Source organism: Heterodontus francisci, chromosome 10, assembly GCF_036365525.1.
Source record: "Heterodontus francisci isolate sHetFra1 chromosome 10, sHetFra1.hap1, whole genome shotgun sequence".
NCBI classification, from domain to species: domain Eukaryota; kingdom Metazoa; phylum Chordata; class Chondrichthyes; order Heterodontiformes; family Heterodontidae; genus Heterodontus; species Heterodontus francisci.
Genome location: NC_090380.1, coordinates 81,061,225 through 81,281,817, shown reverse-complemented (window position 1 = coordinate 81,281,817; position 220,593 = coordinate 81,061,225). Strand labels below are relative to the sequence as shown.

At 43.3% G+C, this 220,593-nt stretch overlaps 1 protein-coding gene across 1 annotated transcript; it reads right to left on the bottom strand.

The window, feature by feature from the left end:
• Positions 1–22,903: 22,903 nt before the first annotated feature.
• On the bottom strand, positions 22,904–212,038 carry LOC137374572 (suppressor of tumorigenicity 14 protein-like). The gene is made up of 19 exons (XM_068040870.1): positions 211,617–212,038; positions 177,785–178,034; positions 167,347–167,474; positions 166,167–166,234; positions 164,452–164,648; positions 163,347–163,385; positions 146,265–146,451; positions 128,135–128,274; positions 126,814–126,911; positions 101,695–101,798; positions 91,218–91,351; positions 88,245–88,349; positions 80,890–80,997; positions 79,835–79,951; positions 78,669–78,785; positions 61,111–61,294; positions 48,922–49,193; positions 38,064–38,200; positions 22,904–30,790 (listed from the first exon to the last, which is right to left on the bottom strand). The coding sequence occupies exons 1-19, from the start codon at positions 211,698–211,700 to the stop codon at positions 30,620–30,622; spliced, it is 2,640 nt and encodes an 879-aa protein (XP_067896971.1). The 5' UTR covers positions 211,701–212,038; the 3' UTR covers positions 22,904–30,619.
• Between the last annotated feature and the right edge of the window lie 8,555 nt (positions 212,039–220,593).

The window sequence follows — 220,593 nt, the reverse complement described above, 5'->3', positions numbered from 1 at the left end:
GAGAGAACTATACGATCCCACATCCAACGGATCAGATCTAAGCTCTGCAGCACCCCCAAATCCAGCTGTGAATGGCGGTGGACAATTAAACAACTAACTGGAGGAAGTGGCTCCACAAATATCCCCATCCTCAATGATGGGGGAGCCCAGCACATCAGGGCGAAAGATAAGGCTGAAGCATTTGCAACAATCTACAGCCAGGAATGCCGAGTTGATGATCCATCTGGGCCTCCTCCTGAAGTCCCCAGCATCACTCCGCGAGATACCAAGAAACGACAGAAGGCACTGGATACGGCAAAAGCTATGGGCTCTGACAACATTCCTGCAATAGTACTTAAGACCTGTGCTCCAGAACTTGTCGCACCCCTAGCCAAGCTGTTCCAGTACAGCTACAACACTGGCATCTACCCGGCAATGTGGAAAATTGCCGAGGTATGTCCTGCACACAAAAAGCAGGACAAGTCCAACCCGGCCAATTACCGCCCCATCAGTCTACTCTCAACCATCAGTAAAGTGATGGAAGGTGTCATCAACAGTGCCATCAAGCAACACTTGCTCAGCAATAATATAAAAGCAATATACTGCAGATGCTGGAAATCTGAAATAAAGACAAGAAATGCTGGAAATACTCAGCAGGTCTGGCAGCATCCTATGGAGAGAGAAGCAGAGTTAAAGTTTCAGGTCAGTGACCAATAACCTGCTCAGTGACGCTCAGTTTAGGATCCACCAGGGCCACTCACCTCCTGACCTCATACCTAATGCAAAGGAAGATGGTTGTTGTTGGAGGTCAATCATCTGAGCTCCAGGACATCACTGCAGGAGTTCCTCAGGGTAATGTCCTAGGCCCAACCATCTTCAGCTGCTTCATCAATGACCTTCCTTTAATCATTAGGTCAGAAGTGGGGATGTTCACTGATGATTGCACAATGTTTGGCACCATTCGTGACTCCTCAGATACTGAAGCAGTCCATGTAGAAATGCAGCAAGACCTGTACAATATCCAGGCAGGCTGATAAGTGGCAAGTAACATTCGCGCCACACAAGTGCCAGGCAATGACCATTTCCCCTTGATATTCAATGGCATTACCATCGCTGAATCCCCCACTATCAACATCTGGGAGCTACCGTTGACCAGAAACTGAACTGTAGTAGCCATATAAATACCATGGCTACAAGAGCAGGTCAGAGGCTCGGAATCCTGTGGCAAGTAACTCATCTCCTGACTCCCCAAAGTCTGTCCACCATCTACAAGGCACAAGTCAGGAATGTGATGGAATACTGTCCACTCGCCTGGATGGGTGCAGCTCCAACAACACTCAAGAAGCTGGGTCAAAATCCTGGAACTCCCTTCCTAACAGCACTCTAGGTTTACCTACCTCACATGGACTGCAGCAGTTCAAGAAGGCAGCTCACCATCACCTTCTCAAAGGCAATTAAGGATGGGTAATAAATGCTGGCCTAGCCATCAACACCCACATCCCATGAATGAATAAAAAAAAGACCAGAATTGGAGGAATGCAGAGTCCTCAGGTTATAGGGTTGAAAGAAGTTACAAAGATAAGGAGGGCAGAGGCTGTGGAGTGATATGAACACAAAGATGAGAATTTTAAAATGGAGACTCAGCTGGATCAGAAGCCGATGTTAGTCAGTGGGCATAGGGGTGATGGCTGAACACAGATTGGTGTGAGGTAGGATATGGGAAGCAGAGAGATGTGCTGGAAGACTGGAAGATGAGAGGCCAACAAGAAGAGCATTGGAATAGTTATGTCTTGAGTAACAAAAGCATGGATGGGAATTTCAACAGCAAATCAGCTGAAGAATGGGCAGAAATGGGGGGATATTACAGAGGTGGAAGTAGGTGGTCTTGGAGAGGAAATGGAGTCGAAAGCAAATAGGACACCAAGATTACTAACAGTCTGGTTCAGCCTGAGACCGGCCAGGAAGGCAATGACATAATATTACATAGTATTTATAGCACAAAAAAGGCCATTCAGCCCAACAGGTCCCTGCCTGTATTTATGCTCCACACAAGCCTTCTCCCACCCTTCGTCATCTAACTCCATTAATGTATTCTTCTATTCCTTTCTCCCTGATGTGAAGTCACCTCAACTACTCCTTGCGGTAGTAAGTTACACTTTCAAACCTCTCTGAGGGTAAAGAAGTTTCTCTTAAATTCCCTATTGAATTTATTAGTGACTATCTTAAATTTAAGGTCCCTAGTTCCGGCCTCCCCCACAAGTGGAAAAATCTCTATGTTTACCCTACAGTCACCTCCTGTTTTCTTTTATCGAGAGAAAAGAGCCCCAGGCTGTTCAATCTTTCTTGATAGGTATAACCTCTCAGTTCTGGAATCATTCTAGAAAATCATTTTGCACCTTGTTCAATGCTATTATATCCTGTATATATTATGGAGACCCGAACTGTTCACAGTACTCCAAATGTGGTCTATTCAAGGTTCTATACAAACTTATCATAATTCTTCTGCTTTTCAATTCTACTGAACATCCGAACTTATGAATTAAGAGCAGGAGTAGGCCACTGGGCCCTTCTAGCCTGTTCCGCCATTCGATAAGTTCATGGCTGAACTGATTACTCCATATTTCCACCTACCCCCAATAACCTTCCACCCCTTGCTTATCAAAAATCTATCTAACTCTGCCTTAAAAATATTCAGACTCTGCTTCCACCACCTTTTGAGGAAGAGAATTCCAAAGACTCATTACACTCTGAGAGAAAAAATTTCTCCTCATCTCTGTCTTAAATGGGCGACCCCATATTTTTAAACAGTGAGCCCTATTTCTAGATTCCCCCACAAGGGGAAACATCCTTCCACATTCACCCTGTCAAGACAAGACACCTCAGGATCTTGTATGTTTCAATCAAGTCACTGCTTACTCTTCTAAATTCAAGCGGATACAAGCCTAGCTTGTCCAATCTTTCCTTGTAAGACAGCCCACCCATTCCAGGTATTAGTCTAGTAAACCTTCTCTGTACTGCCTTCAAAGCATTTACATCCTTCCTTAAATAAGGAGACCAATACAGTACACAGTACTCCAGATGTGGTCTCACCAATGCCCTGTATAGCTGAAGCATAACCTCCCTACTTTTGTATTCAATTCCCCTCGCGATAAGTTATAACATTCCTAATATAACCTGCACACTAACCTTTTGTGATTCATGCACTAGGACATCCAGATCCCTCTGCATCTCAGAGCTCTGCAATCTCTCACCATTTAGATAATATGCTTCTTTTTAATTTTATTCCTGCCAAAGTGGACAATTTCACACTTTCCCACATTATCCTCCATTTGCCAGGTCTTTGCCCACTCACTTAACCTATTTATACCCACTTCACAAGTTACTTTCCTACATATCTTTGTGTCATCAGCAAATTTAACCACCATATCTTCGGTCTCTTCATCTAAACCATTTACAAAAATTGTAAAATGTTGAGGCCCCAGCACAGATCCCTGTGGCACACCACTCATTGCATCTTGCCAACCAGAAAATGACCCATTTATGCCTACTCTCTGTTTCCTGTTAGCTAGCCAATTTTCTATCCATGCTAATATGTTACCCGCTACACCATGAGCTTTTATTTTCTGCAATAACCTTTGATGTGGCACCTTATCAAATGCCTTCTGGAAATTCATGCCTTCTACATCCACCAGTTCCCCTTTATCCACAGCATATGTAACTCCCTCAAAGAACTCCAATAAATTGGTTAAACATGATTTCTCTTTTACAAAACCATGTTGACTCTGCCTGATTACCTTGAATTTTTCTAAATGCTCTGCTATAACGTCTTTAATAATAGCTTCTAACATTTTCCCTAAGGTATGTTAAGCTAACAGGCCTGTAGTTTCCTGCTTTCCATTTGCTATTTTCCATTCTAATGGAACCTTCCCCGAATATAGGAAATTTTGGAAATTTAAAACTAACACATCGACTACCTCACTAGCCACTTCTTTTAACACCCTAGGATGAAGTCCATCAGGACCCGGGGCCTTGTCAGCCCACAGCTCCAACAATTTATTCAGTACCACCTCCCTGGTGATTCTAATTTTCTTGAGTTCCTCCCGCCCTTCCATTTCCTGACTTACAGCTAATATTGGGAGGTTACTTGTATCCTCAATAGTGAAGACCAATGCAAAATATCTGTTCAGTTCATTTGCCATCACCTTATTATCCATTATTAATTCCCCAGACTCACTTTCTATAGGACCAACGCTCACTTTGTTAACTTTTCTTTTTTAAATATCTGAAGAAACTCTTACTATATTTCTCGCCAGCTTTCTCTTGTACTCTAATTTTACCTTCCTTAGCAATGTTTTAGTCATTCTTTGCTGTTTTTTATATTCTGTCCAATCTTCTGACCTGCCTCCCATCTTTGCGCAATTATCGGCTTTTTCTTTAAGTTTGACACCATCTTTTACTGTTTCAGTTAACCACAGATGGCGGGTCCCACCCTTGGAATTTTTCTTTCTCGTTGAAATGTATCTGCTCTGTGTATTCTGAAATATCTGCTTAAATGTCTGCCACTGATTCTCTATTGACCTATCCCTTAACCTGATTTGCCAGTTCACTTTAGCTAGCTCTGCTTTCATGCTGCATAATTGCCCTTATTTATGTTTAAAATGCAAGTCTTGGACCCACTCCTCTCTCCCTCAAACTGTAAAATTCCTCCAGAAATGAACACAATTGCTCCCTTTGTTTCTTTAATGGCCGTATGAAGCTATGCCACTACTTTTAGTGATTTGTTTATCTGTACCCCTAGATCCCTCTGCTCCTCTATCTCATTGAGACACTTAGGGCTGAATTTTTCCAGCTCACTGCCGATCTCGGAGCATGCGCGAGATGTGCTCCGTCGAGCTGCAGCGATATTTAGCGCGTCGGCTCATTTACATGGCTGGGTTAGTCGTCCCGCCCCCAATGACATGGAGTGGGTAGGCACTATTTCTCCGGCAACGGCAAAAGGCACCATTGTGCAGGCATTGGTGCGATTTTTAAAGGCTTCCAGTCCTTCAGTGTAATATAAATGTTTAAAGTTACAGCATTTTAAAAATTAAAGTGAGAAATTTTATATAAGTTTCAATCCACTCTCCCACCCCCCCCACCCCCATGACTAGAAATGTTATTACTTGCCCTCTCTCCCCAACTTTGTGATCCCTACTCTGCCCCCCAAAGTTTATAACTGTTTACCTTCAACCCCTTTCCACCAACCCTTCCACCAATCATAAGAGTTCCCCCCTCCCCCCCGCATCATGACCCCCGACATCGGGGGGCTGGTAAAATCCAAGGTATATTTTCCATCCTTCATCTTCCCACCAAAATGTCCCATCTCACACTAAGCTATATTGAAATTCATTGCCAATTATATGTCCATTCTGCAAGTTTATTAATGTCTTCCTGTATTCTGTACTGACGACAATCCTAATTTAACGTTTGCAAATTTTGAAATTGTATCCGGGTCCAAAGTATTTATGTAAATGGTGAACAACAGTGGTCCAGCACTGATCCTTGTGGAACACCACTTCCCACCTCCTGCCAATCTGAGTAACTACCTTCAACCTCTACTCTCTTTCCCGTTTTGTCACCAGCTTGCTGTCCATTTTGATACTTATCCCCTGACCCAACATGTTCTGACCTATGGTCATGAGTCCACTAAGCATTATCTTATGAAAGGTCTTTTGAAAATCTAAATATATTATGACTACTGCATTTCCCTTATCTATGATTTTTGTTACCTCTTCAAAGAATGCAGTAAGGTTGATTGAAAATGACCTACCCTTTTGAAATCTGTGCTGACTGTAATATATTTTCAGTTTTGAGAGATGTTTTCCTGTTAAACCTTTGCGTGAGGATTCCATTATCTTTCCTACCACCAATGTTGAGCTAATTGTTCTATAGCTACCAAGCCTAATTCCCAGGACTCAAAGATAAGAATTTAAAAATGGAGACTTTGCCAGACCATGAGCCAATGTAGGTCAGTGGCCTCAGGGGTCATAGGTGAACAGGACCTGGGTACTTGATGTGAGTAAGTCTGCCAGTCCTCTGACACTATTTTCTCTTCTAATGAAATTTTGTATATATGTAATAGCCCTTCTTCTATCTCTTCCCAAACTTCTTTTAATATGCACGTATGCAATCCATCCAGACTGAGGGTTTTATCCTCTCTAAGTTCGATTCATTTATTAATAATTGCTCCCTCTTTCAATCTAAAATATCTTTATATCTTTTTTGATCTCTCCTAATGTCATGACTACCTTGTTAATCTCCCTTGTAATTACCAAAGCAAAGCATTCCTGTCATTTTGCAGTCATTACCTATGTATTACTTAGTAACCCCATCCCTATCCTGAATTTTATTTTGTTATTTATATATCTGTAGAATCCTAATTCTTTTTACATTCTTTCATAATTTAATTTTGTAGTTTCCCTTTGTGTTCCTTTTTATTTGACTTCTTTCCTACCCTTTTTTGTATTCCCTTTTGTTATCTTCTCCTTTGTTGTCTATGTACTTAATGTATGCCTTTTTGCTTAGTTTCAATGTTTCCCTTATTGTTTTATCCATCCATGGTGTCTTATTACTGGCTAGTTTGTTCTTGCTTTCTGGTGGAATATATTTATCCTGGACTGTATTGATCACTGCTTCCCCTGTTGTTCTATTTCCTTGTTTCCAGTTTATTTTCCTGAGTTCCATTCTCACCCCCTTCAGATCAACTTTTTTTAAAACCAAAATATTATTTTGGTCTTTCTTTTACATATGTCTTTCTCAATCCGTATCTATAACCTTATTATGTTCTGATTGCTATTGCTTAAATGTTCCCCTTAACTTACTTTTCTTATCTATTCTGGTTCATAGAATTATAGAATGGTTACAGCACAGAAGGAGGTCATTTGACCCATCGTATCCATGCTGGTGCTCTGCAACTTGGTTGGTCCAACTCTCACATCTTTTCCCCGTAGCCCTGCAAATCCTTTCTCCTCCATTACACTCTCAGGCAGTTCTTTCCAGATCCTAACCACTTACTGCATAAAAAAGCTTTTCTTTATGTTGCCTCTGGTTCTTTTGCCAATCACTTTAAATTTGTGTCCTCTGGTTCTCAATCCTTCTGCCAATGGGAACAGTTTCTCCCCATCTACTCTATCTAGACCCCACATGATTTTGAATATTTCTATCTATTCTCTTCTCAACTTGCTCTTCTCTAAGGAGAACAGTCTCAGCTTCTCCAATGTATCCACATAACTGAAATGCCTCATCCCCAGGACTGTTCCCATAAATCTTTTCTGTCCTGTCCAAAGCGATCACATCCTTCCTAAAGTATGTTGCCCAGATTGGGCACAATACTCAAGTTGAGGTCGAACCAATGTTCTATGAAAATACACCATAACGTCCTTGCTTTGGTACCCAAACATCTACTTATAAAGCTCAGGATCCCATATGCCTTCTGTTACAATCAGCTGAGGAGGGGTCAAAAGGCTTCCCTCTTGTCCCTCTCCTTATATAACCATAACAGGGTTTATTTATTTTAAACAGAGAATGTGCTTACCAGTTCAGTGAGTGTTCAATCCTTTTAGGTGCTATGATCATAAAAGAACCAAACTGACAGGTTTTCTTATGTTTAAACAAGAAATAGGTTAATTTATTGCACTTAAACTCAAAACCCGATCTAAATAAAAAATAATAGACAATGCTCCAACTTTTACACACACACACACACACACACACACACACACACACACACACACACACACACACACACACACACACACACACACACACACACACACACACACACACACACACACACACACACACACACACACACACACACACACACACACACACACACACACACACAGAAGAAGGATCGATTGGTTGGATTAGAGTCCAGAACAAATAAAAGAATATCCAGTCTGTGGCATCCGATAATTCAGTTGACTTCCAGATGAATTTGTAGTCCTGACATTTCTGGCTGGTAGAGGTGGCCACCTGGTTCAGGGTTTTCATGGAGAAAGTGATGTAGATGGCTTTCTCCCCAGAGACTCTGTCTGCAGCAATGTTAGGCTTGGATGTTTTGTAGCCCACAGACATGGTTCGAATGTACAATGTTACCTGGAGAGAGAGAGAGAGAGAGACCCCCCACTGGGTCCTGCACTGGTTAGCTCAGATGCTTGTCTGGTATGTCCAAAAGAAACTCCATGTTTTCACACAGATGGGGTGACTGTCACATAATTATCCCAGTGTATTATTTTTTGCACTTTAATGAGATCCAAGTCTAAGAATTGCAATCTCTCTCAGGTCTTATTGCTTCAATGTTTACCCATTGAGGTTCGTCTCCACTAGTGTTAATGTTTCAAGATGGCTTTGAATGTAATGATAATGAAAGCGATATCAGGTAGGTCATTCAACTCCTCAAGTCATTGATCAGGATGACGGCTATTCAGACATCACTTTAAATGGTGTCCTCTGGTTCTCAAGCCTTCCACCAATGGGAACATTTCTCCCCATCTACTGTCTCAAGACTCCTCAAGATTTTGAATACCTCTATCAAATCTCCTCTCAACTTTCTATTCTCAAAGGAGAACAGTCCCAGCTTCTCCAATGTATCCACATAACTGAAATGTCTCATCCTCAGGACCATTCCCATAAATCTTTTCTGTCCTCTCCAATGCCTTCACATCCTTCCTAAAGTATGGTGCCCAGACTGGACACAATACTCCAGTTGAGGCCGAACCAGTGTTTTATAAAGATGCACCATAACACCCTTGCTTTGGTACCCAAGCATCTATTTATAAAGCTTAGCTATATGCCTTCTGTTATGATCAGGTGAGGAGGTGTCGAAAGTCTCCCCTCTTGTCCCCTCCCTTGTTTGACCACAACAGGGTTTATTTCTTTTAAACAGTGAATGTTCTTATCAATTACATGATTGTTTAACTCTTTTAGGTGCTATGATCATAAAAGAACCAATTGGACAGGTTTTTTTGAGTTTAAACAATAAAGAGGTTAGTTTATCGCACTTAAAATCAAAACTCAATCTAAGTAAAAATAATAAACTACGCTCTAACTTTCACGCAAACACACACACAAAAATCACACACACAAAAATAGGTTACAGAGTGAAGAAGGATAGATTGGTTGGATTAGAGTCCAGAACAAATAAAAGAATATAAAGGCTGTGGTGTTACAACCGATGTGGGAGGAGTGCACTGTCTTTTGTAGTTCAACTTCTCCACAGGTCACAACATATATTTAAATGTTTATCCAGTTACTGATGCAGTCAGTCTTTATCCCAGAATAAAATACACCAACCAGATTTCTTTAATAAACAACAAAATTATCAGTTTATTCTAAAACAAAACGTAACCAGTTATGAAACAAAACATTAACACACAGATTGAAATATGAAAGTTCAATTTTTATCTTAGCCCCTCACACACACACACGGGTTAACCAAAAAATAAAGAGATTTTCTCTTAAGAGCTCAGTTGCAAAAAAGACAAAAAAAGAATACTTTGGCCAAATACTTGTTAATTCTTGAAGAAAAAAAGAGATGTGGAAAGATGTCAGTTGTCCCTTTATTGTGGTGTCCCAAATATGTATAGACAGCTGTCACTGGGATCTTTCCAGAACAGTTCTTTTCAGGTGACATTGAACATCGGTTTGGCAGGCTTTCCAGGAGAAATATGGCAACAGTGGTTTCTGGCAGGTCTTTCAGGAAGAATGCAGCATCAGTTTCTTTATTTCTACACTCACTTCTAAGAGGTTCTTAAAGAGATGGAAAAGCTGGCAGGCTTTTCAAAGAGATAGAAAAGGCTGAGCTGGGGTTTTGTCCTTGGCAGATTGATTTTCAAACTCCTTTCAAAACATTGTCCACACCCCAATTCACTGTCCAAAGTGAAACCAAAAACAATATCTCGAGTCAAGCTTCCTGACCCCTATAAATCTTGACCTGTTATTTCTCTGTAAACATGCTCCCCAGGTCAAAAAGCGCCTTCTGAGTACTTATCTAAAGACAGATGACTTCCAGTAAGGGTTGTTTACAAACCAAGTCCAAACGATCTTCCGATGACCTCTTTTTAAAAAAAAACAAAGTCCAGCATCTATGGAATCCTTTTCAGTTTTAAAACCCAAGTCCTCAAAAAAAATAACAAAAAACATGAAAGCACTTTCATAACAGTGGCATCCAGTAATTGAGTTGTCTTCCGGTTGAATTTGTGGTCCTGAAGTTTCTGGCTGGTCGAGGTGGCCACCTGGTTCAGGGTTTTCTTGGAGACACTAATGCAGATGGCTTTCTCCCTGGAGTATCTGTCTGCAGCAATGATAGACTTGAATGTTTTGCAGCCCACAGACAGGGTTTGAACTTAGTGTTACCTGGAAAGAGAGAGAGAGAGAGAGAGGCCCACTGGGGTCCTGCACTGGTTAGCTCAGATGCTTGTCTGTGTGTCCAAAAGAATCCAAGTTTTCACACAAATGGGGAGACTGTCACATGATTATCCCAGTGTACTTTAATAAGATCCAAGTCTAAGAATTCCAATCTCTCCCAGATCTTATTGTTTCAATGTTTACCCCTTGAGATTCATCTCCGCTAGTGTTAATTTTCCAAGATGGCATTGAATGTCTTGCTAATAAAAACGATACCAGGTAGCCCATTCAACTGCTCAAGCCATTGTTCTGGATGAGGGCTATTCAGACATGCGTGTCCACCTTGATACCTTGGAATGTGAAGTATTTCAATGCAAAAGGTCCCTCTGCTCCTGCAATCCCCTTTAGAATTGTATCCTTTATTGCCCTTCCTCATTCTTCCTACCAAAATGTATCACTTCACACTTCTCTGCATTAAATTTTATCTGCCACGTGTCCACCCATTTCACCAGCCTGTCTATATTCTTTTGAAGTCTATTACTATCTTCCTCACAGTTCACAATACTTTTAAGTTTTGTGTCGCCTTCAAATTTTGAAATTGTGCCCTGCACACCCACATCTAGGTCATTAATATAAATCAAGTAAAGCAGTGAACCTAATGCCGACCCTTGGGGAACTCCACTATATACTTTCCTCCAGTCTGAAAAACAATCATTTACCATAGCTCTCTGTTTCCTGTCACTCAGCCAACTTCGTATCCATGCTGCCACTGTTCAGTTTATTCCATGGGCTTCAACTTTGCTGACAAACCTTTTATGTGGCACTTTATCAAATGCCATTGGGAAGTCCACGTACACCACATCAACTGTATTACCCTCATCAACCCTCTCACTTACCTCAACAAAAAACTCAATCAAATTTATTAAATACAATTTGCCATTAACAAATTCATGCTGGCTTTCCTTAATTAATCCACACTTGCCCAAGTGAATATTGATTTTGTCCTGGATTATCGTTTCTAAAAGCTTTCCCACCTCCAATGTTAAACAAACTGGCCAGTAGTTCTTGGGCTTATCTTTACACCCTTTTTTGAACAGGGTTGCAACATTTGCAATTCTCCAGTCCTCTGGCACCACTGCTGAGTCTAAGGAGAATTGGAAGATCATAGCCAGTGCCTCTGCAATTGCCACCCTTACTTTCCCCAGTATCCTTGGATGCATCTGATTTGCCTGGTGACTTATCAACTTTTAAGTACAGCCAGATTTTCTAATACTTCCTCTTTATTAGTTTTTAGCCCATACAGTGGGCTGAATTTTATAGCTCCCCTGAGATTGTGGGTCATAGCGGGGGAGGGGTGGAAATGTCTCTGGCAGAGGCCCGCCATGGGCCTCAATGCCGGGAAGGCCCGGCCCGATATTGCTGGCTGCGGCGAGGCCTTGTGGCGCCACCCCCGCACCCGCCCCCACTGCCCGCCGCTCGGTGACTGGAGCCATATTTGCATAGATACATTTAGCGAAATAAATGAATTAATTACTTACCCACTCTCGCCATCCATCCTGGAGCGATATTGCTACCGGTGGGGGAGCGGGGTCAAACTCATCTGATTGGTGTAGGGGATGGTAGGAAGGGGTAAAGTTCGCAGTTTATGAACTGTGGGGATGGGCAGGTCAGGTGCACAAAGTAAGTATTTTGGGGGGAGGGGTGGGGAAGAAGGCAAGGATTTTATGGTTATGGGGCAGTGGTTGGAGAGGGGTTAGAAACATTATTTAATTTTTCTGAATCAATTTAAAATAACTATATTTTTAAATATTGAAATTAAATGGAAGGGCTTGAAGCCCTTTAAAAATGGCATCAGCGCCTGTGCAATGGCACCTGATGCCATTACTGGGGATGGACAGTCCTCCCCCTCCACGACATCGGGGTGGGCAGTCAGCCCCAGACATTTAAGTGACATGTGGTCCACTTGGGCAGAGCGCCACTGTTAACGTCCGCTGCCAATTTCAGCGGTGGACATGCAAAATGCAGCCCAGTGTCTCAGCTACCTCCTCTTTCACTGCAACTTTGGCAGCACCTTCTTCCTTGGTGTAAAGACAGATTTTTTTTTATTCGTTTGGGGATTGTGGGCATCGCTGACTAGGCCAACATTTACTGCCCATCCTTAAATGCACTTGAGGAGCTGCAATGTAGTCATTTAGTACCTCAGCCATGCTTTCTGCCTTCATGCGTAAATCCCCTTTTCGGTCCCTAATGGGCCCCACTTCTCCTTTTACCACCTTTTTACTATTTATATGTCAATAGAAGACTTTTGGATTCCTTTTTATGCTGGCTGCCAGTGTCTTCTCAGACTTTCTTTTGGCTTCTCATTTCTTTTTTCACTTGCCTTCTGAACTTTCTATATTCAGCTAGGCTTTCACTTGTATTATCAGCCTGACATCTATTATACTCACCCTTTTTTCTGCTTCACCTTCCTCTCACTTTCATCAGCCAGGGAGCTCTGGCTTTGTATATTCTACCTTTCCCCCTTGCAGGAATGTACCTTGACTGTACCCAAACTATCTCCTGTTTAAAGGCAGCCCATTGTTCAATTGCAGTTTTGCCTGTCAATCTTTGTTTCCAATTTACCTGGGCCAGACCTGTTCTCACCACATTGAAACTGGCCCTCACCCAATTAATTATTTTTACTCTGGATTGCTCCTTGTCCTATTCCATAGCTAACCAAAACCTTAAGATACTACGATCACTGTCCCCTAAATGTTCCCCTACTAACACTTGATCCACTTTTCCTACCTCATTCACCAAATCAGATCCAGCAATTCCTCCTTCCTTGTTGAACTGGAAAAATACTGATATAGAAAATTCTCTGAACACACTACATAAACTCTGTCTCCTCTCTGCCCTTTGCACTATTACAATCCCAATTTATATTACAATAAAGTTCCCCGTTATAACTACTCTGTAGTTTTTGCACCTGTCAGTAATTTCCTTGCAAATTTGTTCCTCTATATCTTTTATAGGTGGCCTATAGAATACACCCAATAGTATAATGATATCACTGTTGTTTCTTAGGTCTAACCAAGTAGCTTTTGTCCTTGACCCCTCTAGAACATCCTCTCTCCAGGAATCAATACAGCCACCCCTCCTCTTTTCTTTCCTTCCCTATCTTTCCTGAACACCTTGTATTCAGAAAATATTTAGTACCCAGTCCGGCCCTTTTTTGAGCCAGATCTCCATTATCACCCCAACATCATATTCCCACATGGCTACCTGCACCTGCAACTCACCAACCTTAGTTACCACACTACATGTGTTCACATACATGCACAGTGACCCCAATTTAGACTTATTGCATTTCCTCTTACTCTGATCCCATCATACCTTACTATTTCTTACTCTAGTGCTGTCTGTCTCTCCCAATTCTTTGTGCACCTTGTTTTTCTTCTCTAATGTTATTTCCTGGCTCCCATTCCCCTGGAAGTTAACTTAAACCCTCCCCAGTAACACTAGCAAACTTCCCCGCAAGGATGTTGGTCCCAGCTCTGTTCAGGTGCAACTTGTCCAGTCTGTACAGGTCCCATTTCCACCAGAACCGGTCCCAATGTCCCAGGAATCTAAGGCCCTCCTTCCTCCAACATCTCTCCAGCTGCACATTCGTTTTCTCAATCCTCCTATTTCTATACTCATTAGCACAAGGTACTGGGAATAATCCAGAGATTATTACCTTTGAGGTCCTGCTTGCTAGTTTTTTTTCCCTAGCTCCCTAAACTCTGCCTGCAGGATCTCATCCCTCTTTCTACCTATGTTGTTGGTACTGATATGGATCACGACTGCTGGCTGTTCAACCGCCCCTCCTCAGAGTACTCTGTAGCCGTTCAGTGACATCCTTGACCCTGGCATTAGGGAGGCAGCATACCATCCTGGATTCATGACTGTGGCCGCAAAAATGCCTGTCTGTTCCAGTGCAGTTCCAGAGCAGTTACAGGACATTCTGAAGGGGGAGGGTGAACAGCCAGTGGTCGTGGTACACATTGGCACAAACGACATAGGTGAAAAAAAGGATGAGGTCCTAAAAGCAGAATATAGGGAGCTAGGAGGTAAGTTGAAAAGTAGGACCTCAAAAGTAGTGATCTCAGGATTACTACCAGTGCCACATGCTAGTCAGAGTAGAAATATCAGGCTATATCGGATGAATATGTGGCTGAAGAGATGATGTGAGGGGGAGGGTTTTAGATTCCTGGGGCATTGGAACTGGTTCTGGGGGAGGTAGGACCAGTACAAACTGGACGGGTTACACCTGGGCAGGGCCGGGACTGATATCCTAGGGGGAGTATTTGCTAGAGTGGTTGGGGAGGGTTTAAACTAAAATGGCAGGGGCATGGGAACATAGAAACATAGAAAATACGAGCAAGAGTAGTCCATTTGGCCCTTCGAGCCTGCTCCGGCATTCATTATGATCATGGCTGATCATCCAACTCAATAGCCTGTTCCTGCTTTCGTCCCATACCCTTTGATCTCTTTAGACCCAAGAGCTATATCTAACTCCTTCTTGAAAACATACAATGTTTTGGCCTCAACTGCTTTCTGTGGTAACAAATTCCACAGGCTCACCACTCTCTGGGTGAAGAAATTTCTCCTCATCTCAGTCCTGAAAGATTTACCCCATATCCTTAGACTATGACCCCTGGTTCTGGACTCCCCCACCATCGGGAACATCCTTCCTGCATCTACCCTCCCAAGTCCTGTTAGAATTTTATAGATTTCTATGAGATCCCCCCTCACTCTTCTGAACTCCAACGAATATAATCCTAACCAACTCAATCTCTCCTCATACGTCAGTCCCGCCATCCCAGGAGTCAGTCTGATAAACCTTCGCTGCACTCCCTCTATAGCAAGAACATCCTTCCTCAGATAAGGAGACGAAATCTGCACACAATATTCCAGGTGTGGCCTCACCAAGGCCCTGTATAATTGCAGCAAGACATCCCTGCTCCTGTACTCGAATCCTCTCATTATGAAAAACACAGGGCTTAGTGAGAGAGAAGAACTGAAAGAAATCAGTATTAGTAGAGAAATGGTGTTGGGGAAATTGATGAGATTGAAGGCCGATAAATCCCCAGGGCCTGATGGTATGCATCCCAGAGTACTTAAGGAAGTGGCCCTAGAAATAGTGGATGCATTGGTGGTCATCTTCCAAGATTCTATAGACTCTGGAACAGTTCCTACAGATTGGTGGGTAGCTAAATGTAACCCCACTATTTAAAAAGGGAGGTAGAGAGAAAGCAGGGAATTATAGACCTGTCAGCCTGATGTTGGTCGTGGGGAAAATTCTAGAGTCCATTATCAAAGATTTTATCGCAGAGCACTTGGAGAACAGTGGTAGAATCGGACAGAGTCATCACGGATTTACGAAAGGGAAATCATGCTTGACAAAACTACTAGAATTCTTCGAGGATGTATCTAGTAGAGTTGATGAGGGAGAGCCAGTGGATGTGGTTTATTTGGACTTTCAGAAGGCTTTCGACAAAATCCCACATAAGAGATTAGCATGTAAAATTAAAGCGCATGGGATTGGGGGTAGTGTATTGCGATGGATAGAAAATTGTTTGACGGACAAGAAACAAAGTGTAGGGATAAATGGGTCTTTTTCCAAATGGCAGGCAGTGACTAGTGGGGCACCGCAGGGATTGGTGCTAGGACCCCAGCTATTCACAATATACATTAATGATTTAGATAAGGGAACTAAATGTAATATCTCCAAATTTGCAGATGACATAAAACTGGGTGCGAGGGTAAGTTGTGAGGAGGATGCAGAGAGGCTTCAGGGTGATTTGGACAAGTTGAGTGAGTGGGCAAGTGCATGGCAGATGCAGTATAATGTGGATAAATGTGAGGTTATCTACTTTGGTAGCAAAAACAGGAAGGCAGATTATTATCTTAACGGCTATAAATTGAGAGAGGGGAATATGCAGCGAGACCTGGGTGTTCTCATACACCAGTCGCTGAAGGTAAGCAAGCAGGTGCAACAGGCAGTAAAAAAGGCAAATGGTATGTTGGCCTTCATAGCGAGAGGATTCGCGTACGGGAGCAGGGATGTCTTGCTGCAATTATACAGGGCCTTGGTGAGGCCACACCTGGAATATTGTGTGCAGTTTTGGTCCCCTTATCTGAGGAAGGATGCTCTTGCTATAGAGGGAGTGCAGCGAAGGTTTACCAGACTGATTCCTGGGATGATGGGACTGACGTCTGGGGAGAGGTTGAGTCGGTTAGGATTATATTCGTTGGAGTTCAGAAAAATGAGAGGGGATGTCATAGAAATCTATCAAATTCTGACAGGACTTGACAGGGTAGATGCAGTAAGGATGTTCCCGATGGTGGGGGAGTCCAGAACCAGGGGTCATAGTCTAAGGATACGGGGTAAATCTTTCAGGACTGAGATGAGGAGAAATTTCTTCACCCAGAGAGTGGTGAGCCTGTGGAGTTCGTTACCACAGAAAACAGTTGAGGCCAAAACATTGTATGTTTTCAAGAAGGAGTTAGATATAGCTCTTGGGTCTAAAGGGATCAAAGGATATGGGGAGAAAGCAGGAACAGTTTACTGAGTTGGATGATCAACCATGATCATAATGAATGCCGGAGCAGGCTCGAAGGGCCTAATGGCCGACTCCTGCTCCTATTTTCTATGTTTCTATGTTTCTAACTATCGAATTCCCTCTCACTATTGCTTTTCCAATCTTCCTCATGCATGTGCCCCCCCCCGAAACACCACCACCCCATCCCCCAAACAGCTGAGCCAGCCATGGTGCTGTGGCCTTGGCTCTGGCTGCGGTCCCCAGACTGAATACTGATTGGAGAGTGAGATGCATTCAGGGTCTCTTGCATTACCTGCCTGGTCCTTCTTGACTTCCTGGAGATCACCCATTCCCTCTCTGCCTGCATATCCTTAAGCTGCGGGGTGACTACTTCCAGAAACATACTATTCACGTAGCTCTCAACCTTGCAGAGGCACTGCAGGGATGGCAACTGCCACTCAAGCTCTGAAACCCAGAGCTCGAGCTGCTCCAGGCAACAACACTTCCTGCATATGTAATTGTCCAGGACATGAGAAGTGTCCTTGAGTTCCCACATGTTACAGGATGTGCATTCCAGGTGACTGAGGATCCTTGCCATGCCTCAATTTATTTGACTAACTAAACTTAACAAAGATAAACTAACAACTTAGGCAAGGCTTATAAAGAAAAGCTCACCAGTCAGCACCCTACCTTGTGCTGATGATACTTTTAGTTGTTTTTACCTTGCTCCATGATGCTCAGGCTCACTCCACTCTCCACGCTGATCTCTCCCCACACTCCTTCAGCTACGTGCTCTTCACCTCCGAGCTCTCCAAACAACCAATCACATACCTGCTGACCTGTGATGTCACTCCTTGATTTTTTTTGTTGTTGATTTATTCTCACAACACTCTGACTCCTACTGACTGCCTATTGCCGCTTTTATTTGTAGTTTCCAGCAGTGTTTTCCTTCAGGCTCACTCTCATTCATTTCCCATTACTCGATCCAGCAGTGCTCCTGCTTTTTTTGGACTTTTTACATATTTGATAAGAAAGGAATCCTGCACATATTGTAAAATCTCCATTCCCTGTATCCTTTTTGCTACGTCTTCTTGTCAGTTTATTTGGAGTCGCTGAAATCTCCCGTCATTATTATTCTATGTCCTTTGCACATTTTACAGACTCACTAACATATTTCTTCCTCCACTTCCTTTCCATTATTAGGTGATCTATAGAATACTCCTATTAGCATTATCAATCCCCTCTTATGTTTTATTACATTCTGTTTCCAGCCTTATCTTAATTATGTCCCTCTTTTACTGCCATTATGTTATCTCTAATTAGCAGCTACCCCACCTCCTTCTGCCTTTCCTATTGCTTCTGATTATGTTATAAGCTACAATATTTAGTTGCATGTCCTGATTTTTATGTAGTCACACTTCAGTTAAACAATAATAACAACTTGCAATTTTATTTGGCTTTATAAATAGGGGCAGAGAGTACAAAAACAAAGAAGTTATGATAAACCCTTATAAAACACAGTTTTGGTCTCATGTTCAGTTCTGGGAGCCACACTTTCAGAAGGATGTTAAGGCATTAGAGAGGGTGCAGAAAAAATTCACGAGAATGGTTCCAGGAATGAGGAACTTCAGTTACGTGGATAGATTAGAGAATCTGGGTCTGTTCCCCTTGGAGATGAGAAGGTTAAGAAGACATTTGATAGAAGTGTTCAAATCATGATGGGTCTGGGCAGAGTAGATAGGGAGAAACTGGTCGAAGGATAAAAAACAGAGGACACTGATTTCAGATGATTGGCAAAAGAAGCAACAGCAACTTGAGGAAAAACTTTTTTGCACAGCGAGTGGTTAGGTTCTGGAATGCACTGCCTGAGAGTGCTGTGGTGGCAGAGTCAATTGATGCATTCAAAAGAGAACTGGATAATTACCTGAAGATAAAAATTTGTGGGGCTACGGAGAAAAGGCAGAGAAGTGGGACTAAGCGAGTTGCTCCTGCAGACAGCCAACACAGACACAATGGGTCGAATAGCCTTCTTCAGTGCTGTAACCATTTTCTGATTCTATGATATAGCAACATTAATATAGTAAAACATTGCAAGGTCCTTCACAGAAGCATTATCAAATAGAATTTGACATGGAGCTGCATAAGTTGATATTAGGAGGTAAGTTTTAATGAGTGCCTTAAAGGAGGAAAGAGAGGTAGAGAGGCTTGGGGATGGAATTCCAGAACTTAGAGCCTAGGCAGCTGAAAGCATGGCCACCAATGGTGGAGCGATTAGAATCAGGGATGTTCAAAAGCCCAGAATTGGAGGAGGACATATATCTTGGAGGGTTGTAGGGCTGGAAAAGGAACAGAGATAGGAATGAGTGAGGCCTTAGATGGATTTGAAAACAAGGATGAGAATTTTAAATTGAGACGTTGCTTAACTGGGAGCCACTAGGTCAGCGAGTACAGAAGTGATGGCTGAAAAGGATTTGGTCCGAGTTAGGAAATGAGTAGCAGAGTTTTGGATGACTTTTTGTTTATAGAGGTTGGAAGATGTGATGCAGGCCAGGAGTGTGTTGCAATATTCAAGTCTAGAGGTAACAAAGGCATGGATGAAGTTTTCAGCAGCAGATGAACAGAGGCAGGGGAAAAGTCAGGTGATGTTACAGGTGGAAATAAGCAATCTTAGTGAAGACACAAATATATGGTCAGAATCTCACCTTGGGTCAAATATGACCACAAGTTTATGAACAGTCTGGTTGAGTAGGGAAAGAGAGAGATGGATGAATGGAGTTGGTGGTTGGGAAGAGAATTTGTGGCGGGGACCGAAGACAATGGGCTGAATTTTACCAGCTCCTCGAAGCATGGGTTGCGGCAGGGGGGCCTGTAAAATTCTGCCGGGAGAGGCCCGCCTCGATCCCTGATGTCTAGAAGGCCCTGCCGCATATTACCGGCGGCGGGGGATCTCGGTGTGGCCCCCCTCCCCCCCACCACCACTTGGCTGTGGAGCCTTCATCTAAATATTCAAATGAACATTAATAAGATGCAAATGACCTTACCTGCTGGCGGACGGCAGTCCATGCTTATTGCAACTCGCGAGCCTTCAGAACTCAGTATGGAGTTCTGAGGCGAGCAACTCGTGGGGAGGGGGGAGGAATAAAATTATCAGGGCGGGGGGGGGAGGTGGGGGAGTGGGGAAACGTAAACCTATTGGATGTGGGAATGGTGGGAAGGGGTTGAAGGGCAAAAATGGAGAGGTTTGGGTAGAAGTTTTGTGCTGGGAGTAAAATACATTACAAACACAACAGACAGTAAACACACCATTGTGGGGGTTGGGAAAGGGCCTGCATATTTTAATTTTTTATTTGAAATAAAAATTTTCCTACACCGCTTTAAATATTTAAATTTACCTGAAGGGCTTGGAGTCCTTTAAAAATGGCGTTTTGCCTGAGCGGTGGCGCCGGACACCGTTGCTGGGGATGTGGCGGCTGCCCCCTCTATGTCATCGGGGGCGCCCACTCCATCCCCTTCCTTTAAATCAGCCTGTGTGTAATATCGCGGGGGCTGTGCGGTGGTACTTCCATGTCGGAAGGCTATTGCTTTCACAGCGCGTCGCCGCGGAGCGTGGCGTGCTGATAATATTCAGCCCAATGACTCCAGTCTATTTTTATATTAATTTTTGGGTTTTATCTGCTGTCGGCTGGGTTTTCAGAGCACTGGGGAATCCAGCAGCTTCCATGAGGTGAGGACTTTGTGGATTCAGGAGATAAGTGCCTTCACACCTACCTCCTAATCCAGGAGGCCTGAGGAACCTCTGCAATTGCTCACCCCACTCCCCCCATAACAGCCTTTCTCACCTGGCATTGATCACACCAGGAGGCCTCTGGCCTCCCCCCACACCTGGCTCCCGATCTCTGGTCCCCCTCCCTGAGGCCTCCAATTCCCCCCCCCCATTCCAAGCCCTAAGCCCTCCACGCACCCTCCCATGGCTCCAACTCCCCCACTAGACCAGGCCACGACTCCCCCCCATTATGCCCCTATCCACCCGCCCCGTCCAGATCTTGATTCCCCATTGTTGCCAGGCCCTAATAGACCCCCACCAGGCCCCGATCCTGCCTCACCAGGACCTGACCCTACCACTTGGCCCTGATTCCCATCAAACCCTAATCCACCCAACCCCCCAAGCCTCTGATCCATGCCCCAACAGGCTCCAATCCCCCACATCAGGCCCCAAATCCTCCCCACCCACCTGAGGCCTCCATTCACCTCCCAACATGCCCTATCCCCCCACCTTCCCCACAACCAGGCCCCAAAACACTCCCAATAACAGGTCCCGGTTCTACACCCACCCTGAGGCTTCCAATGTCCCCCTACTAGAAGGCCTCCAACTTTCTCCCAGCCCGAACCCTGCCCCTCCCCCATTCCCAGCGTAGAATTACCTGCTGCTGTGGTCATCAGTGACCAGCTCCCTATCCGCCTGAAGGACAACCTAATGAGGCTGGGTCTCTGGCCAGGGAACTAATCCATGATGTCAGAGGCAGGAATCCTGAATTGTGGTTCCCTTCGACTTTCTGACTGACTCACTCACTACAGGTCAGGTAAAATTGTCTCTCTTAAATGTAACGTTTACATGCATAATCTAGTAAAATTGACCCTATTTTGAACCGATATTGACTGGTAAATCTGGATATTACAATTTGAAGATAGTATTCCATAATTGTTAGTAATAATTGGATAATGTTTTGCCAGTTGCAAATACAGCAAATACTTGAGTGTAAAGAATGTTAATTTAGCATGTGTTTTTGGCATACTCAATGTCAATATTTGGTTGGCCGGGCATGCCTATTCACATCATTTTAATCTGCTTGTTCTTTGGGTTTGACTAAAAATTGATCTGATTTCCTTTTGGATATTCTCTGCACTATGCTATTCTAAAAGTTTGCATTTCTAAATATGGAGAAGTTAGGCTAAGTTTTGCCCACGACTTCATTGGTTTATACCAGTGACCTCTAATTCCCTACCAGCATATATTTTTGCAAAATGACCAAATATACTTTGTGTATTCTCTTATATCGTTTTGACAACTTGGAATCTCTCCATGTCAGTGGTGTGAGCAATCAACACAAAGCACAATGTTCTTCCCTGAATCTTTTCTATTGTTTCAATACTTCACAAAGTACAATGACCCTATTTGGATGTCAACACACAAAGCAAACCTGGACGCATGTATACGTTCTCTAATGCTTTACAAAGTATCACTAGCATTGTCTTAGATTTGTATTCTTTGTATGTCCTTCGACCCCAATGTTTCATTTGCCTTTGAAACTGTACACTGATAATCAATGATTAGCCAATACTGTAACAAGATATAACCTTTCTATGTCAGATATACATATCTTGCACATACCAAAGATACTCAAGAAAAAAAAAATCAGTCATTTCCTGATAGTTTTTCTGACCTTGATAATTTGGACTCTTCGTCTTTTGGAGCATTGCCAATCTGCAAAAGCATTCACTAGCAATTCGTGTTCAACTGACCCTTCATTGTGCCTATTTAAGCCAGAGGAAATAGTTTAGTAGCAGCCTCAAATGGGCAGGCCAAGTGAAATACAACTTTATCATAGCAACTGAACATCACAACCTTGCTTCTGACCCAGAATACCTGCGAATATTGCTATGAGAAATCAGACTGTGTGTTATGTATATTCAGTATTAAATGCCATCTGTGGTTCATCTGCTCAATTGCGAAGGCTCTCTAGATCTTTCTGAATTTTATGCATTTCCCTGGACATTGTCATCCATTGTTAGACAGTCAAATTACTTAAGAATTTGGTGGTTGGTGAATGATTAATACTATGAATGGAAATGATTTTTTAGATTTGAAGCAGGATTGATCAAATGTGAATTGATCTTTAAAAGAACTTTATTATACAAACACAACTTTATGATTTGTTATGAATAAACATAAAATTTCTCAAATCACAGAATTCAATATAGAAAATCATCTTCAATTTATTGTTTTAAACTATCTTAAAAAAAACTCCAATTCCTTCTGGCACTGTACAGTAATCAAGCATTTTGTCCTGATTATTACATTCTGTATGAAAGGGATGTTCCCTTCATTAACTGGTTGACAAATCTATATCCATTTGTTTATATGCTGATGTAAATTATGATCGAACACATTGCTGCAGCACTTCTATGTCACTTTCTGATTAAGGTACTATTTAGTTATAACAGTGCTTAATTATTACTTTAATAAGATCTAAAAGGATGATTATATGCCTTCCATGTATCTGATCTAAACCAACAATAATTTCTCCTAGGTAGAAATTTTGTCAGGTAAGACAAATCATCTTGTTGATTATAACATTGTGGCAATGCCATTTAAGTACATAATTGTCTCAAAAAATAATCATGCTGATTAAAATCATAGTTTCCATATAGGTTTTGCTATAAATTAGCGTGAAAATTTCCCACATGTAGAATTTTTCGAAATGCCAAATGCAAAATATTTACGTGAATTTATTTCATATATAAAACTGACAAAGATCCAGCTTTTGTAAGGACTGTTCACAATTAAAAAAAAGATACTATAAGGGTTTCAGTGTTTAAATAATGAGTGTACCTAACCAGTTAAACAACCAGGAAATGATGTGCAGCTGTGACAGTGATACAATGGAGTTGATTTTAGCTTAGTTCATGCAGGGCCTGAAGCACACAGAGCACACAGTGAGGCCTCTTCAAATTTAACTTCCAGCACCTCATTTAAACATTTTACATTTGTTTCCCACCTGAAGCTGCTAGACAAGATGCCAGTATCAGCAGGTGGGATCCAGATGCCACCAGGGACCCAAGGGAATGGTCCCTGGCATAAGGCAAGTGCTGGAGCGGGGGGATGGGGTTGGGGAGGAGGGGTTTGCCAAGCCAATGCAGGTCAGGGGATGGAGAATCAAGATGAGCAGGCCCAAGGACTCATTGCAGAGCTAGGAATCCTTCTGGCCCACAAAGATTCTGCATTAAAATAAAATTTTTATCTGGCCATGATTCAGCTGTCAGGGTTGGCTGTGTACAAGTCTCCTTCATGCCAAAGTTAAAACGCTGTCATGGCACCAATGATGTCAGTAAGTTAAGAATTTTAGATTTTAAATTAGGCCCCCACTTACCTACAGCGGGAACCTTGGCTGACTTCAAAGTTGGTGAAGATATAATGGCACCGGGTAAAAACAGTGCCAGTTCTGATGAAGGGTCACTGACGTGAAATGTTAACTCTGCTTCTCTCCACAGATGCTGGAGACCTGCTGAGTATTTCCAGCATTTCTTGTTTTTATTTAAAAACAGTGCAGGGTTTGATGTTACAGTCAAAATTAATCTCAGGAGAAAGTATTATTACACTTTGAGTCCACACCCATTACCTAAAGAAGTACTTTATACCAATATGTAATAATTGGGTCTTTTGTTACTGTTGAAGGAAAATGTTCTAAACCTTTTTTCCTTTTTCATTTGAAGGTATTTATATAGAATTAATTTGAAAAGTGGATGCTGAACTGAAGTCTGCAATGTAGTTGCTTGCAGAAGATGCCTCTTAAGATGCTTTCACATGACAACTTTAGCATTGGTGTAATTTCTGTTGTGGTTAACTTTGGAATTCGGGCCCAACTGAACTCCATAGCAAAACAGGGTGAGTGCTCCCTGGTTGACAGATTCTCGCACCATTTCCATTTGCTACCACATGGCGTGTTAATCAAGTGTGAGGTCAAACCATGTGTAAAAAAGCCTAAGGGGATGCTTGGATCTTCTAAGCACATTTTACACCTATCTGAAATTAATTCGAATAAGCCTAGATGCTGGTATTGTACATTCTAAACTCTTCTTTGGCCTCCTTATCTCGAGAGACAATGGATAAGTGCCTGGAGGTGGTCAGTGGTTTGTGAAGCAGCGCCTGGAGTGGCTATAAAGGCCAATTCTAGAGTGACACGCTCTTCCACAGGTGCTGCAGAGAAATTTGTTTGTCGGGGCTGTTACACAGTTGGCTCTCCCCTTGCGCTTCTGTCTTTTTTCCTGCCAACTACTAAGTCTCTTCGACTCGCCACACTTTAGCCCCGCCTTTATGGCTGCCCGCCAGCTCTGGCGGACGCTGGCAACTGACTCCCACGACTCGTGATCAATGTCACAGGACTTCAGGTCGCGTTTGTAGACGTCTTTAAAGCGGAGACATGGACGGCTGGTGGGTCTGATACCAGTGGCGAGCTCGCTGTACAATGTGTCTTTGGGGATCCTGCCATCTTCCATGCGGCTCACATGGCCAAGCCATCTCAAGCGCCGCTGACTCAGTAGTGTGTATAAGCTGGGGATGTTGGCCGCCTCGAGGACTTCTGTGTTGGAGATACGGTCCTGCCACCTGATGCCAAGGATTCTCCGGAGGCAGCGAAGATGGAATGAATTGAGACGTCGCTCTTGGCTGACATACGTTGTCCAGGCCTTGCTGCCATAAAGCAAGGTATTGAGGACACAGGCCTGATACACTCGGACTTTTGTGTTTCGTGTCAGTGCGCCATTTTCCCACATTGTTTTGGCCAGTCTGGACATAGCAGTGAAAACCTTTCCCATGTGCTTGTTGATTTCTGCAACGAGAGACAGGTTACTGGTGATAGTTGAGCCTAGGTAGGTGAACTCTTGAACCACTTCCAGAGCGTGGTCGCCAATATTGATGGATGGAGCATTTCTGACGTCCTGCCCCATGATATTCATTTTCTTGAGGCTGATGGTTAGGCCAAATTCATAGCAGGCATCCGCAAACCTGTCGATGAGACTCTGCAGGCACTCTTCAGTGTGAGATGTTAAAGCAGCATCGTCAGCAAAGAGGAGTTCCCTGATGAGGACTTTCCGTACTTTGGACTTCGCTTTTAGACGGGCAAGGTTGAACAACCTGCCCCCTGATCTTGTGTGGAGGAAAATTCCTTCTTCAGAGGACTTGAACGCATGTGAAAGCAGCAGGGAGAAGAAAATCCCAAAAAGTGTAGGTGCGAGAACACAGCCCTGTTTCACATCACTCAGGATAGGAAAGGGCTCTGATGAGGAGCCACCATGTTGAATTGTGCCTTTCATATTGTCATGGAATGAGGTGATGATACTTAGTAGCTTTGGTGGGCATCCAATCTTTTCTGGCAGTCTGAAGAGACCATGTCTGCTGACGAGGTCAAAGGCTTTGGTGAGATCAATGAAAGCAATGTAGAGGGGCATCTGTTGTTCACGGCATTTCTCCTGTATCTGACGAAGGGAGCAGTACCCCAGGACATGCGCAATGCCAATATCATCACCCTCTATAAAAACAAAGGTGACCGTGGTGACTGCATTCTAAATTACAAGGAGAAGAATATGGCAGGAAAGCAAATTCCAGGTAGTGTAAAATAGCTACTAGTCTTGGACTGGTAACTTCAGTGTAAATGCATTCTTATTGAATACATTCTCGAAAATGCATTCTGAAATGCATTACTGAAGCCATCAGTGACTTTCTTAATTAGTAATGTAATGCAGTGAAGGTATATAGGGGCTGCAAAGTGCATATCTACACTATGTGACGACTCTATTTTTAAATCTCTGGAGGAGTAGGAAGAGGCAAGAAGTGGAGGAGTCTTTGGAATGTGTGCCACTCTCAAACCAGTACAGCTGGGACGACAACATCTTTAAGGATTGCAGTTCAGACCATAGCACCAAAATGGGCAAGGGACTGCACAAGAGTAAAAATGTAGTTGTTTTAGGAAATTCTATAGTTAGGGGGATAGACAGGCATTTTTGTTCCTATTATCGCACGTCCCACAAGGTGTGTTGCCTCCCTGGTGTCAGAGTAAAGGACATCATGAAGAAGGTGCAGAATATTCTGCACTGGGAAGGGAGTGAGCCAGAAGTTATGGTACACGTCGGTACTAATGACATAGCGAGGGCAGGTTTTGAAGTCCTACAGTCAGATTTTCAGGAGCTAGGGAGAAGTTAAAGACTTCAAAGGATTACTTCTAGCGTCGTGCACGAGCAAGAGTAAAAATAGGAAGATAGGGAGGATCAATGTGCGGCTTGAGGCATGGTGCTTCAGATTCTTGGGACATTGGGACCAGTTCTGTGGCAGGAGGCACTTATTCAAAAGGGACAGGTTGCACCTCAACAGGACTGGGACCAATGTCTTCACGGGGCGATTCACCAGTGTAGATGGGGAGGGTTTAAACTAAACTGGCAGGGGGATGGGCACCAGCATATAGAAGTAGAAAAGAGGAATAAGGTGCATAAAGTGAGAGTGCTTGATAGTACTAGAGAAGGAAGTAGTACCATATTAGATAGGAGTAGATTGAGAATGACTACAAGGAATACAAAGACAGGTTTCGAATGCATGTATGTAAATACACAAAGTATGGTGAATAAGGTTGATGAGCTGCAAGTACAAATAACTGTGTAGGAATATGATGTAGTGGGAGTAACTGAAACATAGCTTAAAAATGGTGAGGACTGGGTGCTTAATTTTCAAGTATACAAATGTTTAGAACAGTTGGGAAGACAAAAAGGGAGGTGGGGTAGCAGTACTGTAGGGAAGATATTGCATTTTTGGAACGAGAAGATGTCCTTGAGGGGGCAAAGACAGAATCCATTTGCTCAGAGTTGAGAAGCAAGAAAGACATGACGATGCTACTGGGGGTATTCTATCGGCCTCCATATAGTGAGAGAGTGATAAAGGGGCAAATCTGCAGGGAAATCACAGTGGTGTGCAAGAACTATAGAGTTGTGATATTGGAGCGCTTTAATTACACAAAGATCGATTAGAATAATGTTAGAGTAAAGGGTAAGGAGGGGAAGGAATTTCTGAAATGTGTTCTGGAGAACTTCCTTGACCAATATGTTCTTGGTCCAACTAGAAAGGAGGCCTTGCTAGATCTGGTGCTGGGGAATGATGTGGGCCAAGTGGACCAAATGTCTGTCAGGAAAACTTGGGTAAGAGTGATCATCGTAGCATATGGTTTTGATTAGTAATGGAGAAGAGAAAGGAACAATCTGAAGTAGGATTTCTAAATTGGAAGTGAACTAACTTCAATGTGATGAGAGGGGATCTAGACACGGTAAAATGGAACCAAAGACTGACAGGAAAAACTGTAATGGAACAATATTTGATCTTTAAGGAGGAGATGCTTCAGGTACAGGTATATTACAACAAGGGCAATAGGTAGGGGAATCAAAGGCAGGACTCCTTGGATGACAAGCAAGCTACAGAATATGATGAAACAGAAAAAGAGGGTGTTATGCATATCAGGTGAACTCTTCAAATAAGAACCAGGCCAAATACAATGTCAAAAGAGTGCAACTGAAGAGAAAAATAAAACTGGCAACGAGAGAATATGAGAATAGAATGGCAGTTAATATAATAGGGAACCCAAAAATTTTCAATTGGCATGTATATAGTAAGCCAATAGTAAGAGTGGTTCCTGTTAGGGGCAAAAAGACTGATATAGGCTTTAGAGGCTAAGGGCAAGGCTAGAATACTTAAATACTTTGTATCAATGTTAACTAAGGAAGAGGATGCTGACAAAGTATTGGTAGAAGCGGAGATGGTAGAGGTAATGGAAGAGGTGAAAACTGATAGGCAGGATGTACCAGAAAGGTTGACTATGTTTGGAGTGGATAGGTTGCCTGGTCCGGATGGCTTGCATCCCAGGTTGCTAAAGGAAGTTGTGGTGGAGATAATGGAAGGCTTGCCATCATCTTCCAATCTTCTCTAGATATGGAGGAGGTGCCAGAGGATTGGAGAGTGGCAAATGTGACACCCTTATTCAAGAAAAGGTGTAAGGACGTTCCTGGTAACTACAGGCTGATAATTTCAACATCAGTGGTGGGTACAATTTTAGAAACAATAATCAGGGAACATCATTAGGCACTTGGAGAGGTTTGAGTTTATTAAGGACAGCCAGCACCGATTTGTAAAAGGCACATTGTGCTTGGCTAATCTAATTGAATTTTTTGATGAAGTAACAGAGAAGATTGATGAAGGGAATGCAATGGATGCTGTCTGTATGGATTTTAAGAAACCGTTTGACAAAGTGCCACAAAAAAGGCTGTATAATAAAATTGAGGTTCGTGGAATAGGTGGGTCAGTATCAGCTTGGATAAATATTGACATAAGGACAGAAAATAGTGAGTTGTGGTAAATGGTTGTTTTTCAGACTGGAGAATGCAAGACAGTGGTTCTCCCCAAAGGTCAGTGCTAGGACCACTGCTTTTTTGATAACATTCCAAAATTAGCTAATCATATCAAACTTGGAAGTGTAACAAACAGTGAGGCTGACACAAATTGACTTCAACAGGACATAGGATAGCAAAATGGGCAGACGAGTGGCAGATGAAATCTATACTAAGAAGTGTGAGGTGATGCATTTTGGCAGAAGGGATAGGGAGAGGCAATATAGACTTAATGGCACACTTCTAAAGAGTGTGCAGGGACAGAGAGACCTGAGGGTTCGTGTGCATAGATCTTTGAAGGTCACAATGAGAGAGTAAATAGCAAAGCAAATGGGATCTTGGGCTTCATAAATAGAGGTACTGAGTACAAAAGGAGACACGTTATGCAGACCTTTATAAAATTCTAGTTAAGCCACAACTAGAGTATTGCATCCATTTCTGGTCACCTCACTTTAAGACGGTGCAAGGACCCTTGACAGGGTCCTTGAATGCTCTAGAACTAGCCACACCCTTCACCAAACTGTTCCAGTGCAGTTACAATGCTGGCATCTACCTAACAAAATGGAAAATTGCCCAGGTTTGACCTGTCCACGAAAAGCGGGACAAATCCAATCTGGCCAATTACAGCCCCATCATCATCAACAAAGTGATGGAAGGTGTCATTAACAGTGCGATCAAGCAGCACTTATGCACCAATAACCTGCTGACCAATACTCAGTTTGGGTTTCAGCAGGATCACTGCAAACCTTTTTACAGCCTTGGTAAAAGAGCTTAAGTCCGTTCATGAGGTGAGAGGAGATTTACCAGAATAATTCCAAGGATGAAGGATTTTAGGTACAAGGTTAGGTTGGAGAACCTACGGTTGTTCTCCTTGGAGCAAAAGAGATTGAGGGGAGATTTGATAGAGGTTATGACAGGTTTAGATAACATAGGCAAAGAAAAGCTGTTCCAATTAGCTGATAGTACAAGGACTAGGGGACACACAATTAAGGTTTTGGGCAAGAGGTGCAGGGGGATGTGAGGATGAATTTTTTTATGCAGTGAGTACGCAATGACTTTGAAATTACTGCCTATGAGAGTGGTGGAAGCGCAAACGATCAATAAATTGGATGGGCACTTGAGGGAAACAAACTTGCAGGGCTAGGGGAATACAGCGGGGAAATGGGACTAACTGGATTGCTGTACGGAGAGCTGACATGGAATTGATCGACCGAATGGCCTCCTTCTGTGCTGTAATGATGCTATGACATCCAGTGGACTATGATACAGAAACAATAAAAAGGGAAAACAATGACTATGCTTAACTTCATTTCATCCAATCATGAAATCTATTAACTCTATTTGAGGCAGATAAATAATGCAGAGGGTAGAATTGATAATTAAATGTTTGCAGTATTCTACTGGTGGAGTGATATGAACATTACAGATGATAGCAGGAACCACTGCTTGAATTAAGATAAGATTTTGTTTTCAGCGTGGAATAATTATCAAATGTCATCGATTCCCATGTTCCTCTGAATCCAGTCTTGGAACTTTGTGATTCGTGTGTAAACTCCAGGGTGCCCATACCGACCACATCCTTGCCCCCAGCTCACAATTCCTGCCAGAAACCACTTTCCTGATGGTTCTTCACAGGCCAATGGTCCTCCAGAATCACCCTACAGAGAACAAGAAAAATAACACACAAATGTGTAGCTCTTTCAAACCAAGAGTTTAGTATTTCTACGCAATAACTACGTAAGCAAGGTTTCAAAAAACATCCATCCTCTGTTCCTTATATTCTGTTTCTAGACCATTTGAAAAAATAAATGTCATCAATAAAGAAATGATTACAGTAAAAATTATTTTAAAATGCACTTAACAGCTATTGTACAAGCAATTCGCAACTATCATGAAGGGTCAGGGCTGGCCAAAATGTTAACTCGTGTTTTTTTTCAGATGCTGACTGATCTGTGTTTATCAGTATTCAAATCTTCAGGTTTTTCTTAAAGTAAGATTTCTAGTTCTCTTTTTAATTGTTTCTTTTTTAGAAGATATTTTAAATGCCTAGTTGTGTGACTCGCTGGAAGCTGGCAGTGCAGCTATTATAAAAAAAAGTTAACTCCCGTTCACTAGTAACAGTGTAACATGTCCTTTGTGTTACGACCTCAGTAGAGACCTTTAACTTCAAAACAAGAGATATGAAGTTCCCAGACCGATTAAAGAATGACACAACAGGATTGCAGGTTTTAAGACTTTTACTATAACAATCAAACTATCAACATGAACTAAGCAGTACTTAGTAAGTAGCTAATACACAAAGGGCTGAATTTTAGCTTAGACGGGCGAGACTTCGCCACCGACATAAAAGTCAGTGGCGAACCCGCATCCGCCCGGCCCGGGGATCCGACCCACATTTTATGGGTCCCCGGGCTTTAATTGTTCCGAGGCGGGATTTCACCCGCTTGAGGGAGGAGGTCCCACCTCATTGAGCTGCCACTTTGGGCCGGCAGCTCTCAGTCCCAGCAGCGTCACCAGGAGCGGTGGCCACTACTGGGACTGCATCAGCCAAGGACACGTAGTCAGGACCGAGGTAAGTTTGTTTTGCCTCACTGGCCAGATCGGTCGCAGCCCGGCGAGGCAAGGGCGGTTGTTTGGGGGGAGGGTGGCCATCTTGGGTCCCTGGGGTGGGTTGAGAGGTGGGGGTGGCTCTCAATCGGGCAGCCTGTGCCCGACTGCCATGGAACCCCCCGGGGCGTGGAAAGGCCATCAGCTATCGCTGGGCAGGCTTTCACATCCCCAGCACGCCCGCTTGCCACGAGTAAAATACCCGTGGATGTGGGTGAAGGCCCTTACGTGGCCATTAAGTGGCCACTTAAGAGTCTCGATTAACCTGGGGTGGGCGGGCCGTTACCCAACCTCCACCCCGACCGCCGTAAAGTTCGCTGGAGGCAGGAGCGGAGCGGGAAGGCCTCCCGGAGCTTCCCACTCAATTTTACGCTGCCCTCCATACCACCAACAGGCTCACCAGGGTGGTGTAAAATTCAGCCCTGAATTACAGAAAATGTTATTTCTCATTAACTTATTAACACACTCAAAAACCCCACACCACATTTATACGTTACACATTGTTCTCATCGAAAAGGTATCCACGCAATTAAAAGTCCCCAAGTCTTCCCAGCTGTAATGGTTGGATCTCCCAGTGTCCTTCTCAAAGCCAACGTCCTCTTCATTCACTTCTTCCAAGCACATTCGACTGCACTTCTGTCAATAAGGCAATCTATGGTGACACTGTTGGTTTTTTTCTCCTCTGCAAAGCTTGAGCCTTCAAACAGGCCTTTTGCTGTATCAGTGATCTGAGAGCAGTTCTCTCCTCAGAAACAGCTCACAGGTCTCTTCCTCTCTTGCTGTCTTTAGGCTGCACAGCTGACTGCTGGTCTTTGCTTCTTCCTTTCAAACCAAGACCTCGGAAAGCTTCTCGAGTTTATCCATATCAAAAATCAATAGTCATCTGCCTTTGATAATTCTCAGATAACATAAGTCTGACCATAGCAAAACCAACTGGGCCTTCCCTTGTTTCTAGGTGTTAAAAACTGAAAATTGCATTTAAGAGCCTCTGTCTCCCTGCTTACAATCTGTGATTCTGGGAGAGTGAAACCCAATGTCCTTTAGAAGTTACAACGTTGAACCCTGTTTTCAAAAGGATCTTTGATCTGGGTTCCTTGTTTTCATGGTAACCAAGACCCCTGGCTTGTCTCTGGACAGATTTTGAATGAGGTCACATGTTTTCTCCGAATGTCCATTTTACACTGCATTAAAAACCACTGTTTTTAAAACATAACCAAACAACAAAGACCAGCATTTATAACACCTCCCCACTATAAATATAAAAATCATTGCCGTGGTAATGATTTTTCTACAACATTGTTGACATATAACATTTCAATCACTAACATGTTACATATCCCACAGATAACAACAGTATTACCATATCACTGAGGTGTTTCCCTGTATTATACCCTTTCTTTAAATTTTGGACATAGCATCAGCAATTACATTGCTCTTTTCTGCAACATGTGCAGTTTTTAGGGTAAATGGTTGCAATATTAAACTCCACCAGCACTGGAATAATCCAGCATTGTTGGTCTTGAATTTCTCTAAATGCCTAAATTCCCTAAATACCTTAATGAGTTATGTTCAGTATAAACGGATATTTCGCACTTTATCAATACAATCCTCAAGTCATGGGATTTAGTTACTGCATTGACTTTCCAATATTCAATACAGAATCTTTTGAAACCATCTGACTTTGGTTCCAGCTCAACTGGAGAACTCCAGCTACTTTGACTGGGTTTGTATCATTCTTTAGTAAATATTGAACCTCTTCTCTGACCTGAATCAATTTATCAGGATTGAGTTGACAAGGATTCTGTTTAACGGGTGTAGCTGTCTTGACATCAACCCCATGAAGAGCCACAGGATTTAGATTTGGCTGATCTGCAGATATGGCTTTAAACTCTTTTAATAGCTCAGCTATGTCTTTTTATGTTGTTCAGAAGGATAGAGTCGAACTGTATCTAAACTTTCTAACACTTCTGTGTTTGCCAGTTTCACTGCAGGGGGTTCAACTTGAGAATTCTTGGTCTCTGTTTCTTCAGAGGGGGAGGCAGTGGTGTAGTGGTAATGTCATTGAGCTAGTAATCCAGAGGCCCAGGCGAATGCACTAGTGACATGGATTCAAAACCCACCATGACAGCTGGTGAAATTTAAAATTCAATTAATTAATAAATTAAATTAATTAATCAAAAACAATCTGGAATTGAAAGCTAGTCTCAGTAATGGTGCCATGAAACTATCATGGATTGTTGTAAAAACCCATCTCGTTCACTAATGTCCTTCAGGGAAGGAAATCTGCCATTCTTACCTTTTCTGGCCTACATATTTGGCGGCACAGTGGCGCAGTGGTTAGCACCGCAGTCTCACAGCTCCAGGGACCCCAGTTCAATTCTGGGTACTGCCTGTGTGGAGTTTGCAAGTTCTCCCTGTGACCGTGTGGGTTTTCGCCGGGTGCTCCGGTTTCCTCCCACAGCCAAAGACTTGCAGCTGATAGGTAAATTGGCCATTGTAAATTGCCCCTAGTGTAGGTAGGTGGTGGGGAATATGGGATTACTGCAGGGTTAGTATAAATGGGTGGTTGTTGGTCGGCACAGACTCGGTGGGCCGAAGGGCCTGTTTCAGTGCTGTATCTCTATATAAATAAATAAATATGACTCTAGACCCAATGTGGTCAATTCTTAACTTCCCTCTGAAATGGCCTAGCAAGTCACTCAGTTGTCAAGGGCATCTAGGGATGGGCCACAAATGCTGGCCTTGCCAGCAACGCCCACATCCCATGAATAAAAAAAATCCCGCTCATTAAAAGTAACACTATCCTTATCCCATTTTCTTTTTATTGCCATGCATTTACTGTCTGGCAATATTCACAGTCATAATATCTTTTCAACATATTCACATGACACACCCTTTGACTTTTCTGTCTATCTGGCGTACTAACCAAATAGTTCACCTCATTGAATTTCCTCTTCATGAAGTAAGGTCCACTGAACCTAGCTTTCAATGATTCCCCAGGCAAAGGCAACAATGCTAGCACCCTCCAGGTTAAAAACTACATGCCTTAGCTGCTGTATCTGCTTGGGTTTTCATTACTTGCTGAGAAACCTTGAGATGTTCTCTGCCACATCACAAGCTTTTGAAAGTATCTCTCAAAAATCTGACACATTATCAAAGAGGGTAGTTTCCTCCTCCTGTGCTAAAAATCTCTCCTTAATGAGTTTAAGGGGACCCTTCACTTCATGCCCATAGACCAATTTGAATGGACTTAAACCTGTAGACTCATTTGGTGTGTCCCTGGTGGCAAATGATAAATGATATCCCCTTATCACAATCTTGAGGATACTCAAAACAATAAGCCTTAATCATACTCTTTAGAGACTGGTGATATCCTTCCAAAGCACCTTGTGACTGTGAGTAGTAAGTGGATGATTTGAGCTGCTTATCTCCAAAATTACACATTGACCTCTTGAAATTTGACCTCTGGTCCAACTGAATTTCTTTTGGTAACTCATAGAGTGAAAAACTGAATCAAACCCTCAATGAGAAATTTTGCTGTGATTTTTTTTCAAGGGTATAGCCTCTGAAAACCGAGTGGACAAATCCATGATGGTAGGAGAAATTTGTGACCTGACTTAGTTGTGGGTAATCCACAAGAACCCTATTGAACAGTTCTTCAAAAGCAGGTTTCAATATTAATGGGGCTGGCTTAATTGAAGGCTGTGGCTTCCCAATCATCTGACATGTATGATATGTCTTACAGGAGTCGACCGCATCTGTGTGCAGCATCGGCCACTAAAATTGCATCATTACCCTAGCCCTGTGCCTTCTGAATACCCGAATGATCCGCAACTGGAAGTTCATGGTCAATTCTCAAAATTTCACTGTGGTAGCAAGGAGGGACAACAATTTGATGGACGACACCCTAATCATCATGAGCAGGCCTTTGTGGAGATCTCCACTTTCTCATTAGAATGTCATTCTTAACATACTAACAATCAGGGACCTTTTCAGCTTCTGCCTCAGAGCGCACCATTTGAGACAAGTTTCTTCAAGCTGCCTCAATCAAAGACGACCTGCTAAATAATTCAGCCTCAGTACTCAAATTCCTGAAAAAGGTTTCAACACTTGCCAAATCAAAAGCAGGAGTTAAATCAGATATATCTTCAAGCCTTCCTGCCAGCCCCTGTTCATGTAATTTAAACCTTTCTTTGTCCAGTACAAATTTCCTGGCTTCTCTTTCTCTTTGTAAGTCTCTTTCTTTTTCCTCCCTTTCTCTTTGATATTCAAATTCAAGGTTTCTTATTTTAAATTGTAATTGTCTGTCTCTTTTTCTTCCCTTTCTCTTTTGAAACTCAGCTTCTCTATCTCAATTTTGGCTAATTCCACTTGAACACTAGTGGAAACATCCTTTGCTTCCTCAAGCTTCAAGTGAAGAACCAACTCTAGGACCATCTCCACTTTCCTAGACCCCGAGCTCACACTAACTCCTGCATGTTCTGATATAGCAGCCAAATCGACCTATTCAACTGCCTCAATAAAATGAGAGTCAAATCTTTTATCTCAACAAATTCTTGTACTTTGATGGTACTCATGTTGATTTCCCACTGAACCCAGCCAAAATAAATGTGAAATCTTGTTTGCTTATACTCTGGAAAATTCCAGTGAACCGTTTTGCAACTTAATCATGAACAATTTGAATCCTGGACAAGCCCCCAATTTGTTATGACCACAGAAAAGACCGCCAACATTTTAAACAAGAGATATGAACTTCCCAGACCGATTAAAGATTACACCAGATAGCACGTTTTAAGTCTTTTACTACAACAACTAAACTAAAAATCAAAATTAACTAAACAGTACTTAGTAGGTAACTAATACACTAAATTACAGAGAAAGGTATTTCCCATTCCCATTGATCAGTTATCCTTTCAGTTAAAAGTCTCAAACTTCTCCCAAATGCAATGGGTTGTAACTCCCATTGTCCTTGTCATAGCCAACATCCTCTTTGCTTCCAAGCATATTCAACTGGACATCCGTTAATAAGGCAATCTTTGGTGACCCCATTGGTCTTTTCTCCTCTGCAAACTTTGAATTTTCGAACAGTGTTCAAATCTTAGCAGCCTTTTGCTGTATTTATCTGAGAGCAGCTGCCTCCCCAGAAACAGCTCACTGGTCTTTCTCTGTCTCTCTCTCTCTCTCTTTAGGCTGTACAGCTGACTGCTGGTCTTCGTTTCTTCCTTTCAGAGCCAGACCTAGAAAAGCCTCTTGAATTTATCCAGATCAAAAGTCAATACTTGTTTGCCTTTGACAATTTTCAGAGACCAGAAGTCTGACCATTGTAAAACCACCTAGGCCTTTGTTTCCAAGTGTTAAAAATTGCAACTTGAATCAGCATTTTAGAGCTTCTGTCTCCCTGTTTACAATCTGAGAGTTGGGGAGAGCAAAACCCATTGTCCTTTACAATCTGGTACCTGCTTTAAAAAAAAAAGGGCTTTGATTTGGGTTCCTTGTTCTCATGGTGACTCAGACGCCATGTCTCTGGGCAGATTTTGATTGAGGTCACATGTTTCCTCCAAATGCCCATTTGACACTGCATTAAAGATCACAATTTCTAAAACATAACCATACTACAAAGTCCCACGTTCGTAACACTTGCCTTAACCCGGATGGTCATAAAAGACCTGAGCATGGCGCTTCATGCTAGTCACATGACTGCTACTATAAACGTGTTTACGTTTATCAGACTATTCGTTGATACAAATCTCGAATTTAAAATTGTATCAGTAGGGTTGCCCCATCCCAAAACTTTTCTTCCATTTTGCTCCCCTCCTGTTTGAAGATATGCCTTGTGTCGGGCGTGTCTTCAGTTCCACAGCCCTGACAGCTGACTGGTACCTTATCCAAGTAATTATTCTTCATATGTGAACAGATATTTCCCATGGAGTAAATCTCATCCCTTCCAGCAACAGCCCCATAGATAGTGATCAGGAGGAGCGATAACTGGCTGATTTTTCTTTCCTCAGCCTAGGGCCAGTGAGGCAGGTTGTAGATCCCCAGCAGTGCTGCCTTAGTTAATCACAGTTGGGGCAGCAGAGTGCTTCAATATATAACTTATATTTGAACCTTTCTGTATCCAAATTTACATTAATAGTTTCAGTGGATGCATTGCACGATGATAGAATTGAGTTTAAGGCAGCTGCTGCTGATACCTTATTGATTGTATTGTGTTTTCCTGTTTATAAAAAAAATCCGATCAATGTTACACCACCATAAATCTGTGGAAACTACAATTGTCAGCTGTGTCAAAATCAATTTTTTTGTAAATATAACTTTTCATACTTCACAAGCGTCGACTTCTCCAGTAAGATATCCTGCACAAAGCATTCGTGACGATAATATATTTCCTATAAAGTTATTGCATGTTGTTTGATTAATGATTCTTACTTCACCCTTTTGAAGGATCATAGGAAGCTGACCTGTGAAACAAGGAGAATTTTCTGTTAGTTTAGAACCGGTTATAAATTTTTCTTTTTAAATGTTAATTCCTGCCATTGATAGTCTACTATAAACAGCACACATTGTTTGTTTAAATCATAACTGTGCTTATTGCCCCTGGATTGCCTGAACAGGAGCAGGACAGATGCATATAATATTTAGGACCATTATCCACCTAATAGTCATATCAATTTCTTATTCCTCAGAGCTAAATTCATGCAAAAATGTAATGGAGAAGACTACCTCTCAATAAAATATAAAATCATAACAATTCTCTTGGATATATACAAAACTGCTACATTTAGATGTGTATTGGATTTAGTCATGAGGATTTTATTAAAAAATTATGGTTGCATATAACTTATGGTCACTAATCTTTGGTCCACCTACCCACTTGTGATTAGAGGCCTTCACATAAAAAGCTTCTGCCACATCCCCTATATCTATATATTTCATCGAAGCATTGTCCATAAAATGTGCACTTCCAGTCCAATAACGTTAGAATTTCCTGCCTTGCTTTTCTGGTAAAAATTACCAATCTAAATTGCTGTCATCTGTAATAATGCAGTGCAGGTCCTGCCACTAGATAGTTCTGTGCAGTGAGTTTTTTTATGAAGTCTTTCTGTCCAAACAACAATAGAAAATTGTATTTATATAGCACCTTTAGCATAATAAAACATCCCAAGGTGCTTCACAGGAGCAAAATTTGACACCAAGCCACATAAGATGATTTAGGGCAGATGGGTAAAAGCTTGGTCAAGGAGGTAGGCTTTAAGAAGTGTCAGCCATGGTTCAGTTGGTGGCAGCACTCTTGCCACTGAATCACAAGTTCCGCTCCAGGGTTTCAGCATAAAAATAAGGCTAACACTCCAGTGAGGGAGTGCTGCACTGTCATAGGTGCCATCTTTCAGATGAGTTATTAAATTGAGGCCCCATCTGCCTCCTTGGGTAAAAGATCCTCTGGCACTATTCTGAAGAAGAGCACATGAGTTATCCCCAATGTCCTAGCCAATTATTCCTCAATCAACAGCACAGAAACAGATTCTCTGGTCATTATCACATTGCTATTTGTGGGAGCTTGCTGTGCACAAATTGGCTGCCACATTTCCTACATTACAAAGGTGATCAACAGGACTTCATTGGCTGTAAAGTGCTTTGAGACGTCCGGTGCTTGTGAATAGAGCTATATAAATGCAAGTCTTTCTTTGTAAGGAGTGTCTTAAAGAAGGAAAGAGGAGTAGAGCAATGGAGATGTTTAGGAAGGGAATTCCAGAGCTTAGAACTGAGGCACCTTAAGGCACTGCCACCAATGATGGAACAATTAAATCAGGGATGCTCAAGAGGCCAGAATTAGATGCAAGCAGATATCTTGGAGCTAGAGGAAATTACAGAGATAGGGAGGGGTGAGGTCATGGAGGAATTCTTTTTGCAGCGGCGACAGGGAGAGCGAGGTGGCAGCTGGGTAAGTGAGTTTACAACTCATATAAACTTACCTTTTTGTTTTGGCGGTTTCTTTTTGCAGCGGCGACAGGGAGAGCGAGGTGGCAGCTGGGTAAGTAAGTCCTATATATTTGGGCAGCGGCTGAACCCGAGACACTACACCTGTAGTGTCTCCCACCCGCCCTCCTCCTCTAACCAAAAAAAAGGACTCGGTGGTGTGCAGATAAGGTAAGGCTTTTTCTATTTATTTTTTTTTTCGTGTGATTGGTGAAAACTTTTCGTTCCTTTTTCGTTTATCTAAGTTAAGACGAACTTAAGCTTAAGATTGAAAATGGCAGGAGATCTCAGACCCGTGTTATGCTCCTCTTGCTCAATGTTGGAGCTCAGGGACACAGCTGATGTCCCTGACTCCTTCACGTGCTGGAGGTGTGTCCAGCTGCAGCTCTTGTTAGACCGCGTGACGGCTCTGGAACTGCGGATGGACTCACTTTGGAGCATCCGCGATGCTGAGGAGGTCGTGGATAGCACGTTTAGCGAATTGGTTACACCGCAGATTAGGATTGCAGAGGGTGAAAGGGAATGGGTGACCAAAAGGCAGAGGAAGAGCAGGAAGGCAGCGCAGGTGTCCCCTGCAGTCATCTCCCTCCAAAACAGGTATACCGTTTTGGATACTGTTGAGGGAGATGGCTCACCAGGGGAAGGCAGCAGTAGCCAGGTTCATGGCACCGTGGCTGGCTCTGCTGTTTGGAAGGGCGGGAAAAAGAGTGGAAGGGCTATTGTCATCGGGGATTCGATTGTAAGGGGAGTAGATAGGCGGTTCTGTGGTCGAAAACGAGACTCCCGAATGGTATGTTGCCTCCCAGGTGCACGGGTCAGGGATGTCTCAGATCGGCTGCAGAACATTTTGAAGGGGGAGGGTGAACAGCCAGTTGTCGTTGTGCACATAGGCACCAATGATATAGGTAAAAAACGGGATGAGGTCCAACAAGCAGAATTTAGGGAGTTAGGAGCCAAGTTAAAAAGTAGGACCTCAGAGGTAGTAATCTCAGGATTGCTACCAGTGCCACGTGATAGTCAGAGTAGCAATGAAAGAATAGTCAGGATGAATGCGTGGCTTGAGAGATGGTGCAGGAGGGAGGGGTTCAGATTTTTGGGACATTGGGACCGGTTCTGGGGGAGGTGGGACTATTACAAATTGGACGGTCTACACCTGGGCCAGACTGGAACCAATGTCCTTGGGGGTGCTTTTGCTAACGCTGTTGGGGAGGGTTTAAACTAATGTGGCAGGGGGATGGGAACCAAGTGAGGAGGTCAGTGGACAGTAAGGAGGTAGTAACTAAAGCCTGTAAGGAACTAGATAATGAAGTCACTAAGGGAAAGAGTAGACAGGGAGCAGATGATGAACGCAAAGGGACTGGTGGTCTGAGGTGCATTTGTTTTAATGCAAGAAGTGTAGTAGGTAAGACAGATGAACGTAGGGCCTGGATTAGTACTGGGAGTATGATGTTATTGCTATTACTGAGACTTGGTTGAGGGAAGGGCATGATTGGCAACTAAATATCCCAGGATATCGATGCTTCTGGCGGGATAGAGAGGGAGGTAAAAGGGGTGGAGGAGTTGCAGTACTGGTCAAAGAGGATATCACAGCTGTGCTGAAGGAGGGCACTATGGAGGACTCGAGCAGTGAGGCAATATGGGCAGAACTCAGAAATAGGAAGGGTGCGGTAACAATGTTGGGGCTGTACTACAGGCCTCCCAACAGCGAGCGTGAGATAGAGGTACAAATATGTAAACAGATTATGGAAAGATGTAGGAGCAACAGGGTGGTGGTGATAGGAGATTTTAATTTTCCCAACATTGACTGGGATTCACTTAGTGTTAGAGGTCCAGATGGAGCAGAATTTGTAAGGAGCATCCAGGAGGGTTTTCTAGAGCAGTATGTAAATAGTCCAACTCGGGAAGGGGCCATACTGGACCTGGTGTTGGGGAATGAGCCCGGCCAGGTGGTTGAAGTTTCAGTAGGGGACTACTTTGGGAATAGTGATCACAATTCCGTAAGTTTTAGAATACTCATGGACAAAGACGAGAGTGGTCCCAAAGGAAGAGTGCTAAATTGGGGGAAGGCCAACTGTACCAAAATTCGGCAGGAGCTGGGGAATGTAGATTGGGAGCAGCTGTTTGAAGGTAAATCCACATGTGATATGTGGGAGGCTTTTAAAGAGAGGTTGATTAGCGTGCAGGAGAGACATGTTCCTGTGAAAATGAGGGATAGAAATGGCAAGATTAGGGAAGCATGGATGACAGGTGAAATTGTGAGACTAGCTAAGAGGAAAAAGGAAGCATACATAAGGTCCAGGAGGCTGAAGAAAGACGAAGCTTTGAAAGAATATCGGGAATGTAGGACCAATCTGAAACGAGGAATTAAGAGGGCTAAAAGGGGTCATGAAATATCTTTAGCAAACAGGGTTAAGGAAAATCCCAAAGCCTTTTATTCATATATAAGGAGCAAGAGGGTAACTAGAGAAAGGATTGGCCCACTCAAGGACAAAGGAGGAAAGTTATGCGTGGAGTCAGAGAAAATGGGTGAGATTCTAAATGAGTACTTTGCATCGGTATTCACCGAGGAGAGGGACATGACGGATGTTGAAGTTAGGGACAGATGTTTGATTACTCTAGGTCAAGTTGGCATAAGGAGGGAGGAAGTGTTGGGTATTCTAAAAGGCATTAAGGTGGACAAGTCCCCAGGTCCGGATGGGATCTATCCCAGGTTACTGAGGGAAGCGAGAGAGGAAATAGCTCGGGCCTTAACAGATATCTTTGCAGCATCCTTAAACACGGGTGAGGTCCCGGAGGACTGGAGAATTGCTAATGTTGTCCCCTTGTTTAAGAAGGGTAGCAGGGAAAATCCAGGTAATTATAGACCGGTGAGCCTGACGTCAGTGGTAGGGAAGCTGCTGGAGAAGATACTGAGGGATAGGATCTATTCCCATTTGGAAGAAAATGGGTTTATCAGTGATAGGCAACATGGTTTTGTGCAGGGAAGGTCATGTCTTACCAACTTAATAGAATTCTTTGAGGAAGTGACAAAGTTGATTGATGAGGGAAGGGCTGTAGATGTCATATACATGGACTTCAGTAAGGCGTTTGATAAGGTTCCCCATGGTAGGCTGATGGAGAAAGTGAAGTCGCATGGGGTCCAGGGTGTACTAGCTAGATGGATAAAGAACTGGCTGGGCAACAGGAGACAGAGAGTAGCAGTGGAAGGGAGTTTCTCAAAATGGAGACGTGTGACCAGTGGTGTTCCACAGGGATCCGTGCTGGGACCACTGTTGTTTGTGATATACATAAATGATTTGGAGGAAAGTATAGGTGGTCTGATTAGCAAGTTTGCAGAAGACACTAAGATTGGTGGAGTAGCAGATAGTGAAGGGGACTGTCAGAGAATACAGCAGAATATAAATAGATTGGAGAGTTGGGCAGAGAAATGGCAGATGGAGTTCAATCAGGGCAAATGCGAGGTAATGCATTTTGGAAGATCCAATTTAAGAGTGAACTATACAGTAAATGGAAAAGTCCTGGGGAAAATTGATGTACAGAGAGATTTGGGTGTTCAGGTCCATTGTTCACTGAAGCTGGCAACACAGGTCAATAGAGTGGTCAAGAAGGCATACGGCATGCTTTCCTTCATCGGACGGGGTATTGAGTACAAGAGTTGGCAGGTCATGTTACAGTTGTATAAGACTTTGGTTCGGCCACATTTGGAATACTGCGTGCAGTTCTGGTCGCCACATTACCAAAAGGATGTAGATGCTTTGGAGAGAGTGCAGAGGAGGTTCACCAGGATGTTGCCTGGTATGGAGGGCGCTAGCTATGAAGAGAGGTTGAGCAGATTAGGATTATTTTCATTAGAAAGACCGAGGTTGAGGGGGGACCTGATTGAGGTGTACAAAATCATGAGAGGTATAGACAGGGTGGATAGCAAGAAGCTTTTTCCCCAGAGTGGGGGATTCAATTCCTAGGGGTCACGAGTTCAAAGTGAGAGGGGAAAAGTTTAGGGGGGCTAGGCGTGGAAAGTTCTTTACGCAGAGGGTGGTGGGTGCCTGGAACGCGTTGCCAGCGGAGGTGGTAGACGCGGGCACGATAGCGTCTTTTAAGATGTATCTAGACAGATACATGAATGGGCAGGAAGCAAAGAGATACAGACCCTTAGAAAATAGGCGACATGTTTAGTTGGAGGATCTGGATCGGCGCAGGCTTGGAGGGCTGAAGGGCCTGTTCCTGTGCTGTAATTTTCTTTGTTCTTTGTTCTTTGAAAACAAGGCGGAGAATTTTAAAATCAAGGCATTACTTAACCGGGAGCCAACATAAGCTCGCAAGCACAGGGGTGATGGGTGAATGGAACTTGATGCAAATTAGAATACAGGCAGCAGAGTTGAGGATGACTGCAAGTTTACAGAGGGTAGAAAGTGGGAGGCCAGTCAGGAGTTCATTGGAATAGTCAAGTCTAGAAACAACAAACGCATGAATGAGGGTTTCAGCAACAGATTAGCTGAGGCAGCGGCAGAGATGTTATGGAGTTGGAAATAGGCGGTGTTAGTGATGGTGCAAATATGTGGTCCGAAGCTCATCTCGGGGTCAAATGTGACACTAAGGTGACACAAATGTGACACCAACAGTTCCCAACTCCATTGTAATCATGTGTATAAAAAAATTTATATCCATCAATAACTGGGCAATGTCGCAGACAATTTTCAATTTTATTAGTTCCAGTGAAAGTACAGATCTTGAGATTTTGTTTCTTGATCACATACCATAGAATACATTAAAAAGTGCATTTCCTAATATTCTGACACTGTTTTGGTTGGGGGAGTGGTGGTGGTGGTGGGGGGCCAGGGGTGGGGGTGGGGGCGGGGTGTGGGGAGAGTTGCAGGAGAGATTGGCCCAGATATTAACTTGGAGAAGCTTTGGGAGTGGGGTTGTCCGATATTGTGTGGAGAACCCTAGAGAAAGTTCAGTGCATCTGTCAGTGGCTTTTTAACATGTCATTTAGCTTATCAGCATTTTATTTCCAGTTTGCCATCCAACACATGGCAGTGGGTATGATGAGGACCCACATAATGTGATCTCAATTCCAGTATTTAAAGGGCCAATCCAAAGATGGGATTTGGAGGAGTATGGAATTGATAAGAAGAGAAAAACCGTGACAATGGATGCCAGACAGTCAAACGCTGCACCATGGTTCAATGGCGAATCACTTGATGTACTAATGGGGTCAGTGAGGAACTGGAAAAAGATACTCTTCCTCAGCAGTGAAGGAAGAATCCTGCTGTTGACACCAAGAAGCCAAAGAGCCATGGCTGGAGATGGCCCAGGAAATCAGCAACAGGCACGTAGTGCCAGGCTTATGGATTCAATGCAAGAAGCATTTTAAGGGCCTTATCAGGTCAGAACAGGTGAGTACAGTTATACATTCATCTACACCCTGCCATATGCATCACCCCCACCACCTCTTCCGTCATTCAACCTTGTCAAGCCTACTCCATCACATTACCCCTCACACCCGTTTAGTTAGCATGTGCACCCATCCTTCTCTTTCTATGCACTTCCTTCACATCCCCATCTATCCATCCATCACTGCCACTCACCTTCATTCTTCTGCATTTCCTTGCCTCTCTCTCTGATAGGCACCTCACCAAATGCACTGCATTGATTATGCTAATGTACTTTCGCATAGGGCTACTCTTTCTCTTGTTTTAGAAAAACAGAGCACTGAACACAAGGGAGAAGGAGAGAACCGGAGGTGTTACTCCACAGATTTCCCAGCTCTCAAATGTAGAAGAGGAGGCACTGGAGATCAGTGGCATTTCAGGTTCCCTGGCTGTTGGAGATGGGGAGATGGGGACCTCCCCACCTACCTAAAAACAATTATATGTCAATGACCGCATGTCATACAGTGCTCAGTCATGTTGTTTTGCCTTCAATAGCGAGTAAAACATGATCATCTTCATAATGCTAAGCCGCAAAATTCTTACCTTCCCAGTGCTAATTCACACCTTTTATCTCCGAAAGGGACTTCAAGCGTGCAGCAGAACTTGATAGAGAACGCAGATGTGGATTCCTCAAAGGAGCTGATTCCTCTGAGGATGTACTGTCACAGGACTCAAGCTTAGCATGCACCCCCTCAGGTACTCGCACTTTGTTGAGACCAATTAAACAGGTAGTTGTTTTTTCACCTGGTGACTCACATACGAACATACGAATTAGGAGCTGGAGTAGGCCACGCGGCCCTTCTAGCCTGCTCCGCCATTCAGTACGTTCATGGCTGAATTAATTACTCCACATTTCCACTTACTTCCGATAACCTTTCAACCCCTTGCTTATCAAGAATCTATCTAACTCTGCCTTAAAAATATTCAAAGACTCTGCTTCCTCTGCCTTTTGAGGAAGCGAATTCCAAAGACTCATGACCCTCTGAGAGAAAAAAATTTCTCCTCAGCTCTGTCTTAAATGGGTGACCCCTTATTTTTAAACAGTAACCCCTAGTTCTAGATTCTCCCACAAGGGGAAACATCCTTTCCACATCCACCCTGTCAAGACCCCTCAGGATCTTATATGTTTCAATCAAGTCGCCTCTTACTCTTCTAAACTCCAGTGGATACAAGCCTAGCCCGTCCGATCTTTCCTTGTAAGACAGCCCGCCATTCCAGGTATTAGTCTAGTAAACCCTCTCTGTACTGCCTCATCTCACAGGTGACCAGTAGCAGTGGTGGCAGGGATAACAGTGAATAGTCCGCAGAGTCCGCAGAGAGTGCAGCCCTCTCCAAGCTCTGCTCAGCTGGAGACAGATGCTGTACCCCAATGAAAAGGAGAGTCAGTGAGCAGCAGCAGAGAATGTACAATGCACGGACAGGCATTCCAAGCACTGTGACCATGACTGTAGAGAGAATGGAGAAGCTGCCTTAAGCACGAGTGGGTTGATGTTGCAACGCATTAAGATGATGTGTTCTTCCATGGATAAAGTGGCCAGCTCTGTGGAACATCAAACACTACAATCAAGTGAGTTCGTGCACACCTTGACCATGGCTGTGCACACTCAATTGCCCTAGTGTTTTCACCTTGCTTTCACCAGCGAGTTTCATGAAGCCTGGGAAAGCCGTGGATCTGCCATTAAATTTGAAAGATCTAATTAAGCGATTAGCATATGTTACTAGGCAACCCCCTTCCCAAGGCAGTTGCACCCAAGCAGCCTAACGAGCTCGAGATAAATGCGGAAGTTGGCGAGTTGAAGCCAGCTTCTTGATGCGCTAATATCTTTGCAGGTTTAAACTCCCTGCCATCCATCCCCTAACCCCCATCCACATCCAGACCCCTGTGCTTCTCCAGTTTAGAACTCCCCCTACTTCCTCTACAATGAGAGGACAAGTTTTTTGACCATAAAATATGTGAAATGAGAAATCTAATAACTTAGAATTATAGAAACATAGAATGATTATAGCATAGAAGGAGGCCATTCTCCCCATCATGCTTGTGCTGGCTCTCTGTGAGAGGAACTTGACAATCCCGTTTCCTTGCCTTTTCCCCGTAGCCCTGTAAGTTTTTTCTCTTCAGTTAAATATCCAACTCCCTTTTGAAAGCCACAATTGAATTTGCTTCCACCGCCCTCTCAAGCAGTGCATTCCAGATCCTAACCACTTGCTGTGTGAAAACAGTTTTTCATCATGTTGCCTCAGGTTCTTTTGCCAATCACAACTGGTTGTCCTCTGGTTCTCAACCCTTCTGCCAATGAGAACTGTTTCTCCCTATCTACTCTATCCAGACCCCTCATGATTTTGAACATGTCATGATTCTGACTTCACACTTCCCTACACTAAATTTCATGCGCCATGTGTCCACCCATTCCACCAGCTCGTCTATGTCCTCTTGAAGTCTATCACTTTCCTCACAGTTCACAATACTTACAAGTTTAGTATCAGCTTCAAATTTTGAAATTGTGCCCTGTACTCAAGTCTAGATCATTAATATAGATCAAGAAAAGCAGTGGCCCTAATGCCAATTCCTGGGGAACCCCACAATATGACATCCTCCAGCCTGAAAAACAACCATTTATCACTACTCTCTGTTTCCTGTCATGCAGCCAACTTTGTATCCATGCTGCAACTGACTGTTTTATTCCAGGCACTTCAACTTTGCTGACAAGCCTGTTATGTGGCACTTTATCAAATGCCTTTTAGAAGTCCATGTACACCACATCAACTGCATTATCCTCATCAACCCTCTCTGTTACCTCATCAAAAAACTCAATCAAATTAGTTAAACCAGATTTTCCCTTTAACAAATCCATGCTCGCTTTCCTTAATTGATCCACATTTGTCCAAGTGACTAGTAATTTTGTCCCAGATAATTGTTTTGAAAAGTTTTCCCACCATCGAGGTTAAACTGACTTGCCTGTAGTCGCTTGGCTATTATCTGAAATTGCAGAAATAAATTCCCTAAACTTTAGGTTTTATTCCAGGAATATTCAGGGTAGCAGGGTCATTTGAGACCTCAGGGGTGGTCATCCATGCCCTTTTGCGAGTCGCCTAGACCCAGGTAAGGGTCCCATGCTCAAGGTTATGAGCCATGGCCAATGGCAGAATCAGTGAATTTTTGGTGGTGATGCAGAAGAGCTAGAACAAAGAAAAAAGAAGAACAGTACAGGAACAGGCCTTTCGGCCCTCCAAGCCTGCGCCTTGATGCCTGCCTAAACTAAAACCTTCTGCACTTCCGGGGACCATATCCCTCTATTCCCATCCCAACCTCGAGGAACAATGGCTACTTACAGGTGGAGGATCATTTGGGAAGATGACTTATGTTTACTATAAAGCACACATGAGGAAGGGAATGGGAAACCACCCCATGTACGTTTTCCTTAGTCATGTTGCTAGTTTCTCATGTAAGTTAAAAAATGGGAGGCTCTTATGATCAAATGAACAGGAATGCACCGGATCATGCGGTGTGAAGAAATAAACAGAGGATCTGCCCTTGGGCATATCACCACTACAGGACTATAACTGAAAGTATTTGTGTGTGTCTGTGTGGCATGTTGAATATGTTCCTAATGTGTTTTCTCTAATAGCGCTAAATAATTGACTAAAACAGCTTATCCCCCAATCCATTTTTAGTTATAAATGTAACTGGGAACTCAAAATATTTTAATACAAATACATATTTATATCCAATGACAATAAATAGTTAGAAATAGCTTTACTTATAACTAACTTACCATCTTCCTGCAGTAAGCCCCAACCAGTAATATAGCATTTTCGATTTGCAGGAAACACATGTAATGCCGATGGAAGACATACTGGTTGGATGTAATTATTGTATACTACAGGTTCTGAAAGTTCAAGCAAGGCTATATCATAATCCATTGTGATATTATTGAATTGCTCATGAATTATCATCCGTTTGATTAGTCGCATTTCAACAGCAGTTTCTGAAATGGCTTGGGAATGCGCTCCAATGTATACTTTCCATAATTGTCGATCAGAGTACCTGGCATAAAAAAAGCAAAAGCTATTCAAATTGTGAACATTAAAATAAGTTCTTGGAGGCAGTACTGAAAAATATGAATAAATATTTTGCACTTTTATAAACAAATATTTCATATGTTCTATAATAGTATTATGATTTTATGGAACAAAATATAAATATGATAGATAAACATGGCTTTCATAACCCTGTCTCTAATCCTTAACTGGCACATTGAGATGATAATAGAGTTTTAATATATAAATTTAAACTTTTTAAAAAATATATTGAAAATTGAATTAATGCGAGATTAAAAAATTGAAAGGAAATTCCTTGGTTACCTATACTACTATGAACAGCTATCAAGGCACACTTGCCTTCCTGTTGGTTCACTTTAATTATAAAAACACCAACTTGCATTTATACTGCACCTTTAATGTAGGAAAACATGTGAAGGTGCATGCATCACAGAAGTAAATGGCAGGGGAAAATTACTGATGCTAATCTAAGCAAGTAGATATTAGAAGGGTAACTAAATGTTTGGTAAAGAGGTAGGTTTTAAAGAGTGTTTAAAAGAAGAAACGGAGCTGGAGAGGCAGAGGGGTTTAGGAAGGTAATTCCATAATGTGTGGCTTAGATGACTGCATCTACCAATCGTGTGCCTCAGTGAGGGAGGGATTCACAAGAAGTTGATTGTGTGTGTGTGGTTTTTTTTGCCATGGGGAATCATGAAGAAGAAGAAGGGGCCAAAGGTGAATCAACTGGAGAGGCTCCCAAGGTGTTTGTATGGATGGGAAGTGAAGCCTTTGAAGGAGATACTTAGTTAAGAGTGGAAGCAAGTATAGGCAATCTTACTGAGCCTGACAATGGAAGAGAGGAATAAAACAAAAATGTGTGAAATACTCAGCAGGTCTGGTTGCATCTGTGGAGATAGAAACAGAGTTAAGATTTCAGGTTGATGACCTTTCATCAGAACCAGAAAAAGTTTGAGATATAACAGGTTTTAAACAAGTACAGAGGCAGGGAAAGGTAAGGATGGTGGATAAGAACAAAAGGGACAGTCTGTGATAGGGTGGAAGGTGCATTAAATGACAACAGGAATGATGGTTTAAGACAAAAGGAAATGGTAATGGAACAAGTAAAGGAACAACAGATAGGTCTAGAGGAGTTGTAAATGGGAAACAGCAGAATTATCACCAACAGTTGCCATCCAAAACAAAAAGAGGGCAGAAGTTATGACCCGAAATTACTGAACACACTGTTGAGTCCGGAAGGCTGTAAAGTGCAAACAGGCTTGTTTATTGACACTACTCGAGGAGTCACCTGACCTCTACTCCATTTTTCTCTGTGGTACAAATGTGCCCATTTTCTTGTGGTTCAGTTCAACATTTGACTTTTATTTCATAATTCCTCCAGTTCATTTTTTATTTTCATCACAGTTCCTTCTGTGCATAACACTTGCCCTCTTTATTGACACAATGACAAATCTTGACACTTGCTCTAGGCTATCTTGAAGCATGCTGCCAGATTCTTCAAGTCATTGGAAATTTTGCTCGAGAAGCTTAACATCCACTTCCATGTGGATGGAGAGAATGAGCCAAGTATTCAGGTGATAGTCCTTGTCCCCAGCCAGCCACTAGCCCGATGGTCTGAGTGGAAGAGAGCAGTTATTGACAACTGGGGTAGGATGGTCAGCATGACTACAGCCAGGATTTCAGGCACACATATGCAGAATTCAATAGCTATGGTCACAAACAAGCTGCACATTTAAGGAATAGAATTAAGGGTTTTATACAGGACAGGGCAGGGTCACATGGGTGTAATAGATAACCCTGCACCTGAGGAAATCCAGCAATTCTTGTGAAGCCCACTACTGTCTTCTCCTGCTTAGTAACCTCCATTGGAAAGGTGATCAATTCCTAGTGCCCAACAAACAGTGTATCTGTGACCTCCCTGACTGTAATGTGCACAGCAAACTGAAAGATGTGATACCCATGCATCAAGGTTCAGGCCACAGTGACTTTCATGGCCACAGGCAGTACTGTGGATACCCTGATGCTGGCCTGCAATTCTTGGTTGAGCGGCTGGCAGAGCTCAATCACTGCCTCCCTGGAGAAGCTGAGTTGCCTGATGCACTGCTCCTCTGTAAAGTTGACAGCTGTATAGGTAGGAGATCCAGTTCCAGTCCACCCTCATGGTGTAAGATCTATTTCTCCAACCCCTCCTTCACCCTCTTCTAGCAACCTTTGCAGTCCTCTGCTACCTTCCTTGCCACTGCCCACACTCCTCATGTCGCAGCTCCAAAGGCAGCCCGAACAGAATACCCAAATTGAAACAATGTTGGGGAAGTAATCGTTTGGCATAGTGTAGGACCTCCCAAAAATCACTCACTGGGTTCAGCTTAGTGAAACAGTAGCCAAAAATACTGTCAAAAATCAGCAAAACATTCTCCAATAACCCTTCAAGTCCAGACAGAGATTTACCTTAATGGAGGAGAGTATCCCTCTAAATTGCCCTTCTGCAGTATACTTCCCACCTAGGTTAGGACCCTATGAATTAGCTGCTTCTACACATGAATTTAGCAAACAGGTCTTTATTCAAGTGCATGAACCTTACTTTAATATATAAGTCAATGTTGTGCTTCTTACAGGCCTAAAATAAATTTCAGGCTGAATTTAGCATCCGATTTATGCCTGCAAAGCAGCAATGTGGAATTTAAACCTTGGATCCCCCAAACTGAAGGTTCGGTGACTACTCTCCAAGAAGAAAATAACCCAATACAAAGTTTCACCATGCTACAATAACATTAAGAAAGCAAGGAAATGACAGTGCCTTCCTTTGTTTACTTAGCATTTCGGCACAATGAAGCTGAGCAATTAGCAGCAACTGAAATTCTAAAAGTAAGTTCAAGGAAATAGTATTACAGATTTTAGTATCTTCCCAGAATATACCAATGCTGTTATGCCACCATCTGTCAGTGTGCAAGTAAGGCAGGAAGAATATACATTACTTATTTGATAACAGTAACTTCAGAGTGAATATAACATCGTTATGCTGCTGCTACTATGAAGGTGGTGTGTTTTTATTCATTCACAGAATGTGGGTGTTGCTATTATTGCTCAACCCGAATTGCCCTTGAGAAGGTGGTGTGAGCCACCTTCTTGAACTGCTGCTGTCCTTGTGATGAAGGTACTCCCACAGTGCTGTTGGTAGGGAGCTCTTGGATTTTTGTTAGAGATAAGGGTACAGGGGAAGGGGAGAGTGGTTTAAGCAGGCAGCTGCTAAAGGGGAAAAGGAACCTTGGGTTATCAACGCAACACACTGTACCTCAAATCACAAGCACAACACAACCTATGTTGCCAATGAAGTGTTTTCACAAGGGGATTATTTTCATGCAGGTCCTCCTAACTCTGAATGTTTGCTAATCTGGAATGATAAAAGTTGCTATTGTTCCTAAATTCTTGACTCCAACTGAGGAAGTTGGGGAGGGGTTCTTTTGAGAATTCAGCTATTTTTTTCTTTTGCTAAATAGAGTTGCCTGAGAAATACCTTTCAATATTGCCTCATTTTAATTGGGAACAGCAGGATCTCTTTAGATTTTAAATTCAGTAGTCTCTATTGCCATCACTTGTCAATAAAAAGTAGTAGGGGAAAATTTCACCTTAGGTAAGGTGATGAAAGGGAGATTATTCTGCTCTATCCTCTAATCAGTGGTTCAAAGTTTTTCCACAAACCTCTGCGATATTACTCTACATATAAAAGTGTACTCGTTGAAGATTCCTGAATTTAGAGTTATTACAACCTAAAGAGTATTTTTGAGTGAACAGCAATAACTAAACTTAAATAAACAGATAATTCACCTTATTAAGAGATATTAATAAAGTGGAATGATGGGCTGGTAAGATGGGCGAAGCAGTGGCAAATGGAATTTAACCCTGAGAAGTGTGAGGTGATGCATTTTGGGAGGACTAACAAGGCAAGGGAATATATAATGGATGGTAGGACCCTAGGAAGTACAGAGGGTCAGAGGGACCTTGGTGTTCTTGTCCATAGATCACTGAAGGCAGAAACATAAGTAGATAAGGTGGTAAGGAAGGCATATGGGATACTTGCCTTTATTAGCCGAGGCATAGAATATAAGAGCAGGGAGGTTATGAAGGAGCTGTATAAAATGCTAGTTAGGCCACAACTGGAATACTGTGTACAGTTCTGGTCACCACACTATAGGAAGGATGTGATTGCACTGGAGAGGATGCAGAGGAGATTCACCAGGATGTTGCTTGGGCTGGAGCATTTCAGCTATGAAGAGAGACTGAAAAGGCTTGGGTTGTTTTCTTTAGAGCAGAGAAGGCTGAGGGGGGACATGATTGAAGTATACAAAATTATGAGGGGCAGAGATAGGGTAGATAGGAAGAAACTTTTTACCTTAGCAGAGGGGTCAATAACCAGAAGGCATACATTTAAGGTAAGGGGCAAGAGGTTTAGAGGGGATTTTGAGGAAAATGTTTTTCACCCAGAGGGTGGTTGGAATCTGGAACACACTGCCTGAAGGGATGGTAGAGGCAGGAACCCTCACAACATTTAAGAAGTATTTAGATGAGCACTTGAAATGCCATAGCATACAAGGCTACGGGCCAAGAGCTGGAAAATGGGATTAAAATGGATAGGCTTGATGGCCAGCATGGACACGGTGGGCCAAAGGGCCTGTTTCTGTCCTGTATAACTCTATGACTCTATGCCAAACTAATTGTTTTGTCTTATTCTTTGCCCCTAATGTAAAGGCCATTGTTTGTATTCTTTAACTTGCTTTATTTATTGACCACTAGGTGGTGGTTGTCATCCATTAAAAGAAAAACAGCAGAAAGGAGGATTCTTTTGGAGTGGCAATGCAGTAGGCTTATTGCTATATCAATTAGCCACTGCTAGCATCAGCTTTGGCAGGTAAAGGCCTGTATTATAATATTCAGATTTCTCAGCAACAGTGTTCTTGTGGTGGGGCTGGGCGGAGGGAGTGCTGGAGAGCACAGAAAATGTTGGAATTATACAGCAAGTAAATAGCCATCTAAAACAGAATGATGTCTTAACATATTAGGTGCAACTATTCTAAAGACCTGTCCAGATCTGATGAAGGATTGCAGCCAAAAAATACTTTCCATTTTGATGCCTGCTGTGCATTTTTGATTTTATTGAGATTTTCATCATTCATTTTAATTTCAGCAGTTTTCAGGAGAATGCCTTAATTAAGAAATATTGGTAGTACATAGCAGTAGGAGAACAGGAATGAAGTTGGGACAAGGTGTAAAGGAGGAGGAGTGGCAACATTGTTAAAGGAGGGATTACGTGCACAGAAGGCTGATTGTTACAACCTCAGTGAAAAATATAAGATACAAACCCCATATCAATTTCAAGAATTACACGACAAGATTTCACGTTTTAAAACTTCTATTATAACTAACCTAAAAGAAATCCCCAGTTAACTGAATAGCACTTTGTAAGTAGTTGATACCCCAAATTACAAAGAAAGATATTTTCTTTACTTATTAAAATATTTGAAAACCTCACACCCCACTTATACATTCCACAGTCCTTTTTGATGGTAAAATCCAAATCCAAACTCCTCCCAGTTGCAATGGGTTGGATCTCCCAGACTATTTCAAAAATTCAATGTCCTCTTCACTTACTTCTCTGAGCACCTCTGACCTGGACATTCATGAATAAGGCATTTCCTGGTGCTCCTGCTGGTCTTCTACTTCTCTGCAAGCTTTGACTTTCAAAACAGGTTCAAGTCTTCGCATCCTTTTACTGTAACAGGCTTCCGAAAGCAGGTGTCTCCTCTTTCTCTCTGGAGGCCACAACCGCTGGCTTCTTCTCTTACAGCCTGCTGTGAAGCTGCAACTGATGAGTTCCCTTCTTCCAGCCTGCCTTGAAGCTACATCTGTTGGTTTCTTCTCCTACAGTCTGTTTGACTTCAGAAAGTCTGTCAAATTTATCTGGACTCAGAAGTCAATAGCTTATTGTATTGTTCGAAACATGCAGAGTCCAAATGTCTGGTTTCACAAAGCCACTTGGGCCTTTCCAAGCTAACAGCTGCCTGGTACATTTGCATCTTCTGAATTACTACCTGCTTGTTTTATAACCTGAAAGTCTGTTAGCCCTGCAGTCTCTGTTTTTCAGAAGAAAGTCTTTGATCTGTATTCTCTGATGCCCTGATAACATTTTGCAGATTGGAGGTTAGATCACCTGACCTTCTAGACTCCATCTTGAGCTTTTAAAAATCACAATTTTTAAAACCTAATCACGTTACAAGGTCTAACGTCCATAACACTGATGTACATAAAAGAAGTGAAGAAAAAGTCAATACGGTAGAGATTTTTTTTAAAAAGGGATTGTTATATATTATATCTCCGTTATAAAGACGTCTGCAAACGCGACATGAAATCGTGTGACATTGATCACAAGTCGTGGGAGTCAGTTGCCAGCATTCGCCAGAGCTGGCGGGCAGCCATAAAGACAGGGCTAAATTGTGGCGAGTCGAGGAGACTTAGTAGTTGGCAGGAAAAAAGACAGAGGCGCAAGGGGACAGCCAACTGTGCAACAGCCCCAACAAACAAATTTCTCTGCAGCACCTGTGGAAGAGCCTGTCACTCCAGAATTGGCCTTTATAGCCACTCCAGGCGCTGCTTCACAAACCACTGACCACCTCCAGGCGCGTATCCATTGTCTCTCGAGATAAGGAGGCCCAAAAGAATATATTAGTGGAGTTATACTGTAAATGGAAAAGTAAATCTGATAAGGTGCTGGAATGAGCAAAAAATGGCAAAATAAATTCAGTGCCAGCGTGTGGTACATTTTTTAAAAAGCAGTAATTAAGCTTTGAATGGAGGAAGACTGGTTGATGTGCAACAGCAGAAGGAATTGGGAGTTCAGGTTCACGATATTAAAAGCTACTCTTCAAGTGAATAAGGCCATCAAAAAAGCTCATAGAATGCTGTGTTTTCTGGCAAGAGAGGTACAGAATATAAAAGTTCAGATTTATGGTGAAGCTATACGAAGGCAGTAAGGTCATAATTGCAGTTTAGGGCTGCACACTATAGGAAAGATGTTTCTTTCTTTTTCTTTCTTTTGGGCCTCCTTATCTCGAGAGACAATGGATACGCGCCTGGAGGTGGTCAGTGATTATGGAGTGACCTCTCCATACTGTGGAGATTCACTAGGATGCTGATTGGGATGAGAAAATACAAATAAAGAGAAAGACTTGAGAAATTAGGGCTGTTTTCATTCAGATATTATGGGGTAAATTGACAGAGGCCTTTAAAATTATGAAGAAGTGGAATAGAATTGTTAAAAGTGGACTGTTTTCCCTGATTGTCCCATTGTTATCAGGCTCTCATTCATAAGACTAAATGTAAAAGATTTAGAACAGAAAATAGGAGATCAGACTGGGAAAATGGAATTAAGACTACTGTTCATGTGGAGGATAAACACATAGAATGATTGGGCTGAATGAAATTATAACACAGAAACGAGTCAATGTAATTCTATGTAGCATTTAGAACCTTTTTTAGTCCCATTCCTGTAGGTAGGAGTCATTAACATGACCCCTTCATTAATATTCCATGACTGCCATATCCAGCTTAGTCAGAAAATGTGTACCATTGGGGTTGTTCTTCAGTCCAACTCTGCTTCTCCTCTATATAGTACCTGTGCAGAAACTGCTTTCTTCCACCTCGGTAATATTGCTTGCTTTTTTACTCCTCCCTTTATCTCCTTTCCTTTTGCTTTGAAACTCTAGTCTATGCCTTCATCACATTAAAGCTTTATTTCTCCAATGCCTGTCTGGCCTCCACATGCTTCAACTCATCCAAAAGGCCACCCATGGTTCACATCCTCACCCACAGTAAATTCCACACTCCTATTATTCCCATGCTCTCCAAGCTTCACAGGTTTAAAATGCACCTGCATGATTTTCAAAATTATGTTCCCAAATCAGTCCATGGTCTTCACTGCCACTTACTTTAGTGGTCACTCCCTATCTTAGATCGCTCCTCCAACACTGGTTGTCTTCTACAAAGTGGTCTCTTTGTTCCATCAATGATGGCCAATTATTGAACCAATATAGTTCTAACCTCTGAAATTCTCTACTCATTTCTCTCCATCTTCACCTCACTCTCTAGTTTCAAAACACTCATTCAAAATTCTTCTTTCTAACCATTCTGTTAGTTCTGCATGCTAGCTACTTAATTTCTCAGTTTATAGTATATTCTGTACCAAGTAACATCTATTTCAGTTCACAATTATGTTAAAAATGAATACTTTTTGCGTTGCATTTCCAACTGAATTGAATTTTTTTCACCCTTTTCAAAGAAAGCAAGCACATTTCTATATATTTTAAGATTTTCATTCAGTAGAACAGAAGATAACTTACTGGGGAGAAGTTAGTAAGTTACTGAAACATCTACGCAAGTGGAGTTTCTGGATGTGGAGTGAAGATTCAGTCCCGGTGGATCATAGCCCAGGAACCAAAGTCCAGAAAGGTTCAGCACAAGTTGACAGAGCCAATGCTTATTTTTTTACAGGTTTACTACTGGAATTTAGCAGCTACCCCACACAATACTGGCAGGTGTGTTGCTGCTATCTGTTAGGGCACTGGCTGATCAGAAAAGAGATTTCAGGTAAAGTGTGCAAAACAATCAGCCCAGTACTTGGATGCAATTTAAAAGGACAGATAGGCTTGTCTAAACAGTGGAGTAGGGGTGAATTTTCATTGTGTTTATAATTTGTAAAAACCTTTCTCAAACTCCCCTATATATAAGCTAGATAGACTGTTTCTTAGCAGTAACTTCAATAGAAAGCACTGTGGCTGCTATGTGCATGGAAGCAGCCAACTCTTGACTTTCTCTCTGGTTTCACCACATTCCCTTAAAGAGTGAGTTGTTCACGAATGTGGACTCTTCTAATTCTGTGAGAAGTAACTCATTGTTGGAGATGCCAAAGGATCAGCTATACCACTTTTTTTATATAAATATGCATTTTATCAACTTATTCTTCATTATTTCCCCAGTCTACAGTTCTGTTAAAACAGGGTTGTACAACCTTTTCGGGAGGAGGGCCGCATTACGATTTTTGCTCGGCCCAGGTGGCTTGTGAGCAAATTTCGAAAGATAAAGGCATTTAAAATTTATATTACTAATAAAAACATGTGCAATTTTGTGAAGAAGCTTTAAATGAGAAGACTAATTTATTGACTTACTTTCTCGTCACTATATTGAAAACTGATCTAGTGACAAACCTGGCATTGTTTTTGCTTGCATAGTTAATCTCTGCCTGCACACTTGATGTAGCGATGCAGAGTATTCTGGATAGATATCCATTTGTCAGGAGTGACCTTGATCTCCTTCTCTCTGTTTCTGTCTCTCTCTCTCCCTGTGTTCCCCCCTCTCTGTGTTGTTCCCCTCTCTCTGTGTTGTTCTCCCCCTCTCTGTGTCGTCCTCGCTCTCTGTTCCCCCTCTCTGTCCCCCCCTCTCTTTGTTTCCCCTCTATCTCTCTCTGTTTCCCTCCTCTCCCTCTCTGTCCCCCTTTCTCTTTTTTCCCATCTCTTTTTTCCCCTCTCTCTCTATGTTCCCCCTTTCTCTCTCTGTTCCCCCCTCTCTCTCTCTGTTTCCCTTCTCTCTCTGTCCCCCTCTCTCTTTGTTTCCCCCCTTTCTCTCTCTGTTCCCCTCTCTCTCAGTTTCCTCCCACCCCTCGCTCTCTCTGACAGTTGCACTGAGTGGGAGCACTCAGCACAACAGCTTTGTTGTTGGTCAGTTTGGTTAAAAACATTGCGCCGGCAGTTTCACAGCTGCTGAAGCAGGAACGCGCTTCTCAACATCAGACAGATTCGGGGTTTTTCTGCGGGCTTTTAAAAAATGTCGGAAAACCCCAAATCTGTCAAAGTTGGGAAGCGCATTCCTGCTTCAGCAACTGTGAAACAGACAGCGCGATGTTTTTAAAAAGGCCGGTCTGCAAGAAGAAAACAAAGCAAAATTTCCCATCTCCAGTCACAGACCCCTGGGGAGGATGAGGAACAGCCCCAGGTACAGTTTACACCTGCGGGCCAGATGGAAACCTTTGGCGGGTTAGATCCTGGCCTGTGGGGCATACGTTGGACAACCCTGTGTTAAACAGTCTGACCAAAGGGTTTGCTCACCTGGTGCTGTTTTCTATTCAGTGCATGCATTCATATTTACCGCAGTCGCTGGTTATTGGGTGGCGGTAAATAGAACTAGCATTTTACACCTAGGATCAGCCAGGGCATCCCAGAGCACTTTACAGACAATTAAGTACTTTTGAAGTGTGGTCAACATTGTATGTAAGAAATAAAATCTAACTGTACATAAATACCAATATGGTTTATCTTGATCGATTTCTATTCTAATAACTCTTCTGAATGTGGCCTGTGCCAAGTGCCAGGATATCGGATCGGGCCCACCATATAAAATGTGCTTGACACTCCTTTTCTTAATGATGCTGAACAGTGGTGGCCACGTTTTAAACACTTGCAAAAGACCAAGTGGGACTCCCCAGAATTCTTAAACCAATGAAAATAGCTGTATGCTAAATCTTGTTGGCTGCAGGTGAACCCATCTCAGCACTAAATATCCTTTGCTATTTCGCAAGAATATGGCTTATGTGACTAAGGTGTGAAAGATTATCTTGCCAAGACCATGGAGTTGTTATTATTTGCTGCATGTTAAATTAATTATAAGGGGCACGGTAAAGCTTCTGCAGCTCCCCAAACTTTGGCAGGACTACAATTTTTGATGCATGCTATTATGGGAAGCTGCAGATGTGAGTCTCTGCCCTCTTTCCTTCCATTTTCCAATAACACCTCATTCCCTTTACTTGATGGTACAGGATAAACTTAGAAGCAGGGACATTGCGGGGGAGGGGGGAGAAATTTTATGCTGGCAGCTGGATTCTTGAAGTTGGGTGAAACTGACGCCAGGATCCCCGCATTGCCTCTTTTCTGGAGGGCTGGCTGTATTTAGTGCCAATCAGGCACTTAAATGGACATCAGTGGGCCTTCCATAGGATTTAGGACCCCGCTGCGAAGTCCCACCCTTTTAGAGCTGCCAATCAGTTGGAGGCCGGCAGCTGCAGCGACACCGCACAGGTGGTGGCTACTGCCGGAGATGACCATCCTGGAGCCCAGGATCGTCGCTGGAGCCAGGCCTCAGGTCAGTCAGGACAGGAGGGGTCTTGTGGGGTAGGAGTCGTAGGTGAGGGGGCAGTCATCAGCAAGGGGAGGGGGCGACCAATGCACCACGCCCCACTCCCCCTTCCTGATGCCGGCTCCCTCGTTCAGGCACTGTGAATGTGGAAACCCCACCCCCCCCCCCCCCCCCAAAAAAACCCAGAGCCATGAAGCAGCCCGTACGGTTTTTCCTACCATGTTCCTCATGCGGAGACAGGGCTGCCCGCTGCATGGGTTAATTACGACAGGAAGAGGCCCTTAATTGGGGGTTAATTGCCCAGTTACGCGCCTCAATTAGTGGCGGGGCGGTAAGGCCCTTCACAGGCCTTCCTACCCTGGACTAAATTTCAGCAGAGGTGGGACAATGGTGGGGTCTCCTCTGCCACCCATCCCACCCGATCTTATGCTCTCCTGCCTCCTAACCTGCTGCAGGGGAGAGCATAAAATTCCACCCATGGAGCCTGGCTGAATAAAATGAATTAATAAGGCATGATCAGAAACATATTGATGACTTTGAAAAGAAAAATGTCTTTCACGAGTATAAGCCCACTTAAAATAAAATTGACAAAATAGTGCCTTTAATTCAGAGATGACAATTTTATATTTGAACAAGTTACTAATTTTATAGTTTTAAACAACCCAAACAGAATTTGCCAAGCTGTGGTGTAGATCTTATCTTTTTCTGGCGGTATCTATATTGTCACTTACTTGTAGGGATACACATCGTGGAAACAATGTGAGGCAGATAGAAGCCACCAAGTATTTATCAGCGTTGCACCACAGGTATGCCCTAAGGAATCAAAGTGGAGGCTGACTTGCCAGGGCCACTCACCAAGCTCCGCATCATTACCATTGATGATTCGACTTCTAAGGAAGGGTTGGTTTCCACAGTCTGTGTAAAAAGAGAAGCTCTTTGTTGTATGAAGTTACATTAACGGTTCAAAACTTTAAACTTGATCAGATAGCAACATTTTTGTGATTGTTTCATACAAATATTTGTTTTCCTGCAGATAGTTTGAATTGCATACAGTTTGTCTAAACTGATGAGGTAATTATTTTTAAAAGCTGATCATTTCCATCTGATAAACAGTTATAATAACTTTTTTATAACTGCAAATGCAGGGCTGTATTATGTATTTCCAAGAATTAAGATCTGTATCAATATTATTGAAAAGTAGCTTGGAATAATTTTACACGTGGCATCATTAGAAACAGGTGACAATTTATAGTGAGGAATGGTACTGTATAAAAGAATTACTCTTTATATTGTCTAAAGTCAAGGCAAGGTAAATTGTGCATCTATTACACAACTTAAAGGGCACCACCAAGGCAATAATCTGCCAATAAAAACCAAAAGTGCTGGAAATACTCAGCAGGTCTGGCAGCATCTGTGGAGAGAGAAGCAGAGTTAACATTTCAGATCAGTGACCGCTCATCAGAACTGGCAAAGGTTAGAAATGTAATAGGTTTTAAGCAAATAAAGCGGGGGTGGGGCAAAAGAGAACAAAACAGAAGGTGTCGATAGAACAGAGGGTCAGAGAGATTAACTGACAAGGAGGTCATGGGGCAAAGGCAAAGGCTAATGATGTGATGAAAGACAAAGCGTTAGTGCACGGTGTTAAATGACAGAATAATGAACAAGCCTAGCCAAATGCATAAATATGAAAAAAACAGTGGGCAAGCACATGGTAAAAAAAATGAATAATGAAACAAACTAAAATAAAAAAACATAAAAAAGGCCAGTCATGCTCTGAAATTATTCAACTCCATGTTCAGTCTGCTAGGCTGTAGTGTGCCTAATCAGTAAATGAGATGCTGTTCCTTGAGCTTGCATTGATGTTCACTGGGACACTGCAGCATGCCCAGGACAGAGATGCAGGCATGAGAGCAGGGGGGCGTGTTGAAATGGCAAGCGACAGGAAGCTCGGGGTCATGTTTTTGGACTGAGCAGAGGTGTTCTGCAAAGTGATCACCCAATCTGCGTTTGGTCTCCCCAACGTAGAGTAGACCGCATTGTGAGCAGCGAATACAATATACTAAATTGAAAGAAGTACAAGTAAATCGCAGCTTCACCTGAAAGGAATGTTTGGAGCCCTGGATAGTGAGGAGAGAGGAGGTAAATGGGCAGGTATTACACCTCCTACAATTGCTTGGAAAGGTGCCATGGGGACGACATGTCAGGGGTAATGGAGGAGTGGACCAGGGTGTCACGGAGGGAACGATCCCTTCGGAATGCTGACAGGGGAGGGGAAGATGTGTTTGGTAGTGGCATCACGCTGGAGGTGGCAGAAATGGTGGAGGATGATCCTTTGGATGTGAAGACTGATGGGGTGGAAAGTGAGCACAAGGGGAACTTCGTTGCGTTTCTAGGAGGGCGGGGAAGGGGTGAGGGCAGAGGTGCGGGAAATAGGCTTGACACGATTGAGGGCCCTGTCAATCACAGTGGGGGAGAATCCTCGGTTCAGGAAAAAGGAAGACATATCAGAAGCGTTGTTGTGGAAGGTAGCATCATGAACAAATGCGTCGGAGACGGAGAAACTGGAAGAATAAAATGGAGTCCTTACAGGAGGCGGGTGTGAAGAAGTGTAGTCAAGGTAACTGTGGGAGTCAGTGGGCTTATAATGAATATTAGTAGACAGCCTTTCCCCAGAGATGAAGACAGAGAAATCGAGGAAGGGAAGGGAAACATCGGAGATGGATCATGTAAAGGTGAGAGAAGGGTGGAAATTGGAACCGAAGTTGATAAAGTTTTCCAGTTCAGGGCGGGAGCAGGAAACGGCACCAATACAGTCATCAATGTACTGGAGAAAGAGTTGGGGGAGGGGACCTAGTAGGACTGGAACAAGGAATGTTTGACATATCCCACAAAAAGACAGGCATAACTAGGACCCATGTGGGCACTCACGGCAACACCCTTTATTTGAAGGAAGTGAGTGGAGTTGAAGGAAAAGTTGTTTCATGTAAGAACAAGTAATCTGCCATTACCTGCTATGGCACTACACTTGAGAATGAAGTTATTGACCTGAGTTGTACAGCCTAAATGAATCCAGTGGTTTGCTTGTATGAGCTATTAGAAATCATCCCCAGACTGCAATCAAAGCACCCTTTGGGGTTACAGGACTGTAACATTCAGGACGAAACTGAGTGTAGACTGGGATGGTTATTGCTGCCAGAATATTAGGATCCATTGAGATTCAAATAAAGAGAACTGAATGCCAGATTCTCTCTTATCCTTGTAACCCTGAAACAAATCTAGATCACGTGAGGGGCTATCTTCTTTCCCTGATGAGTGTTGAATGCAGTTAAATCACTCAAGACAATTTAAATCCAATTCTTTGTGGATGCCATAAAGTAAAAAGGTATATTTACAACTGCATGAAAATATTTACTTGAATCTTAATTTTAGGTGGTCAAAATTAAATGTTCACTGTTCTATAAATGTAATCAATACAAGTGTTGAACATGTGATCTAGAATGCACACAAAACTACAGAAGTGGATCTCCCTTCACATTGCACAGGGGTAAGAGATGATTTGGCGTTTTTATAATGACTGAATGTTATAACACATGTAGCATACAATGAATTATTCTGCTGCTAAAGTGGACCTGTACCTTTCACAAAGATAAACTGCTGTAAAGATATTGGACTGAATTTTCTGTGGTACCTGAAATACCAGTGCCTGGTGGCATATCAATTTCAAGGCGTTGATCCCAGCGCTGGCAATACCAGGATGGGTGGACAGGAATCCCACTCTTCTCCCAATTAACACTGTTGCAAAGCTCGTTAAGAGCTTGTCAGGGACTCAAATTCAAATCTTTAAAGGGCCAAAAAGGTTACTCACGCCTTCAAAAACAGTTTATCTGAAGGCAGGCAGGTAAAGAGTGGGGAGCCATCCATAGCTGCCCTGGGGCATCACTCCAGCCCCATAAAAGGATCAGCAGGGCAAAAGGGACCTGGACAATTGGTAAGGGAGTTCCCAAGGTGCTGCACAGTTGGCAAGGAGAATGGGCTCTTAGCACCCGGGCTTTGAAGAGGTTCGGCATGCATCTGGCATCACGGGGCAAGAGAGCTGGGGACAAGGCTGCCAAGGATATTTGGGCGGCTACCTGCCCAGAAAGAAGGCTCAAGCTGGCAGTGGGGACACGACTGTCAGATTTTCGGCCCAGTGGCGATGAGGGCCAACATCCTCCACAGGAAAGGCAAAGCCACAGACATCAGAAGGGCATGGGAGAGAAAAGAAGGATAGGAAGGCAACGGAGGCCAAACCCTCAATTCAGGATTGATTGCTGAAGATGAAGCTCCCTGGAGATGACCAAGAACCAGTCCCGCAGGGGACTGCAACTCTCCAGACAGATGGTCACAGACATCTGTGTCCTTGTTGCCGAAGACCTTACGTTACGTCCCAACAGTTGCACTGCTGTGTTTTTTACAGTGAATGATTATTATGATGGTTGTAGGGATACTAATTCAGCTAATTACTCAAGAAAAATTAACAGACTTTTATTAACCATCAAAGTTACTGTGGCCTTGGACTTCTCCTTTTCTGTCTCCTTCCAAGGATTAGCTGCAGACCTTGGTAGCATTTCAAAACTGGTTGCACAGCACTACATCTCGCTTGTCACTGATGCCCTCTTTGCCAGAGCTGGATAGCACATTCATTTAACAACAGATATGGCCTCGCAGGAATAGAGGGCATTGGGTTTCGCCTCCAATGCTGGATTCCCCTAGGTGCAGGGCACAAATAATTGCACCCACATGGTCATCAAGGCACCCACTGACCGAACAGTGAGATCCGTCAACTGAAAGGGCTTCCATTCCCTCAAAGTCCAACTGGTCTGCAATCACAACAAGAGCATCCTCCATGTGTGTGCTTGCTTTTCTGGTAACCGTCATGACTTCTTCATCCTCTACCAGTCCAGGCTGCCTCAGATCTTCAGCTCAAACCCCCATAGTGCATGGATGAATCCGAGGGGACAAGGGAAATCCCATGAAGAGATGGCTACTGACCCTTCCATGGGAGTCCCAGAAAGAGGCACAAAGGTGATACAACTAATGCCACCTGCTCAGTAGGATGACTATTGATTAGGCCACCAAGCTTCTGGAGATGTGATTTTGGTGCCTGGACCGGTAGGGTGGTGCCCTCCAATAACCTCCCACAAGGGTCTCGGTTATTGTGGTGGTCTGCTGCGCTCTCCATAACATTGCCCTCCAGAGCTGTGGACCTTGATAATGGTGAGGCCTTGGAAGCTCATTGGGGGAGGATCAGGAGGTCAGAGAGGAGGAGCAATTTGAAGTTTAGGGAGATGCCCCTGCTCCATGATGAGGTGGCCTCCCTGGGACCCCCTGGGAAGATGACTTCCCTCCTCTCCCTCAGGGCCTCTGGTATTAAATACAGGTCAGCATTGATGAAGCAAGGATCTGCCCTGCCCCAGGTGCCAGTCCTCTGGCTCCCCTATGACATCTCGCTTCCCTCTGGTGAAGTGGAAAGCTTTGGCCCAAACCACCCTCAGGACAACCAACAGCCTCAGTGATAGCTGCTGTGGGGATTCGAGATGAAGCTCATACTTCATCTGACCCACTTTCATTCCTACCCCCACTGGCTCTAAGTGGACAGGAAACCTTTCTCCATATATTAAGGGCTCATCCCAATGCAAAGCTGAACTTTAATCAGTTTTCCACTGAGTGCAGTTTTCTAACCCAAAAACAGACCAGCTCCTGTTTCCCACCTCTCTGGTGAAAATTCAGCCCATTGAATCTGATTTTCAAGATCACCTGCCCATTTTTCTCTGTAACTATTGGCATTAGCATTCTCAGGATTAAATCATAGCCTCTCCCATGTGTTTTCCCCCATAACTGCTTCTGCAATTATTTTGGATCAATCCTTGACATACACAGAGCTTCTTTCAGAAGTACAAGTTCATAAAATTTAGACCTCTACGTATCAATAAAATTTCTTGGACATACAATGGTGCTATGAATATCATATGCAGTACCTTGGAGTGGTGGGTTCAGTGCATTGCCATACTCTGTCACACTCCATGGAGGAAGCATAGCAAGAAAACTGAACATCTCTCAGTGAGTGATGAAAAATCTGTCAGTGTGTCTCTGCTGTGCCACTCTTGTGCATCTGTGTGTGCCTGGGTATGTGACTTCAGCTGGCAGCAGGCTCCCAGTTCTCTCTTTTAACCATACATGTGCATAATTTGGGGAAACTGCAATGGGACAAAAGCTGCATGCCCTCATTGGAGGGTAACATACTTGCGTCAGATAAGTTTCTGAAACCTTTCTGAATAAGAATAACTAAGAGTCAGTGTCAAAGCTATTCTCCTAATGCACATCTTAGAAACATAGCAAATGCTTGTTCTTGTTCCAAGCTGAAGACTGGCCTACATAGAAGCAACAAACAAAGAAGATCTTTGTGTGTTCTGTAACAGGGAAAGTCACTTGGTGACTGAAAACCCAAATATGGTCTTCTCAGCTAAGTCGTTCCTTTCAAGTACAGCTGACAAATGAAAGATGATTGTATCTCAGTCCTTTTTACAGCTGAGTTGTTGAGTAATGAAGGAAATGAATACTGATTTCAAACGATAACCCGAATAAACCAATCAATTATCTCAAAGGATTAATTGGTTCTCAGGATAAAATTATCTATCATCCTCTGCCAACCTTTGCTCTACCTATTGGGAACTAAAATGTGGAAAACTTCTCTCATTGTATGCCTACCATTAATTGCATTGATTTGTCATTTTCTTCAAATCCAACATGAAATTAAATATATGAAGACAGAACACAATTAGTGATGCAAAAGAATTTAATACATCCAAACATTTACGATTGTTTTCTTTCAAATAATTTGCTTTGGTGAGTGTCAGAAAGCTGCACATATATTGAAGGATAATTTTTTTAAAATTAAAATTGTAATTTTCTTTTTAACTTTTCCTTCTCTGAATCAGAGTTCCCTGGTCAACACATTCTAAGGGGAATACTGAGTGCAGGCAAAAACGAATGATAGCGGATAAGTCACTCATTATTCATCTTTTCTGATTTTCATTTCTGTTGACTTCATTGAAAGAGCTGAATAATGGGCAGCTGATTTACTATCACCTGTTTTCAAGTTAAAATTAGCATTTAATATTTATAGTAGGAATCTAGCACTAGGGACCATATAGTTATAACAATTTAGTAAGGATTTAATAAGTATTTATTTATCTTAAATTAATTTATTAATTAGTGCTAGAAATGTCAGTTAGAGGGGCGAAGTGCTTCACTTGTGAGATGTGGGAGGTCCGTGATGCTTCCAGCGTTCCGGACGACTACATCTGCAGGAAGTGTACCCAGTTGCAGCTCCTCACAGACTGCATGGATCGGTTGGAGTGGCAACTGGATACACTTAGGAGCATGCAGGTGGCAGAGAGCGTCATAGACAGGAGTTTTAGAGAAGTGGTTACACCCAAGGTGCAGGCAGATAGATGGGTGACCGCTAGAAAGGGCAGGCAGTCAGTGCAGGAATCCCCTGTGGCTATCCCCCTCTCTAACAAGTATACCGTTTTGGATACTGTTGGGGGGGATGGCCTATCAGGGGAAAACAGCAGCAGCCAGAGCAGTGGCACCATGGCTGGCACTGTTGTTCAGCAGGGAGGGACAAAGCGCAGAAGAGCAATAGTTATAGGGGACTCTATAGTCAGGGGCACAGATAGGAGCTTCTGTGGACGTGAAAGAGAGTCCAGGATGGTATGTTGCCTCCCTGGTGCCGGGGTCAAGGATGTCTCTGAACGGACAGGGGGCATTCTGAAGGGGGAGGGCGAACAGTCAGACGTTGTGGTACACATCGGTACCAATGACATAGGCAGGAAGAGTGATGAGGTCCTACAGGGGGAGTTTAGGGAGTTAGGTAGAAAGTGAAAAGACAGGACCTCTAGGGTTGTAATCTCGGGATTACTCCCTGTGCCACGTGCCGGTGAGGCTAGAAATAGGAAGATAGTGCAGCTAAACACGTGGCTGAACAGCTGGTATAGAAGGGAGGGTTTCAGATATCTGGACCATTGGGATCTCTTCAGGGACAGATGAGACCTGTACAAGAAGGACGGGTTGCATCTAAACTGGAGGGGCACAAATATCCTGGCTGCGAGGTTTGCTAGCGTCACTCGGGAGGGTTTAAACTAGTGTGGCGGGGGGTGGGAACCAGAGCAGTAGGACAGCAAGTGAAATAAATGAGGGGGAACTGGTAAATAAGGCCAGTAAGACTAAGAGGAAGAGCAGGCAGGGAGATGTTGCGGAGCACAGCGGGACTGGTGGTCTGAAGTGCATTTGTTTCAATGCGAGAAGTATAACAGGTAAGGCAGATGAACTGAGAGCTTGGATTAGTACTTGGAACTATGATGTTGTTGCTATTACAGAGACTTGGTTGAGGGAAGGACAGGATTGGCAGCTAAATGTTCCAGGATTTAGAAGCTTCAGGTGGGATAGAGGGGGATGTAAAAGGGGTGGGGGAGTTGCATTACTTGTGAAGGAGAATATCACAGCTGTACTGCGGGAGGACACCTTGGAGGGGTCGTGCAGCGAGACGAGATGGGTGGAGCTCAGGAATAGGAAGGGTGCAGTCACGATGTTGGGGGTTTTCTACAGGCCCCCCAACAGCCAGCGGGAGGTAGAGGAACAGATATGTAGACAGATTTTGGAAAGATGTAAAGGTAACAGGGTTGTAGTGGTGGGTGATTTTAACTTCCCCTATATTGACTGGGACTCACTTAGTGCTAGGGGCTTAGATGGGGCAGAATTTGTAAGGAGCATCCAGGAGGGCTTCTTGAAACAATATGTAGATAGTCCAACTAGGGATGGGGCCATATTGGACCTGGTATCGCGGAATGAGCCTGGCCAGGTGGTCTAAGTTTCAGTAGGGGAGCATTTCGGGAACAGTGACCATAATTCCATAAGTTTTAAGGTACTTGTGGATAAGGATAAGAGTAGTCCTCGGGTGAAGGTGCTAAATTGGGGGAAGGCTAATTATAACAATATTAGGCAGGAACTGCAGAATTTAGATTGGGGGTGGCTGTTTTAGGGTAAATCAACATCTGACATGTGGGAGTCTTTCAAATGTCAGTTGGTTAGAATCCAGGACCAGCACATTCCTGTAAGGAAGAAGGATAAGTTTGGCAAGTTTCGGGAACCTTGGATAACGCGGGATATTGTGAGCCTAATCAAAAAGAAAAAGGAAGCATTCGTAAGGGCTGGAAGGCTAGGAACAGACGAATCCCTTGAGGAATATTAAAAAAGTAGAAAGGAACTTAAGCAAGGAGTCAGGAGGGATAAAAGGGGTCATGAAAAGTCATTGGCAAACAGGATTAAGGATAATCCCAAGGCTTTTTATACATATATAAAGAGCAAGAGGGTAACTAGGGAAAGGGTTGGCCCGCTGAAGGACAGAGAAGGGAATCTATGTGTGGAGTCAGAGGAAATGGGCCTCTGAATGAGTACTTTGCATCAGTATTCACCAAAGAGAAGGACTTGGTGGATGATGAGCCTAGGGAAGGGAGTGTAGATAGTCTCAGTCATCTCATTATCAAAAAGGAGGAGGTGTTGGGTGTCTTGCAAAGCATTAAGGTAGATAAGTCCCCAGGGTCTGATGGGATCTAACCCAGAATACTAAGGGAGACAAGGGAAGAAATTGCTGGGGCCTTGACAGAAATCTTTGCATCCTCATTGGCTACAGGTGAGGTCCCAGAGGACTGGAGAATAGCCAATGTTGTTCCTTTGTTTAAGAAGGGTAGCAAGGATAATCCAGGAAATTATAGGCCGATGAGCCTTACATCAGTGGTAGGGAAATTATTAGAGAGGATTCTTCAGGACAGGATTTACTCCCATTTGGAAACAAACAAACTTATTAGCGAGAGGCAGCATGGTTTTGTGAAGGGGAGGTCGTGTCTCACTAATTTGATTGAGTTTTTTGAGGAAGTGACAAAGATGATTGATGTAGGAAGGGCAGTGGATGTTATCTATATGGACTTCAGTAAAGCCTTTGACAAGGTCCCTCATGGCTCACTGGTACAAAAGGTGAAGTCACACAGGATCAGAGATGAACGGGCAAGATGGATACAGAACTGGCTCAGTCGTAGAAGACAGAGGGTAGCAGTGGAAGGGTGTTTTCTGAATGGAGGGCTGTAACTAGTGGTGTTCCGCAGGGATCAGTGCTGGGACCTTTGCTGTTTGTAGTATATATAAATGATTTGGAGGAAAATGTAGCTGGTCTGATTAGTAAGTTTGCGGACCGACACAAAGGTTGGTGGAGTTGCGGATAGTGATGAGGATTGTCAGAGGATACAGCAGGATAGAGATCGGTTGGAGACTTGGGCGGAGAAATGGCAGATGGAGTTTAATCCGGACAAATGTGAGGTAATGCATTTTGGAAGATCTAATGCAGGTGAGAAGTATACAGTAAATGGCAGAACCCTTAGGAGTATTGACAGGCAGAGAGATCTGGGCGTACAGGTCCACAGGTCACTGAAAGTGGCAACGCAGGTGGATAAGGTAGTCAAGAAGGCATACAGCATGCTTGCCTTCATCGGTCGGGGCATAGAGTATAAAAATTGTCAAGTCATGCTGCAGCTGTACAGAACTTTAGTTAGGCCACACTTAGAATATTGCGTGCAATTCTGGTCGCCACACTACCAGAAGGACATGGACGCTTTGGAGAGGGTACAGAAGAGGTTTACCAGGATGTTGCCTGGTCTGGAGGGCATTAGCTATGAGGAGGGGTTGGATAAACTCGGATTGTTTTCACTGGAATGACGGAGGTGGAGGGCGACATGATAGAGGTTTACAAAGTTATGAGTGGCATGGACAGAGTGGATAGTCAGAAGCTTTTTCCCAGGGTGGAAGAGTCAGTTACTAGGGGACATAGGTTTAAGGTGAGAGGGGCAAAGTTTAGAGGGGATGTGCGAGGCAAGTTCTTTACACAGAGGGTGGTGAGTGCCTGGAACTTGCTGCCGGGGGAGGTGGTGGAAGCAGGTACGATAATGACGTTTAAGAGGCATCTTGACAAATACATGAATAGGATGGGAATAGAGGGATACGGTCCCTGGAAGTGCAGAAGGTTTTAGTTTAGGCAGGCATCAAGATTGGTGCAGGCTTGGAGGGCCGAATGGCCTGTTCCTGTGCTGTACTGTTCTTTGTTCTTTGTACCCCTGCATGCCTTAAAGTGATTATCAATGCATTGGCTTCAATTTTCCTTACTTAACATTTTTTTTGTAGCCACAACTGAATATTGCTAATTAAGTACAGTACACAAAGGGTGCACAAAACTGAAAATAACTGAAATGGTATCGAGGGATGGGGAATTATTTGTCTCCACATAGTGATGCTGGTGACTTGGGGTTGGTGACTAAGTTAAACTGCACTATTTAAACCACTAATTGTCTGGAGTTAGAAGGAATATCCTCGTTAAATCATGCACTGCTCAAAGGTAGAAGGAAATTATTCAGACTATGTAAACTGCAACCAGTTTATTACCGACAAAAATTTCAACTCTGAGCTTCTACTTCAATACATTGAGGATGGGGATGTTCATGAAGCCTCTTCATCCTCCTGTTATTTGTTTAATTGTCCATCATCATTCATGACTGGATGTGGAGGATTGCAAGGCACAATTCAGCCCCCTTTCCTATCCTGAGTGGCATGAAACAGGGCTGTGTTCTCGCACCTACACTGTTTGGGATCTTCTTCTCACTACTGCTCTCACATGCGTTCAGGTCTTCAGAAGAAGTAATTTTCCTCCACACAAGATCAGATGGCAGGTTATTCAACCTTGCCCGTCTTAGAGCGAAGACCAAAGCACGGAAAGTCCTCATCAGGGAACTCCTCTTTGCTGACGATGTTGCATTAACATCCCACACAGAAGAGTGTCTGCAGAGACTCATCGACAGGATTGCGGCTGCCTGCAACAAATTTGGCCTAACCATCAGCCTCAAGAAAACGACATCATGGGACAGGACGTCAGAAATGCTCCATCCATCAATATCGGCGACCACACTCTGGAAGTGGTTCAAGAGTTCACCTACCTGAGCTCAACTATCACCAGTAACCTGTCTCTCGATGCAGAAATCAACAAGCGCATGGGAAAGATGTCGGCTGCTATGTCCAGACTGGTCAAGAGGGTGTGGGAAAATGGCGCACTGACACGGAACACAAAAGTCCGATTGTTTCAAGCCTGTTTCCTCAGTACCAAGCGCTACGGCAGTGAGGCCTGGACAATGTTTTTTTTTTATTCATTCATGGGATGTGGGCATCGCTGGCCAGGCCAGCATTTATTGCCCATCCCTAATTGCCCTTGAGAAGGTGGTGGTGATCTGCCTTCTTGAACCGCTGCAGTCCATGTGGGGTAGGTACACCCACAGTGCCAGTGGTTATATACAACTGAGTGGCTTGCTAGGCCATTTCAGAGGGCATGTAAGAGTCAACCACATTGCTTTGGGTCTGGAGTCACATGTAGGCCAGACCAGGTAAGGATAGCAGATTTCCTTCCCTAAAGGGCATTGGTGAATCAGATGGGTTTTTACAACAATCGACAATGGTTTCATGGCCATCATTGGACTAGCTTTTTAATTCCAGATGTATTAATTGAATTCAAATTCCACCTTCTGCTGTGGTGGGATTTGAACCCATGTCCCCAGAGCAATACCCTGGGTCTCTGGGTTACTAGTCCAGTGACAATACCACTACACCACCGTCTCCCCACAATGTACGTCAGCCAAGAGCGGCATCTCAATTCATTCCATCTTCGCTGCCTCTGGAGAATCCTTGGCATCAGGTGGTAGGACCGTATCTCCAACGCAGAAGTCCTCGAGGCGGCCAACATCCCCAGCATATACACCCTACTGAGCCAACGGCACTTGAGATGGATTGGCCATGTGAGCCGCATGGAAGATGGAAGGATCCCCAAGGACACATTGTACAGCGAGCTCGCCACTGGTATCAGACCCACCGGCCATCCATGTCTCCGCTTTAAAGACATCTGCAAACGTGCCACGAAGTCCTGTGACATTGACCACAAGTCATGGGAGTCAGTTGTCAGTGATCCCCAGAGCTGGCAGACAGCCATAAAGGTGGGGCTAAAGAGTGGCGAGTTGAAGAGACTGAGCAGTTGGCAGGAAAAAAGACAGAAGTGTAAAGAGAGAGCCAACTATGTAACAGCCCCGACAACCAATTTTCACTGCAGTGCCTGTGGAAGTGTCTGTCACTCTAGAATTGGCCTTTATAGCCACTCCAGGCGCTGCTCCACAAACCATCTCTAGGCGCTTACTCATTGTCTCTCGAGACAAGGGGGTCAAAGAAGATTAATAATTAATGACTGGATGTGGAGGACTGCAGAGCTGCGATCTGATCCATTGTTTATGGGATTGCTTAGCTCTGTCTTGTAGGATGCTGCTTCCATTATTTAGCATGCATGCAGTCCTGTGTTGTAGCTTCACCAGTTTGGCAGCTCATTTTAGGTACGCCTGGTGCTGCTCCTGGCATGTTCTCCTATACTCCTCATTGAACCAGGGTTGGTCCCCTGGCTCGATGGTTATGGTACAGTGAGGAATATGCCGAGCCATGTTACAGATTGTGGTGGAATATAATTCTACTGCTGTGGATGGCCTGCAGTGCCTCAGTGTCATAGGGCAGGACCCTGCTGAGGTCGGGAACAGAGGCCAATGGAGTCTGAAAATAACGGAACTGGTTTACCAACCCTGTTCCCGGCATCGGCCATTTTAGCTGAGGCAGGTTTGTGGCCAGCAGGACTGCCCACCCCCATGTGGCGGGTAGCCAATTAGACCCATTAACAACCTTGCTAAAGGTAAATTAAGGAGGCCAACTGGGAATTTCCAATTGGCCTCCAGTTTCCTGACATGTGGGGGGGGGCGGTGGCAGGTCAACTGCCTGGAGGCAGGCATCCAGTGTCAGGCCAGAGTGCCAGTTCACCAAGCAGGCCGACAGGCCCTTCCTTCCTGCTCGGGTGTGAATGCAGCCAAAGGCCATCCTGGAGAGGGATTTCATCCACACCTTCCTGTTGAAGGGCCCTCTCAGTTACTTAACCTTTACTGCAGCTGAGTGCTCCTCTGAAGCTGGAAGCCCTCTTATTGGCCCTCCAGCTTCACGAGCCCATCTGCCACCCTTAATAGGACAGGGAACCTTTCTCCCTGTGAATTAAGGGGATGCCCTGGTCAAAATTTCAAGGAGTGACTGTTAACCCCCCAGAGCGATTTTGAGACCTGGAAACAGTGCCGGCTCCTATTTCCTGCTCCCAAAGCAAAAATTCAGCCCATAGAGTCATTTTGGCACAGAAGGAGGCCATTCTGTGAATTGAGTCCATGCCAGTTCTCTGTAGAGCAATCCAGTCAGTCCCATTCTCCCACTCTATCTCCGTAGCCCTGCCACTTTAGTTTCCTCAAGTGCCCATCCAATTTCCTTTTGAAATCATTCATCGTCTCTGCTTCAACAACCTCATAGACAGGGAGTTCTAGGTCATTATCACTCACTGTGTAAAAATACTTCTTCCTCACATTCCCCCTGCACCTCTTGCCCAAAATTTTAAATCTGTGTCCCCTTGTCCTTGTACCATCAGCTAATGGAAACAGCTTTTCTTTGTCTACCTTATCTAAACCTGTAATAATCTTGTACACCTCTAACATATCTCCTCTCAACCTCCTTTGCTCCAAGGAGAACAACTCCAGCTTCTCCAACCTAACCTTGTAGCTAAATTCCCTCCTCCCTGGAACCATTCTGGTAAATCTTCTCTGCAACTTCTCAAGGTCCTTCACATTCTTCCTAAATTTTGGTGACCAGAACTGGACAGCCTAACCAGAGCTTTATAAAGGTTCAGCATAACTTTCCTGCTTTTCTACTCAATACCTCTATTTATGAAGCCCAAGAGCCCATATGCTTTGCTAACTACTCTCCCAATATGTTCTGCCATCTTCAAAGATCTATACACATGAACCTCCAAGTCCGTCTGACTCAGCACACTCTTTTTACCTCGACCATTAAGTCTATATTGCCTCTCTCTATCCTTTCTGCCAAAATGCACTACCTCACACTTCTCAGTACTCAATTCCATCTGCCATTTCTCGCCCAGTCTGCCAGCCTATCTATGTCCTTTTGCAGTCAATTGGTATCATCCTCACTGTTTGCTACGCTTCCAAGTTTGGTATCCTTGACAAATTTAGAAATTTTTCTCTGTATTCCAATATCCAAGTCATTTCAAAAAATCAATGACCATTGGGTAACACCACTATTTACCATCCTTCAGTCTGAAAAATAACTATTTATCACGATTCACTGTCTTAAGCCAATTTTTTATCCAACTGAACACTGAACCCCCTATTCCATGAGCCTCAGTTTTGTTAACCAGCCTTTTATGTGACACTTTGTCAAATTCTTTCCTAAAATCTATGTAGCCAACATTCACTGCATTCCCTTCATCAACCATCTGTTACTTCAAAAAATGTAATTAGATTAGTCAAGTACGATCTGCCTTTTACAAATCACTACTGACTTTCCTTAATTAACTCAAACATCTCTAAGTGCTTGTTAATCTTTTCTCTGATTATTGTTTCTAAAACCTTACCCAGCACTGATGTTAAACTGACTGACGTGTAAGTTACTAGGACTGTCCTTATACCCTTTCTTGAATAAGGGTGTCACATTTGCCACTCTCCAATCCTTTGACACCTCCCCAATATCTAGGGAAGATTGGAAGATCATGGCAAGCACTTCTGCTATCTCCTTTAAGGGCACTCTGACGGCAATGGCCATCAGTGATACCGCACTCACCCCAAACAACCCCTCGTCAGGGCCTGCTTGACTGGCCCTGGTGCTCCCAGACCCCACAAATCTGACTTTGAGGACGCATGGCCATCGATGTAGCCTCATCGTGCAGGTTCAGCCCCAGCAGTGGCCATTGAGGCTGCTGAGCTGCCAGCCCTCTGATTAGGCCAGCAGCTCTTGGGGTCAGTCAACCATCCTTAATAGGGATGGCAACCACTTAATTGGCCGCCACTGGCAAAATGCAGCCCTCGGTCCTGCGGCTCGCTGAAGCAGGTTCGTCCCCTGCTTTCGGCCCTGGCGGCAGAACCCCTGCAGCCTCTGCTAAATCCATCTATTGGGATGATTCCAGCCCTGCTGCAGTGGAAGCTGAGACAGCAAATATCAGAAGCTCCTTTATGTGTCTGGCCACCAGTGCTCACATGGAGTTGGCCACCACTTTCCCAGAAGAAACGACTGAATTCATTCTCTGAGTGATGGCCTCTGCCACACTGGAGCCAGACTCCTCCATGCTCCTAGACAGTGACAAGAGGCTGTCTGATAGGCTGCCAATGCCCCAAGCATCTATGTGTGCATCATTATCCACATTAACCTGTAGGCTGCTCCATTGCTGTCCTCATCTGAGTCCCCTGCAGCAGAACTCGTCTGTGACCTCACCCTCTGGGAAACTACCCTTTCCCCCTGGCCTGGCTGCAGCCCAATGTCTGCTGATTCACCATGTGTTGACTGTGACTCCTCCTACCCTCTAAGGTCCTCGCAGTGCCAGTATCTGAGTTGGTGGCTGCAAGTGTAAGATCAAGTGACGGTGCATCCTTGTCACTACCATGGGGTTGTTCTTTCTCATCCTCCTGCATCTGCTGAAGCTGTCCAGGAAGCAGCTCTTATGTATCTGAAAAGCATACAAAAAGGGAAGTGGTGGGGAGGAAAGCAGGCGTTCCATGGTCACATGATCTTCAGCTTTCACTTGATGCCACATTTCAGCATGATGGTGAGGAGGGAGTTAAAATGGGGCATAAGACTTACTATCACTCTGGAGGACCTCTGATGCACCAGATGCTAGTGGCTGTGTTGCCTCTAGCCCCAAGTTCTGTAAGACCATTTCCTCCAGGGGCCTCAAGGGATGGATTTGTGGAGCACCCACCGCCCACCGCCCCACCCACCTCCAGTCTTTTGCCTCTCCCTTGGGTTATGAGCAACCTTCTGCAAGAGAGAAGGAAGAGTGTCAATGACAGTGTGGTACTGTGCTTGGTTGATGTGCCTAGCATAGTTGAATATCTGGAAGTGTGTAGAGGCAGGGAGAAGTGGGTGTGATGCTGTACAGTGAGGTGGAGTATGTGAATGTTAGATGTGAGTCTTATGTTGCTGGGTGAGTGATGGGCATGTAGTACAATGAGGGGAGTGAATGGGTGTTGACGTGGTGGACTTGAGATGTACTGTGAGGGTGCATTCACTCACCTTGACTGCCCTTTTGAGGTCATTGTATTTTATTTCTCCAATGCGACCACATCCATGGTGCCAGACTACAGGCATTCATCTCCTGGGGGATGTGCTCCCATTCCCTCTTCAGGCTGTACTGAAGGTTTTCTTTCCCACTCGGGGAAACAATGCCTCTCTCCTGAAGTCAACCTCAATGACCAGAGCATCCAGTGTGCCATCACTAAACCAGGAAGTCCTCTCCCTCGCCTGTTGTTACATCCTTCCAATGTTTCAAAATGATTTTCAATCAGCCATGATTTCATGTGTGCTGCCTCCCTTTTTCAGGCAGAAGGCTTTTAGGAGGGGAAGGCTGCCTGAAGCACCCGATTGCCAAAAAATGGTTCCGTGTCCCCCTGCTGTGCACAGAGGTCATAGGCAGCAGGGAGAACAATGGAGCAGCATGTGAACCACTCAATCCAACGCTACTATTACTCAAATGAGGTGTGCAGACGAAAATTGAGCTCTGTTGATTTAAACAGGAATGGGGCAGATCACAAATCACAATCCCTGCCCCCCAAAACCAGGGCAAACTAAACTGTAGCCCACAGTGTCTTACTAATACAGTAGTGAAAAATTAACAGAACATAGAACCAACAACAAATAGTAATGAAAAATATCCGGTAAAAGATACGGAGTCATCTTGCTTCATTTGTATTAGGTATTAAAGAGAAGAAATATTGTGAAAAGAGACAATATCATCTATGTCAAAATGCTCTTAAAGGGTTAACTGTACAAGTGGAAGCTATTGTTAAATTATTTTTACCTGGTTAATATTCATCAGACTGTGTGAAGTAGAAACTATTATTGTGATTATTACAATATACATGCGAAGCAAAAACTGGCATTTTTTACTGTGTATGTAAAATAATTCCTGGCTTCAAATAATCTTGCAACTGCTGTAATAAATGCTCCCTTTTTCTATTATCTATAGTCCCACGTCAAAAAGTGCTGGCAGGTCAAAAGTAGCTCCACACTTCCCTGCACTACTTACCACAAGAAGATTCATCACTGAGATCTAAACAATCTGTCACACCATCGCATTCTGCATTGGGTTTGGCAATGCATTTTCCATTGGCACACTTGTACGAGTTGGTGGTGCATTTGACTTCTAACAAATATAAAGGCAGAAAAAAAGATTAGTAACACTGTGGTTTGAAGACATTGAATGGTAATAGTGAAATTCAAACTAACAATTTTACTACCAATAAATAAAATCTTACTAGTTGGCAATATTAGCTGATAAATGGTTGCCAGGTTCACATTCCTTTGTCCGTTTTATTCATGGTAAACACAGCCAATTTAAATTGGTTAATGCCTCCTCTAAAATAGTGGACAAAGGAATGTCTGGGCATACATTGAGGGCTCATCTGATAATATTGCAAACAGTATTTTCCAAAAAAACAAAAATAAATACTTGCACTTATGTAGCGCTTTTCATGGCCACTGGGCATCTCAAAGCACTTTTTCGCTAATGAAGTACCTTTGAAGTGTAATCACTGTTGTAATATAGGAAATATGGCAGCCAATTTGCACACAGCAAATTCACACAGATCGCAATGTGATAATGACCACATAATCTGTTTTTGTGATTTTGATTGAGGGATTAATATTGGCCAGGACACCAGGGCTAACTCCCATGCCCTTCTTCAAAATAGTGCCTTGGGATCTTTTACACCACTTGAGAGGCAGAAGGGGCCTCAGTTTAACTTCTCATCTGAAAGACAGCACCTCCGACAGTACAGCACTCTCTCAGTACTGCACTGGAGTTCAGTCTTGATTTTGGTGCTCAAGTCCAGGAGTGGCACTTAAACCTGGAACCTTGTGTCTCAAAGGCAAGGGTGCTACCAACTGAGCCATGTCTGACACACTAAGCTTATATAGCATGGCCAACACCGCAGATTCCTTTTTTGGTTCATGAATAAATCTTTTTCACGGACAAAATAAAAAGCAAGTGACAGTTTCTTGCAATTTATGGTATTCTATGTATGGACATAAAACATTGGCTTAAAAATAAAAGAAAGTAAGCTTTTCTTTTAATGGTTCCCTGTTATGTACAGTAACAACAGAGATATTACCAACAAGGACAATGTTCTAAAATTTTGATGTCAGTATATGTACTGAAAGTACTTATGGTAGGGCAAAGCATGTTATGCCTACCTGTTTTATCACAGTCAGCCTCATCACTGCCATTAGGACAGTCAACATTTCCATCACATAAGTTACTAATTGACAAACAATTATTTTTCTGGCAGCTGAAGAACCCAGCAGGGCAATCTGGAAATGGAGCAGAAAATATGTAACAATTTATCATAAGACAATCTGAAGTAAGTTTAAGAAACTGCAACTGGTGTACTTGCTTGAATGTTACATTGAGTTTCAAGAGTCTGTGGAAAAGTGCCCCAATGTTGTACTTGATATCTTGGTTTGAATCCATTTGCATAGAGAAATACTGACCGCGTTGTACTGCAAAATTAAGTCCAAGTTAATGAAGTAATGTGTTTCACTGTTTACATAAAGTTGAACCACATATTTAATAAGTTATTTCCCCCCATCCCCATTCCCCACATCAGCTTTGCTGATTCTTTGTGAAGCCCACATTCTTTGTGAAGCCCACATTCTCTAAGGTGTACATGTCATCAACGAACCAGTGCTCTTGTAGCATGTCCCCTTCTACTGAGCTTTCATCGGTGCCCAGTGCCACCCTCTGCCTCATGGATGGAAGAAAGAGCTCTCGCCGCCGGTATCGCGCTGTCCCCGGACTCAGCACCCTAGAGCTTTGCTGATGTCTCAGTGGATCAATGTACGCTTGTGAGATACTGAACTATGCAAAAGTAGAACCTTGCCCTGAAAAAGCTGATTGCAATTTAGTAATGGGAATGCTATGGTGGGGCACTGCATTCCCAAGCTGGGGAGGCTAAAAAAAGTCAGTCACTGTTTCTGCTCCTGATTGTTACCTAATAACTCCTGCTAAATTGTGTGTATGTGTTTGTTGAGAAGTGGGTCAAGTTGGCTCCAATATAAATCCTTCTACACTTTAATAGCCTGTTGATATATGCTTGCACATGAAGAGTAGCCATTTGGACAAGATACCAGAGGATTGCATTGCTTAAGGAACAGTACTCATACTTGAGTCAATAACTTCTGGAAAAATGCTGCCTAATATATCAATTTTATGCTATAGTTTTTCCATAATCAAAAAGAAAGTTGCTTACCACAATTGCCTTCATCGCTCATATCTTCACAGTCATCCACTCCATCACAGACCCAGATCAAAGGTTTACACATATCATTTTGGCACTTAAACTGGTCTGATGTGCACACTGGATCAGATAAAGAGTAAATGAAAGAGATTTAAATGAGAATTAGGTGAATGTTTCATTCAGTAGCAAAACTTTGTTTTAGTTTTTTTATGATTAAATCCTGTGCTGCAAAAATTAGACCAATTAGTTACAAATTGTTATCCAGATATTCTTCTACACGGCCAACAATGTACGTGTATGTGATTTCTTGATTTCAATCTAGAATTAAACAAACCAAATAAAGTTTTTTTGAAAATAAAGAGAATGTATTATACATAGAATTTTAGAAGGCATACAATAAGCAATCTCACAAAAGGTTTGTTATAACAATTTAGGACTATGTTCTGAGAAAATCTGGCAGCACTGGTGGTGGAAGATTGGTTGACTCCCAGGAAACAGATTTAAGGTAAATATGTGTCACTTGGAATGGAAAAGAATTGAAAATTGTGTATCCCAGGAGTTAATGCTGGGTCCAGTATTGTTCTTTCTCTGTGTACATACATGGAACTTGGAAAACACAATCTTGAAATTTGTTGATGATTTCAAAGTAAGAGTCTGGCAAATGGCAAGGAAGATGTAAATGTCTTCTGGAAATCACAGACAAGTTAGTAGAACGGGCAGAAGGTGGACGATGGAATTTATTTGGATAATGTTGGCTAAAACATTTTGGGAGAAAAAAAAAGGATTGGTCACACATACTCAATGGAAAGAAGCTGAAGGGTGTGGATGAACAGAGACACCCAGGGGTTCGAATACTTAAGTATTTCGAAGTGCGATTGCAGGTAGGTAACAACAACTTCTAATTACATAGTGCCTTTAACATTGTAAAATATCCCACGATGCTTTACAAGAGCATTATCAAACAAAATTTGGCACTGAGCCACATAAGGATATATTAGGACAGATCGCCAAAAGCTTGGTCAAAGAGGTAGGTTTTACCAAGTGTCATAAGGAGAAGAGAGAAATAGAGAGAGGAGGAAAGATTTAGAGAGGGAATTACAGAGTTGAGGGTCTAGGCAGCCGAAAGCATGGCTGCCAATGGTACGGCAATTAAAATCAGGGATGCTCAAAAGGACAAAATCAGAGGAGTACAGAGATCTCAGAGAGTTGTAGGGCTGCAGGACATCATGGACAGAAGGAGGGGTGAGACCAAGGAGAGGTTTGAAAAAAAGGATGGGAATTTTTAAAATTGTGGTGTTCTTGGGAGCTAATGTAAGTCAGCAAGCACAGGGTGATGGGTTGAACGGAACTTGGTGTGAGTTAGGATACAGGCAACAATCTGTTAGTTGAGTTCAAGTTAATGGAAGGTAGAAGGTGAGAGGCCAGCCAGGAGAGTGTTGAAATAATCAAGTCTTCAGGTAACAAAGGAGGGATGAGGATTTCAGCAGCAGATGAGCTGAGGCAGGAATTCAGACAGGCAAAGTTACAGAAGTGGAAGTAGATGGTCTTGGTGATGGAACAGATATGTGGTTTGAAGCGCATCTTGGGGTCAAATACCAAGGCTGCGAGCAGTCTTATTCAGTCCAGAGAGCTGCCGGGGTAAGGGATGGAGTCAGTAGCAAGGGAATGGAGTCTGTGGTGGGGACAGTAGCCAATTACTTTGATCTTTGCAACACTTAGTTGAAAGATAAAGACATATAAAGGACAACACCATTTTGGGTTCTGTAGATGTGGGCATACAGTACAAAAGTAAAGTAGCAATACATTTTACAAAACATTGGTTAGGCCAGTTACAGTAATATGGGTATGTTATTATAAAAAGGGTGCTAATGCCATAGAAAACATAGATTCACCAGGGTAATGCCAGGGCTGGGAAACTATAGATATAAGGAGAGTCTAAGTATTCTGAGATTATTTCCACTGGACCAGTGTGTAATGAGAAGCTTTTTATGTCGGCTGATGCAACATAAGTGAGATGTGTGGAGTTCAGGTTGTTGACGATCTCAAACAGGTTTATTAAACAGCTAATATATACAGTACAGCTATCTATTTACAGGACTTGCCTCTTGGTGTTACAATAGCAGAGTGAGACTGGCATGTAGTCACATGACTGCATCCTGGTACTCAGCTCTTTAGCATTCTAAGATCTTAAAGGGACATCACTCTTAAAGGTATCACACTATATCCCCCTTCTTGCCAAAGATAAGTCTCGTATGCTAAAAGTAAATATACACAAAATTAGATATCAAAATTATTTGCACATGAATAGAGATTATGAACTTTACAAATATAAAGGCTCCACAGGCCATATATCGTCTCGGTGGTTTGACAACTCTTGCACAGAGAATTTGAGTCTCAGCTGAACTATTTTTTCTGAGGTTTCTCCCTTTCTGCATTTAGTTTCTGTTGCTCTGGCTTTTCTGCTATGTTGCTTTTCTCAATATGACCACCTTTGAGGCCTTGTCATTCTTGGAAAATTCCAGCACCTCATCTCGAAGAGCCAACAGATAATACTTCAACTCATTCCTCCTCTGCCTCTTCAGGGCATTGAGTGTCCTTCGCCTCGCCTCGCCTCATCCTCCGCGTCTGTAGGCTTGGGGCTCCAGGTTGAGGACTTGTTGGGGGAAGAGTACTTGGTCTCATGGAGATACCTGACCATTCTAGTTCATTATGGTGCTGGCAGTTCTCTCGAGAGCAGAAATTAAGGCGCGGCATAGTTGTGCTGTTCCTGGGTTTCCAGACTACACAGTTTGATGCTGGTCAGAGTCAGTGAGCGGGCTCTGGTCCTTGGATATTTCCCCTTGACAATGCACTCGTAGATAGTTATGATGTTGAGGTCCTTACACGCTGGTAGTCCTATCACTGCCGGTCCGCTCATGTCCACCTGGTAGACATTTGTGGTTTCCATGTCGACTTGCTGTATTTGGATTGCATTGTTAATGTGCCACTACAAGGGATGGGTGACCCATTGTATGCAGAAAACTTGTCAGTTGTCATTTGTATCATTGATTTCCAATGTTTCCGATACATATCTTTGAGGATTTGGACCGGTAGGATATTTGCACTAGCGGCGGTGTCAGTCTTGACTTTGAGTGTGTGTTCGCCAGCTTTCTTTGGGCACATGATCTTGATAGTGGCGAAAGCTTCCAGTTGTTTGACTTCATCAACATGGGGTGTCAGGTTCATATGTGGAACACTTGTCCATCTCTGACTGAGGATTACTTCTCTCTGAGTCTTGTCCCGGGTCTGTTTTGCTGTGGACCTCATGTATCGGCCTGCGTTTACGTAGGTCTCTGGCACTTTCCTTGCTGCTGTTGCCCTATTTTCTGTTTGCCTGTGTCCTGCTGTGACTTCTGACTGCATCTTTGGAACCAGAATTCCTGCTAAGGCTGGCCGAGTGGCCTTTTGCACTGCACACCTTGCACAGGTCTTGAAATGCAGGACAATTTCGCCTTGAGTGGGACAGACCGCACTTATCACACAGCTTGCTTGCTCTTTTTGACCTGGTTATGGTGCCGATACTGTTGGTTGCACCTAGTGCTTGCAGGTGCTATTGTCCAGCTACAATGGCTTTGTGGTTCCTGCCATCTTCCAGCAGTGCATCAATGCTGTGACTTTCGTTTTCCCCCCCAAGAGGTCCTTCTGAAACATTTCAATGGGTGTTGATACAATCACCAGCTCCATTATTTGGTCTGACAGCTCAACTTCTGAAAAATTGCACTCGTTGCCCTTGCTACGGCATCTACTGACGAACCAATCTATTGATTCCTGTGGCTGTTGCCTGGAGGACGTCAATTCCAGGCGGTGAATTCTGAAATTCACTCGTAACCAGAGCTGATCTTCCAGCGCTTTCCATATCTTTGTGGGATCTTTCTGGTCCTCTTCAGATATGCCAGCTGCCACCATGTAATGAGGAGCTTTTTATGTTGACTGATGCAACATAAATGAAATGCATGGAGTTCGGTTTGTTGAAGATCTCAAAAAAGTTTATTAAACAGCTAACTATTATATACAGTACAGAGCTATCTATTTGCAGGACCTGCCTCTTGGTGTTACAATAGCAGAGAGAGACTGGCATGTAGTCACATGACTGCATTATAGTACTCAGCTCATTAGCATAATAAGATCTTAAAGGGATATCACTCTTAAAGGCAATCAGCCAACACAGTGAAGGCTAAGGAAAAAATTAATAGCCGTTTTAAAACTATGAAAGCATCCAGATAGAGTGAGTAGGAAAGGAAAATATTCTCTGGATGGGGAGTCGGTGAGTCACTCAATTGTTACTGAGAGACGAGAGATCTTAGGAGAAATTTCTATACTCAGAGGATTGCTGGGGCATGGATTAGTTTGCCACTAGGAATTGATGGAGCAGGGACGAGAGCATATTTTAGGAGAAAATTTGAATAAATATTTGAAGTAGAGGAAGACGTTCAATGACGAAAGAGTGGAAGAGTAGAATTAGTTTTGGATTGCTCTAGCAAAGAGCCACAAAGGGCTGGATTGCTGTCTTCCGTGCTGTAAGTCTCTATGGCCCTGATCTTGACAGGGGCAGATTTGGTAAGTGGGGGCAGAGTTTCAGTTGGAAACCTAGAAGTCTGGGCTCCCCGCTTGCTGTGGAATTTTGACTCCACAGTGAGTGTATTTTTTTGACAGCAGGTTCCCTGCTTCATCAACAAACTTGGCTTCCTGTCAGGCAGGCAACACTCTAGTACAGGCCTCAGCCCCAGGTAAGGAGTCTGCAGCTACTAGTGGGAATGTAGGCAGGGGGGGGGGGGAGGGTGGGCCGGGGGGGTGTGGTTGGGGTTTGATCCTCATCTGCAGGGGTGGGTCTGATTCCTGATCATGGGGTCTTTGTGTGGGAGAAGGGGTGGGGAAGGTCCAATCCAAGGGAAGAAGGTAATCTTGGGGGAGTGGAGGGAAGCATTTCTGCTCCTCATGGCTCATAAACTGCTCTAAAAGCAGTTACCTACTCCCTGAAGCTCCTTTGAGCTACCAGGTTTCCCAAAGCCTGGGAAACCTGGCCGGCCGGGCTTAAATCTGAGGCTGCCAGTCTCACTACACTATTTAAATGGCCAACACACCTCCTAGGAGTGGGTTGGCTGCCTGCCCCTTGTCCCACCACTGTTAAACCTGGAAATGGGAGGGTTGCAGTTTTTCTTTAATTTTTACATTTCACCTGATCCCAACTCATGCATTTTTGGTATGAAAATTCACCTCAATGTTTCGATGGTTTTATGTTTTTCAGATTTGATATTTTGATGTAATATATAAGTATCAACCTACAAAACTTGGAAAAGCTGGTGACCAGCTTCAGAAAAGATAACTCAAAATTTCAGCGTCGAATTTCTTCTTCTCCCTTTGCTGCTGACCTACCCATGTCTCCTAACTCCAGCCCTGAAGCCTCATCTGAAGCTTTGAAGTTTTTTCACCATTTCTCCCTCACTCTTTCTAAATTTCTTGTCCATGAAACCCATCTCTTGCTCACTCAATGATAAGAGCTGAAGAACATAGCTCAGTATTTTAGCACTGTAGTACTTTAACTTATTTCCCTTTCATTGTGATCTCAATGCACATGAAATACAACTAGACACTCCCTTTCACCCCTACTCTTTGCAGGCTGCACCAAGATGCCCCTACCTCTGTATTGTAAAGACTGCATCCTGACATCCCCACCTTATCGCTGCGTAAGCTGTACCTGGATGCCCCCCGAAACCTACACTGGGAGAGTGCAGCCAGATACCCTAAACCCACCTGCTGCCATCAGAAGCTCTTCTTCAATTATGTTAGTGGCTATTCATTCTGTAACATTCAGCTTGCAACTATTGTGGAACAGCCAGAATATTTATCTTTAATTGTTTAAAAAAAATACCCAGTGATAAGTACATTAAAGTTTGTAAAGCAGGATATCATGATTTCTACTGTAATCCATAAGAACATAAGGACATAAGAAATAGGAGCAGGAGTAGGCCAATGATGTTTCCCTGCTCCTGCCTAAGACAGCTGCTGAGGAGAAGTAAAAGCACGTAAGCTCCCAACATGTGGCCAGAACAGCTTGGCCTAAGTGCATTATGGGGTCACCTCAGCATATTGCAGGAAGTTAAAATCCCACACTGATGTTTATTGGCTAAGGCTGACAGGGAACGGCAGTTAAAAACCTTAAAACTTTGGATAATGTAACCTTTCTCTCCCTGCACCCAGCTGCTACCCACCATTTTCCTTCTGCTTTGCCCAGTTACTACTCAGGGCATTCTTCCACAACTCAGCCCAAAGTAATACTGGAAAAACAAATAGAAAGGGCAGAATTTCATCAGTAAATGCTGACACATGGATAGCATCTTCGAATTGCTGATGGTTGGCGCAAAACATGATTAGTTGGCATCCATGGTACCCAAAATTTTCACTTACTTTCAAATTTCACAATCAATATCTTAAATACATTGACACATATTTTGTATATATTTAGCAATATAATTAAATTACAGTTTAATCCTTATGCTGTAAACGTGGATAAATACAGCCACTGGTTGGAAACAACTTTTGACAATATTGGTGCATGGGGGAGGCGGTGGCATAGTGGTAATGTCACTGGACTCACATGGGTTCACATCCTACCACAGCAGATGGTGAAATTTCAATTCAGTTAAAAAAATCTTGAATTTAAAAAAAAGCTAGTCTAATGGTGACCATGAAACCATTGTCGATTACTGTAAAAACACATCTGGTTCACTAATGTCCTTTAGGGAAGGAAATCTGCTGTCCACTGTCCTTACCTGGTCTGGCCTACATGTGACTCCAGACCCACAGCATTGTGATTGACTTTTGAAATGGCCTAGCAAGCCATTCAGTTCAAGGGCAATTAGGGATGGGCAACAAATGCTGGCCTCGCCAGTGACGCCCACATCCCATGAAAGAATAAAAAAAAGTTGGCACCAATAAATTTGTTAGTCATCTCTTTAAATATATAGAGTAAAGAATTGTTTTTGCTTGACTTTGCAGCAAAATTATAAAGACAGTTTTGAATAATTTATTACATTGCTGCACCCATAAAGCAGAACTTCCTACAAAGAGGCAAAAGTTACTTGTCTTGGTTAAATTAATTGGCATATTTGGTACATTCATTTCATAAATAATTGTGTGAGAGTATCTGATAGACCAAAATTACTATACATTGCCTAAATTCAGAGCTTTAAATTACAAGGTTGGAAAAATAAATAATTTTGTGTGTTACTTTGATTACAGTTATGATTCATCAGGAATCCACTTTTTTGTGTGTTCAATCGCAACTTCTTCTAAAATAAGCAAAACAATATATTTTCTCTTTTACTTACCACAGTTCAGCTCATCACTTTTATCTTTGCAATGAAACCAGCCATCACACTTGTTGCTCATGAGCTCACATTTTCCATCTCCACATATGTGCATTCCTTGGCATTCTGTAACACAATATATTTGGGCATTATATTAAGTGAAATAAGGGGGGAACTACTGTTCACACTTACTGCCACACTAAGTTGCTGCCTATGTCCCAACCAAAAGGCAGGTGTACAACCTTTACTAAATACTTTACCTGTACCACTTTGAAACCAGCCACTACAAGGTGTCTGAGTGCAGATTAAATCATTTGGTTTCCCATCCTCAGCAAATAATAGGCCACTTGAGATTGGGGGGGGTGGGAAGGTGGGGGATAAAAATCACATCCTACCACTCTACAGTGAAGGGTTGGCAATGAAGGGGAAGGGAATGGAATGCAATGGGAAGGATGAGGACAGAAGCTGGAAAAGGAACTTGGGATGGGGGCAGAAGGAGAATGCCAGCATGAACTGGGGATGGAGGAAAGAGTGACAGCTTGAATGGGGGTAATGGAGCTGAATTTTCCCTGGCCCATGATGGCAGGCTTGGAATCTGGGGGGGGGCCGGGAAAATGGGATGCGAGGGAGCCATGTCGGGACAGCTCCCTGACACATTCCTACCACTGGACAATTTTCCTGTGGGTGGGCAGGGACCCAGATCAGCTGCCGCACCATGGAAGCAATCAGCCAATGAGGCCAATAATGGACCAAATTATGTCCGATTTTATGGCCGCACTGGGTGTTTGACACTGGCGGAGTGTCCCAACTGCACCCCCTCAGTGCGTGCAGAGACAGCCATGGCAATGGAATCAGCCTCCCTGGAGCAGGCTGTGGGGCTCTGGGACCCAGAGGCTCCATGCTCCAAAAAGGGAGGCAGGGCCATGAAAAGCAGCACCTGCAGTCCAAATGATCCATCTGGAGGGATTTCCCCTCTGCTTTGATGGGCCTAACAGCTGCAGCCTGAAAAAACTTTACCTTTAAATGCACGTGTCTGAGGGTGTCTCCATATTGAGGCACCCTCGTGGTTCCCGACTTGCCTCAGCAGCGCCTACCTCTGCCAGTGGCGCTGCCGAGGCTACAGATCTGCCGACCCTCTAACTGGGTTGGCAGCATCAGGAGCCTACCCACCGTCCTTATTAGGATGACAAGCGCAGAGGCGGCCAATTAGGAGGCTGCCTCAGGGAAGACTGCACTTTTGGGAATGCTGCTGGTAAGTGCAGCTTGGGACCCCTATTTGGTCCTGACATAGGGCTCAGGAAGCCCATGGGAAAATCCAGCCTATGGAGGGAAATTTCTTTGTCGCATTCTCTTCCCCTCCAAGTATGCATTTAAAATGAAGCAGGATGTCAATGCTTGCAGGCCTACCAGTGTCTCCTTTTAGCAAGAAATATTGACAACTCATATTTAATAGTATTGGCTGCTTCATTTTCCGTGACCTCCCATCAGTTAAAATGACAATTACGTTTGGTGGAAGTGTTATTTTTGTCAAGTTCTAGACAGGTTGATAAGGTGATTAAGAAGGCATATGGAATCCTTTCCTTTATTAGCCGAGGTATGGAATATAAGAGCAGGGAGGTTATGCTGGAACTGTATAACTCATTGGTTAGGCCACAACTTGAGTACTGTGTGCAGTTCTGGTCACTTCATTACAGAAAGGATGTAATTGCACTAGTGAGGGTACAGAGGAGATTTACAAGGATGCTGCCAGGACTGGAAAAATGCAGCAATGAGGAAAGATTGGATAGGCTGGGGTTGTTCACCTTGCAACAGAGAAGGCTGAGGGGAGATGTGATTGAAATGTACAAAATTTTGAGGGGCCTGGATAGAGTGGGTCTATTCACCTTAGCAGAGAGTTCAGTGATGAGGGGGCATAGATTTAAAGTGATTGGTAGAAAAAGTAAAGGGGAGATGAGGAAAAACTTTTTCACCCAGAGGGTGGTGATGGTCTGGAACTCACTGCCTGAAAGGGTAGTTGAGGCAGAGACCCTCAACTCATTCAAAAAGAGTCTGGATATGCACCTCAAGTGCCGTAAGCTATAGGGCTACCGACCAAATGCTGGAAGGTGGGATTAGAATAGGTGGATCGATATTTGGCTGGCACAGACACGATGGGCCAAGTGGCCTCTTTTTGTGCCTTAAACTTTCTATGATTCTATGAAAGGCTTGGGGGAGATCAGGTGAGGTGCTGCTGAATGTCCATGGCCCTTGCTGCCATGCCAGCCTGCAGTTCACCCAGAGGTCTGGGATGGCATGGCCGGCCACCTCTGGAGCGAGCCATTCCCCCTCCTGTTCCTCCTCCGAGGTGGAATGGCATTCCAGCTACTCCTCCTCATCCATTTCCAGGCCTCCTTCCAGTGTCATGTTGTGAGCGACATAGTAGACAAAATGACAATGGGAGACTCTTGCTGGCTCATATGGAGGACACCACCTGAACGGTTAAGGCAACGGAAGCGCATCTTCAAGAGGCCAATGGTCTTCTCAATGCAGATCCCTGTTCGGGTATGGCTCAGGCTATAGTGCCTCTCTCCGTCCATGTCAAGGTTTTGGACGGGTGTCAGGAGTCACGTTAAATATCAGGCCTCTGATGTATTGTTGCCGCTTTTGACTCAATGCAGGCACAAACATGATCTACCAATCTTTAATTTGTGATTTACAATCTTTCAAGCTTTTATTAAATTAAATATTTAATATTTAATATTAATATTTAATAAAATGATTAAACAACAACGGGAAACTCTGGCTGGCTCATAATGGAGGGCACCACTCGAACGATTAAGGCAATAGAGGCACATCTTCAAGTAATAACTAACTTACTGTAGATCTGCAATCCATTTTTATAAAACTTCATAATTAGCAAAAGGGTTTGAGAAATCCAACCCCTGTATCAAACATAAAATGCAATGCTTTAAAAACCATTTTGTATGATCCACTGAGTTAGCTGAAAGTGCCCACCTTCTGCGGGATCAAAGCTGCTGTAGTCAGCACGAAATCCAAGATTACTGGTATAAAAGTCTGAGTGAAACTGAACTGTCAGGACATTCGAGGCACTAGGCACTACCAAGGACTTGGAGTGTTCACCACAATACCTATATAAAGAAAGAAAAGCAGTCAGTGCCACCATAAACTATGAACTAACAGCATTTTCATAAATCTACCATATCATTACAAATAATGTAACTAATACAGATCCTAATAACTGTGATACCTTATATAACATACAGAAGTGATTGGTGCAGGCTTGCTATAGCACATTATGTGCTGATTGCATGATCATCTGACTCATGCTACTTTTAATTTCTCATGTAATGTGTTACCAGTTAAACATAGGAACATAGGAGTACGCCATTCAGCCCATTGAGCCTGCTTCACCATTCAATACGATCATGGCTGATCTTCCACTTCAATGCCTTTTTCCCACACTATCCTCATATCCCCTTATGTCATTTGTATTTAGAAATCTGTCAATCTCTGCTTTAAACATACTCAATGACTGAGCTTCCACAGCCCTCTGGTGTACAGCATTCCAAAGATTCACAACCCTTTGAGTAAGGAAATTTCTCCTCATCTCTGTCCTAAGTGGCTTCCCCCTTATTTTGAAATTGTGTCCCCTGGCTCTATTCTCCCAAACCAGTTGAAATATCATCCCTGCATCTACCCTGTCTATCCCTTTAAGTATTTTATATGTTTCAATGAGATCACCTCTCATTCTTCAAAACTCTAGAGAATACAGGCCCAATTTCCCAAATCTCTTTTCATAGGACAGTCCCGCCATCCCGGGAACAAGTCTGGTGAACCTTCGTTGCACTCCTTCTTTGGCAATAATATCCTTCCTAGGGTAAGGGGACCAAAACTGCACACAGTACTCCAGGTGTGGTCTAATCAAGGTTCTATACAATTGAAGCAAGACTTCACTACTCCTGTACTCAAATCCTCTTGCGATAAAGGCTAACATACCATTAGCCTTCTTAATTGCTTGCTGCACCTGCATATTAGCTTTCTGTGACTTATTGACAAGGACACCGAGGTACCTTTGTACATCTACACTTTCTAATCTCTTACCATTTAAGAAATACTCTGCACATCGGTTCCTCCTACCAAAGTGGATAACCTCACATTTTTCCACATTATATTCCATCTGCCACGTTTTTGCTCACTCACTAAGTCTTTCCAAATCCCCTTGAAGCCGCTTTGCATCTTCCTCACAACACTCATTCCCAACTAGTTTTGTGTCATCCGCGAACTTGGAAATACTGCATTTGGTTCCCACATCCAAATCATTGATATATATTGTGAACAGCTGGGGCCAAAGCACTGATCCCTGTGGTACCCCACTAGTCACAGCCTGCCAATCCGAGAATGACCCATTTATTCCTACTCTCTGTTTTCTGCCTATTAACCAATCCTTAATCCATGCCAGTATATTACCTTCTATCCCATGTGCTTTTATTTTGCTAACCAACCTCCTTTGGGGGACTTTATCAAAGGCCTTTTGAAAATCCAAGTATACCACGTCTCCCAACTCCCCTTTATCAATTCTGTTAGTTACATCCTCAAAAAACTCCAACAGATAAATCAAACATAATTTTCCATTCATAAATCCATGTTGACTATAACCAATCAGATCATTGTTATCCAAGCGTCCATTTGTCATATCCTTTAGAATAGATTCTAGCATTTTCCCAACAACTGATGTAAGGCTAACAGGTCTGTAATTCCCTGTTTTCTCTCTCCCTCCCTTCATACATAGTGGGGTGACATATGCGACCTTCCAATCTGCAGGAACCAGTTCAGAATCTGTAGAATTTTGGAAGATGATCACCAATGCATCCACTATCTCTATAGCTCCCTCTTTCAACACTTTGGGATATAGAATATCTGGTCCTGGGGGCTGATCAGCCTTCAGCCTCATTAATTTCTCCAATATAACCTTCTTACGAATACTAATTTTCTTCAATTCCTCATTCCCCCTAATCCCTTGGATCTCTAATTCTGGGAGATTTCTTGTATCTTCCTTAGTGAAGACAGACACAAAGTAATCATTTAGCTTCTCTGCCATTTCTCTATTCCCCATTATAAATTCTCCTGACTCTGCCTGTAATGGACCCACATTTGTCTTAGCCAAACATTTCCTTTTTAAGTACCTATAGAAGCTTTTACAGTCGTTTTTATATTTTTTGCTGGCTTACATTCATATTCGATTCTCCCTTTCTTTATCAGTTTCTTGGTTCTCCTTTGCTGTATTCTAAAATCCTCCCAATCCTCAGGTTTACTGCTATTTCTGGCAACTTTATAGGCATTTCTTTTAATCTTATACAATCCTTAACTTCCTTTGTTCGCCACGGTTGACTGCCTTTACTTTTGAGGTTTTTGTGCCTTGAAGGAATGTATAGTTGCTGTAAACTATGTAATATTTCTTTAAAGACTATCCATTGCTTATGTACTGTCGTACCTTTAAATGTATTTTCCCAATCCACCTCAGCCAATTTGTCCCTCATACCTTCAGAATTTCCTTTCTTCAGATTTAACACCCTAGCTTCAGATTGAACTACCTCACCTTCAAACATAATGTAAAATTCTATCATATTATGGTCACTCATCCCTAAAGGTTCTTTTACAACATATTGACGGAGTAGATAAAACAAACTCAAAGTGACCGGCAGCAGATGATTTGTTAATAATTGTCATGCAGGCCCCCACCTGCCAAGAATGAGGCACATTAATTTCGCCACATGAACATTGATTTTCTAAACTGTTACTGGAGTAATGAAAGCACTTGCTTTTCAAAAGAAAACATCAGACCCTTGACTGGAAAGACATTTGCATAGTAACAGACAGTACTTGGAAAGGACAAATGGGTCACTTCCTGCTCCAATTTAATCCACAATGGACTTTTGATTACCAGACATTGAAGGTGGAGAAGCTAGCATTCCAGGTTGACTGTTAAGATGCTCCCAATACACAGGAGACCTAGTCAAGCCAATCAGTCACGTGGCCACCTGCTGGCCAACTAGGGGAGTTTTTTTTTAAATTGGAGAAACAGTGTTTGAAGACAGAAAGCTGTTTTGCTCCTGGACTAAAAAGACCTCTCGTGGCTGGCTCGGTGCAGCCTCTCCTGTCTGCTTCCATCTCTTTCTCATGGAACTGAAGACCCATTGAAGACACATGAACCCCAAGAGAGAAAAGTCTCCTACAGTGAATAAGGTTTAAGAATAATACTGGGCCTCAACAAAAAGCAAGACTACCTATAATCAAGGACTCTACAGCAAGCTCGAAGCACAGTAAAAAACCCCCTTCAGAGCGTGCCTTTTTCACTTTATATTTCTTCTGCTCTTTTCTGTCCCTATTTGCATGCGTGTATCACGTGTTCATGCTAGCGTGGGTGCGTCGTGTATCCGTAGGCGTTAGCCGAATTAGAGTTTAAGTTTTAATAAATTTCACTTTTCTTCTTTGAACCTAAGAAAGCCTGTTTGTGCTCATTTCTTTGCTTTATAATTGGAAAGCGGTGAACAAGGATTCACCAAAGGGGGAGTTAAAACACAATGTGTTTAAAAATTAAATCCTGTTATGCTAAGACCAGGTGAAGGCTGAAAGAGACCCCTAGACACCTTTCTCACCTGGTCATAACAGAAATTTGGGTGCTTGTATCTGGGATTTTACCCACAGACAAACAAGAGAAATTACAAGTGGGAAGCCAAATTGTTCCCAATCAAAAAAAGAGCAAGTTTTCAATAAAGGTTTTCTTGTGGTTGTGTGTGATTGAATACTAACATGTCTGCAACTGAAGAGAGTAGCTCTCCAAGCCAGGGTGAAGTAACTTGGGATAAGTTAAAAGCACTGTCTATGGAGGAGTTGAGAAAAATGGCTGAGCAGTGTGGGATCACTGTACGTGGCAAGGCTAGGAAGTCTGAACTCCTAAGGCTACTGGCCAACCATTTTTCCCTTGAATCTGAAGAAGCAGAAGCAGTTTAAGAAGCAGACTCCGACAAGGTATTGTTAGCAAAGATACAATTGGAACAAAGGAAACTTGAAATAGAGGAAAGAGAAAGAGAGAGAGAGCGGCAGGAGAGGGAGAAAGAGAGAGCCTTCCAAAAGGAATGTGAAAAGAATGAAAGGCAGGAGAGAGAGAGAGAAAGAATATTCCAGAAAGAGTGCAAAGAAAGAGAGTTGAAGTGGCTTGGGTTAACTGGGGTGGTGGTGGGGGGTGGGGGGTGACAAAGTAACCCTAATGAAAACATGGCCAATATGGAGGAGCAGAATTCAGGGTTGGGTACAAAATTGCTAAAACTCGCTCAACTAATTCCAAAATTCATTGAGGAAGATGTGGAAGTGTTTTTGTGTCTTTTGAGAAACTGGCAAGGCAGCTAAAATGGCTAGCTAAGACCTGGTCTCTTTTACTACAAAACAAGCTGACCGGTAAAGCCCATGACGTTATTCCTTGTTGCCAGATGAGAGTTCATCAAATTATGAACTGACCAAAAATGCTGTCCTCGGAGCATATGAATTAGTACCCGAAGTCTATCGCCAAAAGTTTAGAACCCTCAAAAAGAAAGTCAATCAAATTTATCTGGAGTTTGAACGAAGTAAGCAGCTGGTGTTTGACCAGTGGCTGAGGGCTGTAAAAGTACAGTTCAGCTATGAGACTCTCAGAAGTAATTCTGTTAGAGGAATTTAAAAACTCTCTCCCACTCTCAATAAAGACCCATGTGGAGGAGCAGCGGATTCAGGGAGGCCGGCAAGCGGCTGTTCTGGCCAATGAGTTTGCTTTAATTTATAAGAGGTTTCCCAGGGGAGAACCTTTCCAACTCACACCCACAAATCCAAAAAGGACAAAGGGTGGGAAGGTGATCCCTGCCCAGGCAGTACCGGGAGAGAAAGGAAAGTAGTAGACACAGGGGGCTCTCCTCCAGCCAAAAAAGAAGGTGCTGTGAGCAAGAAGGAGACCCGGAGACTTGTGTGCTTTCATTGTAATAAGGCAGGGCATTTAAAGGCTGACTGCTGGAAACTAAAGGGGAAACCGGTAGGGTTAATCAGGGCCCACCCGCTCAGTGAAGACGGGGCCCTGATGGCAAGCACGGAGCAAGCTGTGGCTTTAACTACAGAAAGAGTGCAATCCAGAAAACTTACTATGGCCAGTGCAGGAAAAGTTAATAGGATTCCTGAAGGTTATCAAGGCTTTGTGTCTAAAGGAAAAGTAACCCCATACCCCTCGAGTGGGGGGCAAACAAGCCCATAGTAATTCTCATGGACACAGGGGCCACTAGATCCCTTTTACTGGGAAAAGGCGTGACCTTTCCTCCAGAGAGTGCAGTAAACACCAAAATGGTGGTGAATGGTATTGGAGGGCAGTGTATGCCTGTACCTGTACACCGGGTGCACCTGGAGTGCGACTGAATTTCGGGACCAGTGACCGTAGGGATTGTCCCTAGTTTTCCTGTGGACGGGGTTAACCTGCTCCTCGGTAATGATCTGGCAGGAGTGAAGGTGGTAGCCCCCGCCCAGTAGTAAAAGGAAGACCACAGGAGGTCAGAGAGACAGGGCACTGGCAGGAGACGGACCCCTGTAGTTTCCCTGAATGTGCAGTGGATCAGGCTGTGATCAAACCAGCTCCCCCCAGAGGAGACTGAATTGGCACTGCAGGCAGATGACCAGGTCTGTCTGTCTGAGACTTTCTTTGAAAAGTTAGGAGACTCAGGGAATGAATTAAATGAATTTTCCCTAGCTGATGCTCAGTGAGCCGACCCAGTATTGCGAGAGTTAGCACAGGCTGCTCTGTCTGAAAGTGAAGGAGAGGGAGACCCTGATAACTATTATTTAAAGAATGAGGTACTGATGAGGAAATTGAGTTCTCGTCACAGACCTGAGAGCAAGGAGTGGTCAGTAGTTCACCAGTTAGTGGTGCCACAGAGGTACCGGAGAGAAAAATTAAGAAGTGCCCACGAGACTACAGTGGCTGTACATGCTGGTATACGAAAGACCAAAGCATGCATAAGACAGCAGTTTGACTGGCCAAAACTCCACAAAGATGTGGTGGAGTACTGCAGGAGTTGCCACATGTACCAGGTTGAGGGGAAACCCCAACCTACAGTGAAACTTGCACCCCTAAGTCCTGTACCGGTGTTAGAAGGACCCTCCTTGGTAGAGGGCTGGTGAACTGTAAGGGACCTCTGCTGAGAACAAAAGGGGACAGGCGGGCACAAGGCTGACAAAAGGTTAGACAGGGAAGTGGAAAAAGTGACCAAGAGGGCAGGTTAAAGGAAGTCTGGAGGAATCCCAGATGAAAACCCCACTGTCTGGTCAGCCAACAAACTAAAATAAAACATATCTCTGTCCTGGGCTTGCTGCAGTGTTCCAGTGAACATCAACGCAAGCTCGAGGAACAGCACACCTCATTGACTGATTAGGCACACTACAGCCTACCGGACTGAACATTGAGTTCAATAATTTCAGAGCATGACTGGTCCCTCCTTTCTTATTTTTAGTTTTACTTTTTATATTTTATTTTTGTTACATTTTATTTTAGTTTGTTTCATCATTCAATTTTTTTTTTTACCATGTGCCTGCCCACTTTTTTTTTCATGTTTGTGCTTTTGGCTAGGGCTTTCATTATTCTGTCATTTAACACCCTCTCTGCACTAACACTTTATCTTTCACCACACTATTAACACACTCTTTGCCTTTGCTCCATGACCTCCTTGTCAGTTCTTCTCTGTGACCCTATGTCTTATCAACACCTTCCCTTTTGTTCTCTTTTGCCCCACCCCCACTTTATTTGCTTAAAACCTATTACATTTCTAACCTTTGCCAGTTCTGATGAAAGGTCACTGACCTGAAACGTTAACTTTGCTTCTCTCTCCACAAATGCTGCCAGACCTGCTGAGTATTTTCCAGCACTTTTTGTTTTTATTTCAGATTTCCAGCATCTGCAGTATTTTGCTTTTATTTTATGTCTGAAATATTACTGCACAATATCTGTTCAAAATAAGAGCAGGAGAGATAACTGAGACTATACTAAGAAACATTGCTGTTTGGAAAGTGAGCAAGGGAAATATCAATGCCTTCTGCCCAATGCACCACAGGAAGAACTTGTAAAGAAACTTGTAAAGTTGCTTTCGCAACTTTAGTAGGGATGTATATCGAAATGTCTATATAAAACCATGTATTAATTAGAGATTGGACCATAAGAAAGTACAAGATTGGATCAGATTCTACCAGCGCTATATTAGTTTACTTTAGTTTAGAGATACAGCACTGAAACAGGCCCTTCGGCCCACCGAGTCTGTGCCAACCATCAACCACTCATTTATACAAATCCTACACTAATTCCATATTCGTACCACATCCCCACCTGTCCCTATATTTCCCTACCACCTACCTATACTAGGGGCAATTTATAATGGCCAATTTACCTATCAACCTGCAAGTCTTTGGCATGTGGGAGGAAACTGGAGCACCTGGAGAAAACCCACGCAGACACAGGGAGAACTTGCAAACTCCACACAGGCAGTACCCAGAATTGAACCGGGGTCGCTGGAGCTGTGAGGCTGCGGTGCTAACCACTGCGTCACTGTGCCGCCCATATAGCTAATCCCAAAAACTAATACCCCTCAGTGACCCATTCCTTCAAATATCTGTCCAAATCTTGCTTAAATTTTTCCATGTTATCTGATTTCATGGGCAGTCTATTTCACTCATTACAAGTAGTAAAATTTGAACTGCTTGTGCATCTTCCATCTTCTACATTTGAGCCACTGTCACTGGTTCTAGAGATACAGCAGTAAAACGCACTGCACTTGTGTTGATTATATTCAAAATGACATAATAGTACAAGGTAGCCAGTGAAGGATGGAGTTAACCTAGCTGAAGTTATCTCGTCTCAGTGGACGTTGCTATTGCTGTGAGGCAAAAACTACCCACAATCAGAGTGTGCAGTGACACAGAGTTAAGCAGTTGGAGATGACATTTACTACAAGAGAGAGTATCACTAGCATAACCCTTTATAAATATGACGTAATGTGCATACCAGTTGGTAACTGAAGTGGATTAACATATAGGCCTATGGGAACCATGCCGAGGCCCCAGCCAAATATGGAGCACCCAATAAAACTCACCATAATGCAGAAAAGTTACATACAAACACTGGATCAGTTTTATTTAAGCACAAAATTGTGATATGATTTATTATTAATGCAGTGTGTCAACATTATATTGGCCTATTTATTTCTGCATTTTACTACATGTTTTTGCTTTTATGGATTGGGGGAGATGTTCACCAGGGATTTACGAAGAGGCCTTGAATGTGCTTGGTGTCCAGGTTTTCAAGAATTCTTAACTTGTCTGTGGTTGATATGTACAGAATTCAGGCTACCTGCTAAATTTTTAAGTTTAAAAACATGCCCACATGAATATAGCACAACACATCAACCATTATACTGCACCAGTACAATGGCCCTATGTGTTGATAAATATCCCTTCCTCTGTTCTCAGATTCTGGAAAAGGCAGTGGTGTGTAGCAAAGCTCTTAAGAACACAATACTTTACCAGAGCACACAGCATTCCACTGACCTTTCCTGGAAGCACTAGTCCATAGAGGCACATGCAAAAGATTGGCAGGTGATGAGAGGTCGAGGCACAACTGAATATGGCAGAGCATGCTGGTTCTCAGGGGACAGAAGAGTGTTGTATGTCAGTAAATGTAGAATGGAAGCACAGCTTGGTTAAATGTGTCAATGATTACAGATGCATTATATAGTGCTAAGAATGCTGCAACATGGATGGGTCACTTGAAACTGCATGTATGTACTTCGAAGAATGGATGATAGGTCGTCTTTAATGCAATATTTGCACATGTAGGAGCAGATTGCCTGGGATATGTCATAGGCAGCACAGTTACACAGAATGTAGGCAGAGAATCTGAACATCGTTGCGCCTATTTTCTATGCAATACAGGATGGGGAGGCAGAGGGAAAATTAATTCTGAGTGGAGATTAGTGTTCCCTCTAAGCTCTCCTGGTGTATGGCCATGCAACAATGCAGAATGTACTATGCAGGGAACAAACAGGCCATTCCCAAAGCTCAAATGCTAATCAGGTCTTGCTGCAGGCACCAACTGCTTCTTATTTGAGGAGTTGTGAAAGAAACTGAACATCCCACTTCTGACCTTATGATGGAGGGAAAGTCATTGATGAAGCAGCTGAAGATGGTTGGGCCTAGGACACTACCCTGAGGAATTCCTGCAGTGATGTCCTGGGGCTGAGATAACTGGCCTCCAACAATCATAACCATCTTCCTTTGTGCTAGGTATGACTCCAACAAGTGGAGAGCTTTTACCCTGATTCCCATTGACTTCAATTTTGTTGCTGGGCTGATAACTGGCAAGTGACATTCGCACTACACAGTTACCAGAAAAGACCATCTCCAACAAGAAGGAGTCTTTAATGGCATTATCAATGTCGAATCCCCCACTGTCAACATCCTGAGAGTCACCATTGACCAGAAACTTATCTAAACCAGCCATATGAATACTGTGGCGACAAGAGCAGGTCAGAAACTGGGAATTCTGGGGCCTGAACTCCTCAACTCTTGACTCCCCAAAGCCTTTCCATCATCTATCTACTAGGCACAAGTCAGGAGTGTAACGGAATGCTCCCCACTTGCCTGGATGAGTGCAGCATCAACAACCCTCAAAAAGCTTGACACTATCCAGAACCAAAACAGCCTGCTTGATTGGCACCCAATTCACCATGGTGAACATTCACTCCCTTTACCACATCATGGCAGCAGTGTGTACTATCTACTAGATACACTGCTGCAACTCTACCACCTAGAAAAATAAGGGCAGTAAGTATATGGGAACACCACCATCTGCAAATTTGCCCCCAAGTCACACACCATCCTGACTTGGGAATATATCTCTGTTCCTTCATCATCGCTGGGCCAAAGTCCTGGAACACTCTACCTAACAGCACTCGGTGTACCTACACCACAGACTGCAGTGGTTAAAGAAGGCAGCGTTCCACCACTTTCTCAAGGGCAATTAGGGATGGGCAATAAATGCTGGCATTGCCAGTGACACCCACAACCCATGAATGAATAAATAAAAAAACTTTTTCTGGATCCAGTGCACTCTGCCATTTCTTCAAAGAAATATGGAGTGACTGAAGCCTGCATCTGTGAGAATGGGGACCTCAGGAGGAGGCTGAGATGGATCGTCCATCATTAAATGGACTCAATTAAAACAGACGCATATATAGCTTCTCCCTCTACATTTCATGGTCTGAAAATTTGGAATTTATTCCTAGGAGGGGCAATTGTGTCAGGAAAAGAATTGGTTGCAGATTAAATCACACTTAGGACAGATCTGTTCAGCAAAGAATTTTAAAAAAATTATTGAACAGGAAAAAATGCATCGTGACTCTTTATGCTCACACACCGTTTACCATCAATAGAAATCCAGTCTTTTTTACAGTTTGGCTGTATGCCTTCCAATTTCAGAGTTGGAAACTGGATTCGGACCCTCAGCTTTGGATCTGGTACCTAAACACAAGACAGAAATCACAGAAAATACTTAATTCAGAAAGATTTAATAAATGGGCACAGCCTTTATTTCAGCAGCTAAGCTAATGTGTTGGAGAGGATGTGATAGAGTGGCATAAGCCTAAAGATCCCATTGGTACATGTTTGCTATCTGACATTCATGTCAGTATGATTGGCCTGATTTCAGATTTTATTTCCTTTTTAATCTCTAAATTGTAAAAGCCAAAGCCTGGCTTGCCTTTGTTGCCAATGAGCAATGCTGCTCCTCCTTCACTCTGCAAAGGAATTTGATTCAACAAGAACAACTTGCATTTATATAGTACCTTTAACATATCAAAACGTCCCATGGTGCTTCACGGAAGCATGGTCAGACAATATTTGACACCGAACCACATAAAAAATGTGAAGATATGTGACTAAAAGTTTGTTGAAGAGGTAGGTTTTAAATACCATCTTAATGGAGAGAGGGAGAGAGATTTAGGAAGGGAGTTCCCGAGTTTAGGGCCAAAACAGCTGAAGGCAAGGCTACCAATGCTGGGGCAAAGGAAATCAGGGATGTGCAAGAGGCCAGAATTGGAGAAACATAGAACTCTTGGAGGGTCGTAGGGCTGGAGGAAGTTAGCAAGAGGTTATATCTGGCAATATGTATTGTTGTAAACTTATAAATTATGTATTTTTTCAAACATAAAAATACATAGAACAGGAAGAGACTTTGTTGCCTAACAAACTGGATCCTTTCATAAACACTTTACAATCTGACTTATTCTGAATTTTATTTCATTATTTCACCTTTAGACTTCCCCATGGATTGGTTGTTTTGTTTTAAATTTTCAGCTTACACATGGATACTGAACGAACTTGTGATATTACATTAATAAATATTCTCATATGTCAGGTGTAGCTTTATTATTGTACAATAATTCCATATAATGAAAATACAAATTTAAAAATTTGAAACAAAAATGTTTCGATACTTTGGTTCTGATTACTCTCGCTTCTCTTTTTCTCCATCCTTCCTACCTTGCTGCTCGTTGTGTTCTTATATTTTAATTTTAGTTTTATTTTGTTTCCAATATCCTCCTTTTGTACCTTATTAATAAAAAAAGAACAAAGAACAAAGATAATTACAGCACAGGAACAGGCCCTTCGGCCCTCCAAGCCTGCGCCGATCCAGATCCTCTCTCTAAACATGTCGCCTATTTTCTAAGGTTCTGTATCTCTTTTCTTCCTGCCCATTCATGTATCTGTCTAGATACATCTTAAAAGACTCCATCGTGCCCGCGTCTACCACCTCCGCTGGCAACGCGTTCCAGGTGCCCACCACCCTCTGCGTAAAGAACTTTCCACGCATATCCCCCCTAAACATTTCCCCTTTCACTTTGAACTCGTGTCCTCTAGTAATTGAAACCCCCACTCTGGGAAAAAGCCTCTTGCTGTCCACCCTGTCTATACCTCTCATGATTTTGTACACCTCAATCAGGTCCCCCCTCAACCTCCGTCTTTCTAATGAAAATAATCCTAATCTACTCAACCTCTCTTCATAGCTAGCGCCCTCCATACCAGGCAACATCCTGGTGAACCTCCTCTGCACCCTCTCCAAAGCATCCACATCCTTTTGATAATGTGGCGACCAGAACTGTACGCAGTATTCCAAATGTGGCCAAACCAAAGTCCTATACAACTGTAACATGACCTGCCAACTCTTGTACTCAATGCCCCGTCCGATGAAGGAAAGCATGCCATGTTGTCCTTGGGAGAAACTAACCTTAACTACTTAACCTACCCATTTTTCCTGTGTCTGCTGAATCCAACTGGTCATCATGGATGTGGGACACAAATTGAAATAATTGAATTTTCACTGATGGAAAAACAGCTCTACTGGCAATTTCAGCCAATTGAGGCCCAGAAGTGTTGAGATTGATATGCTCATGTCATATATGTAACCTGGTTAAATGATGTTTATCCCTGGTAACCTATCTTACATGTGACTCCAGGAGCCTGGATGATTCCTGATGAGACAACTTGTAAGTGAGCCTCCGATGGTTAATCTACTGAGGAAATGTTCTGTAAAGTTTCTCTCTGACTCTGAAAGATAATCAAACACAAATCCCAGCCCTCCACTGTTCAACACTCACTGGTTACTCGTAATAGACTTCAAATCTTTAACCACAGTAGTGCAAGAGCCACCAGACTAGAATTTCCACTGGTACTATTATTAACCTGCTTAAATAATATGCACCATGAAAATAGCCTAGTCCCGTTCACTTATCATACCTGTGCTTGCTGACTGGCTGGCGGTTAAGCAACGTTTTAATTTTAAAATTCTCACTTACTTCTACTAACCTACTGGCATGGAAAGAGTGAAGATCGCTGTGATCATGGTGTAGGCTTCGCAGTGAGCAACGAGCCGACACTGTCAATTGAGCCACTAGTAGCAACCATGGAGTGCCTCATCTCCCTGCGGTTATCATCCGATGGAGGCACAGTCAACAACATATGGGTCTATGCACAAACTCTGAACGCGGTCATCTCAGAGAAAGAGCATTACATGACTCCTTGGGTGACATTCTGAGGGGCATCCCAAATGGCGAGAGGCTATTCATCCTGGGTGACTTCAACACACGTGTTGGGGCAGACAGTGATTCATGGCCAACATGCCTCAGCCATCATGAGGTGGACAAGATCAATGATAACGGACAATGCCTTCTTGAGCTTTGTGCCCTGAATGAACTCTGCATCACCAACAACTTCTTCCAGGATAGACATCGCCACAAGATAACATGGCATCATCCAAGGTCTGGACATTGGCACCAACTAGACCTAGATGGTGAAGTGCACATTGACAGAAGTAAACAGATGTCCTGCTGAGCTGAACACTACTGGGAGCTGTACCCGTGAGTCAGACATCTTCTAGTCCTCACTTGATGCTCTCCCGCAACTTCCTGTCATGGATGAGTTAGATGAAGAACCCTCATCAATGGAGCTTGTAAAGGCCATAGATTGCCTAGCGCACATAAGGGCACCCGGCAAGGACGGAATCCCAACATAACTGCTCAAGAATGGAAAGTCTCATCTATTGCCACACCTTTATGACCTTCTCATTCTCTGATAGAAAGTAGGATCTGTTCCACAGCAGATGCGTAACACCAAGATTATCACACTATACAAAAAAAAAGCGTCAGAGGAGAATGCAACAACTACAGGGGCATCTCACTCCTTAGCGTCATGGGGAAGGCCTCCGCTAGGGTCATACTTATATCATTGCTAGGCCCTCACATGCCAAGAATGAGGCACATTAATTTTGTCATGAACATTGACTTGTAACTCTTCTTGGAGCGAGGAAATGACTTGTTAAACAGATCAACCATGGATGGAAAAAAAGATTTACATACTAACAGACATTGAAGATGAAGAAGCGCATTCCAGTGCCTGCTAAGGAGGATACAATCCACAGGGGCTAGGACTGGCTGTATCAGCTGGATACATGACTAACTGGCTGTTCCAGGGTTTTTTGAACTAGCCACAGAGAGTTTGAACTCAGAAAGACTGCTTGCTGCTGGACTGAGAAGATCTCTCCTGTCTGCTCCTATCTCGAGACCCGGAGACCTGTGTGCTTCCATTGTAATAAAGCAGGGCATTTAAAAGCTGACTGCTGGAAACTAAAGGGAAAACCTGTAGGGTTAATCAGGGCCCACCCGCTCAGTGAAGACGAGGCCGTGATGGAAAGCACTGCAGAACCAGCTGTGGCTTTAACTGCAGTAAGAGTGAGACCCAGGAGGCTTACAACTGCAAGTGCAGGAGGATTTAATAGGATTCCTGAAGGTTATCAGGGTTTTGTGTCTGAAGGGAAAGTAACCCCATACCCCTTGAGTGGGGCAAGCAAGTCCATAGTGATTCTCAGGGACACAGGGGCCACTAGATCCCTTTTACTGGGAAAAGGCCTGATCTTTCCCCCAGAGAGTGCAGTGAACACCAGAATGGTGGTGAATGGTATTGGAGGGCAGTGTATGCCTGTACCTGTACACCAGGTGCAACTGGAGTGCGACCTAGTTTCAGGACCAGTGACTATAGTAAAGACTGGCTCGGGTATAAAATTAAAACCCGACCCAGGCCCGACTCGACCACAGCCAACCCGAACCTGACCCGAGCCCTTCAAATTTTTCTTCGCGCCTGACCCAACCCTTCATAATTATCCTTCATCTGGTCCAGCAGCAAGCTATTCCTGCAGCTGGAGTTGTAGGGAATCATGGGTAAGCCTGATCCCGTGACTTCCAGGAAGCAGTGCCCAGCCCGATCCGAGCACAAATGCTGGGCTTGGAATATATACCCGACCCGAACCGACACAGGTAGCTGGGTCTCGTCGGTTTTGGGTCAGGTAGCCAAGCTTTAGACAGTAGGGATTGTCTCTAGTTGGCCTGTGGATAGAGTTGACCTGCTCCTAGGTAATGATCTGGCAGGGGTGAAGGTGGTAGCCCCCCCAGTAGTGAAAGGAAGACCGGAGGAGGTCAGAGAGACAGGGCAATGGCAGAAGATGGACCCCTGCAGTTTCCCTGAATGTGTAGTGGATCAGGCCATGATCAAACCAGCTCCCCCAGAGGAGACTGAATTGGCACTGCAGGCAGATGATCAGGTCTGTCTGTCTGAGACTTTCTTTGGAAAGTTAGGAGACCCAGGGAATGAATTAAATGGATCTTCCCTAGCTGAGGCTCAGCGAGCTGACCCAGTATTGCGACAGTTAGCACAGGCTGCCCAGTCTGAAAGTGAAGGAGAGGGAGACCCTGATTGCTACTATTTAAAGAATGAGGCACTGATGAGGAAATTGAGTTCTCGTCACAGACCTGAGAGCAAGGAGTGGACAGTAGTTCACCAGTTAGTGGTGCTGCAGAGATACTGGAGAGAAATATTAAGAAGTGTCCATGAGACTACAGTGGCTGTACATGCCGGTATACGAAAGACCAAAGCCCACATAAGGCAGCAGTTTGACTAGCCAAAGCTCCACAAAGATGTGGTGGAGCACTGCAGGAGTTGCCACATGTGCCAGGTTGAGGGGAAACCCCAACCTACAGTGAAACTTGCACCCCCAAGTCCTGTACCGGTGTTAGGAGGACCCTAAGAGGGTGGTGAACTGTAAGGGACCTCTGCCGAGAACAAAAGGGGACAGACAGGCACGAGGCTGGCAAAAGGTTAGACAGGGAAGGGGAAAAAGTGACCAAGAGGGCAGGTGCGGGAGGAATCTCAGGTGAAAACCCCTACTGTCTGATCAGCCAACCCAGAAAAATTTGAAACGTTAGACCCCACATCCTCCTATGTAAATGCAGACACTAGAAGCACCCCACCAGAAGTGCTAACAGCATTTACAGGAACCTGCAGAGACAAAGAAAGACTTCCGGGGGCAGAGAAACTGTGAGGGTCATGCCTCACCTCGGCAAAGTGCCACAGGGGAGTGTAGTATAGTCTACACAAATACCTGCAGGCAGGTGTGTCCTCTGGGACAAAGGGGCGATTAGCAAAGAATCCTCCCCCGCAGTCAGAAGAAAGAAAACCACCCATTCCCCCTAAAGTCAAACAAAGTAATTCATGACAACGCTACTTCATCGGAGAACGTCATCAGGATGCGCCGCGTTGCGCACATGCGCAGACGGTTTCATGCCCCTTGCGCATGCGCTGCGGTCCGGCTGACCAGGACCGCTTTGCGCATGCGCAGACGACGCGGTACACGCATGCGCACACAATCTATTCATCTCTGCGCATGCACTGCGGTCCGACCTGCCAGTAAGGTTGTGCGCATGCGCAGATGACGTCATCGCATTATTTCGTCTTCCTCCCGACGCGCCAGTTTGGCCTCTGCGCATGCGTCAAAGCTTCGGCGCGACTTTTTGAAAGTGGAAGGAGGAGAGGTTTCGTCGGGCATCTTATCTGAATTATTTATTCGTTTTGGAGACTTGCTTCATTTTTATTTGACACAGGAGATTGTTCCAAGGTAAGTTGCTCTGCCTTTGTAAGTTGCTCTGAAAACATTTCCATTGTCTGGGCCACCGCATGTTCTCCAGTCCCTGTTGTGAGTTGCTCTGAAAACATTTCCATTGTCTGGGCCACCGCATGTTCTCCAGTCCCTGTTGTGAGTTGCTCTGAAAACATTTCCATTGTCTGGGCCACCGCAGGTAGCAGGATGAAGGCACAGTGACTGTGATTTCTGGCGCCAAACAGTACACACTGCAGATACATGATGGCCAGGCTACCTGCAGCTGCATCTTCTCCATTCAGACTTTGTTGCCCTGAAAACATGCTGTTGTTGTGCAGAGGCATCTGGGTCTGCCTTTGGACAGGCTCGCCCCCAATTGTCGCTGGCGTGCATCTCAGACACCAACGACGACAGGCATGGCTGCTGCCATTGTGATTACAGAGGAACAGCCAAGGCCCCTCAGCCACAATGATAAATACCGCTTGCTTTCAGATCAATTGTACCAGCTGCAACAGGCCGTTCTGCAGAGTGGAACGGCAGCATTCATGAGGAGACCTAACTGGCTGTGGCAACAGACTCTCCGCTGGCAGCAAGGACTGGCTGATGAGATGGAGCCATTTACTATGCCCAACAATTGCCCGGAAGCACCTTCGGATGGAGGTGGCTGCGCGCTGGACATCAGTCACGTGTCACAAACCCTGGATCCTGAGCGTCTCACCCCCTGGCCTAATGATCTGATGGACCATACATATGCCTACCTGTTCAAATCTCCACTTCCCCTACCTGCGGTACCCTCTCCTTGCTGCTCAGTTACACAGTCACCTGCTCCTACACCCATCAGGGCAGTGCACATGGACACACAGTTACCTGCTCCTACAGCCATCAGGGCAGTGCACATGGACACACAGTCACCTGCTCCTACACCCATCAGGGCAGTGCACATGGACACACAGTTACCTGCTCCTACACCCATCAGGGCAGTGCACATGGACACACAGTCACCTGCTCCTACACCCATCAGGGCAGTGCACATGGACACACAGTTACCTGCTCCTACACCCATCAGGGCAGTGCACATGGACACACAGTTACCTGCTCCTACACCCATCAGGGCAGTGCTCATGGGCACACAGTTACCTGCTCCTACACCCATCAGGGCAGTGCACATGGACACACAGTTACCTGCTCCTACACCCATCAGGGCAGTGCACATGGACACACAGTTACCTGCTCCTACACCCATCAGGGCAGTGCACATGGACACACAGTTACCTGCTCCTACACCCATCAGGGCAGTGCTCATGGGCACACAGTTACCTGCTCCTACACCCATCAGGGCAGTGCTCATGGGCACACAGTTACCTGCTCCTACACCCATCAGGGCAGTGCTCATGGACACACAGCCACCTGTTACCCCATCCGACGTTGAAACAACCATGCAGAGCCTTGTGAGACTCCGCAATTGCCAGTTGCTGCCTGTCAAGCAGAGAGGGCGTCCAAAGGGGTCAAGCACTTGGGGAACATTCAGCAAGAAGAGACTGAGCACTAAAAGAAACAAGCATGCCGTGTCCAGTGGTAGCAGAAATGTGAATGCTCTTGCTGTGAACACAACTGGTGATAGTCGTAGGCAGGATTAAATGGGAATGGATGGAAAGACGCACGAGTAACATAACCACTGGCAGGGAACTGCTGGGCTAAATGGCCAGCTTTATGTTCATAGCCCAAAAGAAATGTGCTTCTTTTCCAGCACCCTCACATCATTCATGTTTTCCCTCAGAGCAGCATTGAACCATCACGAGATAGGGGCAGTAACATCATCCTGCCTCCTACAGCTGAGGTGGGTACTAAGTGATTCATTGGCGGTGTTATCAGTACATGCCTTTACCGCAGAACACAAAGCATGCTCAACAGTAATTTCATTGGAGGGAGGGAAGCTCTGACACTGATGTTCTTTCCTTATTTTCTTTCATGTAAAACGTGCCCTTGAGAAAACAATCCTTGACACTTAAGGACGGCATTCAAGCAAAGGAGGCAGTGCGGGAGAGGACGCAAGGATGTGCTGATTCCTGCATCTGAGGTGGGTAATAAGTGCTTCATTGGCGACATTATCAATTGGTGCCTTCACTGCAGAACTTAAAAAGGTGTGCACAACAGTAATTTCAGTGGATGGAGGGAGGCAAGCTCTGACTCTGATTTGCTTTATTTCTTTTCATGTAAAACATGCCGTCGAGAAAACAATCCTTGAGACTTAAGGTCAGCATTCAAGCAACGAAGGCAACTAGATCATGCTGCGGAGCTCATCACGATGTGGAAAGGAACATTGCATTTATGGATGAATTGGGAATGCACATTGGGATGCGCTTGGGGAACATTCACCAAGAATAGACTGAGCTCAGACTCTTGTGACTTTGCCTTCTTCACATGGACAATACAGTAGTGGAATAGAGAGCCAAGCGTTTATTCACCACAAGGCTCTCCAGGAACAATCTCTTTAGCTGTGCATAGCAGAGACTCGGCCTGTCTGTCTAACGGGAATGCTGGACACAACACTCATGTATCCATGCACAGCAGTTCCTCGGATACTTAATGAACTTAATAAAACTTTTCAATAATTAAACCCAGAATTGTTGAGGTTTTGTTTTGCATGCTATTTCCCCGACTTTGCAACTGCACTTCAGATATTCAACTATGGTGGGGGGGCAGAGGGAGGGGTGTTTGAAGAGGGGGAGGGGTGGGGAGTGCGGGGAGGGGTGGGGAGAGGGAGCATGCAAAATGCAGGGACCAAACAGTTGCAATGCCTGAAGTACTGAGGAGAAGTAGAGAAAGCAACTGGGTAGGGGAGAAAGCAACTGGATTGGGCATCCGCAGCTGGAGGGAACGGCTGAATGGAGAGGGCCGGAAGCGAGAGGCCGTAGAGAGCCGCGGGGAGCGAGCGTGCGTGAAAAGACCTTGGTGTCACCGGGTCCAGGGACTGGCCAGTAAGTCTTTTGCTGTTGTGTTTATGGCGCATGCACAGAAAAAGGCACTCCTCTTCCGTTCCGCTGCTCCCCCCCCCCACTCTCTCCCCTTCCTCCCTCTCCCCCCAGCTCTCCCCCTCCCCCCTTCCTTACCCCTCCCTCCCCCTCTTTCTCCCCCCCTCCCTCTTTCTCCCCCCCCTCCCTCTTTCTCCCCCCCCTCCCTCTTTCTCCCCCCCTCCCTCTCCCTCTTTCTCCCCCCCTCCCTCCCCGGCACCGCTACCGCTGGTCTCCCCGCGCTGCTCTCCCCGGCCCCCGCGCTGATCTCCCCGGCCCCCGCGCTGATCTCCCCGCCCCCTGTGCTGCCTTTCCCGGCCCCCGCACTGCTCTCCACGGCCCCCGCGCTGCTCTCCACGGCCCCCGTGCTGCCTTTCCCGGCCCCCGCGCTGCTCTCCCCGGCCCCCGCGCTGCTCTCCCCGGCCCCCGCGCTGATCTCCCCGGCCCGCTCCACTCTCTCACTCCGGCCATTGTATTCTGCCACGTGTTTGTTAGGTTTCATCTCTGTGATTTTTTGAACAGCGCCATCTTTAGTCCTGGCAGCTGCTACAGTCGCAGGCTGTGACGTTTTCGTGGCACATGCTGTATCTGCGCATGTGCCAAAACAGCGCCACCTACCGATCGCGTTGTCAACAATTGCGGTCAAAGTCAAAAGCCTTTGCATGACTCAGCAAAGCACTGAGGAGAGTTCAGGATAGACCCGCCCACTACTGACTCTCCTGGGAAAAAATTTACCTCAGCAGGAACAAAGACCCTAGGCAACCATGGAAATGGGCAAATGGAAGAGAAACTTCCCCAAAAAAGAACCACATATTTATTGGGATGGCAAAAAAGGGGCGATTTTAATACGTTTTAGGATTTGTGAATAATGAGAGAAATGCATGGGATTTTTCTGTATCTTATATTTTCTCTCGACCCTTTTACTGAAATGCACTTTTCGCAAATCGCATTTCATTCCGCTGGATGTGGAGGTATCATGCTAGGCTTCCACCTGCTAAGAATGAGGCACATCAATTTTGTCATGAACATTGATTTTTAACTGTTGTTGGAGTGAGGAAATGCCTTTTTAAACAAATCAGCCGTGGCTGGAAAATAACATTTACATATGAACAGACATCAAAGGTGAGGAAGCGCATTCCAGGGCCTGCTAAGGAGGCTACAATCCACAAGGGCCAGGACTGTTTAGACCAGCTGGTCACCTGACTACCTGGCTGTTCCAGGCTTTTCTTTTGATCTGGCCATAGAGAGTTTGAACTCAGAGTGTCTGTTTGCTCCTGGACTGAGATGATCTCTCCTGTCTGCTCCCATCTCTTTCCCACAAGCCTCTGAATCCACTGAAGTTACATGAACCCCGAGAGAGAAAAGTCTCCTACAGCAAACAAGGTTTAAGAAGAATACTGGGCCCCAACAAAAAGCAAGATCTACCGACAATCAAAGACTCTACAGTGAGCTCAAAGAACTGTAACAAAAAGTCTTCAGATATTGCCTCAAACTTTGCCAATTTATTTTATTTCTGCTATTTTCTATCTTGATTTGCATGTCTGTATCGTGTATTCGTGCTAGCGTGGGAGCGTCGTGTATTGGTAGGCATTAACCGAATTAGAGTTTAAGTTCAAGTTTAAGAAATTTCAACTTTTCTTCTTTAAACCAAAGAAGGCCTGTTTGTGTTGGTTTCTTGCCTTATAATTGGAAAGCAGTGAACCAGGATTCACCAAGGGGGAGCTAAAAACACAGTGTGTTTAAAACTAAACCCTGTTGCAGTAAGACTAGGTGAAGGCTGAAAGGGAAGCCCAGACCTCTTTCTCATCTGGTCGTAACACTTAAAAGACTCCATCTACTTGCAGACTGTGTGTACCCGGAAGCACAGTGCGATTTCCATGCTGGCAGATCTTCTGTGGACATAATCTTCTCCATATGCCAGCTACTAGAGAAGTGTAGGTAACAGAGTGTACCGCTTTACCTTACATTCTTAGATCTCACTAAGGCATTTGACACCATCAGCAGAGCAGGGCTCTACAAAATTTTGGGAAAAATTGGCTGTCCACTGAAGCTTCTCAATCTCTTTCGCTCCTTCCATGACAACATGCACAGCACTGTACAGTTTGATGGCTCCACTTCCAATCATTCAGAGTGAAGAATGGAGTGAAACAGGGTTGTGTCCTAGCTCTGTTTGGCATCTTCTTCTCCATGCTCCTGACCTTCCCCTACCCTGCAGATATGGTAGGAGCCTACTTGCAGACTAGGTCAGATGGCGAGCTCTACAATCTATCAAGGTTGAAAGCAAAAACAAAAACAAATTGCATCCTGTTCAGAGAATTCCTCTATGCTGATGATGCTGCCCTGGTCACTCATAAGGAAACTCAGCTACAAAGACTCATGGACTGTTTGTCTTGTATCTGTAACTTGTTCTCCTTGACCAAAAGTGTCAAGAATCTGTGGTCATGGGACAAGGTGTTACATCTCTGCCCCTGATCACACTAAATAACACCCCACTTGAAGTGGTTAGCAAATTCCACTACCTTGGGTCCACGGTGACAGACAATCTGTCCCTTGATGCAGAACTCGATACACGCATAGGGAAAGTAGTTACCACCATTGACTGACTTGCGAAACGTGCGTGGGATAACACCAAACTGACCCTTAGGACCATTCCCCTCTTTCGCCAACTAGTGACTCCCAGGTGCCATAGTTAATGTTTAGGGCCTTCATGTCACGCTTGCAAGCATCCTTGAAGCAGAGCTGTGGGCACCGGCCTGATTGTCTACCACGCCATACAGAAGGTCCTTGGGTATGCGCCCGTCTTCCATCCTGCGGACGTGTCTGATCCACTGAAGCCGCCTCTGTTTGATTAGTGCCAACGCACTTGCGAACTCTGCCATCAACCAGTCGCTTTCGCAGCTTGGCAATAGCTTCAGATTGTCTGTGATGTACATTGAAGACCTGACCCAGAGTACTTTCTGTGCTTTTTCTACCCTCAGTGCTTCTTCCAAGTGGTGTTCAAAATGGAAGAGTATTGATTCATCAGCTGAGGGAGGGCAGTAGGTGGTAATCAGCAAGAGGATTCCTTCCTCCTGTCTGGCCTGATGCCATGAGATTTCATGGGGTCTGAAGTCAATGTTGAGGACTCCCAGGGCCACTCCCTCCTGCCTGTATACCTACCGGCAGGACACAGCCAAGTATGGTGATGAAGGAGTCTGACATTGGCTGTGAGGTATGATTCAGTGAATATGACTATGTCAGGCTGTTACTTGACTAGTCTGTGGACATCTCTCCCAATTTTGGCACAAGTGTCCAGATGTTAATGAGGAGGACTTCACAGGGTTGATGGGCAGTCATTGCCTTTGTCATTTCCAATGTCTAGGTCGATGCTGTGTGGTTGGTCTTTTTTTATTCATTTTTTAACTTATCTGTAGTGGTTTCATACAACTGAGTGGCTTGTTAGGACATTTCAGAGGGCAGTTAAGAATCAACCACATTGCTGTGTGTCAGGAGTCACATGTAGGCCAGAGAGGCCAAAGATGACAGATTTCATTCGCTAAATCAGATGGGTTTTTATGACAATATGGTAGTTGCAATATCACCATTACTGAGACTAGCTTATAATTTTCCAGATTTATTAATTAATTTTAAATTCCACCAGCTGCCATGGTGGAATTTGAACTCATGTCTCCAAAGCATTAGTCTGGGCCTTGGATTACTGATCCAGTAATATGACCACTAAGCTACTGTTCCCTATAGATTTGTATTATTTAGATTATGTTTACCTTAAATATTTTGTTTCTAATGAAAATAAGATCAGCTTGATCACTCCCTTCATCACATGGTGCCAGTGTCCCAGCATACTGCTCATCCCAAATCTACTGTAATATTTCAATATCCATTTGCATTTGGTTTGCTAAAACTGCAAACAATATTCAGAGATCTTGTTCCATAATGATCTATTTAAAGGTAGAATAACTTACTTGTTTTCCAATCAAATGCCCTTGAGATGGGTCTCAGAGGGATGCTTTAATGTAAGGTTAAGTAAAATGCAACTGAAGATTGTCAATAAGGCATAAATGGCGAATCTATGTAAAGTGCATCCAATGGAAGAAACTAAAGGCTGTATTTTATCCGGCACTTGGAGACAGGCTGGGATGCGGGGGGTGGGGCACACAAAATGGGGTGGGCTGTCGTCGGGCACGTGTCTGACGTACTCTTGCCCCCATGCCATTTTGTTCGCAGCAGGCACTGTGGCAGATGGGAAGCCCACTGTGAGGCCAATTAAGCCACTTAAGTGGCCCATTAAGGGTCACTTAATGGCCACCTACAGCCTCCACTGGCATTTAGCCAATGTTGGATGGGCCCATCACCACGTGGGGACACTGCCAGATAAGATCTGGCAGCCTCCCAGCGGGCAGGGGTGTCCCTGTTCTGGGGGCAATCCATCAGCCACGAAGGGCCATCTTGGTGATGATGGCCACCACAGCGGCAAGAACCTTCCACCCCCGCCTGACTGGCCCCGGCGATCCCAACCCCACTTACCTTGGTCCCAGGGTCTCCTCCATCTTCCCTGTTTCGGGCCTCCTGCAGTACCAACAGTGGCCACCACTGCTCCCGGTGCCGCAGATCAGCCAGCCCTCTGATTGGCTGGCAACTCTTGGGATGGAATTTTGTCCCTTAAAGGGACGGCATCCCTGACAGCAGGCAGTTAATTGCCTGCCCGCTATTGAATTCAGCTGGGGGTCCAATAGAAGGCACAAGACATAGAGCTGCAGATCCTCCAAATGTCAAACTGGATGGTTGGTAGTTCAGTGGTGACATGAAGATGGATAGGATTGCATTTTCTTTGATTATCATTGGGCATACAAATGCAGAACTTCCCTTTTAGAGAATAAATAACTGAAGTAGGTTTCGCAAGATAGATTGCATGGACTGTGTGGGAAGTATGATCAGTCAAATACCCATCTATAATTTGTACTTTCTTAGTTCTTGTATATAAAAAGTAAAATTATTGAGTCAGGGTATTTAGAACATAGAACATAGAACATTGCAGCGCAGTACAGGCCCTTCAGCCCTCGATGTTGCGCCGACCTGTGAAACCATCTGACCTACACTATTCCATTTTCATCCATATGTCTATCCAATGACCACTTAAATGCCCTTAAAGTTGGCGAGTCTACTACTGTTGCAGGCAGGGCGTTCCACGCCCCTACTACTCTCTGTGTAAAGAAACTACCTCTGACATATGTCCTATATCTATCACCCCTCAACTTAAAGCTATATCCCCTCGTGTTTGCCATCACCATCTGAGGAAAAAGGCTCTCACTATCCACCCTGTCCAACCCTCTGATTATCTTATATGTCTCTATTAAGTCACCTCTTCTCCTCCTTCTCTCCAACGAAAACAACCTCAAGTCCCTCAGCCTTTCCTCGTAAGACCTTCCCTCCATACCAGGCAACATCCTAGTAAATCTCCTCTGCACCTTTTCCAAAGCTTCCACATCCTTCCTATAATGCGGTGACCAGAACTGCACGCAATACTCCAGGTGCGGCCGCACCAGAGTTCTGTACAGCTGCAGCATGACCTCGTGGCTCCTAAATCGATCCCCCTACTAATAAAAGCTAACACACCATATGCCTTCTTAACAGCTCTATTAACCTGGGTGGCAACTTTCAGGGATTTATGTACCTGGACACCAAGATCTCTCTGCTCATCTACACTACCAAGAATCTTCCCATTAGCCCAGTATTCTGCAATTCTGTTACTCCTTCCGAAGTGAATCACCTCACACTTTTCCGCATTAAACTCCATTTGCCATCTCTCAGCCCAGCTCTGCAGCCTATCTATGTCCCTCTGTAATCTACAACATCCTTCGGGCACTATCCACAACTCCAGCGACCTTCGTGTCATCCGCAAATTTACTAACCCACCCTTCTACACCCTCATCCAGGTCATTTATAAAAATGACAAACAGCAGTGGCCCCAAAACAGATCCTTGCGGTACACCATTAGAAACTATACTCCAGGATGAACATTTACCATCAACCACCACCCTCTGTCTTCTTTCAGCTAGCCAATTTCTGATCCAAAGCACTAATTCACCTTCAATCCCATACTTTTGTATTTTCTGCAATAGCCTACCGTGGGGAACTTTATCAAACGCCTTACTGAAATCCATATAGACCACATCCACGGCTTTACCCTCATCCACCTGTTTGGTCACCTTGTCAAAAAACTCAATAAGGTTTGTGAGGCACGACCTACCCTTCACAAAACCGTGCTGACTATCTCTAATGAACTTATTCTTTTCAAGATGATTATAAATCCTATCTCTTATAACCTTTTCCAACATTTTACCCACAACCGAAGTAAGGCTCACAGGTCTATAATTACCAGGGCTGTCTCTACTCCCCTTCTTGAACAAGGGGACAACATTTGCTATCCTCCAGTCTTCCGGCACTATTCCTGTCGACAATGACGACATAAAAATCAAGGACAAAGGCTCTGCAATCTCCTCCCTGGCTTCCCAGAGAATCCTAGGATAAATCCCATCTGGCCCAGGGGACTTATCTATTTTCACACTTTCCAAAATTGCTAACACCTCCTCCTTGTGAACCTCAATCCCATCTAGCCTAGTAGTCTGTATCTCAGTATTCTCCTCGACAACATTTTCTTTCTCCACTGTAAATACTGACGAAAAATATTCATTTAACACTTCCCCTATCTCCTCTGATTCCACACACAGCTTCCCACTACTATCCTTGATTGGCCCTAATCTAACTCTAGTCATTCTTTTATTCCTGATATACCTATAGAAAGCCTTAGGGTTTTCCTTGATCCTATCCGCCAATGACTTCTCGTGTCCTCTCCTTGCTCTTCTTAGCTCTCCCTTTAGATCCTTCCTGGCTAGCTTGTAACTCTCAAGCGCCCTAACTGAGCCTTCACGTCTCATCCTAACATAAGCCTTCTTCTTCCTCTTGACAAACTCTTCAACTTCTTTAGTAAAACACGGCTCCCTCGCTTGACCACTTCCTCCCTGCCTGACAGGTACATACTTATCAAGGACACGCAGTAGCTGCTCCTTGAATAAGCTCCACATTTCGATTGTGCCCATCCCCTGCAGTTTCCTTCCCCATCCTACGCATCCTAAATCTTGCCTAATCGCATCATAATTTCCTTTCCCCCAGCTATAATTCTTGCCCTGCTGTATATGCCTGTCCCTGCCCATCGCTAAGGTAAACCTAACCGAATTGTGATCACTATCACCAAAGTGCTCACCAACTTCTAAATCTAACACCTGGCCGGGTTCATTACCCAGTACCAGATCCAATGTGGCATCGCCCCTGGTTGGCCTGTCTACATACTGTGTCAGAAAACCCTTCTGCACACACTGGACAAAAACAGACCCTTCTAAAGTACTCGAACTATAGTATTTCCAGTCAATATTTGGAAAGTTAAAGTCCCCCATAACCACTACCCTGTTACTCTCGCTCCTGTCAAGAATCATCTTTGCTCTCCTTTCCTCTACATCTCTGGAACTATTTGGAGGTCTATAGAAAACTCCCAACAGAGTGACCTCTCCTCTCCTGTTTCTAACCTCGGCCCAGACTACCTCAGTAGACGAGTCCTCAAACGTCCTTTCTGCCGCTGTAATACTTTCCTTGATTAACAATGCCACACCCCCCCCTCTTTTACCATCTTCTCTGTTCTTAGTGAAACATCTAAATCCCGGAACCCGCAACATCCATTCCTGTCCCTGCTCTACCCATGTCTCTGAAATGGCCACAACATCGACATCCCAGGTACCAACCCATGCTGCAAGCTCACCCACCTTATTCCGGATGCTCCTGGCGTTGAAGTCGACACATTTTAAACCAAGCTCTTGCTTGCCAGTGCCCTCTTGTGTCCTTATAACCTTATCCCTGACCTCACTACTCTCAACATCCTGCACACTGGAACTACAATTTAGGTTCCCATCCCCCTGCTGAATTAGTTTAAACCCCCCCAAAGAGCACTAGCAAATCTCCCCCCCAGGATATTGGTACCCCTCTGGTTCAGGTGAAGACCATCCTGTTTGTAGAGGTCCCACCTACCCCAGAAAGAGCCCCAATTATCCAGGAAACCAAAACCCTCCCTCCTACACCATCCCTGCAGCCACGTGTTCAACTCCTCTCTCTCCCTATTCCTCACTTCGCTAGCACGTGGCACGGGCAACAACCCAGAGATAACAACTCTGTTTGTTCTCGCTCTAAGCTTCCACCCCAGCTCCCTGAATTTCTGCCTTAAATCCCCATCTGTCTTCCTACCTATGTCGTGGGTGCCTATGTGTACCACGACTTGGGGCTGCTCCCCCTCCCCCTTGAGGATCCCAAAAACACGATCCGAGACATCACGTACCCTGGCACCTGGGAGGCAACACACCAACCGTGAGTCTCTCTCGTTCCCACAAAACCTCCTATCTGTTCCCCTAACTATGGAGTCCCCAATGACTAATGCTCTGCTCCTCTTACCCCTTCCCTTCTGAGCAACAGGGACAGACTCTGCGCCAGAGACCTGTATCCCATTGCCTACCCCTGGTAAGTCGTCTCCCCCAACAGTATCCAAAACGGTATACCTGTTGTTGAGGGAAACGGCCACAGGGGATCCCTGCACTGCCTGCTGGTTCCTCTCCTTCCCCTGACAGTAACCCATCTACCTTCTTCTTTTACCTGAGTTGTGACTGCCTCCCGATAACTCCTCTCAATAATCCCCTCCGCCTCCCGAATGATCCGAAGTTCCTGGGTACTGGGTGTACTATGTGAAAAAAGCACATTTTGGAGTTTGTCTGGCCAGCCTATTGCTAAAGTGCATCACTATGCAAAGCAATACTGGAAAATTCTGTTTTTCAAGTGTAAAGCAAGCACAAAACACACCAATTTAGCAGTGCGACAGCCTGTGCAGCTGTTGATCCCACTGCTAAATTTGTTTATGTCCATATGCAGCAAGATCTGGACAACATTCAGGCTTGGGCTGATAAGTGGCAAGTTACATTTGCACCGCAAAACCGCCAACCAATTACCATCTCCAACAAGCGAGAATCCGACCATCTCCCCATGACATTCAATGGCATTACCATCATGAATCCTCCACTATCAACATCCTGGGGTTAACCATGGACCAGAAACTGAACTGGACCAGCCATATAAGTACTGTAGCTACAAGAGCAGGTCAGAGGCTGGAAATTCTGTGGTGAATAACTCACCTCCTGACTCCCCAGTGCCTCTCCACCATCTACAAGACACAAGTCAGGAGTGTGATGGAATACTCTTCATTTGCCTGGATGGGTGCAGCTCCAACAACACTCAAAAAGCTCAACACCATCCAGGACAAAGCAGCCTGCTTGATTAGCACCCCATCCACAACCTTCAACATTCACTCCCTCCACCACCGACGCACAGTGGCAGCACGTGTACCATCTACAAGATGTACTGCAGCAACTGAACAAGGCACCTTCAATAGCACCTTCCAAACCTGCGACCTCTACCATCTAGAAGGACAAGGGCAGCAGACGCATGGGAACATTACCACCTGCGGGTTCCCCTCCAAGTCACACACCATCCTGACTTGGAACTATATCGCCGTTCCTTCACTATCGCTGGTTCAAAGTCCTGGAACGTCCTTTATATCAGTACTGTTGGTGTACCTACACCCCAAGGACTGCAGTGGTTCAAGAAGATGGTTCACCACCACATTCTCAAGGGCAATTAGGGATGGGCAATAAATGCTGGCCTAGCCAGTAGCGTCCACATCCTTCGAAAGAATAAAAAAAATATATTTTCAAGTGTGTTTAAAAAAAAATCCTGTGAAGCCAAAGATGAAGTGCTCACCTGACTCCACAGGAGTCACAACTGCTGCCCCACCTCCCACCAAACCCCCAACCCCGCAGCCTGCTCCAAACATTACACCCAGGACTTAACAGGCGACGTGGCATTGACATCCTTGCTTGAGCGAACTGCCTGTGGAAGTGTGATCAATGTCAGCAGGTGAAGATTCAGTAAGTTAGTGACGTCTGAGCATCAATTTCATTTGGTCCACAGACCTCTTGGATTGGGCATGTGCTGGTCCCGCAGCACCGAGTCTGGGCCCACAGACCAAAAACCTTTAATATGTCTCCAAAATGTTGCTGGACAATTTTTTTTTGCATCAGTGTTGAATAAAAGAGAAGGTGGAATGTCAGAGAGGATACATGGGTTGATTTAGAGTTGGTTTCTTGGCTCTGATAATATGCAGACAATTTCTCAGCCTAGATGCCTGGATGTACCTGCCAGAAACCTCCGCTTCCAAACCATGGTAGACTCCCCGAAGGTGGAAGAGTTTCTCTAACAATCTAAATGGCTAACCAGTCCACTAAGGGTGTATCCCAGGTGCTCAATGGTGAGGGGAAGCTCCAAATTTCTCCAGACCCCCCCAGCCCCGACCCGGCCTGAAAACATATAAATTATAGCTCTTTGGTTCAGGCTACGTATCAGACTTAAACCCTGAGGTGGCTCCATTTCTGCCAGCTGGAAGGCACCTCTTGTCACTGGGTGTACCAATCTGCTGTCAAATTCCCAGGTTGGGGCCAAAGAAATAACTGGGAGGCCTCTTCCTCAGTGGCAACCACTCAGGCATGAGTGACCTTGTTTGGCATGGATGGAGTTATAGCAGCATGGGACCTGGTGTATCCACGCCCTGATCTAATTTATGGCTATGCACTGCTCTTTCACTGGACTTACAGCAGAAGTGTGGTGGGGTGGGCTGCAGAATTTTGGCACCATTACATTTGTCGAAGGAATGTGCCAAATTGGGCACAGAGTACATATCTAATATATTGTAACAACATTTTTAAATATTGAGAAAAATATTTGTATTATAACAATCTAGAATTAAAACTAATTTTTGTTAGGATTTTTTTGCAGTGTTACCAGAACAAATCATAACCATGTTCTCCAAAATGAGCCCTTAACATATTAAGTATCTGAGGCCAATACCGTATTACAGGTTATAGTGCATTAGTTAAATTACAGCTATTGAAAGAAAATTAATACCATTTAGGAAATCCACAAAGGATTAAAAAAAAAACCTTGATGTATTGAATTTCTAATCCCTATGTATCAACAGACTGTGAGAAGGGGTTTTGGCAGTGTCTGCAGTCAACCACATGAAACAGAAAAACAGATTTGGATACACATCTTGGCAGGTTTTTAGGTCAGTTTTTCAATATACAGGTTTTGTTGCAAAACTATTTTAAAACTACATCAAGCGGACTAAAAGAAAATTACATTCATGCTTGATGTCTGAAGAAACTGAGACCTCTTTTTCCTATATGATTGTAGCATGTCCAACACATAGAAGTTAGAAAAATGGACATAATGTATTTACAGGGCTTCTTGGAACAGCTGTATAGTTTTGAGGCTTTTAACAAAAAAAAATTCTTCTGAAACTATAAAAATGATGAAGAGCTAGTTGCCAGTCATGACGTTTACTCCTGAGACGTAGCTTCCCCTTTTAAAAAGTTACCATCTTCATGAAGAGAGTTCATGGAAGGAGAAGAACAATGTGTCATAATGAGTCACGTGCCAAAGACTTGATAATGCCATTGTTTTTGTGCTCAGCAATGTAGGAAGTGTTCATGGTTGAGGAACAGAATACTTTCCCATTTCAGGTACCCAGTGACATCATCAAGCATTCTCAGGTCCACTTTGGAACAGCCAGATGCAAGGGAACAATCACTCCACTCTGCTTCAAGTCCTTGGGTGGAATTTAATTGGGCCTTTGGGAGCAGGCTGGGAGGTGGGGGTGGTGGGCAAAAAAGTGGGAAGGAGAATGGGGGTGAGTGGCATTTCGCCAGCGGTGGGGAAGGTGGCAACCAGCCCTCCCACCCAGAGGCCAATTGAGGCCCTCAAGTGGCCAATTAAGGACCTCATTCCACCGCCACTGGGTGGGCCCTCTGCCACGTAGGGAGACTGCTAGGTAAACCCTGGGGGCCTCCCTGCAGGTTCGGGGGCTTGGGGGGAGCCCTCCTGATTGGGCACTCTGTGGTTCACGGACAGCTCACCTGGTGGCAATGTACGTCCCCATTGGTAACAGCCTCCCCTCCCTCACCAACCATCACCCTCTACTCTCCCCTCTCTGGGCCCTGCTGACTGGCCCCGGCAACCCCTAACCCACTTACTTTGGTCTGAGGGCGCCGTCCATGATGCTATTCTGGGTTGGGTGCAGTCCCAGTAGTGCCACTGCTCCCGGTGGCTCTGGTGAGACTGAAGAGCTGCTGGCCCTCCGATTGACTGACAGCTCCTGGAGGTAGGCTCCCATCTTTTAAAGGGACAGGAGCCCTGGCGCCAGGCAGTTAATTACCTGAGCACCTAAAAATGCGGCCGGAGATCCTCCAAATGGCCGAGGCAGGATTGTCCCTGGCTTTCTGGCCTGGCGTCAGGACCCCTGCTGTGCCAACAAAATTCAGCCCTTTATCTTAAAAGAGCATCCCCTGCTGCAGCACTATTGTATTTCTTTTTCATTTCCCACAATATCAATCTTCACACTTGAGTGACATGGTTAATTAGCACTGAATTAAGTGCAGTTTTGTTCTATAAACCCATGTCCATTAGGATAGTGCAGCAGGAGGTCTTCGGGGTGGTGTCCTAGGCCCAACCATGCTTCATCCCTTCTGACCTTCACTCCAACATAAGGTTAGAAGTGAGGGTGTTCACTAATGATTGCACAGTGTTCAGTACCATTTTCAACTCCTCAGATACTGAAGCAGTCCATGCCTGCATGCAGCAAGATGTGAACAAGATTCAAGTTGGACTGAGAAGTGGCAAGTAACATTCACACCACACAAGTGGCAGGCACCGACCATCTCCAACAAGAGAGAATCTAACCATCTCCCCTTGACATTCAATGGCATTACCATCACCGAATCCCCCACCATCAACATTCTGGGGGTTACTATTGACCAGAAACTGAGTTGGACCAGCCATATAAATACTGTGGCTACAACAGCAGGTCAGAGGCTGGGAATTCTGTGGCTAGTAACATACCTCCTCACTCCCCAAAGTCTGTCTAGCATCTACAAGGCACATATCAGAAGTGTGATAGAATACTCTTCACTTGTCTGGATGAATGCAGGTCCACCAACACTCACTGTTGCTGGGCCAAAAACCTGGAACTCCCTTCCTTACAGCACTGTGGGTATGCCCGCACCATATGGACTGCAGCAGTTCAAGAAGGCGGCCTACCACAACCTTCTCAAGTGCAATTAGGGATGGTCAACAAATACTGGCCTTGCCAGCGATGCTCACATCCCATGAAAGAATTAAAAAAAGAAGCTCAATACCATACAGGACAATGCAGCCTGCTCGATTGGCACCCCATCCACTGTTTTAAACACTCACTCCGACCACCACTGACACACAGTGGCAGCAGTGTGTACCATATACAAGATGCACTGCAGCAATTCACCATGCCTCCTTCGACAGCACCTTCCAAACCCACGACTTCTACCACCAAGAATGACAAGGACAGCAGACGCATGGGAACATCACCACCTGCAAATTCCCCTCCAAGACACACACCATCCTGGCTTGTAAATATATCACCGCTCCATCACTGTCGCTGGGTCAAAATCCTGGAACTCCCTTCCTAACAGCACTGCAGATGTACCTATATCCCAAGGATTCCAGCGAGCTGGCCTTGTCAGTGATGCTCACATCCCATGAATAAAGAAAAAAAAACTTGACTGAGAGTGCAAAGCTAACTTTACATAGAACCCTTACATACAGCACACAGAAGACTTTTATCCCATCAGCCTGGGATGGATTTGAACATCGCTCCTATGGGGGTAAGGCCAGCACAAGAACACAAGAAATATGAGCAGGAATAGACCATATGGCCTGTCGAGTCTGCTTGTGGTTGATCTTAAGCTTCAACTCCATTTTCCCACCCACCCGCCATATCCCTTAATTCCCTGAGAGACCAAAAATCTGTCTATCTCAGCTTTAAATGTATCAACAATGGAGCATCCACAAATCTCTGAGGTAGAGAATTCCAAAGATTCACAACACTTTGAGTAAAGTAATTTCTCCTCTTCTCAGTCCTAAATGATTGGTCCCTTATCCTGAGACTGTGCCCCCGTGTTTTAGATTCCCCAACCAGAGGAAACAATCTCTCAGCATCTACCCTATCCAGCCCCTTCAGAATTTTGTATGTTTCAATGAGATTGCCTCTCATTCTTCTTAACTCCAGAGAATATATGCCCAATTTACTCAGCCTCTCATCACAGGACTACTCCCTCATCCCAGGGACCAATTTAGTGAACCTTTGCTGTACCACCTCCAATGCAAGTATATCCTTTCTTAATTGTGGAGACCAAATCTGTACACAGTACTCCCAATGTGGTCTCACCAAAACCCTGTACAATTTTAGTAAGACTTCTTTATTCTTGTATTCCAATCCCCTTGCAATAAAGACCAACATGCCATTTTCTAATTGCTTGCTGTACCTGCATGTTAACTTTTTGCATTCCTTGTACGAGCACACCAAAGTTTCTTTGAACATCAACACTTACAAGTTTCACATCTTTAAAAAGATATTTCTTTTCTTACAAGCAAAGTGAATAACTTCACACTTCCCTCCATTATAATCCATCTATCATCTTGTTGCCCACTCACTTAACCTGTCTATACTTCTTTGCAGCCTCTCTGTGTCCTCCCCACACCTTACCTTTCCACCGAACTTTGTATCATCAGCAAACTTAAATACATTACTCTCTATCTCTTCATCTAAGTCATTGATATAGATTATAAATAGCTAAGGCCCCAGCCAATATTTAAACAGCTGCCACAACTTGGTTTTTCTTTGCGAATGCTTTTCAACATCACTTACAGCAACAGATTGTATGTTTGCAAATAACTGAGAAATAGTTTGTCAAACAGAAGATGCCTCCATTTGACTGCTCTGCCAATTTACTCCCATCCAGCTCTCTTATCCCCTCTCCTCCCCTGAAAGTGTTTGATTCATTGCCGTGTCTCATTGGTACCTTGTCCAAGTGGTCAGGCTTAGCATATAAATCTAAACAGTGAGTGTCATTAACTTACTGAGAACAACTTTGGTAGTGACCAGGGATCATTTTACCTCTACTTGGGGTAGGAGAAAATAGGGTTTCAATAGTTTGGACAAATATTTTTGTGCTTTCATGCTATTTTTAAAGAGGTACCAACCTCACTGTTAAAAGAATAGAAGTTCCCCAAGTTTTTAATAACCTGTGTAACAATGATTAATAAAACAGTAACATCGTTGCGTCATTATACATACTTGCAGTAAATCAGATTTTAATGTTAAATTTAAAAACAGCCTTTGAAAATCGCAGTAATTTGCACTGTAACACATATCACATCTGTCTCAATGTATACTCTAAAATTGAGTTTGGGCAGAGATCAGCATATCTTGTACAATTTTCTGTTAAGGCCCTGTGCTGGGAGGACTAATTCATAAAATCTACCCTTTCATAATTTCTGGCATGCCATGTGATCATTGCATTTATTTTGGAGTTAAAATAGTAAAACCATGCATAGTAGGTTGCACCCAACACAACACTTGTGTGACAGTAATTTAAATATAATAAATTCAGTTTCTAATGATGAGTTAAAATCATTTTGAGCTTTCAATTTCATGTTTCTTGTGCATGAATCTACAAGAGTATGGGTTGTAGTTTGTCAACTCTGAAAGGTACAAAGTTAGATGAAAGGCAGTTTGGTGAAAATCCAGCAAACATTTTAGGTTGTGGAGAAAACAGGGTAGTGTTAAGTGGATATACAGACAGAATGAATTCACAATTTTGATCCAATTACAACTGGGCAGGAGATTGAAAGATAGAAACTGTGTGAATAAAACCCACATGAAGCAGGTGCCCTGCCAGTGGAGGCACTAATCATTACTGTTGAAGGAAAACACACTCAAAACAACCACACCATTGAAACTCATATGGTGAGGTTCCAATCATACATAGTCTGTACATAAATATTTTATAATTATTTTACTTACTGTAATTGTCCAGAGACAGTTGATATTTGGAGGGTAGTTATTGGGATAAAATGGAGAGATCAGTGATCCATTATAAGCAGTTATAGATCCACCACAGGCTGAAAATCAAAAAGAATAGGAATAAGTAAACACATTTCAATCATACCGATTTGCAAAATGATTTATGGATAGTTCTTCCAGAGTATATGCAAACTTCCAAATCATATTATAGTTAAAAGCCACTGACTGAAGATATCCTAGCTTTTCTAAACTGCCTACAGTTACAGTGCAACCTAAAGTATGAAAAAGCCTGGAGGCACAAAATTTTCTGTGTCCTCGGTATAGTGAAATCTTAAACCCATTTGTGAAGAAGGTGTTTATAAATTCACTATAGCAAGGTGCACAGAGGAAATCACCCCTTACCTTCCAAATGTTGAAACAAGTTCCTGATAAAAGGGGCATTCCCAGGATGTTAGAAAAATCACAAACACAAAAACTGGTTAGTTAAAACAAATTCAAAAATGTTTTTGGACAGTGTCTGTTCCAGAATGCATTCTAATCAGTTCTTGCTTTGCTCACTGCTCCTCCAATGCCTTGATCTTTAAATGGCAGTTTGCCTCCAGAACTCCAATCTAAGCCCCTGCCACTGATTTTAAAGACTTTCTCCCAGAATCTATTTGAAAAAGGTAATGGCATTCCACCGTACAACCAAACGCCCACATCACCTAATCACAAACACAAACTTCGAATGAAAGTCACAGACCTGAAAAGTTAACGCTGTTTCTCTCTCCACAGATGCTGCCAGACCTGCTGAGCATTTCCAGCATTTTCTGTTTTTACACTCCCTTTTATATCTTACATCTGAATTTGTACAAGACTCCTGACAAACCTTAGTGAGCACTTTCTTGACATCCAAATACACTACATTTACTGCATTTACTTCATATAGTCTTTTGTAAAAACAAAACTCTGCTGAATTTATCAAACATGGCTTGCTTACAACAAAACTGTAATGTTTGTCCTTTGTGCTACACACTCCATGATGCTTTTTAATTTGATCTAGAATTCTGGGCTGCAAGTGTTTACCTACAACTAACATTAGGCTAACTGGTCTAAAGTTATTCAGTTTATCGTTCTGTTAAATTGGTTACGTCAGCTATCCACCAATCTGCTGACATAATTTGTATATCTTCACAGGATTGCAAGTACTTTCAGAACTATGTATGAAATCATTGGTGTAGTGCAAAGGTTCCTGAAAAAGGTTAACAACCTTACTGTCATGCACTTGTACTTAAATCTCCTATAAAACTGAATTGCTGGAAACATTGTAGGGTAGACTCACTTGTTGTATTGATGTATTGTATTGTTGCTTCAAAGTGATTCAGATTTTTGGATTGTGAAAAGAATATGGCCAACATCACGTTGCCTGATGATGTCACAGTTAAGGCCTCAAAAGGAAAATGTTGGCTGCTGGAGCATATTCTGTAAAATGAAGACATCACTGTTTGATTATTGTGTGAAGCTTGTTCCTTATATGGTTAAAGATTGAGAACCATTTCTTCAAAATATTTCTAATTTCATCAATTGGCACTTCTGAAGTAGGGATGGCATATATCAAACCCTATAATGCATGAGAATAGTCAAATGTTCATGTAAGGGTATCAAATCATTTCAAAACTATAATACAAAGAATATGATTAGAAATTACACTGAGATTCTTATTATTCTTGACGCAAGCTGGGGGCAGCAAATACCTCAGCCTTCAGCAGAAAGCAATGTTTTCTGTGTCAAAAGTAAATTAATGCTTTGGACTTTATGGTCAACAAATCACTTATGTATTGAAGACCCTTTTGTATATTAGCAAAACAAAAAACTGCAACAATCGCACAATCTTTTTGAACTGGTCTCAGAATAGGATAAAGCAAATTCAGTTGCATTACTGTTCGCTCTGACATCACAGGTGCAGACTATCTGATTCCACATCCCAAGTTAAGTGGTTCTCTGGTCCTTTATCAGCCTATTTACTCTCAAAAACAGCATTTGCTTATCTGTTTGAACAGTCATGCAACTAAAATTTCAGATAGTATGGATCTGAAATTGACCTGATAATATAGTAATTTAAAAAGATCTTAATGCCTCTTGTGTCTTTGTGCAACAGAACATGCAGTATGTCACGCAGTAACGGTACATCAAGATAATTCTCCACCTTGAGCACAAACAAGTTTAACAAATTATTCTTTCAAAACAACTCAAATGAGTCAGAACTATTTTCAGATCTCATTAACTGGATGACAAAAATACAAAACATTCTTCTTAGCCGTGAACAGAGTTTTGAACAAGAATCACAAAGTTATTTAAAAGACCAATCAGAATGTAAGTACCTATGGAAATGAAGCTAAAGTTACAATTGCTGATTTACAGCTATCTGCAAAACACATAAGTGTGTTGCACTTTGATTTTGTACTATCCAGAAGTCAAGTCAGAAGTTAGGTAATCTGCAAATCAACAGACAACAGACACTATTTTAACTTGCCACTATCGGTGTTAATGGAGTGATAACAGCCGCAAATTGGGGTTGGTAGTCTTACTGCCTTGAGAACCCTAACAATTGACCAAGTACAACTTGCAAAGGAGGCTGGGCAGCTGCAGTGATGTCTGTTTAGGCCCTGTTACTGTGCAAATCGGGGTAGAATGACATGCATCAACTTGTATTGCTGCCAGTGCGTGGACATTGGTGCCAAAAAGCCTGGTTATGCAATCTATTCCTTTCAAAAGCAACATGCAGTCTGAATGTGGAGTTACTTTGTAAATTAGAGTGGGAAAGTAGACTTTAATAAAATGGCTGTGAACATACATCTATATCAATAGTCAAAAAATAAAATATTTGTATGAATGTACCCTTAATTGTTTGATGCTTTCATAAAATGAGTGGACATCTGTATGTATAATCGCTTCATAAGTTTGAATCTACTTGACAATCCAATTTTGAAAAGAAACAAAATAAATTATTTTAACAGAAGTTAAGGTAAAAGAACTAAGCTACACTGCAATGGACAGGATAACAACTGTGTACAAAAGCAAAATCCTTCAGATGCTGAAAATCTAAGATAAAAACAGAAAATGCTGAAATCCCCTACCATCAACATCCTGGGGCTCACCATTGACCAAGAGCTTAACTGGACCCGCCTTGAAAATACTGTGGCTGCAAAAGCAGATTGGAGGCTGGGACTTCTGCGGTGAGTAACTAACCTCATGACTCCCAAAGCCTGTCCAGCATCCACAAGGCTCAAGCCAAGAACGTGATGGAATACTTCCCACTTGTCTGGATGGGTGCACCTGCCATGGGCTGAATTATCATCCTAGGGTTGGGACCCCGATGTTGGGAACATTTCTGGGTCCCGACCCCACTGGACATCATTGCTGGACCTCCGACGGTATTTTGACGGAGGCAGCCAATTAGTGGCTCACTAGTGCGTTCACCATCCAATTAAAAGTGGCGGATATGTTGAGGAGTTAGCATGTAGATGTGGCAGCCATGAATGTGGACGTCGGCATCCCGGGCGAATGTAGAGGCCAGAATGCAGTGGAGCAACAGCCTGGCATATACCCATGGAAGGGTGGCCCTGTGATTTGCTGATGCCTCCCTGGAGGTGCTGTTAGAGGCAGTGACAGCCCACAGGAGTGTTCTGTTTCTAGACAGCAGCGGGAAGAGGTCAGCCAGCCAGCTGAAGCAGGCATGGATGGAGGTGGCTCAGGGCGTGAGCAGCTGCTGTGTTGTCAACAGGATGTGGGTACAGTGCAGGAAGCTGTTCAATGACCTTCTGAGATCTGGAAAGGTGAGTTTTATGCTACACCCAGGCCTCCAGTTCTAGAATCACCAGCAGCCCTATGAGCAGAGCATCCTGAGGGCACATAGTATTCAGGAACAGTGTGGACATATGTGCTCAGGTGCATTCCTGAGCCATGGGCAGTGCTCACACCATAAGAACTTGTGGAGGAGGTAACACTGGAGCCATGGACATCACATGCAAATGAGCCACAGTGAAGGAGAGCACATGGTCTTAACTCTCCCACTCTTGACTTTGCAGGAAAAAAGAGCACACAACACTCAAAAAAGTAGTGCTTCTTGCTATACTGATAGCCATGGAGAAGGAGGCCTTTGAAACTGCCAGGGTGGCAGCTTGGCAGAAAGTCTGCAGGGGCAAGATGGGTGTCGGTCCGAGAGAGGGTGAAAGCATGTTACCATTTCCATGTGAAGGGGATGGAGCTCCATCCTCATTTGTCCATGCCAATACATAAGCTGTTATGGGCTGCTGCAGGTCTGCGTAAGCAACTACTGACAAAGGAAAGCATTCCTAACCAATGTCTTACGTCTCCTGCAGGTAGAATTGTGGAGGAGCAGCCTCAGCATAACACTGCCGTTGGCAGCAACTTCAGAGGAGGAAGATGCATCCAATGCACCACAGTCACAGAAATCAAGTGTACCCTCCACCAGCACAGATACACTCATCTTGGTGTGATCTCACATGAGTTTCGAACAGGTGGCACAAGGTGACCAGCACTTCACATGTGAGCAGGAGAAGGTTACAAAGCCAGAGGCAACTGTGGGCAGTCCCCCTGGGAGGATAGAGGACAGTGCCAGCCAAGAGATGCAGAGCCTTGGGGGTCATGCACAAGGCACATCTTTCTGGAGCAGCAATGGGAGATGTGTGCCCAAATTTTGGAATTCCCTGAGGCAGTGCGGAGCCTTGGACAGAGAATGGATCTTAAGATGTATTCCACAATGTCTCAGGCACATAAGCGCACAAGCTCCTCCATTGAAAGAGTGGTCAACCTCGTGGAGAGCCATATGCGGCATCATACTGAATGGATGCAGAAACATCACACTGCTACGCACAGAATGCATGCCACATTCTGTAACATTGACCAGTCAGTTGCACTGATGGCGCAAAGATGAATGGACTGGCAACTAAATGCCCCCCAGCTGCTGGTTCTCTTGGATGCGAATGCGTTCCATAAAGAGCTGGTGTGGACAGGGATGATGTCGAAGGGGCCACCACTCATGGGGCACCTTCGTTATCAGCCATCCCCTTGGCCATTCTGACTGAGGGACCATCTATACATGACCGAGGATCCCCTACATTGATGCAGGTGGGGCAGCATGTGGCGGTGCCCCCACTGGCACTGAGACGCCGGGAATGGGCACCATGGGCATCTCAGACACATGCAAACACAAGCAAGCAGCCTGTCTCCACTTCTGCCTCAAGCACGGAGACGTGGAAGGGGTGGGGGGTGGGGGCGGTCAGCCCTTAAAAGTGGCCATGTGCAGATAGTGCCGCATTCATAGTTTCACTTTGCAGTTCACTTGGATGATGTTTGTAATTCTTCCATTCACTGATTAACCCTCGAAGTAATGAGATGGTTCATGATTATGCCCTGATTTCTGCGATCCCATTGTTTTGAGGGCATTAAGGTACTAGTACGATGAAGTGGATATGCAACACAAAGGTGGGTGGTCAGGGACACTCTGTGGCCAGTGGCTCTGTGTCTTCCAGGCATTGTGGGGAAACAGCAGGTGTGTTTGCCTGGCAGGCATTTTGGATGTGGCCGCTCCTTGTTGGAGAGGTGTGGTACCGAGCCAAATACAATCCAGAATGTACTGTCCTCAGGAAAAGCGTTCCTGTTTCAGTGCAAACCAAGCTTCCCTGCCATTCAGATCAATGGTTTGTTGCCTCAGCCGGACCTCTGGAAGACCTTGCCGTGCAGGATCACTGTGCTCCACCACGTCTTCCACCTCCTCCTCCTCCTTCGAAGACGTGTGCCGCTCTTCTGCATCTTCCTCCTTTCTGGAGGGCTGTGTTGTGCAGCTTACCACCGTCATTCAAGAAACCCTTCAGGGAGCATCCCCCAACCAGTCAAGGGAATGGAACTGCTTCTTCAGGAGTCCAATGGTCTGCTCAAGGTGCTCCTTCTGCTGAAATGGCAGCATTTGTAATGACTCTGCACCTTTGATGTTGGGTTGTGCACTGGTGTCAGTGGCCATTTCTTCAAAGGATAACCCTTGTCCCCTAGCAGACATCCATGTAGTCTATCTGGTAGCATGAACAACTGCGGCACTTGTGATTGCCGCAAGATGAAGGCAATTGGCAGGAGACCTTGCAAACATCTGCAGAAAATGCTTGTGATTGTCACACACCAGCTGGACATTGAGGGAGTGGAATCCCTTCCTATTAATAAACGCGGCTGGCTGCTCCACTGGGGCCTTCATGGCCACATGGGTGCAGTCGATCATGCTCTGCACTTGAGGGAATCCTGCCATGGAGGCAAAGCCCACAGCCCTCTAGGTCTGAGTGGCTCCATCAGTCTGGAAGTCAATGTACGCCGATGTCCTCATCCAGGGCATTTGTCACCTGCCTGATGCTATGATAGGCAGCCACATGGGTCCACTGTCACCCCTTGGAACGACCCAGAGGCGAAAAGGTTCAAGGTCACTGTCAATCCCACAGCTACTGGCAGGGCATGCCCGAGGCCTAAAGTCCTCCTCCACGAGGGCACACAAATCAGCAACCACTGCCTCCATCGGCGCAGCCACCAGCAGCACTGTTACTCTGACATGTCCAGCAAGCTGAATCTTTGGCAGTGAGCATAGCAACTTCATACCATTCATGCTCCCTTGCCATTACCACCACATCCATCTGCACCAAGGAGCTGCATGTATTGCTGGCGCAGCTGCCCCTCATCAGTACTCATCATCACCTCAGAGTAGCTGAGCCCCATGTTCAGGGATGGCCACACTTGCCACGGGAATGGCTGTCTGGACCCCACCCTTCCTGTGCTCCACTGACCTCTGCAGGTGCACTCCCCTGCAGTTGTCCTAGTGCCTCCATCTGTTTATGCAATGGCCATTACGTGCAAGTGCATGAGCTCCTCTCTTCTTATTCCATAATTTATGCAGTGTCAGACTCCCGCTTCACTGAATGGCTCCCTGCTGTGCAGCCACCTCATCTCCTTGGATGTTCAGCTGACCCAGGGTTGTTTCCCCTGCATTGGCTCAACTATCTAAACCAGCCCTGCAGCAAGATCTCAAGTGGCTCATTAACTACCTCAACCGATTACCTTTTTGCCACAGCCCCCCGAGAAGACACCTCCACCAACATTGCTGGGAGGTGGGAACACGTCGGGAAACTGGCACTCGGCGCCATGATTTTCCCGGCACACCCGCCTCCAAACCCACCTCCACCTTGGGATGAAAATTCAGCCTAACAACATTCAAGAAGCTTGACACCACCCAGGAGAAAGCAGCCCACTTAATTAGCACCCCATCCACCACCTTAAATATTCACTCCCTCCACCACCAGAGCACAGTGTGTTCCATATACAAGATGTATTGCAATAACTCATCAAGGTTGTTCAACAGCACCTTCCAAACCTGTGACCTCTACTAGCTAAAAGGACAAGGGCAGCAGGTGTGTGGGAACACCACCACCTGCAAATTCCCCTCCAAGTCACCCACCATCCTGACTTGGAACTATGTCATTGTTCATTCACTGTTGCTGGGTCAAAATCCTGGAACTCCCTCCCTAACAGCACTGTGGGTTTACCTACACCACAAGGACTGCAGCAGTTCATGAAGGCAGCTCACTACCACCTTCTCAAGGGCAATTAGGGATGGACAATAAATGCTTTCATTGGCAGCGATGCCCACATCCCATGAACGAACAAAAAGATGCACAGTGTATTTGATGATGCCACTGCAAAACAAATCTGGAAACTGTTTCACTTCACAGTATTAATGTCCCTCATTTCAATCAACAAAATATCTTCCTTTGAAATAAAAAAAAAAAAAAATATATATATATATATTCTGTACATATTTCCACTGGATTGCAGACATACTGATCTAGGAATCCTTTGGGCCTTGGTCCACTGGTATAAGAACCTCCAGCTGCCTTGCCCAATGCTGGAGACCCTGTTCTAAATCTTAGGGATGGGGGTCAATGCCTGCAAGGAAACATCAGTGATTCTCACCCAAATGCACACGAAGGCAGAGCAGTGCCTTGCCAATCCAGCTGAATTCCCACTGAGACCCAAACAGGCCAAACCAATTTTTAAAAATTAAATATTTCCACTTCCACAGGAATCAATATGCCTGAAGACAACTGATCCCCTTTTGATTGGTAACCTTATAAATTTTAGGGACTTCAGATGACTTCAAACTGATTCAAACCTTGAGTTCCGTTGAAGCCCTTTAGTGTGTAATGGTGGGGGCTGAGGCGGCGGTGGGGGGGGTGGGTGGGGGTTGTGGGCCCTGTGGAAATGCATAAACTCCACCCTCCCAACCAACAGGCTTGTTTGGCATAGAGGGCAGAGGCAGGAAACAGCCTCCCTGACCAGAATTTAAAGACTGAGTCTAATTGGGGCAGAATCCCAGAAGAGTAGAGTTAAGGTGCCATGCCCTTCCCCCTCCTCCCAGCAGACAGGGAGTTTACAACATCTTCCAACCCAGGAAGTTCAGGGCCACTGTTATGGTTCTCAGAATGCTGTATTTCTGCAGCTATGTTTGCTTCTAAACACCACTGAGTTTAAAAAAAGCAGTACTTTTCAAACTGTTCAAATACATACCTGCAGTATTTATTGAGCGATAGCAAAGTGAAAAAACCTAGACTTAAATGTTAACAGCATTTGGATTTGGAAAGACTATACGAAAGGTCAGGTGAAGTTAATTAAGTAAGCTTTAATAATTGCTTTTATTTCCACAGAAAAAGAATGGAGAACCAGTCACATCTAGTTTTTGAATAACCTGCTCAATAAGCCCACAGGCTAATGCTTTCATGGTCAGTGAACATCATCTGCACATACCCAGTCGGTGTTCTCAGGTTATGACCTGTAACATTTAAAGGGGGATCTTTTTCAGGCTCTTGTTTACTTAAGAGGGAACGGACAAGAAGCAAAAAATGTCATACATAATTTTTGTCATTGTGCACCACTCATATGTGATGATATTTAACATCATATATTTTTGCATTTCAATGCAATGTAACTTTGTTCATTCACCTTAACTTCTGTTAAAACAGTTTATTTTGCTTTGCATCATTTCAACAAGATTTACTTCACATCAGCTGTTTGCAGGTGAACAAAAAAAGGTTTGTTAATCATTTTTTGCATGTAGTTGGAGCCCCTTTACCCGTTTAATCTACAAAACCATTAGACTCTTTTAGACTCACAGGTTTAGACAAATTCTCAAAATTATAGCAAGGTATAATAATTTCACAGCTATTAAAACCAGAAGAGTGAGGACTATGAATAACATGGGTGTGATTTTGCTAATTTATGTAAAATTGAAAATCATTAAAGTTTTTTATGTTGTAACTTTCTGACTTTTAAGTCTTTTAAGTGTATATTAAGATGGTTTGAATATTGAACGAGGATATGTGCATTTATCGACACGTATTTTAGAACACAAAATTTAGGTTAGGCACTGTAAATAGTCACGGGTTAAAATAGAACCCTGAGTTTTTTTTAATTTGTTGGATTCAATTTAATAAAAATGGAATTGCTTTGGGTTATAGACAAACTGTTCCAGTACAATTCTTATCACATACTTATATCATTGCAAGAAGTATTCGGCCATTAGCAAAATACAATTCATTTTTTATTTTACTGCAATGCTTGCCTTTGTAACTAACACATATTCACGGGCATTTGATAGCATATCTGTGAATTTTGGTGCCAGCACTCTACTTCTCATGTAGAAAAATCATTTTTAACAACAACTTGCCACACTCTGATAAACAATTCATCAGTTCTTCCTTTAATTTAACATGGTGCTGTCATCTTCCTCTGATTTCAATTAAATATCTTTTTTAGTATTCTTTTGGGCACATTAATTTGAGGGTAGAGGTGAGGTGCTGAGGAATAGTATATCTGTCCACTCTTTGCATCCAGTGTCAGGAGCCCCTAGCTTAAGTATAGCACAGCCAGATGAAAAGCAAACCTTCCTCTTTAAGCCCAGACTGATGGTTTACAGTCTCCTTTGTGTTTTCAATCCAATTCCCAATAGGCATATGTCCACAGCTCAAAATTACCTCTGCTGGACACTAAACTGACAATCTCACTCAGGCCACATGATAACTGATGATGGAAATGGAAAAAAAATGTCACACTGGTACAATGAGGGGTGGTTTGAGCTTGGGGTTGAGGTACATTGTTGTGGAAGAGTATAGAGTAAGCATTACTCAGGAACTAATCATAACAACAACTTGTATTTATATAGCATCTTCAATGTAATAAAGGCTCTTGACAGGAGCATTCTAAAGCAAAACGAGACACTGAGCCACATAAAGAGATTTTAGTGCAGATGGTCAAAAGCTTGGTCGAAGAGGTAGGTTTTAAGAAGCATCTTAAAAGAGGAAAGAGAGGTAGAGATGCAGAAAGGTTTAAGTTGTAAAATACAGAGTTTAGGGCCTTGGCAGCTGAAGACGTGGCCACCAATGATGAAGCAATTTAAATCTGGGTTGCTCTCAAGAGGCTAGAGTTAGGGTGTTGCAGGTACCTCAGAATATTGTGGGGCTGGAGGAGATTACAGAGATGGAGAGGGTTGAGGCAATGGAAGAATTTGAAATCAAGGATGAGAGTTTTAAAATTGAGGTGTTACTTAACCAGGAAACAAAGTAGGTCAGTGACCAGAGGGGTAATGGGTGAACGGGACTTGATGTGCGTTAGGACATGGGCAACTGAGTTTTGGATGACTTCAATTTACAGAGTGTAGAACATGGGATGCTGGCCAGGAATGTGTTGGAATAGTTGTTAAGAGGTAAAAAGGCATGGATGAGGGTTTTCTGTGGCAGATGAACCGAGGTGGGGTGGATTCGGGTGATGTTACAAAAGTGGAAATGGGCAGTCTTGGCGATGGTGCAGATATATGATTGGAGTCTCAACTTGGGGTCAAATATGACACCAAGGTTGTGAACAGTCTGGTTCAGCCTCAGACATTTGCCAGGGGGAGGGATGGAGTCTGCGGCTAGGGGATGCAGTTTGTGGCGAGGACCAATCATGCTATATCTAACACGAGAATGCTTAATGCACTAAAATGGAAAAGCATTCACATGCCTATCTTGATCAGTACAAAACTTATAAAGAAAAACTCAACTCTAACCTCACAATGAAAAAACAATTCACAAGTGCAGAATGTATGGGATCAGTGGGCCGATTTCCTCAAATTGCTTGCCCATCTTTATCCCAGGTAAACTATGATACATGCCATGTTGACCAATTTGATGAAGGCCTTCCACAACCAGTGGGCACAGCATGCAAATCTTGACTTGATTCCTGATGATTTGACCCCTTTGATTTAGTTCTAATATTTGTTCTCTTCTTACATCTGATATTCTTGAAGTGGAGGTATTTGCTGTCATGAACACTGTACAAATAAAATAAAAACAAAAAACGCTGGAAATATTCAGCAGGTCTGGCAACAAAGTTCTGAAGAAGGGTCACTGACCTGAAACGTTAACTCTGCTTCTCTCTCCACAGATGCTGCCAGACCTGCTGAATATTTCCAGCATTTCTTGTTTTTATTTCAGATTTCTAGCATCCGCAGTATTTTGCTTTTATTTTAGTGTACAAATAAAATACATTGATTAATAAAAAGAAATGTATTGAAATTCAAGTCACCAACCACCATTTCATGTGAATTGCATGCAAGTAGATTAAAGATTCACACCAGTACTCAGTAATGCACATTGGCACAGTTCCAGATGGTATTCTTGATGTAGTGAGGTAAAGTTCATACATTACAACAGTGCCTACATCTTACAAGTACTTCATTGGTTGTAGAGCACTATGGGATACCCTGAGGTTGTGAAAGACACTATATACGTGCAAGTTCTCATTCTCGCCATTCTCAGCAGAGTTACAATCTGGCCCAAAGGATGCAAATAGCGCAGGTCACAGTGCACAGGTGAGGCAAGTAGCTGGTGCCCAACTGGCTATATGAATGCCATCAATTGCACCCTATATTTTGCAAAATCAAACATTCTGCTTAAATTGGGGATCCATGTCACATATTAGTGTGAAAGGAGAAGAAAGTACTGCCCAGTTGAATAATGCACGAGTCATTTGTTAAGAAGCAAATTTGCTGGTACTGCAGATGACCCCTCTGGTGGTCTGGCAGGTAGAAAAAATGACAAGAGAGAAAGTGACCATGACTGCAACTGACAGTGTTCTCATCACATTGGGATGGAGGTCCCCTTGTAACAGATACCACATGTCTGTAACTGAATGACAATACAAGAAGTCTGGCCTGATCTGCCTGGCACACCCCTTGTGATATTCTTCATCCTCTTCCTTGAAATTCTGTATTAGGGCCGCATTGAAAGTAATCCTTGCATCTTATAAAAGCAAAATCATTTAAAAAATGCCACTGTACCTTTAAGAATTTCCATCCATCTAGGCGATAATCATGTTGTCCTTTAATATTCACTTTAAATGGAAGGACTGCACTAGGCAGAACCTGTTGTGTATTGCACTCAGTAAGACTAACGTGGACAAACAGCAAGCAGCCATTATTGAACTAACTTTATTTACACCTCCCCAGCAGAGAGGGCAGTATAACAAAACACTCAGCTATTACAATATACTACACTTCCTCCCAACTTAAAAAAAACTTATACATTAAAAAGTAAAATGGTACATGTACATAATTTCCCAGAATACAATAACAGTACCTAAAGTTTAACAGGTTAGGTTGCATGCTTGTTGTCACTGTAATCACAACTAAAATATATATGACCAATATTTCCAGAGTAATTTACATGTAAAAGTAATTGTTTTTCCTTAATACCAGTATGTCTAGAACAAAAATGTCATAATTTGACAAAAAGTAATCAAAAGCACAATTTATTTATTCTTCCTTCCTACATACTTTCAATTAACCTATCTGGCTTCTTTCTCTTTCCGTCTGGGTATCTTCTTCATTTCCATGAGCTTGACTCTGCACTCTCAACATCTCAGCCTGTGTTAACCCGGAACTTTGACTTTGAGTAACAACTCCACTTAATGGTTGGGATGGTGAAATTGCTTGATTCCTCTTAATCTAAGGCCCTGATTCATTTTGCTCTACCGGTGGCTTCTGAGATACTTGCAAACTTTCATTTTCTTTATGACTTGCACTTTCTTTCTGACTTTCACTTGGGACTGTAGGAATTTGGACAATAGGAAGTTTCTCATGCTCTGCCTTTGTCAGATTTCCTCTGTCAAACAAATGATCTACAAGACACTGATGGAGTCTCTCTCCAATCTTCACTAGATCTGTGAATGCATCTAGTCTTTTTACAACAACTCACAACACACACTTCTCCTTAACACCTTGGTGGTTTTCACCATGACCTTCTGACCAGCACTGAACTCTCTAAGTTTCATGCCTCGCATATCATGACTCATCTTCACTCTCTCTTGTTTTTCTCTTACTTTCCTACTGACGTCAGGCTTAATTAAACACAACCTTGTCCTAGGAGTGTGTTTAAACACTAACTCGTAAGGTGAGCAACCTGTTGTAGACTGTTTGGTGTTATTCTGTAAGAGAACAAAAAATTGTTTAGCCTGTGTCGAGAAGAAACATGGAAATTACTGCCTAGTTTGTCACCTAGCAAATACATCTGCAAAGACCTCTGCACAATTTGTACACTTCTTTCTGCGGTACCATTTGATGCTAGGTGATATGGTGGTATTAGAGTATGTTTGACTCCATTCTTATTCAGAAATATTTCAAACTCTTCTGACATAAACTGTGGACCATTATCTGACACCAACACCTGGCAACCCATAAATTGCAAACCAACTTCGCAAAACCTCAGTAGTTTTGGCACTTGTGAGCCTGGATTTTATGAAGGAGGCAGTGCTCCTTGCACGGGCACGAAAAGACGGGGAGAACACTGTCTTGGCCTTTTCGTGCCTCCCGGGGGGATCCTCTGGTGCCGGGATCACCATCACTTTAAAGATGGGGATCCTGCCACAAAGAGCTGCTGGCCAATCACAAGGCCAGCAGCTCAACAGTATCGGGAGTGATGGTCATTGCTGGTACTGCAGAGGTCTTGGACCCATGCCCAGAACTGGAATCCTGGACCTCAGGTAAGTGAGGCGGGGTCACCGGGGCCAGTCCAGAAGGCACCGGCGAGGGAGGTGGGAGGGTGAGCATAAAGTCTGGGGTTGGGGTGGGGGGGGGGGGGCACGCCATGGAGTTGTAGGTTTTTTCCGGCGGGGGGTGCTCTGTGGGCCACAGATTTCCTATGAAGGAGGGACCCTTCCCCAACCCCAAGCCTGCAGGGACTGCACCTCGTTTTACAAGGCGCCCTCCACGCGTGGCAGAAGTACCCCCCACCACTGGTTAGATACCAGCAGGAGTGGGAAAGGACCATTAAGTGGCCGTTGTTAGCCTATACCGCATCCGGCAAAATTGCTTGGCGACAAGGCAGTGACAGGCCCTCCACTACGCCACCCATTGTGATTCTATGGGCACCCCTGCCTCCGACCCCGCCCAGGGGGGACCATAAAATCCAGCTGTGGTAATGGGCATAGACTGAACATTTATCCACTTGCTATAGCTATCAACCAAAACAAAGGACTCTTTGCCTTCCATTTCAAAGAAATTGGCATGTACCCGTTCCCATGGTTTTCTTGTGTTTGGCCAAGGAATGAAAGGAACCTTGGTCGGATCATTTCAAGTTCTGAGACACACTCGCAACCAACTCTTCAATATCTCTATCTACCTTTGAGCACAAAAAATAGCTTCTTGCTACTGCTTTCATACGGACTATCCCCTTGTTCCTCTAACAATCTCTCTCTAAACCTTGATGGAATAATGACTCTTAAACTCCACAGGAGACAGCCTTGATCTACACTCAGTTCATTTCCATGTGTGAAATACTCCTGCAACTTCTCATCATCACACTCTTTAGACCAGCCATTCATGACATACTTGAGCACTTTTATGAGACCACATCCTCGCGAGTTTCTTCACTAATTTCTCTGGCAGACACTGGCAAGTCATTTGTGTATGTAAAGTAATTCAAAAGTAAGTCACTGGCTAAAAATGAATCAGTCTTCATGGGAACTCTCAAAAGAATGTATGTATTTGCATGATCTGCTGACTTTACGATATTTAATATACTGATGGGCCATCAGAATCAAAGCCCATCTCTGAAGCTGGACTGCCACTAGAGATGGTCCTCCCTTCTCTGAACTAAATATGATCATAAGGGCTAGGTGGTCAGTTAACAAAGTGAACATCCTACCGTACTGGTATTTATGGAACTTTGTAACACCATATATGATCGCTAATGCCTCTTTATTAACTTGTGAGTAATTTTGCTCTGACTTTGTTAAAAGTACATTAAGCATATGCTACAGGCTTCTCCACATCATCTTCCATTATGTGAGATAACACTACACCTAAGTCTTGTGGTGAGGCATTGCATGCTAAAAGCAATTATTTCTTGGGATCATAGTGGGTCAAAACAGCATCACGAGTCAGTACTTTCGTCACTTCTTCAAATGCCTTCTGACACAGACCACTCCCAATCTGTTCCATCTTTGAGCAGTTGATACAATGGAACAAAAGTATTAGCTAAGTCAGAGATGAACATAGAATAATAAACATCCTATGAATGTTCTAAATTCTTCTTTGTTCTCTGGTCTCTTGGCTTTCAAAGTCCCCTCAACCTTCTCCTGCGTTGGGTGGATACCTTCACCATCTATTTGGTGACCCAGGTATGTTACACTTGACACGATGAAGCAACACTTGTGCTTTTTAGCTTTGATGCCATAGACTTGAAGTCCACCTAGGACTTTGTTCAACCTTACAGTGTCTCTGTCTTACTGCTAATTAAAATGTCATCCAAGAAGTCACACACGTCTTTCATCCCACTTAGTACTTGATCCATGACATTCTGGAACACTGCGGGAGCAGTAGACACCCTAATTGGTAATCTTTCGTACTGGTTCAACCCTTTGTGTGTATGAATGATAAGCAATTCCTTGTTCTTGTCAGTTAATTCTAATTGCAAATATGCATTTGACAGACCTACCTTACTGAAAACCTTCCCATTTACTAAATTAGAAAACAAATCATCACTAGTAGGCAGTGGGTAAGTATTATTTTCAATTACCTTATTTACTATTTATAATCTCCACAAATGCAAATGGACCCATTGCTTTTTGAATTACTACAAAAGGTGCAGCGATTCACTGTACTTCACCTTCTTAATTGCCCCTGTTCTTTCTAATCTATCTAGCGCTTTACTTACAGCTTCTAACTGTGCATAAGGCACTGGCCTAGCTTTGCAAAATTTCAGCTGTACATTGTCCACTATCTTGACTTCAGCCTTGTAATGCCTAATTTTATCATTTGGTCCTCCTTGCTTGAAGAACACTGTGCTCTCTTAGCATTTCCTCAATGTCAGATGTACACTTACTGGTCCCTACTGTAAATAACTCAGCCCAGTTTAACCATATATTTTCTTCAGCCAATTCCTTCCCATCAGGGAGACTTTATTCCCTCCACTACTACCCATGGCAAGTAATAGGATGCATTCTCGTATTCCACCCCAAAACTAACTTCACCTAAGACTGGAACACAGTTATCGAATAATTAACTAGTCATTTTCACACCAGTTTGCAAAAAGGAATGTGACTTAGGGACTTCTTGTACTCTCCTTCCGAGACAACAGACACTGTTGCAGCTGTATCAACGATAAAAGTAAGTTGAGACTCTCCGACTTTCATTTTTAATATTCTTTCTTTTGGGCCTCCTTATCTCGAGAGACAATGGATACGCGCCTGGAGGTGGTCAGTGGTTTGTGAAGCAGCGCCTGGAGTGGCTATAAAGGCCAATTCTGGAGTGACAGGCTCTTCCACAGGTGCTGCAGAGAAATTTGTTTGTTGGGGCTGTTGCACAGTTGGCTCTCCCCTTGCGCCTCTGTCTTTTTTCCTGCCAACTACTAAGTCTCTTCGACTCGCCACAATTTAGCCCTGTCTTTATGGCTGCCCGCCAGCTCTGGCGAATGCTGGCAACTGACTCCCACGACTTGTGATCAATGTCACACGATTTCATGTCGCGTTTGCAGACGTCTTTATAACGGAGACATGGAGTTTAACTTGGCTACTGCCTCCTTTCATGGAATGCAACTCTCAATGCACTTTCATTCTTAGTCATACCATATGGGCACTGGAATTATATCGTCAGCCTTTTTACTTGTTCTCTGGCTGAGTACAAGTCTTGATCTTCCTGCTTGATAACATCAACTTCTGTTTCCATATATATCATATGCGTGTTTGAGGACTTCCAGGCTCCTGAACTAGCTTTAGATCTACCACGACCTCAACCTGGTGCATTGCCGCGACCTGGAGCATTTGCACGACCTGGAGCATTACTGCTTCCTCTACTTATTTATGTCATCTGACTTTCCTACAGGCATAGCACCTTTATTGGAAATGAGGGCATTTAGAATGTTGGTGGCTACCATGGCAATGATAGCATCTAAATTTCTGACTCAGTCTCTGAACCTGGCTGCCATGGCCTGGTTTCTGCTGAGATTTGGTGGACCTCCCCTGCTAGCTCAGGAAAAAGAACTTTCTTGCAATTTTCAACAATCTCTTCCTGCCTTTTCCATGGCTGTGGTCTCATTGCAGGCCTCCTTTCACATCAGCTTATTGCCTTTACTTAAAAGCTGAGCCTGGATTTTACAGTTCTTTAGACCTCCAACGAATGTGTCTCTAAGGTTGATTTCTAAATTCGCGCCATACCTCCAGTGACAAGAGAGTTTCTTTAAGTCAAGAATATAATCTGCAGTAGTTTAACTTGGCTACTGCCTCCTTTCATGGAATGCAACTCTCAATGCACTTTCATTCTTAGTCATACCATAATATGAGTCCAGAATCTCATTAATTTCAGAATAGTCCATAGTATTGGGGTCTCATGGGCAACATTGGTTAGACACCACCTAAAAAACAGCTGACCCCATCATGGTAAAGAAAACATTTACTTTATCCTCATCTCCTATTTTATTTGCTTTCAGCCAAATGTGTAACCTTCATTGTAATTATGCCAGTCCTCTTTGTTAGGGTTGAATTACCCCATTATCCCAAAATGTGTCTCCCGTGCCATTTTTTAAATTATGTACCATGCTGACTCACTGAGTTGTACCTGAACACAAGGTGCACACACACGGAGCAATCTATCAAATTGCCCCAAACTTCCTCAAAATCAACTTTGGGAGTTCCAGATAGTGTGTCACAATGTTCTTCAGACCATAATTTCTCAAATGCAATGTAAAAAAGAATTCAATCTCATGCCCATCGTTGTCATTCTGTTGTGTATTGCATTCAGTAAGACTAACATCGGGGGCTCAATTTTAAAGCCCCTCCGCCATCAGGAACTGTGGCTGGGAGGGCAATGAATATCGGTATGGCGGAGGCCCGCCACCGACCCCGACGGCAGCAGGCCCCGTACTGATCTCGGCGACGGCAGTGAGGCCTCATGGCTCCCGCTCTGCCACTCAGCATCAGGACCCCCATTTCAATACGTAAATTAATTTACATGCCTGATTTAATGAAGGTCCCGTCACCTCCTTAATCGCCGCACCATCTTCATTTCGGCAGCCGACAATGCCACGCCTTTGAATCCCCGTTTGGGGAAACATGGCGTGACATCTGTGGGAAGGAGGAGGTGTATTTTCCCTGTGCGGGAGGTGGGGAGCATGGTGACAAAGATGCAGATTGGTCGGGGGGCTGATGGGAAGGGGTAAAGGACAAAGGTGCCGAACTTTGGGGGAAAAGATCAAATTATCAATATAGGAATTCCGGGGAGGAAAAGGGCAGGAATGTTTTGAAATACCATTGGTGGGGGGGGGGGGGGCGGGGTGGGAAAGGTGATTTAATTCCTTTTTTGCAAAACCTTAACTTACTTGGCCCTTTAAATTTTAAATGTACATTGAGGGCTGTACCTTTAAAAATGACGCCGGTGCCTGCACATTGGCGCCAGACGTCATTGCCTGTGGCGGCTCACCTGCCCCCTCCACTTCATCGCAGAGGCCAGGCGCCACGGCCATGCAAATGAGCCGCTGCGTTTGAAATCCCGGCGGCTCCATGACATGGTGCCCGTGCGTGCGGATCACATTTTTTTACGTCTGCCGCCTACTTCGACGGCAGAGTCTTAAAATGCAGCCCATGGACTTACCATTATTGAACTGACTTTACTTACACCTTCGCAACAGAGAGGGCAGTATGACAAAATGCTCAGCTATTTCAATATACTACAGAACCTTTGCAGGAAAAACAGGAAAATCAAGGCCCGCATCCTAATGCCCTTATTTGCTTATATTTTCAATATATAATTTCTAGTCCCCACTTGTACTGCTACACAAGTTAAACAGTTTCTGCAGAGTAGATTACATATCCAATGACCCGCCTTTACTTACCTTATGATTAGTTTCTTTTTTCCAGGCACCAGTGAGTCATAAAGTGCAATATAATTCAGGCTGCAATCATCATTCATAACATAATTCTGAATAGTAATTTGGAGTAAATGGTTTGCAGGCGCTCTCATCTCCCAACGGCATGACGACGCTTTATTCCACTGGATTCTTCTATCAGTCACAGGACACGCTGAGGGGTAAGATAAGATCATTAGAACTTAATGTAGGAACAAAATTGAAAGACCCATTGTTCTTTGTTGCAACAGCAAATCATTGGAAAATACTGTTTAGTAAAGGCTAGAACATGAAGTCTGCTTGGATGCCAGTTAAAGGGTGGAATTAATAAATTGAATCTATACAGATGGTTTCATGGAACTCCCCTACCTTCCTGGATATTATGTATAATTTGTACATCCCCAGGAGCTAACTATTTTAAACTTGTTTTAATTTAATGGAAGCAGTTAATAGGCAGAAAGCTGAGATTAACATGCTGTATAGGGAAGTGTGTAGTCAGCCAAATGGGCCAATTTGGATTCTTGCCAAATTACTCTGCCATGTATCCAAATTGGTGCAGATTTAAAATCAACTCCCGAGATTAATTTTTTCATATTCATTACAATTTGGAATTTTCAGTCAACTAGAATATAGGCTTCAGGTCAGATTGTAGCCAGTCTTAAAGTTGATTCAATCTCTGTTATCAGAATTTTGATAGTGTTATGACCAGGTGAGCCAGATGTCTGGAGGGTCTCTTGCTGTCCTCAGCCAGTCTTATTGTAACAGGGTTTAATTTTAAACACACTGTGTTTTGAGCTCCCCTTTTTGTGAATCCGTGTTCAACGTTTCCAATTATCAGGCAAATAACGAGCATAAACAGGCTTTTTTTGGTTTAAAGCAGAAAGATGAAATTTATTAAACCTTAAACTTAACTCTAATACGGTTCACGTCTGCGGATATACGACGCACTCATGCTAGCATGCACACGCGATGTAAACATGCAAGATAGGGACAGAAAAGAGTAGAAGAGATAAGTAGAACAGTTTGAGGCAATATTTTGTTACTGTTTCTCATGTAACATGGAATCATACAATGGTTACAGCACAAAAGATGGCCATTCAGCCCATCATGTCCATGAAGCTCTCAGCAAGAGCAACTCAGCTAGTCCCACTCCTATGCTTTTTTCACGAAGCCCTGCAATTTTTTCTCTTCAGATAATTATCCAATTCCCTTTTGAAAGCTATGCTTGAATCTGCCTCTACCACACTCTCAGGCAGTGCATTCCAGATGCTAATTACACGCTGCATAAAAAGATTTTTCCTCATGTCCTTCTGCATCTTTTGCCTTATGCCTTATAGCGATGTCCTCTGGTTCTCGACTCTTCTACCAATGGAAGCAGTTTCTCTCTCTTTGCTCTGTCCAGATGCCTCATGATTTAGAACGCCTCATGATTTTGAACACCTCTCTCAAATCTCCTCTCAACCTTCCCTTCTCTAAGGACAACAGCCCCAACATCTCCAATCTATCCACATAACTGAAGTCCCTCATCCGTGGAACCAAGCTCGTAAATCTTTTCTGCACCCTCTCTAATGCCTTCACATCCTTTTTAAAGTGTAGTGTCTAGAATTGGGCAAAATACTCCGGTTGAACTAGTGTTTTATAAAAGTTCATCATAACTCCTTGTCTTTGTACTCCATGCCACTATTTATAAAGCCCAGGATCCAGGATGTCTTACTAACACTTTCTCAACCTGCTCTGCCACTTTCAACAATTTATGCACATATACCCCCAGGTCTCTCTGCTCCTGCACCCTCATTAGAATTGTATCCTTCATTTTATATTGCCTCTCCTGCTCTTTCCTATGAAAGTGAGTCACTTCACACTTCTCTGCATTAAATTTCATCTGACGTGTTACGAAAGTGCCGCTGTTTTGTTAAATATATTTTTTGAGGATTCATTTTTGAAAGATTGAAGAAATGTTAAACTTCAGGGTTTTCAGAGAAAGTCATGTAACAGCCACTTGACTTTGAAAAACAGTCCCTGGAAATGTTTTTTTAAAAAAAGGGGCACTGAGAGGTCTGGTGAGGAAATCAAGGCTTCCCAGGAAACTACTGACTTCCAGCAACAACAACAAGCCTTTCCGGGAAACCACCTGTCAAAAGGTTGACCTCCTGTTGTCAGTTTCATCTTTGATTTGTTTTGAGTTGGGGTTGAACTGTAGAAAAAGGGAATGAACTTCCAAGGAAAGAAGAGAATTCCCAAGGATGGCCAGAAGACCACAACCCAGCTCAGCTTTCCAGCACTTCTCTAAAAGACCCTGAGAAGTCCACTGTGTCAATTCATCTTGTCTCCTGTCTTTGAAGAAAAGCCTGCTAAATTAATTCTCAATGCCGCCTGAAAAGAACTGTTCTAAAAGATCCCAGTGTCCCATCTACATACACTCGGAGCCCAGACTGTATGCCAGTTTTGGAACACAACATATCTCATCTGCTGGTTCTTCAAAAATCAGCAAGTATTCCGCCCAAGTGTTTTTTGTCTGAAATAGAGCTCTAAAAACAAAAATCCCTTTATTTTTCTGGTAAACCAATGTATATGTGTGTGAGTGTGAGGGGCTAAGGTAAAAAAGGAACTTTAATATTTCAATCTGCATGTTTATGCTTTACTTCGTTACTGGTTAAGACTTGTTTTATAATAAACTGATAATTTTGTTGTTTATTAAAGAAACCTGGTTAGTGTGTTTTATTCTGGGAAAATAGAGTTTATGATTGACCATATTGGTAAGTGGGAAAATGTAAATATATGTTGTGACCTGTGGAGAAGTGAACAGTGCACTCCTCCCGCCTCAATCATAACATATAATTGGGGGATTTTTGCGGGATAAACCCAACGTTGTCAATGTAAAATTGTAGGTGGGGTAACCATAATTGAAAAAGGAAAAAAAAGAACCAGGTTTCTTGTGTAATAGAGTAAAGGCTGCAACACCGGAATGTCTTTAAAAGTTGTTGTGACTTTTTGGGGGAAGGAGGATGTATCCCTGAGTGATTTAAGATATTTAACCAAGGTTAAACTGAAAGATTTGGCAGAACTGTTGGGGTTAGAGTTAAAACCAGGAGCTAAGAAAGCAGACATAATTGAAGTAATAGCACACCATTTGAAATTGGAAGAAGAAGAATGCAAACCAGAGGGTAGTGCAGTTGAATTAGCTAAAATTCAGTGACAAATGAAAAAGGTTGAGCAGGAACAGGAAATAGAAAAACTTAAGCTTGAAGAGAAAAAGGGGGAAAAAGAATTGAAAAAAACTTGAGCTTGAAAGAGAATTACAATGAAGAAACTTGAATTTGAGAAAGAGGAAAGGGGAAAAGAGACAGCATTTCAAAGAGAAACAGAAAGAGAAGGGAGGGAATTCAAAGTTAAAAAGATGGAACTATGACAAAGGGGTGGTCTTGACTCCAATGAAAGTTCTGGTGAGGAAAGATCTGGCACCAGCCCAGGACCCAGTGGAGAGCTGTTTAAATTTGTACAAGCCCTCACTAAGTTTGAGGAAAGGGACGTAGAGGCATTTTTCATTTCTCTTGAAAAAATAGCCAAACAGATGAAGTGGTCAAAGGAAAGCTGGACACTGCTTATGCAAAGCAGGTTGATGGGCAGAGCTCATGAAGTTTATGCCATGCTTTCTGATGAGGCTTCTGCAGATTATGAGATGGCACAAAAGGCTATTCTTGCTGCATTTGAGTAAGTGCCTGAAGCTTACCAACAGAAATTTCAGAACCTCCAGAGATTGTCTGGGCAGACTTATATAGAAATTGAGAGGATAAAGCAAATTAATTTTGATCGTTGTATACAGGCACTAAAGATGGAGGCCATGTACGAGAACCTTAGGGAACTAATTCTCCTGGAAGAATTTAAAAATTCACTCCCTTTGTTTGTAAGAACCTATAGAACTCATGTAGAGAAAAAGAAGCTTTCAACGCCGGACAGGCAGCAGAAATTGCTGATGATTATGAGCTTGTGTATAAACCCAAACCCTTTGTCCATCATCCCCACAAACACAAGAAGAATAGAAGGTGGGACAGTGAAAGGAAGGCAAGTAGCCGGGGCCAAGAAGGGACAGCTGGGAACACCCCAGGATCTTCTCCTCAGGCCAGAAAGGAAGAGGCTGAGGGTGGAAGTGAGGTCTGCAAACCTAAATGTTATCATTGTCACAAGATGGGACACCTTTATGCAGAATGCTGGAAGAATGCTGGGTAAACCCAAGGGACTTATTGGGGTATACAAAGACAATGCAGAGAAAGGAGCACTGACCAGGAGTACAGCAGATCAGGCTGTAGCTCTGACTGAAGCTGTAAGGTTAAATACAAAAACCGATGTGAGTACAGTGGTTATGAATAAGATACCTGAGAGTTACAGGGAATTCTTGTTGAAAGAAAAAGTAATTCCTTATCGCTCAAGTAAGGCAGACAAACCTATAGTTACACTTAGGGATACAGGAGCTACCCAAACTCTTGCTGGGGAAGGGCATAACATTTCCACCAGAGAGTGCGCTGAATGCCAGGGTTTTAGTGAATGGTATTGGCGGGGAGTATATACCCGTATCCTTGTATCGGGTGCACCTAGAGTGTGACCTAATGTCTGGAACGGCAACATAGGAGTTGTCCATAGTTTGCCAGTAGAAGGAGTTGACCTACTCCTGGGGAATGATTTGACCGGAGTGAAAGTAGTAGCTTCTCCAGTAGTCACAGAAAAACCAAGTGAAGTTAAAGAGACAGAACAGTTGCAGGAAAAGTTTCCAGGAATTTTTCTTTCATGTGTAGTATCCTGAGCAATGGCTAAAGAAGTTCCATTGTCAGAGATAAAATTGGCACCACAGTCAAATAGTCGAATATCTAAAACTTTCTTTGGGGATTTGGATAATCTGAAGGAAATGTTTAATAAGTCTTCTGCAGTCGAGGTTCAACAAGCTGACCCGAGTTAAATAAAGTGGCACAATCAGCTCATACAGAAGTTGAGGCAAAAGGAGTTCCAGAAGGCTATTATATTAAAAATGGGATTCTGATGAGGAAGTGGAGACCCCCTCACAGACCTGCAGATGAAGAATTCATGGTAGGTAATCAAATAGTAGTACCGCCAATGTATCGCCAGGAACTATTAAGGATAGCATATGAAATTCCTATAGCGGGACATATGGGGATCCGGAAGACCAAATCAAGTATAAGTCGATGTTTTTACTGGTCAGGTCTTTCCAACGACATGGTGCCATTTTGTAAAACGTGCCATACATGCCAGATTGTGGGAAAAACTGCAACCTGTCATAAAACCCGCACCTCTAATTCCCATACCAGTTTTTGGGAAACCATTTAGTAGGGTGTTGGTAAACTGTGTAGAACCTTTACCGAAAACAAAAGCGGAACGCCAATATATACTCACTATCACTGGGTTACCAGAGGCCATTCCCTTGAGAACAATTTCTGCTAAGGTAGTGGTAGAGATGTTAACCCAGTTCTTCACTAGATATAGATTACCGATTGAGATTCATTCCAATTAAGGTTCCAATTTATGTCTAACATTTTTCAGGAAGTTATGCGTAATATGGGTATAACACAGTTAAAGTCTTCAGCTTATCCCCTACAGACACAAGGAGCTTTATAAAGGTACCTTCAGACCCTTAAAACAATGATCAGGGCATACTGTTATGAATATCACCATGATTGGGATAAAGGACTAGAATTTCTTTTGTTTGCCACGAGGGGTTCACCTAATGAGTCTTACAGTTTTGGTCTTTTTTAATTAGTTTATGGGCATGAGATAAGAGTCCTCTAAAACTAATTAAAGAAAGGTTTTTAGAACAGAGGGATGAATCTTCTATACAAGATTATGTATTCTTATTCTGGGAATGGCTCACAAGAGCTTGCAAAGTGACTCAGGAACACCTTAAAGCTTCCTAAACAACAATGAAGAAATGGGCAGAAAGCATGCTAAGACGCGAACATTTCAACCAGGGGTTGACGTATTAGTATTACTGCCTTTACAAGGTGAATTGTTGAAAGCAGAGTTCAGTGATCCATATAAAGTGGTCAAGAGAATTGATGAAGTAAATTATTTAATTGACACCCCAGATCTCCGGAAAAAGAATCGATTGTGTCATATCAATATCTTAAAACAATATCATCGCCAGGAGGAGGATAAGCAAGCACAGGTATGTCAGGTAGTAGGGACAGTATAGGATGAAAGGGATAATGAGGATGAGGCAGAAGGAGACCTAGACAATTCTCAAATTGAACCTCCTACTAGCCGGTTAGCTAATACTGAATTGTTGGGGAGATTGGACACGATGCTTTCATATTTAGATGCAGACCAATGAGAAGACTTAAAAAGGCTACTCACAGCATTTAAAAGAGTCTGTAGGGATAATCCAGGTTGTACAACCTTAGCTACACATGATGTGGATGTAGGGGTAAAACAGCATCCTTATCGCTTAAGTCCAGAGAAAGAGGTCCAGGCAAAAGCAGAAATCTGATACATGCTGGAAAACCACCTAATTGAACAGAGTCAAAGCAGCTGGAGTTTCCCAGTAGTATTAATGCCTAAACCTGACGGTTCAACTAGACTCTGTATAGAAGTTAATGCAGTAACAAAAGCAGAATCCTACCCAATTCCTCACTTGGAAGACAGTATTAACAGAGTGGGCAGTGCCACGTTTCTTACAAAAATAGATTTGTTAAAGGGATACTGGCAAGTTCCCTTAACACACCGAGCTAAAGAAATATTAGCCTTTGTCGCACCAGACGGTCGTTTCCAATGCCGAGTGATGCCATTCGGGCTAGAAAATGCCCCAGCAACCTTTCAGACACTAATGAACCAAGTGGTAGCCAGTGTTCCTAACTGTGTAGTTTACCTTGATGATGTGCTGGTACACAGTGACAGTTGGAATGACTACTAGAAGCTCTGTTTAGGAAATTACAATCGGCTGATTTAGTAATAAACCTTGCCCAAAATGAATTTACGAAAGTGAGAGTGACCTACCTCGGGCATATAGTAGGACAAGGACAAATCTTGCCAAGAACTGCGAAAGTACAAGCATTGGTGGAGTTCCCTATCCCTAAGACTAAGTGAGAAATCATGAGGTTTTTGGGATGTGTGGTTTCTGCCGCAAGTTTGTACCAAATTTCAGTACCGTCACTGCTCCATTGACAGAAAAATAAAATAAAGGTAGTGTGGTCAGGGGAGTGCCAAGCATCTTTTGTGAGGCTGAAAGCCATTTTGATTAATGAACCAGTGTTGGCTGCTTCAAATTTCACTAAGCCCTTCAAGGTAGCAATTGATGCTAGAGACCTGGGGGTTGGTTCCATCCTGTTACAAGATGATGAATCAGGTATAGAAAGTCCAGTGGGATCACAGAATCACAGAATCATTACAGTGCAGAAGGAGGCCATTTGGCCCATCGTGTCTGCACTGGCTCTCGGAAAGAGCAATTCCCTCAGTTCCATTCCCCCGCCTTCTCCCCGTAACACTGCACATTCTTCCTTTTCATATAACTGTCTAATTCCTTTTTGAATGCTGCAATTGAACCTGCCTCCACCACGTTCTCAGGCAGTGCATTCCAGACCTTAACCACACGCTGTGTGAAAAAGTTTTTCCTCATGTCACTTTTGCTTCTATTACCAAATACTTTAAATCTGTGCCCTCATGTTCATGATCCTTTCACGAGTGGTAACAGTTTCTCTTTATCTACTCTGTCCAGACTCCTCATGATTTTGAATACCTCTAACTAATCACCTCTCAGCCTTCCCTTCTCCAAGGAAAATGGTCCTAACTTCTCCAATCTATCTTCATAACTGAAGTTCCTCATCCCTGGAACCATTCTCTTGAATCTTTTCTGTACTCTCTCCAATGCCCTCACATCTTTCCTGAAGTGCAGTACCCAGAACTGGACACAATCCTCCAGCTGAGTGTTTTATACAAGTTCAACATAACTTCCTTGCACTTATACTCTATTCCCCATTTAATACTATATGCTTTATTAACCACTCTCTCAATCTGTCCTGCCACTTATGCACACATACACCTAGGTCCCTTTGCTCCTGCAATTGTACCCTTTATTTTATATTGTCCCTCCAATTTCTTCCTACCAAAATGAATCACTTCACATTTCTCTGCATTGAACTTCATCTGCCACATGTCTGCCCATTCCACCAACTTGTCTATGTCCTTTTGAAGTTCTACACTATCCTCCTCACAGTTCACAATGCCTTCACGTTTCGTATTATCTGTAAACTTTGAAATTGTGCCCTGTACACCAATGTCTAGCTCATTAATATATATCAGTAAGAGCAAGGGTCTCAACACTGATGTCTGGGGAACACCACTACAAATCTTCCTCCAGCCCGAAAAATATCCATTAACCACTACTCTATTTCCTGTCACTCAGCCAAATTTCGTATCCATGTTGCTCCTGGCCCTTTTATTCCATGAACTACAAATATGCTCACAAGTCTGTTGTGTGGCATTGTATCAAACGCCTTTTGAATGTTCATGTATACCACATCAACAGCATTGGCCTCATCCATGCTCTCTATTACCTCCTCAAAAAACTCCAGCAAGTTAGTTAAACATGATTTTCCCTTATGAAATTCATGCTGGCTTTCCTTAATTGATTCGAATTTAACATGTGACTATTGATTTTGTCCCGACTTAATCTTTCCAGAAGTTTTCCCACTACTGAAGTTAAACTGACTGGCCTGTAGTTGCTGCGCTTATCTTTACATCCTTTTTTGAACAAGGGTGTAACATTTGCAATTCTCCAGTCCTCTGGCACCACCCCCGAGTCTAAGGAAGACTGAAAAATTATGACCAGTGCCTCTGCAATTTCCTCATTTCCTTTGGTATCCTTGGATGCATCTCATCTGGTCCTGGTGCCTTATCCATTTTAAATATAGACAGCTTATCTAATACATCCTCTTAATCAATTTTAAACCCTTCTAGTGGCTGAATTGCCTCCTCTTTCAACATTGCCTGGGTTGCATCTTCTTCTTCAGTAAAGACAAATGCAAAGTATTCATTTAATACCTCAGCTATGCCCTCTGGCTCCATGTATAAATCCCCTTCCTGGTTCCTAATCAGCCCCACTCCTCCTTTTACCACCTTTTACTATTTATATGCCAATAGAAACCTTTGGGATTTCCTTTAATGCTAGCAGCCAGTCTCTTTTTATGCTGTCTCTCTGCTTTTCTTATTTGCTTTTTCACTTCTGCTCTGGACCTTCTCTATTCAGCCTGGTTCTCATCAGTATTTTCTACCTGGCATCTGTCATAAGCACACGTTTTCTTCTTTATCTTAATCTCTACCTCTTTTGTTATCCAGGGAGCTCTGGATTTGTTTGCCCTTCTTTTCCCCTTCGAGGGAACATACCTTGGCTGTGCCCGAACTATCTCTTCATTGAAGGAAGCCCATTGTTCATCTACCAGTTTTCCTGCCAGCTTTTGACTCCAATTTATTTGCCCCAGCTCTGTTCTTACCCTATTGAAGTTGGCCTTCCCCTAATTAATTATTCTTACGCTGGATTCCTCTTTCTCCTTTTCCACAGTCAGCCGAAACCTTATGATACTATGATTACTTATCCCCTCAATGCTCTCTTACTGATACTTGATCCACTTAGCCCACGTCATTCCCAAGAACCAGGTCTAGCAGCGCCTCCTTTCTTGTTGGACTCGCAACATACTGTTGTAGAAAATTTTCCTGAATACATCTAGGAATTCTTGCCCCTCACTGCCCTTTACACTGCTGTTATCCCAGTCTATGTTTGGATAAAGTCCCCCATTATAACTACCCTATAATTTTTGCACCTCTCTGTAATTTCCATGCAAATACTTTTCAAAAAAACTAAATCAACACCAAAAAATATATTCAACGGTGGAAAAAGAAATCCTCAGTCTATTATTGTCTCTTAAGCATTTTGAAGTCTATGTCTGCCATGACTACAGAGAGACACTGCTATGTACTGTTCATAACCCCTTAGCCTTTGTGGAAAAATTCAAAAACCAGAATGCCGGACTATTCCGATGGAGTTTACCATTTTGGCCTATCACTTAAAGATTATCCACATTGTGGAACAAAATAATGTGATTGCAGGTACTTTATCCAGAAGCTAACTTTGCTTTGAGTTATTTAAGTGCAAAGATGGTACAAAGCAGAACTCTATTAGCTACAAGAAAAGTTAATGAGTATCAGTGTGAAAGTATGTTTTAAAATTTTTCATCTTCTATTTTTTCCACCCTTTGTAATGAAACGCATTTAAAAATGGCATTTAATTCCTCCAAGAATGGGGGTGTTACGAAAGTTCCTCTGTGTTTTGTTAGATATATGTTTTCAGGATTCATGTTTGAAAGATTGAAGAAATGCTAAACTTTGGGATTTTCAAAGGATGTCATGTAAAGGCCACTTGACTTTGAAAAACAGTCCCTGGAAATGTTTTTTAAAAGGGGCACTGAGAGGTCTTGTGAGGAAAACAAGCCTTTCTGTGAAACCACCTGACTTCCAGCTCAATAAACAACAGAGAACTTTTGACACAAAAACAAGAAATGCTGGAATCACTCAGCAGGTCTGGCAGCATCTGTGGAAAGAGAAGCAGAGTTAACGTTTCGGGTCAGTGACCCTTCTTCGGGTTCCAAAGAAGGGTCACTGACCCGAAACGTTAACTCTGCTTCTCTTTCCACAGATGCTGCCAAACCTGCTGAGTGATTCCAGCATTTCTTGTTTTTGTTTCAGATTTCCAGAATCCGCAGTATTTTGCTTTTATTTTAGAGAACTTTTGACACCTGGAGAAGTTGTTTACAAAGAAGTGACAGGTCAAGATTGATGGAGGTCAAAAAGGTTGACCTCCTGTTGTCGGTTTCGCTTTTGAATTGCTTTGAGTTAGGGTTGAATTGTATAAAAAGGGAGAGAATTTCTGAGGAGAGAAGAGAAGTTCCAAGGAAGGAGAGAAGATCACAACACAGATCAGCTTTCCAGCACCTGTCTAAAAGACCCTGAGAAGTGCACTGTGTCAACTCATCTTGTCTCCTGCCTTTGAAGAAATGCCTGCTAAATTAATTCTCAACGCCGCTCGAAATGAACTTTTTTAAAAGATCCAGTGACCGTCTGCATGTACTCAGAGGCCAGACTGTATGCCAGTTTTGGAACACAACATATCTCATCTGCTGTTTCTTCAAAAATCACCAAGTCTTCCGCACAAGTGTTTTTTTGTCTGTAATAGAGATCTAAAACCAAAAATCCCTTTATTTTTCCAGTTAACCGGTATATGTGTGTGAATGTGAGGGGCTAAGGTAAAAAGGGAACTTTAATATTTCAGTCTGTGTTTGTATTCTTTACTGCATCACTGGTTAAGACTTGTTTTAGAATAAACTGATAATTTTGTTGTTTATTAAAGAAACCTGGTTAGTGTGTTTTATTCTGGGAAAATAAAGTATATGATTGACCATATCGGTAAGTGGGAAAATTTAAATATACATTGTGACCTGTGGAGAAGTGGGACTAGAATGAACAGTGCACTCCTCCTGCCTTGGTCGTAACACATGTGTCTCCCCATTCCACCAGTCTGCCTATGTCCTCTTGAAGTCTATTATTATCCTCCTCATAGTTCACAATATTTCCAAGTTTTGTGTCATCTGCAGATATTGAAATTGTGTCCTGCACACCAAGTGTACGTCATTAATGAATGTCAAGAAAAGCAGTGGTCCTAGTACTGACCCCTGGGGATCCCAATGTATACCCTCCTCCATTCCGAAAAACAAATATTCACCTGTTACTGTTTCTGTTTCTCTGTTTCCTGTCATTCAGCCAACTTTGTATCCATGCTACCACTGTCCCTTTTATTCCATGAAATTTAACTTTGCTGTCAAACTATGCGGAACTTCATCAAACGCCTTTTGGAAGTCCATTAACCACATCAACCGCATTGTCCTCATCAATCCTCTCTGTTATATCAAAAAACTCAATTCTATTGGAATATCAATTACAGGGACACAGAAGAAGCCATCACTCATGTCACTAATTCATTTTATCTATTTCAAACACTAGTACAGGCATATCCATTCCAGGGATTTAGATAACAGTGGCGGAATCACAGTGCAAGGCTCACCAGGGAATTTTCTGAGACAGGCCTCAAAATATTCAAGTGCCAGCTTCAGATTGAGCCTGCTGCAGGAGTTTGCCTTCAGTGGACAGCCAGAATAGCTCACTCATTCACATTCCAGCGCATCATCACGATATACTATAACAATACTGTCATTCGTGTGCAGCATGTTATTTTCATACTTTGTACGACTGCTTCAATGTTAGGCCTCTCTGGGTGCCAAAGTTATGCAGCTACTTATAATTATCCAGAAGACACTGGTACAGCTGTTTTGTAAGATGTCCCATGACCTGCCCAAGCATCTGAAGGTAAATATGGAACACTATTTCAAATTTAATTGGAATAGTAGGGCATGGGAACACATGTTGAAACTAGCAAAATATAAATTTGGAACTAATAATATATATGGGGCAAAACCGGACATGTCCTGACAACGGGTATGGGAATCATGATCCACAATTAACCCGCACCCATTCCTTCCGATGCAGCAGGATGTAAACTTCATGCTGCCTGCTGATTTACATGACAGCTGCGTGTAGCCCAGTGCTAATCATGCTGTCGAGTGGCTGCACACCTCAGCATGGGGTTCAGGTTCGTGTGACGCGAGCACTTCTTAAAGTAGCCTACACTACTTAAAGCCAGATTGCATCACATATAGGTGAGGTGCACTCTGGCTGGAACAGGTATTGGAAGTAGCTGGGGAAGACATTCTGAGAAGAAGGAAAACTGGCTAATGGTGTAACAGGGCAGGGAGTGTGCTCCAAGGTTCTCTGGACTGGAGGCCTTGGTGCAGGAGGTGGACAGGAGGAGAGATGTCCTCTATCTACAGTGGGGCCAGGAGGCCCTCCAGATAATCTCTGAGAAGGCAATGGGAGCAGATGGCCATTGCGGTCAATGCAAGCAATGTAGCCCCGAAGACTTGGATGCAGTTCCAGAAGGTGCTTAATAACCTTACATGGGTGGTCAAGGTCAGTGAATTCAGCTTCAACTGCCATATCCTTACACCTGAGCCACTAGCCTCTCACACTGCTCAATTCACCATACTCCCTTTCACTCACCCACCAGCAATCTGTATTAATCACGACTCATAACTCACATTTATAGCTTCACCTCACCTTCACACACTTAGCACTACTGCAAGCCTCACACCCATATCTCACAGCTTGCACACACTCCCAGTTATTCAATCATGACAGGCAAATCACCCAAACATATTGCACCACACTCACTGGCACACTTCCCTCCCTCTTCCAGGACAAGGTGGCATCTAACTAGAGGCAGCACCACCTAACTGTTGGAGCTGCAGGCTGACAAGACTCCAGGTCCAGAGGGACTTCAACCAGGACTGTTAAAAGAAGTGGCTAGTGAGATTGTTGATGTGTTAGTTTTAATTTTCCAAAATTCCCTAGATTCGGGGAAGGTTCTATTAGATTGGAAAATAGTGAATGTAACTCCTTTATTCAAAAAGGGAGGGAGACAGAAAGCAGGAAACTACAGGCCAGTTAGCTTAACATCTGCCTTAGGGAAAATGTTAGAAACAATCAATAAAGACGTTATAGCCAGGCATTTAGAAAAATTCAAGGTAATCAGGCAGAGTCAACATGGTTTTGTGAAAGGGAAATCATGTTTAACCAATTTATTGGAGTTCTTTGAGGGAGTTACATGTGCTGTAGATAAAGGGGAACCGGTGGATGTATTGTACTTAGATTTCCAGAAGGCATTTGATAAGCTGCCACATGAAAGGTTATTGCTGAAAATAAAAGCTCATGGTGTAGGGGGTAACATATTGGTGTGGATAGAAGATTGGCTAGCTAACAGGAAACAGAGTAGGCACAAATGGGATATTTTCTGGTTGGCAAGATGTAACGAGTAGTGTGCCACAGGGATCTGTGCTGGGGCCTCAACTTTTTACAATTTATATAAATGACTTTGATGAAGGGACTGAAGGTATGGTTGCTAAATTTGCTGATGACACAAGGATAGAGTCATAGAGACTCATAGATTCATAGACTTATACAGCACAGAAACAGGCCCTGGTGGGAAAGTAACTTGTGAAGAGGACATAAGGGGGTTACAAAGGAATATAGATAGATTAAGTGAATGGGCAAAGACCTGACAAATGGAGTATAATGTGGGAAAATGTGAAATTGTCCACTTTGGCAGGAAGAATAAAAACGAAGCATATTATCTAAATGGTGAAAGATTGCGGTGCTCTGAGATGCAGAGGGATCTGGGTGTCCTAGTGCATGAATCGCAAAAGGTTAGTCTGCAGGTACAGCACGTAATTAGGAAAGCTAATAGAATGTTATTGTTTATCGCGAGGGGAATTGAATACAAAAGTAGGGAGGCTATGCTTCAGCTATATAGAGCATTGGTGAGACCACATCTAGAGTACTGTGTGCAGTACTGGTCTCCTTATTTAAGGAAGGATGTAAATGCTTTGGAGATAGTACAGAGAGGGTTTACTAGACTAATACCTGTAATGGGTGGGCTGTCTTACGAGGAAAGATTGGACAAGCTAGACTTGTATCCACTGGAATTTAGAAGAGTAAGAGGCAATTTGATTGAAAATATAAGATACTGAGGGGTCTTGACAGGGTGGATGTGGAAAGGATGTTTCCCCTTGTGGGAGAATCTAGAACTAGGGGTCACTGTTTAATAATAAGGAGTCGCCCATGTAAGACAGTGATGAGGAAAAAAAAATTCTCTCAGAGGGTTGTGAGTCTTTGGAATTCTCTTCCTCAAAAGGCGGTGGAAGCAGAGTTTTTGAATATTTTTAAGGCAGTGGTAGATAGATTCTTGATAAGTAAGGGAGTGGAAGGTTATCGGGGGTAGGTGGTAATGTGGAGTATTCAGTTCAGCCATGAACTTGGCTCGAAGGGCCAAGTGGCCTACTCCTGCTCCTAATTCGTATGTTCGTATGTTCATATGAAAGGCATGGCTGCATTGACATTACCCTCAAGGAGATGGTCGTGCTGACCATCATTGAAACGGCAATGATTGAGGCCGTGGCCAGCAGCGAAACTGAAACCATTGATGATAATGGTATACTTATGCCTAATCCTACTTCTCATATCCTACTTCCTTCTCTTCCCACAATCTCTTCTGATTTTCACACTGCAGATGGTTTAAGGATGCACCTCCTGTTTTCACTGACTCCCCTCACAACAACCTTACCCTTGTGCCTTTGTCCCTTCAGATACCCAGAATTGTCACCTAGCCAGGCAATGGTTCAGAAGCAAGAGGTGCTGGAAGGAGGAGACTGATGATGAAGAAACAGCGTCATTCGCTCTCACACTCACAGCCACCAGCTCAGATACTTACACTGTGTACTTTAGAGGCTAGGTTAGTGGCAGGATCGCACATGATGAGACACTGGGCATGAATGGCCAGCAGCCAGGGCAAGGGGAAAGGGTAATGCATTGTTTGGAATGTTCGCTTTGTAGTGGCTATTATTTCAGCATTGTGGCCAAGAGGACGCTGTCAGTATCTAAGGGAAAATAGGGTGTGGGATTGTTGTTGAATGGGGAATTGGGACTGCATTCACTGGTTCCGCAGCCAGACAAGCCAATCATGGATTGCCCGGCCAGAAAAGGACTGTGTTGGTTGCCTCCTCCCTTCCTCCTGCTTCTCCTCTTCCCTTTTCTCCTCCTCTTCCTGCTCAGTGGCTCTTCATATACCTGATGATAAGGCCTGTGCCCTCATGATGACGGATTTGTGCAGGATACAGCAGATTGCAACAAATCGCCCGCTCCAGAAATGTGTGCATGTGGCATGGTCGCCATTTTGGAGGGAAACAGCAGCCATAGTGCCGAAAATACTGGCACTACGTAACTGGATGTTGCAGCCATTTATTTCCAGGGTTTAAATAATTTGGCTGGAATCCATGATTGTTGCAAATTGTACATGAAGTGTTGTAATGAATGAGCACAGAGGGCTGTGTTTTCTTAATTCCTAATTGATAATATCTAACATTTCTTTAAAAAAGCTGTAACTGCATTATTTGGAAGATATTTTCATGATAATTGTCTTGTCTAATGAAATATGCTTTTTCATATTTGTATAATCATAGAGTCATAGAATAGAATCATAGAATCATTTATGGCACAGAAAGAGGCCATTCAGCCCATCAAGTCCATGCCGGCTCTCCTCGGAGCTATGCAGTCAGTCCCACTCCCCACTCAATCCACTTGGCCCTGTAAGTCTATTTCTCTCAGGTGGCCATCCTATCTGTTCTCTCGTTATTGAATAGTGGGATAATTGAATTGAAAGAAAAGGGGTGTAGCTTTTTTTTACACTAATTTTAATAACAAAACCAATAATAATTAGAATTTAAAGAGTCCTCATTGGTGGAACATGGTACAACTCAGTCACTGGCATCAAACAACACATATTTTGGACAAAATATCGCAAGTACAGCACAGCATATAGAAATGTACACGGAACTGCACAGCAGTCATAGTGTTGTAACCCATGTTTAGACCTTTTTACACGCACAAAGAAGCACCAAAAATTAAATGGACCAGCCACTAGGAGATTGATTAAAGAAATGCAAAGGAATTACATTTAAGGCACTGATGTCAAATTGCCTTATATCAAACAAAACAATATATTGTTTGTAAGATTTAAATTGTTTCTTTTGAATATCTACTTCAGTGTATGAGGGTTCTAGCAGAAATTCAAATTTTGCAGTAAACAGTTCTTGGAATATATTTAAAACAATTTATAGAATTTTTTTAAAAATTATCTTGTGCATCTACTTTGAAATAGCAAAAGATAAAACTAGATTACATTTGTAATTCTGTCACCAATCTGAATCTTCCTGAGCTACATTCACTGCTGTGTTAACAGGTTCTATAATTGCCAACATTTTGCTGATTCTTTATTGTCCTATTGACACAAAAGCTTCAAGTTAAGCAGAAAGAAAAGTTGCCTAGAACTTAATTATTTAAAAGGCTGTGTACCTTCTTCCCAGAAGAGTGAATGCTCGTCACGTTCTGTTTCTATAACAGAATGTTGGAAGTAAAAGCATTAGCAATAAATTTCAAAATGGTCTAAACTACCAAAATGAATGAACACTTCAAAACATATGAATTACTATTAAGATTACTAATATTTCATATTTATAGGGTTGGGGGGTTTGTACACTGAAATCTTTAAAACAGCTGGAACCATTTAACTCTGAAACTATAGTTTAATGTACACCATGTTGACCTCTAACATGATGATTTATAAAATCAATCACATCATTGTAGAATAATCTGATATATTGGACGGAATTTTACGTTGGGCGGGAGGTCCTGCCCACCGGCCGAAAAGTTGGGTGCGAGCCCGCCTCCGCTGGGCCTGGGGAGCCACGCCGGGATTTTTCGCTCCCCAGGCCCTTAATTAACCTTGGGTTGGACATTCACCTCCTTGAGGCAGGAAGTCCGGCCTAATGGAGCTGCCGGCCAATCAACACGCCAGCAGCACCACCAGGAGTTGTTGCCACTGCTGGGACTGCACCCAGCCGACAGAAGTAAGAGGGACACCAGCCTGGAAACCAGTTAAGTTTCGGGGCCTCGTCAGGAACAATCCAGTGGTGGCAGGAGGAGGACCTTAAGTGGCAGTTAATTGGCCATTTAAGGACCTCAATTGGCTTGGGGTGGGTGAGCCGTTTCTCGCCACTGCTGCCCTGTGTAAAATTGCAGCAGGGGCAGGAAGGTGTTGGGAATGGCACCCCCTGCCTCCCACTCAATTTTATGGCCCCCTGCCGTAAAAGCTCGGCCACTGTCTTGAACAGGGAACAAAAATACCCCTTTAATGTAATACATTCTAAAGGCATAATTATAATACAAGTTTGAAGATCGTCTCTACCTCTGCAGTCTCCTTCAACTGAGAAATAGGATCTAATATGATAAGTGCAAGAGATTGACGCAGTGTTCTTCTTTGTTTAATCTATATACATGTGCTGATTGCAAATGGAGATACGTTGATATGTCCCCAATCCCTCAAATATATAAATTTATGATCAATAACTGGCATCCCATCTCTAATTATGAGAACTAATATTATAGGAAAATGTCATACCATAAATGTTAATGGAATTAATGTCTATATGCAACTTTCCCAGCATTTCTGTAGCAGTGCTGGATTCAGTTGTTGTCCTCAGGTAGTTATTCAATACCTTAACCACATCATTTGCATGTAGGACTTTGTTGTCTTCGAGAAGTCTGTTTTTCCCCACAGAGAATGTAATCATAAAATAAGCGAAAACACTTCCTTCACTGTGAAAAAGATACACAATAAATTCCATGAGAAAACGCCGTTGCAAAAAACAAAACATTTGCATCTAGAGTTGATCAATGTCTCAAAACCTATTCAGCCAAACAGAGTGAGAATTGTTTACTTGTGAAAATCATTAATAATACCACTATAATAAAAGCAAAATACTGTGGATGCTGGAAATCTGAAATAAAAACAGAAAATGCTGGAAATACACAGCAGGTCTGGCAGCATCTGTGGAAAGAGAAGCATAAAGTTTCAGGTCTGAGACCTTTCATCAGTTCTGAAACGTTAACGCTGCTTCTCTCTCCGCAGATGCTGCCAGACCTGCTGAGTATTTCCAGCATTTTCTGTTTTTATATTAATAACACTACTGTTGCTCAAACTTAAAGCACTTCTTGTAACAACTCATTCATCGATTTTTTTTTTACAATTTAAAAAAAATTGTCTATAAGGTCTGCAGACTACACTAAAATGCTTATAATCAGAGTACTTTCAAACTGCTGTTAGTACTTTGTGGGACAGAAATCACAGATTTCACTGTAAAGGACAAATCAGAAGGGATGCTCTCCCACCTGTATTTGTTAATTAGCTACAAATAACCTTTGATGGCAGAATGAAATGTCAATTTTAGTTAATCTTCATAAACTTCAGCTTATCCAAAACCCTGCTCTCCATATTCTTTCTTGCACCAAGTCCCACTTGGCCACCACACCCTTCCTCACAGACCTACAATAGCTCCCTGTCCTTCAACATCTCAAATTTAAAATGTTTACTCTTATGTCTAAATCTTTCCAAGGTCTTGTCCCTCCCTGTCTCTGTAACATTCTACAATAACCCCTTTAAATTCTCCATTCATCTGACTTGGTCTTCTTGTTCATCCCCAGTTCCCTTTGTCCCATGCCTTGATGGACTGAATGGCCTTCTTCTGTAGTGTATCATTTTACAATTTGATGATTCAGTCACATAGGTCTCGCCCTCACAAATCCCTTCCGTAAACCCCAATGCCTTTTCACCTCCCTCTTCTCCCTAGAACCCACTCTGATCAAATTTTTAGTCCTCCTCATCATCTTAGTTTCCTTGGTTCAGGGTCTATTTTCCTCACACATTTGTGAAGTTCTTTTGAATTCTTTTCACCACAAAATGTGCTACATAAATACAGCCGTTGTTGTTAAGATTATTTGTTGGCCATTAAAGTTTGCTTTAGTAATTATGTCAATTTTGTATATCCTCTTAGGATTTCCATTACTTTTTGTTGAAAGGAATCTCTTGCTGCCCAAGAATGAAAGGCTAATGTCATCAATAAACTGCAAAGGCCAGGATTTTAACTGTATATTTGTACATATTCAATACATCATGATCCCAGCTTTAGGATTCAGTGAAGGGGAATGCATCATTAGCAGATTATTTCCATCATCCATTCAGAGATTTTTAACAAATTAACATCTGAACAGTCTAAAAAAGCTTTCGATTTGAGGAGAAAACTATCTTACAAGAACATTAAGGAAATGGATTCCTACCTAAAGGAGACGACGTTGATGCTGACAAAACGTTGTGCCAACTGTGATCTTCTGAACAACTCAGCCAACTGCCAAACACACAAAATAAACCAAAACTATAAATTGAATACTGCTGACTATGTTATTCTACCTCCCAGTTATTTCTAAGTAATTATCTTAGAGCCTAACTATGACTAAGTTACTTTCTCATGCTAATGAGAATGTTATTAATAACACATATATTTAATGAGGGTTCATTATTTCTTTTTCTCTGCAATAAAATATGTTCATTGAAAGGAATGGAATAATGTAGCTGTTAAAATGTAATGTAATATATTTAAGATTTTGAAAATTATTGTCTAGAATTTGCATTAAAATTGACCAAACGAGCATAAAATATCAAGGAGTTTCAAGCGCAGGTTATGTTGAGCATAAATTGAGTCTTCACAATCTTTAACACTGGTTTTTAAAAAAAAATTACACTTGAAACTGACTCCAAGCACAAAACTGGCCACGCCATCAGATTGAAATAACAATTGCTCCCTATTGCGACTGTTCAAGGAGGCTCTTCAAATTAAGCTTTTTTTTTAAAAAAAAATGCAAAGGCACTAGTAGGCACCATTTAAAAGTTTAGAAATAAAAAAAACTATTAATTTATTAAGAAACAAACTAGTGTACACCAATGAAACTGGTAAATAGTTCAGCATAAATTTTTAAAGTCATTCTCAGCAAATTAAATTCAGGTTACTTACAAATAGTGGGCAAGACTCTTATTAAAAATGCTTATTTTTTGAGGTAAACCCATTTTCAGTTGCATTAATAAAACTGCACCAGATTACTACTCCTAAATGCATCAATGAATATTTTTTGATGCAAGGAAAATAATAAACAATTATGTTCTGTTATGCACCCCTAAAAGTGCTGGCTAATGGAAGACTTTGCATTTGTGATTATGCAAATAAATTTGGGTGGAAATTTGAACCATAACTTCACTTCAAAAATCCAGCACAATTTTAAACACAATTTGCACCCAGATTACCAATTACGTCCAAAGCAGAAACTCTACCCATTATAGTTTTAAATATTTTTAAATGTTACTATTCTCATTTATAGCCATGTAACTTCTTGATCCGCTTTAAGGTTGATTGTGCCTATAAATGAAAAAAACTATACAAACCGTGCATAACAATATGTTACTTACTGGTTCCTCGGCCTGATTGGCTAAGTTTATGAACTCATTGGATCTGCTGTCTGTTAATGCAGAACTGAACAAGGTATTTACCAGATGAACCGAACCACTGAAGTAAACTCTACCATTTGGAATCTCATCTGTTGGAGTTGATAGAATACAGAAAATTAACCAAAGTTATTGCAACATTCAGAAGCTGTATACCAGTGAAAAGCTTATTTAGTCTTGACTGATGGGATGAGAAATGCAAACACTGACTACTGCAAGTGACAAATTTCTTTTTCAAATTATTAGAAATATGTAAGCAATGCTCCAAAAGGCAGAAGCAAAACACAGTGAGAAAATGTTACAAAAATTATTCCAACAATGTCTGTATTTATATAACACCTTTAACATAGTTAAATGTCCCAAGGCACTTAATGGGAGCGTTATCAAACAAATTTGGTACCAAGCCACTTTAAGGCCGATGAACAGAAGCGAGGTCAAAAAGGTAGATTTTAAGGAGCATCTTAAAGGAGGATAGAGAGGCGGAGAGGTTTAGGGAGGGATTTCCAGAGCTTAGGAGCTTGGCAGCTGCAACATGGCTGCCAATGGTGGAGTGATTAAAATTGGGGATGCTCAAGAGGCGAGAATTGGAGAAGGGTTCTAGGCTTGAAAACAGATTACAAAAATAAGAATGGGCAAGGCCATGGAGGGATTTGAAAACAAGGATGAGAATTTTAAAATGGAGGCATTGCCAGACCAGCAGCCAATGTGGGTGAGTGAGCACATGGGTGATGGGTGAACAGGACCGGGTGCGAGTTAGGACACAGGCAGCAGAGTTTTGGATGATCTCAAGTTTGCAGAGAGTAGAACATGGTAGACTGGCAAGGAATGCGTTGGAATAGTCAAGCCTAGCGGTAACAAAGTCATAAATGAGGGTTTCAGCAGCAGATGAGCTGCGGCGGGGTGAGGTTGGGCAATGTCACAGAGTTGGAAATAAGCAGTCTTAGTCTGGGGTAGATATGCGATCAAATATGACACCAAGGTTACAACCCAATTAATACTATTATAAATGAAAAGGGTCTTGTCTAAGAAAGAATACCATAATGGAATATATTTTAGTTCTACTATTGCCACAAATTGTTAAGTGTCAGCTGTAGCTCGGTTTGTAGCACACTTATCTCTGAGTCAGAAGGTTTTGATTTTCATTCCCACTCAAGAATTTAGCACAAAAATCAAGGCTGACTCTCCAGTGCAGTACTAAGGGAGTGCTGCACTGTCAGAGGTGCCATCTTTCAGATGAGATGTTAAACCGAGGCCCTCGGGTGGATGAAAAAGATCCCACACCACTGTTTTGAAGAAGAGTCATGGGGTTTTCTCTTATGTCCTGGCCAATATTTATAGATGATCTGGTCATTACCACATTGCTGTTTATGGGAACTTGCTGTAAAGGCCCGAATGCTGGACCCGGAAGTGCGACCCGACCAAAACCCAACGGGACCCGACGACATGTGTCGGGTTCGGGTTAGGTCGGGTCGCACTTCCGGGTCCAGCATTCGGGATCGGGTTGGGTCAGGCCGGGTCGGACATGCTCTATCACCACCTCAGATAAGTGACTATAATGTTAATTTACTTTTTGGACTTTAAAGGTGGTTTTGTTACAGTTATTTTAAGCTTGTGCAGGTAAGGAACAAAGTGAAAAACGGAAGGTAGGTTAACTGATGGCCGGGGCAGGTTGGGTCGGGCGCGGGAAAAAATGGAAGGACTCGGGCCAGGTCAGGCTCAGGCTCTGATGGGGTTCTGTCGGGCTTGGGTTGGGTCTCATTTGCAGACGCAACCAGGCCTTTGACTTGCTGTGCACAAATTGGCCACCATGTTTCCAACATTATAACAGTGACTACACTTCAAAAGTTTTTCATTGATTGCAAAGTGCTTTGGGATATCCTGTGGTAATGAAAAGTGCAAGATAAATGGAAGTCTCCGTTTTTACTTTCAAAATACATTTGCGCTATTTTTAGAGTTGCTGGTTCAAGAGTTCACCTACCTAGGCTCAACTATCACCAGTAACCTGTCTCTAGATGCAGAAATCAACAAGCGCATGGGAAAGGCTTCCACTGCTATGTCCAGACTGGCCAAGAGAGAGTGTGGGAAAATGGCGCACTGACACGGAACACAAAAGTTCGAGTGTATCAAGCCTGTGTCCTCAGTACCTTGCTCTATGGCAGCGAGGCCTGGACAACGTATGTCAGCCAAGAGCGACGTCTCAATTCATTCCATCTTCGCTGCCTCCGGAGAATACTTGGCATCAGGTGGCAGGACCGTATCTCCAACACAGAAGTCCTAGAGGCGGCCAACATCCCCAGCTTATACACACTACTGAGTCAGCGGCGCTTGAGATGGCTTGGCCATGTGAGCCGCATGGAAGATGGCAGGATCCCCAAAGACACATTGTTCAGCGAGCTCGCCACTGGTATCAGACCCACTGGCCATCCATGTCTCCGCTTTAAAGACATCTGCAAATACGACATGAAGTCCTGTGACATTGATCACAAGTCGTGGGAGTCAGTTGCCAGCGTTCGCCAGAGCTGGCGGGCAGCCATAAAGGCGGGGCTAAAGTGTGGTGATTCGAAGAGACTTAGCAGTTGGCAGGAAAAAAGACAGAAGCGCAAGGGGAGAGCCAACTGTGTAACAGCCCTGACAAACAAATTTTTCTGCAGCACCTGTGGAAGAGCCTGTCACTCTAGAATTGGCCTTTATAGCCACTCCAGGCGCCGCTCCACACACCACTGACCACCTCCTGGCGCTTACCCATTGTCTCTCGAGATAAGGAGGCCAAAGAGAATTTGGTATTGCATAAAGGTTGCCAGTTTTGACTTTGCTTGTATTTAATATGATTTTTCAGTTTAGGAAAATTAATCTACTAGTTGCATACAGTAAGAAACCTGTGGCATATTTGCAAGATACCTCGAAATACTGATCCCACTATTTCTCTTAATTTCAAAAAATACAATTGTAACCAATTTTCTTCCATTGAGGAAAATGAGCATGAACATAAAAATGACTATATAAAACAAATATTTAACTAAAAATACAAATTATTTGTACTGAAAGTTTTAACTTGTTAGAAGGAAATATTTGTAGTTAATTTCCCCTATTATCTTGTAAAACTTGGAATAAAGCATCACCGTAAGAGTCCTCCTCAGGATGTTACTAAAAGAATCTGGTGGGACTGAATATTCATGAGCAACAGAGCTAGATGGAATGGATCCAAGAAAGGAAATTAAGGTAAGAACTAAGGGAAGTTTTCACAGTTCATTAAATATAATGGAAGACTGGAAAATAACCAACGTTTCAATTTTTAAAAAGGTTTAGAGTATAATCCTCAGAATTGTAAACCTGTTAGATTTGCATCTATATTTGGAAAAGTACTGCAAGTTATTAGAAAGAATTAATTCAAATATAAAATAAAAGTAACGATTCCAAACCAATGAAGTGTTAGTTTCATGGCACCATTAGTGAAATTAACTTTTAATTCCAGATTTTTATTAATTAATTGAATGTAAATGCCACCAGCTGTGATGGTGGGATTTGAACCCTTGTACCCAGTACATTAGCTTGGGCCTCTGGATTACAGGTTCAGTGACATTACCACTACACCACCATCTGTCTTTAATGGCCTGGGGATAAGGGTTCAAATCCCACCATGGCAGCTAGTGGAATCTAAATTCGATTAATTAATAAAAATCTGGAATAGAAAGTTGGTCTCACCAATGCTGCAATGAAACTATCATCGATCGTCGTAAAAACCTAACTGCTTCACTAATGTCCTTTAGGGAAGGAAATCTGCTGTCCTTACCTGGTCTGGCTCACATGTGACTTCAGACCCACAGCAATTTGGTTGACTTTTAACTGCCCTCTGAAATGGCCTTGCAAGTCATATAGTTGTCAAGGACAATTAGGGCTCGGCAGCAAATGCTGGTCTTGCCGGTGATGCCTACATCCCACAAAGAATTTTTAAAAAGGTGTTTTGGAAGGTATTTCTTGCCAAACAAATTTATTATAATGCATCGAGGATGCAACAGAATTGGCTGATGTTGATAATGTGGTTGCTTTTATATAACTTGACTTTCAGAAACTATTTGATGAGGTACCTCATAATGGACTTAGGGTGGAGTGAAAACTATTGAGGTAAGCAAAGATTTTGTAAAGTCAATAATATTGTGTCCGAATATTAGAAATAATAGATTTTCATTAGGCTACACTTGGACTATTGTGCACAGGTTGCAGCCCACATTTATAGCAAGACTATAAAACAAATAGAAATGATTCACGAGGATTTTCCCAATGATGATGGATTACTATTATGATGACAAGCTTAAGAAGTAAGGCATTTCGTGCTAGGGCTGAGAAGGTAAGGGTGATCTACGTCTTGCCACATTTGCATTTGAGGAAGCTCGCCACTTGGTCAACTTTAGACTATATATCAGGTTTAGCCTGCATATTATCAGTAGTTTTTTTTGTTCCTTAGTTATGGGCACGAGAGGTTGAGAGTTTTGTGGAAGAGTCAATTGGAAAAATGATTATTTCTGCTTCTGTTTAACCTCAAGGAAGAACTGTGCATGAGCAAACCACAAGGAAACATGGGCATAGAAAATCTAGAAATTATTTTGCTCCAGTGTTTCAGAATTTTGCTTCAATTACATAGAATTATATAGAAACTACACGAGAGAAACGGGTCATTTGGCTCAAGTGATGTCTGCTGGTGTTTATGCTCCACACACGCCTCCTCATACTTTATTTCATCTCATCCTATCATCATATCAACTTCTATGATGGATATTCTGACTGCTGCCAGTGAGATGTTTGTACCAGAATCGAGAGAGCCATCTCTTCCAGCCTTCAAATTATTGGGCAGAAATCCACAAAAGTATCTCCTCCTCAGATTTTATCAATCTGATTGGTAACACTCTTCCAATTTCCCTCTGATGTATATCCATGCAGAACCATGGTCCAATAGTAGTGGCCATTCAGTTATGCACTCCCATGATAATACCATATCTTAGGACAATAAAAGATGTGTGCTCACCTGCTAGGCTCCTCAAATGCCACCATGAGCCATGCAGCATCTCGGGAGATGTAGGCTATAGCAAGTTCCCCTCAGGATTCAGCTACCCAGAGAAAAAGATCAGCTCAGACCCCAAAGCTCCTAGATGAACACAGCAGCTAACCATCTCAAACTTAGGAGAAGCAGAGGTGAGGCCAGAGGCATCAGGAGTGCTGGAAATAATTAATAAGGTGACAAAGAATGGGTGCTCATTAAAATTATCAGTTGCACTAAAGTTATTTGATTAGACATTGTTTTGGGCAAGAAATGGATATGTTGAAATGGTTTTGAGATAAATCAGGATGGACAGAGGAGAGGTGGGTTCATCTCAACAACTCAAAAGGTACCAATCTGAAAAAACACCTGGGCCTCCCAGCGGACTCCGGGTGGAGGCGGGGGGAGGGGGGAAACCTTCTTTTTTGAGCACTCTTTGGCCCATGGAGGGGCCCCCAGACAGCAGTGGCTGCCCCTGACAAGATACAGCCCCAGGTCTCACTGACCACCAAAGCAGTTTCACCCCCACCCCCACTTTCATGCCCAAGGGCAAGACCCCTGCCGCCAGCTCTAAATCCAGCCCCAGGTTAAACCAGGAGTTGCCCTTGTGATTAAAATAGCAAGATATTATACTGGAAACTGCTGCTATGTGCTATTTAGGGATTATCTGTGGATTGCTAAAATTAATTTAAACTTTGACAATCGCTTAGTTTTTTGCATTGGAATAATTATGATGGGAGTCTTACAGAGCAGCTGGGGAATTTGAGCCCAAAACTGCTGCAGGTATTCTGGGCCACTTTATTTTGTATATCTTTAAAGGAGCAGCTCAGGCACTTAGCTAAATGTATCTTTTTATAGCAGTTAGGATACCAATCTTCCTGAATGCACTGATGTTTAGCAGCTACACCCTTGAGACTATTATCTGCCTTTCCTCCTCCATTGTTCTTCCATTGTATGGCAATGTTACGGAGCGTGTGGCAGATAACGATGGTCCTGACGATCTTGTGTGGGCTGTATTGCTGTTCATGCTCTGATGTGTGCAGACATTCAAAATACTGCTTCAGAATGACTAATATGCTCAATTGTGCTCCCATGGCCCCTTCTGTAGTGACACAAAGGGCAGGATTTTCCCACCCCAGGGTGGCAGGAGTGGAAGCAGGATGTGTTGTGGGGGGGGGTGGCCGGAAAAATAGCAGAGGTTTCCCCGGGGGTGGGCAGGAATGCGGATCAGCTACCTGCTGCAAGATGGCAGGCAACCAATCTGCATATTTAAGGCTCTAATTAGGAGCCATTTAGAGTGCTCACCAGCATTTTGCTGGCGATGGAGTGCCCCCTCCCCCCCCACCATTTGGAGAGGCCGCCACCTTAATGGAGGCAGTTTCCCTGCAGCAGGCTGAGGGGACCATTACAGTCAGGGGCTCCATCCCTCAAAGAAGTGGCCACCGGCCTGTGTCGCCCCTCGAAAAAATTTAATCATTTTCACCCCTCCGAACATGCCAATTAGGAGGGAAAATAGCTTGCTCAGTCTGGCTCCCGGCTAGTGCAGGCTTGGGACCCCCATTTGGTCCTGACGTTGGAGTCCCGAAGGCCCCAGGAAAATCCTGCCGTAAGGTTCTCTCCACGGTTGTGAAAAGGGCACCATTGGCCAAGCCTGAAAATGATAGCCTTGATCTCCTAGGAGCCACCTGGACAGTCGCCTTCAATAATCAGATGAACCTGGCATAAATAATTGGCACAAAATAAAAGCATCGTGGCTGCTTCTTGGCAAGTGGGCATTGGCTTGCATGATATGGTGATCATGATGTTGATAGAGTAGAATCACATTCATTCATGTATGTCTTTGCAATATGGATAGGTGGCCATAGGGGGGGCCTCAGTCACCTCCTGTACTTTAGAAAAGTCAACAGTCTAGTAAAATGTGGCCGCCCTTTCAAGCCGCTGTTTTATGGTCAGTGGGAAAGGAGATGTAAGTGCTCACCCTCTTGAATAAAACATCTGCATGTCTTTGATGCATCTGTTGATTTTGGCTGTGGTAGCCTAGAAGGAGCTGGAGGCATTATAATTGAAGTTTGTTGTCACCCTAATGGCCACTGGCAGTGTCATCTCTTTGGGCAAGGTTAACTGCATCTGCTTTACCCATCCCTGAATATAGTGGAGCCTGTTTAAATGAATATGCTATTTACTATCAAGATGGATTCAGTTATTTATTTACCTAAGCGATTTTCCCATTATTATTATCGCCGTGTTCTGCTGCTCTCTTGCACTACTGACAGATCCCGCTAACCCTCATGACCTGTTTCTGTCAGCTGTCTTCCACAAGGCCTGCTGCTACCTCTTTCACACCTCCATACTGCTGCTGTCTTCTGCTAGCTACTAAACTTTCAATCCTCCCAATTTGCTGCTGCATCCTTCCAACTTGATGCTGCCTCTCACCCAAGCTTCCTTCCCGATACATCTTCTACAGTCTGTGCCGATCAAACACCACAACCAAATAAAAAGCTATGATTAAAACAGAAAAGCACTCATCACACAGCTTCATTGTTGCTCTGAGACGAACAGCAACTTAATCTCAGCTGTTCAGTTAGATATAATGTTTTACAGCTTGGGTTTCAGTTACTTTTCTGGGCTATTCACTTATAAAGTGCTCATGTAAGTGAGTTTCACGCCATTGTTTATTTTATTGTTCAAGTTTTCAACAGATACATGCTAATGTAGATTTTCTTTCTGGTCAGGCGAAAACCTGATTTAAATAATGGAGGAGTGTGATTTGCACCTGTCAAAAGTCAAGTGGGCTGACCCAGTCACATTTTCCATTTATATTGCAGATGAGCTCCCAGTAACAGTACTGCCTCTGATTGGAAGCTCACCATTTGGTGTGAGGGAATTAACAGCCTGCAGTAACTTATAGGGGTCGCTCCAGCAATAATTGCTTTGGTAAATTATGTCCAGTTACCTACAGCAGGAATGTCTGTAAGATCTGCAGGAAGACTGAAAGACCTCCACTTTAGTGAGTAAACAGAAGCTGCTCCATGAACTGTTTGGGTTGAAGATACCATGCAAAGTAAAGCGGCAAAACCGAACTGGCAAAAGTTGACCAGAAAACTGAGTGCCAACAGTACCATGCCATATACCACCCAGAGCCACAAAAAGTCTAATAATTTACCAAAAAAGTCAAGGTAAGATGAGTCTGCAGCACTTAATAGAATACACGTCAACCACTTACAGAGACCTTCACATACTATCAGCTAAAATGAGAAAATTGCTTATTATCAATGCCCAGGAAGCAGAAATGTGACCTTTGCACTCCAGCCTTCAGCTGAAAGTATACCTTCCTTCACAGTCTGGTATGCAATGGCTTCAAATTGCATGGTGCATGCGCCTGCCATCACACCAATTATAGGTTATTTACTGTCACTTGCACATTGTCAGGTCCTCAAAGAATTTTTTTTTCCATTCTTTTGCAGGAAGAACCGGCTTATAATAACAGAGCAAGAAAGGACATAGGTCAGGCCCCACCCAACCTTTGTCCTTTCAAGCTGCTTGAGAAGGAAAGTTTGAAGGTCTTCAGGAGGGAAACACTAAAGGGAGTAGAAGATAGGTATTTTAGAGGGCAAGATTGCCAACGGAAGTTCATCTTGACAATCTGCATAAATTTCATCTAATCTTATTATACTCAATTTAGCTGTCAGCATACTAGATCATGAAACCCTCCTGTTACTCCTACTGTAAGTGACAAGTGAACTCATCTGCTCAGCAACCCATTCTAAACTTCCTTCCTCCTTTCTCATCCAGACATGCCTCATGAACTGGAAGAAGCATAGAAAGGACAAGCATTTGTTGTCATTAACTCTTTCCCTCTAAGAATTCCCCCACTGAGAAGCATTCGAGAATGAGGCAGAAGGGAATACACAGAGTAACTGTACAGAGAATAAGTGAGCAAGGCTCCATGGTAGAACACTCAGTTCTGGTGAGTACTGCATTGCTTTCAGATGACATGTTAAATTAAGGCTCAGTCTGCTTACCCCAGTGGACATATGAGAAACATAGCACCAGACAATGAAGAGTGGAGGAATGCTCCCACTGTTTTTTTATTATTCTTTCCTGGGACGTGGGCGTTGCTGGCAGGCCTATATTTGTTGCCAACCCTAACTGCCCTTGAACTGAATGGCTTGCTAGGCCATTTCAGAGGACAGTTAAGAGTCAACCACATTACTGTGGGTCTTGAGTCACATGTAGTCCAGACCAGGTAAGGACGGCAGATTTCCATCCCTAAAGGACATTAGGGAACCAAATAGGTTTTTACAACAATCGATGATAGTTTCATGGCACCATTACTGAGACTGGCTTTCAATTCCAGCTTTTTATTAAATAATTTGAATTTAAGTTCCACCAGCTGCTGTGGTGGAATTTGAACGCGTGTCCCCACGGCATTAGCTTGGGCCTTTGGATTACTAGTCCAGCGACATTACCACTACGCCACCTCCGAAAGAACAAGAGACAAAATATTCCGAATAGAAAATACATTTTGGCCTCTTTAAAATTGTGGGGTGGTGTGGGAGAAATGGATGATGATGATGAACAAAGGTTGATGATAAAGCAGTTGTTGGCAGTGAAAAAAGTAAAGGAAAACAGATGAAAATTGACCAAGAAACAACTATGTTGACCATTTAAATGAACTGTCTAGCAGTGCTGAATGCCTTAATTATATGGGCTGATTTACATTCAGCATTAAAGAGCTGATGATACGGAAATGGGCTGTATGGCATTAGTATGTCAGTAATGCATTAATTAAACATGCTTTCCTGTTTTAGGCGTTTCCCCTGTCTGGTGGAAGAAGTAACAGAAAATCAGGAAATGTAAAAAGTGACAGGAATCTGGCTTCATGGATCCCTGGTCCCACCCATTTGAGCATAACCTGCAAATCCAGCATCCCATTTTTAATAAAGACAAGCATCACAGTTAATGCTCTAAATTAAAACATGGAAATGTTTATGTTGCTATCATCACTGCTGCCATGTACTTCCAACTATGGTATAGCAAATTAGAAGCACCAGTAACAAACTTAAAATGACTCAAAATCAAACCAAAATAGTGAACAAACACCAGAAACAGATAACCACAAGTATTATATTGAGAGGCGCTCCCGATTGCTCAGCGAGTTTATCCTGTGTGTAGCTGAACTACTTGGCCAGGACGATCCAGTTTGGACTTGCGGAACCTTTTCCTCCAAAGATATTCAATACCTGTTAAAGTACCTTTGTGCATGTCACCTGTCAAACAGCTCCCTAGACTTCATAAAGGTTTATTAAGCTATAACTTAGATTTATGATTCAAATGTCAATGGTAAATTTTAGCACTTGCTTTACTTACAAACAAAGTACCACAAAGCGGCTGCAGCTCCTCCAAATATGACCAACAACAAAAGTACTATCAACACAACTTTTGTTGGATCGCATCTCTTCTGAGGTATGTTCTGTAGGGCAGTTCCTGGCTGGCTGTAAAGCTGTGTTGTCTGTGCTGGAACTCCTGGATTCAAAGCTTCATGGCACAGTGGTGGGTAATGTGTAGGAAAATGCTGGCTCATTGAACTGTCTGGTGTGGGTAGAACTGTAGGATATGTCTGAAAATCATTGTACAACTTATATTATTCAAATGTTACAGCAACTAACCTGTTGAAGATTATACAAAGATAATTTCTAATATTCAAATATTAGAAAATCTATAATACTTTATTTACCAAATTTTGTCTTAGTTGATGATGTAAGACATAAAATTGTGAAAAATGTGATGGAAATTTGATAGATAAAAGATACAGTACATATATTAGATATCAAAATTTCTTGATCAATACAGATACATAAAGATTATTTAAATTTCTGCACAAATTTGAAATGTAGTGCATTTGTCCTGGAAAAAATTGATAAATAAAATTACATCTATTGAGTTGAATTTTTTTCTAGTAGCAGGTTAGCAGCAGGGCAGGACTTCTGTCCATACATGTGACTCCATAGCTAACCTTTCGGTTTTTCTTTGGGAATCCCTAATTATGTATGCAGTCTGGATTAGAAGTAATATGTCTGTCCTCAATGGGTTATTATCGAGGGAAATAGAGTGATTCCATGATGCTTAAAATGTTTCAGCTAATTAAAGAGCGCTAAGTATTTCTGCAGAGTGGGAACCACAATGGCTAGAAGTGCAGCATCCTCAGTGAAGGGGGGAACTGGGAGGGTGAGTAGAAGCAGGAAGGGCTCCCTGATTCTCAAATTCATGGCTGTTTTACTGAAAATAAGAGATAGAAGAAATAGACTGTTGGCAACAAAGGGGATGAAATCCATATGATGATGGTTCAGGCCATATCAAGGAAAGTTACTGAAGCAGTGGGCTAGATTTTATTATCCAGCCACTGCCTAAAATGGCGGCTGTCCCGCCTGTGATGTAAGTGGCCGCACCGCCGCGATTATGCGGCGGGCGGCCAATTAGCATAATCGTGGCAGCTGTCCACCACCCCCCCCAGTCACATGGGTTGGACGGCATTGACAACATCGTTAACAGTGTCACCTGACATTGGATTTCAGAGTTCCACCCTACCCCCCCCAATAGTATCCACTTGCAGAGCTCCCCCTCCCCACCCCAACAGTATTGTTAAAATCAGGTGAGGAAGGATCGAACGGCTCCCCCCTTTACCACTCCTTATTTGACCACAACAGGGTTTATTTCTTTTTAAAAGTGAATGTACTTAATGCAGTAAGTGTTTCACTATTTGCATGCTATGATCATAGAATGACCAAACAGACAGATTTTCTTGAGTTTAGCAAATAAAGAGGTTAGCTATATTGTACCTAAACCGATCTAAGTAAAATAATAAACTACGCTGCAACTTTCACACACACACACACACACACACACACACACACACACACACACACACACACACACACACACACACACACACACACACACACACACACATTCAAGGGTCACATGCACACACAAATAGGTTACAGAGTGGGGATTAGAGTCCAGAGCAATAAAGAGGGGTATACAGTCTGTCAAATTTGGTGACACATACCTAGCGCAAAGGAAGATGGTTGTGGTTGTTGGAGGTCAATCATCTGAGCTCCAGGACATCACTGCAGGAGTTCCTCAGGGTAGTGTCCTAGGCCCAACCATCTTCAGCTGCTTCATCAATGAACTTCCTTCAATCATAAGGTCAGAAGTGGGGATGTTCGCTGATGATTGCACAATGTTCAGCACCATTCGTGACTCCTCAGATACTGAAGCAGTCCGTGCAGAAATGCAGCAAGATCTGGACAATATCCAGGCTTGGGCTGATAAGTGGCAAGTAACATTCGCGCCACACAAGTGCCAGGCAATGACCATCTCCAACAAGAGAGAATCTAACCATCTCCCCTTGACATTCAATGGCATTACCATCGCTGAATCCCCCACTATCAACATCCTGGGGGCTACCAGAAACTGAACTGGAGTAGCCATATAAATACCGTGGCTACAAGAGCAGGTCAGAGGCTAGGATTCCTGAGGCGAGTAACTCACCTCCTGACTCCCCAAAGCCTGTCCACCATCTACAAGGCACAAGTCAAGAGTGTGATGGAATACTCTCCACTTGCCTGGATGGGTGCAGCTCCAACAACACTCAAGAAACTCGACACCATCCAGGACAAAGCAGCCCGCTTGATTGGCACCCCATCTACAAACATTCACTCCCTCCACCACCGACACACAGTAGCGGCAGTGTACACCATCTACAAGATGCACTGCAGCAATGCACCAAGGCACCTTCCAAACCCGCGACCTCTACCAACTAGAAGGACAAGGGCAGCAAATACATGGGAACACCACCACCTGCAAGTTCCCCTCCAAGTCACACACTATCCTGACTTGCAACTATATCGCCGTTCCTTCACTGTCGCTGGGTCAAAATCCTGGAACTCCCTTCCTAACAGCACTGTGGGTCTACCTACCCCAAATGGACTGCAGCGGTTCAAGAAGGCAGCTCACCACCACCTTCTCAAGGGCAATTAGGGATGGGCAATAAATGCTGGCCTGGCCAGTGTCGCCCACATCCCATGAATGAATAAAAAAAAAACTCAGTTGTCTTCCGGCTGAACTTGCTAGTCCTGAGGCTTCCAGCTTGTAGATGTGACCAGCAGATTCAGTGGTACTCCTGGAAAACAGTAATGCGGATGAGTTCCTTCAAGGGATCTCTGTCTGCCGCAGTGATGTTTAGGTGGTTACGGCCAGCAGGTAGTATTCAGAACTTGCCAGGTGGTCTGAGGAGAGAGAGCGAGAGAGAGACCCACTTAGGTCTCTTCTGATCAGTGCCAGTTGCTTGTCTGCTGCAGAGAGAAAAAAGTCAGCTTAAAACACAGATGGTGGGCCTGTCACATGATGACACAATGTGTATTTCCAATTGCAACTTAATTAGTTCATGTGTAGGACTTCCCTTCTCTCCATCAGGGTCCCATTGTTCAAGGGATTACCTTTGTGTGGTCTGTCTCTACCAGTTTAATGTCCCAAGATAGTCTTTAATGTCTTGTTTATGAAGACAGACCAGGTGAGGCACTCAAAACTTCTCAAGTCATTGTTCTGAAGGGGACTGGCAGACAATTCAGCTTCCTCTCAATGCAGTGGAATGCAAGGGATTTTGATGCAAATTTCAGTGGCCATTTCAGCTGCTCGCAATCACCTTTTAAAAAAAAATCAATTCAGGTTTCCAGCCGATGGATTTTTAAAAATCATCATTCAGTGTAGCACATATTCATGACAGTATCCATTTGCAGAGTTCCAATCTTCCCTCACATCTACAGATTGGGCTCCGCAGCAATGTCCAATGTGAAGAAAAATTCCACAAGATAACAACAGGTAATTTACCTCACCTTTACAGGCATCGATGACTCTTGCCTTGGTGGTGCCAGCTTTTCAAAGACTGCACATCATGCATAAGATTGTAAATGCCTGATAGGATCACAGCGAATTAGATACAAGTTCATGCAAAACAGTATGTAACAGATTTAATTTACAATCCCATCACGACAGAGGTGCTGCCACACAACTTCACCGTCTCCGAGAAAATCGGAAACCGGCTTTACGGTGTCGGGTTCCATGGCAAATGACTCTGTGCCAATTCTCCGGCATCCCCCCCCCACCAAAAAACCCACCTTAAATGCAGCCCATTGAGCACAACCTCCGTCAGCCCACGAAATGCCAGATAGAACAGAAAGAGGTTCAATGACCTACAAGGGAGATGATTGAAAGTCAAAGCACTGTTCCCAAAGCACATCCTACACAAATGGTAGAAATTTCACTCAGCTCCTTACCTCACAAGCTCTTTCTGTGCCATCACCTATTTTTCATGTAAATTGACTTATCCAAAAGTAAATTCGGGAAACAATGAAGCACCATGTTAATTCACAGCCTCTCTATGAACTCACATTGCCTGTCACTAGGCAGTCAATTTACAGGAACAGTGCAACTGCAAGTCACACCATCATGTGATGCATGCACTCATATAGGGGAAAAGAACTGTTCACACTATTCACATTGTTTTAACATTGTGTTCTCTCTGTGCAAATGATAAAGATATTCATAGCCAGTACTAGAAAAATAGCATGGGGGATTGGGGAGTGCGTGAAGGTGGGGTCAGGGGACACACCATCACTGAAACCCCTGAATGAAGAGGAAGGTCTACAGCGAATAGCAAGACAGTCACGAAAGGCTCTTGCGTGATGGCAAGAGAAGGCTGATAAAGAATGGGCAAGACTCATCATAGGTAGCATCAGCTTTTTGTGCTTACTCCAAGTATTGAAATGCCTTTATGCTCACTTGCTATTTCTTGAAGGTGAAATATCACAGTCCATATTGGTAAATAAGATTTTCTGTTTTTCTTTCCCATTATAGACAGTAGCCTTTCTGGGGCAGCTACTTCACTGAGGTGAGAGTCACCTCAGGCCTAAGATGCCTTGTCAGCCACCCACCGCTCAATATCATCTCATTCAGGTAGGTGCTCATAGAAAAAGCTAAATTAATAGCTACAGCAAGGTAGTTAACTAGTGGTAAGAAATAGTTATCAATGGTATGTTTGGATTTATTGGCATCTTTTGACAAATGCTGTTCTGGAAAGTAAACATAGTGTCAAGGAAAAATTATATGCCAAATAGGGAATATTAATTCATCAGTTGGAAACTTACATTAAACTTTTAATGGAAAATCCTGCAGTTAACTTTTTAAAAACTGGCACCCAAGATAGTCACTGCAATTTGCATCTGAAACACCTTTTCACATGCCAAAGCCTCCAACAGGAGACAGGGGGCTGAGGAGCATGGACCCAGAAGAATGGCTTACTCTAAGTGATTGAATTACCTAAGATTGCTTCATTGGCACAGCATTAAAGGCAATCCTGTGGCGTTGAAAGAGCAAACCCCTTCAAGTGTAAATATTGGCATCCTGGGGCTGGGCAGCCATTTCCGAACCTTGAATCTCATTAGAAGGTTCCAGAGAATACACTGAGGTAGTCATGTGACCATCTGTCGATCTCTGTGAAAGCTGGGAGTATCCTTGAACAAAGAGAGACAAGCTGTAACTCAGACTGTGCAGCAGCAGAAAGGCTGTGTGCCTCCCTCTCTCTTTCTCTTTCTCTCCCTCCAGATAACACCACAATTCTGAAAACTGTCTGTGACTGTGGACCCTCCAAGCCTACAGATTGCTACAGACAGAGACCAGGGAGGAGAGGCACCCACAGGTATACCTCCAAGAAAGCCCTGAGCCAAACAGGCCAGCCACAAAGTGCACTTTGACCAGCCAATGACTGCAAGAATACAACTTCAGCTGGAAGACCACCGAATCATCCAACCTCACAGACTGTGCATTTAATTTCCATTTATTCTGTACTCTAATCCAACCACAAAATCTACTTCTCACTCTGTGATCTATTTGGGTGTGTGTGATACTCGTATGAATGTGTGTGTGAATGTGTCGTGTATCTTTTTTATTATTTTACTTGGATCGGGTATAATAAACTCATATCTTTCTTGTTTAAACTCAAGAAAACCTGTCCAATTGGTTCTTTCACGATCACATTAAAGGTAAAAGGTAAAACACTCACTGAGGTGGTAAGCCCATCCACTGTTTACAAGAAGGAATAAACCCTGTTGTGGTCAAATAAGAAGAAAGGCAAGAGGCGAGCCTGTGACGCCCCCTTCTCACCTGACCGTAACAATAGCTTGACTTCATAGAGCTCAGAGTTCATTTCTGTGTATACTTGCAACTATTTGGACTTATCAGGGAATATTTAGACTGTTTTCTTCTGGAAGTTGTTTAATTTCCTCTTCTCTCCTAGTCTTTTCATTGCCCCTCTCTTTCCTACTATTGCGCATATTTATCTTGTGTCACAATGTGGTTTTTTTTTCTCTGTGTTATTGTTTTGATGGAAAGGCAGGTAGAAAGTAAAAGTTCATTAGTAAAGCTAAGTAGAAAACCAGGAGATCAGGAGTCTGGATAGATGGTTAGAAAATAGGCAAAATGGTACAAAAATGGTTTAGAAACATTGTACAAGTGTGGAGAATAGGCTCAAGTCAACCATAAGCATTTGCTCTGTATTGTAAGGAAAAGAAATAGGTAGAAGATCTAATTTAGAAACAAAGTTGGAGGCAAGCAGATACAATGAATTCCAGGCCTTTGAGGTGCAGTAAGCCTGTGAAAAGAAATGGTACTGTACAAATGTGGATTATGATACACGGAATTCTATTGCTAAGCTTAATGTTTTTGGATGTAAAATATATTCAGCTGAGACAGAAATTAATCAAAAGCACTTTGAAATAAGTAATTCAACTTATGTGACTGGTCGATATTCCAAGCTTTGAAAAGCAGTTCATTTTCTGTCGATTCTTTCTTTCAGTAAATTGTTATGGTTAAATTGCTTATTTTATCTAATGTGAAGAGGAGGACACTTTTTTTAAGCTGAGACAGATTTCATCGTAATCTAAGGATCTAATGTATGAAGCAACACATGCAAGGCTTTATAGCAATAAAGAGAAACATAAAAGTAAATAAATATATAATATGCATATCTAGATATTATTTAAAATCGTATGACTGCAGGCATTTCCTGTCCATATTATCCTTACTTCTATAAATTTTCAGTAGTGCTTTTAGGTCAACATTTATCATGTTAAATCGCTATGCAAAGTATTATTATTCCCAAGTTAATAACGTTAACTCTTTCTGGCCACTTTGTAGCTCTTGAGCTGCTAGATGCTGCTGAACAGCTTCTGTATTGTATTTCCCAAATATTGAGCCTTTACTACCATAACTGAAAATATGCTGTTCCTCTGCTGTCCCTCCCCTTGTTGCAGCATCAATCATAAGTTGAAAATGTTCCCTCAAACTCCAATTTTAATGCATCGCACTGGCCAATTGCCCTAATTTTTAGCCCCTTTTTAGGATGCAGTCCCACTCAATCGTCCCTGCTCCCCAAAAGAAGAAATTTACAACTTTGAGTTCTATTTAGCCCTTCTCCCTGTCCTTACACCCCAAAAGATTTACAGGACCTTCTGGCCCAATCCCATAGACCTCTAGCCGATATTTTAAAAATTAAAAACTCAGAGGCTTGTCTGGCTCCACCAAACATTGCATGATATTCCAGCTACTCACCACACCCCACCCCAAAAACATTGAAACTTGAGCCCTATCAGCCCCACTCCCTGCTCCACTCAAAAATAAAACTTGGGCCCATTCAGCCCAGATCCCCATCTTTACACCAAAAACATGTTAAGCATCAGGCCTACACTCTCCAATCAGACTCAAATCCTCTGATCGATATTTTAAAAATTGGACTCCCGGCTTTTTGCCTTGCATCAGAAGACTTTAAACAATGCTCCTCAGCCTACACTGGAAAACCAGCTTTCTGCCACTCATGCTCCTAATATTCACTATTCCAATCAGTAAACTCTAAAACCAGCAATTTATCTTGAAGGGTATAGCCTCCTATCCAGCTGAAATAGCTAGTTTTGTATTGCACTGCTTGTAAACAGCATTTTAAAACAAAGGGACAGAATTTACATATATAATAGTGGATGGGGGGGGGGGGAATTAATCAGGTGCCATCTCCTTAACCTCAGTAGTTCCACTCATTCATGAGGTTCTGATAATTCAGGGGGTTTCTACATTGCGATTCCCTTGACAATCACCTTTTCCCATTATTAGAAATCTGCTGCTTGTCACCTTCTACTGAGCCTCCAATCCTTTCTAAATTCACTTTGTTTCCTCTTTGCTTCCACCAATTTAGATTTTTTTTTCTCTGCTGACTGCATTCCTTCAAGCATTCACAAGGGCACTTCTTTCAAACATTTTTCTTTCACTTTGAATTGAAAGGCTTAAAGCATTGCAATTGTTCATAGAATCAGAATAAAATCATAGAATGGCTACAGCACAGAAAGAGGCCATTCGACCCATCATGTCTGTGCCAGCTCTTTACAAAAACAATTCAGCTGGTCCTACTCCCCTGCCCTTTCTCTGCAGATAATTACCAATTTCCTTTTGAAAGCCATGATTGACTCTTCCTCCACCACACTCAAAGGCAGTGCATGCCAAATCCTAACCACATGCTGCATAAAAAGGATTTTCCTCATGTCACCTTTAGTTCTTTTGCCACTCACCTTAAGTCAGTGTCCTCTGAGTTCTTGCCCCTTTTGCCAATGAGAACAATTTCTCCTTATTTACTCTGTCCAGAATCCCCATGATTTTGAACACCACTATCAAATCTCCTCTCAACCTTCTCTTCTCTAAGGAAAACAATGCCAGCTTCTCCAATCTATCTACATAACTAAAGTCCCTCATTCCTGGAACCATTCTCATAGATCTTTTCAGCACCCTCTCTAATGCCGTCACATCATTCCTAAAGTGCAGTGCCCAGAATTGGACACAATACTCCAGTTGAGGCTGAACCTCCGTTTTAAGGTTCACCATAACTTCCATGCTATTGTAATCTATGCCTCTTTTTATAAGGCCCAGTATGCCTGATTAACCACTCTCTCAACCTGTCCTGTCACTTTTAACAACGTCTGCACATATACCCCGAGGTCCCTCTGCTCCTGCCCCCCACTTTAGAATTGTATTCTTTATTTTATATTGCCTCTCCTCATTCTTCCTACCAAAATATGTTGCTTCACACTTCTCTGCATTAAATTTAATTTGCCACGTGTCTCCCCCTTCCACCAGCTTATGTCCTCTTAAGGTTTATCACTATCCTCTTCACAGTTCATAATATATTCAAGTTTTGTGTCATCTGCAAATTTTGAAATTGTGTCCTGCACACCCAGCCTAGGTCATTAATGTAAATCAAGAAAAACAGTGGTCCTAGTACTGACCCCTGGGGAACCCCACTGTATACCTTCCTCCAGTCCAAAAAACAACTGTTCACCACTACTTTCTGCTTCCTGTCACAACCAACTTCGTATCCATGCTGCCACTGTCCCTTTTATTCCATGGGCATTAACTTTGCTGACAAGTCTGTTATGCAGCACTTTATTAAATACTTTTGAAAGTCCATTGACACCACATCAGTGAATATGTCAACTATCTGTTGTAGTTCTTTTTCAGAGTGAGCAATAACTTGTGCATCATCAGCATACTGTAATTCTATTACAGAAGTGGTTGTTGTCTTGGTTTTGGCCTTCAGCCAGTTGAGGTTGAAGAGTTTACCATCAGTGCGATAAGTTATTACAACACCTGGGTGGGGGGATGCCTGTCAATAGTAAGCTGCAGCGTTGCTGCAAAAAGATTGAGAATAGTGTTGGTGCAATGACACACCCCTGTTTGACACCTGTTTTGACAGGGAAGGGGTCTGTCGTGGAGCCATTCCATAATACTGTTATTTGCATATTATCAAAAAGGAGACAGATGATGTTTGTGAACTTAGCTGGGCATCCATATCACTGTAGCATTTTCCAAAGGGCAGTTCATTTCACTGAGTCGAAAGCTTTTGTGAGATCAAAGAAAGCCACGTAGTACAAAAGAATGTTCTGCTCTCTGCATTTTTCCTGAAGTTGGTGTGCTGTGAACATAATATCGGTTGTTCCTCTGACAGGTCAGAAGCTGCACTGGGATACTGGAAGGACTTCCTCTGCAATAGGCGAGAGGCAATTAAGAGTTATTCTAGCCAGGACTTTGCCATGATAATCTCACATCAGCTGAGATGGACAGGACATATTGTCAGAATGCCTGACAAACAGGTACTCAGAGCTACTCCAGGGAGCCAATTCACATGGGAGGCAAAGGAAACATTTCAAAGCCAATCTCAAAGCCTCCATGAAGGTCTGCTCTATTAATATTAACACATGAGAAGCAGATGCCCAATCGCATGCAAAATGGCAATCCATCATCAAAAATGGTCAACCAGATGAAACACAACAAAGGTTCTAGTCCTGACACTGCCTGAGAGCGTGGTGGAGGTATGTTCAATCGAGGAATTCAAAAGGAAATTAGACTGTTATCTGAAAAGGAAGAATGTGCATGATTACAGGGAGAAGGCAGGGTAATGGCACTCAGTGAATTGCTCTTTTGGAGAGCTGGTGCAGAAACGATAGGCCAAATGGCCACCTTCTGTGCTGTAACAATTCTGTAATTCTATCCACAAAAAGCAGGACAAATCCTATCTGGCCATTTACCGCCCCATCAGTCTACTCTCGATCATCAGCAAAGTGATGGAAGGGGTCATCGACAGTGCTATTACGCGCCACTACTCACCAATAACCTGCTCAACTTTGCTTAATTTGGGTTCTGCCAGGGCCACTCAGCTCCTGACCTCATTACAACCTTGGTCCAAACACAGACAAAAGAGCTGAACTCAGAGATGAGGTGAGAGTGACTGCCCTGGATATCGAGGCAGCATTTGATGATGTATGGTATCAATGAACCCTAGCCAAACTGAAGTCAATGGGAATCAAGGGGAAAGCTCTCCACTGGTTGGAGTCATACCTAGCACAAAGGAAGATGGTTGTGGTTGTTGGAGACCAATCATCTCAGTCCCAGGACATTGTTGCAGGAGTTTCTCAGGGTCGTGCCCTAGGTCCAACCATCTTCTGCTTCATGGCCCTCCCCTCCATCATAAGGTAAGAAGTGGGGATGTTCTTTGATGACTGTACGTTGTTCAGTACTATTCGCAACTCCTCAGATACTGAAGCAGCCCATGTTCATATGCAGCAAGAGCTGGACAACATTCAGGCTTGGGCTGATAAGTGGCAAATAACATTTGTCCCACACAAGTGCCAGGTAATTACGATCTCCAATAAGAGAGAATCTAACCATCTCCCCTTGACATTCAACAGCATTACCATCGCTGAGTCCTTCACTGTCAACATCCTGAGGGTTACCATTGTCCAGAAACTGAACTGAGCAGCACATAAATACTGTGACAATGAGAGCAGGTCAGAGACTGGGAATTCTGTGCAAGTAACCCACCTCCTGACTCTCCAAAGCCTGTCCAACATCTACAAGGCACAAGTCAGGAGTGTGATGGAATACTTTCCACTTGCCTGGATGAGTGTGACTCCAACAATGCTCAGGAAGCTCGACATTATCCAGGAAAAAGTAGCTCACTTGATTGGCACCCCAGCTACAACCTTAAACATTCACTCCTTTCACCACCGAGGCATAGTGGCAGCAGTGTGTACCATCTACAAGATGTACTGCAGCAGCCCACCATGCCTCCTTTGACAGCGTCTTCCAAACCCACAGCCTCTTCCACCTAGAAGGACAAAGACAGCAGACCCATGGGAAAACCACCACCTGCAAGTTCCCCTCCAAGTCACACACCATCCTGACTTGGAAATATATCGTCGTTCCTTCTATCTTGCTGAATCAAAATTCTGGAACTCCCTCCTTATCAACACTGTGGCTGTACCCGTACCAGATAGACTGCAACGGTTCAAGAAGGCAGCTCACCACCAATTTCTCAAGGGCAATTAGGGATGGGCAAGAAATGCTGACCTTGCCAGCAAAGCCCACATCCCATGAAAGAATAAAAAAAATGAATTATTCAGTGTTGTTTGGACTGTCACACAACATAGATGGTGACCCATTATTTTCAATTTGTCATGATATGTTACATTGACAGTGACATCTACTGGTGCAGTACCTGAAAGTCCTGGGATTACTCTACATTTTTAATATTGAACAGATAAACACATAAAAAATTAAATAATTGTGAAAAAATCACTAAACTTATCCATTAAACTAGCCATTATATGGTAAAAATGCTACTTAGTCATACTTGCCCCTTTCTCTGCCTTCTGGGCCTGGAGTTTTGATCCATTTCTGAAGGTTACATTAAGTACCTGAGTCTTTCCTAAATGAAAAATCTCAACTAGGTATTTTACTGGAACTCTCACATTGCACCAGTGTCAGTCTGTGCATGCACTATGGTTGATTACAGCTCACAGAAATAATTAGGGTGGCCGTGCAAATAGGAAGTCATTATGTGGTCTGTGAATGACTATTCATAAAAAAAAATTATGATTGACTTACACTGACCTTCCCATCTTTTAAGGCTGCAAAATCTTTGTCTTCATTAGAAAATCTCTCTACAGCTTTATCCACCCTACTTCTATAACTTCCTGCAGTCCTGTTGTGCTCCCAGTCTTCCACCTCTCGACTTTGGTGCATTTCTCTCTTGGTGTTTCTCACTGTGGTTTAACTTTCAATTGTATGACTCCACTCGCTCCCTAAATATCTATTTTTACAAAAGTACTTCCATTTTTTAATATTTTTGAGGACTCGTGTTTTAAAATTGTGGAGATGGATTCATTTGGGACTGAAGAGATTCCATAGTCGCTGGATTTTTTTAATTATAAAGTCACTGGAAGGACTTGGGGAACCTTGTTCAAAAACAAACCTTACTGACTGTCACATGCCTTAAGCTAAATAATCAGCAAAGGCCTTGGTGACTAGGGGAGTTGTTTACAGAGAAGTGACATGTCAAGATTTATGGTGGTCAAGAATTGGTTTTGTCAGTTGGGGGGAGTCAGCCTGCTAAGAGAGAAGACACCAGTTCATCCTTTTTTAACCTCTGAGAAACCCTGAGAATCTAGTGTGTGTGGACTGGAGAAACTGATGCCGCATTTCTCCTGAAAAGCCTGCCAGACTAAGCCTTGATGTCACCTGAACAGAACTGCTCCAAAAAGATCCCAGTGATAGCCGCGTACGCATATTTGGGACACCAGAATCAAGGGACAGCTGATATCATTTCATATCTTCTCCTTTTCTGTCAAGAAAAAACACATATTTGGCCAAAGTTTTTTTTTTGTATGTTTTGTAAAGAGGTCTCTGCAGAGAAAGCTTCCTTATTGTTCTTTAACCGGTGTATGTGTGTGTGTGTATGTGTTGGGCTAAGTTAGAAGGGAACTTTCATATTTCAATCTGTGTGTTAATGCTTTGCACCTTTACTGAATAAGTCTTGTTTTATAATAAATTAATAATTTGTTTGTTTATTAAGAAACATGGTTGGTGGATTTTATTCTGAAATAAAAATAGAGTATATAATTGGCCATATCGGTAACTGGGTAAACATTTAAATAAATGTTGTGACCCGTGGAGAAGTGGAACTAGAGGAAGACAGTGAACTTCTCCAGCCTCATTCGTAACATTATGCTTCACTGCTTCAATCCCCATCTTAAAGCCTTCATCAGAACCTACCTTTGTGACTATGCCAAAACAAAACCAAAATACTTCAGACACTGACTGAAGATCTGAAGTAGAAAATAGGAAATGCTGGAAACACTCAGCATGCCAGGCAGCATCTCATGCCCATGCCCCCACTGCCCCACCCCTCCCCACTGCTAACCCTTTCTGTACTTGCTTATAAACCATTAAATCCCTAACTTCTTCCTGTTCTGATGAAAGGTCATCAACCCGAAATGTTTCATCAACCCGAAATGTTTCTCAGCTCATTCTTATTGAAATGGTTTGTTCAGTATTTCCTCCCTGGAGAATCAGCACTTTGAATTTTGTTTTCTGCTTTTTCATCTGTCTAGTTCTTCCATTTCTCTGAGTTATCCTTCCATCTACACCTACCATGATTCACTGTAGTGCTGCTGAAATGCTGCACTGTCAGTCTTTCAGATGTGGAATTAAAGCAAGATTCAGCCTGTCTGTTCAGGGTGACATAAAAGATCCCATGGCACTATCCATGGAACAGCAGGGGAATTTTCATGGCCCACATTCCACACTCAGAAATCAGAAGTTTCAAAACTTGCAGACAATCCCAAATTAAGGGTTGTAGTTCACACAAAGGAAGTAAGTGTACAAGAAAACATTAATAAACTTTCAGAATGGGCAAGCAATTGACAAATAAATCTCAATACAGATAAGTATGAGATGGTACATTTTGGCAGGAAGAATAAAGAGGCCACATACTGCTTGGATAAGAGTCTCAATGGGTTAGGGGAGCAAAGGGATCTAGGGGTACAAATTCACAAATCATTAAAAGATGCAGGTTAATAAGTCCATAAAAATGCAACCCGAGCATTGAGATTCATTCCTAGAGAGATAGAATTTAAAAACAGAGAAACTATGTTAAACTTGCTTCGAACCTTGGTTAGATTATTCTTGGATGTATAGTGTACAGATTTGATCCCCATATTATAAAAAGGATATAGGGATATCGAGGAAGGTGCAGAATAGATTCACAAGTATGATACCAGAAATGTGAAGATATAATTACAGGAGTGACTGAACAGCTGAGGCTCTTTTCTCTAGAAAAGAGAAGGCTGATGGAGTGTGAGAGGTGTTAAAGACCTGATAAGAGGTCTTTAAGATAATGAAATAATTTGATAGGGTAGATGAAGAAATAAAGGGCTGAATTTTACCCCCCTTTGGGGACAGGCTGGGAGGTGGAAAGGCTGGCAAAATGGCACGTGAAGGCATCAGGGTTGGGGGTGTGGGGGGCGGGAGTTTGCCCGATGTCTTCCCATTGCCACGCCATTTTGACAGCAGCAGGAAAGCTGGCAGATCAGCCGCACACCAGGAGGCCAATTAAGGGTCACTAGCACAGGTGTTTTCCCCCCGGGTGCATGGGGAGACTGCCTAGTGAAACCTAGTGGCCTCCCAGTCTACTCTAGAAGAGGCGGGCCACCCTTTAGGGGCACGCCAGGCCCCCCAGCCCCCAGCAACAGCGCCACTTACCTTCAGCAACCTTCTCCACCCACCCCAATCGCTGAGCTCACTTGCCAGCGCCCAGCTACTCCCAAACCCATTTACCCCTCTTTGAGGGTGACCAACCTTTGAGGCACACTCCTCCTGCATCTGCAGCCTCAGCAATAGCCACTGCTAGTAGTGGCACTGCTGAGGCTGCTGAGTTGCCAGCTCTCTGATGGGCCAGCAGCTCTAGGGGGTGAGCTGTCATCCTTAATAGAACAGAAGCCCCAGTAGCAGCCACTTAATTGGCTGCCACCAGCTAAATACGGCCCTGGGTCCCGCCACCCATTGAAGTGAGGTTGCTTCCCGTTTTCAGCACCGGTGACGGGGCTTCTGCCGTCTCAGAAAAATTCCAGCCAATGTTTCCATGTATTGGTGAGTCCAAAACTAGAGTTCATAAATATAAGATGGTCACTAATAAATCTAATGGAGAGTTCAGGAGAAGCTTTTTTACTCAGAGAATGGTACGAATGTGGAATGCACTTTCATAAGGAGTAAAGGAGGCAAATGGCAGAGAGGGGAAGCTAAATAAGCACATGTGGGAGAACAAAATAAAAAATAAAAGAGCAGGCAGGGAGATGTTGCTGACCACAGCGGGACTGGTGGTCTGAAGTGCATTTGTTTCAATGCGAGAAGGATAACAGGTAAGGCAGATGAACTTAGAGCTTGGATTAGTACTTGGAACTATGACGTTGTTGCTACTACAGAAACTTGGTTGAGGGAAGGACAGGATTGGCAGCTAAACGTTCCCGGATTCAGATGCTTCAGGCGGGATAGAGGGGGATGTAAAAGTGGTGGGGGAGTTGCATTACTGGTTAAGGAGAATATCACAGCTGTACTGCGGGAGGACACCTCGGAGGGGTCGTGCAGCGAGGCAATATGGGTGGAGCTCAGGAATAGGAAGGGTGCAGTCACGATGTTGGGGGTTTTCTACAGGCCTCCCAACAGTCAGCGGGAGGTAGAGGAGCAGATATGTAGACAGATTTTGGAAAGATGTAAAAGCAACAGGGTTGTAGTGGTGGGTGATTTTAACTTCCCCTATATCGACTGGGACTCACTTAGTGCTAGGGGCTTGGATAGGGCAGAATTTGTAAGCAGCATCCAGGAGGGCTTCTTGAAACAATATGTAGAAAGTCCAACTAGAGAAGGGGCCGTACTGGACCTGGTACTGGGGAATGAGCCCAGCCAGGTGGTCGAAGTTTCTGTAGGGGAGCATTTCAGGAACAGCGACCATAATTCCATAAGTTTTAAGGTACTTGTGGATAAGGATAAGAGTAGTCCTCAGGTGAAGGTGCTAAATTGGGAGAAGGCTAATTATAACAATATTAGGCAGGAACTGCAGAATTTAGATTGGGGGCGGCTGTTTGAGGGTAAATCAACATCTGACATGTGAGAGTCTTTCAAACGTCAGTTGATTAGAATCCAGGACTGGCATGTTCCTGTGAGGATGAACGATAAGTTTGGCAAGTTTCGGGAACCTTGGATAATGAGGGATATCGTGAGCCTAGTCAAAAAGAAAAAGGAAGCATTCATAAGGGCTAGAAGGCTGGGAACAGATGAAGCCCTTGAGGAATATAAAGAAAGTAGGAAGGAACTTAAGCAAGGAGTCAGGAGGGCTAAAAGGGGTTATGAAAAGTTATTGGCAAACAGGATTAAGGAGAATCCCAAGGCTTTTTATTTGGATATAAAGAGCAAGAGGGTAGCCAGGGAAAGGGTTGGCCCACTCAAGGACAGAGGAGGGAATCTATGCGTGGAGCCAGAGGAAATGGGTGAGGTACTAAATGAGTACTTTGCATCAGTATTCACCAAAGAGAAGGACTTGGTGGATGATGAGCCTAGGGAAGGGAGTGTAGATAGTTTGGGTCATGCCGATATCAAAAATGAGGAGGTGTTGGGCGTCTTGAAAAACATTAAGGTAGATAAGTCCCCAGGGCCTGATGGGATCTACCCCAGATACTGAGGGAGGCAAGGGAAGAAATTGCTGGGGCCTTGACAGAAATCTTTGTATCCTCATTGGCTACAGGTGAGGTCCCAGAGGACTGGAGAATAGCCAATGTTGTTCCTTTGTTTAAGAAGTGTAGAAAGGATAATCCAGGAAATTACAGGCCAGTGAGCCTTATGTCAGTGGTAGGGAAATTATTGGAGAAGATTCTTCAGGACAGGATTTACTCCCATTTGGAAACAAATAGTGTGAGGCAGCATGGTTTTGTGAAGGGGAGGTCGTGTCTCACTAACTTGATAAAGTTTTTTGAGGAAGTGACGAAGATGATTGATGAAGGAAGGGCAGTGGATGTTGTCTACATGGACTTCAGTAAAGCCTTTGACAAAGTCCCTCATGGCAGACTGGTACAAAAGGTGAAGTCAAATGGGATCAGAGGTGAGCTGGATAGATGGATACAGAACTGGCTCGGTCATAGAAGACAGAGGGTAGCAGTGGAAGGGTGCTTTTCTGAATGGTGGGCTGTGCCTAGTGGTGTTCCGCAGGGGTCAGTGCTGGGACCTTTGCTGTTTGTAGTATATATAAATGATTTGGAGGAAAATGTAGCTGGTCTGATTAGTAAGTTTGCGGACGACACAAAGGTTGGTGGAATTGCGGATAGTGATGAGGATTGTCAGAGGATACAGCAGGGTATAGATCGGTTGGAGACTTGGGCAGAGAAATAGCAGATGGAGTTTAATCCGGACAAATGTGAGGTAATGTGTTTTGGAAAGTCTAATACAGGTGGGAAGTGTACAGTAAATGGCAGAACCCTTAGGAGTATTGACAGGCAGAGAGATCTGGGCATACAGGTCCACAGATCACTGAAAGTGGCAATGCAGGTGGATAAGGTAGTCAAGAAGGCATACAGCATGTTTGCCTTCATCGGTTGGGGAATAGAGTATAAAAATTGGCAAGTCATGCTGCAGCTGTACAGAACCTTAGTTAGGCCACACTTGGAATATTACGTACAATTCTGGTTGCCACACTACCAGAAGGACGTGGAGGCTTTGGAGAGGATACAGAAGAGGTTTACCAGGATGTTGCCTGGTCTGGAGGGCATTAGCTATGAGGAAAGGTTGGATAAACTCAGATTATTTTCACTGGAACGACGGAGGTAGAGGGGCGACATGATAGAGGTTTACAAAGTTATGAGCGGCATGGACAGAGTGGATAGTCAGAAGCTTTTTCCCAGGGTGAAAGAATCAGTTACTAGGGGACGTAGGTTTAAGGTGCGAGGGGCAAAGTTTAGAGGGGATGTGCGAGGCAAGTTTTTTAGACAGAGGGTGGTGAGTGTCTGGAACTTGCTGCCGGGGGAGGTGGTGGAAGCAGGTACAATAGTGACGTTTAAGAGGCATCTTGACAAATACATGAATAGGATGGGAATAGAAGGATATGGACTCCGGAAGTGCAGAAGGGTTTAGTTTAGGCAGGCATCAAGATCGGCGCAGGCTTGGAGGGCTGAATGGCCTGTTCCTGTACTGTTCTTCGTTCTTTGATATTGTTATACCAATGTGCTTTGTTGAATGATAATTTTCTTTAATCCACTGACTAGAGATCTGAATTTATATTTTTTTCAGAAAGACATTTTTAAAAGACCAGCTAAAAGGATGATTTTGCTGGCAGCTTAGGTTGGCTACCTATTGCAATATTGTATCGTACACTGCAATGCTTGTGAGGAGGAAGACGAATTGTCTGCTAATTCCCCAGCAAGAACCAAGACCCAGGAAGTTTCAGGGAACTGCTTGTTCTTTTTTGCAAGAGAGAAATATTGCTAACGGCTATGTTTTGAATCACTGAGTGACTGTCATGTGATAAGCCCCTCCCCATCTGTGTTTTATGCTGCTGTTTTCTCTGCAGCAAAGGAGAAGCAACTGGACTCTGACATGAGCAGACCCTAAGTGGGTGCCCCAATTCTCTCTCTCTCTCAATTCCGGCTTGAAAGCTTTTAAATCCTGCTTGTTGACTGACCACCTTTGCATATTCCAGCTACAATCAGAAACCCCGCTGGAGGAAGTCATTCGCATTGCTATCGCCAAGAGACTCACTGAACTGATCATCTACCTCTTTAAGCTAAAAGCCTCAGGACCACTGAATTCAGCTGGAGTCCAGCCAAATCACCTCACTCCACAGACTGTATACCTTTTATATAGACTCTAACTCAACCAATTTATCTTTCACCACTCTGTAACTTATTTGTGTGTGTGTAAAGTTTTTGTGTGTGTGTTTGTGTGTGTGTTTGTGTGTGTGAGAGAAAGTTGGCACGTTGTTTATTATTTTATTAGTTTCGTTTAGGTAAAATAAAGTTAACCTCTTTCATTGTTAACTCAAGAATACCTGTCCAATTGGTTCTTGTTATGATCATAGCAAGTAAGTAATCAAACATCTACTGAATTGTCCAGCACATCCAATTTAAGAAAGAATTAAACATGTTGTGGTCTAACAAGGAGAGGGAAAGAGGGAAGCCCTTCAACTCCTCCTCATTTGACCATAACAGGAAGTTGGGGGCTCACATCTGGGATCAAACCCAAAGACAAACGGGAAATTGGAAGTGGGAAACGAAACTGATCCCTAGCAATAACTAAAAAACATCAATACAAGTTTTCTTGTGGTTTTCAATGTGAGAGTACTAAAATGTCCACATTCGAGGCCAGTACCTTCCCAGAACAGAGTGAGGTAATGTGGGCCAGGTTAAAAGCCCTATCTGTTGTAGCTGGGCAATTTGAGATTACTATCCGTCCAAACTCTAGGAAGCCTGAAATCCTAAAACATGTGGCCAACCATTTTAAAATTGACACTGAAGAACCAGAGACAGGCATTGAATATGAAACAGACAAAGTAACATTAGCTAAGGTACAAATAGAACAGAGGAAACCAGAATTAGAATTCCAGAAGGAGAAAGAGTAGAGAGAGTTTCAGGAAAGGGAAAAAGAAAGGGAGGAAAGAGATAAAGGCAGGAAAGAGAAAAAATAAAGGGAGGAAAGGGAAAAAGAGATTTCCAAAGGGAGTTAAGGCAGCTTGAACTGAATAGGGGAAGACCCAATGTACCCAGTGAAGGCATTGCCAGCGAGGGAGTTACCCCTAGCTCAGGACTGAATACTGAGCTCTTAAAGTTCTGCCAGTTGATGCCAAAGTTCAATGAGGGGGACATGGAAGCATTATTCGTATCTTTTGAAAAGCTTGCAAAATAGCTGAAGTGGCCGGCAGAGAGCTGGATACTATTACTACAAAGCAAACTAACAAGAAAAGCCCATGGGATTTATTCACTGTTACCTGATGAGAGTTCATCAGATTATGAGATGACTAAAAATGCAATCCTGAGTGTATACGAGTTGTACGGGAGGTGTACCGCCAAAAGTTCCGAACTCTCCAAATGTAGCCGGAACAAACTTACATTGAGTTTGAAAGAGTTAAGCAACTTGCCTTCGACCGATGGATATGGGCACAAGATAGAGTCTACCTATGAAAACCTCAGAGCGTTGATCCTCCTCAAGGAGTTCAAAAACTCGCCTCCCTTTCCATCAGAAACCACGTGGAAGAACAAAGAGCCAGACACGCAGCAATCCTGGCTGTTGATTCTACACTTATTCACAAGCCCTTTCCCCAAGGGAACCCTTCCCTAGTCACCTCCAAAAACCTGAAAAGGATAGAAGGTGGGAGAGTGATAGGAGGATGAACAGCCATGAGCGAGGAGGGAGAGCTGGAAACACAGGGGGCCCTCCTCAGGCCAAAAAGGAAGGTGCTGAGAACAGGAGTGATGCCGGAAGCCTGTATGTTTCCACTGTAACAAGGCAGGTCACCTTCGAGCCGACTGCTGTAAGTTATGGAGAAAACCCATAGGTTCAGTCAGGGCACACCAGACCAGTGCACGAAAAGGGGCCCTGATGGGAAGCACAGCAGACCAGGCTGTGGCTTTAACTGCGGCAGTAAAACCCAGTAAACCTACAGCTGAGAGTGTGGGAAAACTTAACAAAATTCCTGAGAGTTACCAGGATTTTGTGTCCAGGGGAAAAGTGACCCCAAATGCCTTGAATGAGGCGAGTAAGCCCATAGTTTTACTTAGAGATACAGGGGACACCCAATCCCTTCTGCTGGGAAAAGGCATGACCTTTCTCCCAGAGAGTGCATTGAATGCTAGAATGCTAGGAAATGGTATCGGAGGAAAGTATATGCACATACCTTTATACTGGGTGCACATAGAGTGCAACCTTGTTTCAGAACCAGTAACTGTTGTGATTGTCCCTAGTTTACCTGTGGATGGGGTCGACCTGCTCCTGGGTAATGATCTGGTAGGGGAGAAGGTGGTAGCTCCCCCAGTGGTTTTAGAGCGACAAAAAGAGGATAGGGAGACAGAGCAGTTACAGGTAATGGTCCCTGGCATTTTTCCTGACTGTGTAGTGACCTGATTCACTGCAATCAAGCTCCGTCAGAGGAGGCTGAACTGGCACTGCAGACAGATGATCCTACTCTCTGGTCATCTGAAACTTTCTTTGGGAAGTTAGAGGACCCAAAGGATGGGTTAAACAGGTATTCCTTGGCCAAGGCTCAGCAAGCTGACCCAGAGTTAAAATGTTAGCACAGACAGCCCAAACTGAAGCTGAAGCAGAGGGAGTTCCAGAGTGCTACTATTTAAAGAATGATGTGCTGATGAGGAAGTGGAGACCTCCTTACAGACCTGCAGATGAAGAGTGGACAGTTGTTCACCGGGTAGTGATGCTGCCGTGGTACCATAGGGAAATATTGCCCATAAGGTTTCAGTGGCTGGCCATGTCAGTATCAGAAAAATCCAAGCCGAAATTTTAAAGAAAAGACATTTTTAAAAGACCAGCTAATAGGATGATTTTGCTGGCAGCTTAAGTTGGCTACCTAATTTGGAACACTGTATGCTACACTGCAATTCTCGTGAGCAGGGAGACAAAGGGGTCATGGCGGGGGGGGGGGGGGGGGGGGCCCGGAAAATTCTACCAGGAGAGGACCGCCATGACGCTAAGCGCTGAGAAGGCCCCGCCGCATTTTACCGACGGCAGCAAGTTCATAAAATTCCCCAGCAAGAACCGAGACCCAGGAAGGTTAAAGGAACTGCTTGTTCTCTTTTGCAAGAGAAAAATACTGCTAACTGCTATGTTTTGAATCACTATGTTTTGAGTGACTGTCATGTGATAAGCCCATCCCCATCTATGGTTTTAAGCTGCTGTTTTCCCTGCAGCAGAGGAGAAGCAACTGGATGCTGACATGAGCAGACCTTAAGAAGGGGTCTCTCTCCCTCTCTTTCTCCCTCCATTCCAGCTTGAAAGCTTTCAAATGCTGCTTGTTGACTAACCACCTTTGCATACTCCAGCTACAATCAGAAACCGTGTTGGAGAAAATCATCCACATTGCTATCTCCAAGCAACTCACCGAATCAGTCATCTATCTCTTCAAACTAAAAGCCTTAGGGCCACTGAATTCAGCTAGAAGCTAGCTAAATCACCAAACTCCACAGACTGTATACCTTTCTATGGACTCTAACTAAACCAATCTACCTTTCCCCACTCTGTAACCTATTTGTGTGTGTGTAAACCTCAAGTGTGCGTGTGAGAGTGAAGGTTGACGCTTGTTTATTATTTTATTAGTTCGGTTTAGGTACAGTAAAGTTAACCCCTTTCTTTGTTAACTCAAGAAAACCTATCCGGTTGGTTTGTGTTATGATCATTGCAAGTAAATAATCAAACACCTACTGAATTGGCCAGTACATCCACTTTAGCAAAGAATTAAACATGTTGTGGTCTAACAAGGAGAGGGAAAAGAGGGAGGCCCTTCAACCCCTCCTCACTTGACCGTAATAATATGGTGATATGTTCAGATGAAGAGGGGTGGGAAGAGACTCATGTGGAGCATAAACACTGGTTTAGAATAGTTGAGCTGAATGGCCAACTTCGGTGTTGTAGACTCCATGTAACATTTATTGCTCAAGCAATAGCCCCAAAATAGATGAACTAGTTATTTGTCTCATTACTGTTTGTGCAACCCTTCCAAGCACAAATTAGCTGGTTTTCCTGCATAACTCTCCGAACAATAGTGACTACATTTCAAAAGTAATTCATTGGGCACTTTGGGATACTCTGAGGACATGAATCGCACTTTATTTTTAATGTAGCTTTCCTTTTTAATTATGATGTATTAGAGGGATATACCTTGTCTCAATTTTTTTTTCTATTTTTATTATTTTTAATAGGATTTTAGTAGTTGGCCAGAGAGTATCCACTTTAAAACTGATTCTTTTTGCAGTGGTCCTATAAGGAGTATTCCTTGACTACATTGTACAAAAATTGTGCTGGCCAGTCAGCAGGGAGGGGAAGGGTTTTTGAGAGGTGCTTTTTCTCCATACGTATGAACATTATATAAGAAAACCTGTGGGACAGTTCCTGTGAGCAAAGGAGGTGCCTGCATCATACGACCATACGAATTAGGTGCAGGAGTAGGCCACTTGGCCTTCGGGCCTGCTCTGCCATTCAATCGGTTCATGGCTGAACTGATTACTCCACTTTTCCACCTACCCCTGATAACCTTCCACCCCCTTGTTTATCAAGAATCTATCTACCTCTGCCATAAAAACATTCAAGGACTCTGCTTCCACAGCCTTTTGAGGAAGAAAATTCCAAAGACTCATGACCCTCTGAAAGCAAACATTTCTCCTCATCTCTGTCTTAAATGGGCGACCCCTTATTTTCAAACAGTGAACCCTAGTTCTAGATTCTCCCACAAGGGAAAACATCCTTTTGTCAGGCAAACCCCACCTGCCAAGACTGAGGCACACATTATTTCACCACATGAACATTAAAACGTAAAAAATTGCAATCTCAGACAGGAAGGAACTTTGCATAATACAAGACAATGTGGAAACAAAGGGAGCCAGTCCCTGTTTCTCCAATACACAGAAGTGGTCAAACCAATTCTAATCGCATGTCTAGTTGGCTGCAACTTTTTGATTTGAACTTACAACCAAGGATGTGAAGTGACTGTTCCATATAAGGAATTAGTCACATGACTAAACTGCGGGGCAACCTGGGAGTTTTTTTTTTAATTTGAACTCCCATCAAACAGATTTGAACTCAGACAAAACCATGTGCTCATGGAGTAAAGACCTTCTCCTGGGACTGAGAACATCTCCTCTCCTGCCTGTCTCCTGTCTGCCTGCTTCATCTCTTCCCACAGAACTGAATCTTGTAAAAACACATGAAACTAAAACAGATAAAGATCTCCTATGTGTACAAGGTTTAAGACTAACCGGGCCCCAATGAACCTCAAGACTATATCGTTAATCAAGAACTACAGCAAGCTCGAGAAACAGTAACAAGATATTGCCCCAAACTGATCTACTTATCTTTTCTTCTGTTCTTTTCTATTCCTATCTTCATGTTTATATCGCATGTGCATGCTAGCGTGAGCTCATCATATATCCATAGGCATGAATCATAAGTTAAAGATTTTAATAAATTTCCTCTTGCTGCTTTAAACCAAAGAAAGCCTGTTTGTGCTCAGTTATTTGCCTAATAATTGGATACTGTGAACATGGATTCAAAAAAAGGGGAGCTCAAAACATAGTGTGTTTAAAATTAAACCCTGATACAATAAGACCAGGTGAAGACAGCAAGAGACCCCTAGACACATTGCTCACCTGGTCGTAACACTTTCCACATCAACCCTGTCAAAACCCCTCAGGATCTTATAAGTTTCAATCAAGTCGCCTCTTACTCTTCTAAATTCCAGTGGATACAAGCCTAGCCTGTCCAATCTTTCCTTGTAAGACAGCCGACCCATTCCAGGTGTTAGTCCAGTAAACCTTCTCTGTAGTGCCTCCAACGCATTTACATCCTTCCTTAAATAAGGAGACCGGTACAGTACACAGTACTCCAGATGTAGTCTCACCAATGCCCTGCATAGCTGAAGCATAACCTCCCTACTTTTGTATTCAATTCTCCTCGCGATAAACAATAACATTCTATTAGTTTTCCTAATTACGTGCTGTACCTGCATACTAACCTTTTGTGATTCATGCACTAGAATACCCAGATCCCTCTGCATCTCAGAGCTCTGCAATCTCTCACCATTTAGATAATATGCTTCTTTTTTATTTTTCCTGCCAAAGTGGACAATTTCCCACTTTCCCACATGATACTCCATTTGCCAGGTCTTTGCCCACTCACTTAACCTATCTATATCCCTTTGTAGCCCCCTTATGTTCCCTTCACAAGTTACTTTCCTACCTATCTTTGTGTCATCAGCAAATTAAGCAACCATATTTATTTATTTTATTTTATTTAGAGATACAGCACTGAAACAGGCCCTTCGGCCCACCGAGTCTGTGCCGACCATCAACCACCCATTTATACTAATCCTACACTAATTCCATATTCCTACCACATCCCCACCTGTCCCTATATTTCCCTACCACATACCTATACTAGGGGCAATTTATAATGGCCAATTTTTACCTATCAACCTGCAAGTCTTTGGCATGTGGGAGGAAACCGGAGCACCCGGAGAAAACCCGAGCAGACACAGGGAGAACTTGCAAACTCCACACAGGCAGTACCCAGAATTGAACCCGGGTCGCTGAAGCTGTGAGGCTGCGTTGCTAACCACTGCGCCACTGTGCCGCCCCGTCTTCAGTCTCTTCATCTAAATCATTAATATAAATTGTAAAAAGTTGAGGCCCCAGCACAGATCCCTGTGGCACACCACTCGTTACATCTTGCCAACCAAAAAATGACCCATTTATGCCTACTCTCTGTTTCCTGGTAACTAGCCAATCTTCTATCCATGCCAATATGTTACCCCTTACAGCATGAGCTTTTATTTTCTGCAATAACCTTATCAAATGCCTTCTGGATGTCTAAGCACAATACATCCACTGGTTCTCCTTTATCCACAGCGCATGTAACTCCCTCAACGAACTCCAATAAATTGGTTAAACACGATTTCCCTTTCACAAAACCATTTTGACTCTGCCTGATTATCTCAACGTTTCTTCAATGCATTTCTGCTTCTCCAGGCTGCTAGTGAGTTGGGATACTGGACCACTCCGTAAATATTCTATTTCACATCTAAACCTTGCAGCATGGATACTGATCCAAGGCAAAAGTAACATTACACAGAATGGCCAGATCTTCAAGAGGTTTTCTCATTTTGTAACAGCTTTGTTGTGGTTACATTGCTAGACTAGTAATTCAGAGGTCTTCAATAACAATCCAGGATGCAAGTTCAAATTTCACCATGACATTTTGAGAATTTGATTTTTTTATAACGTAGGAATAAAACCTGACCCAAAAACTGTTGGATCAAAAAGTATCAAACCACAAAAGTCGCACCAATTCAAGAACTTCACTGTCACCTTCTAAGGGCCAGTAGGGATGGGCAATAAATGCCAGTCTTGCCAGTAACACCGACATCCCGAAAATGAATTCTATAAATTAGATACAAAGCTTGGTATTTACCGTACCAGTGTACACTATAAAAGCTAAAGATTATTGTTCACTTTGAGCATGTTATCCCCTAAAATACTTTGTGCAGAGGATCACATTTAGGTTCATATTAAGTGTGGACCTTTCCACAGAAGTGGTCCTTTAATCTGTGTAAAACAAGAAGTATTTTGGAGAACACTCAAATCAGAAAAACCATCTAACCAGTTCCTGGTATTTAAAATCATTACATTCTTTAAAATAAAGTCTCAATTTCATTAGGTCGAAGATTTCTTCCGAAAGCGATGATTTCTCTTTCACCTTTTCCGTAAACCATTTTTTTCTAACCATAACCTTTAAAGTTGTTTCAATTCAATTTTACATCCTTCCACTTCTTTTCCTGGCTCTCATCCAAGCTCCTTAGATCTGTTACTCACTTTCACAGCACATATCTTTGCAATCTGGTATTCATTAGAACCATCAAATCTTAACAAAATTGTGTCATTGCTCATGATATTGAGCAGAACTCTGCAGTAATTTGTTTTGCTAACTGAATTGTTATGTGCACCAGAGTATGTTTTCAATTTTTTTACAACGTTTCTGAATGATTTAATGACATTATTTCTAACATTTACTTTTTGTTGTCTTCACATCCTTTCTGTGTATATGAACCTCCAGGTTAAATTAAGTATTTATGACAATTGCATTGTACTTTAGACATAGCTCCATTAATCTGGTCACTTTGTCATTTCCCTTTCCAGTCCATTTGGTCCTATCTGATCCTTATATATTTCTTTTCCAAGAACAGCATTCACTGAGAGGGGAAATCGAAGAAATTTTGGGGTGTATTTTCCCCCAGGCTTCAGGGCCCCCGACACCCCAAACCAGCAGCGAGACCTGTGGCGCAATCTTCCAGGAGCCAGCCTCCTAATTTGCCGTCTCTGTGCTCGCCGTCTAGTGGGCCTCCGATGCTGCAGGCCCAATCAGAGAGCCGGCAGTTCTGGAGCCTCAGCAACTGCTCCGGGAGAGGTGGGCACTGCTTTGGTAGGTTGGGGACACCCGCGGATGTATGGATTCAAATCAAAAATTATGTGGGCTAAAGCCATTAGACACCTTGGAGCAAAGGAGAAAACCCTCTGGAGGAATCATTTGGGCCACGGGTGCGGCACCCAGCTTTCCGCAGGGAGGCCACCTCCATCAATTTGGTGGCCTCCACGCACAGCGTGGGGGAGGGGGTCATTCCACCAGCAGCAAAATACCAGTGAGGCTGCAAAGTCGCCCCTAAATGGGCCTTAACCATCTTAAATTGGCTGCCCGTCTCCATGGAGCAGACAGCCAATCCTATTCCTAGACCGCCCCGGGAAAGTTCCCTGGTGGGAATGCGCAGACAACCAACCCGACGCAGCTCCCCCCCTATTTTGCTGGTTCACCTCCAAGCCCGTCACCAGCGGGCCAGGAAAATTCAGCCCTATAATACAGAAGGAAGCCCCAAATAGCTCCTTGTATCTATGCTGGTGCTATGTTGGTTGCACTCTCACTTCTGAGTCAGATTGGGAGTTGACACATAGGTTGGCACTCAGTATTAAGGAAATACTGCACTGTCGGTGATGCTGTCTTTTGATGAGACGTTAAACTGAGGCCCTGTCTGCCCTATCAGGTGGATGTAAAAGATCCCATGGCACTATTTTGAAGAACAGCAGGGGAGTTATGCCCAGTGTCCTAGCTAATATTTATCCCTCAATCAACATCACAAAAACAAATTATCGGGTCATTGTCATATTGCTGTTTGTGGGAGCCTGGTTTGTAAATTGTTCCTCCGTGTCCTACATTACAACAGCGACTACACTTCAAAAGTGGTTGTAAGCACTTTGGGATGTCCTGGGATCAGCAAAGATGCTATATAAATTCAAGTTCTTCCTTCCTTCTTCAAATAGAGTTACCCAGTCTAATCTTATTTCCCTACCGTATCTTTGTATCATTTTACATTCTTCCTATTCATATACTTGACAAATTTCCTTTTAAATTATGTTGTGGTTTCTGCCTCAAGATCATTTGTGACAAGGCATTAAATGTTTGGTTAGCTCTCTGTGTGAAAGAAAAATTCAATCTTCCCCTTTCATTTCTCTGCTGATAGCTGAGTCCCCTTGCTACCAATTTGCCAAAGAGTTGAAAGATCTTTCACCATTTAATTTTTCAAAATCTTTCATAATTTTTGAAGCTTCTACTAGATACCCAGTACAAATGTAAGTTTTTTTCTTTCTTTTAATATTTTCTCTTCTTATGAAAAATGCTCATTTTTAAAGCCTTTCTTCATAACTATAATTTCTGATTCTCATATTATTCTATAGGATCTTCAGGGTAACATTCCTATATATCTTACCTATAATGGGGTGCCAAGTACTGCATACCATACTCAAATTATGGATTAACCAATGCGTTGTATATTCACTGTCCTGGAATGAAAACCCAGAATCCCATTTGACCTATTGTGGGTTTTTCTGCATTTCCACTTTTAAAGATTTATGCATCTATACCCCTAAATCTCTCTGTTCCTCCATCTGTTAAAAATCTCATGCATTAGGGCATACACTTTTTTACCCCGAAATGTAGTATACATTTCTCCACATTGAATTGCATCTGCCACCTGTCTGCCCATCTGTTAACCTAGGGGGTGAAATACAGCAAACTGACCCCCAGGTTCTGGCTCTGCGAACAGTGCAGATCAATGTTGCAAGTACAAATGCACTGAACTCTGCTGTGTACATACATTGAACAGGGAAAGACATTTTTCAAGTGATGGTAGCTTTAGCTTCTGTCAATATAAGAGAACAGTTGAATTACTGGTGGGGAAGAGGATTATGGAACTGTAGCTTTAGATGAGTTATATTATCATACACGGACTTCTTGCGACTATAATTTGTCCATTTTATAGACATGGTGCACATCGTAAGATCCCTGCATCAATGGTCAATATTTCCCCTACTTTTCTCCTTTCGAGTCCTGAAGGTACAGTTCCATGAGCAACATCAGCTCTTCAATATACCACTCAAGTGATCATGTGTGAGCAAAGGCAGTGATTGTTGGGAAGCTAAGGGATTGAGCGCATCACAGGGAAGTTTTATACACACCTCATCCCACATAGAAACATAGAAAATAGGAGCAGGAGTAGGCCATTCGGCCCTTCGAGCTTGCTCCGCCATTCATTACGATCATGGCTGATCATCCAACTCAGTAACCTGTTCCCGCTTTCGCCCCATATCCTTTGATCCCTTTAAACCCAAGAGCTATATTTAACTCCTTCTTGAAAACATACAACGTTTTAGCCTCAACTGCTTTCTGTGGTAGCGAATTCCACAGGTTCACTGCTCTCTGGGTGAAGAAATTTCTCCTCATCTCAGTCCTGAATGGTTCACCCCGTATCCTTAGACTATGACCCCTGGCTCTGGACTCCCCCACCATCGGGAACATCCTTCCTGCATCTACCCTGTCAAGTCCTGTTAGAATTTTATAGGTTTCTATGAGATCCCTCCTCACTCTTCTGAACTCCAGCGAATATAATCCTAACCGACTCAATCTCTCCTCATACGTCAGTCCCACCATCCAAGGAATCAGTCTGGTAAACCTTCGCTGCACTCCCTCAGATAAGGAGACCAAAACTACACACAATATTCCAGGTGTGGCCTCACCAAGGCCCTGTATAATTGCAGCAAGACATTCCTGCTCCTGTACTCGAATTCTCTCGCTATGAAGGCCAACATACCATTTGCCTTTTTTACCGCCTATGGACCTGCATGCTTACCTTCAGCGACTGGTGTACGAGAACATGGTGTACAAGAAGATGATAGAATTCTTCATCAAGGTGAAGAATGACATAGTTGATTCTGAGACTAGGGTCCTGAATCTTAGTAAAGGAAACTATGAGGTGCGAGTTAGCTATGATGGATTGGGAAACGTTACTTAAAGGGATGACAGTGGAAAGGCAATGGCAAACATTCAAAGAGTGCATGGATGAACTGCGACAATTGTTTATTCCTAGCCAGCGCAAAAGTAAAACAGGAAAGGTAGCCAAAGCATGGTTTACAAGGGAAATTAGAGATAGCATTAGATCCAAGGAAGAGGCATATAAATTTGCCAGAAAAAACAACAGACCTGAGGATTGAGAGCAGTTTAGAATTCAGCAAAGGAGGACCAAGGGATTGATTAAGAAGGGGAAAATAGAGTACGAGAGAAAGCCTGCAGGGAACATAAAAACTGGATGTAAAAGTTTCTATAGGTATGTGAAGAGAAAAAGATTAGTGAAGACAAATGTAGGTCCCTTACAGTCAGAAACAGGGGAATTTATTATGGGGAATAAAGAAATGGCAGACCAACTAAATGTATGCTTTGGTTTTGTCTTTACAAAGGAGGACACAAATATCATACCAGAAATGTTGGGGAACATAGGGTTTAGTGAGAGAGAAGAACTGAAGGAAATCAGTATGAGTAGAGAAATGGTGTTGGGGAAATTGATGGGATTGAAGGCCGATAAATCCCCAGGGCCTGATGGTCTGCATCCCAGAGTAGTTAAGGAAGTGGCCCTAGAAATAGTGGATGCATTGGTGGCCATCTTCCAAGATTCTATAGACTCTGGAACAGTTCCTACAGATTGGAGGGTAGCTAATGTAACCCCACTATTTAAAATGTGAGGTAGAGAAAAGTGGGGAATTATAGACCAGTCAGCCTGACGTCAGTAGTGGGGAAAATTCTAGAGTCCATTATCAAAATTTTTATAGCAGAGCACTTGGACAACAGTGGTAGAATCGGACAGAGTCAGCATGGATTTACGAAAGGGAAATCATGCTTGACAAATCTACTGGAATTCTTTGAGGATGTAACTAGTAGAGTTGATGAGGGGGAGTCAGTGGATTTTACATGCTAATCTCTTATATGAGACTTTGTCGAAAGCTTTCTGAAAGTCCAAATAAACCACATCCACTGGCTCATCCCCAAGGGGTCTCGCACCACTAGATTGTCAATTATTCCTCTCTCATTACACAATACCCAGTCTAGGATGGCCTGTTCTCTAGTTGGTTCCTCAACGTATTGGTTCAGAAAACCATCCCGTATACACTCCAAAAATTCCTCCTCTATGGTATTGTGACTAATTTGATTTGCCCAATCCATATGCAGATTAAATTCACCCATAAATACAGATGTTTCTTTATCGCATGCGTCTCTAATTTCCTGTTTAATGCCATTCCCAACATTACCACTATAGTTTGGGGGTATATATACAACCCCCACTAATGTTTTTTGCCCCTTATTGTTTCTCAGCTCTACCCATACAGATTCCACATTGTCAGAGCTAATATCTTTCCTCTATTGCATTAGTTTCCTCTTTAACCAACAATGTAACTCCACAGCCTTTTGCTTTTTTTCTGTCCTTCCTAAATACTAAATACCCCTGGATGTTCATTTCCCATCCCTGGTCACCTTGCAGCCATGTCTCCGTAATCCCGACTATATCATATCCATTTACATCTATTTGCGTGATTAATTCATCCACTTTATTGCGAATGTTCCGCGCGTTAAGGCACAAAGCCTTAAGGCTTGTCTTTTTAACATTATTTGGCTCCTTCCCACTATTTTTCACTGTGGCCCTGTTTGATTCCAGCCCTTGATTTCTCTGCCTATCACTTTTCTTATTCCCCTTACTGTCTTTTGTTCTTGTCTTTGATCCCCCCTCCTCTGACTCCTTGCAAAGGTTCCCATCCCCCTGCCATTTTAGTTTAAACCCTCCCCAACCACTCTACCAAATACTCCCCTAGGATATCAGTCCCAGTCCTGCCCAGGTGTAACCCGTCCAGTTTGTACTGGTCCCACCTCCCCCAGAACCGGTCCCAATGTCCCAGGAATCTAAAACCCTCCCCCTCACACCATCTCTTCAGCCACGTATTCATCTGGTATATCCTGCTATTTCTACTCTGACCAGCACGTGGCACTGGTAGTAATTCTGAGATCACTACCTTTGAGGTCCGACTTTTCAACTTACTTCCTAACTCCCTATATTCTGCCTTTAGGACCTCATCCTTTTTTTTTACCTATGTTGTTTGTACCAATGTGTACCACGACCACTGGCTGTTCACCCTCCCCCTTCAGAATGTCCTGTGACCGCTCTGAGACATCCTTGACCCTAGCACCAGGGAGGCAACATACCATCCTGGAGACTCTTTTGCGGCCACAGAAACGCCTATCTATTCCCCTTACAATTGAATCCCCTATAACTATTGTAAGGGGAAACATGTACATACACATGTTCTGGAGGCTTAATACATAACCATCTGGAGCAGGAAGCTTGATTAACTACCCCCCCCAACCCGCCCCCTCCCCCATCTCCACAACACTGAAGCAAACTGTCCCCTCATATTCCAACTATGATTCTATGATGACCAAAATAAATAGGTACTGACCTGATATCTTCAGATCTGTATGGTTCAGTGCTACTTCAAACAGCGTGCTTAGCCACTAAGCCATAAGAATTGATTTTATGCAAAGTTTGTTAAAACTGATGAAAGAAGGATTGAAGTGTAACAGATAAAAGTGGTACAACACAAGTTGTTCCCTACTTGCCAACATGGCTGTTTTTGACAACAACAACAGTATAACAGGAAAATGTTTCAATTTTTTTCACCTCATTATGATCCCTTTTCTTTTGTCAAGGTCAGGTTAACATATCAGGTTTGATTCTATCAACATTTCCAAGTAGGGATCCCAAGTATATTTGTAACTTTTCATTTAATTTCTCAGAATAAATTCTCAAGGGAATTGTCGAGCTTATACTTCAGTAAGCCAGGGAAACAAGGGAAATGCCAGAAACAAGTTCAACCTTTATTTAAGATAATGGTTGGTACTTCATTTTTATTTGCTCCTAGCACCACTCTACTGAAACAGGCATGAAAATGAGTGACATGTCATTTATTTTGGCAATTGTCTAGAGCTCCAAGTTTATTAAACTGAAGCAGGCAGACCATACTACAATGTGGCCTTAAAATACCAGGGAGTATTTCCTATACAGGAATTTACCACCTAAGAGCACACTGTAGCTGCCCAGGATCTTCAGCTAATATATTTAGATTGTTACTGCAGCACTAACTTCTGTTTAATGTCACGGGGTCGAATTGAGCCAGTGGAAGTGGTAAGGGGTTTTTGTGCGACTTTCAGATGCGACAAACAAAAACAGATGTGTGAAAAAAAAGTCTGGCAAGGTGTTTCAGAAAGTAAGAGGTAAACAAGTGTCAGAGGTGCTTTAAAAATGAGCACGTTACTTTGACACCAGGCAGTGCTGTTCAAGTCATACAAGTATTATCAGTTTAATTTTAGTACCTAAAATACATTTAACTCTGGCTGTAAATAATTATGCACAACTAAATTTCAAATATATATGTTCTTAGCTAACGAACAGTTTGACTTAATATCTTGGTCAGTCACTGCACTTGTGCCCATTGGACTTCAGTTTACCTCTAGAAACATATAACACTTCGAACTTTTTCACAAGTAAAAGAAACATTTTTTTTCTCATGGAATTCCTTTCACTCACCTGGCTGCTGCAGAGAGTCGCAGGGAAGTCAGACTCGTAGGTTTGGTTGTGCCAAGTACTGCGGGCAACAACTTCTCTTCTCATTTTTTAACCTTTCTAAATACAGAAAACAATAACAAATCGCTCCCCCCTTTGCTTTTATTAGATTTCTTTGCGAATCACCGAAAAGTGTGACTGGCAACCATTCTTTGATTCTTCCTCTTTATTGCTGTTGATGTTTGAAGCGGTTCGGGTCACCAGAAACAGATCGGGGGCGGGGGAATAATTCTCAGCTTGCTGGAGGTGTTTCTTTTCCGCTCAGGTGTTGGCGGTGGGAAGGACTCGCGGGTCAGATCGGCGCGCTGATCCTCGCCAGTGAGTGAGCAGCGAATCCCCAGCAAATTCAAAGCAGGAATGCAGCTCTATTGAAGAGTTAACTTATGGATGTGCTGAACTCGAATGGGACATATGTCTGCAAGGAGGAAGCCCGAGGAACAACCAGGGCGGATCCAACAACCAACTCCTCCTCCAGTCTTGGTTAGCCTTTCTTACCCACCCGGTTTGGTTTGGTTCAGACCTGCCATTTTCCGTTCTGGACCACAGCCCCACAGCTTTTGTACCAATTCCAGCTTTCCCAGACTCGCCAAACACACACACAGTTGAGGGAGCCTGCAAATCCAGTGCATGATCTGGTTGCTTATGTGCCTCGTCTTGCCTGTATAGTGTCAGTGAGACAGTTGTGGGTTCAAGTCCCATCACAGCATCGAAGAAGTGCAGTGGCATCCTACAAGAAATGACATGGCAGTGATATAAATGCTATTCCTTCATGTCCCCACAGCAGCGCACTATTTCTAACTCCCTCTTCGCAATGGATGTGGTACAATCAGAGGTTCACCCAAATTAAGCTGAACCCCTGAAACAACGGTGAGTGCTAGTGCTGCTGGGAAATTCACCCACACAGAGTTCCAGCAGGGAATCTGCCAGTTTTGTGTGTTTTACTAATTGAAGATTCAGTGGAGAATGGACATTTCAGAAAATCAACCTCCCAAGTTTAACTTAGGAAAATAGGAGCAGGAGTAGGCCATTCAGCCCGTCGCGCCTGTTCTGCCATTCAACTAGATCATGGCTGATCATCTATCTCAATGCCACTTTCCTGCACTATCCCCATAACTCTATGCATCTTGCTGCTGTTCATGTTGCTTTCAATATTATTACAGGGATCACCATTGTGATCAATGGGCCTTTTAATTAGTTTCTCACCAATGTTCCCATCTCTTTTGCAAAATGAACACCAAACAAATCTTAAAAGTGAGAAAGAAAAGCAACTCATTCTGTTAAAGCTAAGACTTCAGGCCCTATGTTATAAGCAAAACACACATTAAAATATTAGCTAATTAAAAACAAAACTACTCATAACATGATAGGCATAACTCATTTGTAGTTGTGTTACTTCTGAAACCTACATTGGGTGTGAGGGGGGGGGGGCAGGGAAAGTGGGGCAATAATTTTAATGACCTTACATCTAACATTTGTCTAAGTGTAAAAAAAGATCAGAAACAAAGAAACATTGGAACATTTAGTCCCTCGAGCCTGTTCCACCATTCAAGGAGATCATGGCAGGCCTGCAACCTAATTCCATATACTCAGCTTTTCCCCATATCCCTTAATACGTTTGGTTAACAAAAATCTATTAGCCTCAGATTTATCAAGGCTGACTCTCCAGTGCAGTACTCAGGGAGTGCTTTTGGATGAGACGTTAAACTGAGGCTCTGTCTTCCCTCTCAGGTGGACGTAAAAGATTCCATGGCACTATTTCGAAGAAGAGCAAGGGCATTATCCCAAGTGCCCTGGCCAATATTTATCCCTCAATTAACATCAGAAAAAACAGATTATCTGGTCATTATCACATTGCTGTTTGTGGAAGCTTGCTGGATGCAAATTGGCTACCGCGTTTCCTACATTACAACAGCGACTACACTTACATTGTATTTCCTTGGCTGTAAAACACTTTGAGATATCCGGTAGTCATAAAAAATGCTATATGGATGCAAGTCTTTCTTTCAGATCTAATATTAGCAATTGATCTAACATCAATTGCCATTTATGGAAGAGAGAATCTTCAACACCCTTTGTGTATAGAAGTGTTTCCTAACCTCACTCCTGAAAGGGTTGGCTGTAATTTTTAAGCCTATACACCCCAGTCCTAGACTCCTCAACCAGAAAACCTTTATGTCATCGGCAAAGTTGGATATGTGGCTTTCTATCCCATAATCTGAGTAGTTAATAAATATGGTGAATATTTGCAGCCCCAGCACAGATCTTTGCAGGACACCACCAGTCTCATCCTGCCAATTAGAGTACCTGCCCATTATCCTTACTCTCTGTCTTGTTCTGCTCAGCTAATTTCATAACCAGGTCAAGAATCTGCCTTCAATTCCGTATGCTTCAACTTTAGTTAACAGACTCTTATGAGGCACTTTATAAAATGCCTTTTGGAAATCAATTTAAATAATATCCATAGACATTTCATTAGGCATGATCCACCCTTTCAAAATCCATGCTGCCTCTCTCTGATCAGCTGAAAATGTTTACAGTGTTCAGTTATCCTATCCTTACATATACACTGTAGTAATTTCCCGACAACAGATGTTAGGCTAACGTGTTATCATGCAGGCCCCCACCTGCCAAGAATGAGGCATATTAATTTCGCCACATGGACATTAAATTTCAAATTGTTGCTGGGAAGAGGAGAAGGCCTGTTACAAGGACTGCCAGACCTTGGCTGGAAAAAAGACATTTGCATATTAACAGACAGTGCTTGGAAAGGACGAAAGACCATTCTCTGACATACAATGCACAGAACCAACTGGTCAGACCAGTTAGTCACATGACTAACCTGCTTGGCAACCTGGGGTTTCTGAATTGTACAGTTTGAACTGAGAGCCTGCAGAAAGCAGAATGCTCTTGAACTGAGAGGAACTCTTCTGGCAGGCTCGCCACAGCCTCTCCTGCCTGTCTGCCTGCTTCCATCTCTTTCTCACCAGCTTCTGAATCCACTGAAGACACATGAACCCCATGAGAGAAAAGTCTCCTACAGCGAAGAAGGTTTAAGAAGAATACTGGGCCCCAACGAAAAGCACGATCTACCTACAATCAAGGACCCGACAGCGAGCTTGAAGAAACGTAACAAAAAACCTCCTCTGATATTGCCTCAAACTTTTCCACTTTATGTCTTCTATTTTCTGTCTGTCTCTTTCTGCATGAATGTATCATGTGTGCACATCGTGTATCCCTAGACATTAACCAAAATCGAGTTTAAGTTTAAGTTCAATAAAATTTCACTTTTCTTCTTTGAACTTGAGAAAACCTGTTGTGCTGGTTTCTTTGCCTTATAATTGGAAAGCGGTGAACAAGGATTCACCAAGAGGGAACTAAAAACACGGTGTGTTTAAAATTAAACCCTGTTACAGTAAGACCAGGTGAAAGCTGAAAGGGAACCCTAGACCTCTTTCTGACCTGGTTGTAATGCTGTCTATAAATTTTCTGGTTTCCCTGCCCTAGCCATGAACTCGTATTTTTCTCTAGTTTCTCTCCTATCTCCCCTTATGCCATCTCTGAGCTCATCTTATACGTGAGACCCACCTCCTGTTCCCTCAATCCTGTGACTGTGACAAAGGTAAACCTTCCCTTCTTAATCTGTCTGCAGCCTTTGACACAGTTGACTACACCATCTTTCTCCAACAACTCTCCACTGTTGTCCAGCTGGGACTGCTCTGACCTGGTCCCGTTCTTATCTATCTAATTGTAGCCAAAGAATCACTTTCAATGGCTTCTCTTCCTGCTCCTGCATCATTACCTCTGGTGTCCCCCAGAGATCTATCTTTGGCCCTCTCCTATTTCTCCTTTACATGCTGCCCCTCAGCGACATCGTCAGAAAGCACAGCATTAGTTTTCACATGTATGCTGATGACACTCAGCTCTACCTCACCACCACCTCTCTCGACTCCTTCACTGTTACTAAATGATCAGACTGCTTATCTGACATCCAGTACTGGATGAGCAGAAATTTCCTTTAATTAAAAATGGGAAGACTGCAGCCATTGTTTCCTGCTCCAAACTCTGTTCCCTCGCTACCAACTCTATCCCTCTCCCTAGCAATAGTCTGAGATTTAACCAGCCTTTTTGCAACGTTGGTGTCACATTTGACCCTGAGATGAGCTTCTGAGTTTATATTCATGCCATCACTAAGACTGCCTATTTCCACCTCCCTAACATCATCCCGCTTCAGCCCTGTCTCAGCTCAGCAGCTACTAAAACGCTCATTCAGGACTTTGTTACCTCTAGACTTGACTATTCCAAAGTACTCCTGGCTGGTCTCCTACATTTTACTCTCTGTAAACTCAAGGTCATCCAAAACTCTGATGCCTGTGTCTTAACTCGCACCAATACTGTACACAGTACTCCAGATGTGGTCTCACCAATGCCCTGTATAACTGAAGCATAACCTCCCTACTTCTGTATTCAATTCCCCTCGCAATAACATATGAATTAGGAACAGGAGTAGGCCACTTGACCCTTCAAGCCTGCTCCGTCATTCAATAAGTTCATAGTTGAAGTGATTACTCCACATTACCACCTACCCCCGATAACCTTCCACTCTCTTACTTATCAAGAATCTATCTACCACTGCCTTAAAAATATTCAAAGACTCTGCTTCCACTGCCTTCTGAGGAAGAGAATTCCAAAGACTCACGACGCTCTGAGAGAACAAATTTCTCCTCATCACTGTCTTAAATGGGCGACCCCTTATTTTTAAACAGTGACCCCGAGTTTGAGATTCTTCCACAGGGGGAAATATCCTTTCCACATCCACCCAGTCAAGACCCCTCAGTATCTTATATGTTTCAATCAAATTGCCTCTTCCTCTTCTAATTCCAGTGGATACAAGCCTAGCCTGTCCAATCTTTCCACGTAAGACAGCGCACCCATTCCAGGTATTAGTCTAGAAAACCTTCTCTGTAGTGCCTCCAACGCATTTACATCCTTCCTTAAATAAGTACTGTACACAGTACTCCAGATGTGGTCTCACCAGTGCCCTGTATAACTGAAGCATAACTTCCCTACTTTTGTATTCAATTCCCCTTGCGATAAACGATAGCATTCTATTAGCTTTCCTAATTACCTGCTGTACCTGCATACTAACCTTTTGCGATTCATGCACTAGAACACCCAGATCCCTCTGCGTCTCAGAGCTCTGGAGTCTCTCACCATTTAGATAATATGCTTCTTTTTTATTCCTCCTGCCAAAATGGACAATTTCACGTGTTCCCACATTATACTCCATTTGTCAGGTCTTTGCCCATTCACTTAACCTATCTGTATCCCTTTGTAGCCTCCTTATGTTCCCTTCACAACTTCCTTTCTTACCTATCTTTGTGTCATCAGCAAATTTAGCAACCATACCTTCGGTCTCTTCATCAAAGTCATTTATATAAATTGTAAAAAGTTGAGGCCCCAGCACAGATCCCTGTGGCACACCACTCGTTATATCTTTCCAACCAGAAAATGATCCATTATGCCTACTTTCTGTTTCCTGTTAACTAGCCAATCTTCTATCTATACTAATCAGCACCCTCAAATATGGATGCAGTGGAAAAGGAAAACAACTCTCAAAGGTAATAAGCAAATTGTCATTTGTATCCACATGGGCTATAAAACTGGAGATAGACAGCTGCAGATTTTGGAAGACTTTTTCAAATGCAAACAATGTAGATTATTGTACAGAAACTTTGGCCAGGAATTACCTGGGAAGATTTTGCACAACTAAGGAGCAAAAATGGTGTTGCACGGTCTTCTCAGAGGAAATTTGCATACCAGCAGTTTAACACTTCTCATGTTGAAACATCACTATGTGCAAATTTCCTTGATTATTTGTACAGCTTCTGAGATATGTCTGCCAAAACCCTCTGCTGCTAATTGACATAGCTTCGCGCCCATGCAAAAAAAAACTCACACAAGTTCACTGGATTTGAGCAAATAAAGCGCTGGCATAGATTTGTACCAATAAATTTAGGCCCTGCATGGCCTGAAGTCACCTAGTAATGCCATAGCTGATATTTCTGGAATTTGCTAGCGATTTTCTTCATGATTTAAAATAAATCTCACTGTGTCCTGCACTATAATTAGCCAAACTGCTGTCATTCCCAATGTGCCATTATTTTTAGAATCCCCATATTCCCATGCATTTGGGACTAAGCAGCTGGAATTGCCTTCCCAATGGGCTAATCCTGTTGTGCAAAAAAATGGACGAGGAACAGCAGCAGAGGCAAGAGGCTCAGAGCGTGAGGCACCATGGGAAAAGACAGCTTCCACTCAATATTACCCTATTGGTAGCATTTCTTTTATGCTTGTTTTATACCGATTTTTATGGTCCAGCATAGGCCAATGAATTCTACAAGAAATTTGGGCTAAGTTCCCGTCGGCAAGTTTGGCACAGAAATTGGCATAAGTTCCAACGTAAATACAATCCAGGAAATTTTTGTTTTTATTCATTCACGGGATGTGGCCATTGCTGGCTAGGCCAGCACTTATTGCCCATCCCTAATTACTATTGAGAGAAGGTGGTGGTGAGCTGCCTTCTTGAACCGCTGCAGTCCATGGGAGGTGGGTACACCCACAGTGCTGTTAGGAAGGGAGTTCCAGGATTTTGGCCCAGTGACAGTGAAGAAACAGCGATATAGTTCCAAGTCAGGATGGTGTGTGACTTGGAGGGGAACTTGCAGTGATGATGTTCCCATGTATTTGCTGCCCTTGTCCTTCTAGTTGGTAGAGGTCACGGGTTTGGAAGGTGCTGTCTGAGGAGCCTTGGTGCGTTGCTGGAGTGCATCTTGTAGATGGTACACACTGCTGCCACTGTGCGTCGCTGGTGGAAGGAGTGAATGTTTGTAGATTGGGTGCCAATCAATGGGCTGCTTTGTCCTGGATGAAGTCAAGCTTCTTGAGTGTTGTTGGAGCTGCATCCATCCAGGCAAGTGGAGAGTATTCCATCACACTCCTGACTTGTGCCTTGTAGATGGTGGACAGGCTTTGGAGGGTCAGGAGGTGAGTGACTCACTGCAGGATTCCTACCCTCAGACTTGCTCTTGTAGCCATGGTATTTATATGGTGACTGCAGTTCAGTTTCTGGTCAATGGTAGCTCCCAGAATGTTGATAGTGGGGGATTCAGTGATAGTACTGCCATTGAATGTCAAGGGGAGATGGTTAGATTCTCTCTTGTTGGAGATGGTCATTGCCTGGAGGCACTTGTGTGGCGCAAATGTTACTTGCCACTTATCAGCCCAAGCCTAGATATTATCCAGGTCTTGCTGCATTTCTACAGGGACTGCTTCAGTATCTGAGGAGTCACGAATGGTGCTGAACATTGTGCAATCATCAGCGAACATCCCCACTTCTGACCTTATGATTGAAGGAAGGTCATTGATGAAGAAGCTGAAGATGGTTTGGCCTAGGACACGACTCTGAGGAACTCCTGCAGTGATGTGGTGGAGCTCAGATGATTGACCTCCAACAATCACAGGGAATTACAGATCAGTTAGCCTTACATCAGTAGTGGGAAAAATGCTAGAGTCGATTATAAAGGATGTGATAGCAGAACACCTGGATAGCATAAATGGGATTGGGCAAAGTCAGCATTGGTTTATGAAAGGGAAATCATGCTTAACAAATCTACTGGAATTTTTTGAGGATTTGACTGGTAGGATAAGGAAGAACCAGTGGATTTGGTGTATTTGGATTTTCAGAAGGATTTTGATAAGGTCCCCATAAGAGGCTAGTGTGCAAAATTAAAGCACATGGGATTGGGGGTAATATACTGGCATGGATTGAGAATTGGTTGACAGACAGGAAACAGAGAGTAGGGGTAAATGGGTCTTCAAGTGGCAGGCAGTGACTAGTGGGGTACCACAGGGATCAGCGCTTGGCCCCAGCTATTCCCAATATATATTAATGACTTGGGTGAAGGAACTAAGTGTAATATTTCCAAGTTTGCAGATGACACAAAGCTGGGGGGGAATGTGAGCTGTGAGGAGGATGCAAAGAGGCTCCAATGTGATTTGGACAAGTTGGGTGGGTGGGAAAATGCATGGCAGATGCTGTATAACGTGAATAAATGTGAGGTTATCCACTTTGGTTGTAAAAACAGACAGGCAGATTGTTATTGGAATGGTGATAGATTGGGAAAGGGGGAGGTGCAATGAGACCTGAGTGTCCTTGTACACCAATCGCTGAAAGCAAGTATTCAGGTGCAGCAAGCAATTAGGAAGGTGAATGGTATGTTGGCCTTCATTGCAAGAGGATTTGAGTACAGGAGCAAGGATGTCTTACTGCAGTTGTACAGGACCTTGGTGAGACCACATCTGGAGTATTGTGTGCAGTTTTGTTCTCCTTATCTGAGGAAGGATGTTCTTGCCATGGAGGGAGTGCAAAGAAGATTTACTAGGCTGATTCCTGGGATGACAGGATTGACGTATGAGGAGAGACTGGGTCGACTAGGCCTATATTCACTAGAGTTTAGAAGAATGAGAGGGGATCTCATAGAAACCTATAAAATTCTAACAGGACTAGACAGGCTAGATGCAGGAGGATGTTTCCGATGGCTGGGGAGCCCAGAACCAGGGGTCATAGTCTCAGGATACAGGGTATGCCATTTAGAACCAAGATGAGGAGGAATTTCTTCACTTAGAGGGTGGTGAACCTGTGGAATTCTCTATCGCAGAAGGCAGTGGAGGCCAAGTCATTAAATATATTCAAGAAGTAGATATATTTCTTAATGCTAAAGGGATCAAGAGATATGGGAAGAAAGCAGGAACAGGGTACTGAATTAGACGATCAGCCATGATCTTTTTTGAATGGCGGAGCAGGCCCAAAGGGCCGAATGGCCTACTCCTGCTCCTATTTTCTATGTTTCTATGTTATTAACCACAACCATCTTCCTTTGCA

Coding starts and splice junctions, on each gene's coding strand:
- LOC137374572 (XM_068040870.1), bottom strand. CDS start 211,700: ATGAGAAGAGAAGTTGTTGCCCGCAGTACTTGGCACAACCAAACCTAC. Junction 128,275..146,264: donor AAAAAGAAACTAATCATAAG/GTAAGTAAAGGC, acceptor TTCATTTTACAG/AATATGCTCCAGCAGCCAAC. Junction 126,912..128,134: donor ACAATACATCAATACAACAA/GTGAGTCTACCC, acceptor TTTGATTTTCAG/CCTGTGGTGGATCTATAACT.